The 212,500-nt window shown below is 43.1% G+C and overlaps 4 protein-coding genes across 4 annotated transcripts; 1 reads left to right on the top strand and 3 right to left on the bottom strand.

Annotated features, from left to right (window-relative positions):
• Window positions 1–14,034: 14,034 nt before the first annotated feature.
• On the bottom strand, window positions 14,035–17,669 carry wfikkn2a (info WAP, follistatin/kazal, immunoglobulin, kunitz and netrin domain containing 2a). The gene is made up of 3 exons (XM_071913014.2): window positions 17,451–17,669; window positions 15,517–15,833; window positions 14,035–15,235 (listed from the first exon to the last, which is right to left on the bottom strand). The coding sequence occupies exons 1-3, from the start codon at window positions 17,667–17,669 to the stop codon at window positions 14,035–14,037; spliced, it is 1,737 nt and encodes a 578-aa protein (XP_071769115.1).
• A 6,666-nt stretch (window positions 17,670–24,335) lies between these two features.
• ankrd40 (ankyrin repeat domain 40) lies at window positions 24,336–31,416 on the bottom strand. Its single transcript, XM_071913003.2, has 5 exons — window positions 30,916–31,416; window positions 30,248–30,396; window positions 29,356–29,982; window positions 28,471–28,652; window positions 24,336–27,370 (listed from the first exon to the last, which is right to left on the bottom strand). The coding sequence occupies exons 1-5, from the start codon at window positions 31,047–31,049 to the stop codon at window positions 27,227–27,229; spliced, it is 1,236 nt and encodes a 411-aa protein (XP_071769104.2). The 5' UTR covers window positions 31,050–31,416; the 3' UTR covers window positions 24,336–27,226.
• Window positions 31,417–33,775: 2,359 nt separating this feature from the next.
• luc7l3 (LUC7-like 3 pre-mRNA splicing factor) lies at window positions 33,776–42,700 on the top strand. Its single transcript, XM_071913001.2, has 11 exons — window positions 33,776–34,011; window positions 34,581–34,647; window positions 34,762–34,801; window positions 34,890–35,034; window positions 35,297–35,371; window positions 36,511–36,615; window positions 37,307–37,468; window positions 38,292–38,653; window positions 39,369–39,547; window positions 40,038–40,267; window positions 42,055–42,700. Exons 1-10 carry the CDS (start codon window positions 33,913–33,915, stop codon window positions 40,232–40,234), a joined length of 1,431 nt encoding a protein of 476 aa, XP_071769102.1. The 5' UTR covers window positions 33,776–33,912; the 3' UTR covers window positions 40,235–40,267; window positions 42,055–42,700.
• Window positions 42,701–67,517: 24,817 nt separating this feature from the next.
• On the bottom strand, window positions 67,518–203,904 carry LOC139922484 (voltage-dependent T-type calcium channel subunit alpha-1I). The gene is made up of 36 exons (XM_071913013.2): window positions 203,657–203,904; window positions 161,486–161,597; window positions 154,463–154,596; window positions 140,266–140,363; window positions 133,988–134,147; window positions 127,715–128,063; window positions 127,023–127,115; window positions 120,883–121,216; window positions 119,694–120,079; window positions 114,912–115,063; window positions 113,966–114,151; window positions 111,750–111,867; window positions 111,417–111,572; window positions 109,507–109,597; window positions 107,306–107,460; window positions 105,903–106,625; window positions 105,014–105,114; window positions 103,466–103,589; window positions 102,762–102,830; window positions 99,621–99,799; window positions 99,218–99,344; window positions 98,610–98,735; window positions 98,392–98,481; window positions 97,607–97,799; window positions 95,563–95,714; window positions 94,097–94,206; window positions 91,716–91,849; window positions 91,210–91,280; window positions 84,984–85,062; window positions 83,132–83,253; window positions 79,071–79,538; window positions 75,653–75,802; window positions 72,654–72,791; window positions 70,693–70,894; window positions 68,630–68,868; window positions 67,518–68,252 (listed from the first exon to the last, which is right to left on the bottom strand). Exons 1-36 carry the CDS (start codon window positions 203,902–203,904, stop codon window positions 67,518–67,520), a joined length of 7,104 nt encoding a protein of 2,367 aa, XP_071769114.1.
• Window positions 203,905–212,500: the final 8,596 nt, after the last annotated feature.

Here is a 212,500-nt window from a genome sequence, read left to right as displayed (position 1 = left end):
AGCAAGAGTTATGTATGCATGTATTTATGTATGTGTGTGTATGTGTGTGTGTGTGTGTGTGTGTGTGTGTGTGTTTGTGTGTGTGTGTGTGTGTGTGTGTGTGTGTGTGTGTGTGTCTCTCGCAGAACCAATCATCTAAGCGGTCGACAGTATATACACATCATCTATTATGTCATTGCACAACTCATGGTATATGTATGCTGTCTTTCTGTCGCTGTCATTCCAGTTGCTTCCTTTTTGCATAAATAAATATTAAAACAATTTGCCAGGATCAGGCTGTCTCTCTCCTGTTACTAGTTCCTATATATTGGTATATTGGCATGCTAGGGATTCCCCATATAGTTCAGGCTGTCACAAACACACTCAATTTACTTTTTAAAGAATGGTTCACTCTATTCCATTCAATATTTTAATACTCGCTAATCTATTCACTAATTTGAATAATTATTATATATTGGAATATATAAATATTTGCTAACCTCCCTGAACTTACAGCACTTACATCTCAGGTATATTAATTGGAAAACTGTGACTGACCTGATTTGCATAAGTGGTCTTTATAAATCCAGCTCTAAACTGGAGCTGCGCCCATTAAGATTTAGTACATAGAAGTAATTTGGCCGCCTCTTAATAAATATGGCTCTAAATGAGTTGTTATATAACAATATTGAGATGTGAGTGAATTTTATTCACTAGCCAGCAGTGATGGATCGATCGATCATCATCAAGTATTTTTCAGTCAGGACAGTTAACACATAAACTAAGAGATCAAGATGAAGGTCAAGATTTTCTTTATTGTCATTGTACAAGTACAATGAAATTGTGACCGCAGCTCCCTGAGTTTGATGCATAACAAACTAACAATAATCAACAAGTAAATAAAGTAAAATAAATAAATAAAAACTGAGTGCAAAAAAACACAGTGTGCAAAATGTATTGTCAACTTAAGAGTAGTTAAAAAACCTAAGAATAGTCAGTTAAAAACTTAAGAGCAGGCTGTATGTATTCCAGCTGATAGACTGTACAGAAACTACAGAGTGTATAAACTCATTGAAATGAAGGACTGAAGCCTGTTGCTTGGCTGTAACCACACAGAGCAAAGATAGTTACCACTGTATATTGAAACTTTGGGTTGTGAATGATAAAACAATCAAATTATGACTTATTGTACTTACTGGTAATGAGGTTCAATACTTTCACTTCAAAGAGAGATAATTAAAGGCTTGATATACTGTTTATAAAACATAATATTCAGCCCCACCACCTGCCAACCCTGTGAATCAAGGCTCCTCTACACGACAGATCCTAATTTAACCCCTGCCCCCATTACTGATGAGTGACCTGGATCATGTTTTCTTTTCCTTCAACCAACAGCAGGGGCCGTACAATATATTTGTAGGAATAAGGTATAGAGGTGAGATCCACTGTTGGGTCTTCCTCAAAGACTTCTGTAGTCATTGCGTGTCTCCTCGTCCCTTTTCCGTTTGTAAGCCATCACTCTTGTCCCCCTCTGTGTGCTCTTCCAGCTGGGGGCGTCTGGTTTGATTGGAGAGAGAAAACTGTCATCCATCTTTAGGAGCTTTGCATTTCTGTGGCTGCGCTCTTCCTTGGTCTCCAGGCTTTCATCCCGGCGGCGTTTGGTTTTGGTGGCTCGATCGCAGGCGGGTGGGACCCTGGCAGGCCGCTCATTGGGATGGACGTTACTGTCGCCACACCTCTCGTCTGAGGATGTGGCCTCAGCCCCGGGGGAGGGCAGGCTGTACGCACTCACGATGGCAGAGTGGACAGCCCCACAACCCTCCAGCGGTTTGTACAGTCTTTCGATAGCTGCCTGCTTTGAAGCCACTTGATGCTTTGGGGACCCTTCAGCAGTGCTGCTGATGTGTTCAGCTGACTGCAGAGGATCCTTTTCAAAAAGCCTGGCCCAAAGCCTGGTGTACATAAGATTGGGGCTGTTGTCTTCTTGGTTACCCTCGTTGCTTCTTGAGGGATCACATGCTACTTTGTTGCCAGAGCGTTCACGCAGCTTCAGGAGAAATCCAGTAGTCTGCTGGTTCCACGGAGGGCTGTGGCAGGCTGCGTGCTCCAGGTACTCTGTTTCCTCTGGAGTGAGCGGCTTATAAGCTGTTTGTCCTTTGTGCAAACAGAGGGAAGCAGCTAGGTTGTATTTCCAGATGTTCACAGCAGTGAAACCATCTATTGGGTCACAGAAAACACAGATACGGTAATTAGAAAAGAGGATGGAGATATATTTGAAATAAGGGGCACACTGAGACCAAGAAACATAAAATCTACTCGCACTGCTATGAGCTTGAGTCTAACTATTTGAGTTGCATTTAAGTATATCTTTCTCTCCCATCATTTTTGTTGCTCAGTGTGATATAATACTGAATACCATATCATCAATAGAAATACCATATCATTAAAAATACACTGAATTGTCGTAAGAGATGGCTGACATGCAACATAGGGCATAAGCTGGATTTGAACTAACTTGTTCAATAGATGATATGAACTTCAGCTTGCTGTGCCACCAAGTGCTTCAGAGCAGAAGTTTTTACATTACATCTAAATTCAGCTGGTGAGGATATTTAACATTTGGTACAGACAGCAGTTTAGCATTGTAGAGTGCACATCATCACTCCAGCTTCCTTAACACTCTACAAATGTGCTGCAAATAACCTTGTTTCATGCTCTTCCATTATGTAAAGTGTGTGTGTGAAACCAGGCCTACCTGGACTGTTCACCCTAAGTAGGTTGTGAAAGGGAATCATTCTTGTCACAAATTGTTAGAGTCCAAGTTTAGTTATAACTTGTTAAAAGTCAACACTAAAGCAATGTGTCAGTAACTCTTTGGAAGTCAGCAGTAAAGTGACAAGTGAAGTGAAGTGGATCATGAACAGAACTGTAAGAATTCCATTACAAAGGGACTGTTTATGACATCATGACAACATACCTGGGAATCTCTTTCAGCCTAATGCAATGCAGCAGCAATAATATTAATAATAATAATAATAATACTAATAATAATAATAATAATAATAATAATAATAATAATAAGAAGAAGAAGAAGAAGAAGAAGAAGAAGACAAAGGAGAAAAAGAACAATAGATACTTAACTAACAATCATTCACAACTTTCAGAAAGACTACCTAAGTCCGCCCTCCTCTCTCTAGTTTCATTCAAACTTCTCTCTATCCAATCTCAGTTAACCAATGCTTTCCCTCGCTTTCAGTGAACCAATCTGAGCAAGACATCACTTTCCCTCTCTCCTCGCAGAACCAATCATCTAAGCGGTCGACAGTATATACATGTCATCTACTATGTCATTGCACAACTCACGGTATGTGTATGCTGTCTTTCTGTCGCTGTCATTTGCAGTTGCTTCGCCCCGCCTCCAGCCCCGCCGCCACCAATGCCACGGCTCCAGAGGGATTCCCCAGGGGGATCCTCATTCGCTCATTCATCCAGACGTACTCCTAACCTCACCAATGGGAGGCGTTTCATCATGGAGCCTACGCCAAAGTTTTTGGTTTGCTTTTCAATAAAAAAATTTCATTGAACATTCAACTTGACCTGTGAGGAAATGACCTGGCAGGCTCGAGTCTCTCGTGCCGCAGCACGATGGAGATCAGCCTCTGAGTTGGCGGGCTGGCGCTACATATTATTGTTTTTAAACATGATTAAGTGTAGCGTTGTTTTTACGCTCCCCATTCTATAGTCAAGGGTGTGAGCAGAATCATATCTGGCTGACCTGTTGCATTGTTAGAGTCAATCCAGGCTATGACACAGCATGTTGTTCGTGTTAGTGTCTCGGCAGGGAGTGAAGTCATCGGGCTTTGCCCCCTAAGCCAATAAAGCCCTGTTAGAGGGCGAAGCCTGTGATCATAGAACTAGAGTTACCATACATAACTATCGTTTTGTGCTGTAAAGCAATACAGCAAGAGTTATGTATGTATGTATATATTTATGTGTGTGTGTGTGTGTGTGTGTGTGTAGGTGTGTATGTGTGTGTGTGTGTGTGTGTGTGTGTCTGTATGTATGTACAGTATGTATCTCTCTGTCTATCGAGATGTAGTAGCTGTAGATATGGATGCAACAGAGAGATGAGAGAGAGGTATTGTAGGGAAGAAAAGGAGGTAAGGCTGTCCTAGTTTCCCCCTACATTGAGCTTGTTCTATTTTTAGAAAGCAGAAAGATAAGGGGGGAAATAGAACCCCCTAGAGCCGACAGCAGCAGTTTTATGTTCTGGACAATTTACACTCTCCTTATGCTAGAATGACCTTTCTGCCTTCATCCTTCACTCATCCCCCTCAGCCCCCCTCCTATCCTCCTATCATCTGCTCCTCCTCTCTCCTCTCTCCTCTTGTCTTCCCTTCTCTCCTCTCCTCTTTTCTCCTGCCTTCTCATCCTTCTTCCTTCCCTTCCCCCTCTACTCATCTCTTCTCTCCTTTCCTTTATCCCGCTTTCCTCTCTTCTTATGTCTCACCTGTTCTCCTCTCCTCCTTTCTGTTATAGCACACATTGTCATATTGTCAGCCAGTTACACTTGTGCAAACACACACACACACACACACACACACACTTCGTGTTCGCCCTACACCCTCCTTCACTGGGTCTTAAATAATAAACAAGCAGGAGCTGCATTGCTCAAATTGCCGTATGTAAGATTTGTGGGAGAAAATCAAGCATGTGCGTCGGTGTGTTTTTGCACGTGTTTGCGTATATAACCACATTATAACACATAAAAGTGTCTTTTGTGTCGTTTGTCTGTTCCAACATGAAATGTCTTCACAGGCAGACTGTGACTGAAATCCAATCTAAATGTAAAAACTCTTCATTAATCATTCCTCACCCACTGCCAGCAATATCAATCAGACACACTCGTGCTGTGTGTTTGCCAGTGTACATGCATGTATGTGTGTGTATGTCCTTGCGTCTGTGCTGATATTCCATGCTGTTCTTGGTCATCTATAATGACTTATCTGCTAGATAAGATCTCTCTCTCTCTCTCTCTCTCTCTCTCTCTCTCTCTCGCTCTCTCTCTCTCTCTTTCTCTCTTTCTCTCTTTCTCTCTTTCTCTCTTCCCATCTGGCACATTTCTAGTCTAACCCAACACACAGACCAGCTGTGCCCTGGAGAGCTACTATTGACACTAAGTGTGTGTGTGTGTGTGTGTGTGTGTGTGTGGGCACGCATCTAGCATTGGTACATTGGGCATGATTTACCAGACCATCTGGCTGACTGCTTGTGGAGGTATTCATAGGGCAAGTGACACTCCACATGTGTGTTTGTGTGCGTGTGTGTGTGTGTGTGTGTGTGTGTGTGTGTGCGTGTGTATGTATTACTTCATTTATTTCTTGCTATCATCGCTGTCGGGTGAAAACCTCATTAAACCTCAACTTTTCAGGAGGAGAAAAGAGAAGACAAGAGAAGAAAAGATGAAAGAAGAAGAGAAGAGAAAGATGCATGTATGGGAAAAAACTGGAGGCCTATATGACATGAAAACTAATGATGGCAAATACAGGAGACATAATGAAATCTAAAGAAACAACATATTGAAATCTCTTTCACTCTCTCTGTTAATGTAATTATTGAAGACACGTGCTCCCTAGCCATACTGTTAGTGCCTGGAAACAGAGGAAAGAGGTTCAAGTCCGGCAGATGTGTCCCCAATCCCTCATAGCCAATAACAAGCCAGCCATACTTCACAGATAGACAGAATTAAAGCAGCTGATTGGGTGATGACTCTGCAGCTGAGGAGAAGAATTCTGGAGAGAGGCCTATACTGCAAGGTTGCCTGCCAAGTAAAGACAATATATCTTCAGTTCCTAGGAAAGGGAAAACGTTGCACAGTATAGCATTTTGCAAAAATCATAACTTAAGATTAATTAGCCTCTCAAAAGAATATTGAAGGATGTCTATACTTGAGTTTTACCTAGATATAGATCATTGATTAAAATGGACCATCCTATACCAAAAATGTAATTAAATACTCCCTACACTAAAATAAACAGTTGTGCATGAATGAAAATCCTGAAGAGGAATCAGTTCATAAACCACATTAAAGAGCTAAGCAACTGAGAAGAGTATGTTTGAGGGGAGTTCAAACTCTCCCCAGTGACCAGTTTTGTTAAATTATTATACTGCCACCCAGTGGACAAGATAACTAATTGCATAATAAGCAGAGCTGTAGTTTTGCTGCAGTGAGTACATCTCAATTAAATACAAAAGGTACAAAATGAATTAAGAAGGATCCAGTAGACCTGAGCTGATATTTGTTACCATATGTCATCAGTTTGTGATTGATTTATAGGCCAGTGGTATGTAATAAAAGTAATGATGTGTAGCATGATGTGCAATCACAGTAGCACAAATAAATCAGTTGGCAACAAAGCACTTTCACTATGCTGCACAAGCTATTTGGAGAAATACATTTTATGCTATTCTTGGAGCTGTAAAAAGATGTCCCTGTTAACTTCAATAGTGTGGGAGAAGGCAGAGAAGGAACCAGGGGGGCTAACTCTCTGTGTTTAGTGGTCCTATGAACTATGAACTGGAGTTTTGATTGACATGGGGGTGAGAAGATAATGACTGAATTTTCATTTTGGGGTGAACTCATGAACTCACATCATGAAGGTAAAAGCATTACAATATGTTGAGGTAGAAGTCCTTATAGAAGTAGGTCCAGGTGGTCCAGGTGGAGCAGAACGCTGCTGCGAAGACCTACTTCTATATAGATTTATCTTAATTATCGTAAAGCAACGGTGAAAGGCTTGGATGTGCATATCATTCTTTTTCCTATTGAGATAGAAGTCCTCCCATAAGCATTCAAGGTGAGCACTCCTCCAATGAAGATTGGGGAAACAGCTTAAGAGGGCTGTACCTGAGTCACTGAACAGCTGGAAAACGTAGCCAAGTACAAAGTAAAGGTGAGTAAAGGCAATTCTTGAGGTCACCACAGCTCTGGAAATGGAAAACACCTGGGAAACCATACCTGATAGGAGTGGAGCATTGTTGATGGACACACAATTTGCTTTAGGTGAGGATCTGAGGCTTCTTTCTTTGTTCTTCTTTGCAGCAGACTATCTCAGTGATGAGGGCAACCACCCACAACCATAACCACATCACTGACCAACATCACCTCCCCACTGAGACCTCAGCTCCACACAGACATTGAAGTGAATACACCACAGACGGTTGAGGACAAGATCTCTGACTATGCTCCGCATCTTGATGTGAATGGACCTTGATTGTGCAAGCTGCTCAGTCTTCACCAGAAGTTAATAGTTGTATCTCTGATGAGCACTGAGTTATATCTACAGGCAACCATCTCTGAAGTAGATGCATTTTACAGCACACTGAGGTCATAGAGCAGGCTCTTGTTGAGTGGAAGATCTCTCCACTGGACGAAGTGAAGGACCTCACTAAGGTCAACACGCTAAGGTCTTTCTTCTTCTCTTCCTCTTTGACCTGTGTTGTACCTGGAGAACATTCTAGTGGTGGTGGATGTTCCACCTCTGAGAAATAAAGGCAAGTATGGAGATACTTGGGGACTTATCTTAAGCCTACTTAGGGTTTTTAGGGTTTAGGATTTGTGTTGTCTCACTTCTTACGATGTGACAAAATGTATTTCCTTCATAAAACCAGTGAATGCCTCCAAATATCCACATTCTTTCAATCAACTTCATCCACAATGATTAACGTCTTTTGTCTTGTCAAGATTGAATGAGGAATTAAATGTTAAACGGGTGAATATGAGGTGTTTCAATGACCATTTATGGCTCTAATGCCTCTAATTATGGGAGTTGGCAGGATGTGGATGTTGCTCAAATATCCACTACCATTTGGTTTGAATATCACAAAATATACTGTTACTGAAATATAAATTAGGCTGGTGTACACTGGGTTTATTGTGACGGCCCCTGTCTGCTTGTGTGTGTGTTGTGTCAGTTACTGTGTCACATTATGAAAATGAATGTGAGCTTGTGTACATTGTATTTAAGGGGAAAACCTATGGAAAGTTTAATACACAAGTCCCCAGGTATTCAGATAGCAAAACTTGAATCCAGATTAGTAATTAGAGTGCACTCTGGAGTGCTAGTTTATGAACACACCCTCTTACTGTCTGTAAGCACACATATCTTTCCACCTCCTTTCCACACCCACATCAACTTATTCAAACTTCTCAATGAAACTGGAAATATCAAAACTAGCAATGGAAATGATGAGGCTTCCTTGTTGTTTTACACTGCACATGACTGAATTGAAGGTACATGTATCAAATACCCTAGATACCCTAGATAAGCTTCTACCCTAGATAAGCTTCTCACTATTTTTTTTTACCAGTGTAAGTTATATGGTCTAACTAATGATGGTCTTTATCAAAAAGCAATATGATCACTAAAAAGAGAGGTAGCTTTCCAATCCATTACACTGTTGACCTAGCTTCATGTGATGGGCGTACTTAAGTTGTCCCACAGAGTCACAGTGGTGGGGTTTCTCTCCTGTGTGCATGTACTGCTGTAAGAAGAGAAGTCTGAACTGTGAAGCTGTTGGGGCTTCTCTTTTTTTGTCTCCTTTATGAAAGAGTCGGTGTGACTTCAAGTTATTTCACTGGGTAAAGCTTTTGTTGCATAGGTTGCACTGGTGGAATTTGTCTCCGGAGTGGTATGGTCTGAGAGTTCTCACTCGAGTGAAGCACTCAGCGTACCGGTCACAGTGTTGGGGTTTCTCTTTTCTATGAAAGAGCTGGTGTGCTTTAACATTCTTCCCTGTAGCATCGTCCCAGACTGACCTCCATCTGCTGAGGAAGATGGTCCTGGACTTGCTAGGCCTAACGCCAGAGGAACTTCAACCCTGGATCTGAGGGATTGTCTATGAGGATGCCGCCCTCTCCTGCACACAGCAGTTCCACGATGCAGGCAGGTGGTGGCTGCAAGTGGAGATTTCCAACCCCAAGAGATCGTCGAGAAGGTGTTGTTGGAGCAGTTCTGTGTTGGCTGATGCTTTAAGCGTCAGACTTCTCCCCCTTAAAGCTGTTGTATGGCTGAAAACCTAAAGGTGTGTTGGACCTAAACAATGAATAAAGAAAGCTATGAGGATGGTCTAATCACCAGTAAGAATTAATTCAATATGTCCTGGGCCGGAAAGCTAAAGGGCTTGTATTGCTCCCCACTTCCACCTCTAAATTATTAAGTGGCAAGGGCCATTTCTGGTCTCACAGCGAGTGGGGCATGTTGGAGCGATCTGACAGGTGCGCTTCTCCATTACCATCTCAAACTTGGAGAAAGGTGGTCCCTGGTTCTCTGCCGACTACAGTGATTGAGAGAGGTGAGTTAGGACTGGAGGTTCCAAAATCGGCCAGTCCCGATTCCACACTAACCTCATACATCACCACACTGAAACTTGCTCTGAGATAGCAGTAGCTATCGTTTGCCTGAACACAAAGAAAACGTTGTTCAGATAATACAAGAGCCCCACAGTGACTGGTGTAGCCCCATCATACTTGGTCAAGATGGCACTATATAGTTCTGTGTGGACTACCACAAGGTGAATGTAGTGTCCAAATTCAGTGCCTACCCAATGCCCCTGGTCAATGGACTGCCGCTTTGGTTAGGCATCACTCACTTTCATTTTAAATTTTTACACTGGATTTGACCACGGGCTACTGACACATTCTATTGTTGTGAGTCCAGTGATACTGACCTTCTCCACGTAGGCCAGGGTGCTGTCCAGCCATCAACCGACTCCCCCTCCTCTATGTGAGTCAGTGACCGTTAACTGGTCCCCTAGCCTATGAATCACTTTGAAATGAAAAGACTCTAAGGTACCAATGACTCATTCGTGAGCATCTTTCATGCAGTGGAGCCACTGCAATAGTAAGGGCCGGGAACAGAGGGAAAGCCATGGTATACCCATGGCATTTCTATCCGTGATTTCCACTCCTCAAAGCAAGGCAGCTTAGATGTAAATGTAATGCATGATTGTGATTGTTTACCACCATTTAATATCGCACTGTTTCTCCAGTCTCATCCCCGTATAATGGTCTATTCAGTATTGAGTTCTCCTACTCACTGCCATTTGATGCACAATAATTCATGCCAAAACAACTACAGCAGAAGTCCTATAAATAACTATACATACAATAACATGTAATATGCTCTCAATTTTGATTACAACATTGAAATTTGGATGTTTTGTTGACTGGGACTACAAGACCCGAGTTGAGCACAGTAGTCCCTTTATTTCTATAAGCTGGGAGTTCAGTGGATTGCTTGCACATTTGTGATGCAGAATACCACTCTGTTTCCTTGGGCTTCCAGAGAAGAAACTATCTCCTGTATCTGATCTGTCAAAGACAGATCTACAGAGTGAAAACTTGCCATGAACTTTTATTTAAACAATGAAAAAAACGGATCTTCTCCACTAGGTCTGCCGATACTATCTGTGTGGCTTCTGCCCAGCTGAGCTACTCATAAAGTAGTAAAGTCAACAACTTGAGCATGCATTTGTTAGTTTTTTCAGGTCCTCATAAGAAAATCTATAATGAAAACCATAGGAAAATGTAAATTCTGATTATAGTGTGTGTGTGTGTGTGTGTGTGTGTGTGTGTGTGTGTGAGTATGCGTGAGTATGCGTGCGTGTGTTTATAGTTTTCCCCACTGTGTGCACACACCACTAGCCAAGATGAACCACCTGCATATAAAGTAGGTCACACTCTCTCTCATTCTCTCTCCCTCTTTTTCTCTTTCTTCTTCTCTTTCTCTGTCTCTGTCTTTCTCTATTTTAATTTCTTTCTCTCTCTCTCTCTCTCTCTCTCTCTCTCTCTCTCTCTCTCTCTCTTTCTCTTTCTTTCTCAATTGAATATCAACCAAGGCGTCAACCGAGAAGAGAGACTAATCCACCACAACCACAAATAAATTCAGATGCAAATATCTAAACCTGGCTCATTTACAAAATTTGGATGAAAAACTTTTGCTGTGTCATGTATCACATCTCAGAACTCACATCCTCCTGCTCAGAGATTTGATCCAGAAATCATAAAGAATCAAAGGGAAGATGACTTTTTTCACCTTGCTTGTTCATATAATTTTGTATACAATATAGACACTGTTTAGTTTTACATGTCTGTCAAGTGAAAACCATGTCCATTTCTTGAGCAAGAGATCTAGGTAAGAACTTGTGATAATTGCACTGCTCTACTTGAGATTACAATCAATATCACATTTCTGTGTAGCAGTTTCGACATAATTAGGAAAATTTACCATCTCTTCACACTGTGTCACTGAGGGCACCGTGCCCCTCCGCCACCTGTAGCTGTCTGGCTTATTATTATGGTCTGTCTGGCAGGCTGGCTGGTGGTCTCTAAGTGAACTTGATCCTGAAATCAGCAGCTGGCTGTGGCGGCCAGGGCAGCGAGGGGGCTGTGTGGAGCTAGTCTGGAGCCCGGCCAGTTACTTAACACTTGTCAACAGTTCTTTAATGAAAGTGGCCTTTTCCTCAGTGGCCTCTTTTTCATTAGCAGGGTCAGGGGTCGCCGCCCAAGGCTGGGTGTCTGTCGGCCTGAGTGGGCAGACGGGTGAGGAAGAGGGGTGAGGTAGGGGTTTAGAGGAGGGGATAAAGGGGTTGAGGAGGGAAGGGGGAAAACCATGTGGTGGCTAGCTGGCTCTTTATCTTTTGTTGCCTTTTCCTTAGCTGTGTCTTGCTGGTCTAATTTCAGTTTTCAGATGTCCCACAGCTCTAGCTTTTTCCAATTGTCAACTCCAAATTTAATGAAAACTCTGTTGACCCTAACCCGATGTTGTAACTGTGGTTTTTCAGAGATGGGAACATCGCTTTGTGAGGCATGTTTCTATTCAAATACATTCTAATCTCTCCACTATCTGTAGAACGCGATCAAACCTGTGGAGACCTGGTTAAAGCTGGCCACAAACTCCAGTAGATTATAGGCTATTGATTATAAATACAATGGAAACGCATATCATACAACTAGTCCCAGTCAGGGTGAAGTGAGTTAATGGAGGCCAAGGCATCTGGCCCCAATTCTATCCTAGACCTAATGATCATCACCTTCCTGTTCAACCACAGAGCCAGGAGACCAAGACCTGTCCTGATGCTCTTGCCTAATGGCCTTAACACCTTTGTCTACTTGTGGTTCTCTATCAAAGAACCCTACATTGCAGGCCCAAACTCAATCCTAGCCCAAGCCCTATTCAGTGGCACCAGGCTTTATCACTACAGCCTCAGCCTCAGCTTTATCCCTCGTTTCAGCCCCAGGCCCCAGCCCAGGTCCGTGCTCTCACCCCTACTCCCGTCCAGCTCCAGCACCAACAGGCCAGCCTTCCAGCCAGCCGAGTCAAAAGTTCAAAGTCTGCTTCAAACAAGAGCTGTCTGTGAGCTTGCCACCACCACCGCAATCCTCTCCTCCCCCGTCTGCCTGGGGTCGCGGCTTGGCTGGGGAGCAAGAGCGTGGAGATGAGAGAGAAGCTGCCGCCCCATCTGAGAGCGTGTGTGAGTGTGTGTGTGTCTGTGTGTGTGTGAGAGAGAGAGTTTACCTCCTTACATCTTCCACTAACTTCCCATTCGTGTCCCTCCATTCCCCTCTCCTACCCACTCCAGCTTCCCTTCTCCTACTCTCCTTCCATTCCTTTGTCTTTCCTCCATTATGCCCCTTTAACACAGATGTGGCAAACTGAGAGAATGAAGGAGAGCGTGAAAGAGAAAGCAATAGAGAGAGAGAGAGAGAGAGAGAGAGAGAGAGAGAGAGAGAGAGAGAGAGAGGGGAGAGTCAGCCAACATCCCTCTCCTCCTCCTCTTCCCCTTCACCCCGGCCTCTTGCACATGAAAGGGGCCGCGGAGGGCCGATGGATGGCCGGTGGGGTGTGTGCTATGCGAGGGCCCCAGACCCAGACACAACACAACACACAGAGCTCTGCAGGCCTCCACAGCTGGGCTGGAATGTGACCTGCTCCAGATTTTAATGCCAGACTCAGCCTTGTGTGTGAAAAAGAAGTGGAAGGGGGAGGACATGGATGGAGGGATGTCAACTACAAAACAGCACAGGCATGCTAGCCTGAGTCTTTTGATAAGCTGTGAGCATGGCAGGTATTTTTTTTTTCTGTAGCACAGGAACTGCACAACAACATCATAGAGAAAGGACAATTGTGGAAAATACTTTCTAAATCATCTTTATTTCTTTACCATCACATTCCATAAAAGTTGTAATGAACAAATATGTCATAGATAACATAAGAATATCCCTAATCTCTTTCTAATTAGATTCACAAAGGTACATACTGTCTATATATATATCCATTGGCCATAACCCTATAAAGAGAGGATCAAAAAATAAATATGAAGATAAGTACAGAAATCCATATACATATTCCATATTGTAAATTAATACTTACGAGTCCACATAAAGTGGAACAAAAGAGCTTATTTGATTCTGGTAGATAAAATGAGGCTTCGCATTGCATTATTGTGAGCTCAGTGCTCAGAACAGATATTACAGAATGTATATTTTGGGATACCCCACATAACATAGAGCAAAAAAAAACAATCCTATTAAGGCATGCTGCTATATGACATTAGTGTATTCAAGATAAAGTTTAGAAATGAAAACAATTTATAAAGGCTTTTTAGTTTTACTTAAACAGTTACAAAGATTAAATACTTTGTACAGGGTAAATGCTTGTCTATGCTTGCTATTACTATACCAGATGCCTTTTTTCAGAGAATGTACCTCATTAACGGGCATCAATAGCAGTCTAAGCTTGATTTATTTTAAAAAGACCTCCAGCTATTCGCTTATACTTTCCTGCAATCTAGTGAGCAATTAAGGAACGTCAGAGAGAAAGAAAATGTTTCAGAAACAGGCAACAAAACCTCACAGGTTACAGATAACTTACTAGTTTTGTGGTTATTGGCAGTCAATCAGACTGGTGAGGTCAGTGGAACTTGGAACCCAGAATTATTTGAAAAGGACATAAATGCCCATCTGCCCTACAGAGTGCGAGACCTTGAATGACTCTACTGGATGGTGGAGAAATCTTTAAGAAAATCACAGGTCTTCTTGTGGATAACCTCTCGAAGCTTCCTGACCCTGCGGGCGCTGGAGGACCCTACGAAGCTGTCGGGCTGCAGAACGGCCATACCATTGTGAACATCTCCCATGATGATCAGCTGTCCATCGGCTGCAGTGATGTTGGGGCAGGGGCAGTTCCAGTCCATGTTCATGAGAGTCACCTCCAAGGGTTCTTGGCCAAAGAACTTGAGACCCATCTTCTCGTCCTTCAAGATCTCCTCCACTGTCACCAAGGCGTGGCCTGACTCTTGCTCCTCTGTCAACTCAGTCACACGCCCTAGGATCACAAAGTCACTCTTGCAGAAGCTGGTCACCATCTTGCCCCGCGGTTTACACATCTTACAGTTGTGGTTCTTTGGAAAGGGACACATCTCTTCACAGGCCTCTTTGGACTCAAAGTTGTTCTCATTGCCACCACAGCCTCCAAAGACAAAGGACTGACACTTTTTGAGGTTGCTGTTATAGGCCCAGCGAGGTTCATAGGCCTTGCAAGGTCCTTGGAGGCTAGGTAGGCTACAGGGGGCGGCCAGTTCTGCCCCACACGACAGCATGCAGGCTTCATAGGTGTCAAAATGGTTACGGTTTTTATTGCACTGGCTATAGGTGAAGGTGAAACAATTGTTCCTCTTTGATTCATAGTACCAGCTCATGCTCTCTTCACCGCAGTCACCTGTGTCTGGACTTTTAAGGCACTCCTCCGCTGGAAAGGGCAAGTTGGTACTATTCCCCTCTGCATTCTTGCCGCTTGGTTCTCTCCTGATCACTACCAAGGGAAAGTGGGATGACACGGTCCCACCAACATTTTTGGCTGTGCACGTATAGATACCGGCATCCTGGAGTTGAGCATTGTATATGACCAGCTGGCCAATGTTGGTGACCACAACATTCCCTCGGACGTGATTAGGTCTCATTATGGTGTTCTCCTTGCCCTCCAGTTGTTTCTCCCAGGTGATTTCCGGACGTGGCTTCCCAGCCACCTCACACAGGAAGCTAGCTGTCTCACCCACAAACACAGCCTGTTGGGTGGGGCCGCTGAGCATGGTGGGGGGATGGATGTCAGCTGGAAGGGTGGTCTGGAGGGCAGTAGTGGGGCGAAGGGTGGTTTCCACGGGAATGGGGCTGGTGTTCGGCCAGGTCAGGTGGTACCTATAGGTAAGTTGAATCATAAAGAAATGAATCAGTGCCAGGATACATTTAAATAGTTGTCAAAAGAGCTTCTTTGATTACTGTGTAGACATACATACAGTATAAGTACATTTTCTGTGCTACCTATGGACAGCCACCACAAAAACTTTGCGTAAACTAAAACCTTTAACACAATTACTTATGCTATTCAAATGTCTAAATGTTGAATACTGATAGAAGATAACTTTACCTTATCAGAGCAACAAGCAAATGGTAGAGATCTAAAATACTTAACATGTTACCTGCAGGTGACCACAGAGATAGAGATACCCTTGGAACAGGCCTCTGCATCCATGTAGCACTTGTTGTAATAGGTCATGCCGTCAGATGCACAGGTGAAGTGGGGCTCTCTCTCACAGCGGTCCCGGCACTTACAAACAGGCTGGCCATCCCAGATGTCACACTCGGACCCTTGCTGAGTGCACATGAACTTGTCGCAGGTGGCGCCCTTTGGCATTCCAATGGGGCCCTTGTTGCCCTTGATGTCCATGTACCGTGCCGCCACACAGCTCTTGTTACCACACACATTAAGGCAGCACTTCTCAAATGTCTCACAGTCCTAGGGGTTTGGAAGAGAAACAAAACAGCATATTTGTCCTCACAATTGAGATGTATGAATCAAAATACTTAGTGAGAACAGTTCATGCTAGTATCTTACAAGTGAGGTCAACAATTTCTCTAGAGTGAACCACTTTATAATAATAGAATAGAACAATAGAAAAGATACAGTGGTCTCTCAAATTATTGGCAGCATTTGTAAAGGTGAGACAAAAGGAAAGATGAAAAACAAGTGAAGAATTGTCCTCTATGCACAGCAAAAAGAGAAAGTGGTTTGATGTTGGGTGAAATCATGCTTAAGTTCAACAGAATTGTTTCAGTGTGATCCATCTAGATCATGAGCCTCTGTCAAGCCTCTTTGAATGCATATTTTCAGTTTCGATCAGTTTTAGACAATATGTGCTCTGACATAGCATGGACTAAAACTTGAAGGGAGTAAATTAGGCTATAAATATAACTGTTGGTATACCAATAGACATTACATCATCATGGAAATGATTTTTTAAGGGTTTCTGCTGGCTGTTTTTCTTTTGACCCCTAGGCAGGAACTCTTGCACAGTGCAAGGGAAAACAGGGTAACAGTTCATGGTAATTTTACTGTTTGACCTTATTGGCATTTCAAGACCACCATATAACCCACAGTATACTGAAGGAAAATAACGGAACCTGAAAAATTCTGTAAAGCCCATATAGCTGCTTTCAAAGCAAAGACTAAATGCTTGACCATCCCAAATAAAATCTCACAATCTAAATAGGTTGAACTATAATCTGTTTTTGAGGGGGAAAAAATAGTCCTATACCTCATTATTTATGTTGTTTATATTTTTTGTTTAGCCTTACCAAGGCTATATTGATAATTCTGGAGCATTGAACATTCTATGAAATTTGCCTTCACAAATTTCATTTGCCTTGACTATCCAATAATACCCCAAAACAATTTTCAAAAGTCCTGTAATCCTCTACAATGCATTCACATCATGTTGTATCACATACTTAATGAAAAATATGTAGCCTAAACAATTAAGTCATACGTGTTGTGTAAGATATCCTTTGGCAGTGAAATTGGACATTATACAATCTGGTATTTTGGAATGGCTCGTGAACTGTATAAAACAGCATATTTCACAGCATGTAAGTGCCATTATAGAAACGGACAAGTTGCCAGGCACTGCAAAATATCTATCTTAAGTTATTTACTCTGGAGTCTTAAAATCTTATTTTTCTTAAAACAAGAGGTAAAAAGTCTGCCAACTGGATGAGAATATCTCTCTTGTTCCAATCAAGTAGCTACAGTACAATTTAACACGAGTGAAGCGATCTGTCATATTCTGCCTTATTTATGAACAAGAAAATTCCCCCAAAAGGTTGAAACGGCATCGGAAACAGTTGAAATGATCTCACCCAATTGGCAGATTGTTTCACTTATTTCAAGGAAAATATTTTATACTAAAATAAATGGCTTGTTAAATGCAGTTAGTTTTTTGCAGTGCATTTCTCTATAGGCTACTAAGTGCCAACACTGTGTGTAGGCTACTGTATGTAGGCTATGCGCTATGGGTCTCCAAATTTCACAAACAGTCCATCACCGTCAATAGCAGGAACGGTCCATAAAACTCACCTGGTCAGATTCACACTCGCGCATGCAGGTGCTCATGGCATCCACCCACAGGTTGGGGTTCAGGTCGTTCGGGCACATACCTGCGTGAGAGTACACCACTTTTGCCACAGACATGGGCATGGGCATGGCTCTCACACGACAGCTGTCTATGTACAGGAGCAGGAGATAACACTGTCCCAGAAGAAACCAAATCCATCGGGGAAACAGCATCCACCACATGTCCGGCGCGTAACGGAGCGGCCACTAAGATCCCGGAGAAAACAAATCCAAGGACAGCCGCCTAAGTTTGATACGACTTTAAAGTTTTGAAAACGCACTTTAAAAGTTCACTTAGTTAATTTTCAAACCACGAGAATCGTGGAAAATCTGATGCGACATCAAAAAATAGCGAAAATGGGGTCGTGCAGTGCCGGTCTCGGATGGAGAGCTCCCCAGGTTAGTTGCTCCACGTTTAATAGTACTAGGAGATTATGGGTTGCGGTATGCAAACCATATTACTTAAGATCTAACTACATGAATTACAGTGGCTTGTCTAGCCCGACAGCAAATCCCAGCTGAGTTACAGTTATGATGAACTTAATTAAAGAAAAAAAGTTCCCCAATAGTCTGCAGGCTGCGGTTTCATACAGAGGACTGGCGAGACACCTGTGCGTAAAGGCGCTTAGCCACCTTAACCCTTAGCTTGCAAGTCGGCGCGAAGGAGATAGATCAATCCATGCAAGAGATCATAATAAAATTGTTTACCTACATGTTACAAAACTTATATATAAAGTCATGATTTTCACACATTTTTTTAAATGTGTTGTATAGATTTAGACGATAGAGAAAATAACTATTTTTGTATTATACACACACTGTACACTACTGGTACATAGTCCTATGCTTATTCTCACATACCAATATTAATGGACTAGCTTACAACTGCTTACAACATTTCAGCTGAAGCCAAATACAATTGGGCTAATAGTGAGTAGAGGCTTTGGAAATGTTTACTGTGAAATCACATCTGTCCTGCTGGCAGATTAAAATACAGTACTGCAGTAAGATAATACTGTATCTCTCCAGTCCATCTGAACAGAGTGTCTCCAGAAGATGGCACCAAACCTGATGCAGTCCTCCTAGCCTCTGTTACCTATATGGATCCTGTTCTTATTTGGTTTCTACACTGGATGTCCCCTACATTTTTCCCCTGTTGGTAGACACAAAGAAACATAATCTGGCATAAAGGGAATTTGGACAGTTACCAGACTGGTCAATTTAAATTACTCAAGTAGATCATCATATTTGGTTCATGTTGTTTATTTCTCTGTACCATGATCATATACAAGGTTAATAAAGATTGTGAATTTTGAATTTTGAAGCTCAACTCAGTCCTCAATGGAAATAATATTGGGCTTAAGGCCATCAAAATGCTGTCACAATATTGACATGAGAGAAGTTACAAGTAGTACAAACAGCTTGGTATCATGTTGTGAGAAGCTGGTTTGTTCCCAAAAAGTCAATTCCAGGAAGTGTTGCAAAAAAAGGGGGCTTCTAACCAAAATAATGGGCTCATGACCTGTCTGACTGTGAAAGAAAGTACGAAAATAAGGATTTTGCAACACCTTCTATCAAACAGGGATGCAGACAATAGTAACAGTGATTAAGGAACACAATAAATCCCATACAAAACAAATATTTTTTGCTGACCCAAAGTGTTTAGTTGAGATTTTTAATTAATCTTTGTCCAGATGAGGAGTGTCTTGGTAGCAGCCAAGTCAGACATGCTTTTAAGTGGCATGTGTGTGTGTGTGTGTGTGTGTGTGTGTGAGAGAGAGAGAGAGAGAGAGAGAGAGAGAGAGAGAGAGAGAGAGAGAGAGAATGTTTAAGTGTGTTCTGCCACAGTCTGTGCTTCCCAAGCTGAGCTCCTGCTGAGCCCAAAGAGGCCCAGTGCTCTCCTGCTCTAACCCCTCAGTCTCAGTCTGGCCTGCTGTCTGTGAGCCCTCACTGACCACAAACACATGGACACACACATACGTGCACACACACACACACACACACACACGCACACACACACACACATATACACACACATACACACACACACACACACACACACACACAGAGGTAAGACTCATACATGCATGTGGACAAATTTGCAATGTAATGAATGTAGTAAACACTAACAGATTCAATTTCCGAACACTGACCATTCAGCTGGTATTTTACAAGGACTTGCCTACAAAAAAATTAAGTATAGATTATCTGGCTATTATTGTTTATGCGCACGCGCGCACACACACACACACACACACACATACGTGCAAACACAAGTGCGTCTGAGCTCACGAATGCATGCAAATGCACAAACACAGTCATGCTGTGTTTTCCGTGTCTGCTCACCCGCTACCTCCCTCAGGCCCTGCACCCCTAACCTTCACCCCTCAAGACCCTGCATTCCCAGCATAGTCGACACTGGAGGGGCTACGGGGCATGTCACATATTGAATAAAGCCACATGGAGGACCCCCTGCAGGCCGCTCCGACAGTCTATCTGCCTTTAACACATGTATTGTCTGCAAACAGACCTTGACTTTGACCTTCACTGTGCGCCCTTGCCATCTTTCTGAGCCCAGTCCAAAACAAGTCTGTCACTCTCGTGATGCCTCAGTTCAATTTAACTTGTCTCGCAATATGGAGGCATGCTGCTAAAATGCACAGGGCAAGCAATTCTTACAAGAGTATTCAATTTGTATCATAATAAATAGAGGGTTTTTCTGATTTCTTTATCCTTGGGACTATAAACAATCCACTGATACACACAAAAATCTGTGACCAAAACAGGTAAAACACTGAAACTGAGTAGCTTTTTTCCAACTTTTGGTACTATTTGTCAAATTTCCCTGTCACACTCTGCAGCACATGAGCATATTCTCCAACTTACCAGGACAAGATTACTGTAAAGCACAAATGAGGTAATAAGTCCTGTTGAGGTAATTGAGAACACACTGTAATGTGATCTATCTATCTATCTATCTATCTATCTATCTATCTATCTATCTATCTGTCTATCATACAGGCTATGGTAGCTTTTCAGAAAAGAGTGACAGAGATTAACATGCCATTTTTATCAAATATAGTGAATTTGTGGATTTCAAAGTGTTTAATTAAGCAATAGGCCACGAGAGGCCATGCTTTTAAACTAAGAGGCATAGACAATGTGCTACATGAAAGTAAATTAATACCAAATCTTAGTACACATACATTAATTGCTGAAAACCCACCAGACTTCAAGGACAGATCTTTAATGGCAAAAAACTTCCTCAAGGGGCACTAGGCTTAGCGAGCTTAGCCTGGTTGGGCCTTCCTCCGAAATGCTTCATGGGCTTAGGGACAGGCTCGACAACAATGACGTGAGGAGGCCACGACCTAATCTGTCTCACAGGCCCTAATCAATGTCACAAGGTTTGTTTAGTGTGGTAGACCACAACAGACCACTGTACGTGTGATCGCACCACCATCTCCAGACATTCGGTCGAGCTAAACTGCCGCCATCTCATTCCAGAAGATGGGATTTTACTTCACAGTGATCAGAAAAGGGTGTCGCTGTTGTGGGACTTAACGTATTCTGTTGTGACACCTGGACAGTTCTTGCTAGGATTTGTGACTGTCCGCCAACTAAAGTACCTTGGTTCAAACCCCCGTGTTAATAAGCACCTGCCCTGCTGACGTATGCTTTAGCAAGACTGATAGCTGACTGTGCACTCTGACCTCCGTGCAAGCGTGCAAAAAGAGAATTTCAATACAGGGATCAATAAAATGTATTCTTATTCTCAACAAAAGTGCTATGATCTCGGCAAACATCCTTTGATGCTGAGGTGAAGACGGCTGCAAAGAGTTTGTATCACCTTCATAATGCTTCGCAAAGCCAGAAACCCTCCAAAGCAGCGAGGCCTGGGGAATCTGCACAGCTGAACTAGAGCATATCTGAGTGAGATGGATGACACAATCTCACCGTTAATGCAGAATGACCCTGACATTGAGAGTTTCTTTTCCCCAAATATCTCACACCTTAGATCAGTAAGCCAAGTCTAGAACCACAACATTATTTAAAGGACAAATCACTTCATTTAGAGGTACGATAAAGAATAACTTTGGGCTCAAACAGTGGAGTCATGACTTATTCACCATTAAGAGCAAACCAGATGAAAAAGGCCTCAACCAATCTCAGTGTCTCGCAAAGTGTCGGGATATATGAATGCATATAAGTTACATTTTACCCCAACAATTTCCCCATAGCTCTTTCAGTGGCTTTACAGTGTCATGCATGCATTTGTGTAGCAAATAAGTAGCTCTGTATATTGGCTTTGTGCCAATATACAGAGCTACTTTTAGAGAGGGGCACGAATCGCACCGAGGGCCACAGTCCAAGCACATCGTCCGAGGCGCGTACCTGCGGGTAACGTCGCCCTCTGCCTCCATTTCTAAAATGCTCTTAGGGGTCCTTGGCTATGCCGGTCCACAGCTTCTCTTGCCCATGCTTGAGGCCTGGGAAGCTGGCGTGGGGCTGGTTCAAAACAATGAAGGTGTTATGACTGTTCATACTAAGCTTATTATGAGTGTCTGACACCAGAACAAAGGAGAGAGACGCGTCCAGCCACAGCAGGGCCCTAAGCTGATTCCTTAACCCTAGTCCAGGAGAGAGAAGGGGTCTAGACACGCAGCAAAACATGCCGGATGGACAGACGTGCAGACATACACGCGCAATGTAATTCAATGAAATGCATATATCTTGATAGCCATTCATTTCTGTACCCCTATATTCAGATTCACACATACACACACATTTAGTGGGCATAACCATTAACTTTCTAAACACCATTCCGCTGGTATTATGCAATATTTGTTATCTTCGTCGACACTGGACTGCAACTTCAGAACATCTGCTCACCGCATGGACTCTATTGTCTCCATTTCATTGAAGAGGTTAAGGATTTCACACATGCACCGTTTGCTGTGTGTGTGTGTGTGTGTGTGTGTGTGTGTGTGTGTGTATGTGTGTGTGTGTGTGTGTGACCAAAACTTACGCTTTGTTTATGTTCTTTAAATCAGGAAGGGAACATAACAAAACGTCTTGCACTCTTGAACACGCCTCTTTAATACATTTCATACTTGCTGTGCAGACGCAGGTCAAAAGTGAAGGGACAGGCTGAAGTCACAACCACAGCTGGACCGCACTACAATATTGAGTTTTGGTGATACATGGAACATCTCCAATAGTGCTTTCATAGTATTTTATTAGCATTCATTATGTGTCAACAAGTGGTAATAAAGTGACATTTTCAACTTCAGTTTAAGCAAGTTATAAAGGAATCACTGACACAATCTATATCCAGTAGATACAAATACTGTAGCTTTATAAGATGAATACAAAATAGATATATTATTGTCTAGGGCAAAAGTTCATGAAGTATCTTAGGATAGGATTGCTGATCATACACCAGTTAGATATTTATTTTGTGGAACATTTACTCTGCTTTAACACACATACCTCATCATGGATTAGGTTTAGAATAGAATAGAATAGAACTTTATTGGCCAACAGGGGCTGTAAATTTGACTTTGGTCTCACCTGAGACATAAAAACAGAACGACACAAACACACAAGAAGGTTTATTTGCAAACAGGCAGAATACTTATTAAAAAGTTCAAATTTTGTCAGCATCACATGGCCATAGTTTATTTAGATAATGACATTTTAGGTTCTCAAAATGGAAGCGAGTCAGTGACGCCACCACAGCTACGTGTTGCAGAAAACTGGTGGTTGATTGTTCATGACCTCAGAATGTGGGTATGGGTGATTAACAGTAAAAAAGAGTTTGTCTACAGCAAAAATATTTATGCATTAGTTTCTTAGAGTCGTCATGCAGGCAGGCCCTGATCCCAATCAAGTTGTGTGGTCATTTGCCTGTCAATGGTGCTACAAATTTTCCATTTCATAATTCCATATCATTTTCCAGACTGTAATGTATGCTAATTGTGTGGCAAAAAATTGACTTTCAAGTATCACTAAATGAAAATGATTCCCAAATGGAAACATCATGTGAAATCATAGTGGGCGTGCAACAACATAAATGTGTGTATCGGCACTGAAGAACAGTTTATCCATATTTATTCCACAGTTTCCAGACTTAAATGTGAATTGTGCTCTTCTTCGTTCACCTCAGAGCTTAGCATTGTCAACTGATCCTTAGTCGTAGGCAACAACACCTACTGGACCTAGAAGGAAAAAATGCAGAGGACCCAAGCAATTCCGAATTTTCAGCAATCTTGTCAAACTTTTTCATACATGGACTGCAAAGAATGCCACTGTGTGTGTGTGTGTGTGTGTGTGTGTGTGCCATTGCACTTCGGGTGTCATCGCACCAGAAGGCCAATCTTCTATTGATCCATCCATTTATCTTCCATAAATCCAGTCCTTACAATATTGTTTCATTAACTTAAATGCATTTTTGAGGCAAAAGAATTAAAGGCAACACATAAGAAGCGATACAAAACACTGCTACTTGACATGTGGGGCTTCAAATATATTTGACCGGGGCTTTTCGAGGGCTTGACATGAGGAATGAAGATGCATCCTCCAGCACGGGAAGGACCGAGGCATCCGGACACCGGAGCATTTAAGCATCAAGATGGAATGGGCCAGTGTCTCAAGAACAGGTTTGGAAATGTAATCTCCCCTAGCAGACATCTCCAGCAATTGTCTTCTGGGTTCCTTAATGGAGTAGTCATTAAATTTGACACTATATGAAAAGCTTTACAGTTATTTTTGTCTTGAAAAGGGGACATTTTCACATCTCAACCAGTCCTCAAGTTATCTTTTATCTTGCCTGAAGAGAAAAACAGTTAATTGTGATATTCTATAAGTAACAGGCCTGAGATGACTGCTGTTGCATTATCACATCAAATAAGCAGACCCTCTGGTATGTGGCTCACTCCACTGTTGCTCTTCTACTCCCTCTAGTGGCTCTCAGCTGAAACATGTCTCTTAATTAATTTTACAGTGTGAGAGAAAAAGGAGGGAAGTGATCAAGTAATTCACCATGCTTTATCAAAGAACAGATACAGGTCTCCAGAACCAAAAACACAGGTTTAACAGTGCCTAAGATTATTTCTACAAGTACACAGGACGTATATAAAAATATCAGACTCTGAATGCATAGGTTAAGTCAAACTGTATTCTGCTTCTTCTAGAACAATAAGCAACCCAACAAATACAATGTTAGTCATCTCCTTTCCACAGAATCAAAGAGGATTCCATAAAAACCTTTAACAAACATGGTGCTCTCAGTTGTCCGGCCCGCAAAATGGCCAGAGGCGATTCTACCACATTGTCCCGCTTTCTCAACCAGGCTGCCGCCTTCCACGTGTGGCACGACGTCACTTAATAAAGCATTTAACATGGTTGGGAACATAAAATAAGCACTCCTGATAAACCATTTTGACACTTTCCTCACCGTAAATCTTTCTGGAAACACATTCTTTTCCCCCCACAGTGCACTTGGCTTCAGCTCCCATCTTTGAACTCTCGCTCACACGATAGTAGACTTTGACACATACACGACAGGCTTAGCTCGTTAAAAAATATACAAATTAATAAAAAATATATCATAAAACATACGAATACAGTAAGAGCTTAAGGTATACATTTGAACAGTAAACAATGACCACTGGGTTAGAAACGGTTGATTGTAGAATGTGTAGTGGCCGTCTACTGCACCGCTTAACTGAAACGAGCCAGCATTGAGAATTAAAGGAACATATTAAGGTCTTAGGCTTCCTCGTTGGTCAACTGTGTTGACATGAAAGCAGCGTAAAAAGCATTCCCATCCGACACAGCATGGCTGTGCCTCTTGACCTGTTCTGTACCAGTTACAGTCTTAGTATACAAGAATGATTCCTTCTGATGTCAGTGTCCATAGTTGTCTTGTCAACGCACTCTCCATCGTAAGTCAGACGGCGACAATTCCGATTAAGCTACCAAGTAGAAAACATTGTAGCAAACCAAAAATTATTCTTCTCACAAAATTAAATATCAGTACTATATTGGACTTGACAACCAAACTGATGGGAGTACACAATGTTTTGTGTTGCTTTCAGTGTAAAAAAATCTCAATAAAGTATTCTCATCACAATATACTGTAGATAGCCTACATTTAAACTGAGGTGACATACAGTGCAACAAAGATCATCATTTCAGGAATATTAATTTGGAATAGTGTGGAGGTTCAAGGAAGCACTCAATCGTCAAACCAAGTGTCACCAATGAAACAAACCATCATGCCCTTTGCTATATCTTACTTCTTTCCCCTTCATTTGAAAACAAAGTTGCTTTTTTTCCCCCTAAACTACAGATAGTTTTTTCTGCACAACTTATCTTTGCTGGCTAGATTAGTATTTGGTTTTGATTCTAATCACAGTTAAATACAAGTATAGCAACTGAAAATGTTCAGGGGGAGAAGGCTAAACTTATATGCTAAATTAAGGGAGAGCCTCATTCACCACTTTAGCTGGGATTCAAGCCTAGTTACCCTAAAGTGCATTGAAGGGTCTCACCGTATAAGTATATAAATAAGTATCAATATAACTTTTACAAAAATTAAATTCACAGTTGACAGATGTTTCATTAAGTGTTATGCTGAAAGAACAGAATAGCACACCCTGCGAAGCAGAAGTGATAACTCATTGTAGAAAATGAAAGGACTGCTCCTGCTCCAAGTTGCTGCACGTTTACCTCTACGATTAAAATTATTAGTCTTGTATTTTGCCAAGTAATTTTACATTAAAATGCACAAAAGCAGAACTAATCCCACAGAACAGTACCAATTATTTATTTTCCACAGTGTAGAATTGATTGATTTGAATCTGTGGAGAAACCAAAATATCTACTTAAAATCTGTCCATCTTTAGGTGGATATAGATTAAAGCATGTGTGTGTCAACAAACAGAAGTAACATAGGTCCAAAGACACTTAAATCTCACCTGGTAGGGAGTGACCTCCCCCACTTACAATTAGGCCAATAATGGATAACCTCCGCAGGAAAGACACTAAGGTTTATGCCTACAGCATGTATGCATGTGTGTATGACTGTGTATGCCAGCTGAAATATCTGATAACGTTCTATCGGTCAGTTTGCTAGTAATACAAGTTGCTGTGTGCAAGTCCACTGTGCTGCAACTTAGTCCTATGCTGTGGACTCATGATGAACTTCAGTTAGAGTTATGCAAATCCTTCCTATCATCCTCTCCTCTTGGTCTTATCAGACCGTTTTTGTCCTTGACCATAGTCCACGGTTAGTATAGGGATGTGTCCACGTAAGGCTATTGCAGAGTCCCATTCAAGTCCAGTCAACAAGGAAGACGAGCCACTGCCCCCCTCTAACGTCCCACTGGAGCCTTGGCACAAAGTGCAGTGGGAGGAGAGAAAGAGAAAAAGAGAGAGGGGGAGCAAGGGAAAGAGAGGCCCAAATACTTCCGCACATAACTGAGGACACCATGCATGAGTAATTGCTTAGCGCTGGTTGGGTACACTAAAGCGGCAGGAGGGCCGGAGGAGGACGGGAGGAGGAGGACAATAGCTACAGAACTTGGAAAAAGAATCCCGGTTAAGAAATTGGCAAAACACCAAAGCCAAACAGAACTGCAGCGAGGGGCCTGGAAGGGCAACTCATGACGGTTGCTCGGGGGTAGCTAAAGAAACCCGTTAGAACAAGGGCGACTACGGGCTCCATGGCAGCTCTAGTAGGTGAGGCGGGAGGCCTTCATGTTGTAGCAGGGTCTGTCGGTGAGGCCCCCGGCCCCAGAGAAGAGGGACAGGCCCTCTGCCTTCTCCAGCACGACCTCCAGCTCCTGGAAGTCCTGCAGCCGTGCCACATCCTTGTCCTGGACAGGAAAAGGAAGTCACATTTAAAGCAACTTCTCAGCTTATACAGATACAACAACACTCATTAACAGTATAGGGAAATCGTCATGTTAAATTTTCCACACAACATGGTGGAACACACAGTAGTTACTGCATCACCGAAAAAAGTTCCCAGTATGTGTGCAGTAGACACGGTGAATAATGATCATTCTACCTCTAACAGCAGAAAGTAGAGAAGGGGAATTCAGCCATTAATTAGCGCTGATCTGAGGCTGAGAAGTACAACCAAACAGCTTGTGCTTCACATTTACAGTCACATTGTTCAAAGGACCAGGCGCTATTTTCAGTGTCATTATTTGTCGGAAACTGTGAATAATGATGACACAAATAACACACGAGGGGTGAGGGAGGTTTCAGTGGGAGGGTAAAGTGAGTCAAAAACAACCCAATTAAGAGACTTTGGGAATACGGACAGGAGAAAGTGGCATATTCTGCATGCATGCATGAGTCAGAGAGAGGGGGAGGTAGAGAGTCAGACGGACAGATGGACAGACTGAAGGGCAAAACTATTTCAATACACCCATGACACTACAGGATGGGCAACATTCTTTCACCAGACTGCTTGGCATACTCCATTCAAGTTTTTTGTCTCACTCAATACAAAAGGTCATATGTTTGCAATACAAGCCAAGGAGTAGTTCCGTTGTCCTGATACAAATGCATTGTAAAGCTAAGGCTGTTCAGAACTGCCAATCCTCAGTGTTCAAAAATATTTAATGAACTTGCCATAATGTTATATTTCAAGTGTAACTGTCTAACAATTAATATTGATATGGAAAATGAACAAGAATGAAATAAGTTGATATAAGTTGAAAGATCAAGCTCCAAATGGCCATAGAGTAAGAATATTGTTGGATGGTTATAAGCTATGCGTCTTTGTGAGTGTGTGTGTGTGTGTGTGTGTGTGTGTATGTATGTGTGTGTGTGTATAAGCTGCTATGTGTGTGTGTATTCCTGCTACGTACACAAAAGTGTTCCCCAGCGTGAACGTGATACTGGACAGCTACTGCAACTTGTGCATAGTTTGTGCGTGTGTGTGTGTGGGGCTTCTTTCCCATACCTTTCTTAGCATGGTGTTGGGCAGCTTGCGGATCTTCTCCACGTGCTCGGCGCTGATGTCCAACTCGCGGCAACAGACCCTCAGGAGGGAGCGGTAGGTCAGCTCCTGGCGGTCGAGCTCCACTTCAATGAAGTCGTTCTCCCGCGCGTTGGGGTTCTGGATGCGTACCTTCAGTACCAACTCTGGAGAGAAGGACCAAAGCGTTAGGCATACTTTTAAACAATATGATGGACATACTAGCCCAAGGGAACAATCAATAGACCACTTTATTCATTTGATCTAAATACTGCATCAGCAAGTCTCAAGGTCCAAGTTACAATAGGTGTTCAAGAGAACTCATACACACGATAGAAATACTTACTCTGGGTCATGCTTGAATTCCACCACCACTTTTGAAATACTTAAGCCGCCCACGCTATTTTGATCATCTTTTGCGTTTACTGCATGTCAGATTGAGAGATGGGATGGACTGTGCGAGATGTTCATGCCTCTGTGTGAAAGATTGTGTCTGTTCAATCTTCATATTCAGCAATGAGGCTGCACCTGCATCCGCAAGCAACCTTTTCTGATTTGACATGTTTGTTGTTTATATCTATACAGGCACACCAGGATGCCGTCATGCCTGCTGTGTTCTTGCTGGTCACTCACCTGAACAGGCGTAACCACGTTGTAAAACCAGCCAAACCTAACATTTCTGACACTGCCAGAACTTTTGTGCAGGGTTAATCCATCATTCCCATGTCACAATGAATGGCGTGAGACTGCTGACCATCGTTTACAACCAAAGAATTTGTCTGGGGCGGTAAAATCATAACCAAATACAGCCAAAACCCACCAGTCTGCCAGGAGCTTTAGAAACATCAAAACACATGCTTTCTCTCTCACCTTGCACGTTGACAGGGAATGTGCTGGTGAAGAAGAAAGGCTGGAAGGCTGGCAAGGGCCCTCCGGCCTGGCCGTAGCTCAGCTGCTGCGGGATGGACTGCTGCCTGTTCACAGTAGGGTTAGTGCTTGCCACTGGGGCCTGGACCTGGCTCCCACTGCTGCTGGCCGGGCTGGGGCTCGGGGAGGCCAACGGAGGTGAGCACACGGCCCCGTTGTGGGCCACCGCATGAGGGTAGTCGGCATGGTTGACTAGGTGGGGCTCAACCGACAGGTCCATGGGCAAAGCGCAGTTAACAGCAGAGTGGTGGTGGGAGGAGGCCGGGCCGGACGCTACACCGTTCTGCTCGGCCACGGGGATGAAAGCCCCCACCTGGCCCTGGCTGTGGGTGGTGGGGGGGTCAGGGACCAGGCTCTGCGGCTGCTGAGGCTCGTGGGTGGGGGAAAGGGAGGCTGAATCGCTCTGCGTGTCCTCGGCGTGGTCGCCGGAGCCGTTCTGCGTAAGGTGCTGGGCCAGGATGACCTCTGACTTGTTGTCCATCTTGCTGTACATGAAGGGAGGGTTGGACAGGTAGTTGGGGATGATTGGCAACTCAGGCTCCTTGACTTCAGGCACGTCCTCCACCTCAACTGTGATAATTATGTGCATCAAAAAGAGGATTATTTCTGAGAAACATAACAGTTTATAACAGCAACCAAGTTAGCTTTCTCTATCAGAAGCATTAACAGCTCCAGATAAACTTATGCTTTCAACACCCAAGGCTACAGCCCATATGTTACAAGCAAGTATATCACTGCCATAGTTATATACAACTGAAAAATGCCCAACAACTAAGGACAAAATTCATTAAATGACAGGAACAGGAAACAAATGACTGAGAAATGTGTAGCTTACCTCCAAGCAGTCGTTTGATCTCTGGTTTGGACGTGAGCTGTGAGGCCAACTCGTCCTTAGCCGTGAGGATCTCTTTGTCTGCTCCAGAATTGATTAAGTAGGACACTATATGCTTATGGTTCCTCTTGCATGCCCAGTGAAGGCATGTCCTGAATGGTGGGAGAAATGGGAAGAGAATAACACTTCAGCACAAGAATAAAAAAGACTGTGAAAATGACTATGACTACCAAATTATAAAGTTTAGATATATACTTGTTAAGTCAGTTTCATAACAGCAGCAGCCACGTGCAATTCACATTTAATTTCATTCCATGGTCACTCCTGTTTTATTGAGATAGCATGGAAATTTGCACTTTCCTTTGAGCAAACCCAATGCATACCTAAAAAGGAATGCATGCACTGCTTCCATAAGCCAGATAAAAGTGTCAGGTCAGGCTGATAAACAAGCTTGCCTCTGAGTAATAGGATAACAGAGACCTGTTTTAATCCCTGCATCGCCGCGTCTGGCAGCAATGACAGCTCAGAGCTCTCGGTCGCAGCAAGTTTCAGACAATACTGTCAATATTTTGGTCAGAAAAGTACATCATCACAAAGCTGTGAAGCAAACTAACACTTGTCGGCTTGCGCCTGGCATAGCGAAGGCCGCAGTTACTAGTTTAAACACTTACCATCCATTTATTTCGTTCTGTGAGTTGACATTTACTCCACTCTCCACCAATGTCCGCACTTCGTCAATATCCCCGATGGCAGACGCCTCTCTCAGTCGCTCCTGCAATTCCTTATCCAACGAAGTAGTGGACATTTTGGTACAGACGACTAGCGTAGTGGGATCATAGGAGATATAAATACCTGTCGGTTTAAGTCGTCAATACTAATCGCCTAATTATTTTCCTACCGATGGCACTCGGTTACACTAAAAATAGACTAGTAAATCGACAGTTAACATTAGCTTCCCGGCTACCTAGCTTTACAGACTGCTAGCTTGTGGCAGCAAAACGCTTCGGCTAACGCAACTTCTTGTTGATGGTCGGATCCTTCGACGTTTATACAGGCAGCTGGCTAATCCGTCTTCGCGGTTTATTTATATTGTTAGTCCACGCATTAGTAACACGCAAATGCGCTGCCAGCACTATCCTCAGTCTGCGTAAAATGAAATCATTCAATGGTGTCAGTGCTCCGTCGGTGGGCTGCCAAAAACACCACCGCCTCATCGGGGGGCATGTTTAGATGTAACAACGATGAACACAACTGTTAGTTCCCATCTGAACACTCTCGGTTGGGAAATTGACCTCACACGTCTTGTAACATCATTCACTAACTTTATGTGAAATCGTGTGGTACTGCCCCTGTCATCCCTTGTTTTTGTACAATTAAACCGGTGAAATGAATGTCAAATTACTGTTAACACACACACACACACACACACACACACGCACACACCCACACACACACACACACACACACACACGTGTTGCTGGGTTATCTGTCGCCATCCAGTGGATAAGTAGCCTATTAGGATAACCAGTTTGTAAGGTTTCTGTGCCATCTTCATGGTTAACCGGACCATTTTGTAATCATTATCACACGCTGCACACAAACCTTTCCATTTTGCTCCATGAGAGCGATTTGGAAGGATCTGCAGTTGTTTTTTAAGGGGAAATGGGTTGATTTCTCATTCAATTGCACGGACATTCATTGTTAATAAATGCTATCAAAATGCCTATTATCTCAAAACTATTGCACAGGGTGAAAAAAGTGTCTTGGTTGGCATGAGTTTTAAGAAAGGGTTGGTAGGGAGGAAAACCTTTGCTCTACTTAATGCTATGGTACAGCTTTAAAACCAGGGGGGTGTAGCTCACAGTGCTGCAGTGCATGCTTTTCTTGTGTGAAGCCATGCCCAGCATCTCTTGCTTGCCATTTTGGGGAGCACAATAGAGGGACATCCTTCAATCAGAAGGCCAAGGTTCAAGCCCCATGACCCCATGCATGTCATAATTTGTTGATAAGTGAGATGTCCTCCTCTGCCTGGCTAACACACGGGCTGTGTCCCAAAGCATCTGTTCCTGTCCTCCGCTGCCTCACTGCTCATCTCTTACCAGGAAGTAACTGGGGGAAGACAAGGAAGAGAGAAGAGAAGAGAGAGAGGAGAGGAGGTGGAAATTTGGACAGCTTTCATGGTTCATCATCACAAATGAGACATCTAGGCCTACATGATATACACAGGCCAAGAGATTACCTTCTTGTTCAACTTGTACTAATATTTAAGGTGCCATAAACAATTCAAGTAATGTGTTTTTTTAGCCATAGATATTCTAAAACTTGTGTGTTTTTTTTCATGCCTCTATTGTCTCACATGGATGAATGGTATATGAATAGTCTTTGTTGATCATACATCAAACAATCATGGAATTTGTTTTCCATTCCACCTGTTTGCCTTGTTTTAAGTAGCTACTCTCATGTCACCACCATAGTCATGGAGTTATTTTTGGAATAGCCAATATGACACACTTTTGGTTTTGGTTTGGGTCCTTTTGGATCTTTATTGGCAAATGTTTCCTAAGTTTCCTAAGCAGGGTAGCATAGGTAAAGGTTGAACTGATGGGGAATTTCACAAAAAATACTTTCAGGTTATTATTCTACAAAAGTAGACTTTTGCCTCTTGAAGCCTACTGTTTAGCCTACATAAGTTTTGAGATGAGCTGTCAAGATCAAGGAAAATCATATTTTAATAATCAAATAGCATTGAATGAGACAGTTTCCATTCCTATTCTTGAATCACAAAAAGTAATTTTATTTAAGTGATACAATCCTCACTTTTCAAGCCCAGACCATGTTGAATAGTTTTCTATAGTTGCTTATGGTATGTATTTTGTCAACAGAGGTGTAGGCAAGATAAGTATGTCTCTCCACCTCACCTTCTGTCAGATTTTGACGTGATTTACAAGTTAACTAAGCTATCCCAGACAAATCTATATGACTGGTGAGAGAAAACCATATTCTATTGGAGGGGTTCCCAAATTGTTTCATGATGATATATGTATAGGCTTTGGACCCTTATTTGGTAAGATTTCCTCTCAACTGACAACACGTCATTAGATATGATTTTGAATTGCACAGCTGTCTGCTGTAATTAGAGATGACACTGAGGAAGGTGAAACCAAAATAGCCGTTCTTGTTCACTCTCTGCTAAGTTCAAGTAAGTGAAATAATAAGGAATTTAAAATATTCAGATTTTGTTGGCTACCCCCTGGAAACCCCTCAAGGGAGATCTATTCTTGGGGTCCCAGGACCCCACCTTTTGAAACACTACTCCAAGGGCCTAGGCCTACATTGAGTAGATTCACTCTCGGCTTTAGAGCAAAGGACATCAAAATAGAGTAGGACTAGTACTCAGGATCATCTCTGAGGATCACCACCAGCAACACATCCATGGTCCTACATGCCACCCACCCTCTGACAAGTCGGCAGTCCTCTGTGTGATAACAACAAACTAACATTCTACTTCCGGTTCAGAGGCTAAAGGAGCTGGCTGGTTGGTTGGACGTTGTTGTTAGTGCATTTGGATGCTGCCATTTTGATCAGAAATACTTTTGCGCGCAATAGATGGTGTGAACTAGCCACACAAGAGAGTTCAGGATACTCTAAGTTAGAGTTTTAAGGTAAAAATGCTTTCTGCAGCCCAGTTACTCGATGAGTTGATGGGCCGAGATAGAAACTTGGCCCCCGACGAGAAGCGATGCAACGTACGATGGGACCACGAGACCGTAAGTTAGCATCTAGCCTAGCCAGTTTGATAAGCTAACGTAAGCTACACGCATTGTAAAATGACAATATTTTGCATTAGAGTTATAATTTAAGCCCCCTATTTTTAGTTCAGATTCCAGTGGTTACGCACACAATTCGTAGGGTTAGCTTCTTGAGAGCTAATAAGCTGTTACTTTGTTCGAGGAATAAAAGTGTTGCCTTGGAAAGCTAACGCTAATCATTGCTAGCAAGGTAGCTTGCACGCGAAGGCCTGTACGTCATTAACTCGCGCTATGGTGCTAGCCGCAGATTCCTTTAGTTATTTTAAGCTAACATTAAGTAGCTTTCAAATCAACGTTTCGTTTTGTGGAGCTAACTGATAGGGCTGGTAACTGAAACACACCTTTTCACTGACTCAGTACCTGTCAGAATCACACACAATATAACACACTGATCTTAGACCATACATACGATTTGTAAACCTCATGTGTTGTCTTTAACGTAAGGTTAACTGACTTCTTAGTCTGCTGAGTGACGAACTTTAATTGAAATTAGGAAAAATAATACAATTACCTCTCTCCTGAACTAGGTCTGCCGATACTATCTGTGTGGCTTTTGTCCAGCAGAGCTGTTCACAAACACCCGCTCTGACTTGGGTAAGTAAAGAACCTGAGCATGTATTTTTTGAGTAATTTGTTTCCAGCACATTAGCAGCCAGTGTATGCATGCTTCGTACTTTGAAACTGATGGAATGTTGTATTTTTTTCTAGGTCCTTGCGAGAAAATCCATGATGAAAACCTTAGGAAAACGTAAGTTCTAATTATGATTGTAGAAACCATGTGCATGTGTGTGTTCATGTTCCTATTCAATAACCTGTTTCTACCCCATTCTGTCCAGGTATGAGAAGAGCTCTCGGTTCATGAAGGAGGGCTATGAGCGGGACTTCCTGCGCTACCTGCAGTCCCTCCTGGCAGAGGTGGAGAGGAGGATTCGTAGAGGGCACGCACGCCTGGCCCTGTCCCAGGCTCAGCAGAATGCAGGGGTAGGTGCCAGCTAGTCTTATTTCATGTTCAGGCTTTGGGGACATTCCACATGAATCGGTCCTTATTAATGCAATGCTTTTGAAAATGAAACTCGCAAGGCATCAGTAAGGAAAATAGGCAAAGCTTGGTCTGAGGGATCAAGAAAATGTAGTTGTTCAGCAAGTCTGTGTCATTTTAGAATGCATTGTAAATCATGTGTCAGAAACGAACTTGCTCAGCATGCTTACCCTTAACCTGAGTATATATTTGTTATGTCTACAGGGGCCTGGTCCATCAGGAAAGAACGAAGAGAAAATCCAAGTTCTGACTGAGAAGATTGAGGACCTAGTTGTACAGGTTTGTGATGTGTGAAATGTGAATTGCAGGGCTTAAAGACCTCCGGCCAGGTGCCGGATTTCCGGCATATGGACGTTTAAGATTCACAAACTATTTTCCAATTCCGTAGTGTAGCACAGCTAAAATATGGAAACGGAGTTTATGAAAGCTGGTGAAGATACACGCGTCACTGAGAGAGGAGTAAAAAACAAACGGCGATAGGTATGGATTGAATAAACGGGTGGAGACGGGAAACCGTTTGACACTTGGTGCGACAAATTAAGGGAACCGGGTGTTGTTCTGCACTGTGTGCTCAACCAGCAGAAAGAAAGTGCTCTTTCCACATGAGGTCAATCCCAGACACAGCGCCACTATGCGCGCACTATGATATCTGACCACACCGGGAGCGATAGTACAGCTGCCGCTCCAGTAGCAATGACAGACCTGAACGTGATCTGTCTTTCACAATTTACAATCGTTATTCAGCATAAAAATGTGGCATTGCTTTGGCTGTTTTCTACAGAGCTCCCCAGGGGTCACCTGGTAAGAAAAAAATAATTGATGTGGAAATCCATACGGGCACCATTAGTAAACCGCGCATGGCTCCATGCACACGGTTTACTATAGTAGTAAATAGTAAACCGTGGGCATGGATTAGTAAACCGTGCCCTCGAATTAGTAATCAGTGCGCACGGAGTCCTAAACCATGCCCGCGGATTAGTAGACTGTGCACACGGATTTGTAATATGTATATTACAAATCCGTGTGCGATACCTATCGCACACGGATCAGTCAGGAACATTTCAGGCTCAGAGTGTTTTTTTGCTTTAAGCCCTGGAATTGCCGCCATACGTCATACATGCAATTTAATTGATTAGTGCATTTTTGTCATGGTAATTTGGAAGGTCCTGGAACTAGGCTACACTGTAATTCTTACATCTCCAACATATTCCACTTACACAGCCTTATCTCAACTGGAACTACCAACATGGAATATAGCCCTAAATCCAGTCATGACTTTGAATAACATGAAATAAGCTTATAGGACCATATTACGGTGTCACTAACACCTTAGAAGTGTAATTAGCAGTCTTATTACACTGCATAGTGATAAAACATGGCTCTTTTAACTTGTCTTTCTTTCTGTTCCTTTGGCCCAGATTGAGGAGCTGGGTTCAGAGGGCCGTGTGGAAGAGGCCCAGGGCATGATGAAGCTGGTGGAGCAGCTGAAGGAGGAGAGGGAGCTACTCAGCTCCACCCCCTCGGTGAGTCAGCCAACTCCAGGGAGGCTAATCCTCTCAGGCGTCATACAGACGCAGGTCAAGATAGTTGCCGTTGTTCAGATAAAGGAAAATTGCTGTTTTTTTGGGTGATATATAGATGATTCTTTGGTCTGAGTTTAGTCAAAGAAACAGGTGAAAATTGCATCTTGGTTCTCTTGTAATAGAACCAAAACATGCAATTCTTAGCGATTGTTGGTGCATAATGAATGTAAGGGTTTCAAAACTGGGTAAAATCTTTCTCAGTTAGCATAAAAACAAGGTGTTGATTTAAGTTGATGTGTTGACTGAGATTTGACTGAAAATTAAAAGCTGTATTCCACCAGTCCTATGACTCATATTCATTATTGGTGGCTAAAACGTACTGATTAACAGGGAGCCAAGTCAGGCATTCTGATTTCATTTGGTTCATACACTGCCCTCAGGTCAAAGCAACATCTGTTTGTAAAATGGACAAGCAAAACAGAATAATGATTTTGCTTAAAATATGAATTTGACGAAAAAAAATATTGTTTAAGTTTTTTTTATTGGAAGTGTGTTTCTGGATTTGCCAAGCTCACTTAATAAGAAATTAAAATCGTTTGTGTTTGAGAAAGCTTGAGTGCTTATGACAGTATTGCCTAAAGATGTATTTGGATGTGCTGTTGATACTGTTGGGATGTGCTCTTCATCCTAGACCATTGAGAGCTTTGCAGCCCAGGAGAAGCAGATGGAGGTGTGCGAGGTGTGTGGGGCCTTCCTCATTGTGGGCGACGCCCAGTCCCGTGTGGACGACCACCTGATGGGCAAGCAGCACATGGGCTATGCCAAGATCAAATCCACTGTGGAGGAGCTCAAGGTAACGGCTCACATATGTCATGAAAACTACATAGATTGATGGGTATAGAGTATAAATCGTAGGATGCATGTTTTCATTCTGGGACAAAGATTGAAAGATATGCCTGTATGGATGAGTACAGTATTGTGGAACACTTTTTTTAGTTCCCATGTAGAAAGCTGGATTTGTGATATAGGTATCTTTAAAGAAAAAAAAATGGCTGTCAGATGGCATGCATGTCAGGTTTTTCTTTTTGTCACCATTTAGTCCAGGTGAAATGTACATGAATAGTTCAGATTCACATAAAAGCAGCAAAATTGGTGTACCTTTATTCCCAGAACATTTTCAGAATTGGAGCCATCACAAAAACTTTACTAATCGATGGTTGCAGTCATGTTTTGTTATTGCCATTATCAACAAATGGGTTTTCCTCCATATCTGCTTAACTGACCATGATGGGATTGGGGAAAAATGTCTACACCTATGTTTTGATGGCCAAGGAATGCCATGAAAATACATTTTAGGAGAATGGAGAATGTTTCGATTTTACTATCAATGACAATCTGACATATGGGAAACATGGGAAATATGTTTTGGTCATTTTGCAGATGTGGATGAAAACCTGCTGCTGGTAATGGTACCACTGCTGATTGGTACCATTTTATTGACTGCTCCAATTCAGAAAATATTCATGACATTGAACTGTGCATGTAAACCGATTTTGGTGCTTTTAAGCAATATGAACGATTTGGCCTATTTCACCTGGACCATGTTTGAAATGAGCTTTGATTTAATCCATATTAGTCAGCTTATCCCTGGAGGGCTCTTGCTTATTTACCCTCAGGAGAAACTGCGTCGTCGCTCAGAGGACCCCGTTGGAGAAAGCCCAGCGGGCAAGAGAGACAGAGAAGACCGGGAGCGCGAGAGGGAGGAAAGGGAGAAGAAGCGCAAGGAGGAGGAGGAGAAGGAGAAAGAGCGGGAGAAAGAACGCGAAAAGGAAAAGGAGAGAGAGCGGGAGCGTGAGAGGGAGAGGGAGAGAGACAGAGAACGGGACCGGGACAGAGACAGAGAGCGGGAGAGGAGAGCGCGGCGGAGCCACTCCAACAGCCGCCACTCCAGCCGGGCATCAGACAGGAAGAGGAGCAGGTCCCGTGAACGCCGGAGGTCCAGGAGCAGGGACAGGGAGAGGGAACGCAAACGCAGCAGGTATTGCTGACTACATTCACAAGTACATTAAATGGATAACCTTGATTTTTATGAAATTCAGTCTCATTTTCCTTGTCTGTCACTTGTTACGACATGGAGAAAAGGTTCATTGTTTATCCTTTCAGATTTCCTAAAAATGGCATGTTGGTACTGCTAGCATTGCCTGTTGAAATTAATGGGTACAGCTAGCCTGCTGCTGACGGTACCCATTAATTTCAGTGAGGACCGCTATCAAAATATTTTCACTTAAGTGCCTTTACAAAAACTTTTCCCCCTTTATTGTCACAAATGACTGGTGAGGGTAAGCAAGGTTTCCACATGTTGTGGAAAACCTGACAATTTAAAGACTAGGTTTCCAGTCATGGGAAACTAGTCATATGCCCCTCTCCCAAAAGCAACCACTACACCTTTTTTAAAACAATGCTGGGATCATTCCCACTAGTACTAATGACATCCCCAAACTGATTGTCGTGCATAAAACATAGTTCAATCCTTGAGGAAACATAAATATGTCCACCACATCACCATACCTCATACCTAAATGGTGCTTCTGCATGAAAATTGTAAGGATGAGTGACTTTTGATATATATGATGGTTTCATATATTGTGGAAAGCCTGTACAGTTATTTGACAAGGAAAATGGCTGAAAGTTTGTTTGATTTAAAAATATAAAGCCTTGATATTCATGAGGTATTCTGTTCTTCCTTTCTCTAGGAGCCGGGACAGGGACAGGGAGAGGAGGCGCAGCCGCGAGCGCCCCGACAGAAAGCGTCGCTCCCGCAGTCGCGAGAGGAAGAGGTCGCGCAGCTCGGAGCGCAAATCCCACCGCCATCGCAGCCGCAGCAGGGACAGAGACAGGGATAGGGACAGAGAGCGGTCATCTAGAGACAAAGGTGAGGACATAGGAATCTGTTTTGCTTGTGTGTATATTTTACATGCAGTCCAGAGGCCTTCTTTTGTTTGAGGTGAAGTTTAGACGTTTTTTTTATGCCCTCTTTGACTCTCGTGCTTCGCAACAGTCTGACTTTATATATACAGTAGATGGCGAGCTAGTAAGAACAGTGACACGTACACACATCTGGTCTTAGTGTTGGGTTGAGTCTAAATTTTGAGAAAATTGTTAAAGCTTGCACACTGAACTGCCTTTTCACCACTTATTTTTGATCCAATTGATCCAACATTAACCTTTCTGTGTGACTGGAAATGCATATATACATACATATGAGGAAGTGGACTTTTTCTTTACTTGATGAAAAATGAGTAATGGATTAAAATGTCTGTTTTTGTGACATTAAATGGTGAAAGCGAACTAATGGCATGTGTGTTTCAGCAATTACAAAAGTTACTTTTTGATTGATGTGTACATGTTATCACCTTTCCCAGACCGTAAGGCGACAGAGGAGAGGTGCAGCAGCAGCTCTAAGAAAGACAAGTCCTCTGATGACGGCGACGCGGCCGCCGCCAAGGCCTCGTCAGAAGTGGAACCTATGGAGACAGAGGCTGCTGGCTCTGCCTCCTCCCCCCTGCTAAACGGCCAGCAAGAGCTCCTCCATTCTGAAGGTGACACTCAGTCCAATTAAAACTGATCTGATAGGACCTCAGATCAGGCTCAGGTAAGTGCGCCCTCCTCCTCGCTCCCCCCTGGCTCTCAACCCAACCCCCCCCCCACCCCCCAACCCCCCTCCTCCCCTTCTCCCACGCCCCCACCTCTCCCATCTCCCCCACCCACCCTCTCACCCTACCTCTCCCACCCTGTTTACGTTCAGTTCAATGCCTATGATTTTGTCTTATGTACTGTATGCATATATCTTTATCCTGTTTTCGAATAGTGCATCATAAGTATGCACTGAAGATGAAGGACTAGGCCCGATGAATGAGAAGAAGGTAGAAAACATTCACACAAAGCCAAGAGGGAAAGGCCAGTGTAGCCCTGAGCAAACATACCCGGAGGTACCCCTCGTTTTGTATCGGTTTTATGACACATATAGCTGTATATTTGTCTTTGTGGACAAAATGGCAAAAAAAGTATAAACCAGTCAAATTCGTTTTTTCCTGCCTGTATTTACCTGTTCTTTTTTTGTTTTTAACTTGGCAGTAGGAATATGTGATAAATTTGATTTGTTGACATACTATATTCCATATATGGAGCAAATTACAACCAGTGTGTGTCTATATGTGTATATATATCTTGGGGATTTTTTCCATCCTCATATACAAACACACAGCCTTTTTAGACGTGCTTGTAGCCATCGTCTCAGGTATATGTGAAAACGAGCCGTTTTTTATTTTGACGTAATCATAACTTTTCTCCCAAATGCCATGGATTTGCTGTCCAGCTCACTGTGCCTGATAATGCCATGCAGTGTGTGTTTGGGGGGTGTTATAGCACCGGGGGCCTAACGTAACTAACTAACTGGAGGGTAGGGTTTATCGAATGAATTACAGCTGACTTCCATACCTCACACAGCGTTGGTGTTGTGAGCGAGACCACATGAGAAAAAGGCAAATTAAAAATCATGGATACTCTCTGACTCTCAAACTGTGCAGGTACTCACCCCAGGTACTCCTTTCTCTACCCACATCCATTTCTGAATGCTGTTGCCTGTCAAAAAAAAAAAAGTACTTCTCCAGAACATGAACTTGAAAGCTTGATTGTTTATCATTTTATTTGTATGGTGTTTCTTTTTTCCCTATTTATTATTCTTCAAATATCTTTTGAAAGAAATTGTTACTTGTGCAATACAAACGTATGAGACACTGACAGAAATTCAGAAAATATTGAGTTGCACTGTCAGCCCGCTTGATATACCTTTGCCAACAGCTTAAATTGTCACTAATATGTATTTTTTTCCATAGTGTAACATAATTTTAATAGAAAGTATTCTTTATGGATATTCTATGTAGGATTTGTTCAGTTGGCAGGATGGTGCGTGTGTGTGTGTGACCTCAAATGTAATTGATTCAACTAATATATCATGTGAAACTGTCACTATGGCCATGGGAATATCAAACGGGTTGGCACTAATTTTAAAGATTTAGGTCCAAGGTAATGACCGGACCTTTTTGAATTACCTCACATTGACCCTAAGTGCAGACCAACAATAAAAATCATACAATTAAAAGTAGTCTGAAGGATATCTACAAAATGGCAGGATATTGTGGCTCAAGTGCAGTCAAGACAGCCGGTGTCCATTGTACTAGTAAATGGATAGCATTTGTACAGTAGCAAAGTGTCTCTGTTTATAATCTACATTTCCTCTGTGACTCATTTGAGGGATATATTTGACTAGAAGTCTTTAGGTAGATGGTATTGTAGCACCACTAGCAGCATTTGTTGCTACAAGCACTTGTTGGGGGGTCCTTGCTAATATGGCATTTTGTGAACATTTTTGCTCAACAGGGGAAGCTGGGATATCTGGAGGAGGAAGAATTTGGAAGAGCGCACCCCATCCTTACCCTGAACCTGACACTTCGCTGCTTAAAAACAAGGTGAACCACAAATGTAGTGGCTTATTTAAAAACATGAACACAGATGTGTAAAAGAGGAAAAAAAAACATTGATTCTCATGTTCCTTTACTTGTTTTTTGTTTTGGCTGGATCGGGCGAGTTGTGGTTCATCTGATGTATTTCTTAACTTGGTCTAGACCTCAACTAGACATCACCCTAAATACCAAACTTAGAGGAAGTTCATTATGGCTTTTTTGAGAATCTTTACACGTTCTCCTTGTTTCTTGGCATTTAGTGAAAATGAATTAAAACACAGTACTTGTGGCTTGTTTTGGCTTGTCAGGTTCCACTTCACTTCTTGACCTTTTTTTCTTTTGAAAAGTCAGTTGAAAGCGTATGTACAATGTTAGTCCAATGTTAGGGCGTGTCTCTTTTTCTCCTCCACTTAGAGCTCACATTGATTGCTCTTGTCCCCTTACTGTAAAATATACTGAATTAATTTTGATCAAAAGGTTTTGGAGACTGAATGAAGATTTGTTTCATTTCGCTCTGATTTTAATGCCCATGTTTGTCTTGATGAATAAAAAAAAAGTGAAAACTTGAATGTTGTGTTTTTCCACCATTGGAACTGTCTGCTAGATAAAATAGACACATCAAAAATGTAGCATGAGTTAGTACAAACATATGAGTATAGTTTTTGCTCTTGTGGCCATGTTTGTGTACAGGAGTGAGTCAGACAAATCATTTACAGCTAAATGGGTTTGCGTTGTGCTGTGCCCGTCAACATTTAGTGTAATGCCAAATATATTTACATCACATCCTCATTATCACACAGTTCTAGATTTGTTTGCACTGATTTTCATCATTAGGGTTTAGAGTTGGCAACAAAGATGTAGTTGAGACTGTTGATACTTTATGAGTACTTGGAGTATCCTCATCACATCATCTTACCAGAATTACGTTTTTAAATAAATGGTGCAATTACAGTAAACCACCTCATTAAATTAGTATATCACTACATTAGCACTAATGTCATTTGGGTTTTGAGGTCAGGATTCTTGTTTATTGATGTGTTGAAATTTGATGAGGAGAATTTGGTACTTCTGGTGTCAATGTTGAAAATGCAAACTGTTAACAGCCTATTGCAGACAAATCTTGTTTTGCGACCCCACTGTGCTCTCTAGGCTGCAAACAATGAAACCGCAACCAGTCTGGACTCAACAAGTGGCCACTTATGTATCACATCTTGCTGAGCTAACCTCAGCTTCCCTGGTTGCAAGACCTGCGGCTAAGGCTTAATAATAATTAATAATAATTGATTACATTTATATAGCACTTTTCTAAGTACTCAAAGTGTATGTGGCATTATCCAATACGATATTTTCGGTTCACTCGACCATAGACGTGTGGTAGTCCTATGGTACTTATTGAGTAATAACAAACTAAAATGTTGTCAATGTTACCACCACACTATTGTTAAGAAAATCTTATACTAATGGTCTCTCACACATGGACACTTACATTCATACACGGCTGTTGTTCCTTGTCAGTCTCAAACATATGTGCCTCTCTCACACTGCCCACACCGCATACGTACAAAGCTTGACACTTTGCCTTGGCACTGACCTTTCCAAACCAGGCGCCTGGGGAGAAAGCAACAGGTGTTTTTCAGAGCTCATCGTTGGGAGTGTAATTAATAACCACTGGGCACCCAGGTCAGTGTACAACCAGGGTGTACAACTTACTCCCTGCCGCTTCATCAAAGACCAGCGTCTGGAATCAAGCCAAGAGAGGAACCCCAAAGAAGGAACACTTAGGCCTTGTTCCAATCCCTCCGAAATGCATCTCCCTCCTCCCTTGTTACCCGTCCTGATAATCACTTGATGAAACGAGAGGCCATGGTCATGTTTGAGGTTTATTACAGATCAATCTTCAGCAGAATAGAACCAAGATAATCGCAGGCAAAAGAAGGAAGGATGTTTCTGACAGTGTTAGAATATGGCCACAGTCAATATAAAGGATGCAGGGAGATCTAGACTTCTCTTGCATTAAGTTAGGACTATATTTATTGCATCAGTAAATAGTTTGAATTCAAACGGTGGTAGCACTTAGTGACGGCTTAACAATGGCAGTGACAGACCAGTGAGATCAATAAACTGAGCAGCAATTGCTGGATTAAAAAAGAAGGCATGCCAATCAGAGCAAAATCATCCTCCAGCTCGATCAGTTGTCTGCTACATCAAAGCCGCTTCCCAGGGAGAGCGTGATCAGAAAGTAATAAGCAACACTATGCTGAGCTGATATGACTTTAACACATTCTGCTTTTCCTATGCAGCAAAGGCTTGGAAGGAAATTGACTGCTGCTTCCTTCAGCACAAAGTCTTCATTTTCCCCCGTTCGACTGTCAATGCGGAAATAGGGAAAATAATGCTTGCAAATGTCTTACATGTAATACATTTTGGAGCTTAGCAACAGTAATGTGGAATCTGTTTCGTATGTTACATGGCCCTGCTGGAGTCTCTTGTTTAATACATCATAGTGATACATTTGTGTTTCAAAAACGAAATTGCTACAATCGCATTGTTGTACCTTGTGCAAGGTTCTTTATACCCCACAAGTAAATTGCCCATCAATTACACATGATCAAGCCTGATAGAGGCGGCGGACAGGCCCAGCTGTGACCCCTGCTCCAGTCTGCCTCTCTCTCCTCTTGATCCTCGCCTTGGCCTCTTGGCCCTGGGTTCGCTCTCTGTGAAAATGTGGCTGCCTCTCCTCCCTTCCCGTCGCAGAAGAACAAACTAGCAGGTGGGCGGAGGACGGTCCGTTAACTTCTGGGACAGAAGCAGAGATGTGGAACAATGACCCATGGAGGGGGAAGCCTTGGTTTGAGGGCCAGGCACAGTGCTCGTTTGGGGAGATAGATTGGCAGCAGGCAGCAGCAATCATGCATGGTTAAGAACTGGATAAATGGTGCAGGTGGGTTTGATGAGCTGCATTTGGTTTTGTGGTACATTGATATTGTCTGATGCAGTGATATGCGACATTCTTGGGGTAAACTAGGACAAAGTCTGAACAAAGATTTTTGAGGATTGTATAGCGATGATGGTTTAGGAAATAATTCACCGTGTTTGCTATCAATATACTGCAGTAATGATTTCTTGCAGTGTGCTTGTTGTACAACTGAACAGCAGGAGGCAGTGTGTCCCTATTTTTGACTCAATTGCCCAAGCCAAAGGCTGCATGTACCAAACCACAATGTGTGTGAAGCAGTGGCATCAGAGCAGTGCAGATTATGTCTTGGGACACACATCTGCACATGCACACTCACACATGAGAGCATGGTGGGAACCCTGAGAATAGTAACTCACTTTAAACAGCGTCACACACAGGCGACATTAACATCCCATTCTCTCTGCAACACACAATCTTTCTGCATGTCATTAGGAAAGCAGTATTTCCCCAGGGTAAGAGTGGTGTTTAAAGGGAAAAACAGAGGGGAGAAACAAGAGTGAAAGATAGTAAACCAGGGAGAAACGACAGGGTAAATGAAAGAAAGTGATAGAGCGGGAAACGGGGAGAGAGATGGAGGGAGTCGGCCGGATGTGGGGCTAAATAACCAGTGAAAAAGGATAATGGAGATAGATCGTCTTCTCCCTTGCCTCCCTTTTCTCTCTCTCACACACACTCGCTCTCAAGTGAAGGTCGAGAGGGAAAGCGCTACGTAGATTATGTATTAGAGACAGCCATTCATCAGTGCCACAGCAAGCACAGTAATGCCCTGTCACTGTGCTATCTGATTAATGATCGCAACTCCTCCGACACATGAACACACACACGCAGCTTATGTCACCTGTCAGTCATCGTTCTGAAGGAATATGATTCCCCCTAAAGGTATCTGTCATTTATGCTGTGCTTGCACCTATTTCCGCTACTCCTTGCACAGCTGTAACAATAATAGCCCATCTGAGTGTGTTTTTTGCTGTGATTAAAGGTATGACAGTGATGCCAGCAGTGCCGCTGGCATTGCTGAAGTACCCATATCACAGTATAGCACATCCTTGAGGGTATTTTGGTTTTTATACTGTTACCAATGCATGCGGTTGTAAACAACATAACATTTTTCGGCATATCACTATGTATTTTGAAAAAGAGAAAGCTAGAGAGATGAGAGATTTACTAGCTGCTTGGCTAATCTAATTAACTTTGCAACCCATCTATGAAGTGCAGCAAGTCGTGTCTTACAGCAGGTGCATAGGAGCGCCTCTCTTAGGTTACTTGGCTGGAACAACCCCATATCTACTATAATATCTATTACTCCCACCACCATCATTTTCCTTATACCCTCTCCATTATATCTAATGGTGGGTGAAGAGTTACAGAGTTACAGTGGCTTTATAGCACATCAGGTGAGGCCGTAACTCCTCAGAGATGTGTGTAATGTATGGAGGCGAAGCATGTGTTCCACGCCAGCGCCTTCAGAGCTTGTGTGAGGATGTAGTGTGAAGAAACACGAGAGTGGATAATGCTTTTGTGTCTGCACTGCGCTCTATTCTGTCTCTCTCCCTCTCTCAGCAGATGGCTCCACCGCAGGAACTGGGCTCCAAACAGACTCTGAGTAACAGCCCAGCAGCTCCCTTTCTGTCTTTCTGTCTCTCTATACCTCTTCTTTCATTTTCTCACTTTATCTTTTTCCTCTTTTTTTTTTTTTTCCGCAGTATTTGCAGTCCTGGCCCTAGACGAGCCACCCGGAGCCAGGAGCCGGGGTGGCAGCCAGGGATAGTTTCAGTCCTCCCACCCCAGCATCAAAGCCCTTTTGTGGGCATTGAGCTGAGGACAGCCCAGTCCCAGGTGCTAACTGTCTCCACCTTTGAAAGCTCAAGAAGGAATGTTTGGACAGGCAGCATGACAGGGGGATAAAATGAAAACAATAAAGTGAGAATTTGCAGGAGAATTATTTACAGCATTCTTTAGGAGGAGGGCGAAATGGAAGACTGGACATGAAGTGTGGGGTTTGGAAAACAATGTATAGACAGATAAGAGAGTGCAAGAGAGGAAGTCAAAACACAGAAGAGGGGAATGATTTGGATGCATGTCATTTAAATTCTGCAATTTACTATGCTCCTGCCAAACAAACTCATTCCAATGCTAATAAAGTATATTTGAATTTAAATGGATGGCTACAAAGTAGGAGACAGAGGGAGAGAAATAGACAGAAGAGAAGAGAGAGAGAGGCTGACAGGGGGATGGATAAGTGATTTGAAAAGCTTTTAGTCTCAGTCAGGGACTCTATTTATGGGTAAATAACTGGATCTGATATGTGGGTGAAATCTATTTCACCTCATGTCCAACACGTACTACGCATGCATGGACACACATAGACGCACGCACACACACACACACACTTGAAAACCAAGGAGATGCCGAATCATCCCCTGGTGCAACCCTGTCTCCATAGCAACGCCTCAAGCTGACCTCACCTAATTTGTACCATAACAACCGACAGTCGCCCGCCGCACGAAAATATGCACCAGGCGAAATAAAAATAGTTCTGAACGCAGAGCTAGCAGACTGGCCTTTGTGTCTCCCCACACAACCGGCAGGGGAGAGAAACCTGGAAGTGAACTGAAGCAGAGCAAAGAGCCGATATCATCAAAGTTATGCTGACTAATGTCCAAGAATGGAGAGCGAATCGTTTGAGAAGACTTATTTCCACAGGCCATTTGAATGTCTCTCCTTTTTCGTGTAAAGCTGAAGGTTACGATCAAATGTCACAATAAAGTATCACCAGTGTGCGCGCTTCAGTTGAGCTGCAAAATCAACATCGGGTGACATTTTAGCCCAGAGGGGGACGGTGATGGGCTCCGGCGTCATTACAAGATCATTAACGACTCCTATGTTTAGTTATTGATCACAGACACTGCCACCCAAAGGCTGCTCATTACGAGCTGATTCCATGATGTCGTATTGTGGCCCTGTCACTCATGACTGATCATTGTTCTCCAGGTTCATTGGTATTGACCTACTCATTATCTCCAGCAGCTGTTGATTGCTAATGGAACTATTCATTCACTTTCCATGGGTATGGAGGATACATTGATCTCACTCTTATGGGTTATGGACCTAAAGATATTCTATAGATTATTTAGTTATTAGTGCTTGTGTTGGCCAAGAGGCAATTATGGAAGCCTTTAATGGCAAATCAGTCATCTTTTTTTCCTTTAACAAGTAGGGTTAGAAAACACATGGGAAGATAAGGCTTTTGATGTAGCACTTTTTGTCACATTGTGTCAAAGCGTAGCTCTTGATAGATCTTTTTTCATCTGTTTAACTCATGCCTTCCCCATAATGATATTTTCTGTTGGAGAACGAGCATTATGCTCTCAATTATATTCACGGCCGAGCTCATACACACCATGTGTATTTCACATACACACACACACACGCACGCTCAAGTGTCCTCCCCTGTCTTCTCCTCTCCAAGAAAATGCTGACGATGCGGCCTTTTCTTCTCCTTCATCTCTCTCACCCGCCCCTCCTGTTTAACAGCACACTTTTCCATCCCATGAATTATGTATCTGATTAATTAGGCCCGTCATTATAGTATACGGTCAACTGGAAATTCCCCTCTGTTCCAGTTCAAACATAAAACGGACCGCTTTTTTCCCCTTCTCTCTCCTCTGCCGTCGTTGGCGGCTGTGTGATATGGATGAGAGGGAGGGCCCTGGGTATTTGTTGTACCCCTCGGGATGTTGCATGGCATTGCGCAGGGGAATACAACAAAATAACAAGATAACAAGATAAAGGCCTCATGTTGGACTTCAAAGCGGAACGGCTGGTTGAATAGAAGCTCAGTGAATCACAATCCGCGCCTTGGTGGTTTCAAAGAGCGGCCTCTGCGTACCTGGAAGGCAGGGGCTGGGGTAGTTTGGAGGGGTTCGGGGGCTAGAGCAGGATATGCACACACTGGATGTTGCGCATAAATACACACAGATGCGCACATGATGGCGTGAACACATACACACTTTCCTGTCTCTCCCTTATTCCCCCGCGACGCACACCCAAATGCAGCTCAACCTTCAAAGCACACAGAATACCGCCTCTTAGCGCTCTTGCCCTTCATACAATAACGCGGCAACCTATCTCACCCACAGTGGAACGATCGAGTTAAGCCATAATAATCCAAGCCTAGTCTAGCTGCAGCGTGTTGCCTGCATTACCCTCTTCCTCTATGCTGCACCATGTCCCAGGCATGTTTAGCACCGAGAACCTAGAGGTGTAAATCTCCCGCAAACCCGTAATCCCTGGCAGACCGCAAGTCCCCCACCCCGAGGTGCCGTCTATGCAATAAATCCGCGTAGCAGTTATTGATCCATGCTGTGCTTGTGAAGGTGGCCTCTCTTGGCACGTCGAAGACAGTAAAACGCACACAGGACATGAACGCACATATGACAGGAGGGACTAGATGTTCAGGCACATGTGAAAGATGATAGAAGTTCTCACAAATATGCAAATTCCGCAGGCAAAGCTTGCTTTTCAGTCTCTCTTTCTCTCTCTGTCACACTTACACTCACAAATACACATTCTCCAGGCTTTAATGCACTGCTCCGGCACCATGAAGCGATGGGGGGCGGCCTCTGCATTGTGAATCCTTTGGCCTTTCATCGATCCCGGGCTTCAATAGCTCTCTATTGATCCTACCTCTTTCCTTGTACAGAGATCAGTCATGTACCTGTCCACTAACGCTCTACGGCCAGCAGTGCTGCCTTTTATGCTTGCCCAACACTAAGATTAGGCTATATTGGCTAGGCAGTGATATGGTTTAACAAGCTAGGCTCTCATGCTAATCCAGTACAATGTGTCTGGGAGTGATAGCTTTTGAAATACTTGAAGATTTGTGTCTTTAAACACAAGCTTTCAAAGCAGTAAGCGTGTGAACATGCCTGCCACCGCTCAGCTGCAAACACTGTCAGATGGCATTAGTCTGGTGCATCTGTGTGCGCTTCCATAAACACGTGCCTCGGTGTAGGTGTTTACGCCCGCGTTTGTGTGTGTATTCACTCATCTTCCTGTAATCATCCTGTGTGCGTTTGCGGTGGGTAATGAAGCACTGGCTGGCTGGCGGTGTGCAATCATGCAAATCAGCACCAAGCTCGTTCCCGGCAAGGAAGATTACAGGCGCGGCCGGACACCGAGCGTGGCCGACCTCCTCCTGCCTGATTTACTCCCTCCTGCTCTGACTGTCACCGTGAAAGACAGTACAGCACTAATGTAAAGGGTGAGAGGGAGGCAGGGAAGAGGAGGAGAGGCTGAAGAAATTAGATGAACACTGACAGAGAAAGAAGCAAAGGAGGAGGAGGGGGAGGGTAGCAACACAATAGTAGATTGAAGTTCTGTGTGTGTGTGTGTGTGTGTGTGTATTCAATGCACTGCTGCACTTTCTGTGTATTCAGATTTACTGTAAATTAGTGCTCGTCCAAAATTGCCCATTTCCCTCAATATAGCATAGCAACACTCATCTGCATTAGCTAGCTGGCAGACATGATTCCTGGCTCTGCCATTTAGTCCAATCATATTGTGAGACACTGGATGGGCTCCAGTCATCATGTAGCTTATTGGCATGTGGCATGAACACATGGACAGACATTATCAGTCATAAGAGGGAAATCATAATGTGGGTGGCATAAACATAAACAAGACAAATGATTGTCTGGGCAAGTGGTTTGACACGCGCACATAAACAGCAGAGTGAAGGAGAGCTTGGCATGCTGCTGATTCTTATGAGAATAAGTGTTGCAGTGTTGAGGTGTGTGTCTGTCATAATGATAATGATGTTTTTAATAGTTTTATATTGTTTATCTTCATAGATTTTTTTTTATAGTTTTTTATTTATGTATATTGCCTTATATCTTTTCTGCCTATTACCTTATTACCTTCCCTGTACTTTGTTCTGCCATTGCACTGTAGATTGCTGCTGTGACACCCGAATTTCCCCTGGGGGATCAATAAAGTGCAATCTTAATCTTAATCTTAAATCTTTTTCCTGTTTATCGACTGCTACTGGAGTATATGCGCATTCAAGTATTTGTGTCTGTGGGTGTGTGTACATGTGAGATGCAAAGTCTGTTGTGTGTGAGACGTCAAAATGTGTGCAAGTGTGTGGTTGTGTGTGTTTTGGGGGGTGAAGTCAATGGTCTTGTGTAAGAATGAGTACTGACATTTGCACTGACGTGTACTGAGATGGAAAATACAGTGCGGTCTGACAAACACCTGACTCTCACCTCAGAACAGGGAGCAGGTTCGCACACGCACACACACACACACACACACACACACACACACACATGCATGTATGTACATGTGTGTGCACAGACACACACCCACACAACGTTTCACATACATTGGGTTCAAGTCTATGGCAATGCTTGAAAGAATTCAGTCAGAATTATGACTTTAAACTCAGAATTCTGACTTTATTCTCAGAATTCTGACTTTAAACTCAGAACTCAAATACATTTTTCACGTGGCCCAAATCCTCTTCCGTATCTGTCTGTATATGCTTCAGCAAAGAGAAATGTTTACATCTTATTGAAATGCAGGAAAAGGCAGGACACAGGATGGAATTATCCACAAAGTCTGGTACAACGTGAGAGGGATTTAGCTGTAGGCTCCTCTCTAGGATCTCTTGATTGATTCCTGAGGGTGAACCTTTAGTATTCATGGGAATGGGAGGCTGGCCTCGGATCAGCGGTAATCTCATCTTCCTGGAATTGCATACAATACATAGAATGACTGCAAAATGCTGCACGCAGAGTGAGACAGCAAAAGTACTGATCATGTCAGGTTTTCGTAGTGATGTACTGATGCGGATAATGGCACCTATTTTAAATAAGCAGGGTAATACTAATAATATAAAACTATAAACCCCATGAGCCTAATTTATCAATATTTCTGTTTGAAAGTTGCTGAAATACTGTGACAAAACGAATTCAGAACATGACACATGTATGCCGAATGTTCACAAAGACAGGCCACCTTCTAATTTACTGTTGATTGCATGGATCAACAATGGTTCTGCGCAAATTATTTTGGAATTGCTTCATAAATGAGCCCCGAGGAGGGTTTTAAGTGGCTGAGTGTTCCTGCTGCACCTGTCATCCACATAACACACCGATTCCCATCACAGAGAGCGCCATCAGCTGACAACCACTGTTAAAAGACAGCTGGAGCAGCAGCGGTGTTGATTTGAGCTTAATGGTTCATTTTTTTCTTCTGGGTGTTAATGAGAAACATCAGCTGACAGGAGCGAGAGGGCAATGGCGGGGCCTGTAACAACCGCAGGACTCAGATTCATTTTTATAGCTGCAGCTATCTGCCCCCTATTATTACAACGCAGAGCCTGGTGAAAATGAGATGGCATGCCCCAGGTGAGCTGTGGACCTGGAATCCAAAAGGGGGAGATGGTTATTGGTTATTAGATTGTTTGCTGCTGTCTAAAATCAAAGGGTCAAACTCAATCAAGGGTCAAACTCAGCTCCTTGGAGGTACCGCTGCTTACATTTGTTAGTTGAACCATTATTAGATGCTCAGTAGGAGCACCTCTATAAGAGCTGGGGTCTGTGTGTGTATTTGTTTGTTTGTTTTTGCTTGTTTGTTCTTTCGTTCAGTGCCCAGCATCTGTAATATGTCAAAAAACGGACGATATCCTATGTATTTCAATGAGACCTATTCAGTGACGGATGACGGAGTGCAGTACGTGAAAATACCACAACCCAGTCTGTCAAGAAAGTTGAAATTAGTTGAACTTTTGACGGAGTGTAGGTGAATGTCATCCGCTGAATGGACTTCATCAGCCAATGAAATTTGTACAGTCTCTGTCCATGGGAGTTCTTCAGTGCACTGCTGGGAAAAAAAATGAAGGAACAGATTATCACCACAGTCTCTGCCTTTCCAGACTTAGACTGGAGAGCATTTGCATGGCAGAGGGTGAGCGCTCAAACTAGCCTTGCAGGGTTGCTCTTAAAACACGGCCACAACAATGCAATCCAGGTGGATTCAACCGCAAATACTTGTCTGTGAATTTGACGGGTGCCAAAAAAAACGCCGCCTGAGAGTCCTGCATAAGGGAAATAGAGTGTGCGCTTGTACACCAGGCAGTACGGTAGAGTCACACAAGCATCAAGCAACTTTGGTGCTTAATTTGGTTTATCTTTGGTGAATGGTTCTCACAAGAGATCTGATTGGTTGAATGTAAATAGCAGAAGCAGGAACACACACACACACACACACACACACACACACACCAAAACCCCTTGTCCAACATTATCTCCTGAGCACGAGGAGCGGCAAACAGCGAGCGGACATCTACTTTACTCTTTTTAGTTGACTGCATGCCATATGTGCAGCAGGAGAAAGAACATCTGCCACAAAACAGGAAGGAGAGATACACGAGCAGAGTGGATCTGCAACAAGATGCATGATCCCCCCGAGAAGAGAGCGCAGAACAGGGTCACACCACACATTTCAGCTCCTGCAAAACTAATAGACCAGGGAAATTAGCCTGCGATGTCACGTGAGACGGTGCAGCTAACATTCCTTTCCAAAAAAAACAAAAAAGTCTATGTATTTGGAGGTAAAGTTGGTTTCGAGATTTGTTTTTTATGGCACTGACAAATAGTCTGCTTATCTTCATTGTCTTTTTTTCGACCACACGTCAAATTTGCTGAATTGAATGTTAGATTCCTCATCATCAGCAATAGTTGAACAACAGTTTGAAGGGACCTTTTTACCTACAATAATGACCTTTTTCTGTTCATCTTGGTGTTTCGGCCTCCTAAATCCTGTAATTCTCATGCCACAGATTGGTATCTCTTGTTATGCCTAACAATTATAGATCATTATTATAATTCACAGTTACTGGTGTTTTTATATTCTTGTGTTTCATCCAAATAACTGTTTTGTCGTTGACATACTAAACACTCTTGATTCTTTTAATCTACATGCTACTTATATACAATCTTTCATATACACATGGTAGACTTGATTTCCTGACATTTGGTGTGAACATTGAAGGTTTAGAAACTATGGGGATCACTTCTTAAATTGATCTGTTTGTATTAGAAATTTGTATTAGGAAATTAGAGATTTTAAGTTAGTCTTTCTCCTCTCCATTTCTCATTATAGCACAATATTTGTTAATTGCACAAAATGCATTTCATGTAGACCATTTACATGTGCAGAGGAATGAATTAAGCACCTAGAAAATCACACATATTATTCATTTGATTATGGACAGTTCAATCCATGTTTTGTGAACATGAAAAAGCATTTTCCCAAAGCTAGAAAGTGACAACACCCACTAACCAGAGTGTATTATTATTGTGTACACTTTTTTTTTTTAGCACTGCAGTTAAAAAAGCCTATTTAGATGTAAGTTCAAACACACAAAGTCCACAAAGTCAGTCTGTAAATCAACATAGAGGATCTTGGTTTTGACTCTTGATTACATTGCAGATTGCTTGGCATATTGCTCTAAGAGAGAGTAAGTCTTATTCATATTCACAAGTATGTATTGAACTGCCTAAGATCATGTGAAAATGTGAATTCTGCTTTAGATGAGACTTTTGCTTTAATTAAAGCTCTAAATCGAGCCCATTTTGTGAGCTCACTATTTCACTGAGAGGTTTGAATGGAGAAGTTAAGCTCTCATTGGTTACATGCTGAACCAGACTCAATGGGCTTCAACAATTCCTTTCAGCAGTCCTCTTTTGTATTGTAGTGGAACTGAATCAGCGAGCGCTTTGGGTATAAGGATGGAAAATCAGTGTGCCGACAGAAAAAGGAAGTCATTTAAGTTTAGATGAATGGGGAGAAATCCTATACTCAGTGAACTCTGATCCCCTCGCTTGTCTGCTGTTCCCTGTATGCCCGCTCCTTAGCGACCTATCCTCATCCAGGTCCAGCAAGCCAAATATAGCCCCCTCTCCCTTGACGTCCTGCGATCACATTGGGGTCTATTTGCTGATCCGTAGAGCCAAGAACAGAGATGTGAGATAGAGGTGAAATCTTTTTTCTTTGAGATATTCGTCCTCTCTCGCTCTAGTATTCGGGTTTCTTCAGTGTCCACATGCCGTTGTCATTGAAGAAGAATGAAGAATGAAGAAGCATAATGCCAAACACAAGGCGGTTAGACAGAGGATTTGTAATCGAGCAATACACTGTGACATTAATCAACCAGTCAATTAATTAACCAGTGCACAGTAAGTAGTTGAATTTTTACTTTGGATGAAACCCAACCCAGAGCTTTATGTTTTAAATGAAGCACCAAAATATTACTGAATTGAAAAAGGAAGTTGTCCTAACCATGTAACCAAAAAGAGAGAGAGAGTGAAAAAAACAAAAAAACAACCCTTGGGGTTCATGTTAAAGTCTCTATCATTGATCTTTCCGCCTCGCTGCCAATCATTTAATAATTTCATCCCCTTGAAGCATTCCTTCCTCCCTGCATCAGCTTCTTTCCCCCACTTTTCTGCCTCCTCTCTCTCTCTCTCTCTCTCTCCCTCTCTCTCTCTCAGCCTATTAGTATCTGCTCTCACCTCTGCTCCCTTGCCTCCACACGAACATCAAAGCCATAGACATCAAAAGTGTTACACAGCCACTCATTTGAATGCACTTATCTCTTCATTCATGCTGGTGAGACCAAATAACACACATGCACGCGCACGCACACACACACACACACACACAATGCACATGCACGTTACTGTCATCAGCCTTAGGTTTGAAAGGCATCAGCTCCTGCAAGTTGTTAAGACCAGATTGGATGCGCACAAACGGATGCAAACACAGATACTCTAACATCAGCATGAAAACATTCATGCACACCACACACACGTTGCAGTTGCAAGCACCGACACCAACATACACACACACACACACACACGCGTGCACACACACACACTATCTCAATGCCATGTCTTGCCCTGCACTCTCCCGCTGACAGATAATTCATTATCATGTTATCACACAACCCTTCCCTGCTAAATAATTCATCACCAGTAAAAAGGAGCTAATGTGCATCCTAAAACTTTTCTGTTTTAGAAAGGAAGGGTGGTCTGACAAAATGATGTGCGTAGTGTGTATGGGGAGGATCAAGGTAGTGTGTGTGTGTGTGTGTGAGTGCGTATCTGTGGGTGGTTGCATACCGTTGCTTCTCTATAGGTTGAGAGAATTCTACAACCCTTGGGTTTATGAAAACTTTTCATAACCAGTCACTTAAACTAAAAAATGCATTGTCGTCAGGCTAAAAACAAGGCTGTTTGTCTTAGTTGTGTTAAGAATGAATTCCATTATGGACTTAAAATTCTGTGTATTGTGGGAATTATTGTGTGCAGGTGTGTGTGTGTGTGTGTGTGTCCATGTATGTATGCATATGTGTGTTTTTGTGACCAAGGCCAAGCTACCAATCCATCCCTACCTGTGAACCAGCACTGTCCTCTAGTTTCCTTTCCTTTCCTCCCTGACTCTCCTCTCACAGTCTCTTTTTCTCCTTTTCCTTTTCCTCTCCTTTTGCATCCAGATGATCACCTCTCTCTTACTTCCTTGTTTCAGCTCCGTTCTTTTCTCCTCTTTACTTCCCCTCTATGCTTTCCACTCTTTACTTTCTTCCCCTTTCCCCTTCCTTTCTCCTCTGACCTTCCTCTCTTCTCTCTCTACTACACCTTTCCCCTCCCCTTTCCTCTCCTACCCTCTCCGTCCTCCTACCCTGTGTTTGTCAATGCAGGCAGGATAGTGTGTAATTCCATCTATGGGTACATCCTGTGCGTGAAGTGTTGGCTTCAGTTGCACTTCCTGGGCTCATGTGGATATACAACATATGTTCAGAAGCTAAATATGGACATTTTTCATCCGCCAATGGAGTTTGTAGTGCAGCAATGCGACACAGGCGCCCTCTCTCACTCCGCCTGGCTCTGTTGTCTCTCTGACTGAATCTCTCTTTCTTGGATGTTTTTGGCACCTTTCTCTTGTGCTTTCTCTATTTGTTTCAACCTCATTCATCTCTCCACCTTTTCTTTCCCTCCCGCTCTCCTCCCATTCTTTTGTCCACAGCCCCATCTCTGTGCCTCTCTCTTTCTCTCTGTCTCATTCTCCCTGTCTCTCTGATATCGGCACTGCATATGAGTACAGACAGACACAGCGAGGACAAAAGACAACAGCGGCTACAAAGGAAGCTTTGGTGGCGTCTTGTTCGAGGCTGCAGCAACAGGCAGATGACAGCACACAACAATGGACGGGTGCTCCAAACTCCACTGCAGCTAGGATGGCAAAGTCTCTTTCTCTCTCTTACACACGCGTGCACACACACAGCAGGCTCTTAGGTAAACAGGGCAGACAGGCGCTCTAGTGGAGGAGAAATGCTCGCCCACTGTGGGCCTACACGCTCGGCAGAGCGCCTAATTGCAATGATAAATATGAGATGGTGGAGACAGGAGACAGAGGCTCCCAGGAACTCTCCTCACATGAACCTTGGGAGGGAGATGGCTGCTAATGGGCTAGGCACACACACTTCTGTACACAAGCACACACAGTCAGCGCATCTAAAATATATACTACGCTGCCACAGTGCAGGGGCCAGTGAGAGTTTCACCTCTCCATCTTACTTTACACCCACAGTGTGCGTGGCCTGTTTGTATAGCCTGAGGTGAAAACACCAAATGCAGCGGGTAACCTTGAAAGACTCTACTGTCTTCAAACTGAGAAGAAGACTGAATCTTGAGTTTATCGTTAATAGGCTTGAATAGCCTTGTGTTTATGCTCAGGTTGGAGAACATTATGGGTCATTATCTTTGATCCCTGCGCCACAGACCATCATTTCAAAACTAATAGGCTTATTTTAAAACTAATAGGCTCCCATTGATATGATTTCAGCAATGAATGTAATATTGCAGCATTAAATTAAATCTAATGAGTTTCTTGTTTTTTTTCTCTCTCTTGTTCTGTCACCCCTCGCTCTCTCTCTCTTTCTCTAGTTCCCTCCTAGATTATCAGTTTGATCCAGCGTAGATGTTAGCTCAAGCAAAAAAAAAAAAAAAAATCAAAGCCCTGATCCTCTATTCAATATCGCCACATTCTAATTGAAAGCCAGACACATAGGGCTTTACTGGGCAAATCTGCAAAGCCACCATGAGCAATTGGGGAGCCAGGGAGATATCTGGAAAACAAGAGAGGAATGACATAGATAAACTTAGAGAATGGAGGAGAACAAAGGGATGGAAGAGTGTAAGGGACTGACATTCATTTACACAAAGTGACAAGCTGGAAACATTAGTGAAATGTGAATAATAATTATGTACAATTGCAATATTTTTGTCTCATGCTAAAATGACACATGCATGGACATATTTTCCAAAACATTATTTGTAGTCTTACAGGGATCTGAGGGCCAGAATAGAGTACATGACGTCACATTCAGGCACCCAAAGAAGATTTTATTCTATTTAAGCTATATTCAGGAGAATTTGTGGTCTTTGAAATTCACGAGTGCCTCCATAGTTTGCCCTTGACTATAACCTTGTGCCATGCATAATGTGAATGTCTGTGTGTTGTTGAGTTCGAGCTGATGTGCTGCCTCTTATTCTCACTCTCACTGGGCTCGTCCCACAGCATGCGCGAGAGACACGCTACAGCCAAAAGCTCTTACTGTAACACCACAACCCAACACTAAGAAAACAGAGCATGTTAAGATGCAACAGGCATCAAAGTCAAACAATTCACTTTAAATCCACTCTCTTATAAGCACCTCTGAAATGTTGCAAATATGTGAACTCGGTGTCTTCTCTCTATCCAATATGCTATTGAGAGTGGGTACGCAGAATGACAGTTTTATTTTTGATTGAACCGTGCAACCTAAGCTGTTATGTATTTACAACAGCAGATACTCAAATGACTAGAATGTCAACAAAGCTAAAACCAACAGCTTCCCGTTTTGTTCTCCGCCCGACTTTAAACCAACTTTCATGTACAAATGCTTTGAAGTGCGCTTCAGGGAGATTTCACAAGGTTGTCATAATTAAAGGTCCAAATAAATGATCAAATAAATACATTACATGAATAATATGTTACCCTTGTTGCTCCATATGCTCTTTGATTTGAAGGACACGAGATGAGCTGTGTTTTATACTCCGTGTTTTCACGGCAGAGCAAACTTTATTAGGAATTCAGTAAAGTTGTGTAAGGCAGCATCCAGTAACCTTATGTGACTTTTATTTGAAGGGCATGATTTTTTTTTTTTTTTTTCCCCAATTCTCCCATTTTTGCTTTGTAAACAATTGCAGTGAATCTTTAGAGGTCCTGTGTGCCCGCTTGCATGCTGCGCCTGGGTAATTCAATTTGTGCTGTGTGCTTCGGCACACTTATTAACTGGGGATATTGGCACTTTCTGACAAAGAGAGAGAGAGAGAGAGAGAGAGAGAGAGGAGATGACAAGCAAGCCTAGGCAACAATGTACAAACCAAAGCAACAGAGACATTGCATCCGATCAAAAAATGCCACCTTCAATTACCATGCTAATGAGAGAAAAGGCACATAATGCAAACAGCCGACTTCCCTATGGGGGAATTTCATCCTACCATTTCAAGATAAGGCGGGTTCAGCGCCACACTAATATTCAGCTTTCATTTTTTTTTTGGGTGAAATTGAGGTCAGCAACATTTGTTTACCTTCTTGGTGCTCTCATTCATTTTTACCATTCAGCAGGCAGTGTAAGTGCATGTCTTGGAATTATCGAGGGAGTCTGCCATCCTTCGGCATTTTATTAGTTTTTCATGTTAAGAGAAAGTGACGAGAGATCAAAAATAGGACAGGGAGAGCTGACAGCATTACCTGGGATTTCACATCTGGCTATTGCTAACACAGCGCACTACACGACTGAACCACGGGGCGCACCTCTTTGAAACGTCTTTGAAGGCATAAACTAGTCGACATAACATAGCTACAGTGTTATTTTTCACTGTTATCCCACGAAACAGCCGGTCTGGAATTGAGAAAACCAATCAATCATCCTAATGAAAATGCACTGAGGCTGAAACTAGCGATGTCAGCACCGCTCCCAATCTCACTGTTTCAACTGTCACTTCTTCTCGTTCTCTAGTAAAGCCTTTACCTTGCTGAGTTGAGGTAAAGAGAGAGAGAGAGACGGAGGGAGAGGGAGAAGAGAGGTAAAGAAAAGGACAGAGATGAAAAAAGCGGTTTGTGGAGGGATAAGCTTCAGCCGTTAGCGCTGATCCTCCGACAAGCTATTAGCACACTCCTGCGCTCGCTTGCTCACACACTGGCTGCTGCTAGGGAGTGGATCTTTCCAATTAGTGTGTGTGTGAAGCGCAAGACGGAGAGAGAGAGTCTATGTGTGTGTGTGTGTGTGCCTGCACACACAGGTGCCCGAATGATGTGAGAGTTCAAAGGGGCCAGAGAGCTGCCTATTTGAATTAGATCAGAGGAGTAGAAGATGTGTGGATACCTACTTAATTCATCCTCTGAAGGCACATAGAGTGGAAGGTGGTGTATAGGTGGTGAGCGAGAGAGAGAGAGAGAGAGAGAGAGAGAGAGAGAGAGAGAGAGAGAGAGAGAGAGAGAGAGGGAGAGAGAGAGAGAAGGGCCCGGTCTTCTGATTCCTTCCTCTCTCTCGCACTCATTTGAGCTGCATTTGTGTGTGTTTTGTGTGAGTGTAAAGGGAAAGGAGAAAAGGGCAAGGGGGTAATGATAATGGGCAAGAGAAGAGAGGGAGAGAGAGAGAGAGAGAGAGGGAGAGAGAGAGGAAAACAGAGAGAAGGGGGGGAGAAAGAGGAACAATTTCGAATAAGAAAAAAAACATCCCTAGAACCGGTTTAGATTTCTGACTTTAAATATCTCCTGGACAGGCCCAATCCCAATGTCCCACTCACAGACTCATGGACTTTGACGCGCGTTCCCGACAAGTCCGCGAGGGTTCAGGGCCGTCCCACTGTGAAATCGGTAAGTGCGCGAGGGCTCACTGGCGGACTTAATGAGCCCTTTATGCAGCATTTCTGTAGACTTTGCTTGAGGGAGTTACCCACAGTTCATGGCGTTTGTGACGTTAATATTCATGTATGTGGAAAACATCAGCCAATACACCTGATACAAAAGAAAAAAAAAACATAACTAAGGAAAAATAACCACAAAAAACCATTAACAAGACCTTAGAGAGAAACAGGAATGAAAGTGTGAAACTACATGCAAGATACAGTTAAAAGAGAAAACATTGCAACATTCAAACAGAATAAACAGATCATTTGAGAAAAAAGAAAGTTAAGTTTTCCTAAACGTTTAAGAAGGATGTTAGATGCTGCTAATATAAGCAGCATGTAATATAGCCTTTCTTATGTGCTTATTTGTGCTCATTAAGCTTTATTAAAAGTACTGTTTGCTTTCAATGTACCTCCAACTGTTTCTTTTTCTTTTTTTTACATATTGTAATGATGTAGTGCAGGTTAACCTCTAGTAGAATGAAGAGTATTTTCCATATCCATTAGCACAGTATAAACTTTGCAATGTTGCAAAACATATACCTAAGCCTATTTAACATTATTCATCTTTTTTTTTTCCATTTTAGCTTAATAATGTTGTTTATAGACAAAAGCGCAAACAAAGAGTAAATTACAAATTGATTAATTGATGGGAGATACGTCTGACGTCGTCAAGGCAACACGTGATGCCGCAAAGTGCTGTCCCATTCCTCCTATACCATTTCGGGCCCTCATGACTTCTCGCACTCAGGCACTACAGCTGCGCACACAGGTGACGTCAATTAAGTCCGTGAGGGCTCAGGGCTCAGTCCGTAGGGGGGACATTGGGATTGGGCCTGACAGTCATTCTTTCCTGATCTCATGCGGCCTCCTCATTTCACTGGCACTTCATTCATCCTATTGTTGTGCCACCTCCACAACCTGCCGTTATCTGGCTCTCTCCCTGGAGCCGCTGATACAATTGATGGGCTTGGACAACTCCCCGGGCACCTAGCCTTGATGACTGACAGGCGCTGGTTTCCATGCACGGCCTTGATATGTGTGTGTGTGTGTGTGTGTGTGTGTGTGTGTCTGCCGAGCCTCAGGTGTGAGGTGGTGTGAGCTGCACGTAAAGGTTTCGCAGGAGGATGTGATTAAGGAAGGAGTTTGTGGAGAGAGAGAGAGAGAGAGAGAGAGAGAGAGAGAGAGAGAGTGAGCAATAAAGTTGAAGAGAATTAGGAAGTAGCTGAGGAGAGAGGGAGGGGGGTGCAAAATGTTAACGTCTTCATTCTTCCAATAATAATCCCGTAAAACTGCATTAGAAGGTAGAATATGCGTCATCTACCTCCATTCTCCAACCCTCCAAAGAGAAACAAGAAGCTCTGAATAACACATGTGGAGGGAATGTTCCATAATGCTCGGTGACCCTGGGGTCATCTTCTCTGAGCGCGTCCCATTCAGAGGACGCCATCAGTTTGTCCACCTTCCCTGCTCAAAGCGGCAGTCAGGCCAACCTCTCCACAAATCAAAGACACTCTGCCGGTTTAAGTGACTCATTAGGTGACAAATGCTGCACTAAAAACATCCTCTAATTGACTCACTTCTTGAATAAAAAGCTCCCCACTTCCCCCAGGAAAGAGAGGGGAAAGGAAAAAAAATAGAACACATCCGTTTATGAAAATAAGTTGGATGCTGTCAAAAGTTTCCTGTTCCTCCCCCTTGTGCCCAGAGCTGAACCCATTAATGAGATAAATATGTTTGGACCTTGTTTATCAGAGGAGTCAGTTTTGACACCACTTTGGGGTAGGGATTCCTTTAACGTCACGGTTTTCCTCCTGGTCTTCTTTTTTTTTTACCTAACATGTCTTCAGCAGAGATGAGTCGATGTTTCTTCTTCAGCCTGCCGTCACCCGCTCTAATCAAATTAACCCCTACCAGCAAAAAAAAAAAAAAAACTCAAAAATATAAATACAATATAAAAATGTGAGTGAGCTTTAACAGCTTGAGACATCGCCACGCAGCTGTAAAAACTGTAACCCTTGTCTCACTTTATAGAAGCACCATAAAGATGCTGTTATAGATCTGAGATATAACCAGTGGGACTCCAAATGAGTTGAGTAAACTTTCCTGTACCCAAGGTGGCTCTTCAAGGGCAACCGAGCAAAACTTGATGCCTCGGGGCAGTTAATGCATCGTGATCAGATTTGAAATGACACATTGTACTGTGTGAGGAAATCAATCAAACAAGCACACAAGCCCATAGAGGTTTCGCTCGCTGGAGCTCTCAGAGTGATGTGCACCTTGTGGCGTGACTGCTGGAGTTTATGTGCTGACCACATTGCAAAAAACGACAAGCTGTCCAGTGATTTTGACTTGTTTCCAGACCTATCAAGCTCATTTTGTGATATTTTTAGTCAAATTATCTCACCACACTGGCGGATAATCTTGCTGCTTTCATTAAATTTTCATTAAATTTCACTTGATACATGCCAATATGACATCATAAAACAATGAAGAAAATCTTGAAACAAGAAACTTTCTCCGAGACAATTTCACTTTTTGCCAAGTAAATGTCCTGAAACAAGTTAAATCATCCTGGGGAAAAAAAAATGTTGAAACCGGTAAAATCTGCCAGTGCAGCAAGATGATTTCACAAAAAAAAAAATCAAAATAAGCTTGATAAGTCTGGATACAAGATAAAATAACTTAACAAGTTTGTCAGTTTTTGCAGTGCAGATAACTGCAGCACCGACACATACGCTCACACATAACTCCCACTTTCCCCTCCCACAACACACACACACACGCACGCACACCTCACCACACACCCCTCCACCCTCCTGCGGTGACATTTGAAGGACAGAGGCCCGGGGGGAGAGCTGGTTCTGAGAGGGGAGACGAGGTGGAGGGCTGGCTGCTTGGGAGTGTGAGGTAAACAACACCTCAGAGTTCAGCGTGCATGGCTAATGTGCTCTCGCACCGGCGGCTCCGCTGGGCGAGGCTGCCGATGACAAGCTGTCTGTGGAAGTCTCCCTTTCCCGCACCCTGTCTTGTGTATTACCGCTGTCCCCGTCTCTACTGTACGCCGTCCCCGTCCTCGTTCCTGCTTCTTTCTCTCTTTTCTCTTCCCTTATTCTAACTGTCTGTGAATCAACCTCTTCTCCTCTAATACTTGTTGATTTCAATGGACTTAACATGTAGCAGTTTTACTTACCCTCTGACTAAAATGTGATATTTTCACATTTTACAACCGTGTAAACATCGTATTGGGAGAAGGTATGGGATGTTGCTTGTGGCCAAGGTTGATCCGATTATTTCCAGCGGTTTTACAGCAGCAGTCAAAAAACACAAGGGCATTCCCTTGAACTTTGTACAGTTTTATGAAATGCATGTACTTCGTAATGATATAATCATGGTCATTGGCAGCAATGCACACATGCAGATCAAAATACAAAGTTATGTACAAACGTGAATTGTACACTCTTACATCCATCTTTAAAAATCCATCTGTTGGTAAGATTTTACTAGTGGTTTTTACCCCCTGACCTGAGTTCAAATAGCCTCATTTGTTCATCTTGTCCAATTGCAGCCCGTCTCTTTCCCGATTGGTCTCTGAGAGGGCAGAGGTGCTATCTGATTGGTTGTAAGTTCAGACAGGTAGAAGCGGAAACAGATAATAATGAATACGGTTGTATTCTGAGGAGATAAAAATCACATTGACATCATTTACTCAGGGCATACACATAGAACATTTATTGCTGTGTAGTCAGGCTTTAACCTTTGATGCCATATTCATTGACACAAGGATTTGTCTCAGAAAGATAGGAGGATATATCTTTGAAGCTAAAACAGCCCTTCAAGGTTGCTTTGTGTTTTCCCTCCTCAACCCATATTCTCAGGTATCCTCACTGACAAGACACTTCAGGAAAAGGCTATCACTTCACCTGAAGTCATAAACACACACACACACACACACACACACACTCATGACTGTCGTTAGTATCACTCACCGATATCCAACATCATGTGATAAAACAGAGACAGTCACCAAAGTGATTTGCATGACGAAAAACCCTAGGGTTTTTTTGCACATCACCTCATTATTTTCAAGAAAAAAATAAGGTAATGATGAAAACACTAGGGATGCAACAGTCTACCTCTAGAAATCAGTCTTAAAGATGAACATCTCCTATTTGGATGGAGTAATCAATCAAGTGGCAAAAGCAAAAAATAAGTTTGCATTAAAAGATGCAAAGTTTTGTTCATTGTTACAGTGACAGCTTTTGATATCAAACTATGGTGTGTGGAAGGGTTGCTACAACAGATGTGTATGAGAAGAGGGGGGAGGGAGAGGGGGGATGAGTGCATCAGGGTATCATTTAAAGAATAAGCATCCTGTATTGCAATCCCAGAACCATGCTAAAGAACGCTAATATGTCAATAATAATCGACATGTCGTGGTGACTCTCAAATTAAAGCTTTCAAAGAGATCAGCAAATGGTTTACTCTATTCGTGGTTTTTAGCATAAGAGGCTAAAAGCAAACAAAGTTCCCTGTGTATATCCAGGAATGTCTGTGAGCTAGAAGGATCCTCATGTGCTGAGAGAATATGGCTGTTCCCTCCTCTGGTTGTCTCCTGGGTTTCCAACGTCTGAAAAAATTCCAAGAGGAACCAGTGTTCCCGAAGATATGTGTGCCCGAGGGAACAATCACTTCAGCGCACAAAGTTTGTTTCGATTTTTTGCTTGGTTTGTTTCCTACACTCTCCGCACCTTAAAAAACGTTTTGTATTCCGTTACCCCACCTTATAAAACTGGAAGCCACTGGCAGACAAAAAGTCCTAGACAATAAGTTAAAGAGATTGTATGGGTTAAGGTATATAGGGACAAAGTAACGGCAACACTTCCACGTGCCTATTCTCTTCTCTACAAAAATAGTGGAATAGAAATCACATGGTAATCATCACCCAACATTGACATCTTGATACACTTCTGTATATAGATAAAAATCTTGGTTAAATGCAATTCCATCATGCAGTCAAAGTCCCCCTCGACACTCACGGTTTTGTCCATTCGTCTCAAATCCTAAAGCATGGTGAGAGGAAGTGATGTCACAGGGAGTGTGCTTGAAGTCCACTTCATTATGTATCTCGGACCATTTTTTTGGCGCGAGTGATAATTGATGGTGCGACACAAGGCTGCCCCCCCCGCTCCCCCCCCCCCCCCCGTCCGCATTGCTGTTTCTTTTCTTGGGGTTTATAAAGTTCCATCCAACTGACTCCTCTTTCATACTCTTTTTTTTCATGTTTGAGTGAGTGAAGGGTGCTGGAGATAGAAAGAAAGAAAGAAAGAAAAAGAACCAATTTCACATATCACTTCATGCAAGGCTATAACCTCTGCAATGTGCCGATTCCCATCCGTATTCCACTGCCCCTCGAAAACCAATTTGACAGAGGCATACACCTTTGATCAGTCAACACTTACTATCTCCTATTTCAAAGATACATAGGTATGGTGAGGCGAGGTGATGAGGGTGATTTAAGTCATGCCTTGGATACCTGAGGCGGTGCTCTTACACACAAACACACACACATATGAACACACACTCTTGAACTCTCCCCCACCTTGCGTTTTACTCTGATCTCAGCAGAAGCTCCTGTGCCAGAGTGAGTAGGACCTGTTGTTTCCGTCTGCCAGAACAGATGGACATTAGATCCGCTTTCTGCTTGCCCAGCCAAACAAATGACCTGCCCACTCCCTTCCCATCCTTCCTTCCGCCTTGATATATTCCGCCATCTCTGTGCCTCCTCCCACTTACTTGCTACACTGCCTCTGAGACATAAACAAACCAAAACAGTCTCTGTTGGCATGGATAGCTATTTCAGTTTGGATACTTCTATTTTTGCATTTTCAACATCGGTGAACCCAAGCAGACATGGAAAAACGGAAAACAGGAGAGCAACAACAAGACTCATCCTTGTGTATTTGATTTTTAGCTCTGTGTCTCTGCTCCTATGTTGACTCCCTGATATGATTTGGGCCTCCTGGTCTTAAAATGTGAGCAGAACCTTCCATGGCCTCCTCTAGGGGTTACAGCCCTCAAGAGGGTATAAGGGCCCCTTTCCAGCCCTTGGGCCCTAACTCTAAGGGCCACTTGTAATCCTCAACGACAGACTGTGACCAAGACCACTCCCCTAGGTAGCGCAAAATAGAACTGAGGGCTTGTCGCAAACGTATAGAAGGGGGTTAAGGTGGGGCAAGATGAGGGTTTGGTTTTGGAATACAGGACATCATGTGTCATCAAGCCTCTCTCTCCCTGAGGGGGACAGAGAGAGTGAGAGGGACAGCAATGGGTTTAGATCCAAGGAATGGAAAACAAAGAAGGAGCGAACAGCGGGTTTCATCTGTTTTCTCGACAGGGCCCCACTGTCGTTTGGCTCGAGCTCTTCCCTTTGAACCCTTCCTCCCCATCCCCCATTTCCCCTCTTCCTTCTCCTCCTCTTTTTTTCTCCCCTACCACCCCTGTCCAGGGGTTGGCCAAGAAGCCCTGGGGGTCCATCAGCTCCAGGCCCAGAATCTCCCTGCGGCCTTCCCTGCCCCGGGACGACAGCAGCATCCCCCCTTGGTCCAGGCTGCCTGTGCTGTTGCACTTCTTCACCGCTCCTCTGGGGTACACCAGGGAGCTGGGCGACAGCAGCGACGTCAGCGACAGGCTGCTCAGCGTCTCTGACAAGTGTTCACTGTTGCCCGCTTGGCTGGAGCCGCAGCCCCCGATGGACGAGCCGATGCCTATGCCCAGGTCTTCGTCTGAAGGGTCGATAGAGTCGTCGCGGGTGTAGCCCGGGCTGGTGCTACCTCGGCCGCTGCTCTGGCTCCGCTGGTGGCCCCTGGTGGCCTGCAGGGTTAGAGCAGACGAGGGGCTGGGCCTCGGTCTCAGGGGCTGGACCGGGGAGCAAATGGTAGTGCTGTCCTCAGGCAGCGGGAGCGGGCAGAGCAGCGGTAAGGGGGCCATGGGCAAGGGCAACTCCAGGTTCTGCGGCGGAGAGACGCTGAAGCTCAGTCCTTCTTCCAGGGTGGTCTGGAGGCTGCCCTCAGAGCTGCCTGTGGCCAGGGATGAGTCACTGTGGGATGGGTACTGGAGACAGACAGAAGGGGGGTAGGGGCGGTGGAGGGAGAAAACATCAGGATATGAGTGCAACTCATTTCTCATTCTAAGAATGTTAACAAGATCTGTTTTGATCATACTGTGCATATCATTAACTGGTAGTGCTGGTTACAATCCAGTTTTCACAATATTAATTTCATTTATCATCATCTGTCATCATGGACCACGCTACAGGCCATTTTTCATCAAGAAGAGCATAATAATTGATCTTCCATCCCAGCTTCACTGTTAACATTAATCTAATTACTTCCTCAAGCCTATACCTGTCTATTGGTCCTGCCCATTATTAGTGTATTCCAATCTATTCTTGTGTATTTTCGAACAATACCCCTCACCCCCCTCCCTACCTGTGTGCAGAGCATCTTGCTATGGGCTCCTGGGGAGCGGAGGGAGGCCCAGGAGGCTGGGGAAGTCAGCCTAAGGCCTCTCGACAACCGCAGACTCCTACTGCGGGGGGGCGCCGGGATGACTGCTGCTGCAGGGTGGAAGAACTCTGCAGGCAGACGGAAGAGAGGAGAAATGCCACTGGCTCCTCCTTCTCCTTCTTCTTCGCTCCTCTCCTTGCTGTTGCCGCTGGAAACCCGACCTTGAGGAGGGAATATGCTGCTTCAATGTCTGTCCCGTGTCAATGAGTGCTTTCTATAATAAATGGTGTTATACGTTTTGAGTGAGCATCTCTTGCCTGGAAAGGATCAATGTGATTGTTATTTATGTATGTAGAGCCAGTTATAGTGGATGGATATATTTTTTTTCGAAGCATGAGAATTCTTTCCAGGCAATAGGAGCCCTCTATTAGCATGATGAAGATGCTGTATTTTAAATCTTCGGTATGTTTTACTTATTGTATTTGTAACTATATTTATATTGTTTTCTGCTGCAATGACCAAATTTCCCCTCGGGATCAATAAAGTTCAGCTTATTTTATCTTATGATAGAAACACGAGATGCAAAGAGTTTATGGCTCATAAATTGTGCCGCTATTATGGCTGCTAGCCAAGCCCAACACTTACAGATAGATTTTTGAAAGAACGCAGGCCTTCTTGGTTCCACTTGCTTAACATCAGGAACAAAACCTGCCTCCACAATATTGTGAATACCTGCTCCACAATAATTGGCCGGTCACGCTCCCTCAACTCTTGCCATGACCAGCAAACCTTAAGAAAAGCAGACGATATCCTGGATAACCCCTCTTCCATTCTCCACAGAGGCTTTGAGTGGCATTGTTCTGGCAGGAGCCTTTAATGTCCGGGGCGTTAACTGTTACCGTTTACAGCTTTTAGGTATAGGTTACTGTTTTTATGTGTGGTGTGGATCTTTATGTATGGTTTTATGCTGTCATGAAATTTGAGGCAAAGTTTATTGAATCGAAAAAAAAAAAATGTATGGTAATATCTGACTCAAGGCGCCCATATCTACACCTCGTTTTAAAATAATGTATTATAGAAGATCCAGTGCCCCTTGAGTGCTCTCTTCCTCACTGTTTATGGTTACGTTTTGGAGAGCTATATTCACAGGAATTTACCAGGGAAAATAATAAATACAAAACAAATGGCCATATCTTGTCGCCTTCAGTCGCAACGTGATCTTATAACATTTCATTGGATTCTGTGACAACAGCACCAACTGGACAAAGCATTTTCACCTAAACGTTGGCTAATGGCTAAGTTCAGGCAAGTAAAACAACTGGTTAAGGTTATGGTTATGGTTAATGTTAGGCAACTAAAACAACTTTGGCTAAGGTTTGGGTTACGGTTATGATTAGGCAATTAAAACGACTTGGTTAAGGTTAGGAAAAGGCTTTGGTCATGGTTAAATGAGAAAAACGTTAGCTAAAAATTAAAACTTCACTCACAGTAGAAATCTTCTTGGTAGAAGCTGGGAATTGAACCCCGGTCATTGGAGTTGAAGGCAAATGCTTACACACCATCCACCACCCCGACCACAACACCCTTACTTTACCTTGCTACTTCAATGTCAGACTTCTTCCTGTTTATAGTTGTGCTTCCTTCATGTAACCCTTTAGCGGTGTAACACATATTTCTCCAATTTTTCATGCACAGAGCACATATTTGCATTTTAAGATTTGTGCTTATTTCACCCTAACCCTGTTCAGTCGACATCCACAGCGTCATTTTTGAAAATTGTGTTGAAAATCTCCCCCGACAAAACACCTTGCCATGCTTGATTAAGCTAAATAGGCCCACACCTGATTTGGTATATGATGTGAGCCACAAAGCACAGATCACAGAGATGTCAAATCAAATTGGAGCATAAATTGGTCATAAGTGCAAACTCACATCAGAGAAAGTGCATTTGTCCATTGAAATCTGCATCTCATTTCACATTCCTTTGATTTCCATGCAAATCAGCCTGGTACTACATCTAATACGATATATCTGGCTTCACTTACCGGGGCTGAGGTGAGGTGAACGTCCATGCAGCTGGTTTGTTTGTATCTCCATCTCCAGTAGTGCCGTCTCCTCCTCAAGCCCAGAGCTGAGGGACCTGCAGGGCTGTCCCAACCCCGTCTGCACCTGGGTCTGGTGGCCTCCTGCCTGACTTCCGCCACACCCAGCCTCCTCAGAGCTGCGCGAGTCACTGCTGCCCCTTCCCTGGAAGACCACAAATGCACACTGACATTGAAGAGAAAGTCTTTTCCAATAAATCTATAGGATAGGATAACCAACTAGTGCTTGGAAAGAATAGTGTGTGGGCTTCTACTAAGCTTCACATAAAAGAGACATCCAGGGATAGATTGCATATACAAAAATAGATGTTGATGTGATGAAAACAGCTGGAGATGGTTAATTTACATAAACTATACTATATGGGCTCATCATCATCAGCATAGCTTAAGGTTAGCAACAACCTCCTCTTTATTTCCTCTGCAAAGGGACAATCTAAGGGTATGATTACCATCATACGGTATTGTTAAATGACACTTCCCGGTTGAAACAAAGGCCAATAGGAAATAAGTGGAGAAAAAGCAGTCCCTCAGGCATCCTGCACATATCAACAAGCCCTCTGATTCACATCCCTCAAGGTTTTCATTCCAGCATCTGTGAAGGGGCGAGAACTGATCATGAACCCAAAGAGACTGCTATTGTCACTTTAATGTTATATATTTCAACAATAAATGCTGGGTGTAAATGTTTGTGTGTGTGCGTGTGCGTGTGTGTGATGGCTGGAGGCAGATGAAGGCATGAGCACATAAGATCTAAAATCACACACCCATTGTAACTATCATCGCTAATGTAGGAACCGCCAAACAGCCCCACCCACCCACTCACACCCAAAACACAAACCACCACCCTCGACACACACACAGATTACCCACACACACACATTCCTATTCTATTCCCTCGACCGACCGACGCTTGAGAACCCAACGCACTCTAATCCCAAACCTCAGATCCTTTCTCACCTTCTGTCTTTCCCTCCCCCGCCCCTTTGTTTTTCTCCTCCTCTAATGAGTGCGGGTTCGCAGCCATGCTTGGCGATTGGGGCTTATCTGGCGCTCCAGTACCAAGGAGTATTACCCCATTACAGGGGAGGATATCACGCAAGGAGGGATGATAAGGAGAGGAGATAGAGGGGCCAGAGGGAGTTGGGGAGGAAGTGTGTAATAGCCAGAGGGGTAAGAGTGAGGGAGGAGGAGGCGATGCGTAAAAGATAAGAAGTATGGGGAGAGAGAGAGAGAGAGAGAGAGAGAGAGAGAGAGAGAGAGAGACATGAGAGCCACCCAGGATGGGAACTGGGGAAAAGCCTGCTGGAAAGATTTATTCATGAGGAGGTCTGTGGTGGATAGAGATGGTGGATTCTTCAAAGACTAGATATTTACTACTGATATACAGAGAGAAAGGGATAAAGGGGCCTTTGGAACCAAAGGTTTATATCTCTAATTCACAAGAGAGCGCGCAGCATACCCTTGAAAAAGAGTTAACGGTCATTTGTTTTGTGCTTGTGCTGGAATAAATATGAAAAATCATCAGTGAACCTCTGTCGCTGTTTGTGCTTAACCCTCTTGGGGGAGTGAAACACAATTATATACCGTATATGTCACATACACAGTGACAGGCATACTAGAAGCTCACCGTTACTGTGGTGGTCGCTGCAGCTTACTTCTTCTCTAATGATCCAAAGTAGAGCGGGCATATAATCATGCAAAACCGACGTTTCCCTAAAAAGTGATTGCCAGACCTATCCTTTTCAGCTAAAATGAAAACAAAAATTCAATGTTCCAAACAATTCCTCTCAGGAATAGGACATTATCATAGCAGTAGATCACATTGTGTACTATATTTTTTCAAGGCTTTGAGGAGATTTTTTTTTTAGGTGTGTACAGCCTCGTCTCACCCTCCTCGTACGCACCTTGCCCTCCTGTGCCAGCAGCTGGTAGGCAGTGTGTTCGTCCAGGCTCAGGTCGTCCGGCAGGGCGGGGGATGACGACTTGTCTGACAGCTGCTCCGACCTCAGCGACGCCTGCTCGATCTCTGCCATCCTGATCTGCTGCAAAGAATTCACCTCAGTTACTCATGTCTGAGAAAGGTAGGGAATGGGAACAGCAGCTGTTTAAGAATGCAGATCAATAGATAGATCATGGTCTGATCGGTGCTCAATGCCTCATTGTTAACTTGATGTGCTTACTTACATGTCCGAATCCACATGCTGAATAAGCATAATATAAAATGTGCTTTGTTCCATTTGGCCAAATAACAACCATGACTTGAGTATACAACATAAAAAATACTGAACCTCTATACAATGCTGGAACCTTTTTGCTAGATTTAGATTTAGATTTATAGAGGAGATAAACAGCAACAATGCTTTGATGATGCCTCTGATTCCTTTATTTACAAATCTCTTATATGTGCCACACCGACAAGATGAGTGAAACCTTAACCAAGCTTGATTGATACGCTTCGTCAAATGTTGACATTGCAAAGCGGCCAATATACCATGGCTCCTGTCTGTAAAGAAAGCAGGGTGTGAGACTTCAAGATGTAATAACATCGCTTTGTCATCATCAACTGAACAACCTACTCCCAGTGCCACTAAACATATTGTGAAGAGAGAGAGACGGAACGAGGCGGGAGTGAAAGAGAATCAAGGAATGTGTGTGTATGTGTGTATACATCTGCATTTCTGTGTAAAAGAGAATTAAAGAGACAGAGCAATAAACAGCCCGAGAGAGAGGAAGAGAAAGAGCGGACTGAAATAGGGCCAATTGAAATCCAGTGGAGTGAGGCCTGTTGGCGATATATTAACACGTGCCCGCGGGTGAGAGAGACAAAGAGGTTCATAAAGAGAGATTCATGGCTCATATGTAGCAGTAAATTACCACTGCCCTGCCCCCCAAGGAGAGGAGAGAGCAAAAGACAGAGAGAGACAGAGGTGGGATGAAGAAGAGAAAGGAAGCAAGGCAGAAGCACAGCAAAGTAATTCATGAATATAAGAATTGCAGTTAATGCGTTATAGGTGAATACTGCTTGATGCCATCATTAAAGACCCTACGGAATTGAAATGAGAGTTCAATTCATGAGAAGTGACTCTATAAAGGTTCTGGGTGGGGCTGTGAATCGAGTTGGTGAGAAACAAAGCCCCAGCGCAGAAACTTGAGCTTATAAATATCAAGCAAAGTGTTATTCACCCAAGTGTAGAGTGACTTATCAAAACTATATGTAACAGTAGACGTCATTTTTCATGTTATGGGGTCTTTAATGGTAAAATGGCTTTCCTGTCAATATGATCAGATGAATAGATACTCAGGCTAGCTCTACTCAATCTCCAGTCTCACCGTAGTCTAAGTCTGGCCTTTAGTCTACCTAAATCAGTGCTAGTCACTTCCTCGCCCAAGCCCATATTATTACTACACTAACATACACACACACACACAAACACACACACACACAAACACACACACACACACACACACACACACATAATACCCCTCCAGGTGTCTAGTGGAAAAAAAAAAACAGTTATCAAAAAAATCCTTGAGAACTGTCACTCCCCTTGAAAGCATTTTGGTGAAGGGTAGCATCAGAGGAGACTGAGTATGACTTATATTCTAAAGTACCCTTTGTCTCCCTGAACAGGATGACACTGTACATATCCCCCCCGAGAGGTGACAGATTGATCTGTCTGAAAATGACACGCACGCACACACACACACACACACGCACATCCATACGCAATATGCAAGGCTTATGACTGAAGAACACAGACAATTGAAGCAGCACTGGATCGGATACAATAAATCAGAGATAGATAGAGGGATGGCTGGAGGAGTGGATGGACGGATGGACAGAGTGAGCATGTAAAAGAGGGAGGACAGATTGATGGTTTGACAGCATCTGCAGACAGGCAGAAAGCAGGAGTGACAGGTGAGGAGGCTTAGAGCCCAGTTATTGCTTCTTCTGAGCTGACCCGCTGCACTTTATCATTGTGATGGACAACGCTGGCACAGGACAGTGTGTACGTGAGAGTGTGTTTTATGCAGGATCTCCTGTATACACAATACCTAGGGAAAACAAGCACAAGTAAGGGAGAGTGTGGGTGCGTGCATGCATGCATGTCAGGAGTGCTTGCATGAGCACTTGATGCATGTGTGTGCATGCAATGGGCCTCATTAATCCACATTTCTGCACATGGACTGACGTTGACAGGAGCTGAAATATCCTGCTGCCATATTGGAACACAAAAAGCAGTTGAAATGCTTTACAAAACATCAACATCAACACTGCTTTCTGTGCAAACTGCCTTGTGTGATGAATGAAGCCCATTGTGAGTAGGTCTACGTCCATGTGTGCACGTGCAAATGCATGTTCCTGTGTGCGTGCAAGTCCGTATTCCAAATCTGCAAATGCATGCGTGCATGTTGGCTCAGTGCTCTGGTGTGAGTGTGTATGTGTGTATGTATGTTGGCGTATATCTATGTGTGTGTGTGCACAGTTGTTCAAGTTTAAGGTAACTAGGGGGATGGTATAGAGGTACATAGTTGTTTCTGTCAAGCAATATAAAATATGTTCGTCCTGTAAAGCTCATTGGGTAGAGCAAGGCACTAACACTGCCAGGGTTAGAGGTTTCATTCACACTGGTACTGTAAGGCACTGTGGATAAATGTGCCCTCCAAATGGTGTATGTTAAACCAAAGATTGCATGTCTATGCTTGTATTTCTCATGTATAAATTACGGTTCACTCATATTTCCGATAAATAACAAGGGGAATGCATTTAATATTTGGTTTTATTGAGGGAGGTCATCTCTCCTCTAACCCCCCATCCTCAGATCACCACCCCCATGTGTGTCTATACGTGTGTGTGTGTGTGTGTTCACGTGTGTGTGCGTGTGTGTGTTGAGGGTGGTACCTCTTGCGGGTGGCCCCTGCAGTCTCTGCAGATGGGCGGTGGAGAGGAATAGTGGTGGAAGACAGAACCGGAGAGGTTGTCGATCATCAGCATCTCCCCCTCCAACGTATCCTTGATCAGCAGAGACACGCTGTCCAGCCACTGGCTCTCCTGGAACACATACACACACACACACATACACACACGGACGCATACACACGGACGCAGGCCGGCAGACCAGTATTGCACGCAGGCGCAAACATATGCACATGCGGACATGCGAGGACAAAGAACACGCAGGGAAATGCACACACCACCGTGAGGGTTAAAAAATCGCATGTGAGAACACACGCAGGTATGCATCAACACACGCTCACACACTCACACACACACGCACGCGCGCACGCATGTACACAGAAGCATCCCCATACACACAGATTTCACATCTTGCAAGCTTGAATGGCTCAAATTCCCTCCACAAAAATTGTAAAGCATTAACGTTTTGAAAGAGCCATTGAATTTCAAGCACTTCCTCTGTGTCAGGGGTCATGAACCAGCACAAATCCTCCTCTCACATATTTTGGGACTTTTAAGGGCTAAACCCCATTCACCTTTGGAAAAAGGTTCCTCAATAATGCGACTCCAAACCCTGATTACCCGAGCAACACATAATTTTAGTATCAAAGCCTTGAGCGCTGCAATTACATTTGATATATCACCTCAATTAGGCTGTTCAATACCTTGTTGAAACAATTTAAGATTTAAGCATTTGCTTAGTGCTCTGGGTATTATTAGGTTTAAAGCAATTTAGACTGAATCAGACAGGGGTTTTTCTACGACTTAAATGATCCCCCCTTGCTTGAATCTCATCTGCCAAACCGGTTTTCTCAGAAATTTTAGCAGACATTCCACGTTGCTGGGAAATGGCTACTTCTCTGAAAATGATTTCTGTTTTTCTTGGCAGGCCACTGTATTTCACAATGAATTTAATGCACTGTAACTGTAGCAAATATATAACTGTATTACATCAGCAGAAATATCCCAAAAGAAACAAGGTCACTCCTCTTCAATACCCACACAAGTCCATTTTCATACAACACATTTCCACAACACCACTTGTAGGACTCTACTTAGATCTGTTATGCAAACACACATTATTGACTCATACAGAATATTACACACACACACACATACACACACACACACACACAAGCTCATGTTTCGAAAATGAGGGGGCTGAGGATTCCAAGACACTGGTCACTGTCCTCCCAGCAATAGAAATATGCCTAAATAGTGCTGGCTTATGTGAAACACACACACACACACACACACACACACACACACACACACAGTGCCCAGATAGTCCGCACTGTGTAGGTGGAGAGCTTGATATAAAAATAATGTTTGATTGACTGTGGTGGCCTATGCACTGGCCTCCATTAATAAGTGTATTAGTGGACAACAATAGGGCCCGTCTACAGGGAATAGAATTTGAGAGAGAGAGGAGAGAGAGCTGAAATTAATTACTGCCTCTATCTCACTGTCACTGGCTCAGCTATTATCTCTCCTCTCTCCTTCCCTTATTCTCTCTCTCTCTCTCTCTCTCTCTCCATGTGCATCTTCTTCCCACAAAGTGTCTCCTCTATTCCCTCTGCAATATATTGCTAGTGTTTCACCATGCAGTGTAAAATGTATTTTTCTGTGTATAATATATTATGGAACATTACGGCGTATTCTAGATCTAGCTGAGATCCTTCTTGAGCTCAATCTCTCTATATCCTAAAATTCTCGTCTGATCCATCCACATTCTCGCTCTTTATCTATATGTCGTACGTCATACGTCATTTGACATTATATTACCCAGATATCTATTCAACCTGTGTTGCCAAAGAATATGATTGTTATTTGCTGGGTAAGATACTGGTAATATCATCATACATGTGAATGTGTGCAGATCTACAAAACATTGAGCTATAGGCAAAACACCAAAACGCATGATGTCAAAATGTTTGGGTTTGCACAAGTACACTTGCTCACACGACACACACACACACGCACACACACAGACACACACACACACACACAAACCCTGGGAGCTCTGAATAAATTGCGTCGGTCCGCCAGGTCCCTTATTGCATCACTCCAGAGAGACAGAGAATGAGAGAGAGAGGGAGAGCGAGACAGTGAGAGAGAGAGAGAGAGAGAGAGGGTGAGTGGGCGGGTGGGGGGGTGCTGTCAGTGTCTGCTCCCTGGGTCTGCATTAAGTTCCTTTGTCAGCCAACACAGGGCTAAAAATGTCTCCACACAGCCAAGTTTAGCTCGACAAAGGTGAAACGCTTCGTGGCAGCCGATGACTCATCTTTGCGTGTGTTTCTGCGTGTGTCTCTCTCAGACTATCATTAGCGATTTCATAATGAAAGCGTGTGTCTTTGCTGTCAGACTATGATTATGAGTAAGAAGGAGAGTGCATGTACGTTTGTGTGCGAGCCTAGATGCATGCGCGTCTGAAATGATCATTTCAGAAATGTAGCCTGCACACACACACCCGTCGGCGTACTCACACAGTCTCGTGTGTGTACTGAAAGGTTAATAAAGCATACATGGAAAAAAAAAAGCTTAATTGAAAAAGTGATTAAATCGCTCATCTCTCCTCCCTGACAACAAGGGTTGCTATGACTACAGTGAGCAGAGACAAAAATACACTATGAAAAGGTGAAATGAAAATGTATGGCCTAGCCCTGGTTTTCATCTGCCTAATATCACATTGTTGATTTTCGGAGGGTGCCAGGGATTAATTCAAGCCCGATTTAAGCTTAAATTAGTATGTTTTTTTTACTTTTATGTTAATCAGTTATTCAGCTGAATTCAGCTTTTGCAATGATAACTGTTATTTGGCATTAGGGCATTGCCTAATATCTCTCTCTTCCTCGTCATTCCTCTATCTTTTCTTTCTCTTCTCCCTCTTTCCCTGAATGCTTAACCTTCCCTGCCCTCTCTTTTCCTCCTCACAAAGTCTGTAAAAGCAAAAGAGCAAAAGAACAAAAGAACAAGCCAATTATACAAAGAGCTTGGTAAAACCACTGAACATAATCATGGCTGTCAGTCAGTTTCACAAAAAAGGAATAAAGCGATGATTCCCTACTCTCTCTCTCTCTCTCTCTCTCTTGTGTCAGCACCATTCAAACCCTAAGAAAAAATTATTGCCATATTGTTTTCCTCTTTTGTATTCTCCCGGCTTGCGCATCAAATATGTAATTTTCTCTGCATGATCTAATGCATTGATACTGTGTAAAGAGACGCAAATTGACAGGCAAAGAGAGACACGGAAAGGAAGACTGAAAAGCACACGCACACACACACACACACACACTCACACACGACCAGCCCTTTTCACTAAACCTGCTCCACCAAACACTAACACACACACACACACACTCACCTGCGCCGGCGAGTACAGCATGCGGCTGGAGTCGCTGGAGTGGCGTGGGCCCGGGTGCGTGGTGGCGGCGTGGCGCATCTTCCTCGCTCCTTCTCCCCTCTCTCCTGCTCCTCCCGGCCCTCCTCGCTCCCTTGCCATTGTCGCGCATCCTCCGGGCCCCGATGCGGCGGCAGCGGCTGCTCCTTTCTCCCCCCCACCCCCACCCCCGCAGCCGGGGGCGCCCATGCAGCAGAGGGTGCCCTGGGCCAGCTCCAGCTCAATCTCTGCGTCCATCTCCGCCTCCTCTTTGGCCTCCTTGTTGGAGTCGTCCAGGTGCTTCATCAGCACGGCCACCACCACGTTGATGAGCACGAACTGGGCGGTGAGCACGAAGGAGACAAAGTACATGGGCGAGATGAACTGAAGGCTGGGGTTGCAGGCGTAGTCCACGTCGGTGGCGTGGTCCGGCGGGCACTCCCGCAACGTGTCCTGGTGGTGAGGAGGGGGGCGGAAAACAGAGGTCAGAGGTCAGGGGAGGGGCGGTAGGAAGGGAAGGAAGAGTGTAGTGTGGGTGGGGAGCGGTAGGGAGAGACAGAAAGGATGAGCGATCAGGAGTGTAACATTTTTCAGGTGAAACCTTATCAAGTCGGTTAGTGGGATTTTCTGACATTTAAAGACCCCATGAAATAGCATCTTTACTTCCTTGATTTGATGCGTTTCCTGATGTTGGGGCGGGACATAATGCAGTGAGGGATCATTCAAAAGTGTAAACTAATGGAATATGAGTCAGACAGTTTTATTTGATGGGAGGGGTGAGGAGAGGCGGGATTGTTCATAAATCTGATGGTTTTATTGGTTAGAAATTTATATTTACTCATACTAGTGCAGCATGAGGTCACCATGAAAGATACTCTGTTTTCTAGGAAGGAAAAGTAATGGGAGTTCACTTCATGGGGACTTTAAGGTAGGCAGAATTATGTAGGGAGCTTTTTCACATTCATTTAAACAGTGATGCTGTAAAAACATAATTTGCTATTAACCACTTTCAAAATTGCAGAGCATGCAACACAGGTCAAGGTCTGGGATCTCACAACGCTCAGTAAATGGATGTCGCTTTCCCAGCTGCACCATTGTATCAGCATAATATTAAAAAAAAACATAATAATGACAACAATAATTTGCATTTTCATCTATCTCATGTTAATACGAATCCTTGTATCCTTGACACCTTGTGCGATCACACACTAAATTGTTTTTGTTTTACAGAAAAACAAGATGCCACTTTTTCCTTCTGGAGCATTATTCTAGTGGTTTTCCACTCTGGTTAACATGCACACAGCACACAGCGGAGTTCAGTCAGAGCACAACCAAAGTGACAAGTGTTTTCTGGGGGAAGTACACATATCTCACCCAGGCTGTGACCACACATAACAATTTTAGCCCTCTGAGCTGAAGCTGGTCTTTTCTATCTAATTTGGCATGACATTTACACACTGTGTTCCTTCACACGCCATCTCCCTTTTCTGCCTTCGCTCCCTCTCTCTCTCTATTTTTTCTTTACAAATTTCCATTCTTTTATCCTCTTCCAGAACTCCATTTTCTCACTTTGTCTGTCTCTTGCTTGCTGCTCTCTAATTTCCCCCCTAGAGGACAGAGAACATAACTGATCTGTCCCCCTTCTTTTGACCCCTTTCCTCTTCTCTCTCCCTCCCTCTTCTTATTACAGATCGTTGGCGCATAAGCAACCCCCCCTTTCTCACCCGTGCCATCTTCCCTATCTCCCTCCCCCTCATTATTTCCTCTCATTCCCTATCATCACTGCATGGCTAATTCCCCCCTCTCCTGCTCTCAGCTAAAGCGATGCGGCTCTACCTCTGTCAGAGCCCAGGTAGTAATTTGACAGCTAAATGACAGAGATTTCCACTGAGAGGTAGCATCTGTGGCCCGCTGGCCTGCTTCATGGCCCACCACCATCATCTACACACACCCTGCATCCAGTGTGTGTTTAATGGTCCACCCCCGTCACACTCTGGCATACTCCCTATTCCCCTCGCAGCCTAGGTGTGTGGAGGAGTGGCGGTAATAGTGGAGGGCAGTACGTGTGTGTGCAGGGGAAATTGGTATTTTGTGTGTGTGTGTGTGTGTAAGCTTCTCTCCTGCCCATCAATAACGAAATCTGTATGAACTCCCGGCGCTGAGCAAGCACTTTCCTTTTATCATTAAGTATCGCTAGAGTGGAAGACAGGATGGATGAGAGAAGGAGAGGAAGAACAGCGTCCCTTCAACTTCACACTTGTTTCTCATCTGTCTTTTCTCTCTTTTGCTGTCTTTATCGCTCTGTTTTCTTTCTTTTAAAACACACAAATAGTAAATAGAATTGTTAGATTGTGCAAACTTGGTGATTTCCCCTATGTTCTCTAAGTAAAGTGAACATCAGGCTAAAGCTATGTGTGTCTTAGTAGACCAAGACAGTAGTTCTGGGCTTGCTCTGAGGAGCTCATGCCTTTTGTCTTTTTAAACAAACATCAAACTATAAAGCAAGGAATCTCTGTCTGTGAGTGAGTGTGTGTGTGTGTGTGTCCTTCGCATATCTCGAGAACCGTTCGTCCGATCTACTTCACACTTGGCGGGTGTATTGCTGGGGACCCAACGACGTGCAGTGTCGGATTTGGTGCAATTTGGACACGCGACACGTTCAATATTAATAAACTTTGAATAAACAAGCGAACAGCGCTCTGTGCAGCAGTGGGGCGAACGGGCACTGCACTAGTGCTTTATAATTCCATAACAGGAACATGCAGGTACTTTTCCTTTTATACCAGAGTCTACACAGGCTGTAATCGTCTTTGTATGTTGCATATCACATTTTCAACACCATGCTTATATACTCTTTGGAACATTCAATGTGTAGCATTCTACATTTGTTGTAATAGAGCAATGGATTTCCCTAGAATATCCCAAGTGACCAGGCACATAAAGATGACGGCATACTAATTTGCTGTCATTCATCCCAGCCCATTCCACAGTGCAACATGCACTCATAATTTTCACAACTTCATCTACAATCTTTGAGTGTATCCTGACATTTGGATGTTTTGCACTGTAGGATGAATAATGACATCAGGGGGCTTCTATCTTTAAAGGAAAATCGAGCCTAAAATTGAATTCCCATATGCTATGCCTATAATCTTGTACAGTGTAATAAATATTTGTGAACATGAAGAACTCTCTCCTAAAGGGCCAGAGAAAAATCAAGAGAACCAAGACTCTAATATGCGCAGACTTTCTGGATGGGCATTATTAGGTGCTCAGGAGGAGCACCTCTGTAAGAGCAGGGTTCTGGGTGTACGTTTGTTCGTTTGTGTGTAAGGCTTTTTACAATGTGCAGTACTTAGGGGAATTACAGTATGCACTGTTTAGGCGGCACATAGCCCCTGCATTAGGGAAATACAGTGTGTGCTCATACACTAGGCAGTATGGTAGAAACCAAACAAGCATCAACCACTTTGAGGCTGGTGCGTTGTACATCCACATATCAGGAAGTAGCTCAGTGATTTTCTAACTGTAGTGGCTGAGTCAACGCATGAATTAAATATTTTGCTCAGCAATTCTCTTAGTTACAAAAACACTGTGCCACCACAGCACTTTGGTGTTAACAGGTGGAGTTTTTAAAGTCAACGTTGTTTCACTCACTTCAATCATGCATACCCCCCGAGCTGCTAAAAAGGACAAGTGCACTTATTTACAGTGAGTGAGCTGCAGCCATTACACATGGAATGTTAACTTTACAGTCATTATAACCATATAAGCTTCCTTATATTGCACTTCTACCAGTTCTGAACAGGAAAATTTGCATGTATCACTGAAAAATCAGCACCAGATATAAGTTTTGTCATGTTTCTATCTTTGAGAGAGACTTGCTCATATACACAATCCAATGACCACTGGAATATTATATTGTGTTTTGTGCTCATCATGACCCATTGCATTCTCCTCCTAAATTGTTGAAACTTTCCAAATAAATCTGGTACAGTCCACTTGGTACAGTAGGTCTCTTCAGTAATAGGACAATAATTTGGTACCTTCATGATGCCGTTCCAGTTGTCGCCTGTGGAGACTTGAAACAAGGTAAGGAAGGCCATGCCAAAGTTCTCAAAGGTGGCGTGACGACTCATACCCTCACACGGGTAGTCCTCGTTACACACTGAGGAGGAGAGAGTAAGGAGATGGGGGGTGAAGAGACAGGGGGTGAAGGATGAGAAAGAGGAGAAAAGATGTTCAAGGGTAAGGGAGCAGGGAGAGGAACAAAGACAGAAAGATAGAGACAGAAAGAGAGAAATGGAATATTGATGAGCAAGAGAGCATAAACATGACACTTGTGAATTTCACTCCACACTTTTGCGCCCAAACACTGCGATGAGTATGCACCATTTCTGTCGCTAAGCTGCCTGGATGACTGTCCAAACAGCCTGACTCAATGTGGACATAGTCTCTGATCAAATCAGTGGCAATGTGACCAAATAGTCTATTTGTCTCTGAGCTTACATCCCAAGATAATCTTTGGAATGGCCTCAAGAAAGCGACAGTCGCATTTGGCACTAATCCTTTCTCCTCCCGAGCTCTAGCAGTTATTGCCACTGGCCGCAGCTGCAGCACACGAGGGAGAAGCGACAGCTCGGGAGATATCTCTTCCAAATTCAATGGGGATATTTTAAGACAGTGCTTAGGCAGGAGTTATATCTGAATACTGGATTGATTCCCTTATGGTGGTCTGACTGGAGGAGAGGGGGCCCGTGGAAGGAATGCAGGAACGAAGGAAGGAGAAGGATGTGAGACGGGAAAGTAAGGAGATTTCCAGAGTAAAGCTTGTACAAGTCATGCTGCTTTTATGTGCACTAGTTGAGTTTATCCTTTAATCGCAGAATTAGAGGTCCTATACATTACAAATGTATGGTGCATATTTTTGTTCCATCCCAGAAATAGCAGGCTGTTTCTCAAAAGTTTGAAGTTTAGCAGTAAGATCAAACAGTATTTCATCCATTGTTAAAAGCAAAATCTATCCAAAACTCACTAAAACTAGAACCACTAACACTGTAATGCAGTGGTTTTCAACCTTAGAGTACTGCTGGTTTTCTATCCTACCAGCTAGTTAATTGCAGTTAATTGTAATCACCTTGCATCCCAGGTGTAAAATAGTCTCTGATTAGATGCCTATAATGAAAACCAGCAGGGCTTTGGGTCCTGAGGGGCAGGATTGAAAACCACTGTTGTAATCTGTGATGTAGCCAAGAGACACTTTCTGGAGATGCTTCACCCCTTGACAACTCATAGGAAGCTGAATTTATGGACTCATAAAACATTTTGTTTGACTACTTTATATATTTCACACTAGATCAGAAGGAAATGCACTGGAAATTGTACCAATATCCCTAGAAAATCACTCTGGATATTGCCATAGTGTCCAAAAATTTGATCTCATCTTTATTGTCATTGGTGTCATTGTCAAGTGTCACTTGATAGAATCACAGATTAAAGCCATAGCTCTTGAGTCTTGAGACTTATTTGTGAAATGCCTTAGATCATGGAATGAGAATATGCGAACTCTTGTCCAGGATATCTGTTTAATAACACCTAATCACGTGTTATGATTTGCCTCTCATCTACCATGCTTGTAATGCTCATGTAGAGCAGAAGAGAGGTCTTGTATTCATAGTATTCTGTTACATCACCACACGGCCATCTTGGTAGGAAAATAACAGGTCATTGTAATAAATTAACAGGTGATTACAATCAAATGACAAACACAGCCAATGAGCTGTGTGTATTGTAAAGTGCCATATCAGTAGGAAATCCATGTGGCATCATGGGAATACGATGAATTGAGTCATGACATGATCCTTTGTGACGCCATGACTGTCTGTCATGCGCACTCACCCAGTTCTCCAAAAAGCTCCACTCCTAAGGCGGCGTAGATGAAGAACAGCAGCATGAAGAGCAGGCCCAGGTTACCCACCTGCAACACACACACACACACGCGCACACACACACACACACACACACACACACACACACACAAAATCAAAAACTACTCCCTCAAGGGTATTAGGTTTTCCTCATTTTTTGTGAACAACTATCACATTTTTCAAACCCTATCCCCAATTTGCACATCATCCCACAGATAGACAATTCAAAATGGAATAGATTTCACATGACAAAAATTCATTATTCGTTGTTCATGGGAGCAGAAATGGTGCTGGAATAAAATAATTTCATTCAAAAATGAGATATCAACACCACTTGAAAAATTGCCACCTAGTCTTGCCTGATTGCTTGCTTGCTTAAAAGTGGTTGCTGGCATGAATTTAAATCATATTATAAATTACTATTCAAGTCTGAGTCATTTTAAGACCATTGCATACCAGATAGCTATGCTTTTGAGGATAGAATGACCTATGTTTTTAGAAAATTCAGTCATTATTTGATTGCAATTTTCTTTTTCTAAAATGTCTATATAGTGTTTTGGAATGAAACCCTTTAGTTCTTTAATGCTGCTGTCATTCCAATAAGGAAGGAGTAGAACCCAAAGTGCTGTGTGTGTGAAGTGAACTTGTTACCTGGGGCTCCTACTGTTTTCTAGAGCGCTGGTCCCATGTCAGACCGCTTAGTCCTGCAAAAACTTCCTCTGAGACACAACAACTGAACCCCTACACTACTGCTCTGGCTTAGTATCCACCCTTAGCTTGCTATTGTGGGTTTTTTAGTTTGGGGGTTTGGGATTTGGCTCGGTTCCACCACCACAAAACAGACCTCCCTTACCACAGCTTAATGGTGATGATGTTGTTGCACGGTAAACACTTGGGGCAAAAACTAATCCCATTAAGGGGATACAAAACCCAGCCTAGGATTCACTGTCTCAGTGCACACACCGGCACTGTGCTAACAACGTCTCTCCACCGGGAATGAGGGAATGCAACGCCTGCTCCAATGACAAATAGTTACTGTAATTATAATGTACGTGTCCTAAAGAGAGGTTTAGATCACTCAAACTGTTTTGCGGGGAGAAGCTACTTGGGATTTACTGTTTGCTTTATAGGGAGTTCAGTCTAGGGATAATGCATCCCGACTATAAGAACGATAAAGCTTGTTCTAAAAAGATTACATACTAGCTGCTATACAAATAAAATGTATTATATAGTCAAATTATGTTAAGAAGACACTTGTGTGAGGTGCTTGTTGGCTCTACCTGAGGCAGGGCCTGGCAGGGCTTTAATAATACTTAGTCTTGGGAGAATTTAGAACAGCCGTGGGGAAAAGGAGAGTTTAGGCAATAATATTAGGTTTATTTAGGAAAAGCTCTGAATAAATGGGAGCTAGATAAAAGTATTTTGAGTTTAGGTTACAACGGATTTAACTGAGCACGTTTACATGAACTGCAATATTCCGATATTAACCCGATTAAGACAATACTCTGAATAAGACACTGCCATGTAAACAGCATTTTCTGATTACCATAACCCGAATAAGGTCATAGTCGGAGTAAGCAATAGTCGAATTAAGACATGTGGAGTATTCCGATTTTAGTCGCATTATTGAAGTGCATTGTAGACATGTGTACACCTTAATCGCACTATGACGTCCTATCAGAGTTTTCGCAGCATTTTGCGACACGTACGGCAATCCAACTGCTTGACGACGCATGCTCTAGCTTCCAGCGAGTGTTGCGAACTTGTTTACAGAAGAAAAGATGACAGTCACCGGTAAAAAGAAGTTCCAACATCTTGTCCCGACCACGGTAGCAACATGACAGAAAGGGTTTCAGGTTAAATTCCGGAGGGAAACTCGGACGTAGGACGTAGGGACGTAATGTGGGCGTGCGTCTTCAGTCATCAATCGGACTATGCTCTGTAGCATCTAAACGGGAATATGAATGGAATATTCTATAAACAACTCATGTAAACACCTTAATCGAAATGTTGTCTTATTTAGAATAAGGTCAATAGTCGGATTATTGCAGTCCATGTAAACGTAGTGATATTTCAGACCATTTCTGGCAAAAGAAAAAAAAAATGCTAATACTAGATAGAACTACAGCGTTTTTACAGCAACATTCATTAGAATCACCTCTCCTATACTCAACATTTAAATATTGTTGTTTAGCTTCTCTGTTCCCCTTAATCTATAACTCACCTTAATGATTAAATTGTATTAACTGGGTGAAACAGTAAGGAGTCAGAGTTTTAACATAGATTCACCTGGCCAGCCTGGTCAGGGAAAGAGCAGGTGGTCCTAATATTCTGTACACTCAGTGAATATTTCTCATTAGATGTGCAAAAAACACTAGGCTAATCCACATTAATGCAGGAGCTACAGAAGGTAGCAATAAAAAAAAATTCAGCCGTATAATGGAACACAGATTTTTGGTATTGTGCAAACCATAAGACAAATATAAATTTACTTTTGGTGTAAAAATACAAATACAAAAATAAGCTCCATTGCATTGGGAACAGCTTTTAAATCAGTCCCTTCGGACTGAAAGTAATGGATGTAATAGCCATACAACGTTTCATTTAGAGTGCTGTAATAATTCTAGATCTGACTCCTCTGGGGATTGCCTCAAGTACATCTCTAAATCAGTGCTTTCCCATCTGGAGTGCTTAACAATCTGTGCTTCATAATGGCCAGAGTCTATGTGGGATCCAGGCTAAGGATGAATGCACTAAACACTTATGAGGGACAACTTGTACGAGGCCGGACCTAGATTGAGCCTGAGGAGAGAGGGTGAACATGTACTGCATGTACTGCATGAATCTTTCAAACCGTTAGCCAAACTCTGTAGTATAGGCTATAATATGCAGCTATAGGCTATAATATGCAGCTGTACATTACACTAACTAACCCTCCATTTGTGTGAACTGCTTTTTGCACAAATGACTGAAGCTTTTGTGCCCCTTTATTATTTTGATGACTACATTTGAAAACAAGGACGTGTGCAATTGACAGAGAACATCATATGCGTTCCCAGAGCTACACACAAAATCCCCAGTGAAAACTAGAATGCTGTGTTTTACAACGGACAGCTCTGACGACTTCCTAAAGCAAAACTGACATCCCATGCGGCGTCCACGTCTGCCGCAGGCTATTCTGGAGGTTTCTCAGCCGTTTCCCGAGAGGAGATAAAACGACTTTAGTGCTGATGTTATGTGCTACATCTAGGCTATTAGCATTAGCAAACGCCGTGCAGCAGCCATTTTGCATCAGTGGGGGAGGAGAGGATAATGGTGGATGCTGGTGGGTAAAATGACTTTGTCGTACTGTGTCTTTGTAAAGATCAGCCACGAAAATGCATTTCTGTTAACATGTCAACGAGCTATTAAGCTTACTTCCCATTTAGCGCAAGTGTACGGATCCCGCAACACGTCCTCTCATGGCCTATTAAATGTATAAACCGCCTGTGGAGCACAAAAGGAATTCAAAGCATGTTTTTCTCTCATTAATTATTATTCTAGTGGACATCTATCCCTGTGTGGCACGATGGTATTATTCATATTCCTTGCCCTCTTATGCAGATGGCGGTATCATTGCCTGTTACATTGTTCAATTGTGTCCTGAAGCTTTTGTCGAAATGTCAATACTCTCCTCAATATCTTGTCTAGTGCAATGAAGTAGGATTGGCAGCTTGCCATTTCATTTCAACGGTGAAATATAGCATAATATCACCTCAGGTGCAATCTCTCACCAGGTGTAACGCTTTCCCTCTCGCTCTTTCAGTCTCTCGACAGGCACACACACACACACACACACACACACACATAGACCTGCTGGAACTGTTTAATTAGCCCTAGTTTTAATTACCTCCCCAGGTGCCCTTGGGATAGAGCAAAGGGCTCAGTGTTAATGAGAGGGGGATCAATAGAAAAGAAAGACAAGAAATCTGTTCTTCTTCACCGCTGCCTGCCCTCCCTTCACCACATCACCTGTTCCCCTCTGTTCACTTCCTCTCCACCAGCCTCCTGTCTGTCTGTCTTAGTTTTCTATGGTCGGTGGGTCAGTGAGGGTCGGTGTGTGTGTGTGTGTGTGTGTGTATGTGTGTCTGTGTGCCTGCATGTCCCTCTGCCTGTCTATCTCTCTGTCTGTCTGTGTGCCTGTCTCTCTTCTTGTCTGTCTAGATGGCTGCCTGCCTGTTTCTATAGCTATATTACTGTAATTGAGCCATCACATCACATCAACTAATGCTCCCCACCAGACATTGTTCCTAGCACACTTAGGGCCTGATCTACTATTTTTATTTTTATTAAGTCTCATGGAGATTAAAAATCTCATTTGCAAGAGAGAGCTGAACAAGAGGGCAGCATGGAGGACATACTGTACATAAAAGTTGCTTACAAGAACAACATAAAAAGACAAAACTAAATACAATCAAGATTGATAGAATTTGTGTGGCCTGTAGTAAAACCCTTGCTTATTATGTGACCACTTTCTATATCTCAGGTACCTGCCTCCGCTTGAGAAGGCTTGTATAAACAATGTATAAGAAAGAAAAGCCTGTCGAATGTTGTTGCGGGCTCTGGGTGTCACCCTTGCATCCCCCCCCCCCCCCATGTTATCTTTATTTCTGTTTTGTTATGCAGTGTTGTCTTTCGTATTACCTTGTCCATTGCGTGTTTTGTATAATGATGAAAATGTACAATAAAACTCTTAATATAAAAAAAAAAAAAGATTGATAGAATCAATCAAGTGCATAATTTAAACAGTGCAGAAACATTGGCCAATATATTTACTTTCTAGACCCTTCATAATAGAAGAGAATTCACCAAAGGAAATCATATCAGTCAGTTTTAAATCATGTAGAGCGTTCCATGTAGAGGGAGTTGAGAACTTAAAATGTTTTTCTACCCAGTTCAGTTGGAACGTGAGGGACAGACATCTGCAGAACAGGTAAGATGGAAGCATCCAAAGGTTTGCGTGTGTAAAAACGTGTACGAAACTGTTACCACTGGCAAAAAAGTAGCGAAGCTGATCTAGTTACAGGAGGTGCAGAGGACTGCGTCACTCACATGAGCAAATACCTGTCCTGTCCTTTTTTGCGGGTTTGTCTCAATATGTAATATTGGGCGTTTCTAGCAAAATGTGCAAAATATTGGGAGGAGAGTCTACAAATAGATTCATTTGAACATCTAATGCGATTTACCAAGACTGGAAGTAACTGCAGAAAAGGTATTTGTGCGTGTAATACGCAGAGAGAGCAGGTATTAATCAGACATCCATTCAGAGCTGGAGGCTCTGAAAGTGAGATGGAGACGTCGGCTGCGGCAAAATCAGAGAATTTGTCGACAACAGGTGTTTTCCAACTGTGAAAACATTTTTGAAATGCCAAAAGCAAAAATCATACAAACAAATTGACTGTCAAGCAACGCAATTTTAGAGCTTTTGGAAGAACTAAGGGACAATCTACAGCCAGTCACCCATAGGAGTCATGCAATATGGAGGCTCGACTGCCAGCATTATTATTATAAACTAGTTCAGTGAAGTGAATTAATATTTAAAAAGAAATATAAAGTGACTAATTAAATTCACATTTAAATGATGCATTTACATCACTAAAAACTTAATAAAATGTTCACTAAATGTATCAATTAATGATTTCATTTCATTATTTTGCTGAATTTAGAAATTTATTTGCAAAATGATTTTGAAAAATGCATTTAATATAGTTTTTTTTATTATTCCACTTTTCATTCAAGCTCTCCATGGTTGAAAGTTCTCCAAACTTGCAAAAACCTCATTTAAACTATTTTCAGTTGATCAGCCGCAATGGGAGAATTTACAACATGCGATCTGTTCAGCTGCAAATGCAATTTAGCGTATTATTTGGGATCTTAGTAAATCAGGCCCTTAGTGTGGTCTCAGTGGGAGTCTGGGTACTCTCCATGGTGCTGAAATTTAAAGAGAGACAGTGTGTGTGTGTGTGTGTGTGCGTCTGTGTGAGTCATCCATTAGAGTTGCCTACAGGCCAACAGGGAGAGAGAGGGACCTTATACCATCCTGGCTATTGACTCAGCCTGGCTCACTCTCTCTCTGTGGGAGTCTGGAGTGTGTGTGTGAGAAAGAGGGAGAGACAGAGAGAGAGTGTATGTGTGTGTACATGCGTGTGTGTGTGTACCTGCGGCAGGGCTTGGACCACCGTATCCAACAGGGCTCTCATTCCCGTAGCCATCTTCAGCAACTTCAGAACTGTGTGTGTGTGTGAGAGAGAGAGAGAGAGAGAGAGAGAGAGAGAGAATGTAAGTGTGGGCATTTAGAGGGGAAAATCCCTCAGGTTCAATTACAGACTAAATGGGAAACATCAAGCTTTGGAAAGGTCAGTTCTAAATTTACACCCAGTGTAACACACACGCACACACACACACACACACACACACACACACACACGTACATGCACACACACAAATAGGAGAGAATAGTGCAAGGTATAAAGCCATTCTCTGCTGCTATACTATGGCTAACTGACCATGATAAGTTGTTTACAGCGTCTCACCAGTTAGCCCATATTTTAACACAGCAGTTAGACCGAATCAATATTCTATTTAGCTGAGAGGATTTGGAGGAGGTAGAGTGAGGTAGAGATAGGTTATGCTTGAGTATGTGTGTGTGTGTGTGTGTGTGTACCTCGTGCTATCCTTAGTACTCTCATGATCCTGATGATAGTGGGGTTGATGGGCAGCGCAGCACTGATCTCAATCTCCTCCAGGGTGATGCCCATCACTGACAGCAGCACTATGGCCAGGTCCAACTGGTTCCACCTAGCACACGCACACACACACACACACACACACACACACACACAAGCACACACACACACACACACACACACATGCACACACACACACACATACTCAGACATAAATGGAGGAAGGTGCACACAAGAATACGCCACACATACATACAAGAACACACAAACACATGCACACACACACACACGCAAACAAGTGTGCAGACAAACACATTATACACACTCTCACCCACACACAGACAGAAAGGTATTAGGTTAGTAATATGCAAAAGTTACAGGTCACAGTTACAAAGAGAATATGGCTCTTGATTCACACACTCTAGCAGATACAAGAGAACACACAGACACACACACACACACACATAAACACACACACCTGCACAGCACAGTACCTGCAGTTCTGCCTGAGCAGGCTGGCACCTGTGGCAGTGTGTTTGTGTGTTACCTGCTACTCCATTGACCCAGTTCTAACGCTGGCCTGGGAGTCACCTCAGCCTATAAATCACACTATGCACAGTGACTGCTCACTGCTGCTGCTGACGTTACATAAGAAGAGACAAAGTGCCAGACGATAACTGCGTGATAGATTCTCCCTATAGCCGCCCATCTCTTTCTCGTTTCATCACTCATTTGTCCTCTTCCTTTTTGTGTCTTTGCTTTCCCTCTTATACATCATCTCTCTCTCTCTCTCTCTCTCTGTGCCACCTTATCTCTCTCACTCTTACCAATTTTCTATATCCTCTCTCTCTCTCTCTCTCTCTCTCTCTCTCTCTCTCTCTCTCATCTTTGTCTTCGCCAACTAAAATGGGTCAATGACATTAAACTACCATCACCATCAGTGTAATCTGAGCACCCAAATCTGTTTCCGCCTTTAATTAGTCATCACATATCCCTGAAAAGAATAAGACCCAATATCAGTCTCATCATCACGCACATTTGGCTGAACGGCAAATCAATTAGCCCGGACTCTGAGTGAATGAATGTGGGAGTGAACAGATCAGTGCTGAAGTGTGTTTCCCATTGGAGTGGGCTATCTACCTGGTGCCATTACAGTAGGAGGAAGGGAAACGACAGTAATAACACAGAACAAATAGACAATGTTAGACAGTAGTTAAACAGGCATGACTGTTTTTTTTTAAATTTATTAATTTTATTGTGAATCAGGCCTGGGTTCATTTCGCTCGGTTAAATTAACCGAGGAAGTGGATTTTCTTCAAAATTAATATATTGAAAAAACTCTCCACATGAAAGGATTGTCATATTCAGGCTATTACGAAATAATTGAAAACGAAAACTCAATCATTAGCAAATAAATTTCTATTTGCATTATGAAATTACTTTGATTTGATAATGAATAGAGCCCCCAGGCAAGATACAACTAATTATTATAAAGAAAACTGTTAAAACTCCTTTCTTACGAACAGAATGTTTGAGGATGTTTCTGTTTTTCTTTGACAGTGGGCTTTATGCTGCGGAGGGTGACAGGACAGACAGAGCTGATGACAAGTGACATACATCATGGGCCCCACTCATGATGTATGTCAGCTGCATGGCGTACAGTATGGCTTAGTCAACTTAGCGACGGAACGCCTCTAAGCCTGCTAGCATATTGCGACATATTCATAATCCTCTATATCGTCTAAGCTGTTATCCCCTGTCTTATGTGTAATGATCAAAGCAAGAGCTAGATTTGTAAAGCCATTACACTTTGAACTAAATAACTGTTTATTGTGGCACTATATACATTATGTGTTAATTCAAGAGATTACGGCACATGCCTCATGCTTTACTGTTTAATGTTATCACATCAAATACATGATAAGCGACTTAGCTGAACAGACAAAAAAATACATAATGTCATGAAGGGAAAGCACTGAGAAATGTTGCGTTTTGAAATGGAAAGTTCACTTTACAGTATCTACTCCAAAAGGCACTTGTGTTTTCAGACTAGACGCTGAAAGGGCATGAGAACAGCTGTTTCTCTGTCAATCATCATGCTGTTTCCCTTTGAGTACAGTCTACCTCTGGATAGCAGACTAACAAATCCCATAGTGTAGAATGGAGGAGCTTTAAGATGATATCAAAACTGTCTCGTGTACTGCAGTGTGCACTCAAAGGGGAATGCATGTGTACACAGTGATACGAGTGCAAGCATGCACACACACTTGCATACAGAGAGAGAGTTAAAGAGAGAGAGGGACACACACACACACACACACACACACACACCGCCTACACATACAAACGCACACTGTACCTGTCTTTGAAAAAGCGACGGAAGCCAAAGGCGATGAGTTTGAGCACTGCCTCCAGCACAAAAGTGGAGGTGAAGAAATAGTTGCAGTACTTCAGGGCAAGATCCAGAGACTATAGGGAGAGAGAGAAAAAGAGAGAGAGAGGATGGAGTGTGTGTGGAGGGGTAGGAAGGGGGTGGGGGTGGAGGGTGGTAACAGCAGGCAAACCACTAGTGTCTGGAATTGTTCCCACTGTTTGTAGAGTAAAATCAAGCATGCCAGAGGCTAAAACAGAGCTTCCTCCATTCATAGGACAAACACTCATGCGCTCACACATTAATGTCCCCTCCCTCACAAACACACATTTTCGGGCTAAATTATATTTACACAGGATTCAATTATTGCAGAGGCTTGCGTGGTTTAAATGTATTTAAGGATACAAAGAGGATTGTCTTGGCCATCCGGTCCGGCTTCATATTACTACAGAGACTGCAAATTATTTTGTTCGCTTTTTTTCCCCCCTTTCATAAATAGAGCTGCAACATGTAAGCTTCTAACAGCAAGTCTGAGGCTGCCAAATGTCAGGACCATCAGCTTACAAATATAGCCAAGACCTTTTGATATTTACATTCACAGGCTGTTGGTCTGTTTGTTTGAGAAGGCTTGCTCCATATAAAAGGTCAAACGGGCAACTTATCTCAATGATAATCGCTTCTCTCTCACTGACAACAATTGCATCAGGCTGTTGGGAATGTTGAACGAAATGCTGAGGGGCCGTAAACCCTTCATTCATCACATGAATGTACAGAGACACATGTACCGCACTGCTAACATCACTCTGACAGCTGCAGCAAATAAAATAAGCTCACAAACTCTGTAATAAAATCAGCACAACGCAGTAACTCTTCCTATTCACAACACATGCAATAGAGTCTAGATGTTTGTCACAGCTTTGTGAGTGGAGTTAACTGTGATTGGTTTAACCGCCATTGGAAATGAGGGTGGCTTATCACATTTACACTCATACCAGCGGTTGCCGCCACTGCATCTTTCATAAAATGCTGCTGTTTGGGGGAGTGAGTGGCTGTGACTAGATGCCATGCTAGGATGCAGGCAAGCAGCCACTGAAAACTCAACATAGGGGAGAAGGGAATGTCCTCCCTATATACTGTAGATGAAGCATATAGGACATTACCCATTTCTTGTTCTTTTGTGAACAAGGCAGCTTTCTATGAATCTGGCGCTGTACCATTAATCAGATTGAGAGCTTTGGTGCACAAAGGTCTAATTGTTTACATACATGCTATTAAAACCCCCTGTCTATCACCTAACACGCTTCAACAGATGCACATGCACAATCAAACCTGTGGCCACACACCACTGCACACCCTGAACGCCACACACCACCCCGTCCCTACACCCTCCTGCAGGTATGTAACCACCAAACACACACCTACACACACACACACACAGAGACGCTCTTCCTTACATGGGGCTGGTTGTAGTGCTCCAAGGACATGGTGATGACGTTGATGCAGATGATGAAGGTGATGATGAGGTCCAGGTAGTGGTTGGTGCACAGTGTGTGGATCATCAGACGCACGCTGCCATAGCTGGAATAGTAGGGCAGCTTCTGGGCCTCTGACGGTAGGAGAAGAGATTAATGAAGCCTTCACATATCCATTTTATATTCTCAGAAGAGGAGTGTTTTCTCATGTCATTGCGAGTTCTTCTACTGATTCCAAACAAACCGCTGTGGCTGCCGCCAGAAATCTAAAACTTTGTAAAAGCTTTTGTAAAAGCTTTCATGAACTGGCTATAGATTGAATCACTACCGTTACATCAGTTGGCGATAGAGAGTAGCAAAATGGATTAATAAGAAAATATGGCAGATTATTTAAAGTTTCATTGCAGTAGCATGCAGTTATGGATAGAACCTGGCTATATCTCTAAGACTGCAGTATACCGAATACTGCTTTATAGGCTCTGTCAGCTTAGACTATTTGACAGTAAGTAAGTAAAATGACAGAAACTTGTTCAGATTGGAGAACACACCAGAGTCATTAACACATATTGTTCAATTGAGTTTGATGAGGAAGTGTGGACACTATTTTGCTGCCACATTTATAAAACTAAGCACTAACACTACATTTTTAGTCTAGGGTTGTCCTTAAACATAAAATGACACTTAGCCCTAGATTATCTTCACCATGTTTCATGCACACTTCAGGACTTGTCTTAACCCAGAGTTAGAAGATTCATACTGGGCTCTTGTTAGTCCAAGGTTAAATTAAATTGACCCAATATTACATTCTCCAATGATGCCTAGCCAGTTCTGTTCTCAAGATGAATCTCTAGTTCATATTTTAGGAGAAAAAGCAACTTAGTTTGTGTTTAACAAAATTAATAGGCCAGTGCCTGCCTTGATCAAAACGATCAGCAATGCAGCCAAGGGCAAAATAAAATCTAGAGTTGTTGGTTAAGTAAATCTGATAACACACTCTCACGTAGATTGCATTTAATATTTTATTTGTATGTCAGCCATCCCTAACCCTATCCCTTTTATAAGAGTTTCTACTGTAACATTAATTTAGCACTTTTTCAAGCTATGCCAGTTACTTAAAAATTTATAGAAAAACTTCTTAAATAAATTGTTCTGTTTGTTCCTGTCCTAATGAAATCCTGTCCAGACAAGGATAGATCAAAGCTAATGACTCTCATCATTTCTCCTCCTGTATCTTTTCTCTCCTCTCTTCAAATTACTTTTCTTCTTCTCTTCATTCACTTTTCTTTCTCTCTCATTCCTGACCTCCTTAACTTTCTTAACTTTTTTTCTGACTATCTCTAATAGTTAGTCCTGTGGGTAAAAACATCCCTTTTAACATGTTAAGCATGAATTCAAAACTGGGTAAGAAAGACTTGGTAAGAGAGTGAGCACACACCCATATGTTTGAGTGTGTGAGCCACAGAATACCAAGTAAAGCTGATCTGCATGATATCGGCTGTCATTGTAATCGCCTTTTCTTTGGGACGTTCACACCACATTACCTCTCCCTCTATCTCTGTTTCCATCACTCTTGCTTCCTATTGCACACATTTTCATCAATTTTGTTCAAAGCTCTACATCTTAATAAAAAGTAATTCTTGATTCTTGATTCTTGATTGACCTGTCATGATACCAAGCTGGATACAGTGAGCTATTTAGGCCTTCTTATTAGGAACTGAGATGTGCATGTTCTATGTATTTGTATGTTTGTTATGTATGTTGTTTTTACAATGTCAGTGTCCATAGTGATTTGCCCTTCGGAACAATCAAGTTAATCTCATCTTTTTTTCATCATCCCATCTGATCTCATATCGTCTTATCATTCTTACCCCACTTGCTCTTCCCTCCTCCTCTTCCTCACCTGACCCTATCTTTCCTTTTCTATCCCTCTATCCTTGCCTCTCAGTCTTCCTCTTCTTGCCTCTGGTGTTTTATTTTCTCTTCTCTTCCATACCCCTTCCATTCCCTTCCCTCTCCCCTCCCTTACTCCTCCTCTTCTTTTCCATGCGCCGCTGGCGTTTCTCCTCGCGGCGCTTGGCCTCCTCCACCTCCTGGTGCTGCCGACACTTGTGGAAGTTCTCCACCACCACGCCCACAAACATGTTGAGGACGAAGAAGCTGACGATGAGGAGGAAGGAGATGAAATACAGCAGCATCCACGGGTTGTTGTTGATCACCGGCTGGGGTTGGGGTGTGTGTGTGTGTGTGTGTGTGTGTGTGTGTGTGTGTGTGTGTTTGGCGGGGGTTTTATGAGAAAGGGAGAGAAGTGAGGAAGGAGTGAAAGCAAATATGGTGTAAGGGAATTAGCATGAGTGATGGGGAAGAAGAATGGGAGGAAGGAAGGAGAGAAGGGGAGGGGGCAGGAGGGAAGGAGAGAAAGTGACAGAGTTAGGGAGGGAAAAATGCAAGAATTAGTGGAACAACACAGGGCATGGTACATTTGTCATTTTTATCCATAAAATTGTTATCCAAACTGTGTTTTGGATCAGCGAGGGAGCATCAATCTTAATATTAAGGAGATGCATCCCATGCCCGCGCAGCTTGTGCAAACACTGCGGAAATCTGAAACGAGCTATGAGACAAAATAATGACAAAATAAAACAGTGGGTCCATGTTGGGGGGGATAGGCACGCATGCAACAAAACTTGAAACTGTTCATCTATGTCATATTAGAGGAATTCACATTGAACCCAAAGCTTATAATACATAACCTATGATTTCCATATAATACAGACTTCCTGATTTTAATGTACAACTTGTATACACAGATACCTGCTGGTCCACTCCGACTGCGTCCAGCCCATGGTACATGATGTTGACCCAGCCGTCCTTGGAGGCGAGGACAAACAGGGACATCAGAGCCTGGACAACAATAGGCACAATGTTATCCAGAGATATTCATTACTTTATGGTGAAAAAAACAATTTCCATCCAATTACATTATGTGCTCGTACTTACATGCACACAAAACACACACACGTGACACTGACCTGTCCCAGATTGTCGAAGTTGTACTTATGGTGGACCCACTTGTAGTTGGCCTGCAGACAGTCAGACTTGTTGGTGATGTTTTTCACATCAGGGCCGAAGCAGTAGAAGAACTTGCCTTTGAACAGCTGTCAACAGAAGAACAACGGGACAACGCTTTTGATGCCGTCTGACTGCTCAAATCAAAACAGCGGAATAAACCTTCGTACGCCCCTCCAATGAGATGAAAGAGCGCTCCTGAGTGAAATAATGAGCCGGTCAAAGATCTCACCGATTGAAAGTGTTGTGTAGTGATGAAAGAGGCAGGAAGACAATGAGGGTACGTTTGAGAGAGAGAAAGACAGAGAGACAGAGAGAGAGAGAGAGAGAGAGAGATATGCATGTGCATGTGTGTGTGACAAAGCCATAAAGGAGAGGGAGGGAAAGAATTAGATAAAAATCATGGTGATGAGAGAAGTTAGAGAAACCGTAGTGCACACAAATAAAGTACAAAGCAAGTGCCTCGAATAAAGCCCATATAATATACTTCATGAATAGATAAGACAGAGATATATACTGTATATATGCATCACTCAAAGACGCAGAGGGAGTCAGGTGTTCTGGTCCCTACCTGTACCCCCAGGATGCCGAAGATGATGAAGAAAGCGCAGCAGATGAGGACAATGTTGCCGATGGGTTTGAGAGAGGTGATGAGGGTCTCCACCACCAGCTTCAGACCTGGAGCCCTGCTGATCACCCTGGAGGAGGGAGGAGGGAGGAGGGAGGAGGGAGGGAGGGGGAACGGGTAAGATGAGAGAAAGGAAAGAAATGAATGAAAGCGAGGGAGATGGGGAAAAAAGTAACAGTTTGACCTTGTGAAGATAAAGCACACAAAGTACAGAACCGTCACACTTTACAGCATGGTCATTGTTTGCCAAAAAGTAAACTGAGTGTACAGATCAACTACAACAACAGCAACAACATACAATGACTTGCTTTTTTACTAAATCCCCTCTGCAGTAGTTCCTCCTTACCTGAGGGGGCGCAACGTCCTGAGCAGCCTGAGCACTCTGAGCACGCCCAGGATCTTAGCCCCGCCCGCCATGGACACCACGATGTCAATCAACGACACAAAAACCAGGAAGCCATCCAGAATGTTCCAGCTACTCCGCAGGTAAGCCTGCTCACCTATATACAGACCCATGGAAACCACCTGGAGAGGGACAGAGAGAGAGAGGAGGAGTACATATTGGAACATGGACGTACATTTATCCATAGGGTAACTTAAACACATTGAAAGGACTTTTGCATTGTGTCTGTTGTGTACAATAAACTGTCAAATAGGCAGTAAGACAAATGTGTAGTGAACAGGGAAACAAAGTGAAACCAAGAGAGCGAGAGAATGAGAGAGACGGGAAGTGATTCAGAAGAAGAGAGAAAGGAGTCGTCAGCAGCTGTAGGTCACAAGAGGCTGTCTGTTGACACTAACGAGACGTGCGACACACACACACACACCTGCACACACATGAACACAAACACACATGAAAACACACTCCCTCACCTGGCTGCTGAAATGTACAATGTGTGTGACACGCATGCACACACACTCTCACCTCTTCAAACAGCACCTGCTCTGGCTAGAGAGAGCCCAGAGCTGACACTGACTCCATCTGTCACGCTCACACACTATAACTACAGTTAGTGCTGGGAGGGAGCTGTCACACACACACACACACACACACACACACACTCACACACACAAAGAGAAAGTGAGAGACAAACAAACACAACACACACAGTCACAGAAAATTGTGCCCATGGTTGGCAATGACACACACATGTGCACGCCACTAACACACACATACGCACCATGCATCACTGTAAGCGGTGCGCAGGTAGCAGTTTGATTTATGTTTAATATACGGGGGTGCAGTGGTAATGGCTCAATGCCTTTGCCCTTGGCTTGTAAAAAGGTTACTGTAAAACCAATTGACATATGATGGCACTTCCCCATAACCCCTCTGTAACCTCGAGAGAGAGAGAGAGAGAGAGAGAGAGAGAGAGAGAGAGAGAGAGAGACTGAGTCATGGGTATTGTACAAGCACTGTGCTGGATCCAGTGGTTTCCTCAGCATCAACAGGAGCATTAGGCCCACTTAGGCAAAAATCTGCGGCTGACATTTGAAGCTGTTTGCCGAGTGTCCGATAACGCTTCAGAGGGACTATGGGGGTTAGCATGCAAACATATCAAAATGGTTGAAAGATCAGTGCTTAGCAAACATCTTAGGCCTGCATGCCAAAAAGTAAACCGAGCATACAAAATGTTGGGGCCAACTTCCTATTGATTTGCACCACCGTTTTTACACAATCCATGTTTCTGTTTTTTATCATTCTTTAATCTGTTTCCTCTCCTTCACCTACATCTCCTCTTCATGACTGAAGTGCATTTAAAGTCACAATGAAACTGCATTTTGAAAGCATCTTGCTTCCTTAATGTGATGTATTTATTTACATGTATTAGGGCGGGACATAGCGCAGGGAGGGGTCATTCGAAGGTGCGAACCAATATGTGAACTGTGAGGGAGAGAAAGGCAGTTTCATTTGATGGGAGGTGCGGAGGGGCGGGATTGTTCAAAAATCTGTGATGGTTTCAATGGTTGGAATTTTTTTGTACGCGTCCTGGTACATGATGAAGCCACCACTAAAGATTTTCTGTCAAATTGTCAAATAGGTGTATGGTATGATAATTAGAATGAGCTAAAAGTTCCACTGTGACATTAATCAGTAAGCGATCATAGCTTTCACTTGGCCAGTCTATGTCCTGTAAATATCACACTACAGTTGCAACAATAATGTACCATAAAATCACAATTAAATAGAGACTTAAGTTGTATACATTGTGCCACTGACCAGGTATATTAATATATGTTCTGTTTTAGAGCTTTTAGCACCAACAAGTTCATTTGGGTAAAAGCTCAAAAAAAACATTATACGAGTCCACAATGTCTGGATTTCCTGCATCTAGCTTTGAGAAAGAACATTTTGTGCACACTCACAAAGACTCATTGAACTGTCTAATATTATAGGAACACTGTGTACATTCTGTATTGGAATTTACCTTTAAATTCTAGAATCAAAAGCTCCAGTCTACTCTATGCCAATATCTGTAGTTTGTAGAAAATAAGTATATGGGTAACTGTATGATGTATACAACTGCAATCATGAAAACTGCTGAAGGTATTTTGGATCGCACTCCATTGTGTCTGAGCCTCTAAAAGGTTCTGCAACATGCTGACCAATTCCTCAACCCTGCTGTGCTGTGCATTTTATTTGGCTGCATCTTGTGTACTGTACTAAGCTTAGTGGTGGAGTCGTAGGGAGAGATTGATGTTATACAAACACACGCCGACACACCTACACACACTCGCTCTCACACACACACACACACGCAGACACATAAGGCGCAGGCAGACACAGACACAGACACAGAGGGAGACGTGTAGCGCTCGGCCAGGGGGCTGACAAGTCTGTGGCTCCTTGGCTGCCTGTGATTGGTTAATAATTGATTGCGGGAGTGCATAATTGATGGCCCGCTTGTGCCAAAGCCTTCCGCAGAGAATACAGAGACAGTGGCGGAGAGAAGGACGGAGAGAAAATAAGAGAAAGGGAAGACGGTGAAAATAAAGGGAAGAGGGTCAGGAAAAGGACTGTGGCGTGGAGGAGAGACGGACTCTAAGGAAGTGGAGAAACAGAACTGAAAGAGAGAGAGAGAGAGAGAGAGAGAGAGAGAGAGAGAGAGAGAGAGAGAATGGGGGCAGGGGGTGTGCTGGAGACGGAGATGGACCGCGTCCACGAGAGAAGACTAGCTGCTAATTAATGACATCGTTTAATTGCTCTCGTCTCGAAAGGAACACGGGATTGCCAAAAAAGAGCGGTAGGGAAGGGATTTGGGGGGGGGGGCAGTGACGAGAAGTGAAGTCAGTGAGAGAGACGGAGAGGGAGCGAAACACACATGGGAGGAGACTGGGAGACAGAGAGAAGGAAAGGAGGACAGGAAAGATGCCAGAAAATGGGCAAAAGAGAGTAAGGGGGGAGGGAACGATTGTCCAGAACCAATAAGTGCACTTCACAGGGGGCTCATTGGCAGTAATAGAGAGACAGGTTGTAAAATGTTACCTTGAGTGTCATCTCGCCCACAAAGATGGCAGTAAAGATGTAGTTGGAGATGGTGAGGAAGACTCTTTCCTAGAGAGAAAGAGAGGGAGAGAGACAGACAGAGAGAAAGGGAGGGAGAGAAGAGAGGGTTGACGGTTAAGATAAAGGAGATGGGGCAAAAATGTATGCAGGAACTGCCCAATACAATGGAACTGTAATCATTAGCCTGACATACCAGGATGAGGTAGTAATGATATATCTTCTTCATCAAATCATTTTGAAGTGTTATTCACATATTAAATTAGGACCATAAAATGTCATTAAAATCAAAAAGTAATATATGACTGTTAGCGTCCTCTGTCGGCGTGGTCTGTAACTTAATAAATAATAAAGTCACATTTCCACAATAGAGATGAGTAAGCTAGCAGAGATCCAACAGAAACGTCTAGTGAAGTGGTAATATATCACCGTGCAAAATACTGCAATAACAATACTGCTTTGTCATTTGCTTTTTCGGCTCGAGAACGAAATGTGTTGCCTGTGGCACCGTCCTCCATCCTTCAGTAGTTGTAAATGCGGGGGGGGGGGGGGGTTATTATGGGTAGTAAAATCGTACTTATTGCACCGTTAAACTAATAAAATTGAATGCAAAAAGCCATCACAAAACGGCTACGCCTACACACACACACACACACACACACACACACAGATTCACATGGGCTTACCAGGCTGCCCTGCAGTATCTTGGGCCTCTCCAGAGCCACTGTGATACAGTTGGAGAAGATGAAGGCCAACACCACGTAATCAAACAGCTTATGGGCTATGATGGACTGGCACATCTGTCTGAACCTGGTGGAGGAGAGGAGAGGAGAGGAGAGGAGAGGAGAGGAGAGGAGAGGAGAGGAGAGGAGAGGAGAGCAAGCGAGAGGGGGAGAAAAGAAGGAAGGGTAATGGGAAAATAGAGAGGAGAAAAATAAAGAGGGAAGGGAGCAGAAGAGAAGGAATGAGTTGAAGATGAAGAAAGACAGGTAGGGAGGAATGCAGAGAAATATAGAAAACGGTGAGGTAAAAAACTCAAATGCATCACAATTCAGCCAAAAAGAGACAGAAGAGAGGGGGAAGGAGAACACGTAGTAAATAAGTGTCACTCGCTCTATTCAAACACAACAAAACAAACCCTTCCGTCTCCTCTGAATGACAGTCGAGCTCCCTGACAGTGCAGGGGAGCTCCCTCGCATCTCGGTGAGTAAATAGCCTCATTCAGTCCCTGATTACATCGCTCCTAAATCAAAACAAATTACATTAACAACACTCTCAGAAGCAGCAGCCTCCCAGGTACAGTGCTCAGCAGGGAGAGCACAATAAAGAGGGAGAGAGAGGGAGAGAGAGAGAGAGAGAGAGAGAGGACATACTAAATATCCATTTCAAAACTTAACTCTGTGTACTGCCAAAAAGCAATTAAATATCTTCACTGCAGCGTTCACCGGATAAGATGAAACGAAGCAGAATGAAAGGCTATCGTCAGATTTCAAATAGGAAGGGTCCATTTGTTCAAAATGATTTTGGAGTGCACACGGCAGACCTTTCGGTGTCTTTCATTTAAAATATACTCCACTGTGCCTTTTCAAACGCTTCCTCTGTAAATTTTAATACAACAACATAACATCATGAGCAGTACTAAACTTAATGTATCACCTGTGGTATTAAATCCCCCCCCCCCCCCCCTTAAGCCTATTTCTTGCTGACAAACAGCAGGGGAAGAGGGTAGAAAATATCCCTTTGTTATCTGCAAGGTGGCGATCGATACTCTAATCTAGCCCTTCTCTCTGTGAAAACTTGGCAACCCGTCCCTCCTATTGATGAGGTGGGGAGCAGAATCTGGCAACCCATCCTTGATATTGATTTGGTGAGTGGCCGGGGCTATATACATCCTGCGGCCAGCCGATAAGGTTTGGCGGAACAGTGGAGGGGAGTCTATTGGAGACTGTGGGGTGACTCTATAGCTACTGGGTGGGTCTAGAGAGAGTGTGAGCGTAATTATGTGCAAACACATAGGCATATACGCATGGCGTTGTATAAAACAACACATGTTGAACCAACTCTCACCTACAAATAAGTGGACAAACACACAAATGCACCCGCAACTCGCCAGCATGGGCCGGATCGCGCCGATGCACCGTTGACACGCGCTCATCAAATGCAGAGCGTACCAAAACAACACACAAGGAGCTGAAGAAGGAAAAAAGAAGGAGCGAGGGATGATGGTGACTCACTTGTTCCGTGGGGAGAATAGGAAGACAGACCAGTCCTCTCTGGTCTCACACCAGTCTGGTCTGTACACCTCTAACATCTTCTGGATACGGAAACACAAGCTCTGGATGGAGGGAGAGCATACACACACACACACACACAGACACACACAGAAATGGTTAGTCTTTTCAAGATCTCCTCAAGGAATGTATCCTGAATAATGTTGAACAGAAATTACACATACACACAAACACATAATTGCACACACACACACACACACCTTACACAAAATGCTCATGCAGTATGCACACAAAAAATACACACAGAGACACAGAAACTCCCTATTTAAAATGCCTATTTAAATTATTTACAAAAGTGAAACACTTCTATAGCAACACCTCAGAGCATCTTCCAACATTACCATCTGTCTCTCTCTCTCCCCCGCTGTCTAAATAGTCCTTTCTAATTAACCTTGTTTCGTTCCTACACAGACTTGTTTACAATGAAAACAATGAGAGTCCCATGGGGCCTGGGTGATAGGGAGTGCAGGCTTTGTACAAAGCACTTGAAAATCCTACACAAGAGAGCAGGAGATTATTGTATGTGTAAAATCTTGTACTTAAACACAAAAGCTAATGGTTCGGTTATAGAGGTATCACACGGCTGGATTGTGTTATTTTTTTTCTTTTCAGATGCAGTAGCATAACATCTTAGGGATGCTTATCTGTATCTGTGGGTTTGGATTGTGTATTATTATAGGAAAGTGACATGGCTTCATTACCACACTTTCAAAACTGTGACACAATCAGAGTCTTTTGCTCATTCATTCACTTGCGAGCACATTCACACAGACTCATTCCACCACTCACCTTTCATTTCCCTCCCTCCCACACAAACGTAATGCCAACTCACATAGTCGATTTCATCATCCAGGTCCTCCCGGTCCTTGCTGCGTGTGTTGACCTGGGGGAAGACTTCGGCCAGCAGCTGGCTCTGGGGGTGCGCCCCTCCAGCCTGCCCAGCCTGGTGTCTCAGCGGGGGCTGGAGGAGCTGTGACAGAGGGGTCTTCCCATTGCAGTCCTGGTGCACCCCGCCCAACCCTCCCAGACCGCCCGGCCCACCGCCGCCGCCTCCGCCGGAGAAGCTCTTCTTCCTGGGCTGAGCGTGGAGCGTCAAGGGGAGCAGCGGGTGGTGCGGCGGCGGCAGAGGGTGCGGGGGTCCCGGGACCTGCAGCAGGTGGGGCAGCTCCAGTGACAGAGCCCTTCGGTCCCGCCTGGGCACGAAATGGCCCGGGATCATAGGATGTGGGAGGTGGAGAGGGTGGGGGGCGACGGGGGGAGGAGAGAGGAGGGACTCCTCCTCGTCTGGGTGGACGTGGTGGAGGTGATGGTGCGGGGACGAGGAGGCGCGGGGGCCCCGGATACGAAGACTGCCCCCGACCACGCCGCCCAGAGCCCCCAGGCCGTAGCCATAGGGTCTTGCGGAGGTGGGGGTGAGGGTTGGGGTGGAGGTGGGGGAGGAGGAGGAGCAGGGGCGGCCTCCTCCCAGGCTGTTCCAGCTGGAGCGACGGGCCCACAGGGCCTGAGGATGGGGGGGCAGCGGACGGTTCCAGTTGTGGTAACCCCGGCCCGGATACTGACAGAGAGAGAAAGAGAGGGCAGGGGAGGAAATGTCTTTTAACAGGCAAAATATTTTCCTACAGAACTCCTCACTGTCACGGTGAAGAAAGTGAAACATGAAGAAGAAAATGGAGAACAAAGGACCAAGCCAAAAACAGTATTGATGCCAAGTTCTCTTTGATCACACTGACAACATTTCTTCCATCTACTGTAATTCTGAGCTATGCTGAGGCAGTCTGGAATATCAACAAAAAGAAATAGAACTGATCCAGTGCCTGTGTCCTCATGAGACTCTTAAGACTTTATTCTGATCCATTCAGGACCAACTCCCCCTCCAACACATCTCATAATAATGAAATAAAGTATTTCCATAACACCAATGTAATAATATAGTACTTATCACATAACACTACAATACTCTTATTGAGCAGTCCATGACTTAATACATTCTTAGTCAAATAACAGCCATAGGATTTTATCAGCTAATCCATTAGTCTGTTCAATTGGGAAAAAAAAAAAATGTTTTACACATTATTGTCCTTCTGTAAATCAACAAGACAAGGCAAAACATCCACCTTTGATAGAATGCTAATCAAAGACTAATGTGTGTCAGTCGACATAATGACCAATCAGTTGACCAAGGACTAAAAAACTACACATCCTCCAGCCTCGCTCGTTGTGACCTCTTCCACTCACCACAGCCCTCTGCTCCAGGTTGGCCCTGCCCAGGGAGATGACACTGCTCTTCCTGGAGCCCAGGGCAAAGGTCAACCTCTCTCCTGGGTACAGACCAGCAGGCATTGGGGACAAGTCCAGGTGTCCGTTAGGGGTCAGAGTGCAGATCTTAGGGTCTGTGGGAAAGAGACAAGGGGGGCAGACATGTGGGAAGGAAGGAAGGAAGGAAGGAAAGAAGGAAGGAAGGAGGTAGGGACAAGGGGAAAGTAGAAGGGTAGGAGGTAGAAGGGAACAGAGGGGAGGTGGGTGGATGGGGGGTGGTGGTTTAGAGAGAAGGAAGGAAGAAAGGAAGGAAGGAATAGAGGAAGGAAAGAAGGAAGAAAGGAATGAAGGAAGGAAACACAGAGGGAAGGAGTGAGGGAGGGATGGAAGGTAGGGACAAAGGAAGGAAGGGATAGAGGAAGGAAAGAAAGAGGTAGGGAAACAAGGAGGGAGGGAGAAAGCAAAGGAAGGAAGAAAAGAAAGAACAAAGGAAGGATGGAACGGTGGGGGGGAAAGAAGGAAGGAGTGAGGGAAGAAGGGAAGCATTGATGGATTGAGAAATCAATGGAAAGAGCAAGGGGCAGAAAGAAAGAGAAAGAAAGAGCAGACAAGGAGAGAGAGACAATGGAATTAGAGGGGCAGAGAGGAGAGAAACAGAAAACACAGAAGGAAGAAGGGTTTATTAGTATCATGAAAATATATAACGGCATTTCGTCTGCGTTTGAAAAATGAGCGCATTAAACAAACCCTTCCCCTCTTCCCTCCCTCCTCCTCTGCTGCTGACATGTGAACACAACTCGGTGCTCTCCATCATCGCTCTGTACAGCCGACTAAAACACTGCTGTGGCTAGCTCAGAGAGGCAGGCGGAGGTTTCATTTACACCAAATCTCCTCACAGCAGCCAGACAGGAGCCGGAGTCATAAAAGAGAAAGAGAGGAATATCTGCCGGCGGTTTGTCCATTCTCAAACGTATCTTTTGGGTTGAATAGGCTTCGAGGAACATTAATATGCCAAATGTGTTATTTTATGTACACTGACATTCAAAGGGCACATTTGGGCCTAGGAAAACTGCGATCAGACATTATCGGAGGCCTCCCTAATGTGCTGCAAAACGCTGCGCTACAGCCAGCATCATGCTTTGGTTGGTTTTTAGTAAGTCCACTTTTGTTATGCCTACAGGGAGAGGAAAGGAGGGGAGTGGAGGGAGGGAGAGAGAAGTGGCATTCAGCATACATTATTTAGAGTTTGTGCAGCTTACATTTCAGACTGGAGAAAAGATGATGCTTAGTGATGTTTGTTGTGGAAATCAGAGGGCGGGCAAAGTTTTTGATGCCTGGGGTACAGAGCATCAGCTGACGGCTCCATGGAGTGCTGACCTCTTGATAGGGCTTTGATTCATAGAGCAATTTAGAACGTTGATAAGACTACTATCAGACACATGCAGACATCTGGAGGTAATCAATGCCCCTCTAGCCAATCAGAATCGAGGATTTATCCAGGCCATCATCTAAGAAAACAGTTATTTCCCTTTAGTATAACATTTAGAGCATTTCAGCATTTATGTTCTCAAATGAGTTCCCAAGCCATCAACACAACATTGGCAGCCATGCTAGTCAGTAGTGATGTCAGATGCTAACTTTCCGCTCCTTCTGGTTGTCTTAAAGTCATATCACGAACACATATGCCAAGTAAAATGGGTCAACAAAGATATTACTCTCTTCTGTGTTTTGGGATCACTCTTTCAAGATGCAATTTTGCATGTTTTGCAGTCCTTTGAGTCAGGCAAAAAGCTGGATTCCTGGTATTAAATACATATTCAAGGGGTCAGATGACGCTGGGTCAAGATATTAACAAATGATAAAAGGAGCAAAGTGAAATGTTGCTTTGTTTCAAATCATCATTGAAAAGGCATCTTACATGAGATTGCTTAGTTAAAAGTTCACACTTGTTTAAGGAGGGACGGTTGTGTAGTGATTCTAAATAGTCATAACAGTCAATTATCAATTATTTGGAGAGCTTCATACACAGCTTACACCATATTGCATATTTCTGTGCAACTTCCACCCATATTTGGAGGTGAAACAGTCATACAAACTTCAGAGGTGAGAGAAATGAAGCAAAAAAAAAAAAGGCACAGCAGCTTTCAGTGTGCTGTAAGGCCCCTGGGGGCGTTTGGTACCTGAGAGATGGAGAGAGTCTTTCTGCTTGTCACTCTCCTCAAAATTACAGGAAGACCTGTCATCGTCCGAGTAAGACCGGTTTGCATCCCCCTACATCAGGGACACCAGGAGAGAGAGAGAGAGAGAGAGAGAGAGAGAGAGAGAGAGAGAGAGAGAGAGAGAGAGAGTGAGAAAAAAAGTGTAAAAAGAATGATCTAGTAGCATGAAACAGCCACAAGCAAATTTAAATAGGAACTGCCAATCTCTTGTCCTGTCCTCATTACCCAACTATCTAAGGGGCTATTTTCTCCCAAGATCGCCTAGTTTACTTTCACCCAAGTCTGCCCCAGCTCTAAAACGAAGAAGTGTGATGCTCAATTGTTCCCTAAGAAGAAAGGTAGTGTCACAGTGTTACTGTTGGGGAAAAATCCTCTCATATTTATTCCACCCATTTAAGGCAGCCATTTTCCTCGAGTTGTAGGAGTACATTTCATTTCATGGGTATTTTCTGTGAGAAGCTTTTTATTAAAATGCATCCAACATGGATCAGTATGTACATGTTTTTTCATTCTCTTTCAGTATCTGGATAATAGGGACGTGCTGAGATCCTACTATTTGTATTTGTATCTTTATTTGTTCAACTAACCAAATTAGTATTAGTATCTGTATTCAGATGAAAACAGAAGTGGGTGGGGATAAAACTGGAAGTGGGTGTGGTTTAGACTGACATTAAAAATACTCAAAATTCTTTTTTTTTTTTTTCATGTAATCATTGTCATTGCTATTATAGATTTAGATATTGAGGTACTGTGCACGGATAAGCTGCTTTTTAAAACTGCATTTACTCTGCATATTCTGGTATAAATGAAAATGAAGAAAACTCAAAAGCTTGCCTGCGAGGAATAGCCTATATCTTTGGCTACTGTGCTCCTACTCAAATTTCTAAGTCTAAGTTGTAATTTGTGAAGACAAGCTGCTGAACATAAGTGTTCTGGAGCGATGGGGAAACACAACATCCCTGCTGTAATGAACAGACGCTCAGCGGACAGGGACTCTTAATCCACTCCCTTGCAAAGTCTATCAGCAGAGGAGCAGACCTGCCAACAAAAGCAAAAAACTGGCCTCACTAATGCTAAATAAGTAATCAAAATAATTGAACTATTCCCGTAGCAAACAAAAAGCATACAAACAAGTAACTCTCTTTTTCTTACTCTATTGCAGCTCCGCGTGTGACAGACTGAACACAAACACACTCCGCCCCCTTCTCTTCTGAGTTCAATGAGAAAACGCAGTCATGTTGTTTTCAATTAAATGTGTATTCTCCACGGCTATAGGAATACTATTGAATATATCAAATAATACTGAAAAACTGTCTAAAATGTATTATTTGTGCTTTGCTGAATATGGCATTAGGATTCGGAGACATGGTGCGCTAACTACTGTTTTAAACAGATTATTTATTAGAATTACCAAGATTAATTGTTACTATTTCTGAAATAGAAAGCATGTTGGAGATTGATTGGAAAGATGGAAGAGAGAGAGGAGATAAGAGGAGATGTCTGACCAGGGTCAGACTCAAACCTCATTATTATCACTGTTGTTGGGCAAATCCATGTAGCTGTGTTTTTTTTTTTTTTTTTCAGGAATGAAGAAAAGGATATTCTCATTGATGCCAATTAATTTTTGTTTCAAGGCCCCAAGGGTAAACTAACTCAACATATGAATGACTGTGTACTTGTTTCAGTTGAAGTAAGAATATTAAAAAACATCTAAATGTGTCAAATATGTCAAGACTCTGTCAGTGTTATTATCAGGTTGTAGCAAAAAATGATAAGACCTGTGATTAGTTAGCTGGTCGCATATCACGTATGCTTTTGTTAATTCTCCATTTGCTAAGCGCCTACTGCCAAGATGGCTATCCATGTCTCACCTCAGCTTGGAAACCCTCAACCAAGATGGCAACCAGTAGGTTGAAGAGCACATAGTTGCCAAAAGTCATGAGAGCTACAAAGTAGAGCGCAGCACAGGGCGTGGTGGAGGCCATGCCGTTGTACAGCACCATGTTCCAGTCCTCCTGGGTCAGAATCTATAGCAAATATACACACAGAGAGAATGGACACCAGTATGCACGCACACACACACACACGAAAAACACACATGCACACGCACACACATTTAGATCAGGAAAGGGGCTTGAAGAAAGAGTTTATGTTAGAGCCTGTTTGTGTGTGTGTGTGTGTGTGTGTGATGAAACTCTCCCTACCTGGAAGACAGTGACGATGGCCCAGAGCAGAGAGTCAAAGTTCTTCCTGTCAGGCACCGTGTCTCCTGCATCTGTCTTCAGACTGAACTTACAACCAAAGATATGCATCCCCAGGATACTGCAACACACACAGGGTTTCCTTCCAGTGAAACACGAATCATGACACACACTCTACGCAGAATGCACAGTATAATTACGCCGTCGAATGGGAATCTTGTGCATCTCATAAAACGTCAACATTTCAGGAATTGAAAAAAAATGGCTGATTTCCCCACAGGTGCCCACACACATTTTTGAAAATACACAATGAGTTTTTGACTGTGTGTCATTGGCTCTACAGTTATGAAGCCTGCAGAGCACATAAAGGATCATGTTAACGTTCAATCCAAGGAAAATACCAGAATTAGTCAGATTTAAAAAGAAGAGGGACACACGTACATGCACACGCACACATACACACACACATAGAATATACAGATCCATCACAATCTTCCATTTCTGTTCCATTCTCTGCCTTTCTTTCCCGCTCTCTTCCTCTCTCTCTCCTGTTTCCCTCCCTCCCTCTTTCTGTCTTTTACCTACACCCATCTGTTCGCTGTCTTCACAGTCGTTTCCATTCTCATTCATCACCGCTTTCCGTGGAACAATAACGGGGGAGATTTCAAAAGTTAAAGCCGAGTGGCGCTGGGCGTTAGCTGCCTGCTAAGCGCTAAAAGCTACAGTGGGAAGATGGATAGAGTGAGCGCTACTTGCTCCAGCTAGCGTTAGCTGGCTCCAAGCGCCGGCTCTGATGCCATCTGTCTTGGTGCACTTATGCTTGATTGTTGTGCTGCAGGGATAGAGACGCTGGTTTGGCAGGCACACACACACACACACACACACACATACACAAACACATGTAGTTTGCAGACACACACAAACACATAATTGCAGAGGCACACATAAGCACAAAAGCACACAAAAGAGATAAACTTATCAAACAACCCCGTCGCCCAACACACACACACACACACACACACACACACACACCCCACTGCAGAAGGCACTGCGGACAGCTCCTTGATATTGCTCTGCTCTCTATCAATCTCACCTCACCATTTATTGGACTGTCACTCATACTGGGGCCTTTTGCTACTAGGGAGTAGCCAGTCTATCAGTCTAACTCTCCCTCCTCTCTTTCACACACACACACACACACACACACACACGTCTAAACTATCTCAGTCTCCCTTTCTTTCTCTGACAAACACACACACACACACACACAAACACACAGGCAGACCCAGGGTAACAGCATTATGCCGCCTTACAACTCATCACACCCATCATATAAAAATGATTGCACTTGCAACAATTACCCTAAATTATTCAAATCATAATAATTCTGTTAATACCATCTTCATTTTGGTTTATCGCCCACGGAGGTGGAATTGGAGAGAAACGAGAGCGAGGGGGTGAGGGGAGGTGCCGCATTTCACCACCACATTTCATGGAAATCCGTTCATAAGTCTTTGAGATATCCTGCTGACAGACAGACAAACAAGCTGACTAACCAAAGCATAACCTCCCTGGTGCAGGTAATAATGACAAGATTTAAATGGCGGGGGAGGAGGCAGGTTTCAAAAGCCTTGACACAGCTGAGACATGGTCTGGGCAAAGGGGGGTGCAACAACAATAATTGGAAGGTGGTCCTATTATTTTGCACCATCGGTATTCAGACCTCAGGCTATGGGTGCATGCATCAAGCCCAATGAGCATTTTTTATCTTAATCTGCTGACATTCTACCAAGGATTTTTGGGGGTTGCTTTCAAAGGATTGGAGTGGCAACAAAACAACTTGCCTGGGGCAGCAAAACTATCAGACCCAGTGCTGCACACACACACACACACACACACACACACACACACCCACACACACAGAGAACGAAAAAACTCAGTTCTCTACTCAACAAATACACTCATACTTTTTCCCCTTCTCCCCCTCTCTCTCTCTCTCTCTCTCTCCCCCTCTCTATCTCGCTCTCTCTATCTTTTATGTCTCTCTCTCTCTCCCTTACTCTACAAACTGTTTCCTACTCCACACAATCACACTCAAACTCTGTCTCCCCCCCCTCTCTCTTGATCCCCCCCCCCCCCCCCCCCCCCCCACACACACACACACACACACACACACACACACACGCACACGCACACATACCGGTCCCTCCATCTGTTACCTGAAGATGAAGATGAAGAGCATGAGAAGCATGCAGAAGGTGGCCACGTTGTCCATGGTCTTCATCAGCACCACCAGCTGCCTCCTCAGCGCGGGCATGAACCTCACCAGCTTAATGACCCGCAGCAGCCTGAAGGTCCTCAGCACCGACAGGCCGCCGTCCGCCTGGCCGATGATCTCACACACACTGGGGTATGTGTGAGTGAGAGAGAGAGAGAGAGAAAGAGAGAGAGAGAGAGAGATTTGAAATTGTGAGGAAAAAGAGTCGAAATTGGGAGAGAAAAAAACATATTTTGTTCATTGACAGACGTGTGGCGAGAGTAAGATCAAAAATAAATAGGGATCAAGAGAAAGGGGGGAAGGCACGATAAGGGAAGAGTAGATAAGCGGATAAGTCAGTCTTTTAGGCTAAACAGAAAACGCTCCCAGGCTGACGCTCATTTCCAAGATACAGAAACCTGACCCTTCGACCACACGCAGTCCATACTGCCGCGCGATAAGGAATACTGCTGCATTTTAGATTATGTTCTCCCTATGCCGTTAGACAGTTTGATCTATATTAATCAACCTTCCCCACACACAAGGAGGAAGAGTTTTTCCCTTCGCCTAATCTCATGCTATCACACCAACGCAAAGCTCCATGGAGAATACACAAGGAAGATGGAAACGCTGATTGTAAAAGTATTTTCTGGGGATAAGAGTACATCTTCTGGTTTTAACACTGATTGTTATGAAGCTCATTTGGATGTGAACACTGCCTGCTTGCACAAAGGCAATCTCTCATTCATCTCAGGCTCTGGGTTTTCTGCTTTCTGCCTTTGGGAGAGACTTAGTTATGTTCACAAACAGTCCTAGACCATATGAATTTTGTGAATCCCTCTCAAATTGAGGGATACTTACTAACCGACTAACTACCTAACCAGTAAACCCTATTGCGGAGTGCAGACCTGATGATGACGATGATGCCGTCAAAGATGTTATAGGGGTTCCTCAGGTAGTCGAAGAAGCCGAAGGCAGTCAACTTGAGGATCATCTCCAGGGTGAACATGCTGGTGAAGACGATGTTACAGATCTCCAACACGTTGGTCAGCTCTTCAGGCTGGGTGGAGAGAGAGAGAGAGGAGAGAGAGACAGATAGAGAGAGAGAGAGAGAGAGAATGAAAGGAGCAAATAAGATCAGGAAGTGGGCAGAGACAGAGTGGGGAAAGGATAAAGATGGGTTGAAAGCGTGGGGAATGGAGGAATAAATTGAATAAAAGATAAAAGGAGAGAGAAATTGAGAGGGAAATGAACGAGCGACAGAAAGAGAGAGATAGACAGGTACAGACAAAGAGAAGAGATAAAAACGAGAAAATAGTTGTTATTACACCCGCTGCTTTGCAATCATAGCTGCTGCAACAAAAGATGAGAGGGCCGCCACCGAGCAAACAATCGTACACGCGTCACGTTTCTCCGCCTTTATTGAAAAGGCTGTCACCCAAACTGTCAGTCACTTGAAGAGAGGATTCTCCTCCACCTGGCAAATAAAATCAAGATGCATATCTTATCTTTGAGGGGCAAAGGTCAGAGAAAATGGAAATACACTGAGATTGAAGACACAGGAAAACAAATCGGGGCCCTTTTTTTTAGCTCAGCTGTGCATGTGGAATTGTGAGGGAAAACTTGGGGCACATGATGTCAACGCCAAAGAATAGGCCTGTTAGAGAGATGGGGTGGTGGGATGGAGGGATGAAGAGAAGGAGAAAATGAGAGAGGGAAGGGAGAAAGTGTACAATGTGTGTGTGTGTGTGTGTGTGTATAGTGGATGGTCTCATATACTGGCTGAAAAGGAGAGCATGTTATCTGGAATTGGTAAAAGAAACCACGCAAATAAACAAACAAACACACACACACACAGAGACTGCTAAAGCCAATCCTGGGTCCACAATTTATTTCCATCTGTATTTGTGTGTATGTGCACACTTACTTTTGTCAACATCCTTTTTTTCTGTGTGTGTGTGTGTGTGTGTGTTATGCGCACGATATGGATCAGATGCTTTCTCTGATACCCCCTGTGAATTTCAGTTTCAAAGCCAGCAGAGAAATAACCAGATAGCCCTGCCAAAGTTAGCAAACCATGTCAGAGAAAAACACGCTCTCCCCCCTCCCCTCCCCTAATCCGCTTTTTCTCCCGCTCCTTCTCCCTCTCCATCTCTCTCCATCTCTCTCCATCCCTTTTTCTTTCTCTTTCTGTGTCTCATTATCAGGCGGGCCCATCTCCCCGATCAATATCCTCCCATTGATCAATGGAGGGAGAAGGAGAAAGGACAGAGGGAAAAGGAGGAGAGAGAAGGATGATTCTCTGGGAGCAGAAGATGATGGAGTGATGAAGGAGTGAAGGTATGCAGAGGAGATGAGTGGATGAGGGTTGAATGCGAGAGGAGAGGAGAGGAGACAATGTGAGAGGGGAAGGGAGGAAGGTAAAGAAGGGGAGAATACTTGAGGACAGGTGAGGAAGTAGAGCTGAACAATTAATCGAAAATAAATCAAAATCGCAACGTGAACTTCTGCAATTTCCAAATCGCAGAGGCTGCAATTAATTTCTTCAGAGAGAGTTTGGTCCAAACTGGAGTTTTAGAGCTGCAGGTAATCTTTGATCCATGAATCAAAACCTTTTAGACTCAAACTCAGTAAATCCTGAACACTGACAACAAAATTGCTTTTCTTTCAACAATTTTAAAGTTCTAAAAGATTTATTACAAGAAAAACTTGCAAAGATATAAATCACAGTATAAATCGCAATTGCAATATTCTGTCAAATAATCGCAGTTAGATTTTTTGACAATAACGTTCAGCTCTATGAGGAAGACAATGAATGATGAAAGAAGGAAGGAAGGAATGATGAGAAAGAATGAATGATGAAAAAAGGAAGCGAAGGATAGGTTAAGGAAATTAGAAGAGAAGAAGAGATGTAGTGAACATTAAGGAATTTACCGAAAAATGCGCACACACAACACACACACACACACACACACACACACAGGCAAGGTTGTCCAATGACTACATTCATCCCTTAGCAGTTAACCCTAACCTTGGCCCTTAACCCTTAACTTTAACCCTGACTCTAACCCAAACCCTAAACCTACCTATAACTTTAAAATGGCCCTTTTCCAAATTGAACACCAGTCAAAAGAATCTTTACTTAACATCCAGAACTCGTACTGGTCCTCACAAGTACAGTAATGTAAGTACAAACAGAGGATATGTTATGAGATTCACTGCTATTGACAGAACCATCAGTGGCGTCGACGCCACAGTTTAACTCAGACAAAATACCCTCCTTCCTCCCTCTCCTTGCTTTCTCTCCCCTCCCTACTCTTCTTTTTCCCGCTCTACTTGCCCCATAAATTCCTAATCTTCCTTCTTCCACTCCTTCCCTCCCTTTCTCACCATGTTTCTCTACCATGTCTCTGCACTGCTGTTCTCCCACACCCCCCTCTTACTTTGCACCTCTCCCCCCTCTCTCCCATCTCCTGCATATTATTCCATCTCTCCCCCATCTTTCATTTCCTCCCATACAAATACCCTCTCCCTGTTTCCCTCTTGACATGTGCCTTCAGTCAGTCGGTGTGTGAATGTTGCTTGAATATGAATGAATGAGCTACAACTCCCAACCCTGAATTCCAATGCGCCAAATGTTCTCCCACACACAGATATCCACACACATGCACAGATACATTCACGCGCATACATAATATGAATGCAAATGGGCCGCCGGTCTTCAATCTCGCTGACACACGCTACCCATTGATGAATGAGTCAGTGATAATTTCAACACAGACATGAATAAAATCTACGATCAAAGACACGGTCGAACTCCGCAAGGTCATAACTGCGATATGAATTTTATTCAAAACTACACACATTTGACGTGATTCTCTCAAGCAGATTATGGTGCAAGCAAGCCAGCCTGTGGTTAGTCAGTTCACTTTGGGAAGAAGCACGTAGGCTACCGAGTTCCTGATTTAGAACAAAATCACACAAGGTAAGACTTTTCTACCGCAGAGCAAAAACACACACACTTGTATCGCCGCCTCTGTGTGTCAGCCTGTGGAAGCTGTGGAGGGAGACAGAGAGACGCACACACACACACACACACAAAACACAGACAGACAGACAGAGAGTGTCTGCCTGTGTGTGTGCATGCATATGTGCGTGTGTGGGTTTCTGCATGCAGGCATACTTGGAAACACACACACACACACACACTCACACACTTACACACACAAGTATACAGGGAATTGCGCTGAAAACTGCTGTGTAACTGGCGTCTGCCTCTCTCTTCCCCTCGCACTGCTTCTCTCGCTCGTCTCCTCCTCCTCCTCCCTCTCCTCTCCCCCACAACCCTCGTTTATTTTTAGAGTCTTCAGAGATGAGAGAAAGCAACTCCTCTGTACGCTGTCAAAGAGTGAGTGGGTGGATGAGAGAGAGCGAGAGAGAGAGAAGTGGGGAGAGAGAGGGTGAAAGGGAGGGAGGTGAGGGAGTTGGAGAGTGGATGAGACGCTCGGGGTAGGAGGTGGGAAGGACAGAAAGAAGGAAAGAAGGAAGGAAGGAAGGAACAAAGTCATGAACAAAATGAAGGAAGGAACGAACAAAAGAAGGGTGCATAGAGGGATTTGTGGAGAATAGGAGAGGAGAGTTGTGAAAGTAAAATTAGCTGGGGCGGAGAGGGAGGTGCCCCTTCATATCGGAGGAAGGTACAGCCGAAGGAATTAGGTAGAGAGAGAAAAGAATGAGACGAGAGAAAAAAATGAAGTAAGGAGGAGGAAGCTGTTTTATGTAACAGCGTGTGAGTGTGTGTGTGTGCGGACGTATATGTGCATGCTCGCACAGTTAAATGGATGTGCCTATGTGCCTATGTGTGTGTGTGTGTGTGTGTGTGTGTGCACGCATGCGTGAGAGCACTTGGCAGGCTTCTCCCGCTCTCCCTCTCAGACACCTGCCTTCCTCTCCGTCTCTGAGGAGCCTGGCCAATGTTAACAGCCAGCTCGGTTTTGTCTACCGCTAGGTTAAATGTTTACACCACTGTCAGAAAACCGCATGGCTGCGATGCTCCACTCCCACACTCATCCCTCTGAATCAATGTCATTTGTTATTATAATGTTTCTTGCTGTGATCCTCTATCAGCAGTGATAGTGATGATTTGTGTGAGTGAGAGGGAAGCATGGGGGCTGATTGTGCTAAAAAAAAAAAAAAAAGGTATTGAGACTGTGTCAGCCTCAGGAGTAAAGACGTTATGACAACGGCAAGGCAAGGCGTGTTCCTTCCCTTAAGGCAAGACACAGTGTATTCATAGTATTCCATAGCATTCACCATCTTGGTAACCAAATTAAACAACACACTGCCAATGGCTGATCCATATAATTATATGCCATATTGGTAGAAAATGTATGCAACTCAGAGAATGCTATGGATAGATATTATTTTTAGAAAGTGACTTGATAGATGTGTCCCAGCCTGCCAGGCACAACTCCCTTATGTCCCAATTATCTGAAGGTCTATAGGTACATCTCCCCTTAATCACTCAAGTGGATTTAGTAGGTAAAATCAATGAGGGATCATAGCATTCCCCTGGATTCACCTGGTTAGGAAGCTATCACTGAAAGTGTAATGTAAATAACACAAGTTGTGGAGTCAGTAACAATGCTTATGGTACTTCTGAAGTGGCAGCTTTGGCAGTAACATCTCACCTGGTTGTGGTGCTCGATGCCCATACTGATGGTATTGATGAGAATAGCGATCATAATGCCCCTGCTGAAGTACTTGCTCTCCACAATGCCCCAAAGTTTCCTCCTCATCTCCTTCCAAACGTCCGTACAGTGTCCAAAGCACGTCCTCCTCCTCTTCCTCTCCCCGTCTCCCCTCTCCTCCAGGTGGTTCTCCTCCTTGTCCGTCTCCTTCACCGCCTCCTCCTCCTCCCCCTCCCCGTTGGCCGAGTCTCCCACAGCTCCCGCCCCTTCTTTGAGCGACAGCGCACACAGAGGGCAGTCCTCAGAGTTTTGAGTGACAGACAGAGTGATGGAGTTGGCCAGCGGCTGAGAGCTATGGTCTTGCTTGCTTTGGTGTGGACAGTGGTCTGTGAGAGAGAGAGAGAGAGAGAGAGAGAGAGAGAGAGAGAGAGAGAGAGAGAGAGAGAGAGAAGAGATAGAGAGAGAGAAACTGTGAGACAACTGTTGCTCATAAATTTAGATGCCGTCATACCGTGCAGAATCTAATATAAGAGGTATGGAAGTATCTACAGGTTGTTGTTCCAGCCTGCCACTCATCACACCTTATTCATTTAGTTTAAATTTTGTTTAGTTTATTTGCAAAGTAATAAAACATAGAGGCAAAGTGGGAAAAATATCATAATAAAATAGAAAGATGAACCATCACAGAAAGATGACAAAAAATCTGTGCAGGTGAGATACAAAAAACCCTATTATCTCAAAACAAACAAAAGAAATAAAAAGTATGAAATACAAGAGTTTGATAAGACAATTCAAATGACCACAGAACCCAACGTGGTTTGAATAGTAGAACAAGAATCATAAAAATGACAAGATAAATAAATTAAAATGCCCCTGATGTTAAAAAAAACTGTTTTAGGATATGTATACATAAAAATCTCTTGAAATGTAATCAGATGTGCTATAGTGCATGGCTGAAGCATGACCTCACCAGAAGTAAGCGCAGTAAATCACATTAAAATTGCACCCATAAAAAGGCAATCGCCAATTCCCTTCCACCTTTTGTCCTCCAACCCAATTTGCGGCAAGACCATATTTTGTTTGAGGTGCATTTCCAGTATCTTCCTAAAAAGCATCGGCTACACATCATGAGTATTATTTGCTACATGGGCAAATCAAGCGGTCCTCATGTTTTTGCCTTTCTACTCACGTCTTGGGTGCCTTGAATGATGCCGGTCTCCGTTCACATTCCCCCCTGCTCCTCCTCCTCGCCTGTTGCCCCTGCCTCCGCCAACCGGCGGGGGCTTGCCCCTCAGCGTGTAGTAGAGGGCGGCCGATCTCCTCTTGGCCTTGCGGAGGACGTGGCAGACCAGCTGGAAGATCTCCTCGTAGCAGTCTCCCGGCTCCGCCATGCTGGCCAGGGTGGAGGAGGACAAGCACTGCGCCCTCTGCTCCTGCATCAGCTGGTGCTCCCGCTGCTTGGTCTCTGAGAACTGGGTGGCGATTACCACCAGGCACAGGTTGATCATGAAGAATGAACCAATCTGGACGGACGCGTAACAACGAAACAGAAAGTTAGATTGTGTACGGACGTGGAACTTAGTGGCAGAATAAAGATGTACACAGAGTGAGATAACGTCAGTGCAGCTGATGGAAAATTAAGCAGTGAGATACTGCGGGGAACGTGGGCCATGGGGTAGTGATGACAATCTGACAGATATCTAGCCTGGGGAAATAATTGTTCTGGGGAAAAAGAGCTAGAGCAGAAAGCAAGATTAAACAAACTCAACCAAGAGGCAGCTGGAGCTATACGATGAGGAAGAGGACAGTGAAAAAGCAACACTCTCAATGTGATAGTGCTGTACAGTGTCTTATTGAAATAATTAGTCACCTATGGCTAAAGCAGATGTGGAATATTGTGATGTAAGCTGGTAAACACAGACTTGTTTTCTGTCAGTGAGAAGCTAGCTCTCGCACTAGCTGATGCTAATAATGTGTGCCAATCCCCCTGTAGCAATGTTAGCACACATGCTAAAGGTCTCCGAGGGCCGGCTTCCCACCAGACCGAGGCTGATTGGAGCAGACAGATTGAGCCAACACATGCCCAAAGCACAGTTCAGAGTCTGGCTATCCTTCTCTTTCTCTTCCTTTTACTCTCTCTGTCTCTGGCTCCCCTCAACTTTGCACCCCCTCCCTCCCTCCCCTGCTTTAACCCAGTCTCTCTCTTGACTTTCCTCACTCCCATGCAGCACATCACATCGCCTCTCTCCAAATCGCTCCGTCCCCACTCCGCCTCTCTTTGCCCATCGATATATCTCTCTCGGTTTTTCGCAGCGATCATAAAAGAGCTCCGGTCTTTTGTTTTTCTTCTTCTGGGTCAAAGTGAACAAAGGGATGAGAGAGTTGGAGAGAGAGTAGAGAGGGCGCATTGTGAGTGGGTACCCCCTGGCTGACCCTTTTAGTGGTGGTAATAGGAATTGTTATGGGACTGCCGAAATGGCTATTGGACTCCTGAGAGCTGGTTACGGAACAATGATTAGATCAATAAAGCCTAATGCTGAACAATTCAAAAAGCAGCCTGCTGGATTGAAAGAGCGGCTTGTGGTACAGTGTCGGTTTTGTTCTTTATTTACAAATGTGAACATGTACCGCTTTTTGTCCTTGGCCATATCTCTCAAGCAGACACACAAACACACACACACACACAGACACACACACACAGACACATGCAAAAGCAAAAGCTGAAGAGTGGGCACACTAAATAAACAAGTGCCACATACATATGCACAGGTATAAAATCCAAATCCAAATCTACCCCTAACCCCCACATATAGACTTTCACCCATGTATATCTACAGTGATCAAAGGCGGGCAAGGTGAGAGAGAGAGAGTGAGGAGACTGAGAAGAGAGAAGGAGAAGAGAGAGACACCAGAGGGATTTATAGATAGAGAGAGGGAGATGAGAGAGAAGAGACAGGGGGAGGAGAGAGAGGAGAGAGGGAAGTGGAAAGAGGGAGGAGAGATGCCCATCTGTGGCCTGTGGGTCAAGGCAGGTCTGCAGGTGTGTGGGGCTTTGATTTCCCTCCAGCCTTGCATCTGTGTGTGTGTGTGTGTGTGTGTGTGTGTGTGTGTGTGTATTCTGCGATTCTGATCAGCAGGCAGCCTTGCGCATAATCAGCGAGGGCAGTCCAATATCACGGATTCAAATGATCACTGCATTATGCATGCATACACACACACACACACACACACACACACACACACAAACACGTAGACAAAAGCATGTAGACAAAAGCACGTGTGCTCACATATACACACACAAATGGAAATAAATTATGATGGCAGGCTTAGCTAGTGACTGAATGTGTGTGTGTGTATGTGCTTACGTGCACCAGCTGTCACACACATTTACACATGCATGCATGTACACACACAATCTCTCTCTCTCTCTCTCTTTTTCTCTCTCTCTCTCATACACACACACACACACATACGTACATACACACACGCACACACACAGAGGCAGACGCACACATCCTCTGCATCATTGCCCCCTTGGTAGCATTCATCTCCAACTCACTTTGTAATCCTTTCACTCACACACTTCAATGTGACACCAATATAGACACTTCGGTCTCAACTCAGCCTACACACTCAGCAGCAGGGGTGGACTGGCCATCTGGAGGAGCGGGAGTTTTCCCGGTGGGCCGGTCAAGTCCTACTGTAGACCGGCCCGCCGGCTCCATAGATGTGCGTGTGTATGTGTGTGTGTGTGTGTGCGGAGACGGTTCATAAGTTCATCCCATCTCAAGAGTCCATCTTTCTCCCCCTGCCAACTTTACTTAGGTACACTCTACCTGTCATACGCTGAGCTGACAGTGACAGACTGTTTGAGTTGTGCATAAATTTGTGGCCGAGTCGACTTAACAAATAAACATTATGCTGCCTTCAAGTTGCTGTCAGAAATATCAGAATTACGACTTGAGCGTGCATTAACGATATAAACAAGGGGGTAAATATGACAGGGAAAGTCATGATTTTCTATGATCCACACGATGCCGCGATGTGACATTTATGGGCAGAGAGCATGGAAATCTTGTCAACAGCTGATGGTAAAAGTTCTTTGTTATATTTTTAATTAAAATACATCAGCTCATGTATAAAATCTCAACCTCATTTTAAAGATTCTAAAAAAAAATAGCCTATAATTGTGTTCTCTAATAATACTTGCTGTGGCGGACAAGTTTGGGTCAAATTTCCAGAGACGTTTTTTTTTATCCCAGTTTGCCACTGATCAACAGTATATCAAGTATCAGGAAGACAGAGATGAGACGTTGTGTTTGAAACTGCGGAGGTCAAACTTCTCTTTGTCTCCCAGTTTCCTACCCGAGAACTCACTTATAGGATCAACTGACAAGCTTTGATGTACAGTACACTGCCACTTAATAGCTAAACAAGAGAGAGAGAGAGAGAGAGGGGTGGGGAGAAGAGGGAGGGAAATACAGAGTAAGCAAAAGAGAAAAAGTGAAGGAGTATAAAAGAATAAGAGAGAGAGAGAGTCAAGGTGACCCTGACTATACAGTATGTCTTGGTACAAAGCACAGGCTTGTCTGAACAACACCTTAGGGGCCCGTGTAAGTGCCTGACCGAAAACTTGTCACCGTGTCAGCAACACTTCCAAGGCATCCCTAAGGACCCCGACTACAAGTTGCCAAACAGACTGCAGCTTTGCAAGGAGGCTCAAATGGGCGGCACATTTCTGCCCATCAATCATTTATCACAGAGGGAGAAAGGTGTGACTTGTTATGGTGTTCTGCAAGCCAATGAGCTCTGGTTATCTAATTTACAGTAAATTAACTTTGTGTCTGCTTGGTCTGTCTATTTGTGGTACAGAAGCCAGAACTGACTTGGTTCAGCTTGGGTCTATGCTACTTCATTGATGTGAAAATCAGTTTACTGTTTCCGGAACCTAATCATAAAAATTGGAAGGAACATGAAATTTGACTTGTGGATGTAATCAATTCAGTTCAGTTCAATTCAACTTTATGTGCCCCCTGTTGGACATTACTGTGATGTCGGTAGTGGGTTGTAAATACGATCCACGTGACGCAACTTGTAACCAATGGAGAAGTAACATAAGCCAGACAGAGGTGATTACACTGCAGTTTGACCCACTGTCTATTATCCCTGGACGGGCACAGCCAGGAGGCGCTCGCATTACAAAGAAGGGCTTAGATTTACAACAGCGGCCATGATGCCCACGATCACCTCAGTAAAATAGGGCCGATATGCTGTGACAGAAGTGGGCGGAGAAGAATAAGTTGTTTTTTTAGGCCAAGTCCTGCACTCTGTACAGGTTGTTTCTGCTTACTGTGGTGTAGTGTGAGGATTGGGGGATTGAAAGGCATGATTATGATTGATTAGTGCGTTTGTATTCTTTCTTGTGTGTGTGTTTCTTTCCCCCAATCCTCCTTTCAAATTCCATTTATTCCTCTCCTCACTCTTCTTTCATCATTCTAATTTTGCTGTTTCCTCTCTTGCCCCAACTGTGCCTTATTGTGCATTCACATGATGGTGGGAAGGTCTGACACCTTTAGCTTTTCTCTTTTCTCCCTCCCTCTACCTCTTCATCTCTCCTTCCCGGCCACTTCCAACTCTGTTCATATGACTGCCACTCTTTTCTTTATTTTGGGCATCACTTCCTTCTTCGGACATACTTCTCTCCCTAAGATGCATCATTTTGGAGATCTGACTTGCTCTTATATAAAATTTGAAAATATTAATATGCTAGGGCCTCCTCGGGTCCATAAGTCATGAAAATACAGAGTGAGTCACTTATTTCCTCTTTCAATTTCTTCCTTTACCATTCCTCAATGTCTCTCTCACTCTCCAGTTTTCTCCACCCATCCACTTCCTCCATCTCTGCACCATGCGTCATTTTCCTACGTGAACCAGATCAGATGATCCACAGCTTGCCAATATTTCTCAGCCGTCGGCTGCATGCAGCTCTTGTTTATTCTATTCATAAAACATGGACACTCATAAAAGGAGACCGCTGCGGCACAACATAGCCTGTCACTTCTCTCTCTCCTCTCTCTCTTTCTCTCTCTCTCACATAAACATAAATAAACACACAAACTCTTTCTTTCCTCTCATACTTTCTCACACTCCCTTTTTTCCCTCTCTATAGCACACACCTTATTCTGTATCACTTATTCTCTTTTTTGGACAAACAGTCTTACCTCTTTCAACTGCCCTTCTCTCTCTCTCTCTCTCTCTCTCTCTCTTCCCTCCCTCTCCTCCTCTCTCACCATCATGGATAAATTTACATTACATCTCCTCGGACATTGATCCTAGACACTCCGTTCCCTCTATGCTCCTATTGATTTTTACAAGTCTATTAACGTTGCAATCTGCCACTCAGGACATATCCTAATACAATCTATAGATGCCATGGGACCACTGATGTCCACACATATTGGAAATGCTATATAAGGTTTAACACCTGGACTCTGGCTGCGGTTACACTTGATTTTTTTTTTATCATCAGACACATGGATGTGTGAGCTGGCAGGCATGGACACACAAAAATGTGAATTTTGCTATGAGATCTTCAAAAATAGATTCAGAAGTGGCCAGGCTCACATTGTCCCTAGAATTTTATATAGTCTGCACACAATCCATATATATATATATATATATATATATATAAATATATATGATTATGGAAAGCAAGGACTGGAAGAAATAAAGAGATTGCAATTAATAGAACCACAGGAGATGCACACCAGACAGTTGTGGATGCACAGTGATGTGATTCCTTGAAATATATTTTTTCCGATCATACCGCAAATATCACACTGAGATGATACATTCAACCGTAGCCTCAGATTTAGTCAAACCTGAAAAGAGAACTGTGCCCAGAAGCTGTTTGTAGGCATGGTGTAGTAAAACCTGCAGCCAGTATCTGACAGACACATTTATTACTAGTTTTATATCAAATATCAAAAGATTCCACACTCACAAGTGCATTTTTGTTTAAAAAAAGAGAAGAAAGAAGAAAAAAAGAAAGCTCTAAGGAAATCTAATAGCAAATATCTTCAATACTATTTCACAGTGAATTTCACACCAGGAGTCATTTCATATGAAAAAGGTGTCACTTTTCAAAGGTGGATATTTCCCTTTGGAATTAAACTGAAATAGGCAAACAATGTGATTCAAACATGCACCAGTTGTTTTGTGCTTGTTTGTTTGGAAAATATACCAGATTCTTGGTGTAATCCAGATTCCAGCAAGGAGCAGGAGTAAGCACTAGTACTGTAGTGTACTGTAGTAATAAATGTGACTTACGATGATGAGGAAGATGAAGTAGATGAAGTTGTAGAAGGAATGGGCGTCCATCACATAGTACATGATCTCCACCCAGCCCTCCAGGGTGATCACCTAGGAGCAAGGATTCCACTGGGTGTTCAATACGAAAAAGAATACAATGCAAAATACCATATATGCAAACTAAGTGCATTAACATTTCTATCTGTTAAGCAGTTTTGTGCCAGAAGATTTGTGTGCATATAAAAGTTTTAATCTTGCATTTTAAGTGTTTAAAAACAAAAAACTTTCATCCATTTGGGAACAATGTTGCTTCCTAAAACTCAGTCAATATTTCAAAAACACAGAAGATTCAATCTTCAAAAACAACTATTTTCTAAGCAAAGATGTTAAGCTGACTCATAACTTTTATAGTAAATTTGTATGTGCTTTACTTTCATGCCAGCAATTATTAGCTATATAGGCATCAATTTAGTCATATAGCTATCAGTTTTTTCAACCATATTTACAGCAAAATTCTGAGTGTTACATAAACACACAGGCTCACACCCGGGAGCTGTCCTCTGTAACTACAGTCTCACACTGTTGGCCAGTGAGCAGCTCCACTAGGACAGCTGGGGCTTAAGTGCATTGCACTTTGAAGGTATTGTTAAGGGAGCATTAATAGACCTGCAACCCATAGCCCAACCCCACCTTCTCCCACTCACACCTACCTGAAAGATTACGATCCAGGCATAGACAATGTTGTCGAAGTTGATGGCGCCCTTGTGGGGGTTGCCACTCCCCGTGTGACAGCGAGTGTAATACTGGTGCCAGTTGATGCACAGGCCCATGGCGCTGCCGGCACCGCTGCCGTTGGCCAGCGGCTCGGGAGCCAGGCCCAGCGTCTGCCGGTGGAGCGCGTCCTCCTTGTCCAGGCAGCAGGTGTGGCCTCCTTCGCGCCGCGCCGGCACATCGGTGCACGACATGATGCCGTTGTCGGCCGCCAGGGAGCAGATGAAGGGCCGCTCGTCATCCTCCTCCGGCTGGTAATAGGGAGCCGGCAGGGTCATGCCCGAGGAGCTGGGGTGGGGGCGGGTGGGGAGGGGGAGAAACTACTTTAGTTGGTTCTGACAGGTGAGCAATAGAATTTTAACATGTGTCATTACGTCTTTTGGGAAGTTTCATGTGCGTTTCAGTGAAAGAGGGAGAGGCGGATGTGGGAAAGGAGGGAGAACGGGAAAGGAGAGACAGTTTACAAGATTTAGAGTTGGTATACAGTGGTAGTTGAAGTACATGCCTCTGGAAGGACTATGGAGTATATACACACACACTCACACACACACGCACACCTGCACACATAAAGACACACAAATACACAGAATACCCATATACAGTATGTAATGTACATACATACACATGTGCACACACACACACACACCTGGGCCGACTTTGACAAATGGAGGACTCTGGGACCATGTGGACCACTCTCTCTGTTTCACACCTCCCTTTGCTTTCTCTTCTATATCCCTCTCTCCTTTTTCCAACATTCTCACTCCAATCCAATCTTATCAATGAGAGCACTCCATCTCTGTCTCAGAGAGAGAGAGCGAGAGAGAGAGATCCAAGAGCTAAGGACTAGAGACTAGACTAATAAATAGATCAGTAAGAAGCTGTGTGTGTGTGTGTGTGTGTGAGAGAGAGAGAGAGAGAGAGAGAGAGAGAGATCCAAGAGCTGAGGACTAGAGACTAGACTAATAAATAGATCAGTAAGGAGCTGAGTGAGTGAGTGAGAGAAAGAGAGAGAGAGAGAGAGAGAGAGAGAGAGAGAGACCTAACCTAGCACTGAACCAGTGAGCGCTGCCTAGAGCCACAGCAGGAAACCTAAGGCGTGCTGACAGGTGTGGCATGCAGCGGGGGGGTGGAGCGCTGCTCAGGACACAGAAAGGGACAATGAGCGGCCTGAGGAGAAATCAAGCAGCAACTGAAAACATGTTCACCCTCACCTCCATCTAAAATAAAGTGTCAAATTGCTCTGAAAAGATATTAGATTTTATTGGTTTGAGTTGGTGAACTATAGTATACTGAACATTGTTAGTTTGAGTCAGTGAGTATTGGACTTAATTTTGTATTGTTCATTTGCAATTGGCCTTTCTGTCTGATGAGGGTCACTGCTAATATCCTGATTCCTACCCTGTTGCCTGTGTTTCCTCTGTTCAAAATTGTGACAGTTCTTCAACAGGTTTTTTTTGGTTTGCTTTCGAAAAGCACCATAGACAGCTTTTATTACTAACAAGAATAATCCATTAGGCTTCCATGTCGCTTCTCTCCTGCTCATAGTGACTTCATATTATCGCAAAGGGACAGACGACATGGATTGTTGAAATGACAAAATGAGAGATGATTTGCTTGTTGTACATGTATGCATGAGCGTTGGTTATTAAATTTGTATTGTATGTGTATATGTGTGTGTGTGTGTGAGTGTGTGTGTGTGTGCTTTCACATCCATTATACTGCAGCTGCTGGACCACTGTTACCAAGTGAATTGTTAAGATTGAGACAAGTGTGGAATGGTATAGGCCAGCGCTGTATTATGCAAAAGCCTGTTAAGCATACCCATATTGGCAGGTTGACTGCATTTCATGCAGTTTACAAAGAACATGACATGTCCATACACAGCATTTTCAAATGGAAACAAGAAATATACGTTGTAAACTCATCAGCAATACAATTCATTGTGGTCCTTGTGTTCTTTCAGACAGAAATTACGGCAATGAAATTACACTGTACATGGAGTTGAACAGGCTTACAATAGGCGAGGCTGCTCTCTCTTCATGCATACATTAGCATCTTTTCTGGCATGCCCTGGCACAGAAACAGTTGTGTAACTTGTAGTTAATGATGCAGGCAAAAATAAAACCATATATTCTGCGAAGTGGCAAGTACTTATGAAGAGGCTAGGTAATTAACAAGCACATCACCGGAGAGGAGTGTGTTTCAGCATAGACAACAGATTGTTTAATCATGTATGCTAAGTCATGTGGAAAATGTGTGTGTATATGTGTGTGTGTGTGTGTGTGTGTGTGTGTGTGTGTGTGTGTGTATTCCCTTAGAGTGAAATCAGCATAAAAACAGATTACAATGCCACGCACGCACACATACACACACCTTCAATGAACTGGTTCATTCCCTGTAAGTGCCCCTCCTGAGTAAGTGAGCAGTGTTTTTGGCTGATTCTTGACAAACTTAATGACACACATCTCTAAAATCTGAATCTAACTGATTGCCTCCATCTGAAGCACCTAATCATTTCCTAAGATGTTTCCCATACCTCTCAGTTTAAATGGAAGCATGCCAAAGAGTCCGTCTTTCACCCCCCCTCCACCTGGGGAAATAATGTTCATCTGCCTCCGCGGAGTTATTTAAAGGGAAAGTTATGCACTGTTAGAGAAATGCATTTGATTAATGGGACTATTAAGATTAGTTCCATATGAATTACCAATAAGCATAAGCAAGTAGAGGAAAAATACCAATCTAAAAGTAAACAACCATCCCCCCCCCCCTTAGATTCCAATGCAGCATCTTGGCTCCCCATGTACCTGCTATATAGTTGGAATCAATAAGGACATATTAATGCAAAAGCAATAAATGGGGAGTGAATGCAAAAAGAATAAAAAATGTATAAAGGGGTAATGCAAAGGCAATGGAAAATGAATGAAAGAGCAATGTCAAAATAGAGAAAATACAGAACGTGTAAGCAATGGCAAATGCATAGAAAGCAATGTGAAGGCCTTGGAAAATGGAAAAAGTACTGTTGAGTTCTAGCCAGCCAGCGAGGCCTATTAGGTGTGTGTGTGTGTGTGTGTGTGTGTGTGTGTGTGTGTGTGTGTGTGTGATAGGACATGACTGTGGAGTAAATGAGGGCAGGGTGTGGATGTTCATACCAAGGTCCGGGCCTGGGGAAGACAAAAATAGACCCTCTCCATCAGCAGGCCCATTACTGAACACACACACACTCAGGGTCACTCGCCCTATTTACTCATCTCACTGTCTCTGCCGCTCTGTCTGTCACTTCAACCCTCCTTCTCTTTCTATCTCTCTCTCACACTCTTTTTTTCCATCTCCACGCCTCTCATTTCATCCCTCTCTTTTTTTTTCTTTCTGTCTCTTGTCTTGGTTTCCTCTCTTGTTTTCTCTCTCTTTCTCTGTGTTTGCTGGAGGAGAGGCCAATCAGGAAAGGTCGGCTGACTGCAAATGGACTTTATAGGTTATGCACACACACACACACACACACACACACACACACACTCTCTCACTCGCCTCGTCTTGACACACCTCATACCAAAGCATGCCAAACCACAATGTTTTTGTCAGTTTTATATTGGCTACCATGAAAGTAATGCCTGAAGTTTGCATGCCTTAGCAATCCCTCTCCTCTTCTACTTTTTTTTGTGTTTATCTCCTCTTTTCTTTATCTCCTCTTCCCTTCTTCCCTCTAATCCCTTCTCTCCTCCTCTCCTCATCCCCTTTCTCCTTCTCTTTCTTCTTCTCCTCTCCTCTCTCCTCCCCTCCTCTCCTTCTCAGTCTTCCCCACCCTTGCCCCTCCATCTCCTCCCATCTGCGTTCTTCTCCTTTCTTCTCCCTTACTCATCTCATCTCCCCTTTCCTTCTCCTCTCTCTCCTCATTTCCTCTCCCCTCCTCTTTTTTCCTCTCCCCTCTCCTCTCACCCAGCACCCCCCCCCCCCACCCCTTCCAGTCCTCTCCTATTCTCTCCTCTTCTGTCTCTCCAGTCAATAGTGGGATAGATTCTGCTGACACATACTGCAAGAGAATTTCTCCTTTGTCCTTGACCGCAGACCACACACATGCACACACAACACACACACACACACACAAACACACAAAATGCCAGGATCGATAGTAACAGCGACCATATCGGGCTATAGCGCTTCGCATTGAGCGGAGTGCAGGAAGCTTAGAAGGCACGCATTGATTTGGCGGCTTCAACAAAGTATGCACGTATGCACTGAGACACATTGAGACGACATTGACTTACAGTACAGTAGGCTTTATGCAACCTAATGGAGGACACAATGCAGTGACGGTGGAGATGCTAAGGGTGTAAATGAAAGGAGACTCGGACGTCGATGGCATTGTCATTCAAATCAGACGGTTACTAACGGTTAATAGCAAGAGATATAGAGACAGAGAAGGAGGGAGGGAGAGAGAGAGAGAGAGAGAGAGTCAGAACCCCGGTCAGAGTAGTGGAGCATGAATGAAGGCCGCTGCCCCCCCGCTGGTGCCTTGGCATGGCACAGCGTGGCACAGCACAGCCTGGCATCACACTGAGAACACACCTGCCAATGGAGAACGAGACAAAGAGAGACTGAGAGACGGAGGGAGAAGAAGAGAGGCAGAGAGAAGAGACGGTTGCCAGCGATAGTATTAAGTGAGACTGTGGGACAGAATTGGGAAGGGAAGATTGGTGAGAAAACGTGAGAGTGGCTGGAAGGAAGGAAGGAAGGAAGACAGGGGGAATTGGGGGTAAAAAAAAAATGTCTAGAAAACATATTTTGAAGTGCTGTATGTAATTTCTTTCAACTTGCAAGGATAAATAAGGGTTAAAGGAAATGGAGTTGCTGGAAAATTAAAAGAACGAGGTACAGGAAAAGAGAGCGAGGCGGAGATCAAAGGAACGGTGAAGAGGGGTGTAAAACGGCAAAATGAACGCTGCACTTGACTGCGACACTTAGCCCTCTCTGGCTTAACCTCTCAGAGAGCTAACGTTAGCCCTTCACTTAGCATAATAGTCTTCAAGTGCTAACTCACTAGCACCTTTCTAATTAAGTGCTCTAGCACCCTGACTAACCTGCGAAAAATGCTAATACAATGCTTCAGCAAAAAATATTCAGCTTACATAACAAGCAACTCTCAGCTCAGAATGAGATCGCTGCTATTAAGCGGGTGTCAGTCAGTCTATATTGGAAGAGTAATGTTTTTCAAAAAGCTCAACTAAAGCAACATTGTGATACTCTATCGATCCGCCAAAAGGAGATATTTGTCTTTTCGCTTTACCCCATCCAGCGAGATCAGAGGGTTAGCTCTCCTAAAGGTGGTAGGGACTCCTAATCACTACACCCCCCCTGCTGCCCAGTGCTTTTGATGTAGAAAACATTGGCAGGAGTAGCCTCACTGAGTGATTACTGTGGATGTTGTTACAGCGAATGTCGCCTCTCAACTTTAAGCGGAGGACAAAGCAGACGGGACGGTGCTAGCTGGCGGACACGGGTCCCCTTTCATCTGGCTATTAGATCTGTCATTAGCACACGCTGATGTCAGCATAACCAGAGAACATGCACCGAAGTACACACACACACACACACACTAGTGTATATGGTCATATACATATAAGGACACACACATCAGGGATGTGTGTCTCTATCGTAATCTCTATCACTTCTATTATGTCAGCATAAAAAGGAAACCAGGAAAATGGCATGAACTCAGACACTCCTTAATACATACCAGGATACTGTTAAATGACACACGAACGCACGCACACACACACACACACACACACACACACACACACACACATGCACACACAGCAGGTGATGCTACCATGTGGAGTCATGAATATGGAGGCACACTGCTGAAATCTAATCATGTTTTTTTGTTGCAAACTGGGAGAGAACTGTAGTTACTGTTGGCTTATAGCTTGAGAGAGAAAGAGAGAGAGAGAGAGAGAGAGAGAGAGAGCGTCACTTGGCGGGGCCACCACATTCCCTCTCCCCTTTGCTGGTTAGCTTGCCATGTCGCAGCCATCACAGACACTCAAAATGTAAATATTTTGCTCAATTTTAACACTCCTGACACAGGTGTTCAACAACAAGGGGCTGTAATATTTGACAGATTTTAATTCACACATGCACACAGACACAGACACACTAACATTAACATACACACACATACACACACATACATAGATGCACGGCGTTCAACTCACAGGGTGAAGTTCTCCTCAGGGTAGCAGCGGTTCCTCAGTAGCCCCGCCCACAGCTGCACCCCGATGATGCCGAAGATGAAGAAGACGAAGAAGCAGAGCAGCAGCACGTTGCCTAGCATGGGCAGAGTGTCCAGCAGCAGGTTCACCAGGATACGCATACCTGGAGGCAAACACATAGAGGTATATTTTACCAGTCAGTCAATCAATAAGTCAATCAATCAATCAATCAATCATGCGGGATGAATGAACAAGTTGCCAGGTCTGTATGGAATTACCATTGGAAATGCCACAGGCCTACACCAGTGCATTTTGAGATTTAAAATGTAACTACTCCTTCATTGCTTATGCATTGCTTTCCATATTCCACAAGTTTTCTTAAATATTTGAGCTTTAAAGGTGATACATGTAGCATTTTTATACATCAAAGTAATTGTAAAATGAATTGTGATAACTTGGTATAATTCCCATAAACAAAAAAAAACAGTTGAGATGATTAGTAGCCTGTATCTCATGCCACTATTGTTTGTGCTATTGCTATTGTGTCTCTCAAAATGGACCACATTTCCTATAAACTCTGTTACGTTCACCATCTGCCAGAAACTTTGAAAGCTTTAGCTCCATTTACGCTGGAGGAACAGCAGCCCTCTTCCTGTTTTGTGCCAAAAAGCAATCCAGCAGATTTCCCACGAAATGTGACCCGGTGGCACACAATGTAAAATGCAGTGTAAAGGCTGGTAGACTCTGTTAATTTTCTTGGCAATAGTCTTGTTTGTATACGGTAATTATACTAATGTCTCAAAATTAATGTGGTAATGATTTAACGGTGTTAAATTACAAATGTAACACCTTTAAATAGCTGTATTTTAGAATTAGAACAAACTGACTTGAAAAGGCCACAATGCAGTTACTACATACACAAATATGAAACACACATGCATGCACACACACTGACAGAAAGAGAGGTGTGGTACTGAAGTGGAAGTAAACAGGTTCCCCAGTATAGGCAATGTGTAAGACAAACATGTCTGCAGCAAGACACAGGCGGATAGAAAGAGGTATGCTAGAATAAGGAGAATGTTTCCTAGCAGATCTAGAGAATACAAAGACAGAACTTCACACAGACAATCACACCCACCCACCCACACACACACACACACACGCACTCACTAACTACAGCCCACCCCATGAACAAAAAAGCGCAGTCAGGCCACAGGGGTCTCAATCATGATTAGATGAAACCTGATTGCAGAAATACAAGCGTGTCCCCTGTCGAATAATGATGACCTCATCCCCTGTAGATGCGCCCGTCCTGCGGTGATGACATATTGAGATGTGATTAGTGGAACATAATGACAGCTGATTGGACTAAAGAGAGGGAGAGGTGAGCCCCACTGATGAGATCACTGCAACCCTGCACTGACACCTGGGATATGTGTGTGTGTGTGTGTGTGTATGTGTGACTTTGAGTGTGTGAGTGTGTGTGTTACTAATCAGATGTTTAGTATGTGTATGTGTACGTGTATGTGTGTGTACGTGTGTTTGTGTTTGTCGGTGTCACACTGGGATTCGCGAATAAAGACACAACAGGAGGTTAATGCGTCATAAACACAACAGCGCATCTAAACTGCTGAGGAACTGAATGACAGGAGAGAAGCTGAGAGAGGAGAGAGGGAGTGAGAGAGAGAGAGAGAGAGAGAGAGAGAGAGAGAGATGACGAAAACCCATGCGTGGATGTATGCACATGCACTGCAGATATCCACAAGCATGCTAGTCTGGCTTAGTGGATGTTGACTGCTAGGATAATCCTCCCATTGGCTCTGGCAATTTTTGGCCAGCTCCCTCACCTTCCGCTCTGTGCTGTGTGTTACTTCTTTAAAAATCCCCCTACAACGCGCAACAACAACAAAGTTAGCTGTCCAGCTAGAAGAAGAAAGTTAGCAAGTTTGTGATGGAAAACCAGTGCTAATGTTATGCTAGTTCCACAGCAACATTTCCCCCTGACACTACTTTGGAAGAGCATTGGCAGGGATCAGGGATGGAGAGTCGACTCCAAAAGAATCGATTCTCACATCAATTCTGAGAATCGATTCTACTAATAAACGGAAGAGTGGACTCCTGTTGCAATCTTGACTCTAAACTCTGGAATCGAAGAATTTGCAATTAATGATTTAGGCCTATCTTTACTAATCTGTGTTCAATTGCCTTGGTCTGATCCATTTCACAACAAGTTGGGAGGGGGGAGGGAGAAATTCAAGGCTCATTGGTTGAATGCCAACTGGCGTAAAACTTCAATTTTTGTGTTGATTTTCATTTGGAATCGGAATTGATTTAGAATCGATTCCATCAATTCCATTAGTAGGAGTCGGAGTTGGAGTCGGAGGTATTGACTCCAAAAAATGTGGAATCGTCCATCTCTACTCACCGCGTCAGGGACGATAGTGATTGGCTGCTTGATAATCAAGCAACTATCCAAGCTCAAAAATGGCTTCTGCCAGACTATTCTTCTGTGCTGATACAGTGAAAACGAAGTGTGGAGAATGGCCTGGCCAACCGAAACTACAAGAACGCAAATACCTACAATTCTCTCAGTAAACACAAACACACACACTCACACACATACACACAGTCACACACACACTCACAGACACAAGCTGCCAGAATGAAATGTGTTAAAGCTCTTTAGAGAAGATTGCCCTATATTCCTAAGTGCTAATCAATACTATCACCCCCTTCTTATTTTACTGCACCCTGATTAGCTATTATGTGTCCACTTAGACTATATACTCACCTTTAGAGGCTCATTTATCAAGTCTACATACACGTGTGTATGTGTGCATGTGTGTATGTGTCTTTGTATGTATGTGTGCATATGTCTGTTAATGTATGTGTGTGTCTCTGTGTGTTTGTGTGCATGTTTATTTGTGTCTGTGTCCATTCTGTAGAACTGAGTGATTTGTTCACTAAAATAGTGTAACAGTTTACAATGTTGTTGGTCATCTTTGTTCTGCAGAGGTACAGTGACATGTTTGGATATTAGAAAAGTATTTTTAAAGTTATTATTAAAATTACTATTATTTGTTCACAGTTTTCACAATGTATGTTTCATTTGCAACATTTCTTGTGTTACTTGTGTTATTGTTCAACAAAATCCGCACATCCACAACAATAATAATAATAACTAGACAGTTTGATATTGCTGTCATGATGGATTGAAAAGTAACAAGCAATGATGTTCCACTGATGTGTTGAAAATGACACCTTCATTTCAAGAGTGTACCAGAAAAGATTTTTTATTGAGGTAAGTGTGCACCCGCCCTCTCTCTCTAGCTAATTTGTCACATCAACTGGTATTAGATGGAGAGCAGTTGTGTTGCTGATGTGTATGTGTCTCTGGTGACGGCTGGAGGCTAGTCTAAATGTGTTTGTTCCCTAGGGTCCTTGTCATTAGGCCACTGTTCCATTAGGCCTAATTGGGTGAAGAGAGGGAGAGATGGATGGAGGGAGAGAGGGAAAAAAAGAATGAGACAAGGCCTGAGGGTTAACAAAAAAATAGAAAGGGGGGGGAGCCAAAGCAAGAAAGAAAAACAGTTGCAAACAAACAGAACTCGAAAGGAAAGGAAAGGAAAGGAAAGGAAAGAGAGAGATACAGTATGGTATCACTGGCTAATCAATCATTTTCGCTGCTCTTTCTCTCTGTCTCATCTGCCTCCTTCTTCTCTCCCTCTCTCCTCCTCTGCCTCCGTCTCTCTTCCCTCCTGGTGGTAGCACCAGTTTGCCAGCTCCTGCTGTTCCCAGATAAAGATGGATGCCTCCCCTCGCGCCACAATGGAAACACATTTACAGCTACCTGCCTGCGCTATTCACCAAAGACCGGGAGAATTCTCTCTTCTCTTCTCTTCTCTTCTTTTCTCTTCTCTTCTCTTTTTATCTCTTCTCACTGTTGCTTTCTCTATTGCTTGTTGTCTTTCACGCGCCTATTCTGTCTCCCACTCGCTCTATCTCACACCAATTTCATCAAAAAAGAAATCCAACACACAGGCACACACACACACACACACAGCACAAGACTATTATCTGCCATTTTGTTGGAGGGCTACAAATTGAGGTGTGTGGGGGGTCAGCCGGTGCTCCTGCTCCCTGTGTATCGCTGGACAAAGTAGCGATCCAATGAAACACGGAACAAATAGCTTTATCCCCCTGCTTCCTCACCTATAATGGGGTCACGGACAGGGGAAAGGATAGGCCAGCACACACTCATTACTTACCGCTTACTGATAACAACATACACACCTAACAGACACACACACGCGCGTACACAGACGCCGCGCATAAAGAAAACAAGAGACACACCCATAAATGAGAAATCAAGAGAGTACACACATGCACGCACAAATTCCCACACACTTAATACACATACACACACACACACATGCACATATATGTTTGTAATGGGCTCAGCTACCACCCTTACAGTGCAACTCTGCATCTGTTAACAAACGCATGTATCTGGAGACTCGATCATGCTAAGATGCATAATCATCGCCGCAAAAGCAGATTTGTTTACAGGCTGCACACTTGTCGCTGAAACGCGAAGCTATCAATTCACTCTACCGCACTCAATATCGCCCAATCAAACCACTTAGCGCATAATTCAATTAACATCCATATTTTATGAGCGCTGCTGGTGGCAATGCTGTCTGAAATATTGATAGGGGCAGGTTACTCCTTGGCGGTCACAGAAGACGGTAGACTCGATTAGGAAGAATCTGGTTCTGTATGATGGGACAGTTAGCTGGAGAGAGATGTTCACTAACAATTTGCTCGAGGTAGGAGGAATTTTGGATGTGTGTGTCTCTGAGATGTGTGTGTGTAAGAGAGAGAGGTTGTCAGAGAGAGAGAGAGAGAGAATGTCTGTCTGTGCGTATGCATGAAACAGAAACAAAATGAGAGAATACATCAGAAGGGGGAACAGAAAAAAATATAATTTTACCGTGTCGGCTTCTTGAGATAGCAAGAAACTTTATGTTCCTATTAGTGGCATTATCTAGCTCTTAATGGTCCGTATTAACAGGCCTGGCCTGTCCTACAGTCGCCTTTACTCATTGGTACACTTTTATCTATGTGGTCATTTAGTGTCTGCTTCTATATTATTGCACTCTTGCACAGAAAAACTTGGAAATCACTGTCCGCAGTTACAGGAAATATTTTTTTCTTATCTGTCCCTAAGGTCCAAACTGAATTAGGCGGTTTTCATGTACTCAGCTCCCTCTGCTTTGGACTCATTTCATGATTATTTAAAAGTGAAGGGGCTGGTCTCTCTTGGTGAGTTTAAACTGATAAAGAAGGATCTAGAGGCAGCTGAGGAGCAGTCTACGCTGTGTTTAGCCAAGATCCATTTAGGCTCTGCCTCTGATCCTACTGGTCTGATATTGGACTACCATCTTTTGTACACCGATAAAGTGAAGTCAGACTTTGTGCTTAGCTTTTATCTGAATTTGATTGTATTTTTCCTAGGTACTGTACATTATTGTGAGTTGTTTGTCTACAAGTTTCATGTTTTTCATTAATGCAGTTTTCTTGGCTGAGGCTGTCTTGAGTGGACTGGTTAATGGAAGTTTTGTAATCTACCAATAGCCACTGAGGCACAAATCTCTTTCTGGTATGATATCAGTAGAACACGGATGGAGTTTAGTAAAAAAACAAAACAGAAAAGCATCCACATTACTGTCCCACAATCAGCATTAGCTGCTAACGCTTGGCTAGCCACTAAAGTGCTGGAAGTGTGTGGCAAGACTAGCCTGAACCTAGCTTGATCAGGCTAATTGGTGCTTACAATGATTAAGAGCTGTCTGTTAGGGCAGCAGGACAAAGAAATCAATAGGTGTTAAAAAGTTTGGCCAAGAGCTGAGTTTTAGATGAAAGGGATGGGCTTATGGGCACGGACAGCTCAGTGGAGCGGCATTAACGGATGATTTGTAAATCTGATAAAGCTGTGACTCAGGGCCTGAGCAGGGCGTGTGATTAAGCATAAGATCAGATAAGATGAATCTTTAATGATCCCCATGGGGAACGGTGACAGAGGGATGCACAGAGAGGCAGAGATGTAATACATATACATGAACTCACTTTCAGATGCATTTGTACATTATGTAGAAACAGAGACACCTTAAGACAGACACACATGCAGAACTCAAAACACACGCACAAGCGCACACACACACACACACACACACACACACACACACACACACACACAAAGAGATATAGGATGTTCTCACTGGGCACTCTGTTGATGGCTTTGAGGGGGCGAAGGACCCGCACCGTCCTGATGGCCGACAGGTTGATGTTCTGCAGGTCCAATGAGTACTCCACCATCCTGGAGAGAGACAGAGAGAGAGAGAGAGAGAGAGAGAGAGAGAGACAGGTTACTGGGTTACTGGTCCAAAATATGACATAAAAGTTTGTCATATTTGTTTATTTTGTTGTATCTTGTTTTTGTATTTAGGCTAAAGAATGGTTTGACATGTGTGTATACTCATGTTATAGAAAATTCATTAAAAACTTCCTATTATCATACAGCTGGAGAACCACTAAACTCATCCGCAAACATAACCTGCCTGTGCTATATTACGTGCCTGCCAATACTGGATGATGGGCTTTGCTACAGACTACTGGTACCAAACAACCATGGATCCATGGTAATAGCAACACATCAAAGGAAAAAAGGGCAAGGATTAACCCGGCTCCAACCGGACCAGAGATCCCTGGTCTTGTTTCAACATAAGTGGCATATCTTTCGTCTACTCTCACCTGTCCCCTACCGGAGTTGTGGTAAGGGAAATGTACCGATACAGTAAAGAGATAGTGGTGGGGGGATAAAGAGACAAGGCAGAAAAAGCAGCAAAATGGGAGAATAACATGAAGGAGAGGTGAGGAAGGGAAAGAGAGCTTGAAAGAGAGAGATTCATTCTATTCTAAGTGTTGCCTGCAGGATGTTATGGCTCAGTCAGAGCCTGGCATCTGTTAGCAAGTCATTTCCACAGCATGGCTAAGCTGTTTGTGCCCCCAAACCCCAACCACTTTCACAGGAGAATGGCCACGGTTTGCCATAACTGTATGTGTGCGTGTGTGTGTGTGTGTGTGTGTGTGTGTGTGTGTGTGTGTGTGTGTGTGAAAGAAAGCACTGTGTGTACGTCTGAATGTACCATGTTGATATGTGCCTGTGTTCATCAACATAGAGAGATGGTACGAGTGAGTGAATGGTTTTTATATCTATAATAACTGATGAGAAAGCACCAGTGTTGTGTATGTTGTGCATGTGAGTTGAGTGTGTTTGTGTATGCGCGCGTGTGTGTGTGTGCCTCTTGCACAAAATAGAAGTGCCTGGGGCGAGAACAGTGTTGGGACAGCATGATATCAACAGCAGCAGCAGCAGCACCAGCTAATAACACCCAAAGTACATCTACTGGCTTTTACAATGCAAGCAAAGCTTACTGTCACTCACACAGACTTATGAACCGTGTCATTTATAATAATAATGTGATACTGATACCATGGGGAAAGTATCTTTTGGCTTGCCCCCCTCCAGGGCACAGGGTCAGCTGATTCCTCTGACCACAAGACTGCTGTCCACACTAGTCAGTAGCACTCCAGTCTACTGAAGGTGGGTAAATGTGTGTAATTCTATGTGCCGTTCCCCCATAGGAAGCCATGCACACCAAGAGGAAGGTATAGGTACTATAGGGTGGCAGGTAGAAAGGAGAGAGATTGTTTGTATGAGTTAGATGACTAATAAATGGTTCTTGTGTCAGTTTATCAGTTGCATCAATGTTACTGTTACTATACTGTTACTATACTATTTTTTTCCTGGAAGTTTTTCCTTGTGTGCATTTAGGGTCTAAGGCTGGGGTGCTGGGTAGGTTAGGCTATGTAGAATAGGTAGATTGTTTGTCTTGCTAAATCTGCTCCTACCTACCTTGTGTTTTTCACTATGTTTGTCCTACATAATTTTGTTTACCACTGAGTGTGTTTAGTTAGATCTAGCTAGACACATTCTCTGTAAAGTCCTCTGAGACATGCTTGTGATAAAAGGCTATATAAATAAACTTGACTTGACTTGACTATCATCATTAACTACCACCAAAGACAATTAATTCTACTTCTTGCCAATGGAGCTTATTGAATTGAACTGAAATGCTTGTCACAAGGTTGTGAGAGGGGTGAGAGGCAGCCAGGGAGAGAGAAACATTTGTGTGTCTGCTATTAAAGAGGCAGAAATACACACACACACACACACACACACACACAAAACAGCATACACGCACACGTTTTTCCCATCGTTGTGATGAATATTTGAGAGGTAATTAGATGGAGCTTACACACCGACAGCTTGATCCCTAGTCACTACAATTTATTATTAATTTATTAATGTAATCATTAGTGGTCCTAGCTGCACAGGACATACAAAACAATTGTATTTGTATTGTTCATGTTTGTTATTATTCCTTCTCCATAAAACAATTTTTTCAAATTCCTAAGAGATATTTTGACCTATACGGATATGAAAATTGGCAGGCTTATGGTTGTTGCCAGATCACACTTTCAGGTGAAATGGTTACTCCTATTGGCCTCATGGCACCACAGTAAGAAGCCATCACATTTTTAAAGCTCATAAGTCCCACATTAGAAAGAATTCATTTCTGCGAGAGTGCGTACAGGCATGTATTCAGGCACGTCCCAAACCAATTTTCTCTTCCCAGTGGAGTTTGAGGTGTAGAAATGCCAGGCTGCAGCCTGATGAAAATGTCACAGCATAGAGAGGAGGGAAACAGTTGTTTTGGGGACAGGCCTTTTCAGCTGGGGCTAGCAGTGGTATTAAAACAAGCCTAAGACATTATAGCAGCAGTGGTAGCTCTAATGATTAGATGTGGGCTGCTGAAAGGCTGAGCAGAGGGCTAAAAAGGCAGAAGGGAGTTTTGAAACAATCAAAACATACACATTCGGCTGTTAGTGAGCGTGTGGACACAAACACTGGGGGATTGTTTTTATGGTGCAAGAGTGGGACAAAACTGACAGACGACACCCACACAAGCACACACACATCCACGGATAAACCTAGGTGCTGCTTTCTCAGTGAATTGTCCCCACATTCATGTGTTTTCACAGTTGAAAGCACAAGGCATGTCAGAGCCACCAAGCTGCATTTGGAGGACAGAGAGGGCAGCATGTACCAGATAAAACAGTGGAAGAAAGGACATAAGATCAGAGGTCTGGGTGCCTGTGTGTGGGTCTCTGGACCTGTATGTGTGTATGGGTGTGTGTGTGTGTGTGTGTGTGTGTGTGTGTGTGTGTGTGTGTGTGTGTGCGCGCTCTGTGGAGAAGTGTCTCTTCCTGTACACATCAATCAGGCCGCTGTGTTTGGGAGGGTAATTAGCGGACCGCCGCGAGCCTCCTCTCTCTGATTGTTCTCTCTGTTTCACATTCCTTTTTTGGCTCACACCCCTTTATCTCATTCATGCTTTTATGTGTCCAGTGTGTGTGTGTGTGTGTGTGTGTGTGTGTGTGTGTGAGAGCGTGTGTGTGTCCCTGTATAAGTGTGTGTGTATGGGTATGTGGATATGAGATTTAGAGCTCCAAGGCAAAACCAGGGTAGACATGTTGAGAGGAGTTCAGAGGCCCCTCAAACAGGGGAGACAAGGAAGGGAAATGTATCGCTGGTATGGTGGGAGTTACGCTTGATTATAGGCTATATGCTAAATAAGTGGGTCTTGATTCTAGACATACACTGACAGCTGTAAGTTGATAAGTTTGCACTGTAGATGTTCAGTACGGTTTTCCAAATTCACATGATGTCCTCATCAAAATCACTATCAAAGTGTACCGGTAGACTGTGGAAAAACACTGCCGGAAGAATGTCTTATAAAATGTTTTTTTAAATGGCTGGATATCTGAAAACTACCAATTAAAAACACTGCTAAGCCCATTGATGTTGTCAAAAGATAGACAATAATTGTTCCATGTCAAGAAAATAATTGTACAACATAATTTACAGCAAAACATTCGTGAGAGACACTCTTTCAGGGTCTTGCGGGAATTTAATGAAGATTGCGATCTGTTGTTGAATTCACTGACTTTTTAAAAAAAATTTTTTTATGATCAACACTTTATTTGGTTTTTAAACAGACATAAGAACCTTAAACAATGGGCAATTGTAGAAACAGAGAAAAGAACTTAAATTGTACATTTAAAAAAAAAATATATATATATATATACTGTATATACAAAAAAATCAAAATAATAGAGTACAAAATAAATAATTACTCTTAAAAAAAAGGGGGGGGGGGGGGGGATTATAATGGCAGCATAGGGGTTCAGGGCCATAGCAATGTGAAGCATATTCAGTGCGTTAGGAAAACAAATAAATTGCAAATAAAAGGGCTGTGACCTGATTGTGAGAGGTTTCAAGGGCTTTTAATGTGACTAAGGTATCTGTTCCATTTCAGACTATATCTATCTACCTGATTATTAATCCTAAAAGACAATTTCTCATAAGCTGCTACAATTCCAAGCTGAGAGAACCATACATGTGCTGGAGGTAAATCAACAGATTTCCACTCTTTAACAATGATCTTCCTACCCAACATAATTGCTGTGTGAATCCAGTCCGCTAGAGGGGTAGGGAGGTTGCTTAGATGGATCCCCCAGAACATACAGACTAGGTGTGTAAGGAATATCTTGGCCTATGATCTGCCTTATATTTTCATGAAGAGCACACCATAAGGTCTGTACTTTGGGACATTCCCATAAGAAATGAATAAGTGTACCGTGATCATCCCCACATCTCCAGCAAGTCGGGCTATCTCTAAGTTTAACTCTATGCAGTTTTGACGGTGTCCAATATACTCTATTAATTATTTTAAATTGTACTAATCTAGTTCTGAGTTCGCGCGACATTTGTTTTGAGTTACGTAAAATTATTTTCCATTCTGTATCAGTAAAAGTCTGATTTAGGTCGACCTCCCAGATCTTTTTTAGGTTTGAGGCCTGTCCCTGGTGTGTTATTAGCATTGAATAGTATTTTGATGCTTCATGTCCTACTCCAAAAGTGGTTAATATTGCTTTAAGGAGGTCAAACTCTGTTAACAGATTGGGGTAAGGCCCTAAAATTGTCAATAATACATGTCTGATTTGAAGATACTTCCAGAAATGGTTATGTGGAAGGTCATATTGTTCTCTGAGTTTTGTGAAACTTTTCACCGTGTTTCCCTCGTACAGGTCCTTCAGAGCCAGGATACCTTTTTCTGCCCACAGCTTCCAAAGAAATGTTTTTTTATTGATAAGGAGTCTCGGATTTAGCCAAATGCTGGAAGATGGGTTAAGATAAAAGTTAAGTTTGAAAATAAAGGACAATCTCTTCCAGACCCATTGTAGGTGAAGAAATATGGGATGATTACTAACAGCCTTGGGTAATTGAGCAGTGGTAAAGTATACCAGAGGAAGGCTGTCACAGAGATAGCTCTCTATTTGGAACCAGGGTGGGGCTCGTTCAGGGGGTAGGGACCAGTGGGCAAGGTGTCTCATGCTAAAAGCATAATGGTAAAGCAAGATATTTGGAATGCCCAATCCACCCTGATCCACCAGCCTCTGCAGCTTTTTCAAGCCAAGTCTAGGACGTTTGTTGTTCCATAAAAATTGATTACATAGTTTGTCAAATTGTTTGAAATATTTCAGTGGGATCTTAACTGGGAGGGCTTGTAGGAGATAATTAAATTTAGGAGCACAATTCATCTTGAGAATATTGGCCTTTCCCCATAGAGATAAGAATAGAGGGTTCCACCTTTCTATATCATTCTTGAACTTATCCAAAAAAGGGACTATATTCACACTAATCAGATCTTTAATAAGGGGGGGAAACGTTATACCTAAATAAGTAATTCCCTTTTTAGGCCATTGGAACTTACCTGCCTGAAACAGTGTTCTAGGGCAATAAGTTGTCAAAGGGAGAGCTTCAGACTTTGTCCAATTGACCCTATATCCTGAGAGTCTTGAGAATGATTTTATAATATCAAAGAGGACAGGTAATCTGTCGGGTTGCGAGACAAAAATCAGAATATCATCTGCGTACAGCATGATTTTATGAGCTGTCTTTCCTATTTGTAAGAAGCCGGTTTACCCTTTTTGAGAATAAGAGAAATCAGAGCCTCATTCAGAGTGGGTGGTAAGGTGCCCTTATCCATCGCTTCCTCGTACATACTTAATAACACTGGAGAGATTTCATCAACGTAGGTCTTATAAAACTCGGCTGTAAAGCCGTCTAGGCCTGGAGCACGCCCACTTCGCAAATTTTTAATGGTATCTTTAAGTTCCTCTATCGTAATAGGCATATCTAGCAGCTCACGCTGCTCTTCGGACAAGGAGGGGAGGGACAAACTGGTGAGGAATGAAGAGATCTCCTGACTGTCTGCCTGCAGTTCTGATTTGTATAGGTTTTTATAGTAGTTTCTAAATATTTCATTAATTGAGGTAGAACTGGACTGTAGATTGCCACCTTCATCTGTGACCCCTAGTATAATACTCGCATTTTCCCGCTGTCTGATGTACCTTGCTAACATCCTGCCTGCCTTATCCCCTTCCTCAAAAAGCTTATGCCTTGCTCTAAATAAGGCAAACTCTGCTCTCTGGGTCAATATAGAATTAAGTTCATACTTCAGGCGGGTTAGGACCATAAGATTGACTGAGGACATATCCTGCTTGAAAGTACTCTCTGCTGTTTGAATCTGCCCCTCAAGCTCCAGATATTTGGCCATACTGGCCTTTTTTTTAAAAGATGCGTACTGAATAATATGGCCTCTGAGAAAAGCTTTGAGGGCTTCCCAGGTCACTCCAGCAGACGGTGAAGATGGTAAATTTGTTTCTTTATATAAATTAATATGGTTACGCAGAGCTTCCCTAAAATTATCATCCAAGAGCAGGCTTGAATTAAGCCTCCACCTAGGTGTCCTACACCTTTTTGCAAATGGGAAAGTAACCAGAGTGACTGGTGCATGGTCTGAAATGTGGATACTACCAATAGTACATGATATTGTAGAAGAAACAATAGCATTTGTAACAAAAAAATAATCAATCCTGGATAAGGTGTTATGAGGGGAAGAATAAAATGTAAAATCACTGGCTGATGGGTTATGGATGCGCCAGATATCGGCAATCCCCAAGTCTTCACACACAGCCTTCAGTATGTTTGCAGAGCAGCGAGGGTGAGGAGAAGGTGGTTTACGGTCAAGAAAAGGGTCCATAACCTGATTAAAGTCCCCCCCTAAGATAACAGGAAAATCACCCATCTCCCCAATTCTTCTCTCAATTTCTCCAAAGAAATGTGGGTCGTGTGTATTAGGTGCATAAACATTAGCCAAAACCAATGTGAACCCCTGTATTTCCACTAAAATCAATAGAAGTCTCCCTCAATCATCTCTATTCTCCTTTATGCATTTAAAATGTACGCCTTTTTTCACAAGAATTGCTACTCCTCTGCTTCTCTTTGTGCCACTAGACACATAAGTGTGCCCCACCCAACCAATGCCTAACTTTTTAATCTCTGCTACTACTAGATGTGTTTCTTGCAGAAACGCCACGTCACATTTTTTTGATTTAAGGAAAGACAGACATTTTTTCCTTTTGGCCGGATTATTCAATCCCTTTACGTTCCACGAAATCAGGCAAAGCCCCTTGTTACTGTCAGCACTCAGCATAAAAATTGTAAGCCCAGAGTCCTCTTGCTAAATAACATACCCGCACAGCAGCAGTGCAAAATAATAGATTAAGAAAAGAAACAATACAACAATAAAACTCCAAGAAAATAAATAGGGGATGAAAGAAAATAATCATCCCACTATACCTCCACATCAAAAGGATGTTAAAACCAAACCAAAAAACACACTGGTCCGTAAAACGCAGAGAGAAAAAACTGCCATCCAACCCACTACCACTCAGTAGATAACAAAATAAGAACAAAGAGAAACTGTTAACATGTGAAAAAACAGTGTTAAACTATGACTTACCCCCCCTTCCCTTCTTCTTTCCCCCTTTATTTATCTTCCTCCTTTCTTTTCCTTCCCATCCTTTGCCTTCTATTTCCTCTCTTTATAAAATTTATGGGGCCACTCCTCTGCCCCCTAGTGTAGACTGTCAATGAAGACAGATTAAGCAACCATAAATTGAGAGGATTAAATCAGACTATTACCTGAGGTCTCTATAGAAGGAGGAAGTCCATGAATAATCCTAGTCCATAACAAACCAGGAATGGGGACCATCCTAAATTGCTCTTCATGTGGATAAGGCGAAATCACCCAGCAAGTCAAGAAACAGTCAGACAGGACAAATCCATCCAATAATGTCCATTAGCCCGTCCAAACAGGGGGAGTAAGGAGGTATCCAGTTGAGGGCTCCCGTTTATAGTGTATTTATGTAGGAAAGCGCTTGTTTGGGGTCGTCAAACGTCTTCTGTACGTCTTTAGCCTTGAACACCAGAGTTGCGGGGAACTTCAGAGCAAACTTCATGTGGCGCTCATGGAGCAGACTCTTGCACTGATTAAATCGACGTCGCTTTTCATCCACGATACAGGAGTAGTCCGGGAAAAACATAATACGATGGCCTTCCCAGGTGACATTCTCCAGTTCACGGGCAGCTCTCAGGATCCGTTCCTTGTCTGGGTATCGCAGGAATTTCACCATGAAGTGTCGTGGCGGTTTTCCCTCTGGTTCAGGCTGGGCGAGAGATCTGTGAGCCCGTTCAAGTTCAAGCCGTCTTGGAAATTCCAAGGCCAAAATTTTGGGGAGAGTAGCCTGAAGGAAAGAGAGAGGGTCTCCCTTCTCACAAGACTCAGGGAAACCTACGATTCGTAGGTTATTACGTCTCACACGGTTATCAAGGTCATCCACCTTTTGGCGTAGTGCATCCAAATCAGCCAGGGTGGCAGGTGGATTGGCTTTCAAAGCTCTATCGGCATCCTCCAAGAAATCCAGATGGCCCTCGATATCGTTCAGTCGGCTAGTCAACTCGGTGAGTTTACCATCCATGGAATCTGTAACTCTCTTGATATCATTCAGCTTGGTTTCCTGTTGTTCAGACGTTTTCTGAAGAAGTTCATAGACCTCTGCGATATCACCTGCCATGTCGCCCTCTTTACCAGTAGTGCCGTCCGAAATAGCACTGGCGGCTACATTAGCATAGCTAACTTTAGCTCGGTCCGCCATGCTAGCAGGTGTAGAACTCACATTAGTCGTTCTTCTCCCTTTCTTGTCAGCTTTTTCGTTTGCAGGAGCCATGTAAGCCCTGTTAAATCACTTAACACAGCGTCTTGTCACTCTTTGATAACTATAAAAATGCAATACTGAAAAGGTGGCGAGAGCGAAGTTTTCAAGCAGCCATTCTCCAGCAAGCGTCACGTGACTCTCCGAATTCACTGGCTTTTAATGTATGGAGATTTTTTCCTATCTTTATTCAAGAGCGTGGTCTTTCAATTTGAGAGCATGATTTATTGATTTCACGTTCAGATTTTGTAATGCTTTCCCTCAAACCCTGTCCTCGCACTCAAATATCTCCTGCTTGCACTTAGATTTGCTCTGCTTCTGCTCAAACTATGCTTGCACTCAGATATAATGTTGCTTGCACACAGATTTCCTGTGCTCCAGCTTCAGCCCTTCTCCTCGCACTCAGGCTGCTTCTGTGCGCTCGTGAAACGTCTGCTCTCGGATTTCTGCTCTGCTCTCGGATTTTTTGTGCAACAACCCTGTCAAAATTCCCCAACCAATAGAATGCCAGGTGTAGTGTTGACCAATGAAATGATCCCTGCCTCGTTGCGGGTGCTTTCGCTTTACTTCTTAGAGCATCCCGTACGGGCAGTTACTGTTTAACCGGGTTCATCCACTCCCGCCCTCCGGGGCTTTATTAAATACGACTTTTGGAATAAAAGGACAGTTAATGTATATACCAGCGCCTGTACTTTTTCTTTTACTATAATAGCTACATAAAATAGTAGCCGTATAGCACACCGGCCTCCCGTCGGTGTGCTAGAGGGGAAAATGACGTCACCTTCATGACTCAGGAGCGGGAGTCTCGCGGATCATTGGCCAATATGGACCGCCAAAGTCAAGAACCTCAAGTAAGTTTTTTATTTTAATGGTGCTATTACTTCCTTCAAATTGAATTGGTTAAGTCATATTTGCGGCATAAGAATACATCCATGATAATATGCTTGGCTTTCAAGTGTTGTACGTTATGGGAACATTGTTGCTAGGCAACTAACAACAAAATGGACGCCGCCGTGTTTCATTTTTTTCCTGTATTTTAGTGTTTAGGAATGGGAAAAGTACCAACAGCAAAAGTAACCAGCTAACACATTAAGACAGTAGAAAACAAAAGTAAATTCAATGAGCAACTACATTTTAAAAACGCAGTTGGTGTGTTGTGTATATATCCTTCTCTTCAAATGATGTTTACCGTTGCTGTGTCAAAGTCTGCTCTATCAGAAAGGTTTCACATATTGGAAATACGGTAAACACGTCCCCACTTGCAGGTATCATATTCATATCTGTAACATATCTACAATTAAATCAGTTACATTGCAGACATTAAGCACTAGCTTTCCAGTTGAACAACGAGGGGTCTGTTACTGTTAAAGCTGAGGAAATCCTTAAATTGTGTCACAGATATTATTCCAATTTATTCCAATCTCAGTTAATGCTACAGCGTGATTACTGGAGATTGAGATACACATTTAGCTACTCATAATTTCTCTGGGTTTGACTGGGTTTATAAGCATTAATTAATGGCTTCATTCATTTTTAATAAATCATTTACTAATGCTTTGAAAATCATTTAGAAGTCATTAATAGGCAATGTAACTGATTTAATTGTAGATATGTTACAGATATGAATATGATACCTGCAAGTGGGGACGTGTTTACCGTATTTCCAATATGTGAAACCTTTCTGATAGAGCAGACTTTGACACAGCAACGGTAAACATCATTTGAAGAGAAGGATATATACACAACACACCAACTGCGTTTTTAAAATGTAGTTGCTCATTGAATTTACTTTTGTTTTCTACTGTCTTAATGTGTTAGCTGGTTACTTTTGCTGTTGGTACTTTTCCCATTCCTAAACACTAAAATACAGGAAAAAAATGAAACACGGCGGCGTCCATTTTGTTGTTAGTTGCCTAGCAACAATGTTCCCATAATGTACAACACTTGAAAGCCAAGCATATTATCATGGATGTATTCTTATGCCGCAAATATGACTTAACCAATTCAATTTGAAGGAAGTAATAGCACCATTAAAATAAAAAACTTACTTGAGGTCCTTGACTTTGGCGGTCCATATTGGCCAGTGATCCGCGAGACTCCCGCTCCTGAGTCATGAAGGTGACGTCGTTTTCCCCTCTAGCACACCGACGGGAGGCCGGTGTACTATACGGCTACTATTTTATGTAGCTATTATAGTAAAAGAAAAAGTACAGGCGCTGGTATATACATTAACTGTCCTTTTATTCCAAAAGTCGTATTTAATAAAGCCCCGGAGGGCGGGAGTGGATGAACCCGGTTAAACAGTAACCGCCCGTACGGGATGCTCTAAGAAGTAAAGCGAACGCGCCCGCAACGAGGCAGGGATCATTTCATTGGTCAACACTACACCTGGCATTCTATTGGTTGGGGAATTTTGACAGGGTTGTTGCACAAAAAATCCGAGAGCAGAGCAGAAATCTGAGAGCAGACGTTTCACGAGCGCACAGAAGCAGCCTGAGTGCGAGGAGAAGGGCTGAAGCTGGAGCACAGGAAATCTGTGTGCAAGCAACATTATATCTGAGTGCAAGCATAGTTTGAGCAGAAGCAGAGCAAATCTAAGTGCAAGCAGGAGATATTTGAGTGCGAGGACAGGGTTTGAGGGAAAGCATTACAAAATCTGAACGTGAAATCAATAAATCATGCTCTCAAATTGAAAGACCACGCTCTTGATTAAAGATAGGAAAAAAGCTCCATAATAATGGCGCAGGCAAAAACTACAGCTGCAAAGGTCTCCTGTTCTTGCCCTGTGTAATTATGTATCACAGTTAGAGCTATATAGGAACACCCTACGAAAGAGACATCCACAGAATGTAATGAGGAATTTGTTTTTCGTTGCGTGTCCCTCTGAAAGCATGCAGGTAGTGTCCACCAGGTTGAGTCAAGGTACAAGCCCTTAACTATAAAAACATCAGCCAGGAATGAGACACAACTCTAGCTCAGAGTGAGGAAATATAGTCCTTTATCATTTCTTTTACCCGGTACAACAGGAGGTTTTCAGCCATCCTAGGCCTTCATTAAAATAAACATGGAAGGCGAGACTGACCTTCTGAGAAAGAGTCATGCCTCATCCCCGGATCAAGAGGCTGAGGGGAGACACACAAGGACACATGCTGCTATTTTTCACATTACCACTGCAGATATCAGAAAGGCTAGGAAATGTATGTCTCAGTCGAGTGAATTTGATTAAAATAAAATATATACAAAGTAACACACTGCAGGAGGCTCTTTAGGTGTGGCAGGGCCATGGGGCAGAAGCTTGAGCCCCCCTTTAGAGACTGTCTGGTGTGTATGGGGGTCCGTAGGGGGGTGACAGGAGGAGATGTTCATCCATGCAGGAGAAAAAAGAAAGAAAGAGACAGAGGAAGGAAGAGGGGGAGAGAGAGAGAGAGGTGCTAGTGCCCTTGGGTAACAGACATGGAGCTTATAGCAGACTGTCGGCTGTGATTTGGCCTGGCAAGGCTGGCACTGCCCTCTGCAATTAGCCTCGACGCTAATCTAATGGATGCTGCCAAGAGGAAACGAAGACTGAGGCGTCCTCACGCGTGCACATACTGTACACACACACACACACAAACGCACGCACAAACACACACAACAAACTCAAAAGGCATAAGCTGGCAGACTGTAATCTCATACTGTGCCACACACACGCACACAAACACAAAGTATGACCATCCACTAGGGATAAACTGACTCAGCTCAAATGAAGATGAATGTCCCTCTACCTTCCCTGGTAAGTCGGTTTCTCAAGCTTTCTTTGTCTGCTATTTTACCAACCTCTCTCTCTATCCATCTCTCTCTCTCTCTCTCTCTCTCTCTCTCTCTCTCTCTCTCTCTCTCTCACACACACACACACAATCTTCTTTGCTTTTGTACCCATGTCAGAGGCCTTCATTTCACTTTGTTCATCGCAGGTGTTTGAGCAGGTGTGTTTGCTTTTGTCTTTGCACACATACTTGCATCCAGCATATGCATACACCCATGAGTGTAGGCCTGTGTGTGTGTGTGTGTGTGTGTTTAATAGAAACCCTGTTAGAACAGGCCGAACTTACACAATATGACTATGACCAAAGAAATCAAGTAGCTTTGTGTACGTGTGTGTGTGTGCATGTGCGCTACGCATATTTTACCAGTGGATGTCTGTGAAACCCTTTCCTTAATTCCTAGTTTCCCCTTCCTACCTTCCCTCCCTCCTTCCTTCCTTCCCTCCTTCCTTCCTTGACATGCCCCATCTACTGTTATGACCTTTCTGCATGTATTGGGCAAGATGGCCGCCGTATGGCTCTATTTGGGAATGAAAACGCTTCATGACACTTCTTCTCTACTGTCAGCATTTTCTAAATCAATAAGGTCTAGACAACAATGGGAAAGCATTCAGGTTTCCATGACAACAATGGGAAAGCATTCAGGTTTCCATGACAACATTGTGGAAGCTCAGCGACTGTGTAGCCAGCACTGGAGCCAGGGGCCACTTTGCAGAAACATCCTAACTGCAAACTGTTGTCTCACTTATGAATGCAATTTAGAATTTTGGCCATTAAAGAGAGACAGTCTCTAAAAGCAGAAGCAAATTGCTAAATGGGGCAGTGCCGAGATGGTCAGACACCATCACAGTATTACAATAAAAATGTTAATTTTCACTTTTAGATCTCAGTTGTAATTCAAATAGCTGTTACCTAAATGACTAATAACATTAACATGCCACATATATAAATGGCTCATTGTGGACGAATATCATTTGGCAGACATGAATGAATGCAACATTGCAGCATGTTTGAAAGTTTGCTTCATGTACAATTGCCATTTGACAAATCAATATTTATGCAAAAGGCATGTCTGCCCTCCGATCACATCAACTTTACTGAAGCATGTGAATTACGATGGACATTGTGTTTTAGTCATCAATCAGAGGCAAGTTCCATTCTTGCTAACCCCTCACTACAGACATTACATGTAGAGCACAGATTTTAAGATAAGTATAAAGTTAAGGAAGGAGACAAAAGTAGATTGTGGCCTCTAAATTATTTTTCCTGTAGAGCTCTGCTTCGATCTCAATCCTCAGTCAACATCGTGACAGGCAGACTTTGGTAGAAGGATAGTTACCATTGACGTTATGATATGCGTGCTTACCCAGCCATGACGATGAAGAAGTCCAGCCTGTTCCAGGTGTCTCCCAGGTAACAGCGACGGCCGAAGATCCCCAGAGCCACCATCTTCACCACCATCTCCAATGCAAAGAAGATGTAGATGAATGCATCAAAGGCCTGAGAAACAGAGAGAGAGATACAGATGGAGGAGCAGGGTTGGAGAGAAAACAAAAGAAAGAAAGACACTTTGCATTAAACACATTAGCCATGCCTCATGTATTTCCTGTTTTTTTCTTTTTGACTGTGTAGATTGTGTGTTTGTGAAATGAAATGGCTCAAGCTGTTCTCAAAGATCCCTCTGACTTTTCTTTTTTTTTCAACTCAGTTTCCCAGTCAACTAGAGACACATGTCATCTGTGTCAAGGGCTACTTGCCTGGTTAAAAAAAAAAAAATGGTGAGCCGGGTTCAGCCCTCGGCTGATAACAGCTGCTCTTCAGGAAGAGGATGAAGAGGCCTAGAGCGATTTGCTTGATAGCAACACAGAAAATGAAAGACCGAGACAGATAGACACAGATTGGCACGCATGCACTTAAGCACTAACTGCTTTTTCATTCTGACCCAGTGTCTACCCAAACACATCGAAACAATCCGTAACCTTCCATTTTCCACCTGGCAAAGGCAGTTTTGACACTTTTTGGGTGTGATTGGTTCACATTCCAAGCACAGCCTTCCCAAAGCTCACAAGACCTATTAAATCAGCTGTTTCCCATTCAAACCCCCTTTTTAATAGAACCGATAATGAGCTAATGGCACATTGATAGACTGAAGAATGATGTCTGGTATTCAAGGCCCTTTGCTTGCTCTGTGTGTGTGTGTGTGTGTGTGTGTGTGTGTGTGTGTGCGCGCACGCTAGTTGTGCCTATGAAAGCACTGATGGCTATTGCTTCAGCTAAGGACAGTTAAAGTGCAAATCATAAAATGTTAATGGTTTCTTAAAACGAATTGCCACCTGTTATTAGCCTGTTGTTAATATTGTGATTTGAATGGCTGCTAGAGAACTAAAGGGAGACGTTTGTGTGTGTGTATGCGTGTTTATGTGTGCATGCATATATGCCTCGGATACCAGACAAAACATATGGTGCTCGATGTGAACCGACCCACACTGCAATAGATGAATCGCAAGAGAAGTATGAAGTGAACAGGAAAAAGAAACTGAGGGAGATTGAGGACAAACCTCAGAGAAGACAAAGATGAAGGGAAATAGAAGAGACAGTGAGAGATAAATGGAGAGAGAGAGAGAGAGAGAGAGAGAGAGAGAGATAGATGAGCCCATATCTCTGCCATCTCCTGCTTGCATTATTATGTTCAGATCACTAGCTAAACCTCCTATTGTATTTTCGGAACAAAGCTCTTTCCCAGCTCTTTGCCCCAGGCTGTATGACTGTGTTTGCTGCCTTCTTAGATATTCCTGCTACATAGAACTCAAGCTGCTGTCTCTTGACACATGGACTTTAAGGCCTTGAAATTCAGAAAAGGCTAGAGAAGCTACGGCTGCTTGCTAATAAATCATGGGTCATCATTTAGTCTTTTGGTATAGCCAAGGCTTTTTTTTTTTTATTCCAAAATTGTCCTCCATCCCCCAACCACTGATCTTGTGTGTGCACATGCACACGTTTGCACACACACACACACACACACACCTAATTCTTTGTTGTTAATCTTTCATGTCAAAGTGATATGAAATACTCACATTGCCGGCCAAATTTGAAATAAAAAATTTGACCCAATTTGACCCAAAATGTTCGGCCAATCTGAATTAAAGCTGCATTTATTATAAGCTTACAGTACTGTAATGTTACAAGAAATTGTGGGCTAACGTCATAGCTTAGAGCCTACAAGAGAACAAGTAGCTACAGATCCTATACAGGCCCATGGCGCGTGAATTCCACCATCGGAAAACGGACAGAATGATAGATTTCTGTCCATTTAGCTGTTTGGAAATGTCAACATGGTGGAGAGGCAGAAATACAGCAGCCTAGCTTCGCTCATAACGGTGCTACTTCATATAAACAATTAAATTCACTTGAACAAATTGTTTTATCACTCACATTGGGTTGAAAATAGGGAATAATGTCTAGTTTCTTCTTCCTCGACATCTGACATAAACTGTGCTTGTCACTTGACTGTGCGTTTATTTAAAGTCGCCCAGCATCCCGGTTGAGTGGAGTTTTCCATTTTTAAGCACTGTGATTGGCCTGAAGGTCCAAACACCGCCCAGCCGGAAAACTTCTGTCTTAAAACGAACCGAGCCAGTAGTTCAAGCTCCTAAAACAGGTACAACCACCGGTACTGCTCTGTATATTTTTTCAGAACCGGAACGCACGTTACGTCGTCACTTGATATAGCCTAGATTTCTTTCCTCTGTCAAGAGGCCATCTCACGAAGCGACATCTCAATAAGCATTACCTGACTGACTGACTGACTGACTGCCGACCTGAATTTGGCGCGTGATGCCCGTGGCTGCGCCGTGGGAAACAAGCACAGATCCTGTACAGACCCACAGCGCGCGTGTTCAATTCTATGCACTGAAGCACTGCCATACGGTTAAATTACCTAGGCTAAGGTAACGCAAGGTAACGTTAAAGTTTGTAGGGCAGCAAAGAGGAGTTACTGTCTGCAAATCCCATTACTGACTGTGGAATGTTAAGTTTCACTTTTGTTTTCACACCAGGAGACTGTGGATTGAGTTCAATGCTGCTGGTCTGCTGTCTGTACATCTCCTAATTACAGACATGATGTGATGTGCACATCAGGCATTAGAGATCGATTTAGATCCATTTCTTCTTTTCTGAGTAACTTTGGATTTTGTGCCTCTGTATGGGAAACACTGCATCTCACAGTCAAAGATGCCCTCTATAGGCTATCTAATGAAGCGCATCATCTCACTAAGCGTTACCTGACTGACTGACTGACTGACTGACTGCCTGACCTGAATTTGGCTCGTGATGCCCTCGACTGCGCTGTGGGGAAAAAATATAACAACTTCATGATTTTTGCTGCCCAAACAGTGATGTTAGCAGACTAGAGAAGCTAGAGATAAGTTAGCAAGCTCCAACTTAAAGTGGTTACCGTCGCAGGGTAACAACAAATTATAGGAAAGGTTATGCAAATAAATTGTTCAACTGACAAGTAAAGGTAACTCAGAGTATGAGTCCATCTAATAAGCAACTCACAGAAAAATATGAATAAGGTAAAATATTGAAACCTATAGTATTTACAAGGATAAAATGACTGCAATTGATTGCTGTCCCAGACTGCTCAAGTAGGCATACTATAGAGTTTGTGTGCTAGACAGATCAAATGGCACACACCAATAGAAATATTACACTGGGAAAGCAATTTTTTGTGTTTTCAGGTTATTGCTTATTTTCAGGTTATTGTGTGGGTAAAATGATAATCTAGAGACTCCAGCCTAACCCACAGCAGGCTACAAAACACTGGTGATACACTTGGATAGCGAGAGAGAGCCAGAGTTTTTTTTCACTCAGCATTGATGAACAACTGCAAAATGGTGTTTGTAGCTATAGGCTACATTGCATTGCATTGCTTTGCTAAACCAGTCTTCACAAATTTGTAGATTTATTCATGTTCCAGAGTGCTAGAACAGGATCTTTTTCTGAGTCAGAAATAGCTGGAGTCAAGAGACAGGCTAGACAAAGAGAGCTGGGGCTAGCAACAGGAGGAGGGAGGAGAAGTGTCAATGTCATTATTCAGAGACTCCATTCTGTAGAGCGGTTGGGTTTAGCATAAAGGCTGGTTTGTGCTTTATCTTTCTATTCATCTATACTGTTTTTTTATTAAATATTTCTAGACAGATATAAATACAGTGCCAGTAGTAATTCCCCACATTTTATCATATTTTTTCCTTTTCCCTCCTTCCTCCTCCTTTCTGTCTTTCCCCTACTCATCTACACTTTTACTGTAAGAAAAAAGACAATGTGATGTATACAACTGGAGTGGAATCTCAGTTTTTGCTATTCCACTGGCTGCTCTGCACTCAGTTGAGATTACATTTCAATATGTAGAGGAAGCTGTCTGTGTAAGCTCTGTGTGTTTGTGCATATATGTGTGTGTGTATGTGTGTGCATGGCTGCATGCACGTGTCTTTCTCCACCTGTATCCATCCCTTTCTTTCTCTCATTTGCCATAAGAATTCAACTTTTTTTCCCCCAACCTTTTGAAAAACATGGGACTTTTTGATCGTTATGAGGCACAAGCTGGGGTCCTCTTTGAGCCACATAAAAGCAAATGAAGACCAGCACTACACTTAGCCCAAAATGTCACCCAATACACAAAAAAGGCATGTATGTAATTTATTCATTCATGCTGTGAGTGTGGACAATGTCTGTGCCATTTCTTATTTATAGGGAGCAAGATCTCTGAAAGCAGAGGAAGGGGTAAGTTGGTACATATCTGTGCACTTGTGGGTGTGTACACACAAGTGTGCACGTGTGTGCACGAGCATGCGTGTGTATATGTCTGTGTGCATGAGAGAGAGCTTGTGCTTGAACAAATACAATTCCGTTTATCTGTGTTCTTTGTGCACCTGTGAGCATGACTGTGTTTGTGAGTATATCTGTGAGCATTCCTGCACCTTGTAATGCGTTTGAAGCTGGCATGTGTGTTCCGCCCCCCGCTCACACACACACACACAAGCATCAGCCCAAACACAGCCAGCGTACAAGAGCTGGCGGCATGCAATGGGGAAGATGAGAAGATCAGTCTCACATGCTGTTTAAACGATGTTTTGATAAATAATGCAGCCGGCGCGGTACGCATGTAATCCGACGTTGGCTGCATCAGTCGAATCCCTGTCGCACTCTGCTCTGAGTGAAAGGGAAATGGATTCATCATAGTCACTTGTCACTATCACCGGCTTCCTCTTCAATCAGCCTATCAGGTTCCATCGTCAACGTGATTTGTAAAGAGGTTGAGGCTGTCTAGCGATGGGCCGTTTCATGATTTGAAGTAGGAGCCGGTACGGATAGCTACTTCATATGCTGTCATTGTGCGTATTTGGCATGCAGAGAGGACTTGGTAAGTAGGTCATCCGGATTGTGGTTGTGGACCATTTAAAAAGGTGTGTGTGTGTGTGTGTGTGTGTGTATGTAACCGCGGAGCGCTTGGCAAATGGAATGAGTGCCTGACAAGATGTATTAATGTATAAAGGCATCATGAGGACAAAGGTTCATTTCATATAGTAATGTGAAGCACTCTCTAGTCTATCTCTCTCTCTCTCTCTCTCTCACACACACACACACACACACACACACACACACACACAGAGAGAGACACACACAAACACATGCAACAGGCAAACGATTCAGAATACCTGGCACAATCATTCTTTTAATATGTCTGTGTGTTATTAGCACATTAGCAGTTACAGTATATTAAAAAGGGTGAACAGGTGACATCTGATAGGTCTTATGAAATTTTGTTATGAAGCAAGTCCCATCCAGTCCATTTCAAGTGCAATAACAAACACGCTGGTTGTGTGGGATGGGATGACTATAACAGCGAGTGTGTGTTTTGTGTGCATGTACACGTGTGTATGCATAGGTGTATACTCTATGCTATGTGTATGCATTCTGTAGCTAGGCATACATGTGTGTCTGTTACTGTGTGTGTTTCTGAAGCGAGGCTGGGATATTTTCACAGAAGGCCAGGGAAGCATGCTAGTGCTGCTGAGGGCCACTCTCTAACTCTCTAAGCCCTGTCAGCAAAATCCCTCCTGTTACCATTAGCAACCACCAGAACAGGACCCCTCACACTACCTGGGGAAACAATATGCTTGTTAGAGAGAAAGAGAGAGAGAATAGGGGATGTAGGACGAGGGGAGAGGGGGAGTGGGGGGAGTTAGAAGAGGAACAGAGATGATGAGGGAGGAAGGGAGAGAAGGGAGAGGAAAGAATGAGAGAAAACACTTGGTGAGCACATCATACCCTATACCTCTCTGTGCCATATCATGACAGCGTCAAGTAGTTATAGCATGGCAGTAAATGAGCTCTCTGTGCAAAAAAAAAAAGAAAATCTCATGAAATGAATAAACCTATTACAATTTGGGCTGTGGGGGATTATCTGATAGTGTATTCCAGCCTCATGTGCTGTATAGAAGTGATGCACGGGGGTCCAGTCAGTCAACAGAGCTACAACATATGGGACAAACATCCAACAGAAACCCCACATGCAGAATTTTGCAAAAACACCAGCAAATGCATGTGGGGCAGAATTAGGCTGATTTTCATTCTTGTCACACCTGAAAATGAGCCTGCCAAATTTATTTAAAAGGAATTATAATCCCATAGCTGCACACTGAGCCCTCAGTCAGTTGGTGCCGATAATTATAAATCAACCAGCCAGCAACACATACCCGTCTCAGACCAGCACTGCTTACAAACACAATCAATGAGATCACAAAACAATAGAAAGTATTATTTGTAATACTGCCACAGAATCAAAACACAGAATACATGACAACGTCTCTAATATAAGAATATACATTGTAGTGTTATTAACCCCTATCGTCAAAGATAATGAGCAGACAATGATCGTCACTAGTTACAGGATTGATCACAAGTTCCAAAAAGTGCCAATTTCTCCCTGGTAAGAGAGCAGGAGAAAATACAAATCCTCCGGGAGGGAAGTGCTGCACAGTCTGTGTCAGCATACTGTAGCATAGCCTGAGGGACAGTGACAGTAACAGTGGTGACGAGTTGCTCAGTGGCGAAGAGTTCATGTCCAATATCCCAGTTTCATTCACAACTCACAATTCTATTAATATTTTTTGCCGTATCTAAATGAGTAGCATAATATTGTCGTCTAATCTTGTTAATCTTGTCTCTGTATTGTTTTGACTATCATGCAAATAAGGAGTCTTTGAATTGAATTGAACTGAATTGATGAGGCCCCATTGTACATGACTAAGTTCATCATCGTGTTGACGCAGTATCCCGCCCACACACACACACACACACACTCACACAGAGTGAGGGTGTACAGTACCTGCAGTATCTGGCAGCGGTCAGAGGTGCAGTCGATGTTCTCACACGGCTGGTACATGCCCAGCGTCACACAGTTGAGCAGGATCACCATGATGCTGATCCTCTCGAACCACGTATTAACAGGACTGGAGTTAAGGAGCGTAGCGGTTGAGGAGAAATACAGAAAACAGACATACTCATATTTGTTTCCAATAAAGCTGCAGATGAAGAGTTCATTTCCAAAACACGTTATATCCATTTTAAAACACATTATCTGAAGGTCATCATTCAATATCCCTAAATGATTGAGGATCCAGTCTGTAAAATCATCTTTTTTGTCAATTGATGACTTAATTTACCTAAAATACATTTTTTTTTGGGTTTAAATGATTTTGTAAAAGATTAGATATCACTTCAAGTGGTGGAAATCTCAATTTGGAATGCAACTCTTTAAATATGGATTAGAGAATTATTAGATGGTCACATTTGACGGGGTCGATTTTCCATCATGAGGACAGTCTTCTCACAGCGCAGCCACAGAGTTTGGTTCCAAAATGAGATTTTCACATTTTGACAAATGTGACTCTCTGAAAAAAGATTGCTCTCACAAAAGTAGAACTCATCATGAAATACAACTGAGATTAATCACAATTTTAAGACTGGAAATAGAAACATTTGATCATACAATCAATAGTATTTTCAAAAATGAAGGTTTAGTCTCCTATCTTAAGCTTAAAACTCATAGAATGAAGCAAAACATGTATACAAATGTTTAAGAAATGAGATTATTCCCCAAAGTATGAACAAGACAGGCAGATTCACATCACACATGGTGGTCTTTGCATGTGCGACTGACTCACTCTCAGCGTGCATACAACACGTCACGAGAGCTAAGAGGCTCCGCAGCTGCCACTCTGCCAGTGTGCATTGCATCAAGGAAAATGAGGATGAAAAATAGATAAACATTTGCCAACAACCCTTTTTTGTTTGCCAGGGAAGACGCCATGCAGCAGGAGAGGCGATGACATGTGACACAGGTCATGAGTCATGAAAAGGACCGGGACCCGTACATGCCCCAGTCTGCCCATGCAGGCACGGGACACATGATCTTCATTTGACATTATAACAAGATTCATCAACTTCAAACAAGGGCTAGGTTAGACTAATACTATTTGTCATTTTCATCCTCTCAAACACAAGACAAATATGTGTTCAGATAAACATCGAAATCCAGTCGTTAACAAATCATAGGGAGTGAAAAATATAATGAGGAATTTTGCTTGAGCTGTTCATCCATGGGCTTGTTGTTCGCAAGCGCAGCATGCTATTGGCCCCCGCTCTCCCTCTGTGTTTTCCTCCCTCTACTCCTCTCAGCTCTTTCTGCGATGCACACACAGGGAGCCACCTTGTCACCATGCAGACTGTGCAGCGCTGCACCATCCAGAAGCCCTTGTTTACACCTCTAGAACATCTACAGCCGCACAGACAGTCCCACAGACAGTCATTTTGGCACTATGCACACATGCTAATACAATTGCAACTGCTGATTCACATGCAAAATGTATATTGTGTATGTGACTGTAGGGGGGATGTGTCTGCGTGTGTGTGTGTGTGTGTGTGTGTGTGTGGGTGTGTGGGTGTAGTCATTGTCATGCCGAGGCTTAAAAACTGTTACAGCTCTTTACCTCTCTCAAATGTTAAGCTTCCAGCATAATCTTTATGTTCTTTGACTTCTGTCTCCTATTCTCTTTCTGAGCCAGTGGAGAAAAGTCTTAACCGTTCTTTGCTGTTTTATTTTTTTTCCCCTCTTCACACAATGAGCTTATATTTTTTTGGTCCTTTTGAACTTTACACCATGCAGCGAACTTTATACGTGGGAACCCTGGTGGCTTGATGTGGGAAGTGTTTGTGTGTGTGTGTGCGATGATGTGTGTGTAGCATACTGCACAAGAGTTCTTCATTCATGCAAAACACTCATACACACACATAGACACACTTTTCCCCATAATGCCTCACATCCCACACAGATGTAATTCGCAAGTGTACAGAAGGCCACACACATTCTCTCTCTTTCTCTTTCTCTCTCTCTCTCACACACACACACACACACACACAAACACAATCCCTTTTTATCTCGAGATTCTGAGGTTGGAAACATCTCTGTTATTCCATTTTTCATTATGTGTCTCTCTCTTGCACACACACACACACGCACACACACACACACACACACACACACTGTTCTCTCCATCCCCCTATCTCCTCTCCTCTGCCTGTGCTATCGCTTTAGCACTGCTCTCCGGGGTTAACGCAGTGAAAGAGTGAGAAGTAATATCAGGCGAAAGATGGGTAGAAAGAAATATGCGCTCTCTCACCACCGCCCCCTTCCCTTTTGGCTATAGTGTTCTCTCTTTTCAATTTGCCTAGCTGTTGCCTCTCTCCCTTTTTCCTTCTATCTCTCTTTACTCTCTGCCTTTCATTCATCCCCAGGTGTGACAGAGCAAACGATGGCCAATTTGGCCCTCCCAGCAAAAACAAGCGCAAACACTTTGGGACACATTATACGTCGACAGGCAATGCAAAATCAATCAGGCCTGTGTATTCAGCGTGTGTGTACGAATGTGTGTGTGTGCATGCGTGTGTTTGTGAGTGTGTGTATGTGTGTGCAGCAGTCCCATAGCGCACCTAAAAAACCTGCCCCGGGGTTCTAAGCTAGCAAAGCCAGAGCCAAGAACACAGGCACAGTACGCACTCACAGAGAAAGAAAGAGCGAGGCAGGGACAGAGAGAGAGAGAGAGAGAGAGAGAGAGAGAGCGAGGGAGGGAGGGAAAGAAAATACATAGAGAGGCATAGAAGGAGACTTGTTTGGGACTTAGCTATAAACACAAGACAATGAGACAATGAGCAGAATCTATGTTGGTGCACAGTGCTTCTTCTGGTGTTTCCATGGATCTCAAGGCTCAGAACTTTAACTCTTCCAAGCTCAGAGCCTTAAGTCTTCAGATTAAAAGTCTTTCCAGAAGGGGCTCAGTCGAGAACACACACACACAACCTCAGCCACACGTACACAATCTCGAACTCCTTCCCCTCAACCCGTCAAAGCGGACGGTAGCAGCAGCAGCGTCTGCGATGACACGTCAAGTGACTCAGCGCTGATTTGCGTTCAATCTCTTTGTCACGGCGAACCCTAACCTCTCCCCCCCCCCACCCCGGGGAGAGGCAGCGGCAGCCGGCTGACTCACGCCCAGCTGATCCCACGGCGCTAGCGGATGGCTGGCCGTGTCACTCTTTAATCATGGTGGGAGGGCGCTAACTGGGTCTGACACCAAGGACGCTCTGGGGAGGAGGGAGGGGAGGGGCGCTGCTCTGGAGCTTCATCATTTAACTTGACTGTTCATTTAAAGCTACATACTTACACTACCAGTCAGAAGCTTGGACACACCTGATTGAATGTACTCAGAGATGGGCAAAGATACATCAAAATGTATCTTGTAACAAAATCCAAAATACCCCTCAAATAAATGTATCAAAAAAAAATACAAAATACTGGAGCCAGAAAATGTATCAAGATAAAATACATGTATTTTGTATTTTCAAAATACAGGAAAATACATTTGTAACATTGGGCATTCAGAATTTGTACAAAATGGCAGAACATTCAGATTTTTATAATGTACACAAGGCTCTGGTGAGAGTTTGAACCATACAGGAAGGAAGAACAGGAAGTAGAATGCTACTGTATATGCATATGCCTGTACTGTGTATGTACATATTTTACCCAGGCATAAACACACTTGCACACATATCCACGCGTGCACACGAGAACACTCACACCATTTTCACACAGTATATCCCCAAAATGCCAGACAGATTTCACTTTACTGTTCAACCTTTCTTCTTGGACTTGAAATGAAGAAATCACTAGAAATAACAAGAAGCTGTGACCGAATACTTGGATTAAATGCTTCAACAGAGCTTTTTTGCCAACTGCCTGCTTCATTTTTTAATTCATCTTCTGTCATTTAACAATCAAACATGCACAGTATAAAACCTGTGGGTAGGATACGCACAAATCAAACTGTAGAGAGAATACTCAGAAACCACAGCACATCTGTGCCCTCTGTATAACAAGGTACTGTATCTAAGCAAAACTGTAAAAACAACAACAAAAAAATACTGAAAATAGTATGTCTTGTACATGTATCGATTGTTTTTATCTTTAGCCTTTACGTATGGCGTTCAACATGTGTACATTCTAAAAAGTAAGATATATTTTATATAGTTATTGCAGTTCAGATAAAATTGAACCTTGACGGACAGTCCACTGCACTGGTTGAGGCAGGAAACGTGCTGGCTTGCTTGGGGGGGGGGGGAACTTCACAGAAGATGAACTTGATTACGGAAATACTGTGAGTAGTGTGGGCTTACAAAATCACTGTGTGTGAGTGTGTCTAAGTGTATTGTTCTTCATTTTAAGATGTATTTACATGAATTTTTTTTTATGTTTATGAATCATGGAGAAAGTATTTTGAGTATTTTGAAAATACAAAATTACTCCACTCTAAAGTATCTTGTTACAAATTACATTTTAATTTTTTCAGCCCTGTCAAATACAAATGACAAAATACTCAAAAGTAATTGAAATACGTATTTCAAATACAAGTAACAGAAATACTGCCCATCTCTGAATGTACTATGTTTTTCATTATCTTAAAGCCATTTTGAACTAAAGGCTTCTGCTTAAATGCTTGAAATTTGTTCCGTAGACAAATATAAATAGTGAAGTTGATACATATGTATGAATTTCTTTCCAAAGCCTTTGCCTTTCCATCAAGGCAAAGGGCGGCTAGTTTAAAGAATCTAAAATATAAGATAGTTTTGATTTGATTTTGACACTTTTTTGGTCACTGCATAATTCCATTTGTGTTATTTCATAGTGTTAATGTCTTTCCTATTATGCTAAAATGTGGAAAATAGTAAAAATAAAGAAACATGTGGTGTGTCCAAACTTTTGACTGGTAGTGTACCTCAACATATCATTCTCTAATTATTTTTGATGGCTGTAGAAAAATGAGACCATCGCAGAGATAATTGGTTTATTCTATCTGTTGCTCTCTATGTGTTTCTATGTTCCTCAACCAAAACAGGATGAGGACTGCCTCACTCTGAATGAACAACATGAAGCTGCTCAAAATGGCAGATGGTGGAACCATTGAAAAGAAACACCACTCCCAACAGCTGTACCCTCTTCAATAAAATGCAAAAAAGAAGGCATGGACGGAGGAGGCAAAAAGAATGAAGGAGGAGAGTGACAGAGCCTGGGGGAAGACCAGGCAGAACCTCGGTCCTGCGGTCGCTCCTCTCAGAATTAATGCAGGAATGATTTATTGATGTTAAAGTGCTACACAGCACCTTTAAGGTTAGGGTTAGGACAGGGCTGTTAGGTTAGAGAAGGTTTAGGGTTGGACATGTATTAGTGAGGATTAAGATTAGGGTTAGAAGTTATGGCATTGGGGAATTTCCATGGATGCACATGCATTTAGGTGTATGTGTGTATGTGTGTGTTTGTACAGTGTGTGTGTGTGTGCGTGTGTGCGTGTGTGTGTGTGTGTGCGTGCGTGCGTGGTGGATACAAAAATAATCCCTAATAGTTACCATATGGTAATGATATCTCCTCACACACACAGGCTAGTTTCAGCAGTGAAGAAACCTTATGATTCTTTATTCAGAGCAACACAAACTCTCACTCACTCACACACACACACACACACACACACACACACACACACCAAGGACCAAGGAGATTCAACTCACATCTTTCTGACTCTGAGGACTCTGTTTATTCCTTTAACTGTTGTTTGCTCCCTCTCTCTCTCTCTCTCTCTCTCTCTCTCTCTCTCTCTCTCTCTCTCTCTCTCTCTCTCTCTCTCTCTCTCTCTCTCTCCCCCTCTCTGGCATGACATCTTCCCTCCCTCTCTCATTGCTCCTCTCTCTCTAAGTCTACATCTAATCTCCTTAGGCTGTGGACAGTGTCCCCTCTCTCTGTCTTCACTCTCTTCTCATCTTCCCTCTCTTCTTTTCCACACGTCTCTACCTATTTCTATGCCTGTCCTTCTGTGTCAATACGCATTTTGTCAGACACTTGCCCTCCTCTTTTATCCTTCTTCTATTTGGGGCCTATCCAGCTTTATCAAGCTCTCTGTCTCACTTTTTAGCAAAACACTTTAGAATCCTCTCTTTGTCTCTGATTCTCTCTTCGTCTCTCCCTGTCTCTCTTTCTGCCTCTGTGTTGCTCTCCACTAGAGAAAAAGGTAGAGTTAAGGAGCCCCAATTTGACCTTATTTCTTCCCCCCTTCAGTGAGCAAATGTCTACACAAAAAACAAATTATTCTAATCACCGCATCCCAGACGGAAACGTAAAAATGGAGAGCCCTGGTGCATGTGTGAAACCAATTTATTAGCTGAGTGCATTTCTATTTTATTTTGTCGCCCTGCCTATGAAAATGCTGTATTCCCTGCCGGCTGCGGCGTGTACACATTTCGCAGTAGGAGTCTTAAGACTGAGCATTACCATAATGTGGTGACTACTTAAATATGTAAGCTTATGGGCTAAGGCAAGCGGAAAAAACACACATCAGGAGTTGGCACACAATAAGTCTGTCTGACTGTGCGTGTGCGTTTGTGTATGTGAGTGTGTGTGTCTAGTACCATGTGTATATACATCTATCCAGTCTTTTCTATGACAGCAATGGGAAATATATATTTTATTATGGATATAAAATATCCAAATCATCCTTTTTGTAGAGGCATGAGTAACTAAGCAACATTTTAACTGCACACAATATGTGAATCTTTTCTGTCTGTTGTAAAGGCTGCCATGTTATTCTGCCATATCATGATCAATTTGGCACAGATGCCTGTGGCAAATATTGTCATTAAAATCATATGTTAAGTGTTTAAGTATGCAGGTTGCACAGAGTACAGAGTAGCTACTGTGTATTGCCGTTTGTTGCTTAATTTTTACTTTTTAAGCATTAACTGTAGATGATGCTGTTCATGGGACACATGGGAAATAGTTTCCCAAACTCAACAGGAAATAATTCTGATTTGTGGAAATGGACATCTGTCTAGATAGTAAGTGTTAGAAACCGCAACAACAGGTAGAAAATATCCCAGCAACTTTGCAATAATCCTGTTTTTTCAAGCTGCCAGCGCCTAGTAAACAGGGAGCGGCCGCGAGGTGGGAAAGTGGCCACTTTGGAAAAGCACTGCACCTGGCTGCTTTTTAGGCAGAGCGGAGCACTTTCTGAAGTTAAATATTCAACTTTTTAGAGGAGCCAACATGACATGGAGCAATTTTCTGTGGTCCAACTAATCACAATGAAGATGAGGCTTCACGCTACGTGAGCAGCTCACAGCTCACAGCTCACAGCTCACAGCTTACAACCAACCAACAACCAGAGCGAAAATGGAGAAAGTAATGGTAAACAAGTTGGTAGTAGTGGTTACTCTGATGGGAGCACATTGGCTGTGTTGTGGGAGTTTCTAGTAAGGGTTTGACAGTTGTACTGTGTATGTTTGCAGTGGCAGCTGGTCGTCAGGGAAGCAAAGTACACGTTGCAGTACCCGCTATATCAAATTATCAGCATAAAATACAGTTGAGGAACTGCTTTTTCTATAAAAAACGAAATCTGTGACATTTTAATATGTAAATATATTTCCGTTTTGCTACTCTTTGTCACCGAGTGATGTAACGCAATAGCGATTCAACCTATACCCAGTTCATGAAAGCTTTTGCACTGATGCGTTTTATGTTTCTAGCAGTATAGAACAGCTGTTTGTTTGGAATAAATAGAAGAACTGGATAGCTACCATGAGCGGTACTTGCCACCATAGCTGAACAGACAAAGAAGAGAGTCATAAACTCAGAAACTACAGAACAGAAACTCAAACTTCATCAACAGAAATTCCAAATTCCAAGACGTCACAGTACTGGAAACAACTCTGGGAAGTGCAGTGCAAAAACACCACAGCAATGCTCAGCCCTAAACATGTCGCCAAAATAAAAAACGAGTCAACAAAATATAAAACAACAATGAGGAACTCAGAAGATTACTTCTTCAAATAAATCTCTTTCCATTAATTATATTTCCTTTCTTTCAATCTCTGCTTCAATTGCAATTCTCTCTCCTGTCATGTGAAGTGACGGCTGCTCCACTAACACTCAGCAACTTTAGCTGCATGATAATAATTCAGCTTCCTATTCATGTAAATAATTAAAGCAAATTCTATTTCTGTATGCTTCTTTTCTCTCCTGTAAAATAGTGAAGGTAGTGTGTGTGTGTGTGTGTGTGTGTGTACGTGTGTGCGTGTGTGTGTGTGTGCGTGTATGTGTGTTTGTGTGCACACAGGCATGTGTCCACATCCACTGCACTGTTGGAAGAGAACACGGCATTATATAATCCCTGGAAAATATAGGAATGTGACTCTGCTAAATGGCTGCACCAAATCAACAGCTGTGTGTGTTTGTGTGTGTGGGGGGGTGTTTTTGTGTGTGTGTGTGTGTGTGTGTGTGTGTTAAGAACACGATGACTCACGACTGAATGAGATCTCTGTAATTTACAATGAGCTGTTTCGACAGAGCTCCCCTACGTGTGTATGTGTGTGTGTGTGTGTGTTTGTGCATGTGCGTTGTGTGTGTGTGTGTGTGTGTGTGTGTGAACCCCCTCAGGATCAGTTTCATTCAGAGTGAAGCAAAATGACACTCCGCCTCTGACTGTAGCATAGAAGGCTGTACATGTCCCCTCTCCCAATGAGAGCACAGCATGAAAGGTCTCACACACACACACACACACACACACACACACACACAAACACAAACACACTCTTGGAACCCTCCTCCCCTAAACACAACACACGCATCAACAGACAGACAGACACACGCAGTCATACACACACATCCACTTTCCACCACAGCCATTTTTGTGACACCCGCTGTCCCATCTAGTCGGATGGATTTTCAGAGTCACTGTCTTGAAAAAATCCATATAGTTTTGGCTTGTGTCAGTATGTCAGCGGCTGTGTGTGACAGGAGGAAGAGGGTCCCAGCTGCTGGAGGAAGGATCTGTCAGTGAGCCTGAGCGATGGCCAGGTCAAACCAGTGTTTAAGCCGATACCGAGTGTGTCTGCCCACTGTCCTTGGCATCAGACAGTCGCACTTTTGTTTTGACTCTGTATTATGCCCTTGCTTCTCTCCATCTCTCTCTCTCTCTCTCTCTCTCTCTCTCTCTCTCCCTCCCCATAATGAAGCGGTAGGCAGGCTGCCAGGGATCTCCCCTCATAACTCACCCTGCTCCCATCCCTCTCTCTCTCTCTTTCCCCCCCCCCCCCCCCACACTTCTCTCCCACTCCAGTTGTACATTATTCCCTGGTCCCTTGTGGAATTCAGCGATGAGTCTATCTGTGTGTCTGTCTGGGTGGCTGGCAGGCCGCTCTCCTATCTGTCTGACCCTCTGGCCGGCTGGCCTCCTTTCCGCTCGTCTGTCTGTCCGCACTGCTTGATTTCTCTGGCTGCCCTCTGCGCCTCTGTCTTATCTGTGCGAGACCAACTGCCTGCTGACTTCTCCTTGCGCCTCATCTCTTTGCCTTCTCTTCATCTCTCAAATACACAGGATTTCACCTTTTCACCGAGTGTAATTATGCAGCTACTACTGCGCAATTGTTCAGCTGCGGAGTTGCGGACAAACAAGAAAAATGTGGTCCGACTAAAAAACGCACGCCCACACTCGTGCGTATGCAAACACAAGAACAATACCCACCGCTAAACTTCAGTTAGTGAAGGCACGAGGCGATGCCAGGGAGTTCATAATATTCCTTCCCTCTGCATACCAGCGGGCCGGCTGCTCTCCAAGCCAAAGGAGCGTACACACACAGTGCAGCAGCTACAATAAGGAGTAAACTACCATCTTAAAAGCCTCGAGCAAACTGCAGTATATGTTCTGTAAGTGCTACTGTGCTTGTCTCAGCAAATGTAACTTTCACTTTGCCACCTCCAGAAAAACTTTGCTTATGAAGATACTCTCTCGCGCCCGTACACATTTTCTGCCCCTCCCATTCAAAACACGATCTGAAAATTGAGGGATTATATTTTTGCATATTTTACCCGCACTAAAATCCCTCTTTGCTCAATAACAATGTTGCCAGTCTTTGAGATAAGGCCTTACTCAAAATATTACAGCTTTTTAAAAAGTGTGTGTCATGCAGGGAAAGGAATCGGGTCTCAAATGTCCAAGAACCACAGATTTGCCTTCCAATACCGCAAATAAAACCTACAATTCTATAAGAGACCTTGGTTTATACCTAGAAAATCTTGTAACGTACTTAACTTGGGCTCAGTGCAAAGTGTATAGGATAGATTGTCAACTCAGAATGTCCTGCCTCAGAGTAACACACACAGTCTCTTATGAAGTGCAAAATGTAAAGCCATCGACTTGAAAAGCAATGCTGTATGTGTGTGTGCGCATGCTTACATTGCGTGATTTCTAGGAAAAACTATGCACCAATGCGCTCAGTAGTGTTGCTAAAAGCCATGAGATGGGATGAAGAGAGAGCACATGAGAACATAACAGCAATCTCACACTCTAAATGCATCCAATCCACAGGGTCACCGGGGAACAGGATAGCAACTTGGTGACCCAAAACAGATGTGGCCCTGTGAATCTCACTAGGTAGACAGCATGGCACGAACACTGCCGGGGTTATGGGTTTGATTCCCACAAGGGCCAACACTAAACAATACTCTCACTTTGAATTAATGCATCCACTCTATGGTGTAATCTCAAAGATGCAAAGCCCTAGCCATACTGCAGACAGCCTGAGGGCCGTCACATGCCATGCCATCTAAAGCAGCCAAGGACATGCAAGTACATTACTGAACGATAAATTTAAGCATCCACGCTGCCAATGGCTGCTCCTTAACCCATCTGTGAGCACTCTGTCTGGGCTAAATGTGCACTAAACGTGACGTCAGCATATGTTCGGCAATGCAAGTCATGCACTGGCTGATAGTTGTGGTCAATTTAGATACACAGCAAAGAGGAGTAGACAGTCAAGTTTAATCTGCCACCGCTCGGCATCCAGCAGAAAGGATTAAAATGGCTCCTTATCTGTTTCTGTGAAACCTGTCAAGGCATATGCTCCATTGATAAGCATATGACTGTGTGAGTCATCAGGAAATGCAGCATACCTTGAGCTTATTAAATGACTGCAACTGTTGCAACTCACTAAGATCCAAGGTGTATATAGTTGTGTTCTTAACTCCAAAAGTCCTGAATATGGATTTGGACTTGGACTTTTCTGTGTTCCATTAGCTCATCAAGTACAACCAGACAATTTCAATATCCTCGTATAAATATTTGATTGCCAGTCCTTAGGAGAAAATGGCAAAAATGTATCATTGTGCGTAATAAGGAGGAAAAAAGATGGGCAATTATGAAACAATAACATAAGGCAGCGGAATCATTATAGAGTCTAAGAAATGGCAACCAAATATGATAATTGACGATTATGATAGTGCTTTATTGCTTGTGAAATTCTCACATAATGTGCTATGCTCACTCCAGGATTACTGCAGGATACACACATGCACACGAACCCATATCCCCCTCATGCACACACACACACACACACACACACACACACACACACACACACAGAAAGAAGACAGAAAGACAGAGCCAACCAGACAGACAAGGCAGAAGGAGACCTGGAGCACTTCTCAAGACAAGCCTATGGCCCGTAACCAAGGCAACGGGAGCAGACGGGTTGCCTCCACCCGAGACAGCTCAACTGTGTGTCTGTTTGCATGTGTGTGTGTGTGTGTGAGTATGTGTATCTGTGTGTGCGTATACGTGACTGTGTGTAGTGTGTGTGCATCTGCCGCCACGCTTCTCTGTGAGCAAATGTCAAACGTATGAGTTTGTATTTGTGTATGTGTGGATTGAGGTATGTGCAGTGTCTGTGTTTACAGACAGAGGATGATCATATTCTCCATCCATATTTGAGCATTTGAAAGCTGATGGGGTGTGTGTGTGTGTGTGTGTGTGTGTGTGTATGTGTGTGTCCGTCTTTTCTCCTCGTATCAGCTCAGCACAGCAGGTGCCTTGCTCCAGTACATTGCTGCAGCTAGTGAAGCTGAATGTATTGCAGACACCATGGGAAATATAAGCCAATACTTTGTGTGTGTGTGTGTGTGAGGGAGCGAGAGGGAGAGAGAGTGAGAGAGAGAGAGAGAGAGAGAGAGAGAGAAGAGAGAGAGAGAGAATGACACGAGTCAGTGAGAGATGGAGAGGAGGAGGAAGCTAAAAAACAGGAACAAGACGGAGACAGACAGAGTGAGAGAGAAAAATAAATTGAGAGCAGGGGAGAGTCAAGGGTGAAAAAGGAAGGAGGTAAAGGAAGGAGTGAGCAACTAAATTTGAAAAAAAGGACATGCATAAGGAAAGAGAGAAAGGTGAAATAAATAGAGACTAGAGTGTTTGGTGGATCAGTGGGCAGAGGCGCATATTCTCACAAGTCATTAGTTTGAATCCGACACAGGGACAGAGTATTAGAAACAGAAGAGAAGAGAGGGAGAGAGAGAGAGAGAGGTGGTGACAGGACTAAGTTGCTGACATCCGTTGGGACTAGTGCGACTCTGATGTGACGACAGACCATCCTCACCAGCCCTCACCAGCCTCCCTCCAGCCATCTGTCTTTCTCTCTCCGTCCGTAATATATTCTATCCTGACTCTCCAGTGAAAACCTCGCACTTCCAAAAAGCCAATTTGTCAAAAAAAAACAAAAAACAAACAAACATCAAACAAACATCTCTCACAGGTTTAATGCTCATCATGAATGATGCTTGACCATCATGGGTGACTCTCGATACCTGAAACAAAAAACTATTTACTGACTATTTAAGAACTATTTAAACACCTTTAGGTTTCGATAGCAAGTTGATTGGTCACATTCGCTAATGCCATCTGCTCTGTGATCTGGCCACCTACTTCCCACCTCCTTACAGCCAGTGAATGCCAAAGGAGTAGAGCAGGCTGTCCGCCCCACTCGGGTGCCGAGAGATCAGAAGCACTTATCCGGGTCTGCTTCAGCACCATGGGCATTCAGAGAAACGACAAATAGAAAGAGAGAGAGGCCCTCACCTTTTCCGCCGGACAAATTAGCATCACAAATTGCTGCTATTCACCCCATTAATAATTCTATTTGGGCCCAGTGCGTCTCTCTCTTTCAACCCCTCACCTCATTCATCTATTGCTCTGTTCTCAACTTGTTTGGTCACCATGAGTGGAACACCTGCGACACTGGAGGAGCTCGCGGATCAACTCGAAATGCCGGCAATCACAGAAAGACCCACTTAGGAAAACTAACTAGCTGTGAAAAAGGTGAATGCCAGAATAAAGAGAGAGAGAGAGAAAGAGAGGTGAAAAGAAAATCTAAGGCCTGGTTCAGACGGGACACAGACATGTAGCGGGATTTGTGCTCCAAGAGCCGAAGCAACAACATCTAAGCCTTATCTATTTTTTTTTATGTTGTCTGTGTAGAAACAATGCTGACTGAAATACAGCTCCCTGTATTGTTCCACTACAGATGATTAACTTTATACCATCCATCTTGCGATTAGACAATCTTTGGACAAGCGTAGGACCGATCCTTCTCTTTCTCTGCTGTCTGATGTCTTTCAAATGAATCATTATGGCGAGTTATGGCAATGAGCTACAGTTGTGACTCACTCTCCCCCAAATATTTACCATCTAATCTTATTTATTTTAGTGATAATTCAATAGCAGAACCGAATTTCATTTGGCATGTGATATTTCAGAAGCAGATATACTCCCGCCCATTAACATGGGTGCTGAAGGGAAGCAGGCTATGCTACGCAGCTGCTATGTGTCTGTTCTGCCCCCTGTGTGAACAAGCCCTGAAAGTTCAAACCGTACCCTGGTGGTTTGAAGTGCAGCTATTAAGGCTTGCATAAGAATGGCTTTTGTGGCACGTGTTGCACTGGGGAGTTTTGTAAAATGTGTGTCTTTCTTCATCCTCCTCTCATTTCCTCCTCATCTCTCATCTTTCCTCTCACCCTCTTTTTCAGTCTGTACCTCATCCTCTTTTATCACTCTTCTCTCTTTACTTGTTTGACCTTTTTACTATGCTGGAGCTTCTGCCCCTAGCTAAAGCACAGAGAGAGAGAGAGAGAGAGAGAGAGAGAGGAAGAGAGAAAGAGAAAAAAGTAATAGACAATCATACATGGTGAGCTTGGCTTTTTAGCAAGTCTTTGTGGGAAGCTTGTAGCTTACGGGGCCACTTGGGGCCACATGGTGGCAAAAAAAAAAAGGTCAATGTGTAAATCCATGTGTACAGTTTAAAAATCTGTACTCTCGCTTTTCAAAACCACAAGTTCAGTTTAACAATCTGTGCCCTCAAAGTAACTTATCTTGCAGCAAATCGACAAAGAATAACCAGAATAACCGTAATTAGGCATAATTAGGCTATTTGGCCTTCAAAATAAAGGCGCAAATTTTGCCACTGATTTTTATCACAGTTCTTACCTAATGTTAACTCTTTAGTCAGGCTCAAAAATGTGTGCACCCTTGAATTTTATCACATTCTGTTGCTCTACAAAATAATTTAATGTGAAAAAGAAGTATGTAAAAGCTTTTGAGCATCACTGTACAGGTGGTTAGGTGCACTTCAGGGGCACTTTGGCAGGATTGGGTGCTGTTAGTACTGAAGATTGAACCAGCAACCCCTCAACTACTACTGTATGCAATCTCTGCAACCAACCTACGAACCTGCCGACAGTGACTAATGGCAACGTTTCAAAAAATGTCAATCGTATCACAACACTAAATCCTCAAAGTAGTCAAATCACACAGTAGCGTTATGACATCAGTATTCAGAACCAACACTTGAACCACATTAGATTTCAGGTACTCGTCCGAGTCGTACACAAAACAACATGCTCACCACGCTCCGTCTCTGAACTGACAGAAGGGAGTGAGGATATCAGAGATCAGAGGGAGGAGATGGGGATGAGGAGGATGTGGCGGAGAAGGGAACTGTAAGCCCTCCTCTCTCTCATCTCTTCATCCATATTTCAACAGGGGTCTAATGGGCTGACATGATCCCTTGTTACAAAGAGAAAGAGAAAAAAGAGAGAGGGCTGAGTAAGAGATGGAAACAGACAGGGGGTTGGCTGAGGTAGCGGTTAATCGTTTTGATACCAACGCAAATAGTTATGTAATTTTAAACACACTAAAACATATGCACACACACATTTTTCACAACTCTGCAACAAAGTGTGCAACACATGCCACAAAAGCTCTGCCGTTCGTATGCGAGCCTCATCGCCTGCACATCAAACCGCCGGCGTGCAGCTTGAACTTTCAGATTTCCTTTCCACTTCTCTCTCTGTCTTTTCATTCCGGCATCCGGTTTCCTCGCGATTGGTGAGGCTCCCTGAGTATACGGCTCTAATTGCAGGCATGGCGAGTCGATCCCCGAGCATCACAGGTGTTTCATAAAAGGAGAACAAACAAGCCGAGAGTGGCGCGGTAGATGAATGAGGCGAGGGAGAGTGGGAGGGAGAGAGAGAGAGAGAGAGTGAGAGGTAGAGGGAGAGAGACATTAAGAACAAATAGAATTATTAATAGACCGTGATCCAGCCATTTGTGATGCTAATTATCTAGCAGAAAGGTGGAGGCCTCTCTCTCTCTCTCTCTTTCTCTCTCTGTGTGTATTTCTCTCTCCGTCTCTGTTTATCTCTCTTTCTTCTCTTTGTATGCCGGTGGTGCTGAGGCAGACCTACATAGCTGCTCTTAATCTCTGGACAGCAGAGTGGGGCATGACCAAATATGGTAAAATAACATCCCAACAGGGAATAAAGGTCCTGATTCAGACCTTGACCTAAGCGATGTGCAGTGGGGCTCAAGTTGATTTTTATGTGTGTCGCACTGTGCAGATTCCAACGATATGAATTGTTATCATAAAAAGTTGAAGGAAATGAATTTGGCTGTGCAACATGTTGGCTGGTCTATGAATAATTGGACTGGCATTTAAAGCTGTTTGACAACTTTTCTCAACTAAGCCATCACGTCCAGGTCCTGCCCTTTATGTGCTTGAATTTTTAAAGGATCATCAAAGGAGACAGTGCTACCAGGGTGCTCAGAGGGTGCTAAGAAAACATTTGAATTGAAGTTTAACAGACGCCTTGTGCATCCACCATTTCCTAATGCTCCATCGTGTCTTATACATATTCTTCCGTGTGTCTGCTACATATACCGTATGTTCACAAGTTCTGTGCTGTACCAAGTGCATATCACTATTTTGCAAAGCTGGCAAGCTCATAGGCTTTTTCACTAGTAACGCAAAAACTGGCTGCAGCCACTATAAAATGTTCCACTAGCATCAATTTGTGTTTGGATTTATTAGTTTATTTTTGCCAATTACATATATACAGTATATACAGTATATATGCTGTAAATTCACAAATTTGTTTTCTTCATATTCGTATACATCCTCTTTCATTTTTTGCAAATTATATCCATGATGTCATTCTGAATAACATTCAAAGGAGGAATTTGTGTATGTGTTCATCGGTCACAGCGCTTTAGTTTCTGGTATATTCCTCCACAGACTGGTTGAAGAGCAGCAGAGAAACAGATAGATAGAGTTGTCTGGTGATGTACATTCAAAATCCCAGTTGGACTAGCAGAAACAGAAGATGACAGACACACATGTACACACACACACACACAGACACACACAAACAAACACACGCCAGACCATTTCCATTCTCCCTGTCCTCCTCTCCTCTGACCTTGCTTTTTCTGCTACCCATCCCTCCCTTCCTCTCCAGTTGTGCAAGTGGTGACTTTGTGACCTTGCCTTCTGTACTGCGTTCTGTCTGTCTGGCCCGCTGAGTTAAAAAGAAGGATTTCTGCTTGGGTGAAGGGGTGAAAAGTCAGAAATACTCATACTCATCTGTTTCAACATTCACTTGTTTCATTTACCAGGCCCTAGAGTGAAAGAAAGGTTCAAGAAAGCCAGAACACATGAATGTATGCATGCACACAAACAAGTATACCTTGCTGAAACACACATAGTACTACACTGACTACTATACTGTTATATGTGTGTGGAGTTTCATTGACTATCCCATCCCCTACATGCCTAACATTAACCCTCACCCACACCAAAACCTAATCCTAATGCTAACATTATCCCTAAACCAAAAGTCCTAACCCTAAAATAGCCCCGTAAAGAAGTGAGGACTGGCAAAATGGAAGAGTTTTTCATATCCTTCTATACTTGTAAGGACATTTGGCCCATCCTAAGTATAGAAATTCAAGAACACACACACACACACACACACACACACACACACACGCACTTCATCATCACCTGTATCACCATAAACCAGAATATTCTATTATATTTTTCTCAGTTGTTTCACTTCAAAAAATTCTGATTGCTTCTGTTAGCAGTGAGCATGGAACAAACACTGCAGGTCCAGTGGTTAGGTCACAGGGCGAACTGCAAGTCCACGTCCCGCTAAGTGGTTTCGCCCTGGCACACCACTCGCCTTTGTTATTTGTTTGCAAGTTAACTTTGCTGAGAACTTTGTTTTGTGAAGGGCTCAGGAGGTGAACAAAGTACAGCCGAACAAGGCTGAATCTCTCTGTCTCTCTCTCTCTCTACCTCAGCCCTTCGTTCTCTTGCCTTCTCAGACTATTACAATATTAATTCATGTGCTGCAAGACAGAAAGAAAGAGAAAGAGGATGGAGAGACTCAATAATGCATGGCACCTCTTCTGTATCTTTGTATTTCAAAACCACATGCTGATATTTCCTTCTCTTGTTCTTCTCTCTCTCTCTCTCTCTCTCTCTCCCTTCCTCCTATCTGCATGTAACATTTAGGTGAAGCTCGTACACAATAAAGACATTTAAATTAAGAGCAAGCTTGATTGGCTGAATGAAGTTTAAGTTTACTTTTCAATTGGCTAAAAAAGTTTTAGCCCTGGTGCAATTGGTTGGAATAAGTCTTTCTTCATCTCCAGTCGTGTGTGTGTGTGTGTGTGTGTTGGCAGGTCCCCTGTAGGCATGTCAGCACAGCAGGAGAGCCAATGTTCCTGTCTTTATTAATTACTACCTGACACACACACACACACACGTGCACACACACACACACACACACAGTCGATCACACATACATACTTACATACACCGACACACATTAGACCACACCAGAAACACAAAATTACACTTTGATTCAAACACGCACCTGTCTCCAACAACATCACTCCTTTTTTTCCGGCTATAATTCGTGTTTCAACACACACACACACACACACAGCAACTACTGGAAGCTAGTAATTTGTCCCCATAGCCCCTCTCCACTTCCACTTACTCATGCTTGGTTAGGCCAGAAAGTGCATTGAAGAAGCAGACCAAGCAGAATGAGCCAAACCGCCATAGACTCAACGAAGGCCTGCTAGCATGACACAGCAAAATAGCACACTACACTACACTGTAGTGCGCTACATGACACTGCATGTCACTTCATGTTTAGGGACAGCCGAGATCTGTTCTTCCTTTTCTGTTTGGGGCCTACAGTAGCATTTTTGCCTTGAACATTGGAAGGTTTGTAATTAGTAAGCGTTCCTATCTTCCAATTGATGCACATGGATTTTTGAAATCACTCCAACAGGTTTCATGAGCCTTTGGGTCATTAAATTCACTCAGACAGAGCAAAGGTCTGCGCTTTCACTCCCAGTGAGTTAATAAAATATACCATGAATGGAGTTAGGAAGTTTTCACAAAAGAACAGCAATAACATCACATAGTTTATCCCTGCACTTGTCTGGCTTAGCTATGGCATGCCATATACCATCATCTCCAGCTCTCACCACTTAAACTATCGTTTATCATGTTGATCAGCATTTCCACAGCGCTGACCCTCATTCTCATTTTCAGTAGCGTCATTACAAGAGTCAAACGGCCATTCCCTGGACTTAATGTGCCTGATAATAAGCCTAGATGTGAAGGGCATAATGTGGGCACACAGCTGCCAAGTCTGCCTGCCAGAATGTCAGCCAAAGCAAAATGATAAAAAAGAGGGGGGTGGGCTAACCTAGCAAACATCACATCTGCAGTCATTGAACCCTATTGAACCCTTTCCAATAAGAGAATTGGCCAATAATGCAAACATTTTTGCATTGGCAATTTGTGAGCGGTCATGATCCTTGGACCAGGTAGGAAAATCAAGGAAGGTGAGTAAATAACGCAATACTAAAGAAGAGCTTGCGGGCTCAGAAAGTGCAGAAAGGTTGAAAATACTGTATCACAGTTGTAAACTAAGAAATACATCATAGTTATCAGTTCCTGGAGGCATACTTAAACGCTAAATCGCTCAGTAAAAGAATGGTAAAATACTAGGATTCCACTGTTGGACAGCTCTGTGAGCACAACGTAAAAATTGAGCAATTGTTTCCTAAGACATGTGACAGAAATCACCTAAAAATATGTTCTCCCTTTGCTTTCCATTTCAAAGATAATAATAGGGTTCCTCTGTAATCTCGTATTCCAGCTTCAAAAATGGCAGAAGTCACAAAAGCCCATTGAAGTTCGCAACGCTGTGACACAAAAATTAAGATTAAGGAACAAAAAGACTTTCTCCCTGTCTCTTTTCTTTCCATTTGTTTTAATAGGAGGATTTTCAGTCATGGTATCACTTCATCTTTCTTCTTCTGCCGCCTTCTCTCTCTGGCTCTCTCTGACTCTCTCTGGCTCTCTTTCTTCTCTCTCTCTCTCTCTCTCTCTCTCTCTCTCTCTGTCCCTCTCTCTCTCTCAGGTCATTTCATTCTTCTCTGGCTCCTCTGGGGCTAAGTGCTCCCTTGAGGCAATGTCAGAGTTCGTGAGGGGACAGCAGAGTGACAACTTTGGGTGTGTTTGTGTGTGTGTGTGTGTGTGTGTGTGTGTGTGTGTGTGTGTGTGTGTGTGTGTGTGTGTGTGTGTGTGTGTAGGTGTGTCTGCTATCTTTTGGGATGCAAATATCCCCTAATGTCTCAACAACAATAGAAAACTCTGCAAAGTGGTCGCTTGTGAAGATTATTTTACAGACTTCATTAGGAAAAGGTTTTTTTTAGGTTATGGATGAAGCTAGAATAACAATTCCAATGGTGGCGAGGGTTAGTTTTAAGGTTAATGAATGAAGGTGAATGAATGTGAGTTGAATATTGAAATTTATGTGTGTACATGTACTGTATGTGTGCACATCTAATGCAAATGTTGAGATTAAAAGTTCTTAAATGGTTGCCACATCATTTCCTTATATTACTTAGTCAATAACTTCAAATAGTAAACAGCCACATGCTTGTAGGCATCAAATATGATAGCATTGGAATGCAGGCTACATTAGCTCATCAGTTAGCTAAAGCATCAGCCAAGGTCAGCCATTGCGGCTCAACTGGTTGCATTGATATTAATAGGCATTGGCAGTGACTGCGTCCTGCGGGATCACATCTCTGCAGGATGGACAGCAGGCGAGGACGTATAGGCAAGCATAGTATACACACACACTTACATACACATACACACACACAGATATGTTGTGCACACAGAGCGCACGTGGACACAAGGACAAAGGAGCACACACACAGACTCAGGCATAAAAACACAGGCACTCACACACACACTCGTACATGCTTGCACATGCACACACACAGCTGAAGCATTTCATGTTATTTTGAATAAAAAAATCACTTTCAGTCTTTCCACACTAGGTCCATTCAGTGTACTCATAATAGAGCTGTAGGTCCTCACACAGTCTCAGTGTAGTTTTCCTTGATGAACTCTCTATTTCCCCCAGTCTGCTGACAAACCCCTGATGTACAGTGCAGCTAAACACACACTGCAGATGCTGTCCATCATCCGGACCTGACACACCAACTCTGTTTCTCTCTCTCTCTCTTGATTTTTCTCTCGCAATATTTTCTTCCCTTTCTCCACTCTTCCACTCTAGAGCTTTCCATTTATATTTTAAGCTCTCTTAATCTTGCAAGCTGTCTTTCTTTTTCTTGCCTTCTCCTTTCTTACATTCTTTTTGTTACATTATTGTAAAGGATTACCTCTCCCCAACATTCTACAGCACCTATTTAACATATTGTTACCAAATGTATATATATATATATATATATCACTTGAGTACTCACAACAGCATTTTGTAATGCTACACAATTAATTCAAAATGTATTTACTTAAGATTTGTCTTTAGTTCTGTGGATACAATTGTATTTATAAGTTTATGTAATTATTTATAAATATTTATTTTTATAGAAACTTTGAACTCAACTGGAAACTAGACTCAAATTCAATATTCAAACATATTTTACACTGTGCGGTCATTGTAATAGAGAGTTCACCATAAAAGCCCATGTGCTGAAGGGACCAAATCTCAGATTTGACAGAAATAAAACAATTTTGAAAGGCAAATATTGTTTAAAATCCCTAACAGTGACATATCAAATGCAGAGTAAGCACTTTTGTACATAAACGCTTTTTCATACTCACAATGTTCAGATCCATGCTCGATGCAATAGGCTCTATCAATTGACAATAAATAAATGAGCTACTGCTTGTCTATATTGAATGATATATTAATATCTTCAATTTCTAATCTTAACCAATCAAAAATTCAGTAACATTTAGAACCATTTTATGCCATTTCCCCAAAAAGTTAGCTTGACATGTTTGGTACCAATTACTTAGCTGTAACATGGCACCCACTAGACGCCCCCATGTTTGTTGTCTCTCTCGTTCACACTCTGTCCTCCTTTCTTCCTTTCACTCTTTGTCTGTCACTCTCTTTCATCTGCCTGACATTTCCTCACAGATGGTTGCAGTGAACGACAATAGAAAGATACCAAGGACAAGACAATGGAAGAGAGGAAAAGTGGGAAAAGTAGGCAAGAGAGAGAGAGAGAGAGAGAGAGAGAGAGAGAGAGAGGGAAAGGGGGGGGGGAGATGGCGTCTCTATGAAATGGATGTGGCAGAAGAAGCAGATTCAGCACATGTTCAATAGTCACTCACACACTGCAACTGCACCCTATCTACCAAATAAAGAACAGTGTTCTTCGGTATTGAATCCATTGTTTCTGGGTGTTTAAGGTATTGCTATTTAAATTATCTTCCAATAGGCCTGTTGTCTATGAAGGCAGCTGGCGCTCATTGGGCATGAAAGAATTAAACCATTAGTATTGATTCTCTGTGATGTGATTGGTGGATGACCTGGAGGAAGTGGGCTGTGATTTGTGCAGAATAGGCGGGCTGGGAGAATGGTGGGTGTGATGCTTGATGAAGAGAGAACCAATCTGGATTAGAGGCTTATACTGAACAGCATCAAATTTACACACACACACACACACACACACACACACACACACACACACACACACACACAACCAACATGGAGGCATGCACATATTTAAGGCAAGAATACAAAAGTATTGTATCTTGACATAGGTATTGGCAGGTATTGGACAACAAATACAGCAAATACAATACAAAAATTGCCAATTAGGTGTCTGCTCCATGAACCCTAAAAATATAATAGGCACACACACACACACACACACACACACACAGAGGCCCTTGGGAGCATACCAGGTGCTGTAGTAGGCATGTTCCGATCAATAACCCACTGGAGCGCTAAATGACTGGGGGCCATGGCCTGGAGGGTTAGGGGTAAGATGGTGGTGTGTGTGTGTGTGTGTGTGTGTGTGTGTGTGTGTGTGTGTGTGTGTGTGGTGGGTGGTGGTAATATGGTGAACAGTCACATCACAATATCCCTCAAGTTCCTGTCATCACTGCATCAATACACACACGCACACACAGATGCACTCTACCTACCGACCACTGAGCACACACGGTAAACTGTACTTATGCACACACACACACACACACACACACACAAGCATACATTATATAATTTACATCAACACGTGCACACTGCGTGCAAGGATAAGTCATCATCACATCCCTGCATGACATTCAACAAGAATGTTTCTAGTGACACAAAGAGAGAAAGAAATAATGTGAGAGTGTGAGAAATGGGGAGCAGGAGTGAGAGAATGCGTAAGTGAAACAGACGGAGTGGAAAAAAATGTATTGTGATAACATCATTTAAACAGTGCTTGGCTCTCCGGGGGGGCCCGTCTGCCTTCGCCCTCCCTCTCACACCCATTTGGCTGGGAAAATGGCCAAAAGGATGGACATGCACTCTCTCTCTCTCTCTCTCTCTCTCTCTCTCTCTCTCTCTCTCTCTCGCTCTCTCTCCCTCCCTCCCCTGCCAAGGGACTAAATTGTACTGAATTGTGCTGTCAAGTCTCATTTGAAGCCAAGTGAGAGAAATAGAGCATTGGGTATTACTTGAAGACAGCAGGTTGTTTGGTGAGTTCATACACGCTGATGAATCATCTTAGTTCCTCATATAGTGTATAAGCCTAGATCAAAATGTTGTTTAAATATGTGGTCTTCGGTCAAGGACAGATGGAATTATTGAATATGTGGTTAGGGATATAAGCGGGTGTTTGTGTGTGCATGCATGCGTGTGTGAGCATGTGTGTGAGGAGATGCTCTGTACATAAACACACACACACACAATACTCCATCATACATGCAGCTGACACAAACCACAGGAGGCCTATAAGCACCTATTTGAGGTTATTAGCGGCCTTGATTGGATTGCAATAAAAGCAGGAAGAGGAGGTGATAGGTCAGTTTGGCATATCAGGGGTCAGCCATTGTCCAATAAAGCTAGCAGTGGATTTTTTTTGACACTGTATAATATGGGGTCAACTCAGAGGCCAAGCTTCGATTAGCATGGCTGGTCTTTCCATGCATGAAAAGTGAGAGAAAGACGTTTCCCCACCAGGAAAGGGTTATTTGGAGAAGACACAACTAGAAACAGGCAGTAATTTCACATTGAAATAACATGTTGATAAGTAAGGCTGTAGAGGTCAAGTATATGTCTGCCTTCAACTCTGAGGTCAAGTCCTAACTCATGCAAAGAAGTTTTCTACTATAAGTGAAGTTTTCATTTTCAGTTAAGTTTAACCATGACTAAAGTAAATTAAAGTAACTGTTTTAGTTGCCTAACCGTAACCAAATGTTTAGTTGCTTAGGCCAAGGTTGTTTGGTTTTGCCTTATGTGTCAGCTAACCTTTTCATGTGACAAACACGTGAACATGGCATGTCCCTTTGTCCCCTCTCCTCTCCTCTCCTCTCCTCTCCTCTCCTCTCCTCTCCTCTCCTCTCCTCTCCTCTCCTCTCCTCTCCTCTCCTCTACAGCACTTGAGCTTCTTGCAGTCCATGTCAGTGACTTAGGCTGATTCAGTTACATGGCAGGCTACAGACTTTTATGAGAAACTTACCAACTCAGCTACTTGGGGAGAACATCAAAAGCTGTGTGTGTGTGTGTGAGTGTGAGTGAGAGTGTGAGTTTAAGTGTGTGTAAAGCCGGCCTTTAATGACCTAAGCCCCAAGGCTCATTTGAGCTGCAGATACTAGCAGTCAACTCATGTCCAAACATCTGGGTGATCTCACACACGCACGCACGCACACACACACACACACACACACACACACACTGGCTGAGCTTTCATCATTGGCCAGAGGAAGGGTTTTAGCATCCGCCCCGACAGATGCCACCCACACACATACTAACACACACACACACACACACACACACACACACACACTGCAGCCAGTGGAAAAACATTGGAGAAGGATTTAGGGCGAATATGATCCATATATGTGTAACGCATATCTGACAGCTAGGATTATGTGTATATATGAGAGTGAGAGTGAGAATGAGAGAGAGAGAGAGAGAAAGAGTGTGTGTGTGAGTGTGTGTGTGTGTGTGTGTGTGTGTGTGTGTGTGCGCGCGCATATGTGCGTGTGAGACAGTGACAAAGCAGGGCCATTTCAGCAGGTCCCCAGCGGTCACTAACTCTTTCCCCCCTCTCTCTCTCTCTCTCTCTCTCTCTCTCTCTCTCTCTCTCTCTCTCCACCCCTCCCTCTCTTACTGTCTTGGTTTCTTTCCCTCACTCCCCTCCTTTCTGCCTCCAGCGCTGACAGAGCGATAAGCCCAGGCGAGGGTAGGGGTCAGTGGACAGGGGTCGGCCGCATGCTGGGGGTCAGGGCTGGAGGTCTGCGTTACGGATATATTACCTGTACAGCAGGTCAGTGTGTGCACTTCTATACACTAAGTCACCAGGGCATGAAGTGAGTCAACCCCACTACTCTACTCCTCCACTCAGTGTATAAAATACTATACGTCCACCTGCCCTTTCCATGAAATGCACTTTTACCTATTCAGCCCACTTCAGTGCTGAATGGGAGATGTAGCTGAAGATGGTGTGCATAGGAAAATGAATGATTTTAAAGGTTTTAAAGTGGTACTAGGTTTTTTTTGGCAACATCCTTGGTGATAAGGAATCAATGCTGTGATGTTTTACACTTCACTTCCCAGAAATTCACTTCACCAATACAGAGATCTTCTTCTATTTTTACCAAACTAACCATTGTTGCTGCTAGCAGAAACTTAAAACACATCACTTCATCACTTCATCACTGTGCACCAGAGGATTTTTCCCGGGAAACACCACATTTAGAACAGCCAATGTTAAAGCTTTCATTAACTCAGTATAGGGTGAATCATTATTTTGTTATTTAAACAGTAGAGAGTAGAGAGTAGCAAATGGACATTTATTTATATGAAAATGGATTATAACGCATTATAACTTCTTGCTGCACTTAAGATATGGGTTATGAAAATGGTTGTGCAACTCAACATCATGAAGGTGGTCCTGATATTTGTTATGCTCAGATTATCCATGAGGCAAAAATGTTGCCTGTGTAATGAATAAAAATGGTATTGTTCTTGCATGCATTGTAAGAAAGACAGACAACGACTGGTGTCCCATATTTTGGCGGAAATTGTTCACTTTTTTGACAACTATATAAAACTAGAAGACACTACAGAGTGCATAACAAATATCTTCAAACATGTTTCAGTCTGTCCTATTGAAACTAAAATGATGGGCATTTATTGTCATCTAAGACAGGGCTTTCAAAAATGTACACACAGTTTAAAAAGCATATGAACGGGCATCAAATTTGATGTTTTTGATGTTTTATGTATCTTATTGCTGTCTTCTTTTGTTCCATCCATCCTCACACTGTTAATATTAGATATACACAGCCATGAAAGTGTCAGTAAGGCATATTCTCTCAAAGTCACCAGTACATGGTATTCCCCTTAGCCCGCTACATCACAGTGTGTCCAAATACATTTTCATTGAATGCATTTTGTATTCTATCTTGGCTTGTGGTTTTTTGTCTGTTTGGAGATTTCCTCGCGCTCCTCATTTATAACCCCATCCCTCTTTCTGTTACTAAGACCTTTTGTCTTTTTTTGTCCCCATCTCAATGTAAGTCTGCCCTCCCTCCCACTCTGTCTCCCTCTCTCTGTGGAAGAGGTCTGAAGTTGCAGTCACCAGAGCAATTAGAGACTTCATGTTCCTCCTCCCTGTCAAGAGGAGGCAGGGACACACACACACTCACACACACAAGACACATGTACGTGCACACACACACACACACACACACACACACCTCCATTGTCCTCTGTACCGACAGGCACTGGGCAAAAGTTCACTCTGCCACTGCGCTAACTATCTGCCTTTCTCTCCCTCCCTCTTCTCCTCCTTCACACTGTCTCCCGCTCACTCTCTGCCTCTTCAAGAAAAGTGCTAACTAGCAATCTCTCACTCCTTTCCCCCTCTCTCTCTGTCCGCCTCTCCCAGTGCTATCATCCCTCTCTTTCTTCTCCATCCTTTCCCTCTCTTTTATCTGTCTTTCAGAGAGAAGTGCAAGCTCGCCGTTCGCTCTCCACGTCTCTGTTTTTTGCCTCTCACTATAGCTCTCTGTCCCTTCCCTGTATCTGCAAAATAATTACTCCTTCTCCTTTTCCTCCACCAGCTCCATCTCTTCCCTCCTTTCCTTCTCATTCTTTTATCTTTCCCTGCTTATCTCACACCCGTTTCCCTCATTTTTAATGCGTGTCTCCATATGTTAGCAGTAATTTCCGACGTAGTTGCACAGCTCTTTCTAGCAACTCTAATAATTATGACAGACGGTCGGGTCAGTGGAGATGTGCAGTGCTACATATGTTTGGACTGCAAATGAGAATAAATCCTGCAGCTGCAATTACTTGAATAGAACTTCACTTAATGTCTGCGTCCATTTCTTGGTCCTGGTTTCTCGGTCCTCAGTCAAATAAATTGAGAAGAGCGTGAAGCTGAAAGTGAATACAGTGACTGTCGAGGGAATACGCTCACAATAAGCTCCCCTAACGTGTTATATTGTGTCGACTATAATGGGCTTCCCAAAAACCATTCATGACTTGCGTACTCATGTTCGACCTTTCTCCCGCCATTAGACAGTCATGAAGTGATACCACTTTCTAATATCGGAGTGGCTTGAAGAAATGAAATTTCTCCATCTGTCTGCCTTCTGAAACTCATTCTGCTTTGATCTCTCCCAGGTGAACACCGGCTTGGCCATAAGCCTCCTACTCTCTTTTCATCAGAGGAAATGAGAGGCCTCCGACGGCAGTCTCATATTGCAGCCGGCGTGCGACTGTGGGCAGTTCTGCGCCATTCATTTTCTGCGGAGTGCGGCGAGGCTGCCGTCACGCATGACAGCGGGGGGAAGCTGGATTCTGTGCTACTTTAGCACCGATGCAGTGAATGTCAATCACCCACCGGAGCTCTGCGGAGGCAAACTCAGTTTAGGGTTCGACCATTTGAAGGGTGCAGTGACATTTGCATGACGTGACCTACAGTATGTGAGGATGCGTGGGTGGGGTCATGCCCTGATCTGAGCCTGGCATAATAGTAACCCATGAATTCTCGCCCCAAGCTCATGACATGACGCTCACGCCTCATATAGGACGCAAAGACAGCTATTCCACTCAAAGGCACAAAAGGGGGCATGTGAACTGTGGGTCTCCTTGATATTATAATGAGTCTTCTTGGTCTGCTGATGTGCTCATAAGTATTCATTACTGGAGGGCAGAGCTCAAAGCCAGCAAAGCAAGTGGGCAAATGGCTTATGCTCAAACATGCTGACTATCAATCAAAAAGAAGAATATTCATAAACATCCATTAATGTCTTACACATTTCCTACAAAACTGCAAACTGGATTACAAACGTTCCCAGGGTTCATAATAGCTGTCGGTTCTCCCTGTCTCCTTATAAAAATTATTTTCTTTGACACAATCAAAATATAGACGATCCAGTCTGTAAAAGTGTTATTATTTCGTCAACCAAGGACTTCAGGTACCATGTGTTAAAAGTACTGTACCATAATTTGCTCAAATTCTGTGTATCAAAGAGAATGCTTTATTTTTTATTTATTTATGTATTTATTTATTTTAAATGGTGGATATCTCATTTTAGAATGAATCTCTCAATTTCTCTAATGTTGAAAAAATTCATAATATTTGATCATACAACCATAGTTTGCTATTCATTATGTTGCATTAACCATGTGCAGAACATGGGAGGATGTGTCCTGAAAAGGCAATTTTATTCTACAAAATAAGGAGAGACTGTGAGCTGTCACATTTGATTTATTAGTAATTCTGTCTTCTGGCATTTTAGTTCTCAAGTCTAACAAGACAAGAACATTTGAAAAAGAATAATTATTGCTTTGCTTATCTGTAGCTGACTTTACAGCTGCCTCTGGTAATAACATGTAAGCTTTTGTTGCTTTTGTTCAAATCCTTCGGTTTCAAGGACGCTGCTGCTGAGAGTTCCCTCTTCAGTTATGAAGGAGTAAAAGGAGCAAAATACAAATTTAGTCAGTGAGTACTGGTCTTTAACTGCAAGCTAAGCGCTGGACCGTCGCTAATTTAGTTCATTTCCATACTGCCTTAGTAAATTCTAGCATTGTAATTTTAATCATAAAAACTTAGGGTTAACCCTTCTGCAGAGCAAGGCTTGCTAAACCAGGATTAGAGTCAGGGTTTGCCCACTTACAGTGTCCAAGCGTTAAACACCAGTTAGCACAGGACTGAACCCAGTTAGTGTTAGGGTTTAAAACACAAGTACAATGTGAAAAGGACTTTAGTGTGTTCACTATAATGGGCTGAAACTAAATCCTGCACATCTGTTGCAGTGGTTTCAGTAGCCAATGCCATTGCTTCTATTACAAAATATTTCACTCACATTGTTTATATGATTTTACAACAACTCCTTCCCCTTCCATTCATCTTACAGCACACAGTCCTTGATGCATATTGTTGTGTACTAGTCATTAACAGTATTCACTAGTCAGCATTCTCTTCTCTGCATCTGTCTGTCTACCCCCACCTACCTACTCAACACACACACTCACACATACATAAATGCACATACACACCAGAACCCCATTTACACACCATCAATATTCAAATCGCACTGAGAATAATGTGTCAGGTGCTGAATGGGTAGAAATGCCCTGTTAATGACGCTTTAATGACAGAAGGTGTTACTCGCACATGTTGCTCCTTTTCTTCCACCTCCATGATTTTCTTCTCCCATCTCGTCTCCTGCTCTCGCTCCTGTTAACCGTCTGGCTCTCGCTGACCCGGCACCCTTCTCTGTTTCTGTCTCTCCCTCTCTCTCTTCCTCTCTCTCTCACTCAGGTTGAGTAATCACGGATGATGTGTGATTGCGGCACTGAGTAATGCCAGGGAGGTGAGGCTGAATAAACTGTGTGCAGGGTCACACACACTCATTAAACATTCTGGAAGGCATTTAGTGGCCCGCAGTCTTTTTCAGAACACGCATACCCAAACAAAATAAAATTAATCCAGATACCTCCAACCTTTAAATGCCCTCTCTTTGGTCCTCTAACATTAAAAATGAATGAATGTCCAATGTCCCAGTCTTGGTATGACTAAATCACATGGTTTAAACTGTACATGTCGTGAATGAATTAAAATAGATAAATAAAGATAGAGAGCAGTTCACAACAAGTTTCATTTTTAGTAAATTTACTTTCTGGCATGTATTGATAGTTGAATCTAACTTTATCTAGATCTACAGCAATGAGTATTCTTCATGATTGGGCGCCATGACCCAACAGCTACTAGTCTGATTTCAATAAAATTAGCTTGCAAATCAAAAAAATACACAAAATGATAGATAGCACTTTTAAAAACAGTAACGAAGCGCTTTACAAAGGGGTGGGAAAAAACAAAAGTAGAGAAAATGAACAGCAAAAGCATTGAAAGCAGAATAATAAATATAAAAGCAAGGCAAGAAACATCCTTACGTTTACATTTGTATTTTATACTGTGATTTTATACTTTGATACTCTTATACAGAGTGACTTATAATGATTGCAATGGTAGCCTAAGCTTCAATTCCTACATCGCCAAAATTACAAGCAACCAATAGTAAGGAGTGCAACAGTCAAAGCCTTAGTACCCTGCAAATATTCCTGGCCACACAATGACCATGTAAGACTGAAGAGCAGGGAAAAGAAATTAATTAAGCTAAGGAGAGTGGTAGAAGGGATTATTTGGGGGAATGATTAGAGAGGAGAGAGGATATGATTCAGCGAGGACAGAATGACTTCTTGATGAGGTACTTCTTGAAAAGATGAGTTTCCAAAATACAACGGAAGATGGGGAGTGAATCTGTAATCATGGGTGGAGTAGGAAGGTCATTTCTACTATTGTCATTTTCTCATTCCTTTGGTCGGGAGTCCAGAGCTGGACTTGACATTGAGTACGTTTATATGGCAATATTTTGATTATGGATACATGGTTCGAAGTAACATCATTTTGTCCTGGGATTGTTGATTAGTCAAATCTAGGTATGGCTCATTCTTAAAATTAAACTTAACACAATTTCTCTAATAAACTGGTTTACATAGATTAATTTAATAATGGGCCTACCACTTGCCACTCCACTGCACTGCGACATGTTGTTTGTTTTGGAAATGCAACATTGCTGCATCTGGTGACCTTTGACATGTGCAGCTTGAAAAAATCAAAAGAAATCCGACTAAGGGGTTTACATGCCCTAAAAAAAGTGTGTTAACTGGATTATGCTTACTCTGATTATGACCTTAATTCTCATTAATTCTCATTATTAACATGACAATTTCAATAGTCCAATTTCAATAGTCCAATTTCAATAGTCCAATTTCAATAGTCCAATTTCAATAGTCCAATTTCAATAGTCCAATTTCAATAGTCCAATAGTATCAAGTTATTAGAGTGCATGTAAACATACTCACTGACCAGTGGAGTGTAATGACATATGTAGACAGCACTCCATCCAGCACCATATAGAGGCTGGCCGCAGTCTGACTGTACGGAGGTGGGGAATGGCATGTTGACTTCAGATGAGATGCTGGACATGCTGAAGTCTGATGACAGCCACAAATCTGTTCACAGAATACAAATTACCCTCTGGAGCTCCTCTGTACCGTTCCACCACCACCAACCACCCTAACATCATCTTTGTCTGCCCCCACACTGACGTCCCATAGACAGTGTCCCCATATTCGCCGCTGAGGTCTAGCAAGGAGCTGACAGCCAACTTGACCAGGCAGCCAGGTAGCCATCGTCACCTGGTTTTAGGCTCATTATTGTGCTCACTGCAACTTTCTTCAAACCCTTACCCACATTGTATTTGAACATCTCAAATCTGTTCAGGAGAATTTCAGGGAGGTTGAAAGCTAAGAACAGACCCCTCACTGCAGTGCAGAATGACTCACACAATTTATACAGCACTTTGTGGATAATAGATGAGAAATAGCAAACTACAAAGCACTCACTTGAATAAAATGTACCCTGCAGTTAGTGGTGATGGAGCCGTTAAATGACTTATTAAATCCTCTCAAGAGTCCCAGTTTGTGTAAAGCAATACTTTTGAGTTGAGCTGACATAAAAAGGAAGACATCATTCTTTTATAAGTTGAAAAAGCAGGCAGCAAGCAATGCATGTTAAAAATGTGGGGATGAAGGGAGAAAAACAGAAGGAGAGAGAAAAAAGTATGTTTTGCACTAGTTTGTGTTTGTGTGAGTGAGAGTGTGTGTTCTTGTATGTGCATGAGCGTGTGTGTGTGTGTGTGTGTAAGCATGTGTGCTTTTTTCTGTTTGTGCACCTCTGACATTTATCTGTGCGGTTTATCTAAAAGCAATCTGGCCTGCTGCTATTGAGTGCAGACAAATAGGCAGTGCTGTATAAAGCATCGCTGCTCTACACAGTATAGCGCAGCGTAGTGCCAAAGAAGTAGAAGGATAATGCCATCCAGCCATCTATATGTAATTCTATTCCAAGAATGTGCCATTGAACTAACCCATATCCCAATTATGGCTGCAATACAAGAACATTGTCTACATAATCCATAATCCAACACCGGGCTGCTTCGTGATAGGACACACACACACACACACACACACACGCATACACTGCAGCGAATTTGTACATGGAGCCATGCATACAGTATGCAGACACATGCACATACACACTGGCAAATGCACACACATGTAAATAACCATGATACACACATCATACCCCCCACACACATACAGTAGTACACAAATCCCCCAACCTCTGACGTCACACACACACACACACCCACACACACACACACACACACACACACACATTCTCTGAACACCCATACAAACCCGCATCTACCTAATTTACTCGTCTGATCCTTGTGAGATCAAATTTGTTATTCTTATTATTATCATATAGACAGAAACATCGCAATTAACTGTGCGCAGCATGGTGAACCATCAGGAAGAGCTTTAGCAATAACAATAATGAACCTGTACTGTGTTAAACATTACTGCAACCTGAACGGGAAGAAAATTACAAATGAGAAATAAAGCACTTTGAGGACGGCTCAAGCATACTCCTGAGACCAGGAGGGGAACAGATACACGCACACCCACACTATTCCTTGATGGCATTCTCGCCAAATCTAAATAGTCGATAAGCGCGTCTAACCCGCGAGAAGAGAGGTTTCTAATTTATTGCTTCCATGAAGACGCAATCCATGATCGTGAGAGGGTTGGCAGACACACTGTGCATGTAACTGCCTGTCAAGCGGCGCACAAGCAAAGGATTGGGTTTTGGGAAGCAGGGAAGCATGGTTTGAGGTAAATTGACACTATACCTCCTATCAGTTATACAAAGCAGTTTTGATGGAAGCTGGTTAGTCAAGCCTGCTGTTCTCGTACTTGTCCTATATCCATCCTCAAAAGATTTTCTAAGAACATGAATGCCGCACTCAGATTCTTGGTAAACGATCACATTAGTTTTCAAGTTGCTATAAGCTTAAAAAAACAAGTTCTGATGTCGCTCAGCGTACAAGGAAATGGAACAACCTATGATATCAACGCCTAAAAACAAAAAGCATCATTAACTGTTTTAGTATTTTCCTCATTTTCACAACATTTAAAACCCCTAAACTGTCTGTTGCCATAGCATGAAAAGCACATCTTCACCGTAGCCTAACTGTAACACACTACTATGGAACACCAACACATTGAACGTCGCATAGAACATAAATGCACTGAGACACAGTAGCAGTCATTAGAGTCACTTTAAGCCCTTCTTCTCCTCTCTACTCTTCCCTTCTCAATTCTTCTTTCTCTCTCCGACAGTACAGGCACTAATGGAGTTTGGATTAGGCCTGAGGGAGAACTGAGAAGACAGGCATGGAGGGAGGGAGGGAGGTGGAGGGAAGGAGGGAAGAAAGGAGAAGTGAGAAAGAGCAATGAGAGACGGTGGGAATCATTGGTGTTGGTATCAGTGCTAGTATTAGCACTGTTTTTTATTTTTGGAAGTATAAGCATTTGTAATAGAACTAGTTTCATTTATCCTTTACAGAGGTTTGTCTCACTGATGTTTGCACCTCTTGCAGCTTGCCTCTTGCACCTCTTTTACAAAGGAGACCTTCCCCGGGGTAAAAGGACAACCATGCATACATTACATAGAACAGAGGCTCATTAAAACAAGCGGAACATTACAAGGCATAAAAGGAGATGTGGGAAGAGAAGACATGCTTGAGGGATGAGGGTGGAAAGGAGTGACTGAGCAGAGGAGAGGGGCAGGTAGGGAAGTGAGATAGATGGAGTAAGGGGAGAGTCTGTGTGTAAGAAAAAGCAAAAAGAAATGCAAAAAAAAAAATGAGGAAATGACAGAAAAAAGACAAGTGGGAGAGGAGAACATGGGTGAGAAAGAAGAAAGACAAAAAGAAATAGACAGGTGAGTCAGAGAACGAGGGAGAGACTGACTTTTGATGTTCTTTAATAAAACATTTCTCACAAAAAAAACCTCAACATCCACACACACACACACACACACACACACACATCCATCAACTCACTCACCTCATAGCAAGGCATACAGTAGTGTACCCCATCTAACCCCACAGCAACTTAGCCCCTTCATCGCCAACCAGAACCAGAGGAAGAGGAAGGAAAGAAAGTGAAAGAGGGCAAAGAGGGAAAGAAAAGGAATTAAAGAGCACCAGGGAGAGAGAGAGAGAGAGAGAGAGAGAGAGAGAGAGAGAGAGAGAGAGAGAGAGAGAGAGAGAGAGAATAGGTGATGTGTCCCAGGTGTGTGCTCTATCCTCAGCAGTAGTTAGTAGCAAGGCACGGCAACGCCTCAGCCATCCGTCACCATGGAGATAACAAGCTGTCAGGGCCAGAGAGCATCATGGGCCACAGAGGCCAGTCACTCTGCTCGAACACCACGGGAGCCAATCAGAGACACAAAGAGAGACAGCGAAGGGGAGAGAGTGAGATAATGTGAGAGGAAGAGAATGATAGTTACTGGCATCGAGAAGCGCAAAAAAGAAAAGAAAAGAAGGGGGGGGAACCAAGAGCAAAGAGTGGATAGAAGAAAGAGAGGATGACGAGAAAGGGGGAGCAGAGGGTGCAGAACGTCTGAGAATGGCAGGACAATGCTAATTTGAGAGAAAGAGAGAAAAGGAGAGGGGGGAAAGAGAGATAAGGTGAAGTGTGTGGAGTGGTAATGATGATGGGAGGGGGTAAGGAAAGGACAGCGCTCCATAGCCGTACATCTATCAATTCCCTGCACCTAAACAAGTCATATACATTTCTAAGCTGCTCATTTCTGTCCTGAAATGCTGTATAATCATTACTTTGCATTTCCATTTTAAAAACACAGCTAAAAAAGCCCATACAATGTGCCAGCTTTGCAATTACACTACAATTTAGGAGTCTAGCTGTTGCCATTATCCAAAGTACTGCACAAAATGTGCGACAGTAGAAGTATTCAGAATCTCTGAATCCCAATTTGCAAAAACAAAGTGCAGCAGACCAGAATGCAACAGTAATGAGAGGATTGCTCTTTTAAACAATCTGTGGAATATTAGAACATAAAACTAGATTATATAATAAAACAAATGTGATATTTCAAAACTACACGCCCAAAGGGACGACACATACAGAACTCCGGAGAGGATGCAGTGTACTTTCAAACAAGTCGGTACATGACAAAGGACACTCAGCACAATGCTTGGGTCTTGTCACACACTTGAGTAGATGAAAAACTGCTCTCTCTGTTACCTGCTAGCGTGAGTGACAGTCTCTGTCTCTCTCTTACTCAACAACACACTCACAGAAGCTGCAATCTCTATTTTCTAGCATGAGTGACTGGTGACTGGTCAGGTTACACCGAATGCCGCTAATTGCGTTGTCTGATGGATAATGGTGTGTGAATGATCTGACGCGTTCTCATCTTGATTTGGAGAATGAAATGGTGATGAGAGGCAATCGTCACCCTTTAATGAGATACAATACAATAGGTTCGATGGACAGTATGCAATCCACTGAGTGTACAAAATGTTCAGTCCACTCGCTCTTTGCGTGAAAACCGACTAGGTGAAAGCTATAATCCCTTATTGATATCACCTATACAATCCACTTCAGTCATGTGGATGAAGGGGAGAAGACAGATTGAAGAAGGGTTTCTAAGCCTTGAGACAACTGAAACGGAAACATGGATTGCGCAAACGTGGGTGCAACTCAATATTGGGAAGGTGGTAGAACATATACTAGGGATACTGGGTGGGCGTCTGCATTCACCGCAGACCAGTGTACTGTGTATGTGTGTGCGTGTGTGCGTGTTTGTTTTTCAGCCTTTTCTCAGGGAAGATTGTTCTTTTTCAGCATCGCCCCGCTTTGCCCTCACACACACACACAACACACTCACATTCTGGAGAACAAGGGAACAACCAGCTTATGTAGCAGTTTTGGAGTTAAAGAAGGAAAGAGAAATACCCATTTACATTGCCTGCTCCACTTCTACCTGCCGGTTCAGGGAGTAAAAAATGTCCGGTCACAAACTCGCTTCTCTAACCTTCAAGTTATTGCTGAGAGATAGTTGTGTGTGTGTGTGTGTGTGTGTGTGTGTGTGTGTGTGTGTGTGTGTGTGTGTGTGTGTGTGTGTGTGTAGTGTCTGGGCAGCTAGGGGTGAGGATTTTCATTATCTTATTACATGTCTGACAAGTCTGCCCATATCTCATCTGACGTACTGTGAGAAGACACACACGACACTTCAAGTCCTCATTTACCAGCATGCTGACCAAGACTGACATTATATGTGCGTGTGTGTGTGTGTGTCTGTGTGTGTCTGTGTGTCTGTGTGTAGGTGTGTGTGTACCTGTACGTTTGGACATGCACTTGAGTGCTTATGTGTGTGTTTCAAGACTGATATGCAACTGCCTAGGTGGGTGCAAAAGCGACGGCGTCCAAATTTGTGTCTTTCAGTGTGCGGCATAGTAATGAGTCCATTGAAGGTGAGTGAGAGCGTGTCGGGACACATCTAATCTGCTATCAGTCCCAATTGGAGTGAAGTGACAGCTGCCATCTCTATGCCAATACAAGGCAAAGCAACACAGATAACAAACCTTCGATGTGCACTGAGAGGGAAATACAGAAATAGGTATAACAGGTGTAAAAACAGGTCAAATAAGCTGGTTTAAACACATACATACATGCCAGTACAGACACATACCTGACTATTACAGACAAAGAGTGAGTGAGGGAGCAAAGGAGGGAGAGGGAATGAGGGAGAGAGAGAGGGACAGAAGGAGGGAGGGGAGAGAGACGGAGGAAGAAAGGGAGGAGAGGGAGAGAGAGATAGGGAGGGAAAGAGCAATAACAGTCTTCAACTCAGCTATCAAATAAATTATGTGAAACATGGTCGTGAGATGAAGAACGGAGTTTGAAGTTAATGAGAGAAGGATAAGAGTTTACCTATATTGTACAATAGTGTGTGAGCGTGCAGTGTGAAGAACGAGAGAGAGAGAGAGAGAGAGAGAGAGAGAGAGAGAGAGAGAGAGAGAGAGAAGGAGTGTGTGGGGTGTAATATAGAGAGGTGCTCCAGGTGCTCTGCTGTAGGCAAGCGTGGGAGAGCATCAGTGTGTATGTGTGTGTGTGTGTGTGTGTGTGTGTGTGTGTGTCACAGAAGGCCTCTCACAGCTACTGAGTGGTGGACAGAATTATTGATCTGCAAAGAGACAGTGAAACAAGCACTTACTGCTGTGTACACACACATACACACAAAAATACACACACATACATACACAGCAGTGGTGCACTAATCTGGACAAAGTACTCCTATCAGTTCATTTCACAGATAACTTGCACTGAGCACCAGCAGAATACTATCTGATGATGCTGAAATGAGGCTTATCTATCCGCCCGAGAGATCAGTACTCGGTCCTCACAAGGTTAAGGTCTGGAGCATCTTAGTAGTTCATATTCATATTTCATATTCAGCTCCTGACCTTTGTTGCATGTCATTCCCTCTATCACTTTCCACTGTATACTAAAACTTAAAACTAAGCATTTGTACACAATTCGGTCACTAGCTACAGAATCCAGCTTATCCATATATAACTGTCTTCTACTTTGGTATGATCAATGCACACACACAGACACACACACACACACACACACACACACACATCCTTGTTCCAGTGCACCAAGCATCAAACACCAAACCCTTGCTCCTGTACAAGTCCCACACATACAGTCGATGCACACACACATAGTCAAGTCCTACACAGCAGCAGAGGCACAAAGGCTATGAATATACTGCCATCCCACACACACAAGAACACACACACACAGACACACACACACACACACACACACACACACACACACACACACACACACTAAAGCAAGCTTCGACAAGCTTCTCTATGATAATGCAGTCACAGTAGCCAAAAGTAGCACCTCATTAACAGGCATGGTGACCAAGACTGTGTGTATGTGTGTAATTGAACTGAGGACTGTGTGTACCTGTGCTATCTGTGAGCATGTATGTGTATGTGTGTGTGTGTGTGTGTGTGTGTGTGTGTGTGAGTGTTTTGTTGATAACTAATTAAATCATTATATTCTAACTCCCCCTATTACTGTCTGGCAAGGAAAGATGATTAATCTGAGAAAGTGTTGTCAAATGGAGACAGCCCTGTGTAGGTGTGTGTGTGTGTGTGAGTGTGTGTGTGTGTTCTTGCCTCTCCATCTTTATAAGATTCAACCCCAGGAAAATCACCTCAACTATCAACTTTCACACATAACACACACATACTCTCTCTCTCTCTCTCTCTCGCTCTCTCTCTCTCTCTCAAACACACACACACACACACACACACACACACACACACAGTTGTGTCTCTCCATGTTTAACATGCTTACAGTTTGAGCCACCATGGGTGTCCAGCAACCAATGGACTGCGGTAAAAGCTCAGGCGATGTGAAATAAGATTTGGAGAGTGTGTGTGTGCGTGTGTGTGCGTCTGTGTGTGTGTATGTGTGTGTTAGAGAGAGAGAGAGCGAGAGAGAGAGAGTGTGTGTATGCAGAGGCGTGTTTGTACCCTGTGGTGAGGGGCCAACTGAGAGTAGCAGAGCTCAGCCATTAGGAAGCAGTGTAAAATCCCTCTAAAACCTCTTTTCCTCCAAACATCAAAGACCGAGTCTGAAAGGCAAACAGAAAGACTGACTAAAAGTCTCGCCTACCGGTTTTGTCTGTCTAACTGCCTGCAGTAGCTTTCTGTCTGTATGACTTTCTAGCTGCCTATTTGTCTGATTGTCAGTAACACATATTACCCTGGTATTAGTCTGTCTTCACTGGCTTCCTGTAAACGCATGTATTGATTATAAAGTCATACTTCTGATATGTCATGACATGGCCTCTTGCCGCAACACTTCACTGATTTTCTATCTATTGTCAGGGTCTCAGTATTTGAGTCCATTCAAGTCCAAAACCATTAAGTTAGAATAGCCTACAACCTACCATAACTTCCATCTTAACATCCATTCCTTTTTCTTTATTATTTATCCAAATAGGCACCAGGGATATGATGGGATGGGTAATTACTCTCAGCACCAGGCCAAATTCAGGACAAATGAATGTTATTGGTGATTAAATTGGTTTTGATTCTGATCCATGGATGTTTAAACATATAGGTCCTAAAGAGTTGGGTTAGGGTTAGGGTTTGCTTTTTTTTTTTTTTTTTTTTGTGCATGTAATGCCATGCAAACTAGCTGTAGTATTTATTTCCCCAATACTTCATAACTTCTTATTCACAACAAGACTTTTTGCAGTGTGATCACTTTTTTGTGTATTACTGTAAAGCACTTTGTAACTTGTGTTAAGAAAAGTGCTATACAAATAAAGTTTATTGTTATTATTATCAGTTTAACTATTCAGAAAGGTTGCTATCATTACTGCCAAACATAGGTATCTTCATCAACAAGTCAGGTAGTTAAGGGAGAGGGTAGTCCATCTAAGACGCCAACTTTAAGAAGCTGGTCATTAGGATATATGGTCTATCTGTCTAGCACCACACTTTGGTTAAACAATGTGCCAAGTCTTTACAGCTTGCAATGCCTCTTCAGTTCCCAGCATCTCTATAAAAGTGTTCATCAGCCGTTTTATTCTCTTTTGTCAATGCAGACAGCATAACTCCTCTGTGAACGTTTGCCATAGACTACTTGTAATAATTCACAACACATAGGCCAACCTTTAAAGCACAAAGGCAATGTGTTTGCTGGTGGGAACAGGTGCATGGGAACTGGTCAAAAAGGGGTTGGTTCTCTATGGGCTGGATGGGCTACTCACATTAGGGTATACTGTTGGAAAGTCTTATTCCCACACAGACGCCTCCAAACTTTGGCATGGACAAAAAGCAACATGCTGTCCAAGAGAAATTATTATAATCTGGCACATGTTGATTTATTTGTTGCATGGTCTCCCTTTTTACTTTTGCAGGCCAGACTTTAAGAGACATGAAACAAGCAGGAAAAGCGGGTACACAGGCTACTGCCAATTCATTATAATACCCGTTATATAATAGATACAGCCAACCCACAACATTTCTATTTTACTTTTAAGCGCAAATTATTTCATTTTTGGATGTGATGTGTCAACAAGTCCAACTCAGGTTACTTAGAGCTACATTATGACAGTTTAATTGACAGACACCTATGTGAGCATTTGTCGCACAAACAACATAAACAACATAACCTGGCTATTGTTGGATGACATTAAGCCCAACAATGAACCGGCACTGCCAGCCCTAAGTGGATTAATCTTAAAAGACATGGTGTGCAGAACAGGGTGCACTTACAACGCATAATCAAGCGAGGTGTGCGGCGCTCTTTTTAGAGAGCATGTATGCTCCACAACATGATTTGAATACATTTCTTAGTGAATAAGATCTGAAAATCTGCACTATTAGCTCAAGATTTAATAGTGAGGAGTGAAAAACTGCATAATTACCCATCCATTCTGAAAAAAGGGCCTTCGTCATTTCGCCCTTACATGTACACACACACACACACACACACACATACACACAAACACAGACATATTCCATTGTTGAAGCAGTGCAATGTTGAACATTGGGTGCAATTGTAGAAAGATGCCAAATTCGGCACTTACTTTGAGAAGATACTGGAATGTCTGCTACACTGGAGGACCAAATCCACAAAGATAAGGAGAGGGGGGGGGCAGTGAGGTAGGGAGGTGAGTTCAGGGCCAAGATGGATGAAAATGCAACAACAGACACAGAACGTACCATAAAGAGGAGAGATAGTGACGTTGCAAAAGTGGGTGATGGATAAAGAGAAAAAAGGGAGGAGAGGATACGGAGGGGAGGAGAGCACCAGGGTTAGATAAGAGGATGAGAAGAGCGGTGGATGAAGGGATGAGGAGTTGGAGGGATGAGAGGGACCGAATGTGGAATGAAAGGTGCATAAAGAGATAGAAGGGGGTAAAAAGGATGGGAGCGAACAGAGAGGAGTGATAAAGGAAGACAAACATGTGCCGTGGACGGCCAATCGTCTGCAGGTTTGCATTCCAACCAAAGACCACAGCAGCTGATTTCACTGATTAGCAACACTTCAACTCAAGAGGAGGAACTAATCAGTGAAATCAGCTGGTGTAGTCTTTAGTTGTAATGCAAACCTGCAGACTCTAGAGACTCCACGGTACATGGTTACCTACTCCTGGGTTAAGGTGACAGAATGATGGACAGAGGGGAAGAGAGGGGTTTGCTGAAGCTTGGGAACAGTGAAAAACAGTGAGTTGATGTTCTAGTCTACAATAAAACATATTAGACTGAGACACCATATACATTGTATGGCTTGAGAGGAAATAAAACCACTTGAGAGGGTATAAAACCACAATGGTTGAGAGCTAGGCTAAAGGTGAAAGGTGTTGTGGGTTTGATTCCACAAATGTAATACAGAATAGGGGCTTAAGGACATGAATATGAAAATATGAAAAGTTTGGTTATGGTTACAAATAGACAAGGGTTAGAGTTACTGCATATGGTGTCAAAACTACAAAGGTTGAGTGCTAGGGTTAAGTTAAAGAGTTGCACATCCACCAGTGCAATACGGAACATGTACTTGGAGACCATGTGAATGGATAGGTGAACCACTCGGGTTAGGAGTCAGGGCAGAGGGTAATGGAGGTCAAGGGTTCAGGTAAAGGTTCTTATTATTAAAGGATATGGGCTGGAGACCATGCGGATGCACCAGTTGCGAGGGCAAGTGGTCTGCTTGAGGCAGAAGAAGACCACGGGTGCCAGCTCTGGGAAGGGCACCACCAGGGTGCTTAGGTCACTGCCGATACTGACATCATCACCCGGCCCCACTTCCTCGATGATGTCATCAGCCTGCGCCGAGCCGTAGTCGTCACACAGCCCTGGCCCTGCCGGGGAAACGCCCCCCAGCGGCACAGGACACTCCTCGCTCGTCATGGCAACCCAGCCCAAATCTGAAAGACAATGGGGGTTGACACTGGGTTAAGATGAATCATGTCACATCATTATCACATTGTTTAAGAAACTACAGATCCCTAAGTGATTTTAGCTAATTCAATGCCTGTCAGGATTTGACTATCACACAATGTTTGTACCACAGCAAATTTGAATGTGTTTAATTCACAAAACAAGGTTTGATTGGACAAAGAGGCTTTTGGACAGCTAGGCAGTTCAGGCCTGCTTACTTCAACAGCCACCCTAGGCCGCTATATCACCCAAACCCCATAACATCACCTAACAACTCTTACCACGCAGATATTTAATGCTACTCCTTTTCTAATGCAGGTTTAATACCCCAAAGGCCCATTAGTCTCTTGCTGTCTCTTTGCCCTGCAAAAGCAAATGCATTTATTGTAAACAAACTTGTCAGCATAACACAGTACATTGCTCACTGATAACAATCACCTCTCACAATCACACACACACAGAGGGGTACGACAGCGGAAAGTAAATCAATGTCAACAGTCATTGCACATTCATTGACGATTCACTTAGCCCCGTCACAGTGCTCTGGGAGAGGAAATGGCTTTCTATCTCCCACCACTTAGCTCATGAATGGATTCACTTTTATCTATGAATACAGCACACATCCACAAACATACACACATGCACGCACAGACACACACACACACACACACACACACACGCACACACATTCACGCACATGCATATGTGTACGTATGATCAAATGTACAAATTCACACATACACTACCAGTCAAAAGATTGGAGACACACATTTTTCTTTATTTTTACTATTTTCCACATTTTAGAATAATAATAAAGACATCAAAACTATGAAATAGCACAAATGGAATTATGCAGTGACCAAAAACAAATCAAAACTTTCTTATATTTTAGATTCTTTGAAGTAGCCACCCTTTGTTGCCTTGATGGAAAGGCAAAGGCTTTGGAAAGAAATTCATACATAGGCATCAACTTCGCTATTTATATTTGTCTAAGAAGCAAAATTCCAGCATTTAAGCAGAAGCCTTTAGATCAAAATGGCTTAGATGAATAATGAAAAACATTCAATCAGATGTGTCCAAACTTTTGACTGGCAGTGTATCACTATATGCAGACTATTGCACACATGCACACATTCACAACAGAGAACACAATCGCGCATAAAATTCTGCTTGCAGTACATCAACTCATGCAAAGGAGACAGATACTGCGGAGCTTCTGCACAGAAGTCTACTTGTCGAGACTGATTGCTGGCAAAGGCGGTCCACATTTTGTGTCTTAGGTTTAAAAAAGGCAAAAGAAGAAGAATAATAAGGCAAGAGAAAAGAGCAAAGAAAGAAAGAAAGTGACAGACTGACTTTGAATGAAACTTTATCCGTTCGGCCCAGCCACCCGTCCATGCATCAAACCGGCCAGCCGGCTAGCGCAAGCCAACCAGTGGCAGCCAGAGTCTAAGTGAATGTATCATAACATATTGGACTTGGGTAGTCCTCTTGCTTTTAACTGGCAGCCCAGGAAGGCAGCCAGCAAGAGGCAGGAAGCCAAGCAAAGGCTGGACACGCATACTTGGACATACGCACACTCTCGCACACACACACAAACACACACTGGCTGCTTTATTGTTTCAGACTTGCATTGATGCAGAGGTAAAAGTGATGTTAGAATTGTTTAAGCATGCTGCGTGTGTGCATGTGTGTGTGTGTGTGTTTGTGCGTGCATTATCTTTGTGTGATTGCTTGTGTGACTTTTGCGTACGAACGTGCATGTGTAGGTGTTTTCCATTTACGCGTATGTGCTTGCGTGTGTGCATGCATCAGTGAATGCGTTTATATTTGTACTAAATCCTACAGTAGGATTAGGTGCCAGTGGGGGAGCGGTCTTTGTTTATGTAGGATAATGATATTAAGGGCTATTCATTACAAGCTAGGAAAATAGGACAGTGGCGATTCAGTAGCCTGTCTCTTTGGAGCTAATCCGCTGACAACATGTTAAACCAGGTGGGGACATCAAAAATGGCTTGTAGCATTTAAAAGGAGAACGTTGCATACCACACATAGTGATACACATAATATGGGCAGAAATACACATTAAGTAGCTCACCGCCTTTGTGTCATCTATTATTATACCTGTCTATCCATCCATCATCTCATAGATAGATAGATAGATACATACATACATACATACATAATACAAACTATTATTGAAACTGAACTAGTGTTATGTTTCTCAACAGCTGCTTCCTGTCGAGGCAGGAAGTTTAGCTCTGATTCTGCCGTGTTTTATGCCCATGACAAAGCTTCTTAGAGAGCCCCCCCAGCTATTCTCAGTGACTAGATGTAAACAGGAGACCGCTTTGTAGAAGTGGTGAGAGGGAGTATGTTTAATTCTGCATAAGAAAGTTTGTATGCCTATGTGTGTGTATGTATGTATGTATGTATGTAGGTATGTATGTATGTATGTATGTATAGACTGTGTGTCCATGCGTTTATGTATGTCATCTAACTTTTGTTACCTGCACCAGGAATATTTCTTTCTGATGACGACGGATGCATGTGTGCGTGTGTGTGACAGAGAGAGGGAGAGAGCGAGAGAGAGAGAGAGAGAGAAAAAGAGAGAGAGGGAGAGAGAGAGAGAGAGAGAGAGAGAGAGAGACTACGCACAAGGCCCTTACTGCTGTGTTAGCACTCACACACATAAACACACTCATATTCCCTCAACATACACACACTCACACATTAACACCCTTAATTGGGGTAACGGATATACAGTCACCCATTTAGCTGCGCTACGTGCTAAAGGCTGTGATGCGCCATGGGAAAACATGCTTTCCCCCTCCCACACACACTCACTGCGACAGTCTGAGACAGACACACAAGAAGAGGCTCGATGGAAGACGAGAGCGAAACATACAGAGTATCCATAAGGTGGTTTAAGCAGCCCACTACATGACTCTTCATTTCAATCCATTTGGGAAATCTGGCTCCTGACTGTGAAGATGAGATCCAAGTATTGCCAATTTGAATATAAAAAGCTGTGTGAAGCTGTATTTTCAACCTTTGCTGGGTGTTTACACTTAGATGTGGAAACCTGACGTGTAAAACCCATGGGATTAAAATAATGAATAAAAACCTCAATGAGTCATTGAATGAGCTTGGGAATATCAAGTGAATTAACCAGAGGCTTGAGATAAGGAATCATGTCCCTTTTAAGTTTCACATGAGTTTCCAAATCTATTTATCTAATGATTATAAGTTACAGTATTGTGTATGTTCAGAATTAAATTAAAGACTACTAGTTGTGCACTTTCAGGCAGTGTATAACATTCCTGCTACAAATTATATGCTATGTCTACACAACTTCAAGCACGTTGACTGTTCAAAACAAATGTACTTTCAAATGTCTATGATTCTTCTGTAACAAATGATTCATTGTACATAACCTTATCTAAGCATTACTGTAAACCAGCACTGCACAAAGTCGCAAAACATCATAACTCCAATTTTGGTGATTTTTATGGTTTCCCTTCAATTGAAGGATTACATGCTCCTCCATGGGCTGAAAAAAGGTATTATTCATACTTATGAAACCCTTTCAAGGCCCATAATTGTATAGACTCAAAAGTACATGGTGATCAAGTTAAAAACAAGGCTGCTTTTCTTGATATATCTCCAACATGTTGTCATGTTGGCGATATGAGGTTTCCACCCGATAGAGAGGATAATTAAGTTTCATGTGGCAAGCCACTAAACTACTAAACAGGTAAGAAAAATATCCAGTTTTGATATGCTCCACAACATATTATATTATATTAGGCTATATTATTTTATATTATGTGATTAAACTCAGTTTTGTGGCTTTGGAAGGCAGTGCAAATCCACTGTGGGAGGAATCAGGAGACAAGAACAGATACAACAGCTGACATACTGTAGCATATAATCCTCAATTTCTACAAGAAAAAGTTATTACAAAGTGCCCCCCTGTAATGTTGCATTATGAGTTTCAAAAGTTATAATGATGAGTGGGGAAAGTTGTGGGTGAGGATGAGGGTTTTTTTTAATTTAATTTAATTTTTTTCAGCAGAAAAACCAGCTGTGTTAGAAGTGTATGTGTGTGTGTGTGCGTGCGTGCGTGTGTGCGTGCGTGCGTGCGTGTGTGTGTGTCAGGTGATTTGGGACAATGCTGAGCCCAGCACAGCGCTCACAGACAGCCAGGGATCTGACTGTCACACCAACTTAACACAGCGCCATGTCTTAACTTCTCTTAAAGTCTCTCTCTGTCTCTCTGTCAAAACACAGAGAAAGAAACACAAATACTATCACTTGAGTACACACATGCACACGCGTGCACACACACACACACACACACACACATACACACTCATGGGACCAGGTCGTGCAAGAACATTGGGCATATGAAGAAACAGGGGGCAGATCCCTGAAGAATGATTCTGTCCCAGAGGGGTGTGTGTGTGTGTGTGTGTGTGTGTGTGGATGTGTAGGTGTGTGTGTGTGTGTGTGTGTGCGTACGTCTGTGCGCATGTGTGTGTGCGTGTGTGAGCCATGAGAGACTTAATGCACCAATGGACCATTCAGACACAGACAGTGGCTAATGCTATTAGAATCATTTCAGAGCAGGGATCCCTTGGGAACACAACTTGAAAACACACACTACTCACAAATACTACCCGCACACACACACTACATACACACGCACGCACACACACTCCCTGTCTTGTCAGCTATATCAGGCAATGCTTCATCCAGTGACTTGAGACAAACCAGCTTTGACACCTATCGCTGAGTGATCAAAACAACACATTACATTGTTACTGAGACTATCAATATATTGGAGAGAGTATAATGTATTTAAAAACTAGCCACTGACAGAGGAGCCAACACTGAATAAGATGGATGGCTTTCTGACAGTGCTATAAAACAGCCTTCTAAAAGGTGATAAATGTGAGTCTCTCATAATGGAAGCCTAGAAGAGCATAATTCCTGCAGTTGGCAACTTTGCCAACCCTTAATCTGTCTAGTTTAGAGTCATTGTAATATTTAAGTATGTCAGCATAAGTGGACTAACGGACATGATGAAGCACATTAAGTGCAAGTAGGTAAGTAGGATTTGATAAACCGCACAGAGCAGACGGAAATAATCACTCCCCTGGCTTTAAGTTCATTATGAATCTTTTTTGCTTTATTGTTTTCTTTCACGATTTCAGTTGCGTGCTTCTGTCATGAGATTGAATCAAGAGGTTTCATTTGACTCATATGACAACATACCACATCATCCTGGCTCCAGTCTTCATAGCACCTCAAATATAATGACCCATGTGCTCTACTTAGAAACGGCCTGGGACATCCAAAGAGCAAGGGAAAAAACACAAAAACAAATCAGTGTAACTGTCTAGCTCAGCCATTGTTACTGGGGCACAGCACCTAGAATATTTCTCCTTAGAAAGTAAACGAGGCAGAGAACATGCTGCATCGACACTATCTGTGACTGGCTGTCACAGGGCGGCATGCAAGGGCTTCAGTAATTCGAATGCTCCATGGTTTGCCAAATTCAAGTTATAATCAGACTGTGACAGGCAGCATCAACAGCACAGTCCCCAGAGCTCAGTATCACTCCACTGGTGAATTTGGGCAGCAAGTGGGGTGGTGATTATTAAAAGATGAATTTAATAGACCTGAACTGAAGACAAAAGTATTGTGATGACAAATCTATTCTGGGAAGATCCAAAAACCACTGCAGTTTGTTTGAAAACTACTGCAAGACTGAACTGAACTGATATGAACTGAAATGAACTAGGCTGAGTTTCCCCAAAGCCTCTTAGTTATAAAACCAGCTGTGCTCCATTGGCTTACAGTGGAATAAAGATGATGTTAGAGCTAGTATACTTTTGGGAAATACAGCTTTGAACTGAGCTACGCTGGCCTATAGTGAACCCACCCAGCCTGCTACAACAAGGACAAAACACTGAGTGATCTACACACAAAGTCCTGACCTATAAAAATGTATGATGAAAAAAATGAGGTAAAACAACACCCAGTTTTACATTATTTGTTGCATTTGTCTATGTAGCCATGACAACCAAACACGTTTATGACGCACTATTCCACTATTTCAAAATGCCACCACCTGCTTTAAAACCTCTTACTGTAAAACCAAAAGATAGCGGCCGCGAGGCACATGACAAAGAAAAGACACTGCACCTTGCGTCTTTTAAAGCAGAGCGGAGCGCTTCATAAAGTAGTGACAATGTAAACTTTTTAGAGGATTACACATAATGTGTTAGCTGACCAATCACAATGGGTTCTTCTGCATCCATCTGTTGTTTGTTTATGTAACCTAATATTTAACTATTATTTATCTCACATATTATTCTATTTTATGGTGTAGACAGAACACTTAGCTAAGCTATTGTCAACACAAGAGTGGGATAAGTTCAATGCATGCAGCACTGCATCATGCCACAGATCACACTTCCATTGGAGAACAGCAACATTAGGATAACAAAAATGCTTCATATGTTGGATTCAAACCCAACAGTTTCATCATGCTGTGTTTTTGTTAAGTCAGGTAGTTTGTTATGTAATCTTGGCATTGAAAAGGGTTCAAATCCACAGCCGCTGCAGTAAAATGGGTTTTAACCTGCAGCCACAGCCAGATTCTTTAAAGGTATTCCAGTTGGTAGGTGACATATGGCTGTCAGACCCATCTCCTGCTTCCACTATTATTATCCTGACTCGGCAGAATAGCCAGATGCACTCAGACATTAGCTATGGATCACAGACCAGCCGAGTGGGCAAATTTACCTCTGTTAGCCATATGCTTTTACGAAAGCAACATTTTATTGGTTCATACTGAAATGCCGTTTTGCAGAAATGTATCTCAGAATGGAGCAAAGTGTTTAAGCTGCTGTGGCAGCCAACAAGCTGTGTTGAGAATATTCAAGGTTCGCTGCTCTAAGAGTTTGCTTTGGCCTAACCAAAGAATGGGATAGCTTTTTTTTTTTCTTTTTTTGTTTTTACTAATTTCAGTCAGTTCATAGTCAATTTAAATTTTTAGAGGCAATTGACAGCCCTACTGTGTATGTTTGCAAATACTACATACAGTATTGTTTGGCCTTTGTCGCATATCATTTTTAATCATGAGCGACTGATGAAAGATTTGCTTTGCCTCTCCTTTAATCTTTTTCATTTGTAATCCAGCTCCTTGATTATCAATACACTGATCTCTTAAATTTGCTGCATCCTGCATCTTCCTTTTAGAATTTTAAGTTTCTAATTCTGATTTAATTTATTTTTCTCTCTCAATTTCTACTCTTCCCATTCCTACCTCCTTGTCTCATCCTTTCCTCTCTCTGCCACCCTGTCTTTGTTCTCTAAAATCTCTTTCTGAAGCCCTTCTCTTTCTCTCTCTCTCTCTCTCTGTCTCTCTCACTCTCTCTCTCTCTCTCTCTCTGACAGGGAGGGGTATTGAGCTCTGTGTCAGAGATCATCTCCACAGAGAGGCTGCCAGTGGATTACACTGATGCAGTAGCCCAATCAACCTAATCTGCAGCATTAGCTCTGGCCAAGTAGCCGAAGCTAGTGCTGCGCTTTAGCATGCTAGACCAGTTTGTGAGGGTGGCTGTGTTTTGCATGCACAGTTTGAGTGGATATGTGGTATCAAGCATAGCTTTGTGTCTTTAAGTTGGCACGAGCAGTCTATTGTGTGAATCAACACTGCGGCACGCTATTGCTGATGCTTATATACTATATAGCACTTTGAAGGGGGTCAGAACTATTAGCGTTAGCATCAGCATGCTAAAAGCTTTCAGAATAAGGGTCACCCACAAGTTCAAGGATGCTAATATAGATTCATTGGGTGGCAGGGGAACAGACAGGCTGGGAAATGAGCTGGAGAGAAGCTAGTGAGCTAGCGGAGTGGAGGCTAGGACCCACAAATTGGATCACGGCTCAGTGCGCAGGGAGGATGGAGGCTAGACGTTGAGTAAAGACCACAAATATAGCTCTATTAAGTGGTGGATTTTTGTTGGACAAGCTAGACAGAGCGATGATGTAACCTGCTACGATCCCTCTTTTCATTGCCCATCACTTGATAATAAACCTAATAACCTACACGGCTCCTTAAATTGAACTGAACTGGAGTGGCATCCATGACTGGGTTTAACGACAGCCGTTATAGCTTACACTTCCCTCCTTGCTTCCCCAATGATGATAAAACTCATCGTACTATTTATGAATATTTTCACAAGACAGTTTTCAGGAGGAATGGGCCTATCTCTAATCCCTTAAAGATATTCTTTAGAGAATTTCCCTATGTGGATAAAAATAAGTATAAAATGATTACTACATGTGATGCACACTTGAAGACAACCCACAGTCTGCTTTGCTGTCTTTGACTTTGACATAATTCATAATACAACCAGAGGATTGCAGAGGCCTGGAAGCAGTGTTGACACTATGGGTGATCCAAGCAAGAAAAACTCAACTCCTGTCGCAGGCTTGTTATCAGCAGATTTATCACCTTCTTTGGTGTGTTGGTGTGTGTGTGTGTGTG

The sequence above is a fragment of the Centroberyx gerrardi genome, chromosome 7 (genome assembly GCF_048128805.1).
Source record: "Centroberyx gerrardi isolate f3 chromosome 7, fCenGer3.hap1.cur.20231027, whole genome shotgun sequence".
NCBI lineage: Eukaryota > Metazoa > Chordata > Actinopteri > Beryciformes > Berycidae > Centroberyx > Centroberyx gerrardi.
Note: the sequence above shows the minus strand (reverse complement) of the source record. Positions and strands in the feature narration are given on the sequence as shown.

Bases quoted from the DNA above. Each gene is read 5' to 3' on its own strand.
- ankrd40 (XM_071913003.2), bottom strand. From the start codon at position 31,049: ATGTCCACTACTTCGTTGGATAAGGAATTGCAGGAGCGACTGAGAGAG. The intron at 28,653-29,355 runs GTGAGAGAGAAA...CCTTCTCTCCAG, and splicing joins ATTCCCTGTCAACGTGCAAG to AGTTGGTACTGAAGGTACGC. The intron at 27,371-28,470 runs GTATGGGAAAGA...TTTCCTGTCCAG, and splicing joins CCAACACCATGCTAAGAAAG to GACAAGGATGTGGCACGGCT.
- LOC139922484 (XM_071913013.2), bottom strand. From the start codon at position 203,904: ATGACGAGCGAGGAGTGTCCTGTGCCGCTGGGGGGCGTTTCCCCGGCA. The intron at 111,573-111,749 runs GTAGGGAGAGTT...TATTTGCTATAG, and splicing joins CCATCGTCACTGTCTTCCAG to ATTCTGACCCAGGAGGACTG. The intron at 68,253-68,629 runs GTAGGGAGGGGG...GTCTGTCTCCAG, and splicing joins GCAAGATGCTCTGCACACAG to TACCCATCCCACAGTGACTC.
- luc7l3 (XM_071913001.2), top strand. From the start codon at position 33,913: ATGCTTTCTGCAGCCCAGTTACTCGATGAGTTGATGGGCCGAGATAGA. The intron at 34,012-34,580 runs GTAAGTTAGCAT...CTCCTGAACTAG, and splicing joins TACGATGGGACCACGAGACC to GTCTGCCGATACTATCTGTG. The intron at 38,654-39,368 runs GTATTGCTGACT...TCCTTTCTCTAG, and splicing joins AGGGAACGCAAACGCAGCAG to GAGCCGGGACAGGGACAGGG.
- wfikkn2a (XM_071913014.2), bottom strand. From the start codon at position 17,669: ATGTGGTGGATGCTGTTTCCCCGATGGATTTGGTTTCTTCTGGGACAG. The intron at 15,834-17,450 runs GTGAGTTTTATG...CCAAACCCCTAG, and splicing joins GCGAGTGTGAATCTGACCAG to GACTGTGAGACATTTGAGAA. The intron at 15,236-15,516 runs GTAACATGTTAA...ACTTACCTATAG, and splicing joins ATCTCTGTGGTCACCTGCAG to GTACCACCTGACCTGGCCGA.